The 288,358-nt window shown below is 37.3% G+C and overlaps 3 protein-coding genes and 3 long non-coding RNA genes across 9 annotated transcripts; 3 read left to right on the top strand and 3 right to left on the bottom strand.

The window, feature by feature from the left end:
* The first annotated feature begins 5,968 nt into the window (after positions 1 to 5,968).
* Positions 5,969 to 11,875, top strand: LOC149786728 (uncharacterized). The gene is made up of 2 exons (XR_016425022.1): positions 5,969 to 6,289; positions 9,858 to 11,875. It is a non-coding gene; the product is annotated as an uncharacterized LOC149786728 (long non-coding RNA).
* An 8,922-nt stretch (positions 11,876 to 20,797) lies between these two features.
* On the bottom strand, positions 20,798 to 96,501 carry LOC149786727 (xaa-Arg dipeptidase-like). The gene is made up of 6 exons (XM_089975966.1): positions 96,136 to 96,501; positions 61,919 to 62,067; positions 51,488 to 51,630; positions 47,520 to 47,674; positions 45,036 to 45,285; positions 20,798 to 20,937 (listed from the first exon to the last, which is right to left on the bottom strand). Exons 1-6 carry the CDS (start codon positions 96,499 to 96,501, stop codon positions 20,798 to 20,800), a joined length of 1,203 nt encoding a protein of 400 aa, XP_089832092.1.
* Positions 96,502 to 105,353: 8,852 nt separating this feature from the next.
* On the top strand, positions 105,354 to 123,446 carry LOC149786726 (uncharacterized). Its single transcript, XR_016425021.1, has 4 exons — positions 105,354 to 105,508; positions 111,903 to 112,052; positions 114,154 to 114,233; positions 118,568 to 123,446. It is a non-coding gene; the product is annotated as an uncharacterized LOC149786726 (long non-coding RNA).
* Positions 123,447 to 126,669: 3,223 nt separating this feature from the next.
* Positions 126,670 to 134,736, bottom strand: LOC149786725 (uncharacterized). The gene is made up of 8 exons (XM_089977224.1): positions 134,077 to 134,736; positions 132,560 to 133,010; positions 132,164 to 132,253; positions 128,440 to 128,524; positions 128,038 to 128,115; positions 127,678 to 127,786; positions 127,363 to 127,397; positions 126,670 to 126,816 (listed from the first exon to the last, which is right to left on the bottom strand). The coding sequence occupies exons 1-4, from the start codon at positions 134,301 to 134,303 to the stop codon at positions 128,510 to 128,512; spliced, it is 783 nt and encodes a 260-aa protein (XP_089833350.1). The 5' UTR covers positions 134,304 to 134,736; the 3' UTR covers positions 126,670 to 126,816; positions 127,363 to 127,397; positions 127,678 to 127,786; positions 128,038 to 128,115; positions 128,440 to 128,509.
* Positions 134,737 to 152,670: 17,934 nt separating this feature from the next.
* On the bottom strand, positions 152,671 to 227,164 carry LOC149786724 (xaa-Arg dipeptidase-like). The gene is made up of 6 exons (XM_089977223.1): positions 226,556 to 227,164; positions 218,291 to 218,439; positions 196,595 to 196,737; positions 171,272 to 171,426; positions 167,612 to 167,861; positions 152,671 to 153,843 (listed from the first exon to the last, which is right to left on the bottom strand). Exons 1-6 carry the CDS (start codon positions 226,919 to 226,921, stop codon positions 153,704 to 153,706), a joined length of 1,203 nt encoding a protein of 400 aa, XP_089833349.1. The 5' UTR covers positions 226,922 to 227,164; the 3' UTR covers positions 152,671 to 153,703.
* On the top strand, positions 196,832 to 268,029 carry LOC149786723 (uncharacterized). Of its 4 annotated transcripts, none has more exons than XR_016425019.1 (5): positions 196,832 to 197,313; positions 248,987 to 249,080; positions 257,057 to 257,187; positions 266,408 to 266,489; positions 267,525 to 268,029. It is a non-coding gene; the product is annotated as an uncharacterized LOC149786723 (long non-coding RNA). The 4 variants fall into 4 exon arrangements; XR_016425020.1 differs by lacking the exon at positions 196,832 to 197,313 and adding an exon at positions 227,407 to 227,424; XR_016425018.1 differs by lacking the exon at positions 248,987 to 249,080 and having other exon boundaries at positions 197,020 to 197,313.
* Positions 268,030 to 288,358: the final 20,329 nt, after the last annotated feature.

The following is a 288,358-nucleotide window of genomic DNA, read 5'->3' as shown; positions in this document are numbered from 1 at the left end:
TTCACATAGTACAGATTCTGCTTTCTAATAATAACTATCATTTTTATTTTGTAAGCATCATGATCATTCTAGAAGGTTATTGTCAATTAGGTATTAGGTTTTGTTTTAGAAAATGCTAATAATGACCTGAGGTCAAGTAGAGTACTATGTAATCAAGTAAAAAAAAGGATTTTTCAGTCATGCTTTAAAATCTAACACTTTCAAGTTGAATTATAAGTTGTGTTCAGTATTTTATTTCTGGCTGGAATCTTTTTCTTCAAATTATTGAATTCAAGTGATTATTTTCTCTGGAAATACAAAAGTGCTCTGACAAAATTCTTGCCGACAGTCACTGGAATACATAGTGAATTCAAACCTGGAATTATACTACTGTAATTCAACAAAAGACTGTTGGAAGGTGAACACTCTACAAGCTAATACAGACACAGCAACACCCTCAGTTTTGGATTTAACTTAGTTAGGCCATTACATTATTAGGACCTGTGTCTGTAATTCTAGGATTATTTGGGATTTCATTCATAATACCATAAGTTCTTTTTAATTATATTTTCACTTTGCATTCTAGGGAAATACATTATTTGTTGAATTTTACAAAGCTTAATGCTTTTCACTTTTTTCTGTTACTTATCTTAAGAGCATAGATTTGTAACTAAATTCATAATTCATTTAAGATTCAAATAAAGCTAGTCATAAAATACAAATTAAATACTGCATATGTAACTAAAAAAATATGCACTATTCATATGATTCTGTAGAAAGTATTGATAATGAATCTCAAGATAGAAACAATCATTCTACTGTTTTGACATGGTATGACCTCTTTACACACAGAGGCAGGGTTCTCAACAGATTTCCAAACTAAAGAGTCATTTGACAACTAATTCCAAAATCTCAAGGACATTTTATTATATATCTTCTCAAAGGTTGTAATTTAAATCATTCCTAGCACAATGCTGTATAAGTTTCGATCTTGCAGCTATGTTAATGTGATTTATACACAAGAAATCATGGTCTAAAAACAGAAGATACAATAACAGCACTATTTTGACTCAAAGTCATAAACTTCCAGTTCTCATGAGAATGAATCTCTCAATGACAAAAAGTTACTTGCCATAAAAAAATCTATTACACTAATTATCCTGTTTTGAATCAGTAAAGTTCTCATCACAGTACTTAGCAACTATTTTGATGAGGCAAACCAACCTCTACCTAAAACAGTCAGCTCCTAAACATGTGTTGGCAATGTGACAGACAGTGGACACATAATTCATCAGTAACATTGTTCAGAATACTGTAATGAAATCTCAAGTTCCATGACGAGCTGTTGTAACCGATTTTCTTAGGTGGTTCTTTGTTACTGTAAATACCTTTATAATACATTTCATAGCTGTATCAGTGTCCTATACATTTGTTTTAATGGCTCCAAGTGACCAGCGTCTAATGCACTCACCGTTCCTGATCACTTCCGTCTCACCACCGTCTGCATGTGTTTGAGTCTCAGGCTTGGCTTACGTGGGTACTTGAGATAGCTTGCCAGCAGCTTCTCGTAGGTCGATGGTTCTTCCTAAGGTTTTCCAGGGTACTTCTTCCACCAGTAATACTGGCCGCCATGTATATCCTATCTTGTGCTGAAAATGGCATTAAATCCTTCAAAAACAACATTTGTTATGTATGAAAGTACTATGATCTTAAATCTGATGATAAAAGTAATTTTACTTTAAAAGTCAATTACCAACAATCCTTTAACAGAATCTTGATATTTAACTCAACCTGACCTATATAATTTAGTTCCTTTGAAGATAATCATGATAATGGTAAGAATGAAAATAAATTGAAATCAAAATCGTCTCCCGTAACTTTGTCTTTTGTCTATGATTATCTGAACTTCTCGAGGAATGTGTTATGATGGATGCATATGCACACTGCCCGTTAATTTTTTTTTCAAAAACGGGTCACAAGCTAAATCTGATAGGCTATTTTTTTTTACTAACAAGTAAGCAATTTTATTATAATACCATCATGATGTTCCCCAAATTTTATTATTTTTGCTTTCAAGACAAAATCTCTCCCCAATCAAAATTATAATAAATATAAGAAAATCTTTAGGAATGTTAAAGTGAGGGGGTTTTTTTGGTCTCATTTTTCTGAAAAATTTGAGTATTTTATGTACTACTGTTGTTACTCTAAAACACTTTTCTACTGGAGCATACATTACAGCGGTGGCACAGGGAGTAGTAGACTTGTGGGAAGGTGCGAAGTGCAACAAATCTTAACTTGGGTAGTTTGGGAGCCATATATTTATGGATGACGTACCAAGATTTGTACATGTATGTGGGAACTATATATTTACAGTCAAATATCACCTACCTCTGTGTATGGATAATACATGTATATGTTTATGTCGCAGGACAGTGACATCTTCTGATGTCCAGTCATGTGGTAATAATAGCAGGGAGATAGCACATGTAACAGTCCATAACTCTGTATCACTGTAACAGAACATTAATGAAACAAATATTACAACATACTTATTTTCCCAAGAAACCTGTTGTCAACACTGTACGTTGATGTACCGTATATACTTGCGTATAAGCCAAGTAAGTTGGAAAAAATAAAGGCCTGGAAGGGGGGGGGGTATCCGTGGGCCAATGTGTAAACTTAACAGTTTTGGGGTCTTTTTGTTGACTACTGTAATGGCTGTAAATCTTGGGACACGAAACAATAATTTGTTCCGTGTCCTAAAACATAGGCATGTAAAAACATGTAACTTTCGGTGACCCGACAATTATTAAACTGTTTTGCATGTGCATATTTTCTGATTCGTCCAACACGAAGTTAAATAAAGGTAAATACAGACTTAAAAATTTGCGGGCCAGTTGAGTTTACCAGCGAGACCATGCTGAACTATAATGTACAGTACTTACACAGTGCAAAGCGTGTATAGCGTCACTTAAATCATTACTTATTCCCAAACAATAAATGCAGATTTTGCTTTGTTCATTGTTTCGACCAAATTGCATTCTTCCAGATAACATTTCAGCTAGTCCTTAATAGCTGTTTCATTTATGTTGAATTATGCGCTCACGAGTTACTCATTTTCAATGATTTAAGCAATACTAGAAATTGAGGTAATATTTTCAAAAAGGTACGCATGTTTATTTGTACAAGGCACATAACCATCATAATTTACATGTTCACGAAGAGTGGCAATAATAAAGGCTAAAATTCTCATGGAGATCAACTAAAACCAACATCAATCAATTCTAGTTTTGTGTTTTAGCTGAACAAACATAACTTTCCACACAGTAGAAAGTTTGACGTCTCGGTGTCTCCTATGTTGATAGTCAGTGAATTTGTCTTTCGTTTTGCGACAGCAGTACAGGCCACTTAATCATTAAAACTCTGAAACTGGCTTGTCATAAGAGGGAATTTTGACTGGTCACTATACCAGTTTAACATTGGTATATACGGTATAAAAATGCCAGGTGTTCACTCGTGTTATGTTTTGTTCATAGGAATGGGGCTATAGCCTAGAGGGGGGATAATGGAGAAATCCTGCCAGTTATTAAATATTCATATATTCAGATATGCAAATATGCCCGCTAAAACAATGGCTTTGATTGGTTGTACAATACATTCTCTCAGAAACAATCCCATCAACCATCAATTCTACTTCCTGCTTCCGCTTGAACAAAAATTCGTGTGGATACCTTTCAAATTTGAGCAATAACAATTATTAATTGCTGCATCTTAGCTACAATTTTCTTCGTTTATATATATTTAAAAATTATTAGACATACAGGTAATTATAACTGCTGACGCTTTCATTTATTTGACAGTTTATTTTAGTGCGCAAATTTAACAAACTAGTTTGTATAGACCATAGTTACATTACCAACTGCTAGACCAATTTGAATTTTCATTTCATTCTTTTATCAATTTGACTTTATTTTCTCTTTTTGTGAATATTGGTTGAATTTATTTGATATTGTACTTACATTGCTAAGTTTTTTGTTCAGTTATATGTCTTATCATTTGATTACTTTGTAAGTAAGAAGTTTAGCTTGCTTATTCACATACTACTATAGTCCGACTCTACATCCCCGTTTGTTTGTACCCCCCTACCGATTTCAAAAACTAGAATGTTTAATGTGATAAAAAATGCATAGAACTGAGTCAATTGAATCATTGATTTATAAATTCTAACCAGACTGTGACCAGAATGGCCCTAATGCTGGCATCCCCTGCACCATTTCATGCTTAACAGACTTCCCATACTAACACGGCGCCATATTGCATACCCTATAGGCTAGTTTATTTCCATCAGACAACATAATGACGTAGTTCATCCTGTTTGGTAACTGCTGAATAATTGCGTAAGTTACATAACGTTGAGAATTTGGAATTATATCCCTCTGCATATTTGAACATAGAAATTAAACTGCTTGTTAAATCCACATGAAAAGCAAATTTGTAGTTGTCATTATTTTCCTTTGCTTGATTTGACACTGTAAATATCGGAAGCAGACGACTTATGTATGTACATCTGTAGTCGTGATACACCCCTTTGCTGAAAATGGACTTGTCCAGACACTGGAAATGGATCCGAGCATGTCCGTCTATTACACTGAAAACTTCCGTTCAGCATGAGACGCACATATGATGACGAAGTTATTGCCACTCTACTCAGAGTCAGCTTAGAAACAATAAATCAATGAATGAATTGACTAAGTTCCTTGCATTTTTTATCACATTAAAGGTTTCCCATTATTTAAATCAGTCGGGGGGTACAAACAAATGGGTTGGTATTATCAGACTATAGTTAAGGTATTATTAGAACTGCTGGCGTGAAAAATAACTAGAAAGTATTTTATTAGTTATATTCATTTGATAAGTGTTCAGGAGTTTCTACCCCAAGATAGTAGTTTGTTTTCTGAAGTGTTTATGATTTGATTAACTTCATTTTGATTACACTTGATATAGGGTGAAAAGGTCGTGTAATTTCATGTTTATGTCATTGCTATTTTCTTTTTAGAAAGACAGTTACTTCTTTTAAAGGGGCCGAGTGGTCTAAAGTGCTCTTTGTTACTGATCACTGCCATCTCACCTCTGTCTGCATGGCTTTGAGACTAGGATTCGGCTAATGTGGGTATGTGAGAAAGCTTGCCAGTAGCTTCTCATGGGTTGGTGGTTCTTCCAGGGATTTTTCCGGGTTCTTCCTCCACCATTAATACTGGCCACCATGCATAGCCTATTGTGTGCTGAAATATGGCATTAAACCCCACAACAAGAACTTCTTTTAAATAGTTGATATTCATTTCATATTCATTGTATATTTTACATAGCTGCTGCATACTTGCCAGAGTGTCGATCATTTTCATTGCATGTGATTCAAAGTTGAAGCAGCTCTGTGGTATTCTGAATCATCCCAACTTATTCCTGTTGTGTATTCCTGGTGCAAAATTGGTTGTAGATATCACCATTTTTAAATCCAAAGTGTTAGACATTGTCCAAGCCCAAAAACCTGACCTGTTGATTCTTTACATAGGTTCCAGTGTGAACATATTTACAAGATATTTTTACTTGTCAGTTTTACTTTAGAAACATTTGTAATTATTTGTGCCCAATATCTGCAGCAGAACTAGTATAAATTTGTATTGTATATTTAATTTATTATATTGATCTTACAGAGTAGAACTGGCTAGTGATGAATTCCAAATAATCTCTCTAATTAGAATAAGACCATCATAATTTTCAAGAATATTTTTGCATGTTTAGCATCCATATTGACTAATCGTCCTACAGTCTAAGACATTTTAGTTTAGTTAATTCTTTTGGTACATTTCTTTCAGTTGAGACTTTATTCATCAGCTGCTGGAAACAAATCCCACGATGTTGGTCAATGTTTGGAATTCTGCCTCAAACCACCATTAACTTTAAATCATTGCATTGAAACTCGACTGTTTTACCAGACTTACAAAGAGGATGTGCTGCACTAAATGATGGCATTTTTAAGCCGAGAATGTGATAAGTGCCATTTTATTGACTATAACCCATTGTTTTGATCGAAGTATGCATTTGGCACTTGATGGACTCCATGTAAACAGAAATGGTGCATATGTATTGAAAACAGTATTGGAGGCATTTGTTGTTTGTGTGGACATGGTGCAGATAAATAGCGCTGAAATTTTTTTATCCTCAGACCTGTGCCACCCGTATGACTTATGCAGATGTAGTAAAGCAGTTTCCATCCAGAGAGAAACTTAAGTCGATGGATTACAAGGATAAGGTGATTAACATATATTATAGTTTTTACTTAAAACTTGCTTTTAACATGAATAAGGTCACATAGTCATATCAGTCTATATTCTTTAAAGTTCTTTGGTAATTATTTCATTTTAAATTTTTCTTTGAATGGCATCTCCATTACGGCAATATGTCCATGTTAAATCATAATGATGTGCCCCTACTTGTTTTTTAAAAAGTCCAAACTTATGTTTGTCTTTTTAAAGAGACAGGTAAAATTATTAATGTACTTATTATTTACTTAAGAGTAATTGTACTGACCAAAGTACAGATAATTTGTTTACGTATATTGATAATGTTTTATAATTATGATATCCATGTTCCACTTTATGATTGATAGTCACAGGTTAGGTTAGGCCTACCACAGGCTTGTCCAGGCTCCGACTTTTGAATGATGTCTGGGTTTTCACAAAGATTTCATGGAATTATTCATATGAAACATGATTTATATGATCATGTTATATCTACACCCACCCAGAAATTGTGAAAGTCATTGACACATCTATTGTTCATAGATCAAAATTATTATACTCTAGCTTTATGATTATCTGTGCAGTAACATTCTTTGCTATAGCTATCTAATGCCTAATAGTTGTGTACTAATATAATATGTCTTCGGCATGTGTTAGACATCACTGTAGACCATGGGTGCACAACCCCTGGCCAGATGGCAGAATCTGGCCTACAAACTTGTTCTGTCCGGCCCTCAGGACAAATTAAAACAACACAGAAATCTGGCCTGTGAACAGTAATAATATTAAAGAAATGTGTCTGCGGCCCTCAAATGGTCTTGGAAAATGCAATCTGGCCCTTGGCCAAAAATGGTTGTGCACCCCTGCTATAGACTATGACAAGGAAACCTTATAGTTATGTAACTGATACATTGGTAAAGCTTCATTAAAAATCAAATGAAACAAATAAACATCTTTCTCCGATGACTCGAACTACTATCTATCAGTTACGATACAAATGATATAAATCATGCCACTTTATAATGTTAATGTAATCTCAGAATGTGCATGTTAATTTACAGTAAAATTATACTTGTCAGAATGTGCATGTTAATTTACCATTAAATTATCCTTTCATCAGCATATAATAAAATCATTAAGTGTGGCATATCTTTATTCACAGTACAAATGCTCAGTATGTTCACTACCTTCTATAAGGGTATTATTTCTAAAATTACTATTTATTATTCAGTCATAACAAAATATGTTCATTATGAACCAAATTGGTTTCTTTTTTATTTCAATTCATTTTAAGAACGTATACATCAGAAAAGAAATTTGTTATATTGTTACTACTAACAATATTTTTTGTAATTAAAAAAACATTTGCCTGGCCTGCAAAAGTCTAAAGCAACTAAAAAGAATATATACAACACTCATGCAATGGGAATTTTCAATTTCTAACAAAGGTATACAAATCTTATTGGGGATCCTGTGGGTATTTATGAAAGCCAGTGGGTTTCAAAATTTTGTGAGTACTTAACTTTCAAGTTAATTTTATAATTTATAACCTAAATGTTTCTTATTTTTACTTCATTTGTACATATAATATTCAAACAATGTTGTTTACTGCTTTAATAATTGATTTACATTTTGCCCAAAATTTACATGAAACCTAAAAATTACAATATTTGGCCATCTTAGAAATTAAGGTTTGGTACTGTACATGTAATCTATTATGTAAGGCCATGCCTGCTATATTTTCCAATTATAGAGTATATAATCAATCTTGCAGCTTAGTTAAAACATATATTAACTTATTCTGCATGTATATTTGTAGATGATAAAACTAAATCTGTTCACTCATACAAAAACAAAACGTGCCCACTGATTATGTATTTGATTCAAGTTTATCCAATGTGCATGTGTTCATTAATACATACATTATGTGTGTGTGTGTGTGTGTGTGTGTGTGTGTGTGCGTGTGTTATTACAGACTATTGGAACCTGGGTAAATGCAGCTTAAGTTTACATACTTTGTTAAAGTTGTTACTGTTTAATATTGTTATTTTTCTTGTCTTTTCCCTTTTTCCATGTGATATTTTTACATGAGCAGGAAAATAATCATCAGTGATGCTATTGTTGGCTGATAGTAATTTACTGATATCTGTATAGCTGCTTTGCTACATTATGATTACTAAGTCATCTGAGAATTGTTAACTGTTAGTGATTATTTACTGAACATAGATTGAGAATGGCCTAATCATTTCTGTATGTGAAAAACTGACATTGCCAGCAATATGAATCTATCTTACACTTTTTACATAAACTGCATATTTGCAAAATGTTAATAATAATGGAAATTACATTTTTATGCATCTTTATTTCACAATAATTTTTTGATATTAGAGTGAATATTCTTCACCAGATTCCACCCCTTACAGCCCATGTGTGCAGCCATCATTATAATATTGTTCTCATATTCTTCTTCTTTTTTTCTTTCTCGTGAAAGGTATGTACTTAATTTTAGTTATAATTCAGTGACACATTTACATGGTCCTTTATTTAACTGTAGCAGGTTTCCTTTTCTTATGTGTCAAGAGTTAATGCTGATACTTTGAGAAATTTGTTTCTATTAAAAAATAATTCTCAGGAAGATAACCATTTAAATGTTTTTGCAGATATATACTTTGTTATGCAGGTTAGAGCAGCATGAGATATTAGTGAATGTCAGTGAGGATGCTGCTGTAATTTTGTTGATTTTTAAGAAGCATTTTTAAGGTTTTTGTATTTGTTTGTCTACATTGACAAGTATGACTCAATTACTGTCAGATATTTCTTTTCTCATTCATGTATCTTTGAACATAATAATAGTGCACTGAAACTTTAGAAAATGTAAATCACATGCCACTGTCAGCACGAATTGGTGACATCACAAACAAAACTTAAATAAGTTAGGCTATGAAAATATTTTGTCTAGAAAAATCTACTGTGGCAGATAACAGTATTTTGGTCCTTATGAAGACCTTAATCATGATTATAGTAACTTTGTAATGACAATATTAACTGATTCGTTGTTACAATTGTACTTATTTGGCTGAAATATTTCATATACTGGGTAATATATTAAAATAATCTTGTGCATAGTAACAGTGACAACAAGTTATGTTTGTAGGTTGCTAACCACTATTGAAGAAATGTATTTCAGCAGTGGCATGTGAAGCTGGAAGAGGAACTCTCAAAACCACCTACTGCATTAGTCATAAATAAGAAAACAATTATTTCTGGTAACCTAACCATGTTATTCGTTACTTACCATGAATTTCTTTATGTTTAAGTTGCAAAAACCTGACCATTGGTGAATGATAACCCAACCCCCCTATTATATACCCAGTTTTTTATTCACTGTTACATTTTTAAGGCCATCTTGATTATCATATGAGTAATTCATGGAGAACAATTGAATGTTCAGAATATATTTTGTTTTCCACTTCTTTATATACTGTTCTCTGGAACATACATAATATTTAAGGTTTAGTTGCAATGAAAATAATTACTTATTTAAACATTTTAATTTTTTATATTTTATCACTTTTGCAGGAACAGTTTTCTTTCCATTTTATTGAAAAATGGGAACAAGCTTTACCTCTAGGACAGTTATCAAAAATAACTACTGATCTGCATTTATGTCCAGTGCCATTGGTGAGATATTACAATAATTATCATTAGAAATCGCCTTGAAATTAACAGATACATGTTTTTGGTTCACTGATAGTTGTATCTATGACCTAGCTTCCATGATCCATATTTTATGGTATAGTCAAACTTATGATTTTATTAATTTTCTGTGATTTAATTTTACCTTTATTGAACATGATGTTTTCCATTGGTACACCAGCCTTGAAACACACTTCTGGACTTTTAAAATGCATATTTTCCAGATTGACAATAGCAGAACATTATTTTTTATTACATCTTACTGAAAACTGACCTAACGTATGGAAAAAATTGACTATGATACTGACACCTTGTTAGGGTTGGCAGGTCTGCTTCCTGGATGTATCCATTTTACTTCCCCACCATTAAGACTGTCAGCCATATACAACCATTTAAGTGTCAACATTGGTATTAAAACCTCAATTCCACCACCATTACATCATTGGCTTGGTACCTAGGAAAAGTTTTTAATATTGTCAATTCCAACATTAACTCAGTTTATGTATTTAAAAAAAAAAAAAAAAATTGGTCCAAAGCCATGGCCAGCGAAAGTCCCTGTGACTTTACTTGAGTAGGAAAATAATGAGAAATTATGCTAATGTTGGCTGATAGTAATTTACTGATGCTGTGAAGTTGCTTTGTTACAACATGATTACTAAGTCATTTGAGAACCGTTAATGTTTATTGATTATATACTGAATATAAATACCAACATACATTGATAATGGCTTATTCATTTCTGCTAGGAGAAAACTAAAGGTGCCAGTAATATCAATGTATATTATAGTTTGTTCATAAACTGCATATATATTTGGAAAATGTTTATAATAATGGAAAGTACATTTGTATGCATATTTGTTAAAAATTAATTTCTTTTATAGATCAACATGAATATTCTCCACATTCCACCCATTACAGCCCATGGGTGTATCCTTATCATATTGTTGGCATCTTCTTAGTTTTCAGTCGTTTTTTCTAAACATTTCTAATGGTAAAATTGAAGTACAGCTTCTGCATTTATTGGGTGTATATTTTTTAACGCTTAATTCCTCAATTATTCATTTGCAAACACTCAGTGTAACTTTCACTACATTACTTTGTAGAGATTTAAAGTCTAAAAAGCAATTAAAAGCCAAATACTGTATACTTAATGAAAAGAAAATTTACACTTACAAGGAATGTACCTCAGTAATTTTCATCTGCACCCACATATTTTGTTTGCAGAGGTACATTGTACCATTATTTAAAAACTTCAGGTGAAACACTTAACACGTATACTGTACTCTTACATTAAAGAACTGTACAATTTGCAATTGCAAATGACTTGCAGTCACAATTAGAAAATCTCAATGACAATGTTTGGACTGAATACAGAAAATATATACATTTCAAAACATGTTAAGCTAGGTAAGTAAATTATGAAACAACAATGTACATGTTTTATACACAATGGATTTTTTTAACCAAAAGAACAATTTTTTTCTGGGAAATTCATCAGACTAAATTTTCACCACAAAACGTTGGTCATTTGGATGTCATTTTTCTAGAAAATCAATAAATGAAATTTATGGTATCCAAAAGTGGTTTACTGTTGCAAAGGCAACATTCTATCATGCCTGTACATATTGTTCACTTTGTTACTTGACAGGAGGAACACATCCACTACCTACCGTTTCGTGCCCATAGGCAACTACTTTCTACCCAGATAGCCATCAAAATATTTTATGTGAATACTCTTTGGACAACAATTATTGCCCATGGTTTGAGGCCTGTTCATGTTTCATATATTTATGAACATATATACATATTTAGTGCTTTAAGCCAATTACTGACACAAGTACAAGATATAAAGCATGCACATATGATAATCTAATTATTTAAATAGTGGAGCTCCCCCCCCACCAAGATTCATTCAATTTTAGCTTATTCACTACATGTTCCATATTTTTAAGCTTTGCTTTTAGGACTGTTCCATTTGAACATACATAGTACCCAGGGAAGGCAGTTTAAAAAAAATATATGTACATTGATTTCACAGATTTCATATTTAAACGATAAGAAAATTCTATACTGCATCAATGGGTGAGTATCCCACTTTGAAAGTGCCTTCCTGGGTCCCATGTATGTTTTAATGGAATAGCAATTAATCTGGCTGCCATCATTTAAGTTTAATCAGCAATCAGAAGCAATCTGTAATATGCTTTTTACATTTCCCTTACATTTTTTACCAAACTGAAATAATAAGCAACATCTTAACCATTACTCAATAACACAATCATGTAAAATACAGTTGGAGCAGATGCCTTTGCTAAACAAGAAAGGTAAACAATAATGAAAAGTGGAGCTCTATTAATTGCTCTTGCAGCAGAGCAACATTATAACATGAGTAAACCAGTACTGCTTTTTAAGAGTAAAATCATGGAAACAGCAGAAAGTGTGGTCAGAAATGTACATCCCTTTCAGTATTACTGTATACTGAGTTAGCAATACAAATAACATGTTTACTAATAATTGGTGATTCTTGAAAATTTGTGCTGTTGAAGACTGACAAATTCTGCTTGTGCTCTGACAGACATGGCAGAGGTCGCATTCTCTGTGTAAATCTGCAATCTGTAGCAGGTACATGGATTTCAGTGGAGCATAACCTTTTTCCTCTCAATCATGAGAATGACATTCATCACTGGATCTAAAAGATAAACCAACAATATTTAATGACAAATAATATTTTTAGCAGCCAGAAGGAATCATTAATCCATAAGCAACTTTCACTGTATCACTTGCAATATTTCCAAGACAGAAGAATACATTTTCAAAGAATCCGTGAACTTGAAAGTTTTAGCACATGTTTATCCACTAGGGTCCATATTTGGAGGGTCTTTTATACATAGGGGTAATTTTACAATTAATACTAAGGACAACATAAGTATGTCACAAACAGTTTCACCTCCTACAAAGAAAAGGAGAGTTAAATACGATAGTGACACAGATCTCTAATTACCAATGAATAATCTAAAGCAAGATGTTACTCTTCATTACAGCTTGTACTAAGTATAACTACAGTAGAGCTGAGTAGCCAGTATCGTTTCATTATTTACAATATAACTTTTCAAAATTGAAACTGATGAAAATGAAAGTTTCTTGTAATAAATATTAATTATTTATTGTCAATTTCATATAACATCCATATATTAATTGTGATAATACCTGATTACTATGTGATGTTTTATGTTGTTATTTTTCTTTGCTCATGCTAATTACCTGTGTAACTGGGATGCAATGGTCACACCACAACCTTCATTAATATATTTGTATTAATGAGCCACATGTAAACATTTGCACATGAACTATATTACACTAGTAACGAGTTCTTTTTGCTTTAAAGGAAAATATTGGGTGAGATAAATAATATACGTTGGGGTTTGGACTCCCCAATGTAACCCCTTGACTGCAATTTACTTGTCTTGGTTAAAACCATAACATAGATTTTATATGTATTTCCCAGAAAGGAGGAATGGACAGGTGAAAATAATGTGAATGAAGTAAGAATTATTTTATTTAGCAAACAGAAAATGAATTTCTTCTTTTCTGAATTTCTATGAAGGAATGAATCGATTTAAAAGATTTTTTTTCCAAATCATTCCAGAACAGTTTTCCTTTTAAAAATATCATAATAAATAAAAAGGTTATGGCAATTAACATTTCAGATGAAATGTTACTATTAGGAATTGTTATGTTAATAGATGTTAGTGTGGATCTCATCAAGAAAAGGAAAAGCACTTTTTTCTGCAGTATAATTGCAGCAAATTTTTTTCTTCACTTTTGGAAACACTTTGGTGAAATCTGTAACAGTTATAGAGCTTAGTGAACTGCATCAAAGTGTGTTGAAAAATCAATTTTATGCAGCCAAATAATAATATAAAGATCATGAAATAAATATATCACTCTTTAAATGACTAGCAAACAATTCATACAGTGACAATAGCATTGATATTTGTATGTAAGAGCATGGAAGCATTATGGCAGTTTCACTTACATTTAGCTATGCAACTCAATCAACAGTTTGTTATTCATAAATACTTATACCTACCATATTTACCGTATATGTTGAGACACCATAAATTAATTCTGAAGGTACATTTTTGTGTACTGTATGTTCTGGGACACATAGTTTCTTTTCCAGTCTTAAGTTGTGGGCACGTTTTAAATCATTTGAAAATTACATGTCAGAAAATGCACTCCAACTTAAATTTTTATTTAAAAAAATATAAAACTGTGTACTTTTGTTTAATCCATTGCAGCATCATCTCAACAACCCAACCTTTCTCCTGCACATGTATGATTCATTCTTTCAGTGCATGAATATCTTTTTAGTTTTGTCATACAGTGAAAATGTATTGTTGGACACAACACATCTCCTTAAGCGGAAATTGCATGGACTAAAGTCATTTTATTTAAGATCTGCACCAGTCATGCTAATTCTCACACTTTCAACCACCATCTTATTGACAGTCCATCCAGGAATGAGATCAAACCACACTGGAATTTCATCCATGTTAATGGTCATATTGTCTGCAAAATCATCTTCTCTTCTGGCCTTCATGAATTCATCAAATGATTTTATTTTCTCCAAATCATCTAGGTGACCCTGGATCATCGATGTCCATGCATGAAGTACTATATTATGTCACTTTAAAAATTGTTTCATTATTTCAATTTATTTCCAAAATTCCTGTGAAAACTGGTCAAATAGAAGCAAAGTAGTTTCCCCATGTGGGCCAACTTTGTGTGTGTGTGTATGTGTGTGTGGATGTATATATATATATATATATATATATATATATATATATATATATATATATATATATAAAATCAGCACACTTAAAAGAATCCAAAGTCGGCTTGCTTTGAAAAAAATAACCTTTTAATTGATATCCTTTAAAAAATAATCAGCTTAAAAGTATCCAAAGTTGGCTTCCAAGGTCAGCTTGCTTTGCAATAAAAAAATAACCTTTGTCTTCAATATCCTGCTGGCAAAATGACAAATAATGATTTTTATTTGCAAGATACTGTCATATAATTGAACTGGATACAATTTGAATTTGATTTGATTTTTTTTTTACGTAGCTTTAACAATTTTTCAGTCACATCGCTACGATGTCTGCAATGTGGCAGTTTATAGTATGTCTAGCACTGGGGCATCATGCCGCAGACATGTAGCATGATGTCCCACCCAGTCACATTATCCTGACACCAGGCCAACCAGTCCTAACACTAACCTCTTAATGCTGAGCGCCAAGCAAGGCAGGAACTGGATATAATACAATCTTGGTTATTTTGCACATAACACTGTGTCATGTGTGAATGGCACATATCTTCAAGCAATCATTTCACTTTTTCACTCTCGTTTGTGACTTTGTTGGATCCAGTTTTCAATCAGATAAGACATTCAAACCTCTGAGTACAACCAAACACGATTTGTTTCTCTATGTTCATGTCAGTAAACATTGTGTCTTGTGTAATATGATGTAAATGAAACATGCTACAGTATAGATGTCTATGCTGCATATATGGAGTTTGTGGATACATTTTCTTAATGCTCATGATGGAAAAAAGAGGAATAAGTGATAACAATACAATGTTAATTGATAACAATACAATGTTAATTTCTTTCATTTTATTATCAAATAAGTGTTTTGTTTATCAATTTTAATGCAACAAGGGGGTACAAATTAAACACAAATTTATTTCATTTTTTAAGTCTTGGAACATATGACCTTGGTGTAAAAAAAAGTTTCACCATAAGTTCTAGGATATGAAAAAAAAAATTATTTTATTGTGTCCAATATATACAGTTATTATTAAAAGGCAAGTAGCACTGATTTATAGTAATATTGATAGACAATGAAGCCTCTGCAATAATAATAATGTATATGTTCAAAATAGATCATCCATTTATTAGAACCACCACAATTTTCTCTCTAAAATGCTGCGAAATGTAGTAGATTGTTCATATGTTAGTTTAATTATTTGATTATATAATACAGAGACAAAAAGTATCTCATAAATATATACCTTGAAATGAAGCAACATTGAACACTGATAAACTGAACTAATTTTTTTCAGCAGCTTAAACTAAAAAAAATTGATGTTCAAAAAGTAAGCTAAGTCAAAGTGCTGTCAACAATGCTCATTACATTGCTATTGAGACAAATGATGCCTCTAACTTGCTTAATCTAAATTCAGATCAAAACTTGTTTTAACTGCATTCAAATACATGAAATTAAAGTGTTATCCATACAACTGAACTGGAATGATTACAGTGAAAGTGTGTAGTATCCAGTGTGCTCAAGAAACAAAAATCTTAACATCCAAATCAACATTCATTGGAGGCCCCAAGTGGCCAAGTGGTCTAAAGTACTCTACGTTACGGATCACTGCCATCTCACCTCTGACTGCGTGGGATCGAGTCTCGGATTCGGCCAATGTCGGTATGTGAGAAAGTTTGCCAGTAGCTTCTCAAGGGTTGGTGGTTCTTTCCAGGTTCTTCCTCCACCATTAATGCTGCTGACTACCATATATATGTATGGGATAGTCCTAAGTCGAATAAAGTTTGTTAGGGCTTAGTGTGGAAGCGTAGAAGTATAAACAGCACTATGCAGAGTTTTTCAAATATGAGAATTAATTTAATGCAGGAATATACGTGTTGATGTGAAAGCGCTCTGACATATCACATGCTGACAGGGCCATCTCATTCAATAACAACATCAAGTTCCACTAAATCGAGCTTAAACTATATTTTAAATATACTTCCCCGTTTGTTTGTAACCCCACCTCCGATTTAAAAAGCAATAGGCACAAATGTAATCAGAGATACTCAGAACTTAATCCGTTAATTTATTGATTTATAATTTCAAACCTAGGGTGGCCATAACACAGTTATCATCTGAGCATTTCACTTCAAACGAAGTTTTCAGTTTAAAAAGATGACCATGCTTGTCATTCATTTCCGGTTCCTGGACAAGTCCATTTTCAGTGAAGCGGTATACGCAGGACTACACATGTATGTACATAGAAGGAAAACAATATGTTGTCTGCTTCTGATATTTACAGTGTCGAATCAAGCACACACAAAAATGACAAATACAAATTTGCCTTTCCCGTGGATTTAACAAGCGGTGTAATTTTTATATTCATGAGTGGAAAAAGATATAAAATTAAACTCTCAACATTATGGCAATTTACGGAATTATCTGGAAGTTACCGAATAGGATGAACTGCATCATAATGCTGTCTGAAGAAAAGAGACTCACCCATAGTGTATCCTATATGCCACCGTGATAGTATGGAAAAACCGTTAAGCTTGAAATGTGCTGAGGATGCTAGTGTCATTGCCACTCAGATCACAGTCAGGTTAAAAATTCAATGAATGAAATGACTACGTTATGTGCACTTTTTATCACATTAAATATTTGTTATTGAAATCGGTGGCAGGGTACAAACAAACGGGGAGCTATATATATTTATAAATATGCCGATACAGTCACACTTGACTGTTAGGCAACTGGTGGTGTGTGGTCGAAAATAAAGTAAAGACGGAACTGATATGACAGTCAGAACAGTAATGATAGGAAGGGCAGAAATAAGTAAAAGAGTTTCAGTGTATGTTTTTGCTCTGCTTCTTCCTCAACAATCATGTTAGTTGAAAACGAAATAGAGAGAAAGAGAGAGAGAGAGAGAGAGAGAGAGAGAGAGAATCGGTTCTTCGTTTAATAACTCTTATGACATCAATGTGAACTTTTTTGACATGGGAATATGATAATCAAATCTTAGTTATTATATAGTACATGTATGTAGTACATGAACGACAGGTCAGTGTTAAGCAGCGTTACCAGCCCGTTTGGGTGGAACCGGATTCAAGCAAGTTGTCACAGATGATAACTAATGAAAGAACGAACAGCTCTTTTGACGAATATAATAAACAATTTTATAAAGAATACATTTGTTTCTTAACAGTTTGATCCAGTACGTCTTGCCATCTTCCAAAAGTAGGTGCATTAAGTCTCGAAGCAGTAAAATCCATGTACACAATAAATCACGTGCCACAAATACCGCACTATATCAGCCGCACCGGGCTTAAAATATCGCACTTTCTGCTGACATCACCAGTTTACCATTTTACAAAATTATTTCTTTTTGAAAATCACTAAAAATACTTGCAATTATTTTTATGAGCCGTATTTATCGGTATACGAAATTTACATTGACACTGCACAGAAGCGATGATCTGATTGGAGTGTAACTGCCTGTCGGACATTACCGACTTTGTGAGGACTTTCAAAATAAAACGTAGTTCACCTCTTATGGTCATTCTCAAGCATTTTCCGCAAAATCATTTCGAGGACTGGTGTGTAAGTCCTTACAATGTAGCCACGTCCTCGAGATGTTGGTGTGCATCCTAACTCAGGTCCTCGCAAGCATACCAAAACACACATACACACATGCACACGCACACACCAAGAGAAAGAGAAATAGAGAAACACAAAAAACTTAACTCCAGATATCAGATTCGTTATTAAAGAACCAAGATTAAAACTGAGTTTATTAACGAAAGCAATGCATATTAGAAGCTTTTGTTCTGTAGTAGTTTTATGCATGAGAGGCAATTTAAATATTATTTCAGTTTCTTTAAAAAGTCTAAGCTTGTACAGTAAGCGGTTAATTACATGCAGAGATCTAATGGTGAATTATGTTATTTATAAGGAATTCACAAAGAGAAAGTACCTTGTAGGCATCAAAGTTAGCATTACCATTAACTATTAGAATATATATATATATATATATATATATATATATATATATATATATATATATATATATATATATATATAGCTTAACCGTATATCTTTGTTATAAATATATTGCTTTCTCTATATTCAATACTTAATTCGCCATCGCAAAATTAAAATTATAGTTCGTTTCAGCAAAATTTATCAAAGCCTGGAACACTGGCCGAAATAGTTCAGTGGTCAACACGGAAAACTTGAGAATGCACAGCCAACTCCTAAATAATTATGTTTAATCAGCACTTCTAGAAAGTAGATGGTGAAAATCTTCCTGCAATTTTGATGAAAAACGCCTAAATTATATTGTGTAAAATCTTTATAACAACATGAGAGGTATCCTGCTGACTCTTGTCCGATAATTGAGTAGCATACAGTAATATTGCAACAACGTAGTGATTCGAGCTTAAAGATGATTGGATTTTAACTGTTTAAAGTCATTTACTTCATATCCATGTTACTTTGGTTTTTGCGTGATTTACTGTGGGGCAGGATATTGAAGGAAAATATTCTAATAGATTCTGGGCAGACTAGAAATATTTCTCTACCACGTCTTTACAAAAAGGTCGATATTTCTGTAAATAGTTAAACGATCATGGTGAGAAAGGGTCTCTTTGTGTACAGCACCTTCTTAGTGCAGAGAAATTGCATATGAGACCATTATGTATATCTGCTGGAGACATATGTTATAAAAATCTTAATCCATTTTGTATTGAACCCCAAAAATTAAAATACTTTTTTAACTTTTTTATAGAAAAATCCATGATACATTATCAATGCTTTTTAAAATCAATAAGAACTAGTTGATAGGGAACATTATTATTGTTCTCAGTTGTGTTTTAATTTGCTTATTAATTTAACGTTTTCATCTATGTTTCAAAATCTGATTTGCTATTCTGATATTATCGAGTTCAATAATTTTTTCTCTCTGCGCAATACATTATGATACTAATTTACAGGCTATGTTTTAAAAAGGTAATGGAATTCAGTTCTCTTATATTTTCCTTTTTTTTTGTTGCTTTTTTTTTGGGGGGGGGGGTTATAAAACCATCCTGGCTTATCTACTTTCGATAAACAAAGAATAAAATATTGTGTTTGACTGATTGAGATATTTCGGTTTTCGTTATTTTCTTTAATTCATCTCAAGATTAAGGATTGTAAATCATTCCCAAAAATTTAAAGCATTCCACACTCAGTCGCTCACATCCTGGAGGATTCTCATTTTTCGTCTTTAAGAACAAACTAACTAGTACATCTGTATTCTCCATATAACATATTAATTAGATCGTTAAGTTCATCAATTGTTTATTATACTCTGTCAACAAACACTGGGACCATCTGAATTAAGGCCATACACGTTATTAAGTGTTATTCTTTTGCTTTGTGTAGTCAAGTTATTACCCAGCAAAATACCTCTCATCTCTCTTCCTTCTTTATGTAAATTTTTATTAAACAGTGTGCTTCCCCCTCATGAATATGACTAATACGAGCTAAAATACATTTATATCCCCAATGCGTTTCAATATATTTTTCTTCTTTTTTTCATTTGATATAAAGTTAAGCAAAATATTAAGAAAAAATTACAGTGTTTATCATAGTTTGCGCATTTAAATGAGAAGAGGTCATCCATTGAACTGGCTACTATATACTGTATAAATATATTGGTGTATCAAGGACCGATACCATCTCAAAAATGCATATGGATGTGCTTTTGGTTTTCATTATAATGCAGGAAAAAACTGAGAATGTAGGATAGAGATATATGATAGTATAGGAAAAAAAAACAATCCCCTACCCCCACAAGCGCGTATTCTTGAAAAACAAACATAAATGAACCAAGGGGTACTGAATCTAATTAAAAAAACAGCATCTTTCTTTCGCAGTAATAATTCACTGTTTAATAAAGTGTGAATTAGTAAACTTTAGGTATGTAAGCTTTTTTAAAAGTGACAATAGTTACATAAACGGTCTTCTTGTTATCGCTTATTTTGGATTCGGACGTACAGCATTATTAAATTCGTCTTTAACTTTGTCCAGGATGGCGGGATTTGAGAAGATATCCAGTGCCGTCATTGCTAAGGCCTTTCCCTGGGCCAGAGTAAAGGGCTGTGCAATACAATCACCTAGCAGAGTACAAGAGAAGAAAATATTTAACACAAAAAGTGCCAAAACTAAATTGACAGAAATGCACAAATGATTACTTAGAACTATTAAGTCTGGTTGAAGAGTGTCTATAAAACAGAGTTCCTATTCTTCTTTCAAAATATTCATTATCAGTAAATAACTGATAAAAATGAAGGACTTTGAAACTTCCTTTTCAACATTTATATAGCTATCTATTCATTTGAAATATGAGATCTTCTGTTCTTGTTTGTCAGTCTCTTTTGAATTCGTTTCTCGTTGGACCTATGTAAGAGGCACGTTTCACACATTTCAGTGCATAAGTGCTTTTTAACTTTAAATATTTAACATTTTTAATTTAAAGAGTTTCCTTCTGTAATATTAGAACATTGTTTGCATTTACTCGTAACACAGTTGGTTACTCGGCTTCGCTTTCAATGAAGTTAAATTTAGACCTGGCAAGAATTTGTTTCACTTCTGAGTCGTCTCTTACTTTCAATATTTTTTTTCCACTCCCGATCACTTATCACTACATCGAAGTAAGTGCTCCCATTTTCGTATCATTGGACCGATCGTAGTTTTCCGTGGCTTATAAGACATATATATATATATATATATATATATATATATATATATATATATATATATATATATATATATATATATATATAATCGATTTGATGGCGGGCTAATCGTTTCACGGTGATCTCCCTTTGTCGGTCCATTAGCAGCAGAGAGGCTGAACAACCTCTAATTGGTTCACTCTCCGTTTCGCAAAATAAACCTTCCTCGAAAATCGCAAAAAAAATCGCGATTGTCTCAGGTATGAGACAACCCTATCAACGAACTTAATACACTCTAATTGACTAAGCCTATGGCTGATCGCGAAACATCGCAGCGATCGCGTCGGTGCCAACAGCGCCCTTTCTGTTGTTATTATTCTAAAAAATTATCAAGACCAATTCGATAACGTGTTCGAAGATCATGTACATTTATCGTGATAAATCCATGCGAAAATAACTGAACCTGACTAAATAAATTTCTAAACTTATTTATGTCCATATCACTGCCACACCAGGTCTGATGAATATTTCGTAACGTGTGAGTGTAAACTCCGTTAAACACAGCAAGAATATTACAATCATCCCTGATCACTTTAGGAATTTGTGTATACCGCTGAGTAACATTATGTCTACTTCTGGAAAATATTCTAGCAGGGTTAGCCTGTCTATCCAACATTACATCATCGTATACAGCTAAATTGTTAACGAATCTATCAAGATCGTATACAGATGGCGCTTCATCGATATCAGTGATAAATTCAACAATACCGTCTCCGTTTAACGATTTTGCATTTTCATTAAAATCCTTTAGTACATTATAGCACCGCTGGTCATCTGCAGACGGAGCAACCAGGTACAACTTATCCCACTTGAGCCATCTCATTATCAAATTAAGTAACAGTTGCGTCTTACCACTTCCAGATGGACCTATGATAATCATACGGATATAATTTGTCAGCGCTGCATGATGCTTGACCGGCTGTTGTTTTCTTGTCGCTGAGAAATAGATTACAATCATGTTATAGAAATGCAATAAATAATATGGATTTCTATTGTGTGAAATGCAGGGCGCGTACCCCAACAAGTGCACTAACAACTATTACAACAAAAAATAACAAATCAGCAGTTACAGGTAAGTGTGAACGATGTGGTACAAAGAAATTTAAATTTATTTCCGCACAGTCAAAGCCAAATAGTATTTTATTAAAAACGAGGAGGTGATATTGCAGCAAAATTAACAAAGTTACCCGGGACTCCGTGGGCTAAATACCTAGGAGAAAAACACCTCCCAGGATATAATTATTGTGGCCCTGGAACCAGACTTGATATCAGACTTGATAATCAAGATCAACCAAGAAATGGTGAATATCCGATAAATGAAATTGATCGAGCTTGTCATGCTCATGATGTAGCTTATAAAAGTAAAGATCTGCAGCATAGACATATCGCAGATGTAAAATTAATTCATGCGCTACATTACATTACAAATAAATCTTTCAGGGAATCATTAGTTAATTGGTTGGTGAGATCAGCGATGAAAGGTAAACTAGTGCTAGGCGCTGGTAATTAATCAACCGATTATTATTATAATTGAATCGATTTATTATCCCCAAGATGGTTATTGGAAAGGTAGAGCAGCGATTAGTAAACTCGCCAAAGCAGCAGGTGTCGAACGTTCTACTGCTGAAGCGTGGTTAGCACGACAGGCAATATGGCAAATTTAACTACCACCACCTAAACGAATTCACTTTGCACATTTTGATGTCAGCGTGCCAAAGGAAGTTCATCAGGCTGATATATTATTTCTAACACACGATATCATTAAAATACGAAGATGTCAAATAACATATAAATACGCGTTAACTCTCGTTGACGTTGCAAGTAGATACAAAGAAGCAGAGCCGTTGTCAACAAAGACAGCAACTGATGTTGCTTCTGCGTTTGAACGAGCTTATCAACGAAGTGGTCTGCGATGGCCACAGCTGTTACAGGTTGATCCTGGCAAAGAATTTCTGGGTGTAGTATCATCTTTAATGAAAAAACATAACGTCACCGTCAGACGAGGACATACTGCAATTCATCGTGATCAGGCAATCGTTGAAAGATTTAATCGAACACTTGCTGAGCGGTTATTTGGATATCAGTACGCGAAGGAATTCATTCAAGACAAAAGATCTCGCGAATGGGTTGCAAGATTACCAAGTGTGATAGCTGCGATAAATAATGAAATAACTCGAACAACTGCGTTAAAACCCGTTAATGCAATCATATGCGCGCGCATATCACTACAACGACGTGATGTTTCAGCACAGCCGGTATAAGGTAATGTGACTGTAAGATATTTATATGAACCCGTTGAACTTGAAGGTGGTGAAAAAGAGCGACTGATTCTATCTGGAGTATCGCATCACATAACATTTCCAGCGTGGTAAGATCTATTGGTAGACCTGCAATCTACAGATTAGATTCAACTGCTCCTCAACGCGGATTTAAACGTGAACAGTTACAAGTAATTCCCGAAGACACTCAATTACCACCTCGATCACTTCACTAGCACCAAGGGTGACAGCACCCCTACGTCGATTACATTCAAGACAGGTCAGTATCACATTTTCTCGTGTATCACAGCGACTGTTATCGTTTTTATCTACGGTAAATTGTCTTGGATTATTACTCGAGTACTGCCACAACATTATACAATTACAACTTGCACAATGACTATTCTCCTGTTGTTTTAGCGCGTTGATAAATTCAGCGTCAAGATCAAAATCGCGTTTATTGTTTTTTTGTCACATTGTTTATAACTAATTTTTTTTCTTATTATATCGTTGTCAATATCATTATTGATGGTTTCTGATGCGTCCATGACAATTCTACGCAGCTGAGAAATTCTTCTCACTCGATACACTGCTAAATAAACTAAATTCGACCATTCGATACGATCATCAACAATCCAAACAACTGTTCAGTAATAGTTAACCCTTGAGATGAGTGAATTGTCATCGCGTATCCTAGCGTCCACGGAGATTTGTCAGCGTGTAGCGCATCTTCGACAACACTGACAGGAACCAAAACAACATCATTTAATACAAGATTATGTTTCTCCCTTGATTCTGTCAAGGGTCCTGGTATATCAACGTCGATATTTTGTCGTTGCGTATCAGCTGGTCTATAACACATCGGTACACGTAAAGCTGAGAATTTTTCCTTGTGTAACTGAAATAACCGCTGTTGAAGTGTGTCTCTATCTTTCTACTTGCTACTTTCAAATCGTCTAGTCTCCATGTTTCCCAAAAGTCGTTAAGAGAATTTTCTGGAATTATTTTACGCGCTATTTTACACTGAATTTTATCAGATTGTAGTCTGATTAAATTTTTAAACTCCTTTATTTCTTCAAGAGATCTGCGATCATCAGTTATCTCCGAGTAATAATCAACAAAATTCTTTAGCCAATGATGTGGAGATGGTCCAACAAACGGCGGTGGTTGGCCGTGATCGCCGCACATTATCACAGCTGCGTTTTTCAATAACAACCAATCAAGAAATGTTTTTCATGTTTCTAACGACACTGTGCACACCTCATCCCAAATGATGATCTTTGGAATATATTTCTCTCCCATTCGGTCAGGAGTCCATGTGCCACCGCTGTATTTGAAAAAGCTATGATAAGTACATGATTTCACCCCTCGTTGTTTCATTTCTCTCGCGAGTCTGTGTGTTGATGTTAGCACAACCATTTCATCTGAATTCTGTCGAAATAATTCGATCACTCGAGTCGTCTTACCAGAACCCCCCGGCCCGTTTAGATAAACCGTCTTGTGTCTGGATACCGGATCATACACGGGCGCCGCACATGATAATTCTGATATTTGATCGCTGCTATAACTATCTTTAATCGTAACATTCGAGGATTCTGAATAATCACGTAACGTTTCTTCTTTTATTCTCCACGAACCCCATGATGCATTAGTACTTGTAAAACGAGCCAGTAATTCTGAATATTTTTTCGATATCAAATGAATCCGGTGCGAGGAAATATATTTATCATTGCTAATAAATTTATAGAAACATAAGAGAGCATTGGGGATCTTAGATGTGTATACTGCGGTGATTCTCCATTAATGCAACTAACAATTGTGCCTAACTTTTTTCCGTTGGATAAGTAAGCGTTTTTCTCGACTACAACATATATATCTTTCGTTGTTGCAACTCCACCTTGGGTAAATTTGCCAATTATTTTCTACCGAGATTCTTTGCAATGCTTTCTTCGGGGGTATTTTTCGCGAAAATGTCTCATCGCGCATCAAAGTCGTCAGCGTCAGCAGCAGGGAGTAGTTCAGGTGTAGGTAACCAAACTTCGGTTTGTTTCCGATATGATATAATTGCCTCACTGGCCGTCAACGATATCAGTATTTTACAATTAATCATATATCGTAATAAAACTATTGATGCCCAGCTTTTTTCTGAGAAGTGTCTACCAAACCAAACATAACAACACGGATGAAGATCTTTAACGAATTCGAATGGTACAACACAAGCGAATCCTGTCAAGTCAAAATCAGGTAAGGGACCATTAATTACCACTCTAGTCATCTCATGACAGGGATGTCCAAATCTCTTAAAATATCCAGAACACTCACTCGCTCCAAGAAAACTTCCCGGATAACACGCGATCATATCAACGGAATTAACATCATTGTGGTCATATTTGGTATTACATAATCTGCCATGTCAGTATTCGATACAACTTAACTGCACATCTTTAAGAAATTCAAATCGCGTTGGCTTCCATGAATTTCTCCCTCTCTCTCTCTCTCTCTCTCTCTCTCTCTCTCTCTCTCTCTCTCTCTCTCTCTCTCTCTCTGGCAGCGTGGGCAGCAACTGACGGAACTGTAAAACAATTTCGTAATAATTGCTCAGTATTTTTTGAATATCTTTGCGCGAGTTTTCTCATTTCCTCGTGAAAAGATTCTTTACGGTATAAATCGCCGTTGGGTCGAACAAATTGATCATATTTGTTATCATCTGAACTTGAAAATAATCATACCGATACGGAAGCGTTTTTACTTATTTCGTGAATAAAATCAAATATATTTCCCCCAGAAAACTCTGGGGGGTACAATCTTACAGTTCGATCTCGTGGAAATATTTTACTGCGCTAGTCCATGCCTGAGCGTTATTATCAATAATTTCAATTGGCGTCCCTTTTCCTTTGTTCTTTGATTCATATAAATTCTATACGGTTAACGTTCTTACTATTATTGGAAATTTTAATTTACTTGATAACACAGCGACATCATTTATTGTAGCGCCGGTATCCTTAACCGATTCAGCCCATTTGTTTTTCACGTCGCTGATTAGTTAACCCATTTCCACGCTTCGCATTTATAAAATGCTCAATTACTCGTTCGGCTACACAATTCAGGATGAAAATCTCATTGGTGCAAGATCATCGATGTTGGGTTTATCATTTAGCTGATAAATTCTATAAATAACCGCGGTCATAGGATACGCTCGAGCGTAATATGGTCTGTCAATACCAGTCAGCGTTCCTGGCATGGAACTTTTACTTAACAGAGCGGTTTTTCCATTTGCAAGGACAGGATCACGTTTGTCACGGATAATTCACTCAGCGGAATCTGCTAGCACAATAAACTTTCTTTTGAAAAAATATTTGTGATCATCAAGGTAATATACAATCGTTTTCGCACGTGTGTCGCTCATTGTAGCATCAATGACGTCATCGCGTGCAATTTTGAATGCAGACCATGTGTGAGATGCCCCATCATCACGAAATTCTTTTTAAGCATCCCTGATAATATTATTCAGATCAGTCAGAGCACATCTCCGCAAGTCAGGGGTTAGTCTGTCAAAATCGAATCTGGAAGTTTTCCAAGGCTTGATTGTGGATAATCTCTCAAACTCTTCCATATTATATTTCAGACAAGTATTTAAATATATATATATATATATATATATATATATATATATATATATATATATATATACGATGACTCAATTACGAAATCAGTGCAAGTGGTTGATGGTAGGATCTTCATTTCCTTGTAACGAATCCTGCGTGAGTGAATTCTGCGATCGACATTTGCAAAGGGTACGACGAGGAAGTCTTGGTCTTCAGCCGTGTTTAAAATGTGGTGTTGAAGTTTGAGGAAAAACACAGCTAGGTGCGCAATGTGGTGGTAAGAGATAAAAAGAATTGAAGCGGTATTATGACAAAAAAAATAACACCGTTGACTCTGTCAAGGTCATTGATAAGGTTATAAAAACGAAGACTATATGGCAAGATTTGAAGATAAGTTATAATTTAAACAAATAATATTACAGATAATTGGAGGAAAAAGAATTTGTCCCACATTCCATCATCAAGAATTATGAAGCATCTTGTGATGGTACAATCGTTTACTGTCGGCTGATGAAACCAATTGGTGTTGTTAACAATGCTGGTTGTCTAGCGTTCACCGCTGTGAAAAAGAAGTATTACAACCATAGATTTGTATTCGAGGCTTTTTTACGGGGAGCTCAAAGACGGTCTTGTGATCGATCATATTGATGGACAAAAACTTAATAATAATTTATCTAACCTGCAAGCTATCACGCATAGCGAGAATTCTGCACGTGGGAATACCGGGAGATGTAAAAAGTTCCTAGAGTCGTTAAATCTGTCAATATTGAAACCGGCGAAGAGATAATATTTCAGTCAATGAACGTGGCTGGCAAGTAGTTCGGTATTAACCGGCGTTCAGTCCAATGAGTTGCAGATAAAATAACCAGATCATCGTTTTTATACCTGTATGAAAACGGGATTTCATTCTCTTTTGTCCCAATAGTGTTAGATACAGATAACAGAGATAACTCTGCAGGGATTGTGTAAAAAATGTGATAGAGTTCTCTTCCTTGACTTTAAAAGATTGCACAATACACACCATTTCCTATTTTATAGATATTATATATTATCCAGAAAATAAATAAATTTTCAAGTCTGGCTTGTTAAGTAGAACTAAATTCAAGTTGTATTATTTTTTTTGCAATCCAAAAGTAACTGTATTATTTTCTTGCAATTCAAAAGTAACTGTATAATAATTTCTGAAACATACCAATAACATTGTTTCGTGACGCATTGGTGATTTCCGTCTCCCAGTTTCTCTATTGTATACACACTGCACCACATGAATAACCCACTTACAGTTTCTCAATGTAAAGGTAAATAATTATCTGTCCTTGATTTGTACGGGTCAACACGGAAGTAAAATATAAACGATTACTTCCCGCAGATAAAATTAAGGACTGTCAGTACGGGCCGGTGTAATCATTTATTTAAGATAAATAATATTTTGTTTTACAAACTATATACTTGTTTCACTGAATCCGTCTAGTTTCTGGTCCATCTGTATTTTTTATGCGATTATATTTAAGAAAAGAAACACGCACACCCATCGCGTGAGTTTCCAAGTATCAGTCAGCTTATATACCATAAAACTCGTTTCTTTACTGGGGTTTTCGAAACTCATCAGGTAAACACAAATTTCCGCCATGTCACCAAGTGGCGGTATTATTTTGCACCTCCCGGGATTGATTTGGGGGAGGGTGTGCAAAATCTGTTGAACGTAGAAAATTTACCCCGTGTCTGTGTGTTGTCATTACCATTAAGTTATAGTTAAAAAGTACATGTTGTGCTATCCATAGGATAAGTTAGAATTAAGATTATATGTACCTGCTGATCCTGCTAGCATATCATATTGGTAAGCTAGGAGATCACATAAGGTTGTGCTGTCCTTACAATTAAGTTATAGTTAAAAAGTACATGTTGTGCTGTCCTTATGATAAGTTAAAGTTAAGATTATATGTTACCCGTCAAGCCTACTAGAATGTCATAAGGCAATCTAGGAGAGGCACGGTAAATAGTGTAAATATATATGTTGTGCTATCCTTAGGATAAGTTAGAATTAAGATTATACATGCTCGTTGAGCCTGCTAGAATGTCATAAGGCAATATAGGGGCTCATATGGGGGAATGTGCCGTCGTTATATATATAACATGTTGTGTTGTCCTTAGATGTATTCATCTGAGCCTGCTAGCATATCATTTGGTAAGCTAGGGGTTCATATGGGAAATGTTTCGTCCTTGCAAACACACCCTCCTGAACCTTTTAGACTGTTGTTTGACAGGTTAGGGGTTCACATGGGGGTTGTGTTTCCGTGCCTCTGAGCCTGCTAGCATATCATTTGTTAAGCTGGGGGTTCATATGGGATTGTGTCGTTTTTTGGTATAAAATATTTTTCTTTTAAATATATAATATACTGTATAATGAATTACGAAAATATCAATGATGTTATTTCTGCTATTAAAAAATTAGAGCGCGACGGCATAAACATATCTGATGAACTAAATCCTAGAAAACAATATCTCTGATTTTGAGACATTGCAAGATAAAAAGGAAGAGAGAGGAAAACTTTACCATCTCAGTATAGATCTATAAAGAAGATTCTGTTGGCGATGTTTCAATCGCCAGCTACAATAAAAGAAAGTGATGTCAGGGAATTTCTCTCTCTCTCTCTCTCTCTCTCTCTCTCTCTCTCTCTCTCTCGTGCAATCGAAAAATTTAGGTCAGAATTATCTCGCGAAAATGAAGCAAAGAAGATAATTATTACTCGTGTGAGGCAACTAAGAAAAATTATGTCGAATGAGAATGATAGTTAGACTTCTTGAGAGTCAAGGATAATGAAAGTGAAAATATGTCAAGTAAACCAAAAAATATCACGTTTGATTTCGTGGAGACTTATTTTTTGGTGCTGTTTCCTTGATAAAACACTACAACACATCATATATTTTCACGATTTTACATACAAATTAATATTTAACGTTTCATTCCTTAAATCAAGCAAATGCCCGGACTAGTCAGTTAGTTTAAAATTTATTCTTGATAACAGTGGATGACAGCGTAGATAGACCGGATTGATCGGTTCTTGTACAATCAGATATCCAGGTGTTTCTTTCGGTGTGAACGAATAAAGAATAAATCCTTGCACCGCTTGATTTGATATTGTTTTGTCTGTTTTGTTACTTCCATCAATTACATCATACACAAGATTGACCGCATCCACAGGGGTTATATTTACGATTTCCGGATATACATGGCGACCTTCTCCGTGTGGATTATTGTTGTATCGGAGAATGGTTGCCTGTGTAGTGTTTTTCTCCATTGCTCAAGTATTTTAGAAATGAACTCATCGATGATAACATTGACTGATTTTTTTAGTTTGTCTGCGTTATACCCGGGAAATTTAAAATTTGGTAGATCAGCTTCTGTTATCGAGTATGCGTCTAAAAATCGTTGTTTATATCTATTTATATTGTCAGTGTAATCAATTGTTGCCTGGATTACTCGCTGATTAATATATTCCATGTCGGATATAAGCTGATTTAATATTTCTATTTGTTTAATGATTTCGCTGCGTGAACTTGTTATGTCAGAAAGATGTTCTTGGAAGCGTTGCCGTAGTTGCTCTCGTTCCCACTCATGTTCTCGATTAGTGATTTTAAAATATTCAATAATATCTCCTAGGTGAAAAACAATAGATTTAGTTCCTCCTCTGGGAATTTGTTCATAAATAAAACCCCACGACACACTGTCCTTACTAAGAAAGCTAAATATACAACCTAACGTTGCGCTTTTTATGTTAAGTAAATGTTGTTTGTATGATGGTTTAACTTCATGATATGATTGCTTGTCCGTGATGAAATCAGACTTTTTTGGTTCAGGTGGATGCGGTCGCACTTTAGGTGGAAGTTCAGGCCATCCTAACACTTTTCTGATCGATGAATGATATATATCCACGACGTAATCGGGAGAGTTGATCTCTTTCGCGGCTGATAGTCTTGGTTCATGGGCTGTTATTGCTATCTTGGATTCCTTTGTTGTGATATTTTTTTATTCTGCGCCGTAATTCCTCATTGATTTCATCGATTTTATAGCACCCGGTGGATATTCCAACAACGTTCCAGTCGGGTGTATCATCTGGTTTATTTTTATTTGCAAACACAAAGGAATTATTTGCTGGTAATCCACTAAATGATTTTGATCTGATATTTGGACAACTGTGGTATATCCGCAACTGTGCTAACGCGATCTCGCTTACCGGAATTGCAGTTGGAAAATTAATACTGAATTCAGGCTTGGTTGAGCTTACTGTTATCATTATTGTTCTTGCCGGAGTTGTATTTGCGGCTATCTGCTGTTCTGTCATTATCATTTTCATTTTCTTTCAAATGGTGGTTTTCTACGTAGCCTTGTTTACCAAGGACTTCATTGTATGTCTTAACCATTACGGCAAATTCAGAATCTGATATCGTTGTATCGTCGAGGCTTGATGATATCAGCGACGAAAATTTAGAATATGCTGTTGTGGATGTGTTTAATTTTACAACGTAATCGTTGAGTTTTGTGCTCGTGCACGTGATATCTTTTTCGCGATAATATTAAAAACAGCAGCGATGGCAATCGATGATGAAACGCATATTGTTACTGCTATTGCAGTTGTTACTGGCGTTAGCGCTGATATACTACCCCGGTAGAAAGCAACTAACGCAGATACTGAATAAATTATAGCATCCAAAGCAACTACAAGCCGCTTGTATTTCTTTTTACTTTTAACGTATACTGGTCAATGATGGTTTTTAACTCTGATTGCCATTCACGTACTTGATCGTATCTATATTGTTGAACATTTAATGTTGTTGTTGACGCTGTTGTTGACTTTGTCAATGCCATTATTATTTTACGCAGTAACTAATTGAGGTGTTTCAGCTACAAATTATAGACACCACCAGTAAGATGTTGCGGTAATTTCTTATCAGCTGCTTCCAGTATACATGGTTCTTCGTTTCCTTTATTTAATATGATAGACACAACTCCAGAAAACTTATCAGTTGAATGACGCCATGAATACGTTGTAAATATCTCACATTTTGCATCACTGAACACAGACAGCCTGTACACACCAGTGACTGTTGCGGTATGTTTGAGAGCTTTATTTTGCTGTGACCATGTTGCTAATCCAGATGATACTGTTTATACTATGTTAGTAATATGCCCGGAGTTACTCCGGGTGGGATTTTAATCAGACTAATTTTGTTAACAATCTCTGGAATTCCACTTACGACATCTTCGAGTGTTTTTTTAATCGTATCCAATGTTTGTTTTTTTATATCAGAGAGTTTTGCCTCAACGGACAATGGGGTACCAAATAATTCCTCTGCGGTTTCATTAATGTTTCTAAAGTTTCTGTGGAGATTTGTAAACGTGCTTATGTGAACATCATACTCGGCCCCCAACATGGATAATTTACCATCAACGGTGCTGTAGTTAACGTCAACATATTGTTTTGTTGCGGCATCTTCGTCGGATGTTGGATCTCTTAACACCACTATTTTATTTGAGTTGAGTTCACCTGTCATTGTGTCACCGGTATTTTTTAAACGATTATCAACACTTTTTGTGATTTCATCTCTGATGGTTTTAAATGATATACTTGAGTCTCTGATTTTTCCGCTGTCAGTAAACACAAGGATGTTATCCGTGACCGCACCGATTACTCGTCTATATCATTCCATTTGATATTGCTGGTTTTTAACACACCGTATTTATCCTGAAAAACAACAACCTCATCTCGGTCAATCCCAAAGAGGTTCATGAGATCATTAAGATCGTCTTTAGTCGCATATTTTGATAAATCAATATCATGGCGTGTTTTTTGCCTTTACTTTCGCTGAGAGATCTTCCGTAAATATTAACCATTATCATCTTTAAGGGCTGTTTAAAACGACGATGACTTAACAAACCTGTTTGCGGTAAACTCGTGCACAACTGTGTGAGGTGGTTTGGTTGATTTTGATAACGCGTCAAGTACATTAATTACTTCACGGCCACATATTGGTGGATCGGTTAATGTTTGTGTTGGTAGCCTTGAGTATCAAACTGGAATTTGAAATCCGTCACCATATTTTAGAAATTCAACTGGCGGTGCTAACCCATACGAATCGAAATAAACAATTCCACTTGGATAAATCGCGTAGGCAACCCAATGAGTTCCTGGACCATCGCTGTTATCAAGATTAATAATTCCTGTTTCAGCGCTGTTTGGTTGTTGTGGTAACTGATCTCACATAAAAACACCTCTAAATTTTCTTTATTTTGAGTTGTTTAGCAGCATCTAGTAAATCAAAATTTGACAACGGTGAAACACTCTGTGTTTTACTCAACGACATTTGGGGTACCATGATGGTGGAGTTCCTGGAATTCTTAGACCCGCTCCGTATTGTTCCACTGGTAGTCTTAGACGACTCGGCTGAGGCATACTTGACTTTTTTGGGCGCCTTTTTGGTTTTTGTGTCCGTGATGATCTTTTTTAAGCTTTCCTTGTGTAAAATTCCTTTTCCAGTTGCTTTCTTTAATGCCATTCCAGCAGCGGTTCCAACAGCTCCAAACGCTGCTGCTTTTGCAACAGCTGGTGCAGCAGCTACAATTAATGCTGGTATTGCTGCCTGAAGTGGAAATATTCCACTGGTTTTAACCATGTCTTTGATAGCACCTGGAGCGAAATCAAGTTGAACTCCGTTTTTTTTTCTTTTTGCGCTTTATTGAAATGTTTTAGTTGAGTTTTAGTCAACGATAACTTGTTTGGACCACTAGCAATTTGATCTCGCTTCAATGTTATTTTTGTCCCGCATGTGCTCGCGCTTTTTGATTGTAATTTTTTCACTTGAACGTGACTATATGACATTTTTATAATTAACGCGATTGATCTAATTGTCTATATATTTTCCACTGGGTCATCAATGACTCTCATTCGTCCACCAACACCTTCAAGTAACATTGCTTTATCGCTAAGTATAACAGCAATTGCTCTGTAAGGACCATAAACAACTGGTGGACAAGCTGCAATAACAGGTAATGCAGTTACGTGAGCTCGAAAATGTATATCATTGACAGATTGCTTAACTAAATCAAGATGTTCCAGCGAAAAGTAATAAACCGGGTACAGCGTTGTAAAGTCTAACTGTGATATTTGCAAACCAGTATCAATATTTTGATCACGTCCCATAAATGTCATCAAACGATGATATGCACGTGCTACATAATTTTGATCAAAATTCAAGAATATATCTTCAGATGGTTCTTGATGTCTGTTTATTCTTAAAGATACTTCAGAGACACCAAGTTTGTCAAATACCATTGGATTTCTTTCTTGATTGTTTACTCGCGCAACATCTTGAAAAGCAACAAAGATATGCATTGGTGTAGAAACACCTTGCTGTGATGATATATGCCAGGTAAATAAACCGTCGATGGAACTTTGAACACTATCGGTAGTTGTTGTTAACCATGATAATATCGATTTACCGTCTTGATCCATAAAAGAAAGTAGCTGTTGCTCTTTATCGAGTGACGGAGTCATTACCGGAATCCATAACAAAAGTTTAGATAATATTACTTTACCAGCAGATTCGCCATCTTCTCGCCAGATAGCATCATTATCGTCACCTTTTCGCACAAGTACAATTGTATGTTTAGCTCCAAAAATAACCTTTCGGACATTTCTGCAAAATCCAAAGATGTGGGACAGTTGAATTGCACATGAAAATCTTCTACGATTAGTTTTTAGCATTAATTGACGTGTTCTAAATCCTAAATTGTAATCTGGGTTGTTGTGAACCACCGGACACACATCAACGTCAGCGTTGTTGGCAAAGTTTCTTGGTCGTCTTACAATATCAGGTCTCCCATCAGGATGGTCAACATTATCCTTGGCTAACATCATAGTCGGACCAGCTGATCTAGTATAATCATCTGAATATCTTGCTAGACCCATAATCGTTGTAGCAACGTCAACATTATCTTGGATTGTCTCAATTTCTTTTCCATCAATCATGTATATAGCACTTTTGAATAACGCCAAGATCCCATTATTAACAAAGCCAACTCTGACATTAGCTCCGTATTCTGTATTAGCGACAACGCCTGTTACAAGTTCACCTTCGACTTCAATAAATGCTTCAGCAGGCAAGAAATATCTACTTGTTTCCTGAACTTGTAATTCAATTCATCCACGCTGATTTGGCTGTCGTGCTTCATAAAAATAATACTGATAATCACGCATAGACTCATCCTTTAGTACTGGTGCGTCCATATCAATCGATAGGTCGGATATACGTTTAAGCATTCTATTATAATTTGTTATCGTCTAACACGAAGACCACTTCCTGATATCAGACTTGTATTTATTTTTTCAGCTTGATTTATTACTTTACTGACATTTGCAGGCATCACTTCAATGCTTGGTAATTTCACTGGTTGTGGTTGGACCGCTTTTGGTGAACCTTCTTGACGTTTACGTATTAATTGTGCTTGTCTCTCCTTGATTGCCAAGAACGCTTTACTGGTAACATTACCAATAGCACCAGGAGCTTTATCACGAACAACGTCAATAGCTTTCATTGATAATTGTTTTGCGATCAGTATTGCTTTGGGGGCTATCCTTCTGAATAAACCCTGAACAACATCACCGAGTCCATCTCCGTAAGTTGTTTATAGGTTGGTAATCGCAAATTTATCACCCTAACCGCTACAGGTTCACGATGAGCATTATGTATAACCATCTTATTTGTTATTCATTTATCTAATCGCGATAACAACTAGTCACTACGATAGACATCAACGATTTCATCAATGAGTTCCCGATAAACATTAATGTCCATGATACCACCTTGAAATAATCGTAGAGAAATATCAGCTTCTTCATTGGCTATTTCCGGAGAATTATTTCCAGCTCGTTTACCCCCAATCAGAATTTATATTCGTTATACGTCAGAAAGGACGTTGTTAGAAGTCGTTAGGACAGGCAATAAGACCACTCCCCAAACCACTACCAGTAACACCGGTGTCAGGTATATCGTAAAACTCTTCTTCTTCTTCATCTGGATAATACATTTTTTCCTCCGTTTGTTGCAATGGTGGAGGAAGTTGACATGAAGGTTCCTCCTGGGAAGTTTTTTGTTGTCGTTTTTGTTTGTTTTCGCTTTTGCTCCCTTTCTTCTGGTTTCTGTTCTCACTCTTGTTCCTGTTTTTGTTTCTGTTCTTGCATCATTTTATCATATTTGTTTACTCATGATAAATATGTGGTATAAAATATTTCTCGTTTGTTTATCTGATCAACATTTTGATTTATTTTAAACACCCAATTAATCCATGTATCATGACTTACATCTTTAACATAGTCAGGTTTTAAAAATTTTGTTCTTGAATGATAACTTTTAGCAGCAAACGCACCAAAATCGACTATGTCATCAGGTTTCATTGGCTGAATTCCTTTTATCATTTGTATGCCGTCTTCAGTAAATTTCTCCATAAAACTAGTTCCTTTTTTCCCCTTTTTATGGTTCTTCACCAACAGCACTTTCAGGTGCTTCTTCTTCTTTAGGTTGAGGTTATGAGGCAGCCATCTCAGTTGGAAGTACTCGTAAAATCTTCTTTGTTTTTGTTTAGTTCTCGCTATTTTTTCAGTAGCCGTTGTAACTCTTTCAGTGACCGCTGTAACAGGTTTATTTTTGTTTAGTTCTCGCTGCTATTTTTTCAGTAGCCGTTGCAACTCTTTCAGTGACCGCTGTAACAGGTTTAAATAATTGTTCGGCACCAGTTGCAAATTCAACTTGAGATTCTTGTCGTACTTGTAATTTTTGTCTGACACTATCTTGTACGGGAAGAATTTTTTTATTGTCTCTAGTCGCTCTCGAGCTAATCTAGTCGTATATGCTTCTCCGATGTTTGCCATTATTGATATAATAATGATTTAATTTACAGCAGCAGAAAAGGCGCTGTTGGCACCGACGCGATCTCAGCGATTTTTCGCAATCAGCGATAGGCTGAGTCAATTAGAGTTTATTAAGTTCGTTGACAGGGTTGTCTCATACCTGAGACAATCGTGATTTTTTTTTTGCGATTTTCGAGGAAGGCTTATTTTGCGAAACGGAGAGTGAACCAATTAGAGGTAGTTCAGCCTCTCTGCTGCTTCATTTCTTTTCTCTCTCAGTGTTCCTTAATTGATAATTTACGTTGGGTAGTTTTGCCTGTGAAGTTATTACTGTAATTCTACAAGTATTTTTGTTTTGCTTGTATGTTTGTCCATAACATTTGTAATTAAAATGACTGTTCATTTTATTTGTTTTGCGTGACAAAATGAAATAGAATGTTCTCTATTTGGTGTTTTGCGTGACAAGATTTCAAGTTGAGATAATCATATGTACCAGCATATTTCTTAGAAATTTCATTAAAAATATGGGTTTCTGATGACTTGGCATTTGTATGGGTTCCAATTAACATGACGACTATATGGGTTCCAGATAAATCGACGAGTATATCCAGGATTAAAATACTTATCTCACACTCATTTTTGTGAATCTGGATGTAAGTTCTTGAAAATATGGATGAATTCTTCTATAAAAACTTGTTTATTCCATATTTGGAACAGTCATCTTCATATCACTTCCAGTTCTTTCTTAAATAATCCCCAAAATGTTTTCTGTGTTTGACCCTCTGTCAAATATAGCCTCTGTCAAGTACGCTAAGATCAGCATAGCGTAATTTGGTGGCACTATGGTACCATAGCCATGCTTTTTTCATCAGAAGAAATTAAATTATGAGCATTAGTTTAAGGAACCGGACTATAAATTCATAATTTAATCGTGAATATTTGTTTTCACGTTTTTGTTTCGCCAAAATTTCACTGCTTTTATTCCAGATTCCAGATTGATGTTTGTGTACAAGTGTCAAAAATAGCGAATGTCAATCTCTCATTTACGAGGTCTGGATATTGGTTGAGACAGTCAATATCATCCGCGCTAATAAAACAGGTAACTAAAAAAGGATATAAATGAACTATGTAAAGAAGAAAAGGATTCTTCAACGTTACTTTCCCAAAATCCATAGCAGTAATACTGTCACAGAAATTCAGCAGTAAATTTTGGAATATGCAATCATAGACAAGCCTAACGATTTAAAGTTCGACCTATCTTAGGAGGACTTAATAGTCGCACACAAAGACAAATATTAAAACCACTTTCCAAAGAAGTTCCATGTTTAATAACGGAGGATGTTGATTTTCTCAACCAATTACTAGACATCGTAAACAAGGATTAACGGTCGCTACTTTTGGTGTATAAGGTGTAGAGGTACTAAATGTATTATATTAAGATCCAAAGGCAGATGGTGAGAATTTAGAGAAAAAAGATACAAAATACTTCTTATCTTGATGAAAGAAATTATATCTATAAAACAATAAAATAAATGAATTTAGATGTTGAATAAATATATCAGATATTCTAGAAACTCAAAAAGCAATTTTATGTGGAACTGAATAAAAGTTTTTTAAACACAATATTAAACTTAGTCAAGAGGTAAGAAAGCCATAATAGGGTCCACTTGCAATTAATGAATACAGCAAGCATATAAAATGGATGGAAAATTAAACAAACAAACAAAAAAGCTCAAATTGATTCACTGCTGAGTTATATTAGGGGGAAAAGAAAAGAAAAAACATTGTATGGATCATGGGGGATCTCTGTGCAGATAAAGTATATATATAATGTAGCAATACTTTCTGATTTTCAGACTCAAGTTTACCAAGGGAAAAAAGAAACATGATTTAGTAATTGGAGGCCTGTAACTCTTTGAATAATTAATTATTATTTTAAAATTGATTAGGGAATTATTGCAGCTCGGATTCGAACAGTTCTTCCACTATACTATCATTGATATTCAAAAGGATTAATGAAGCATAGATTAGTCAGAGAAATACAACGTCCTTATACGATATCAGAGATAAATTAGAGAATGTAAATATATATGGCTTATAATGTTATTATCACTGATAGACATTTTTTTAAAGATTCAGTTAATTGGAGCTTTGTGGATAAAGCTTCTCAATATTTAAACGTCGTTAATTCTGTTTCTAAATAGTTTAAATTGTTTTGCAATTTCTTTAAAAGTTGTGTTATAAATAATGGACATGTGTCATCGTTTATGTCATAAAAGGTGACGTTGCCAAGAAGATCCCTTTGTTCCGTATTTGTTTAGCGTTGGTGCTGAAATTTTAGATCTAACTTTTAAACAGAATATGAAAGGTACATTACTAATTTTTGATGTCAGAGAGTATAAACTGGGTCAGTACGCTGACGTTGTATTCTTCTTCATTGATTTCAACGGTTTCTCAAAGAGACTAAGAATATTTTGCACGTTTCTTTCTGTTTCTTTTCTTTTCTTCTATTGTCTGGACAGTAACGAAAAATAGCACAAAGACTATTTGGCTAGAAAAATATCCCGCTATTGCTTTATATTAGTATTTTTCTAATTTGACACTCCTTGACATTGATCGTTCTCTAGATTTACAATAATGTTGGAAAACAATTACATGAAGAAATTAAAATCTGCAAAAAGAATATTGGCACGCTCAGATAAAAAAAAAATCTTTCATTAATTGATAAGGTAACGTTTGCGATATTCATGATTGATTTGACCATATTTTATATTTTTTTCAGCATTTTAAATGCATAGAAAAAATTGAAACAGAACTATGTCACATAATTAGGCAAACAATAACTTGGTTTTGCCTTAGAACTATTTAACTATTTCTCGTTGTACATGCGTACAATGTTATCTAGGGTGAATACGTGTTTTTCCAGATAAGCGACTGTATTAACATGTACCTCGCCGAAAATTACTTGCGACGAAGGGACATTAATAACATGATCTGCACGGGTATTTTACCCTGACTTTTGCTCACTCTCCTATGGATTTAAGTAAGATCGATTTCTAAACCGACACTGGTCGTTTTGGATCACGTCAAGGAGTGTACGCTCTCCATTGTTCTCCAGCCATAGGGGTAAGTGTTAAATTTACATTTCATCTGATATGCGAGGCTTATTCGGTTTGTAATGTCTTACCGCGTAATAATGCATTTATTACAACGCAGATTTGAACTTTGAATTACAAGTCACTATTACAGGTTAATGTATTAGCATATATCTAGAGATTTTACAGAAACTATTATTATGACCAATATGGTTTCATTGTAGCTGATTGTGACTGTCGCTGTGATTGTGACTGTCACTGTGAATATGACTAGAGCTGACTAGAGCTGTCTGAAGCTGTCTGAAGCTGTCCAAAGTTATTTAGAGCTGTCTGGAGTTTCCAGAGTATTTAAGGCTGCGTGCTGTCGATACGTATATATGTATGTGCGTATGTATGTCTGTGCCGCGGACGTAGACGTAACAAATTCAAAAGTGTGCTGTATGCTGTCTGTACATGTGTATACGTACATGTGGTGGATCCATAAAGGGTGCGAGAGGCCGATAAGAGTGTGGGCCAACCTAAGGAATCGTGCGACTGTACAAGGGGTCTAGAAGCATACGTTTGGTTCAATTATTGTTCCAATTGCATTTTTATGTTCTTAAGATTATTTTGAATCTTAGTTATGTTCATAAGATTATTTTGAATCTTAATCGGAGTTCATATCTGAGATTATGTTAATCTCTCTTGTAGTGTAGAATACTGTTTGAAGCGTATATGCAGTCCATGAGGTTTCTTGGATCTGTACTTCATATTGATTTCATATTTTTGGTTAATTTTCAATGTGTGAATGTTGTGTAGAGTGATTTGAGTCAATCGTATGTTGAGAGCGTGAGAGAATCATTGTATTTTTACATCATATATTTTTCTTTTTTAATTCATTTCATAAATTTCCATCTTTCTCACATTGTGTTTGTCTTATTCATTTAGTCCAAAAACCCACTCGGTTTCTATTCTGCGACAAACTACGTGACGATCTGATAGTGACCGCTTATGGGTCATGTTCTGGTAACTTTTGAATTAGCCAATGGAAATGCAGCTTTCAGAAATTTGAAAGTGAATTTAAATGTTTTTTCTTGTTCTTTTGTATTCAAAATGTATATTTGACAACCTTTCTGGATGTATACTTGAACCATTCGTGGAAATTGATTTCTCCACTAAACTACTTATGCTTTACTGCAGAACGGTAGATACCTGATACAAACTTGATACTAAAACACGGTAACTACCATTATAATATTACATTCTAATATATGGCTCCTAGGTTAAATATATCCTAAGAGACAAGGTTTGCATCTCGAGAAATTGCAGTTGCACACAGCTATACATTTCTTAGTAGTGATTGCATTTTCAACAAAACGTTTGGGTACTATCTGTGTAATAATTTTCTTCTTCAACGAGCTATCACACATCCTTAAGATTTAAATCTCGTGGAGTTAAAAGACAGACAATACCAAAACATTTTAAGGGTTTCATCTGGACACTACATTGTTACGCTTTCCCCATCAAGCCAGTATTTTAAACATTGTGTAACTTTATTAATGCATTGTCACGCCAAGGTAAAGATGCCAGCAGATATTTATATAAGTATAAAATTATTCCTCACAACAAAACGCTCCAGTACCAATCTTCTGAAAAAAAAAGAACTACAACAGTCCCAATTTCGCACATCTCTTGTACTAAATCATCCATTCTCGTCAAGCTTCCAATTTCAAGAGCTACATATAGAGCCAGTAGAATTAGAACATTTCTAGGTCTTTACCCCAACTAGATTTTGAACAATCAGTTGTTGTCTCGATATTATTAATAGGTTACAAAGGCATATACTACATGAAAGTTGGTGAGAATCAATGAAGACACTGAAAATCACATGCTTTCAGATTATCTGCTGCCAAATTCTGTTTGGAATGCGATCTTTCAATAAAGCTACCGTATTGAAAATACCGGTGACTTTGGGCAACTGTTACTTTGGCTGATCAGATGAAACCATTTTGACATTTTCTAGTTCTGACTCATAAAGAATTTGATAGCTACTTGAAAAGGAACCTTTTCCGCGTCAAAAAGACTCAGAAATTACTGAAAAGTTTCAGTGTAAATGAAAACACCATTAGTAAATCAAGGGATAAGTTTGAAACTGCAAAGTAATATATATTCCAAATTTAGTATCATACTTATATCCAGTACCTGGAAAAACAATAAAAGACAAAGTCAGTGCAAGATGTTCTTGACTGACAACAAATATGCAGAATAAATATGTTTTTTTTTTAAACTGCCGCACGCCCAATTTTAAGCGATGTTGAACTTAGGCGCTCGTTCAGTGTGTCAACTGCACTCGGATTTATCTCAAGGTACAAACCTACATCTACTCGGCATAGGGACGAGCACGTAATTAAATTTAACTCGGCCCAGCTAATTTTTACCATGTCAGCAGGCCTGGCCTTATAGTTTGCGAGGCCTACGTCATCATGATGGCAGCGGGACCCAGCCGGTGGAGTATGCCTAATTATTTAGTCAACACGAGCGGGTCCTTGAACGCGCGGGAGCCAAAAGAAACAACCGTGCCCTAAGTCCGGCCATGACGGTCAAGACGAGAGGACGGGTGGTTTTCTTGAGCCATTGGCTCTAAGATAAAGCTTTGTTTATTAGTATAGTGTCTAACTCTGCAGCAGAATCTATGCTGAATTCACATCTCAGCTCCTACTGCATACAAGTACCATAGCTTTCCTTGAATTCCGATCGTGAGTTGACTCACACTAAAGTCCAATTCAAGTGTGCATTGATTGTGAATGCACTGTTGGACATTACTAAGGTCGACGATATATGCCCTTATTACATGTATAGCCTGTCAAAGATGTGGTGAATGCGCAATAATCCAGTGCGGTCATAATCATATCACGTGATATCCTCCATCTCAGTACTCCTATTGCTCAGTGTTCTGTCCAATATCAACTTGATTTCGGGCACATTTACTATAAATGTCATGTATGTCAATAAGTACATGATGTTAACTGTGCCTTACTGTGAAACCATCTAATGTGAATTGGGTAAGGTTTCAATGTTATCATTTGGTCCTTTTCCCGTATTATTTCATCCGCTTACTTCTTTTTATTTATATGGGCAGTAATTCATAGTGATATTTTCCCATTAATTATTTATATCCAAATTCTAAATTTTGAATTATTTAACCAACGTCATCTTGTTGTCTGCAAAACCGAATGCTATTAAAGACTTTTCCCTTATCAATCATAGCAGCTGAAATACGTCATAATTTAAAACTTTATTTTATTAACATTTTTTTTTTTCGTTTCTGCACTAGGAATAAATAAATAGACAAATAAACAAATCCATAAACAAATAAATATCTTTGTATACTTTGAAATGTTTGTAATAAATATGATTTAATGAACTGTCAGGTTCTCATTTTGGTAATTTTCGGATGGTTTAGCCATTTTGGTCTTGTTTCCTTGACAAATAAGTTGTCAAATTCCCTTTAAGTTAACATTTCAAATACACTTCCGAATTTCATTTAAAACAAATTGACATTTGAGTTATTGTAAGATTTGTTTAAAAATGGCATTTCAGAAAATGAGGAAAATTACATTTAGTAATAATAAGAGTACAGGGTCATTATTTGTGTTTTCATCTGTTGTCTCAAGAGATTAAGAGTACGTATTCTGTGGGAAAAAATATTCATTGATATTATTAATTAAATACGTGCATTTGTGCGGTGTCGCCATTTTTATTCAGTCTTTATCAGTCAGGCATACATGTAAGGTGGCAGGGTCTAGTTTCGTATATTGGCCCCTGGCAAATTTCTTAACTTAAGGCTATGGTGTGACTTTTTCAGCTATTATTGTTTAATATTTATAGATATGGATATATTTGTGAACTAGGTGTTTTGGGCTTGTGTTGTTCTTCAAATTGATGTCAGGCATGTACACCTTCCATAGTTGCTCTGCAGTATGTTGATAGTGAAATACCAATAGTTGGCTAGGAAGAAGAGCTAGCCTCCCATAGCAGTAGACACGTGGGTTCAAGGCAAGCAGAGTATCTCAAAAACGGCTTGGATGACAACTATTCTGAATAGCATCAAACTATTTAATAGACAATGTTTGTCAAAATTTTCATCCAGGGAAAGGGCTTGCGTTTGCACTGTGAGCAGCTCATGCTGTCAAAAATGGCATTTGGATGTGAAAAATGCATGTATAAAATAGGGGTTGGGGTGCATAAACCTCTTCTGCTATGAACTGCCATTGACTTCTCTGGTCAAGTGAATACTATTCTTATGCTTTGTTTTAATATAGGTATCTAAAAATATGGACCTTTTTGACCTCACTTGTGTATTTGATTTTTTATGATTTTTTATACTAGGTCACTGATTGCGGCATTAAATTTGTACATAAAAACTGGACCCTGCCCCCTAATCAGTGCCTTAATAGCAGACGTAATAAGACACAAATTGAGCATGGGGAAGGAACTCTGGAAGCACGTTCCACTGAAGATGTATCTATGATATCACAGGGTCACATACAAACCTACTTTTGACTTCGGCAGTAGAACGTTCCTACAAATGCTAATGTCACTTATTTGAAATATGACCATCATATGTCATCTTACCTGAAGCGGTTGTGAAGTCTCTGGTGTGATTGACCGAGGTCGATCCAATGTAGAACATAGGGTGTATACTGGGGACCACGTGCGATACGTTTCCCATATCTGTAGACCCTATCGATGCATTAGAAACGTCCGGCATCCCGTACTTCTCAAAGTCAACCCCGACTGACACGGCATTTGTTCTGTATAGATCAGCGACTGTCATGTTGTTCACCACGTCCAAATGGGGATGCGTGGACCAGTTTATTTCTGCCTGGAAGTTTTGCAAAAAATATTTCATAATTAACATCTGCCACTGCAATTGTTCTTGAAAAAGAAATCATATTTTTAAATTTTTATATTAGATGTGTCATTTGTGTTTTCCATAATTTTCCAAAAATGTCTTGGTTTAATACGGTGAGGTTTTCTAAACTTATTCCATTGAATATTGTTTTGGACATTGGTTAGATGTTAAGGTTTGAAAACATTAAGTATCACATTTCTATTACAGGGACTGAAGCATCGTTGAAACAACAATATACATTACGGGAACGTCAAACAGATCCACGGTTATCACAGAAGAAGCAGGAAATAGAGAGGTTTGTTAGGTTATATGTCTTTGTATAACTTGAAGACCCCAGATCATATCTTTATAGCATGACCATACATTACTTAATTCCCCCCCCCCCCCACACACACACACACACAAACAAAAACAAAAACAAAAAAGCCCCAAATAGCACGACTCTCCGTCGGAGTCTCATTCTTTTATATTTTATCTTTTTCATATAAATTTGTTTTTGCAACAAAGGAAAGCTGGTTTCCTTTCAGTCTACTTATGAATGCTTTACTTCACGCAAGAACCATGATATAATCCCCAGGAAAACCTTTCGTAGTCTAAAGCAACCGTTTCAAACATTAAAAATAAATGGAAAATATAAATTGAGGTTAAAATTGACTTTTGACATGTTGGCCAATGTGATTCTACAAAATCAAAGCCGAAAAGGTACACTATGTGAATACAAACCAGATTGTTCTTTTTTATTTCAAATCATATGTATAAATTCTGCTTTAGTATCTAACCGCTTTTTCAACCCCTATAAACCATACTTGCCCAGCAGGCATATTAAACAAGTTTGTCATCAACCTTGGAGGGATAACGCCTACGACTAATATTACAAACATTGTTCATACATGAGTGATCAACCAAAACAAATGTCAAAACTGAAGAAGAAAAAAAACGTTTTTAATATGGTCATATCCAGACAATATATATATATATATATATATATATATATATATATATATATATATATATATATATATATATATATATATATATATGTGTGTGTGTGTGTGTGTGTGTGTGTGTGTGTGTGTGTAAGACATATGAGTTATGAGTCAAGAACAATCATAGGTTCTATTACATATCACGTGATCGATCATGGTGTTACTCCTAACAGCATTACATGTGTAATATAATAAATAAATCAGAGAGAGAGAGCATGAAGTATCTTGGCATAACAAGTCAAAGGAGTATCTAAAGAAAATGAAATTCACCTTTAATATATTCAGTTTCATTTATGCACAAAGCTAATATAGACAATTTTTATTAAATATATTTCAATTAATATATAAAATGGTGGCGTGATTTGCTCAAATACAACCAGCATGGTGCTTCTTCGATGCATTAATGTTATGTAGCTTTGTTGCAGTGCTCACGACTTGTAACATACTGCATCATTACCACGATTTATCCAGTATTTATAGGTACCTATTCCAGAACGCTTTGTATCAAAGTGTGAAAATATGTAATACGAAGCTCTGTAAATGTTTTTTCTTTTTAAAACAATTCAGTGATGGATTGGCATTTGGTACATAGCTCTTTATGCTTGTGTAAAGTTTGGTAAAACTCTTGCAAACATTTAATTTTCTCGGAATAAATTTCAATATTTTCTATTTTTAAAACCATGGAGACTATATCTGAAAACGGATCGGCATCATTGTGTAAATCTGTGCAGTTATTGCAAAGAAGTTGTATAAAGTTTTTGTTTCTGGTTCTTTGGTTTTTACCAACAATGTCCAGGATGATTTCTGTCAAGTTTTGTCAATTTCTACCTGGCAGTTTTGAAGAATTTGTTAAAAGGTGTCTCTATTTTGAGTAATGGCGACCATATTTGATCGCAAATTGGTATCATATGAACAAACGTTCCGTTTGTCTTCCTTTTACTATGATTTTATGTTCCGTTTGGTTAATCCATTTAACAGGTTTTGAAGAAGAATTTACTTAAAAGTGTTTCTCTGACGGTGGCAGTAACGTACTAACGGAGCTGGGGCGGAGGGCGGACGGGGCGCCATAGGTATTGGGGGTGCCAAAACCCTTTTGGACTTTCCTCGTTGCGCCTGGTGCTATTTACCCTTATGACAGTGGTCGTATTTTATGCATTTCTCTCAGCATTTTCACTATTTATTTCCCTACTTGTGTTTTCTGTTTTATATTGAACTTACTCTGCAGCCAGTTGAAGTTGCAGCACTCTCAAAACATTTGTGAACGTTCCTCTCGAGAACCGCCAACTCCACTTTAGTAGGTGCCCGGACGTAAAACTGGAGCTCTGTCTCTTCTGGGATAATGTTTGGCTTTGTACCTCCTTTTGTTATAATACCTAAATAATACATAACATACAAGCAGTGACATGGTTCACAGAGGAACACCACAGGTTATAAAATGTTTGAAGAAAAATGATCCATACACTCGCCGTTGATGGTTACATTTTTTCCAAATTAAAAAATTGCGTTGAGTACCATTTGAACTTTTTAAGGCTTGTAGTCACGAAGTATAACTTAGCCAAAGCTGGAGCCAACCGCGCTGCAAGTAAGTCCACTTGCACATTGGCTATGTTGTATTTTGTGGAGCTGTTCAAATAGCTGAATCACCCAGTTTGGAAAGAAGGAAGTAGCCTATGCTAAGGTATTCACACTGCTGGTTCCATGTGAACATATCTCTACACAGAGTGAGACCTGCTCACGTGCGAAGGTGATAGTAGGTAACAAGTGAGTAAAATACGTCATTCTGTTTTTTAATACAATTATTGTAGTTACGTGTTACCGTTACAATTTTCATTAGATCGTCAAACTTGAGTAAAGGTATGAAGTTGTTTTAAAACTCAGAAATAGATTCAAACCGCAGCTAGCAAGTTAAAAGTTATTTCTTCCAGACTAACCTTTAATTCCTACTGCTAAACAGATGAAGATTTGTCGTAAAAGTATGGATTTAAAAAAAGTAAATAGACGCTTTTCAAGTCACCAGTGACAGAGGATAAGACGGCAAGAGTTTGCAAGAAGAGTCCATGACAAAGGCAGTGCCAACGTGTGAGCTTGACCCAAGTTCAAACGGGGCAAGTGAGTATGCCACAGAATGAATTGTCTTAGCTTCATAATGATTTATCACATATATTAAAAAGTAAAAATCAATTAAGAGGTTTCAACAATAAAAGCAAATGAAAACACATAATCGAAGACATTTAGGTTCATGTGCCCTTCTTACTTATTACACCAGATAGTTTAACCTAATGACGTCTAATGGGCAAAGCAGGAACTCTGCTTTGTAATTAATTTTAATTAATAGGTGTTTCTATACTACATTATTGTAATTACAAATATATTAAAGATATTTAATCAGCTTCCGCATAAACAAGCAATTTAATCTTTTTTATTTCCTAAAACTTCACTAGATGATGATAAAATCGAAAACAGTCAAAACTGGTTTGAAACCCCTTTAAATGTAATGAGATCACATGCACATGTCTTCACCCAAGTGTTAATCTTTTCAAAGAATAAGGGTCACTGACGTTACAGAAGGGTCAGTGACGCTAGGGATGAGTAACGTAAACTTTGCAACTATATGTTTAGCCTTTACGAGTTAAATTTGAATATGAATATTTGGATTTATTTGTTTTGAATTGCTGGTTATAGTGACACCTAGATACCTATTGAAACCTATTTGTAATTAAAATAATATAATATTAATACCTATTTGTAATTAAAATAGTGTAACCAATGAAATCTTTTCAGTCAGAATTACTGGAAATGTACAGTTTCTACTGTGCTCATGTCACGTCATACGAAGGCACTCTAATCATAACATAAATTGTATATGACTTTGACTTTCGCGCTTTTTACCTTAACGCCATTGTCCAAGGGCGAGAGCGCGTGCCATAGAGTCAATTATCTTAGCGTGATAATGATTCGTGGTGCCAAGTATGAATAACATATATTAAGGAGCACAGGAAACGAAGGCAGATGATAGAACATTAACTAAAAACATAACGCAAATTTTCTATAACAGCGACCTTGACCCCAAGATAAAATCATGTCGTGGCACGGATTGTCTTATATTTATAATGATACATGCCAAGTATGATGAAATCTGATAAGGGTTAATAAATGTAATTGTGAACAGTTAGTACCGACAAGGGCGCGCGATGTTAACGGATGTCATAGTGGTAAAGTGTTCCAAGTGACATAACTTGGAGAGAATATTTTGAAAGTTGTGGTCTTTTTGGAATAAGTGTCATAAGATGATATTTCAGAATAGTTATTAGTGATGGCGGATTAGAAAGAATGTTCTGACTTCTATGAGACTAATAAGAATTGTGGCTGGTAAAGTAGTAATCCCTACTGGCAATGCTACACGGGGGGGGGGGGTTCACTGACGGAATTAGGGTTTTAAAAAATCTCCCTCGTGAAATTAATCAGTCTAAGTTTCTGTTGGAAGGCAAGAACTTCTTGACTAAGTGAGAGCATGAAGTTTTCTGCCGTTATAAATCGTCAAAGGGACATGGGGACTGGACGAGATCTGTATCCAGAGAAGGACAAGGGACATTATCTGGTGTTAAGCGACCTAGGGCTCGGAAAGACACAAACGGAAAGAACATAGCTCTACACATTTTGAGTGCCGGTTGGAAAGAGAGAGCAGTCCGCAACTGAAAGGTTGATGATCCGAAGAGGCACGTAAATGAGAATGAAACAGAAAGGAAACGCTGACCGATCACCAGCAGTGATTGGGAAAACTTGTTGTTGTTGTTGTTGTAGGGTTTAACGCCATTTTTCAGCACGCGATAGGCTATACATGGCGGCCAGTATTAATGGTGGAGGAAGGAACCGGGAAATCCCCAGAAAGAACCACCGACCCTCGAGAAGCTACTGGCAAGCTTTCTCACATATCCACATTGGCCGAATCCGAGACTCGAACCCACGCAGACAGAGGTGAGATGGCAGTGATCCGTAACGGAGAGCGCTTTAGACCACTTGGCCACTCGGGATTGGGAAAACTGGAAGCACTAGGTGATGCTGTCCTGCCAGGCAATCTGAGTTTTATCTGTCACTCAGTCGTGTGATGAAATTTGCTCTATTTGTAACAGAAAGGCTAAACGAAAGTCACACAATTTTTAACTCTATTTATGAGAGTTAGCGAATCCTTCCCATTTCATTTTTGTGTATGTAATTGATTAAATTATTGTATTTTACTTATGGGGACTCGTGTTATTCTACTATATTCTATATCACTGTTCAGTTCTCTGTTACTTCATCACTTAATTTCATGTTTTATAGTATATGCTAATAATTACTTGATCCGGGCAATAACACCGTTGTCGATCATCTCCTGATAACGATGACCAAACACCATAAGGAGTGGGGAAGATCTCTCTCACATTATCCCATAACACCCCACCTCAAATGGTTCAGGGCCGACAAGAGGGAGGGGCAACCGGGGATATATCCCTGGGGCCCGGGCCCGTAAGTGGGCATGGGCAGAAAAAACGTTTCAATTTTATAAAAGAAACATTTTGCTTGAACAAGAACTAGGAGAGACCCAGGTTTTTCTTACCCCAGGGCCCGTGGTCGCTCTCTACGGCCCAGAGAAGGTTATCTCGATCTCGGTTTCCGAAAAGAATAAACACCTAAGCATATGCATTAAAAATCTTGGCCGATGACGAAACCAAAGTGTCCAGGTGTACATCAATCTTTAAACCCCGTGGTCTCGGGCGATAATATTGACTAATCGCTTAGCTCACATGCAGTAGAGTCATAACCCACTTAGCCATACGCCCGCCCCTAGAAACGAATGGAACAAGGTCAAAGGAAATGTCTCGATGTGTAGACCATTTCATTCGCCAAAGAAGCGGAATTTTACATTAAACTGTATGCACGCATCAACCACATTTTTGCTTAGAAATACAAGATATATACATTAAAACAGAATTATAAACTGAATCAGTATATTAAACATATCCATATATTGTGTGCTTGGAGCCATGACTATATCAAATCAGTTTATGCAGAATTATACCGTGATATTCAAACAGGATAAACAGTTTGAAATCGATCCAAGTAGGCATCGAAGTCCATGCCAGGGATCTATCTATGTGTGTGTGTGTGTGTGTGTGTGTGAAGAATGAATGGCGTTCACGGCTCACCATGTACTCTCCAAGTGGGTTTCATTTGCTGACGAAGACACGACACACTCTGGTAGCACAACACAGCGGCGTCCAGAGCGTTTTCACCCTCCCAAGGGGATAATGACGCATGCGCTGCTTTCCCTAGAAACTTCACAGTCACTCTATAAAATTTAAATGCTCACATAATTAAGCAGTTTTTAAAGAGATACAAGTTATAAACTCAAATATAGTTATCTGGGCAGACAGTACAATGCAAAAGCTAGCTACACAAAGCACGTAGGCAGCCGTCATCACCAACATTACACGAATATAAAATGATGTAGTATGATATGAAATAACCTAAACCAACTAATGGAACCATGGAGTCGTGATTGAATAGAAGTAGTAATAAATGAAATTATTTGAAGGAACAAAACAACAGATTTAAGAATTCTAAATCAAAGTTAAATAATTTCATAATTCAACATAGCTTTGTATTTAATATGAATGTAAACGAGTACTTGGAAATGGAGTGATTAACAAAAATTGGGCTGCTTGGTCAACTGATATTCAAAAACAAGTAACATGATGATGATCAAATCTGTATAACTTAAAAAATGATCTGAAGTTCACACGTCATGAAAATAAATCATTTGAACAAAGGAAAAAAAAATGTAAATATATCAAGTATCAAACAGCATCATTATGGTTAAAGTGATATAAGGAGAAAGAATGTAAAATGACACAGTGCATGGAAAACAAACAGATTAGCAACGTCTGACTGGGACTAAATTCAGAATTTAAGTTCCAACTGCAAATCATTTTGCGAAAAATAAACATACTCAGTCTATTTAATGCACATGTTGTCTAACGCACAAATTAATTAATCTACAAGAATATTACAGCTTAGGTTGATGATTGTTTTGCCGACGAAATTCGGACAGCTAAAATCCGATATGTGTAATTATTCATACCAAGAGACAGCTATAGGCTACGTTTTTCTTTCGTAAGATATCCATAATTATGTAATTGTTGCAGCAGAACACAGCGCCAGCTTCCAAGGCCTTATCAAACCTAGATCCATCGGCAAAGGAGACTTATTGATTAATATTAATTACCATTGACCTGATCTTCTGTAAATACTAGACCAACAAATTGTTCTTTGTCATGTAGTTATAGATCTATCATTACTGGCCGCATGTTAGTACTAATATTAGTACCCTTACTCGTACCTCGTGGACAGGGTACTAACATGAGCACATACGTGTTAATGGAGCAAGCCGGGTGTGATTCACACCCGGCGCTCTTTTAGAATAATAATAACACTTTAAACATATTCCTTGCATATAATCCAATAAACTGAGTAGTCCTCTTATTTAATACCGGAAGTATCGAAAATCATTGTAGAAATAGTTGTAAAATCTCGTTTACCTTTTTTAGCCGATATTTTCGTTTAGATCGTCCGCCATATTATTTCAAATAATGATTACTTCCGTTCTCAGCCTCGTTTGTTTGTGTGCCATATAAGGACATTGACGCCTTATTTGGAAATGTAAACAAATCGTAGTAAACATTTGGCGCCGTTTGGGTCAGAAATTCTGCGCATTAAAAGTAAATACGGTTTATCGGCAACTTTGAAACTCACCAACAAGCGATTATTCGCACTTGATTGGTAATAATATAGCGTAGAATATCCAAAATATGGTTTGGCAAGCCTAAAGTAGAAAAGGGGTCACGGCGAGATTCTCGCGTTATCTGTCATGGCGGACAGTATAAGGTTAGAGTAACCATGCCAATTTATTTTATCGTGTAAGGGCTTAATAAATTCAAAATAAGCCAAACTTCTTTCACAACATGATTATACTTATGTAGTTGATTTCTACACTGTTTGTTTTTCTGACTTTAGTGATGAAATTTTTTGCTCCGTTACATGATATGGGATCAGTTCGTAGCCTCAACCACAACACAATCAAGTTGAGGCTACGACATCGTAGCTAGCCGCACGTATATTCGCATACATTGGTCACATTTTGATTTGTTATCATACTCCTGCTCGAACTAAAAACCATCAAGGCTTTTTAACCGATCTGCTGATAGCACGTGACCTTTGTGTCTTAATAGGCTTGGATAACCCCATTTCTTAGCCTCTCTCTCTCTCTCTCTCACACACACACACACACGCGCGCGCATTTGATAACTTTAATGAAAGAATCAGATCTAAAACTTCATAGCTCTTTTGACTCATAAAGAATATAATAGTTACTTGAAAAGGAAACTGTCTCCACGTCAAAAAAGACTCAGAAATTACAGAAAAGTGTCAATGTAAATGAAAACATCATTAGTAAATCAAGGCTTAAGTTTGAAACTGCAACCTAGATCAAGGGTTACGTTTGAAACTGCAACCTAATATATATTCCAGTTTTAGTATCATACTTATATCAGGTACCTGGGAAAACAATAAAAGACAAAGTCATTGCAATATGTTCTTGACTGATAACAAATGGGCAGATTAAATATAAGTTATTAATAACTGCAGCACGCCCAATTTTAAGCGATGTTGAACTTTGGCGCTTGTTCAGTATAGATACTGCACTCGGATTTATCTCAGGGTACAAACCTACATATCTATTCGACATAGGGACGAGCACTTAATTAAGTTTAACTCGGCCCAGCTAATTTTTACAGCTTTTGTTGTTGTTGTTGACTTGAATTTAAGTGGTGTTCGCTCGCAATGAGCATGTACCACTGGTTTGTTTGCACACAGTGCAATTTTTGATTACTCCTGAGGGGAGGAATGGTGCCACACCCCTCAGGCATTTATGTACTCATAGAGTACTTTTTGATTGGGCCGTTAGTTTTGTGGACAGTAGTGATGTGCCCAAACAAAACTAAATGTAAGGCCAAGTCATGAGTAGGAATAGTGCAAACCCACACTCATGTATTTCAGCTGCATTGAATCGCCCCAGGTGTCAACCAAGCAGTATGTCACGCCAGCTGCCATTGGTCGGCAGCTATGACGTCACATTAGGACACCTGGTCTTGTGGCAAGTGGAAATCGTTCCACATCTTGCCACTTTTGTACGGAGTCCGAGCGTGGTAGAGGAGGAAAGGTGCTCAGCAAGCCAGCCCTGGATGTCGTTGTACTTCCCGAAACGCCAGCCCGTACTTATTTCAAATTAAGTCCAGTTGTACTAATGGACAATGATAATACCAATAATGTGTAAGCCACCTCTGTAATTAGTCGAATTTTGAGAGTTGTCAATTTTGAATAACTTTTGATCGAACAAGTTTGAATTTTGTGTACGTAGTGTACTTACTTGAGAGAATAAAATACCAATCGGTAAGTCTATGCGACTTATTGTATCAGTTTTTTCACGCATAGTTAGATTTTAGTTTTGAATTTTGACGGCGGTTCCAATGTAGTCAATTTGTTTGTTGAGAGAGTTGACCGAAAAGGGACCCTAGTCAAAATGGGTCCCTATGTACTAATTATAGGCAATAATTTGAGCCCTTAGAAGGGCTTTTTTTACTCCCGGAATGTGCCACGCCGCTCTTCCCATCGTACGATTTGTTCAGCTGTTCTCTTCTCATATTTGGTGATATCTGGAAACAGGTAACCGTGGTGGGTGGCGATGTATGCAGCGGCTTCAGTCAGTTCGCCGAGTGGGTATCCAGAAAAGGCCCGTTTATAATGCTGAGGGAGTACTCTAATTCCGAAGCCCCATTGGGATGGTCTGTGTTGAAAAGAATCCAGTGATCGATATGCTACATACTGGACTGCTCTGACAAATTGCCCGGCAATTTTTGTACTATGTAGCGGTAGATCAAGTCCTATTTGTGTGTACTTTTTGACTAGGGGGTCGATATCGTCTACCTCAGCTGCCCATTCACCGATCGGTGAGCCCTGCTCGTCCTCGGTCGATGTTGATACCTCTAAATCGGCTGCGAGGTCGTCCGCCGTTGTAATGGTTTCTTCAGGGAGTATTGCCTGGGGGGTTGCCTGTTTTTTGCTGGGTCTGGTTTTTCCTCAGCTGGTTTTTGTTGTTGTGGTTTCTTTGACTGCACTGGTGTAGTCAGTAGAGCAGTTTTTCCCTCTTTCCTGGACTCTGGGATGGTAGTAGTGGTGGTAGTGGTAGAGGGTGTAGACTGCTGTTGAATGTTGGTCTGTGTAGCCGCTGGACAGAGATCAAGTGGTTGCGAGGGCAACTCTCGCACCACGTTTTCGCTCTGTCTCCAGTTCCGACTTGAGGCCGTCTTGTAGATTTCTTTATCTTTGTCGTTTTCCCAGATTAGTAGTAGAGTTGTTCGCTTAGACTGCGCTCTAATACTCCAGCCTGTGGCAACTGCGATCCCTAAGCCTTGAAGTGCCCTCAGGACTTGTGCTGGGATTACATCCGTTGCTAGCTCCATTGTTCTTGATACGTGTTGCTGCTTCTACGTTCGCTGCAGACTAATTTTTTTTTTTTTTTTACAGCGTCAGCAGGCCTGTTCTTATAGTTCGCGAGTCCCGCGTCATCATGATGGCAGCGGGACCCAGCCGTTGGAGTTACTGTAGTATGCCTAATTATTTTGTCGATTGGAGCCGGTCCTGGAACGCGCGGGGTCCCAAGGAAACAGCTTTGCCCTAAGTCCGGTCATGAATGCGCAATAATCCGGCGCGGTCATAATCATATCACGTGATATTCTCCATCTCCATACTGTTATTGCTCAGTGCTCTGTCCAATATCAGCTTGATTTCGGGCACATTTACTATAAATGTCATGTATGTCAATAAGTACATGATGTTAACTGTGCCTCGCTGTGAAACCATCTTATGTGAATTGGGTAAGGTTTCAACGTTTAAACATTTGGTCCTTTTCCCGTATTAGTTCGTCCGCTTACTTCTTATTATTTATATGGGCAGTAATTCAAAGTGATATTTTTCCATTAATTATTTATAGCCAAATTCAAAATTTTGAATTATTGAACTAACGTCATCCAGTCGCCTGCAAAACAAAATGCTTTAAAGATTTTTTTTTCCTTTATCAGTCATACCAGCTGGAGTATGTCATAATTTAAAACTTTATTTCATTCACGATATTTTTTTCGATACTGCACAAGGAATAACTAAATAAACAAATAAATAAATAAACAAATACATAAATAAATAGCTTTGTATACTTTTAAATGTTTGTAGTAAATATGATTAAATAACCTGTCAGGTGTCTCATTTTGGTAATTTTCGGATGGTTTGGACATTTTAGTCTCGTTTCCTTGACAAATAAGTTGTCAAATTTTAAAATTCCCTTTAAGTTAACATTTCAAATAAACATCCAAATTTCATTTAAAATAAAGGGACATTTCGATCTGCTGATAGTACGCGAGCTTTGTGTCATGATAGGCTTGGATAACCCCATTTCTTAGCCTCTCACTCTCTCTCCCTCTCTCTCTCTCTCTCTCTCTCTCTCTCACACACACTCCTCCACATTTAATAACTTTAATTAAAGAATCGGATCTAAAACTTCATGGCTCTTTTGAGAATGTTGAAACAGAACTCAGTTTTAATTCTGATCTGCAAAACATGGATCTACACCTGCGGAACATAACTACTCAGTAGCTATTTGTAAAGTGTGTGCTCTGGGGTATACCCTAGGATAATACAAATGATTATGTCGATATTTTTAGTTATTACACAATTTTCACAATGCAAATGATAATTACTGCTTCAGCCATGAAGTTCAAAACTCTTCATTTGCGCCTATATTTTCATCACAAATCTGACAAAACGTCGCAGAAAACTTGAAAGCAGACTGGTTACTCACTGGGCAACACTATTATGGATTGACTGTGCAAAACATAGAAATGCTAATCTCACTGGGCAACACTATAATGGATTGACTGTGCAAAACATAGAAATGCTAATCCAGGAACTGCAGTAGTAAATATTTCATAGCAAAAGAAACAACATCACAACCTCTTACGAAATTGGGGTATACAATAATATACAACTAGGGGTGGAGTAGATGAGTGTAGTGAGAGGTTGGGGCTTTGGAGAATGATTTGAATGTGATATGAATCAAGTGACTGGCTAGTTGCTCTCGTTGCCACAGTATGCGTATCGGGCACGTGACTATGCTCATCAGAACAGCCGAGACTAGCTACCATGTTGCGTTTCTGGACAATGTTCATTACTTTAAAACTCTTGATTTGCGCCTATATTTTCATCACTTGTCGCTGTGTCGAACAACACGGAAAAACCAAAACTCAGATTGAAATATAAGAATAAACGACAAAAGAAAGCAGCTTTTCAAATTTGATGTTTTTGTGATTATTATGTCAACTCAAGATTCAGAGTATGCTAAATACAGGCGAGCAATATCTTTGATTTTACTTGCTTACAGTGTTTGAGAGCCTGTATACACATTATAAAAGTTGGTGCACATATAGTGCCTATCGCAAAATAAGTGTATATAAGCTGAAAGTAGAAACAAATACTTGATTCGTATTACAATCAACTAATTCTCGAAAATTCACCCCGCCACTCCACTACTCCACCCCATAGGTGTACTGTACTGGCTTTGTTTGGTCTCAGTTTCTGGAGGATGCAGATGACGGGCACGAAATAGCAAACATTACTTAATGTGCGCTTGGATTAGATGCAAAATAAATTCTAAATCTAAATAATAGAGTATGGTGCCTTTTCAAGAAATATCGAACCGTTGGTCGCCAAGTAATTTTGAGAAACATTTGGCGGAACGAGGTTGGGTAGTCTAGTGTTTTGACGAAAGTTTTGAAGATTGATGATCTTTTGTTTTGTGACAATTTTGGTGGATAGGAGGCTTGGTGGCTTAGCATTGTTGTGAAAACTTTCAGAGTTGATGGCCTAGAGCTTTTCTAAACAATTATGCAGATAGAACGTTCGGTGACCTCGTATTCTTATAAAGGTTGGAAGGTTGGTGTCCTAATGCGTTTATCAAAATTTGGCGAATTGACTGGTAGAGAGTCTAGTGTTGTTGTTTTTGGGGTGTGTCTTGGTTTGTCCTTAAAATTTAGAACTTTGGTATCTTAGTGCTTTCTAATAATTTGGTGGAGAGGAGGTGTAATGGTGTAAATTATGTCAATAATTTCACATTAATTTTTGTCGTGGTCGGCATGACTCGTAAACTTAAACTTAGACGTATGGGCTACCCTCGCCATAAATTCCTGACTGCAAGGGATGGGATCGGCTCTGTTTGGGGCATGAACTGAATTTTAATTAGGGTCCGGTCGATAATGGTCAGAGACATGGAAGCTGTAAGTGCTAACAAAAGGTGTCATAAAATGATATTTTCCAGAATAGTTGTTATGAAAGTCTGACTCAAAAAGAATTATTCTAACTTTGATGGGAGTGATAAAATGATTGGCGAATAAAGACGTAATCCTGATTGGCGAAGCTAAAAGAAGGGGTGTCTGTTCCCAGACTGAATTAAGCATTTTAAGAAATCCCCTCTTGCGAAATTATGGCAGTATAAGTTTTAAAACAAGCCTGAATTTAAGCTCCGGGAAATAAATATTTCTAGTTAGATTGTCAAAGGGGTGCGTGTCGGAAAGCGAGGTACACGAAAATGAGAGATTCAGCTTAATAGAAAGGCATTAGTCTCGAGCAAAACAAACGGTTAATCTTAACTGTATAGAATATACGTTTATTGATGTAAGTTTGTAATTATTTTTTGAAGTTATTCTTCGCATATCAGTTTTTCCTAGAATTCAGAAGTAATAGAATGCAATCATTTTGTCCCTTATATTATATGAATGAGTTCGGATTTAGATGGTTTTATGTAATAGAAATCGTGTATCACAAGAGTTTCGTGTATTTCTGGTGTGAAGTGAATTATCCGTCTTATATGATTTGTATATATGATATATACGCTGAGAATTGATTTTTATATGTCTGGAAATGTATGACAATGAATCGCCAATTACCAAAGAAGTGTCGTTAGGACAAGGAGATAAGTCCATTAATTAGTTGTGTAGTTAAGTTGAGAATCCTTTTCAACCGAAAATCAAGGGTGTAGTTATTATGAGTGTGTGTCGACAGGCATGGCTCTGCTGGTAATTTATAGCCACGGCGGGGCAGTAATAGTTATCTGAGAGGTCTATTTATGTCATAGTTCAGGTTAAGAATGCGTGGAGCCACTAGAAAAGACAGACATTTACGTTAACAGGGTTGTGAGTGTGTATTCGGTTGCGAACTAATCATAGTTTAGTTCTACCCAATTACGATAGACCGCATATGACGTAAAGAGTGGGAATTGCTGTTGATTCCAGAAGATAAAAGCCTAATTCGTATTTAGGTTGCGTATTATAAGTGGGAAAAGATCAGTATATAACTAAGACGGTTGGTGACCTGAAGTCGTAAGAGAGAGAGAGAGAGAGAGAGAGAGAGAGAGAGAGAGAGAGAGAGGGAGAGAGAGAGAGAGGGATAAATATGGTTATGCTGACCCATCACCATCATTGTTTTGGAAAAGACCGGAAGCACCATGAGATGCTGACATGCCAGCAATTCATAGTTCGATCATTCACTCGATTAGGTGATTAAATGTGTTTTAATAGTATGACAGAACAGCTAATTGAATTTCGCATACATTTTGTAACATATTTCTAAGAGAAAGTGTATCTTTCAATCGTCATCTTCGATTTCACTTGTGTATGTAATGGATTAAATTGCTGTATCTTAAAATACGGGCGCTTGTGTTGTTCTATTCTATATCGCTTCTCTGATCTCTGTAATTCCATCCATTAATTTCATAATTTATTTTTATTGTTTACTCGATGCAGGCAATAACGCACATATCGACCATCTTCTGGATAACAATAACCAAAACCAAATAAGGGGTTGGGAATCTCACACATCTAACCACCCCTTGACAGAAGCGTGTGTAAACAATGGATTTTGTGTGGAAAATATGCTTTTATCGTGTAGTGGGTAGAGTATTGGTGTTTTTAAATAAAAGGCTACGTGGATGGGGGTTGGGGAAGGTGTCTGCACACCTATCTAACTACTCTTGAGAATAGCTGGATGGAGTATTTACCTGAATAGCTGGATGGAGTATTTACCTGTATAGTGCAAACCTTGTCTGTAATGTACATGTCGACTATGTTTTGATTATCTGTCGTAGGAGCCGTTGTAGCTTATGTGGTAGATCCTGGGACTGGTAATCCAAGGGCCGTGGGTTGGGTACCCACCGAGGCCAACCTGGGTCGGCTGACTCGGTGTGTGATTGGGAAAGGCCCCTTAGTTACCATTTTCTATAACTAATAAGTTGTTGGGATTTTCGTTCTTGTTGTTTAAAGCTGTGAATTCACTCCCCACACGCACCATGTCTCAAGATGGACATCTCAGATTCAATATCCATCAAAATTAAGTTTATTCCATGTTCATTTCTCCTGATTACAAGTAAACGCTACTATAATTCGCTAATATAATTATCTTTTAAGTATGCACGTGTTGGTTTGTGTATCTTTATGCGACTGTGCTTGGAGCAATACACATGCAGCAACTTAAGTCTGGATAAAGAGACGTTAAATCTGTCATATCTGCTTAACAGACTTTCCAACAATTATGTTCAAAATTGCACAATCACCACAAAGTGCATAACTTTTTATGTTGTATGTAAGGATCGTAGTTTTCTATCGATTACTGTGTATAAAAATGCAATTAAAATATACAGTCTCTTTAAATCTTAGTAACACTGCAGTGATTTGTGTGAGCTAGAGGCATACAGATACTCTCGCGATAGTCAAAAACATGTATATCGGGTATAAATGTGTCATGACCGACACTTTATTGAATCTATTTTACTTGTAGGATTTTTGTTACACCCTATGGTTAAATTCGACCGTTAAAAGTCACGACAACCATAGCGAAGTAGGCTCGACTACAAGTTAATATCAATGAAAGCGCTTGATTGATTCTGTTTACAGTTTGCCACGAACCAACAACACAACCACCACAACTACTGCTACCACTACTAAACAACCACTACTACAAGACGACGATGATGTCCATTTCCCTACTAGCAAAGCTGACCGCTCCGTTGACCTAGCAGTTAGAGCGTCCGCCTCGGATGCGTGAGGTCACGGGTTCGACACCCAGGCCCGAGTCATACCAAAGGCTTGTAAAATGTGTACGAGCAGCATTAAGAAGTTAGTTTTAGTACTGTCGGCATGGTGTCAGTATAGTGTGACTGAGTGGGACATGATGCTACATGTCTGTGGTATGAAGCTGGCACACTGCAGACATCGTAGCGGCCTAACTGAAACATTGTTAAAGCTAAATTAAAAATCTAGATCACACACACACACACACACACACACACACACACACACTTCCAAAGATATTACAACTGCAGCTACCACTACTGCTACTACTACGACGACGATTCATGAACTACTACTGCTACTACTACTAATCTACTACTACTGCTACTACTACAGTTTCAGAAGCATTACGTCTTAAGGGCAAGGAATCCCATGGCTGGTGCGTTGTAAGAAGCGGGATGAGCTATCATAGCGACATCAACGCCATTAAACACGCCTGCATTAATCAGGTCGATCTTTCCACCGCCTCCCTCCTCTGCAGGGGTACCAAGCACCGTAAACTGACAAAAAAATTAGATAATAATAATAATAATAATAGTAATATTAACCATTAACCAATACTAATAACCATTTTCATCACTATTGTATATCCAGATGTAAAGATGCTTGTAACCTAGCTCCTACTATATGGTGTATTAGTATCCAGGTGTTCCATAATACCTTTGGGGAAAACTTTCCGTCAATCAGAAGGAATGAACGTTGAAAAAATGCAAAGCTAGACATGTAAAAAGTCTCGAATCAAATGCATTTAGTTCAGTTTTTGTTTTTAAAATCATTCCAGTGTTTCCCATTAGAAAGTACTACTCGTCTTAGACGATACCACTTGTATTCAACAAAAGTAGGTCTTATTGACCTGCTCTTTACTCTTCAATCATTACAATGTCTTGCATTTAGCAAAGTGTTTCCAATATTGTTATGGACAGTCATTAACCTTGACCATGAGAGCCAGCACTTAGGGACAAGGGTGCGGGGATAGGGCACTGGACTACATCCGTAAAACTTAATAGCTGACCACTACATGTTTGACCACACACACACACACACCTGAAAATGATTTTGCGGGCACCACTGAACCTGACTCTATATTCATCGTATAGGCTATTATTTACTACGGGCAAAAGAAGAGCACAGTGATCTACTTTGCTTGCTTTAGTGAGTCTGCAAGATTTTGTTATTATGCCACAACAGAACAAGCGAGACATCACACTTTCATTTACGGATAAGAAATGTAAAAAGTAAATTTAAAATAAATGGCTACTAAATGAAACTAGACCCAGAATTATTTATAATAAATATAGCTTAATAAATGTGACTTAACAAGAAAGTTGTATCTGTTGAACAACAGTAAAATTGCGAATGTCAACAAAATGTTAATAGGCTTTCAAAAGAAGCCGAGATAATCAACAGGTAGTTTGGAGTTTGTCTTGTATGACAAGGTTGCTTGGTTGCTACTTGTTCTTTTTTGTTTTGTTTCCTTTTTTTGTTGCTGTGTGTGTCTTTAAACTGCAGATTCAGCATTTTGTTTTGACTATATGATGATAACGAAATCGGAGCTATGTGCTTTTCTCAAGGTCACCCAGAGGTGGCCGATCCTAGCTGATCCTAACTCGTACTACTCGGACGCGCTACTGAGTAACCGGGGTTCCATGTCAGACATTTATATAAAAATTACCCTAGCTATGTTCATTACAGTCGCAAAGTATCATTTTTCGAATACAGTTTTCATTATATATATATATATATATATATATATATATATATATATATATATATATATATATATATATATATATATATATATATATATATATATGTGTGTGTGTGTGTTGGCATCCGTTAGTCTCGAGAGACGATGGAACTGCGCCCATGAGAGATGTCCCAGTTGGTGGTTGTGCAGTGTCTGCTATGAGTAGTAAAGTGGGACGATATAGCTTCAGTGGGAATTAGCATTACAGACCCCACCTGGGACCATATAGCCTCAGTGGGAAATTTAACATTACGGAAACCCCTGGAACTATATAGCCTCAAGGGAAATTAACATGGGAATAGATTTTGGGACTGTATAACCTCAAGGGGAAATTAACATGGGTGGGACTGTATAGCCTCAAGGGAAATTGAACATGGGAATAGATTTTGGGTCTGTATAGCGTCAAAGGAATTTAAACAGGGTGGGACTGTATAGCCTCAAGGGGAAATTAACATGGGTGGGACTGTATAGCCTCAAGGGGAAATTAACATGGGTGGGACTGTATAGCCTCAAGGGAAATTGAACATGGGAATAGATTTTGGGTCTGTATAGCGTCAAGGGGAAATTAACATGGGTGGGACTGTATAGCCTCAAGGGAAATTGAACATGGGAATAGATTTTGGGTCTGTATAGCGTCAAAGGAATTTAAACAGGGTGGGACTGTATAGCGTCAAGGGAAATTTAACATGGGATTTTTAAAAAAAAAAATAAAAAAAAAAATGGGGTAGGCAATGGAAAGTCAATCTCTTTTCGAGACCTATGAGTGGCCCTGAAAAGGGCCTTTGGGTTTCTTCTTCTTCTTCTTCTTCTTTTATTTCCTCCACTTCTTCATCCATCCCCTTATCTTTTCTAATAATCCTTTCTTCTTCTTCTTCTTCTTTATATCTGACTCCGGTAACCAGTCAGGATGGCCCAACTCTCTAAACTTCCTCTGTATTTTCATCCAATTGTTGTTAAGCCTCTCAAACTCTTCCTTTTTCTTTTTGTTTTTCTTCATCTTTTCTTTCTTCCCTCCATCTCTCTTTAATCTTCTCTACTTCTTCCTCCATTACTTTTCTCATCAGATCTTCTCCTTTCTTCATCTTGTCCAACCCCCATTTTACATTCCTCCACTCTGTCCAGTACAATATCTTTTCTAGGAAGCACCGGACTTGGATGACATGATCCAGTGCTTCCTTCAAACTTCCCACTCTGAAGTAAGGTGGGTTAATGAAGCCTCTTGACTTATTGACTTCTTCTTCTATCATCCCTGCTATGATATCTCTTGCTGTCTTTAGGCCTTGAACTTGACTGGTTACCAAGTCTTTCATATCTCCATGCCTCCATTCCTCTTCTATTCTTCCTACAACATATTCTACATCCATTATCCAAAAATAGATGTCTCTCAATAGATTAAATAAAACTGATACTTGAGTCATTTTGCCTCAGTTATTCCTTAGAATGGTTCCAACATCAAACTTTGTGGGTTCTTATAGTGAAAGCGCGGACGTGAAGGAAAACATCCCCCTAAAACAAAATTGATATTACCTAGATTATCACTTAAAACGCGCGGACGTGAAGGAAAACATCCCCTACTTTTCTCATTTCATATGATCTACTATCCACATACGTGAAGCATCAATAAACAAACCCCTAATCTGCTATTTACACACGCAAAGCATTAAAATGAAACCCTAATCTACTATTCACACTAACCTATGCTAGCCCTTATTAACACACAATCATATACATTAACTTATACACTCACACTATGAAAAAGAGTCAGTGTTTATATTCACACTACTCTACATACACACATTGGCAAATCGATTGTTATTTCTTTTCTAGAGTATTGGGTAGCCCTGAAAAGGGCTGTTTGTTTTTGAACTCCAGTGACACCTGGTTAATGATAGCACCTTCCAGGCCTGGCACCACACACACATCTTCTTCCCCAGTCTCCTTTTACTTTTTTTCTTGAAAGCGCAGAGGGAAGATGATTGGCTTCAGCACCCCAATCCTCTGTCTCTGGTATCTTGTAAGCCATCCTCTCTTCTATTTTCTTTTCCTCCTCTTCCCTCTGTCTTCTCTCCTCCTCTTCCTTCTTTATTCTTTCCTCTTCTACTATGGCCTCCGTGGCCAGTTCATTTAACAGGCGCCTGACATATTCCAGATGTATCTGGAGTTCAAGAAGTTTGCTTATTCTGGTATTCATTGTCTTGTTAACGAATGAACAGGGTAGCTAGACTGACCAGCGAGTTTCAATTTATACTGAAAGCGCGGACGTGATGGAAAACATCCCTTAAAACAAAATTGATCTTACCTAGATCATGACCAAACAACGCGCGGACCTAAAAGAAACACTCACTCACTTTTTTATACTGCCCATCACTATTCTAAAAAAATGTATTAAACAAATAATATACTATTCACATACGCAAAGCAATCCAATCAAACCCCAAATCTACTCTCCCCACACCTCAAACAGCCAAAAACTGTTTAAAACCGGCTTGGTGTATAATTTTAAAATTTCTACTGAGTGCGGCCACCACCAACACCAATTAATATAGAAAAAAGGAACAGGACAACTTGTGCAAAGAAATAATGCTAAGAAGAGGAAACGATTAGCATCCCGGCAAGCCGTGAACAAAGGAAGTGCACAGATCTAAGGAACTCTCACAAAGGAACGATAGGAACACGCCGTAAGATAGTAATATATCAGACAAAGGAAATCCAGCCAAGCAGCCCGCCACGCAGCCATTTTGGATCATACCACCTCGTATAAAAGCTAAGTACTTTAGTACAAGGTAGGAAAATTACTAAGCCTGCGGGCAATTAAAACTCTATGCTGTTTACATCTCACTATAATATATTTTACCTTACTTGTACTAAATTCCGTATCTACTCAATTTGCCGCCTATTCTCTTAAACAGTCTCTAAGAAACATACTAGAACCGACTGGATTGAACCCACACATGATACAAGCACCAAATATCATTGTGTGATTTTCAATCATAGAGAATAAATTCGACAAATTACACAACTAACCACTACCTTTTTCTTATAATAACAACTCTAGCTGTTAGCACTGTTCCCGAAAACAGGCACTAGGAAACACACTGATACCACGCCTGGTCAGAATCTCACAAATTACAAGCACAAGCTAACCGCTGTGAGATTTTCCGATTCACGGAACGTAACAGAATCTCATCTCTCATTGTTTCTTCATAACCACAACCACTATTAACAACAATAAGTAACCTAAACCTTATTCAAAACCAAAGTAGGAATGTCTCAATCAATCACAAACAAACTTAACTTTAACACTAGAAAACAAATTCTGAGAAACAATAGGCTTGAAAAGGAAATGAAATCACATAAACCTCCCACCCCTATGACACCAAACCCGCAAATAATCACGGGGAAATTGGATCTCAGTGAAAACTCCAAGCACCTTGAACTTTGCGAGAAGAAACTCAACTTCTCATCCACTCCTGAAAGGAAAGATTTAACAACACCGCATCTAACCACCCCTGAGAGAAATGAACTAATTCAAATATCAGCAGCCGACTTAAGTATCAACTCAACTGTAAGTTTCAAAAACTTACTAGATCCATCGGCAAACAAGGACCTGGATGATACAATACCTATAGAAACACCAATATCGCCACTCCAAAAACAAGACCAGCCATCCACCCCCAAATACATGGTCATTGCACAATCCCCGGAAAAAAAACATATAGCCATGATAATAAGAAACCCACCGAAAATAGGGCCCAACTCATGTAACAAAGGAAAAACTACACCCAAAATGGGGCCCATGGTAACGATAACTCCACCCATTCATATCAGTAACAACAAACCGAAATATCATAACAGTCAGACCCCTAGACCATCAAAACCCTTAACTGAAGAACAATTACTCAGCAGCCGAAACAAAACACAAGCTAACCCAACCACTAAATCAAAACCTAACAGTCAGACCCCTGGACCATCAAAACCCTTAACTGAAGAACAATTACTCAGCAGCCGAAACAAAACACAAGCTAACCCAACCACTAAATCAAAACCTAACGTGTGGGATGGCAAGGGTAAAGGGAAGGGACCCATGTTTACCAAGAACAAACCTGCCCCCCAAAATAATTCAAACTCACACCCCCCCAAAGAACCAAAGAAACAGGCCAAATTTTCATACCACCCCATAGAACACACACTTTATATCAGTAGCAACTCCAATAAACTGATAAACTTAACTGTTAACAGTCTCACACAGGCCCTCCTTAGGGTTCATCAAGGACAATTCAAAATATTTAGGCCAAACACAAGATACATAATAGTACACTGCAGCACTCGCAGTCAAATGGCCAAATTCCTAGAAATTGAAATTATTAACAACATTAGGGTTAACGTCGAAAGACACAAACAAATAGGGACAAAGAACATAATAACCAAAACACACAATAGCAACCAGACCCTCATGGCAATAAACAATAACACACGAACAAATGACTTAGCCACATACTCCCTCACGAACACCCCCACATTTAAAGCAGTTCTAAAACTCACAGGACAAAATAAAGGGATAAACAATGAAACCCTCACTGCCAAACTCAAAGACAGTGGTACCCCCATAAATAGGGCGTATAAACTCAAAAATCATTTAGGACAGGAAACCAATACAGCGATACTAGAATCAAATTCTCCACTCTGAACCATGATAAGACCAGATCACTCTGGGGCACGCCACCGCCTTGAGACATACATAAACAAACCCAGGTTCTGCAGCAACTGCCAACACTGGGGACATTTCTCTAACAGATGTAGATATACCCAACTATGCTACAAATGTGGGGGAAACCACAAAGATGTATGTTGTAGAACCACACCCAAATGTACCAACTGCAGGGGCCCCCACCTACCTAAATCCCACGAATGCCCCAACACTATCAAGGAATATCAAACCATAGATATCATGAACAACAAGCAAATCCCGTATCATGCGGCGAAAAAACTAACCCCCAGTAATAAAAATTACCACATCATGACCCCAAACAAACCAGCAACTGAAGCAACCACAGCCCAAACACCCAACCTACCAAGGTCAAACAAGGTCAAACAAGATCAAACAAGATTAAATAAACAAGATACATTCTTAATCAAATCCCACAAAGACTCACAACTCCACCCCGAAGAATCAGATAACACTAACACCAAAAACAAATCACTGTCAAACCCGACAATAGAAAAGTTACTCACAGAGATCAAAGCCGAACTTATCAACAACCACCACTACATCGTGGATAAAATAACACAGATAATAAGCATAATAAGCAAAATCGAATCAAATTTGAAGTTAACATCATAACCCTCAACACAAAACAATGAATAAATGACCACCCCAATAAAGAATTATACAACAAACCGGAACATTATAATATGGCAATGGAATGCTAGAGGCTTAATAAGTAATATCAGTGAACTCAAAGCCAAATTACAAAGCTTAGAACACAAACCAGATATTATATGCATTCAAGAAACAAAAATAACAAGTAGAACCAAACAAATACCCAAACTCCCAGGATATGCCCCAGGTCACTTCAAAAATCGAACCACGGGACAAGGAGGTGGGGGTTTAGCCATCTATATAGCAGATAACATCCCGAATGTAACAACAATAACCATAACACCAACCCCAGGTAGCAACGAAGCATTCGAAATTCAGTCCCTCATAATTCAAACAGGCAAGGGTCAAATACAAATATTCAATATTTATGACCCAGGGGGAACATCAGGCACAGCTAACTTAATTACTTACAAACAAATAAATGATCACAAACGAGTAAATCAGATCGTCATCTGTGGAGATTTCAATGCCCATAACGAGCTATGGGGGGGCGGTGTGACGGACAAAAGAGGCAAATTGATTGAAGAATGGACCGCAGAATCTAACTTAGCCATTTTAAATGACGGTACAAAAACACGCCTTAACCCAGAAAACGGTCTCATGTCCGCCATCGACCTCACCATTTGCTCGCCATCAATAACCCAGGTGGCGGACTGGAGAGTGGATCAAACTGACCCCTTGGGCAGTGACCACTTTCCAGTAATAGTCACCCTGCAGATGACGGTCCAATACAACTCGCTAAAAAGAACCCCTAGATGGATATATTCAAAAGCAGATTGGACCTCATTTAATGAAACACTAAGCAAAATAGACACCAAAAACATAGAAAATGATAATATTAATAAATATTACGAAGACCTGATTGATACCATACTAAAGGCAGCCACCACTAACATACCCAAAACCAGTGGTAACCCACATAAACAAGGAGTCCCATGGTGGAATGATGAATGCAAACAAGCCATCACTGATAAGAAAAAAGCCCTCAATAAATTCAAACGCACTAAAAACTCTATTGATTTCACTATATATAAACAAAAGGAGAAAAACCTTAAAAACATAATTAAACAGGCAAAGGAATCAACTTGGCATAATTACTGCACGAATATCAATATCACAACTAGTACCAAACAAGTCTGGGATAAGATTAGATCAATTAGAGGAAAAACAACTAACACCACTCCAAAAATAGCTGGAGCCATTACTAATAAAGAAAAGGCTGACCGACTAGCTCAGCATTTCTCAGATATGAGTAGCAACACCAACCACACCCCAGCATTTCAATTACATAGGGACAAAGTAGAAAGAACCCATAGTAATCTCTTTAAAGACCTCGGTCCCAAAGTCTCGAACCTAAATAAAGACATTACAACTTACGAATGGGACCTAGCATTGAAAACCAAAAACGAAACTAGCCCAGGGGAAGATCAAATAGGATACACAATATACAAAAATATCCCAAATAACATTAAACAAACAATTATTAAATTACTAAACCAAATATGGACCTCAGGCAAACTACCCGATAAATGGAAACACGCAATAGTAATTCCAATACCCAAGCAAGGAAAAGACCCTAACGATATTAGCTCCTACAGACCCATTTCCCTAACAAACAACATTTGTAAGATCATGGAAACCATAGTCACCAACCGACTCAAACACCACCTAGAGAGCAATAATTTAATCTCCGATAATCAATGCGGATTTAGAAACAAAAGATCCACCACGGATCAACTAATACGATTAGAAACCGCAATTAAATTGGCGTTCAACTCCAAACGTAAAGCTGATAGGAATTTAATTGCAGTATTTATTGACCTCGAAAAGGCATTCGACCTTGTATGGACCAAAGGCTTATTAGCCAAACTCAACCACTACGCCATCACAGGTCGAATGTTTAAATTCATTGAAAACTTCCTCGCTGACCGTAAAATATCAACCAGAGTCGGCGACACCTACTCTGAACCACACACACTTGAAAACGGTACACCACAAGGGAGCGTACTCAGCCCAACCCTTTTCAACATCATGATTAATGACTTGGACACCAACTTAACATCAAAACTAATTGAACTCTCACAATTTGCTGATGATAGTGGATTATGGAGAGCAGGAAACCCCTCCAACCACAAAGTAATCAGCGATATTCAAACAAGTTTAAACAAAATAGGGAAATGGGCTGATAAATGGGGTTTCAAAATATCCCATGAAAAAACCATAGCAGTATTATTCACCACCAAACGTAAATTACAAAATCAGTTTCCCAAACTCACCATCCAAAATCAAGAAATTAAATTCGTAAATGTAGCACGATTTTTAGGAATGCATTATGACTCCAAGCTAAACTGGGGACACCACATAAACGAACTAGTCAAAAGGTGCAATAAAGACCTTAACCTCCTTACAACCCTTAAAGGAACCACCTGGGGATCCAATCAAGAAACCTTACTAGCTTTATATAAATCGTTAATTAGATCTAAACTAGATTACGGATGCCAAATTTACAACTCGGCACCGCAAAATAACCTAAAAAAACTAGATAGCATACAAAGAAAGGCCCTAATTATTTGCACTGGTGCACTACCATCCACATCACTAGTGGAACTTCAAATCTTAACTGGAGAACTGCCGCTCCACCTTAGAAGACAAGAACTCACCCTCAGATATGCAGCCAGGCTAACAACACACCCCGACACACACCCCACCCGGCTAGCTATAAATAAATGCAACATACCTTTTAGAACTAAATTATCACAAAACATACCAGCAGGGAAATTAGTCCATCAATTAGTTGAACAACTTCCTATAGACAAACTCCAAGCAGAAATTGCAAATCACTATGACAAAGAACCATGGATAAATATCAACCCCACAGTTAACACCCTCATTACGAAATATGGCAATAAAAACGAACAGGAACTCAAACTAAACACAATCTGTACAGAAGAAATCAACTCAAAATATTGCAACTACATTAAGATTTACACTGATGGATCCAAAATTACAGAACCACCCAGAACAGCAGCAGCTTACGTAATCCCCGAACTTAACATTAAAGTAGGACGAAGACTACCTAACCTCTGCTCTATATACACAGCTGAATTCTGGGCCATACTTGAAGCACTCAAATGGATCAAAGAGAACAAAATACCCCAAGCGGTAATAATAAGTGACTCGCTAAGCGTCATAAACTCAATACTTAATAACAACACCAAATCAAGAGAAAACTATCTTAGGCAAACCAATTTATTGTTAAAAATACTGAACAATAATAACTTACAAGTAGAATTTATGTGGATACCATCCCATATTAACATACCAGGTAACCATATGGCAGATATAACAGCTAAACAAAAACTAAACGAAACCACTCACATCAACCTAGATTATAGCATATGCGAACTCAATAGCATATCTAAAACCCTCATTGATAATAAATGGCAGGAATTATGGAACACAAGCACTCAAGACAGGAAACTAAAAACCATCATTAAAGAAGTATGTAGAAATAGGAAACCACCCAAAACAAAAGGCAGTGAACAAAAATTCATAAATAGAATACTCACGGGCAAAACCAAGCTGGCTAACAGCTTCGGACAGTACATAGGACCACAACCACATAACCCTAACTGCTACCACTGCAGGGTCCCAGAAGACATAGAGCATATTTTTAACAACTGCCATACACTTGAAAAAGAAAGGGCTAAGTTTAAAGTTAAACAGCATAAAATTGGATCCCCTACAACATACCCAGAATTCTTGATGAACACAAACCCCAATATTAATCTAACATTCAAAAATATCATAAGTTTTATACACGAATCCAATCTACTCAAAAAAATCTAAGAAAGTAAATCAAAGACCAGTTAAAAATATAACAAATCACTGTTTGGGAATTATGATGGCCGGCTCGGTCTCGTGGGTTCACAGACTGACACAGCCGTTCATAGCCCGAATAATAAAAACCAGTTAAGGACGAATATTACAAAATCACTGTTTGGGAATTATGACGGCCTGCTAGGTCTCGTAGGTTCACAAACTGACACAGCCGTTCATACCCCGAATAATAAAAACCAATTAAGGCCACAAAAAATTAAAATAGGTAAATAGGAATTAATTAAAACAGGACTCCATAATAACATACAAACAACCATAAAACAAGTTTTCATTCCAAACCAATAAGATAGGGAATCAAAATAAATAAGGAATTCATGAATAAAAAAAAAAAGAAAACGAAAAAAAAAAAAAAAAAAAAAATTAAAAAAAAAAAAAATCCTAACCGTCTCCTTGTCTCTTAAACAACATCTGGCTGAACTTTTAAATCAAGCTTCCACAGCTATTTCTACTAACATACTCAGCCAAATCCAGGCAATGTTGGCAGACGACACTGAAGAATTTGAAACTTCCACGCTGGCAGCGGCCCTGGAAGTATCATCATCCAGCGGCGATGAAGCTGATGAACCTGCATCACCTAAACAGAGTGGAAAAAAGGAAGGCTCTGTCTACCGGAATATCGGACTGGGAAAGGCAATTAATGATATCAAAAAAGCGGGCCACTTCGTCAATGCCACAAGACCGGGTGTCCTAATGTGACGTCATCGCTGCCGACCAATCGTGGCGGGAGTCACATACTGCTTGGTTTGACACCTGGGGCATTTCAATCCAACTAAGAAACACGAGTGTGTGGTGTGACTATTCCCACTCATGTCTATTAGCCTTTCAGTCAGGTTGTTAAGGACTAGTTAGTCCTACACCTGAGTGGCTAAATTAAAAAGTACTCTTTGAGTACATAAAAGCCTGGGGGATGAGGCTCCTTTTCCTTCCCCCAGGAGTAATTAAAAATCACGCAGTGCGTGAATAAAAAAGTGGTACATGTTCAAAAGAACGAAAACCACTATAATCCAACTAACTAACTAACTTACAAACACACAATCCTATACACAAACACATACACTCACATCACAAAAGAGTCAGTGTTTATATTCACACTACTCTACATACACACATTGGCAAATCGATTGTTATTTCTTTTCTAGAGTATTGGGTAGCCCTGAAAAGGGCTGTTTTTTTGTTTGCTATGGCAATCTTTTAGTTTCTAAGAATGCGACGTCCTCTGAGGATAGACTTTCTGACGATAGGTCTGCTTCTTCGGAAAGAGAAGAAGAACTCTTTGGTGTCGATACGACAATCGACAAAGCCTCTGTCAGGTTCAGGTTGCTGCTGCTGTTGTTGCTGTTGCTGCTGTCTCTGAAGTCTGTACTTCTCTGTCCATTCTTCTCCCTGTTCACTTCTTCTCTGAAGAGCTCTTCTATCAGGTCTTCAGTGACTTTTAACATTCTCACATTCTATATCTCTTCTGGCTTCGGTATCAGACTGTGTCTGACCCTATGCAAATTCACGTAGGCTTCGTTTAGCTTAGCTAGTTTGGAACACATCTTCGTAGGAGGATGTGTCGACAATGGATGGTTAGACTGGAAACTTCCCCGGTTCTTAAAGTCAAAGCGCGGACGTGAAGGAAAACATCCCTCTACGGTTTTCGAGCCGGAACGTTCAATGAGTGTCATGAGAGGGATAGAGAGAAGTCAAAGAGCATGAATCAACATTCTTATAGCCAAACAAAAGACAAAGGCATTTTTTTTCAAAACGCAACATTTTTTATTCAAAATCACTTAACACTAACCAACAACTCTGACATTTTTAACAATAATCCAACAATATAACGTCAAACATTTTTTTCAAATCACAAACATTTTTTTTAATTAACACTCTACTTTAAACAGGGCTGACAACGTTGTGAATGAAATTGTGATTTCCACTGTTGGAAGTCATTAGGCCATTGATGGACACTACGTTTCCTAGCTTGAGACAAAAGATAAGCATAATGGTCACAAAACCACCGATCTACTTTCACATCATTTCTAGAAGAAGAACGAGGATCAAAATGAGTCACTAAATGTTCTCAGGAATAGCCCAGGCTGCGATGATGCAGAAAATGCACACAATATTGTCCACACACCAAGGAATCTGTGCCTTGTAATTTCACATTATTGAATCGGGTGGTCTGAGCATTTCTTCTCATAAAGTCAATGATATCGTCTTCCAAAGGGGGCAATCCGTACGAATCGAAATATTCCACACATCCTTCTTGAGGAAAGTAAACGGCTACCCAGTGGGTTCCTGGGAGATGACTGTCGTCCGTGTTGATCACATAAGCTAGATGGTCTTGAGGTTTGCGATGAGGGAGTTCATCTTTAGCACAGACGACAGGATTCCAAGAAGCCGTATACGAACTGTGGTTCAAAAGGTAATAAAGTTCCCAGGTATCCATGTTTTGTGTGGGTTTTTTCCTTCTTCACAGGTAATAATAAGTCATCAATTCGATCCTGACTTTTTGCTTGAAAATGTCTGACAAATAACCGTTTCTTCGTTTCGTCTCCTCACTTTGATTCAGGAGAACTTCGATACGATCGATCTCTTGAGTGGTTAATGGTGGACAAGAATGTTCACGCAAGTCTTTATACCACTGGTGCAACACGACTTCGTCCGAGATGAGACTCCAAGCTTCGTCCAGATACTCGTCCAATTTTTCTTCTTGACTCAGCATCAGGCATTCATCGTGTTGAATTTGACTGGGATGATCGTTTTGACATCCATAGCACTCTTTCTTGATCAATTCCGTCATTTTTTCGACCAAGTGTTTGGCAAAACAGGAGACTAAATGGGCTTCTTGTTCTGGCCATCTCGACTTCATCATGACAACTTCTTCGTCTTTGTCTTGGGATCCTCCTTCCACGGTCTCCTCACATTCCATGTCCAAACTTTATCCACTAGGTAAAGAGGGATAACAGTCTTCCATAGCTTCTAATAGTCTAGAATGACTTCTCTCAAACTGTTGATTTCTATCGTATTATCGAATTCTGCATACAGGATGACGTTCACTGTCTCTTTCACTTCTTCTGCAAACTGAAGTTCCACACGAATCTGGCCGGATTTTATAGGGTGGAAATGTCCCTCGTCTCTGCCTTGGTCTGGAGCGAAATCGAAAGCCCACAAAGCATAGCCTCCTGCGTAATCGTCGTATGTAATGCCGTGACTGGTGTTGGTCCCTAACTGGCCGGTGGCTTCGTACAGGGACAAGTACGATCTCAAGTAATTCATCTTCGTGTCACTAAAGTCAGGTTCGAAAGGTCGGGTACACAAGGTCTTGCCATCGCGACTGACTTCGATTTTCTTCACCTTAGAGTGTTTAAACTTAAAAGGATTTTTAGTGAAGTCTCCGTTAAAGGCTGAATTCTTGACCATACCAAGGATTAAACGTTTGGGTAACCGTCCTTGAAACAGATGATCTTCGATCATGGAATGATGTCCAGTGGGAATGGTGAAGGTTTTCACTTCCACGCGTCGTATGGGATATTTGGCGGTCGTTCTGCTCAATGTCTGACTGATGTCGTTTCCCACTTTGGGTAACACTTCCACGCGTCGTACGTAGAGTTTGACCTCCTCGATTTTGCTTTTAGGATTGCCAGTCTTAGTAGCATCAGCATCAGCCAACAAATGGAAAGCGGCACTGCTGCGATTCAGTCTCAAGCGAACATTTACCACGTTCAGCAAATATTTCTCTTGCAACCACATGTCCAAATGCAAACGATCCATCAGTTCTAAACTCTTTCCATCTTTGATTTTGCTTCGCCTTTCCACAAAGCCGTCATTGTCAAATGTGTCAAACTTGTTCGCTTCGTCAGGTTCCCATAGCACACAAGCATTGAGATGAGTATTCTTGGCATCTATTCCGTACGTCAAGAGATTTTCCAGGTAGGCACGGTAAGGGTAAGTATCCATGCTGCTGCTGACCAGTTTGTTATTCAAGTACAAGTCCACTGAGCTGAACAAGGAATGCATGAAATTGTTGACGGGAGCTATATTCTCAGCAGTGGCATCTATTCCACCATTATCCTTATCTAGAACTTTGACTTTCAAGTACAAGTAACTGCTATTCAGATCGATGTAATCTTCGGGCTGTCCTTTGATTTCAAACTCGATGGGAGCGGAATCTGTCAGTGAGGAGACGGGGTGAAATTCCACCCACTGGGATTCTTGCATCGTCATCATGGTGGGGGGCATGGCAAACAGATCCAGTTCCGACTTGGAACAGGCGCAAGACTCTCGGTGCATCATTTTTTTGTTGTTGCTGTTTCTCAATAATCGAAAACGTCTAAGTCTCGAACGGTTCTTCTTTTCTTTGCCTTTCTAGCTTTAGACGTGTGAAGTCTGGTGAAAGGGTGTTTTCTTCGTCGTCTCTTTCTGCCTTGTCCTTGCTGAATGCTTGACTCGGTAGCGTGCAGGGCATTTATAGGTGTGTCTCGTCGGCCCAAAAGGTCTTTACCCGTTTGTAGCAAGACATTTTTGCCTGCCCTCATGAAGGCTTCTTTGGGGTTTTGTTTGTCGATGATGACATTTTGGCGAAATTCTTTGCCTTGTGTCAGTGCCGCATCTTTCAAGGCGTGCAATCCGCGTGTCACCATCGATTTCAACACCGGGGCCACCGAACGAAAGGCCGATTTTAACATATCTCCTAAACCGTGTCCTCGCTGTCGAGCAACCCCTCGGTACACTGGATACATGACTTACGAATCGTGAGAGAACCGTTTTCGAAAATGGAGTTTCACCGTGACTTTTCCTTTGGTGAATGGAATATTTTGTCCAAAATCTCCTTTTATAGCAATGTTGACCGTGTCCAAATACGACTTGCTGACAGGCAAATAATGAGGATGTACAAATTCGCGGTGGACGTGATAAGTGTTTCCACCTTCCTGGTCATTGGTTGTGGCACTATCCACTTTGAAAGGAAAAACACGCAGTAACGGCACAGAGGTGTGTCCCTCCACGTTGTACTCCACCACATCGGAGTACACAAACATCAAATTCAGTCCCTGGTTCAGTTCTACCGGGAAACGAAAATACCTTGCAAAATGCCCGTTGTTGTCAATGTCTGCCATGTGAATCTCTTTGGTCTGCTTATCCGTGACCAAATTGAGGTCTCCACCCAAAATGTCATACAATTCAGGGCAAAATTTAATACGTATACTTTTTTCCTCACTTTCAAATTTGATGAGTAGACGGTGAAACACTTGATGGTACTCAATGGCGACACGTTTATTTAGTTTGGTCAGAACTTTGTCAAATGCTGCATGGAATTTGTCAGCGATGGCCTCCACCAGATATTGACCACTAAAATAATGGCCTGGGTTAATTTTAAAGTGATAAACGTAAAAAGGAGGAGAAGTGTCACTGCTGCTGCGGGGTATTGGGGTCTTGGAAGTGATTTATGTTGAGAAGTGGTCGTCATGGTTTGCTGCACTGTTGGGTCCAGAATTTCGACGTCAAAAGTGTTTTGAGTTTCAGTGATGTTTTTGATTTGTGTTGGATAAATCATTTCTACCAAAGCCACTTTCCAATGGGCTTCGTGATCTAATGTGATGGCATGGGGTAATTTGGCCGTCTAACAGCACAACGTGTTGTGGGGAAACACCTCCATGGAACTGTCACTGGGTAAGGTTAAGTAAAATTGGTTTTGGTGACTCATAATTCCAGAGTTCTGTGGCTGTCCGAGGGGTTACTGGACGTCAGAGGCGTGTCTCCGCCCAAAATGGGGTTCTGGTTGTGGTTGGAGTGGTGACTGGCACTGGCACTGGACACAAGGTTCCCGTGGTTCCCGTTCGAGGTGAATTTCAGGGAGGGATTAGGAAGCAGGTAACCGATGCAACTGCTCAATAAAATGGTCCACAGTTGTTTGTCTCCTTGCTGCAAACTCAAATTGGCGATGGCTGCACCGATGACACAATACACCACGAAGATTTGGCAGAAAAAGACGATTTGCGTTTTAGGCACACGTTCTCCACACCACACCCACAAGGGTTGTTTTTGTAAATCTTGCACAGAAGAACTGGGTGAAGGAGTGGTCGACGTAGCTGCGTCTGTGTGAAAGGGCATGATGGTCACTTCTTTTTATAGTCGATGACTTGCGAAGCGTCGATCCAAGAATCAAAACTGGGTGGATATCCTTTCCAACGTACTTTGACTTCTTTGACACGTCGTTTGCCTACTTTACGGGTTCTGCGTTCGAGAATGCTTTCGATGTCGTACACGTCGTCTTCTTTTTTGGTGACACGTTGTAACTCGGCAAATAAAACGTTCCTTTGAGCACTTCTCCGTTCATGTCTTCCAATTTATAGACGGTAGGATGACGGCCATGCACTCGTCCAGTGACACGAAACAATTCGGTCGTCCAGTTAGGTAAGTAACCTTTGTCAAAAGTGCGTTTGGTTTTGCCAATGCGCACCCAATCTCCTACGGTCAACATTCCACTTTTCTTGGGGACAGCCCTCGTCGGGGACCTACCAAACAGGCGCTCAAACACCAACACTTCGTTCTCGGGAGTCACTTCTTGCGGGGCACGTCCGATGCTTCGATGGTAAGATTGGTTGTACGCTTGCACCAGGTGCGGTAAGATGTCGATGTACTTCAGAGTGTGGTGATGCGTAAAATATTTCCACATGCGTTCTTTCAAAGTGCGTTGAAAACGTTCCACGATGCTGGCTTTGGTTTCAGGATTCTCGGTGGTAAAAAAATGAATGTCACGTTTCTTTAATTCTTTTCGGAAAGATTGGTTCAGAAATTCGGTACCTTTGTCCGTTTGCCATCGAAGAGGGTGACGACCGCTTTGTTTCAACACCAGTTGCAGGGATCGCACTAACTCGCTGCTCGATTTGGAAGTCAAGGGTACGACCCAGGCAAATTTGGAAAAGACGTCGATGACACAAAACAAATATTTGTAGCCACGATTGTAGCTGGTCAAATGAGAGACATCGGCTAAGTCGGCTTGCCATTGATGATCGATGCCTTCCACTCGGGTGCGACTTCAGGCAAACTTGCGTCGAATGGGTTTGTGTAAAGTGTAAGTAGCTTGTTCTTGTAACCATCGTTGCACTTGAGGTAAACGGAGACTTTTCAGTCGCGTTTTGGCAGCACGATACAATTTTTGAACTCCTGCGTAACATGCAGGATGGGAGGGATCGTAGTAAATGCTGGCTAAGACTTTTTCCATTTTTGTGTTTGTTTGTGTGTTAATAAGACACCCACTCTTGGAGGATGCTACTCCTTTTCTCTTGGGGTATTTTCTTGGATTGCAATGCTTTGCGTGTGCGATCGGCAATAGGTGTCGAGGAGGAGGATGTGTGAACAGAGGATATCGGTTCTTGTTTCACTTCTGTCTTCACTTCTGTCTTCACTTTCTTTTTCTCTTGTGATGAAGAAGGGGTGGCCATCATCTTTTTAATCCATCCAATTCTGGAGGTATGTGGTGTTGTTAACTTGCGTACTTTTTCTGGTGGAGTTTGAAACCCTTCCTCTTCTTCTCCTTTTTCTGTCTTGGTCACTGGTACTGGTAGTGGTACTGGTACTGGTGATGGTGCTGGACTTTTCATCAAGGTCTTAAAATCTTTCAGAGTGGGTAGAGCTGTTTCGTCTAAAGCTTTCTGGTGAAAGACTTGCAGTCGTTGCAAGAGTTGACCGTACTTTTGCGATTTTTCTGTTTCGGACAAATCTTGGCGATCCATCAAGGACTGCAATTCGTGTTGTAACTGGGACATCTCACTCAAATTGGGATTGGGAGGTAAATGCGGGGTGCGTTGTTCTTGCCAACGATGGTATTCCATCCATCGTTTGTAAGGCACTAAAGCTAGTTTTCGTCCTTCCATGGGGTTGGCAGGGGTCGATTCTGAGATCTTGGGACTTCAGAGGGCCTTTTTATCTTGCTCCCACCAGTCCTCCCAACATGGTTCCCAAGACTCCTTTCAGTAAGGGGCCTAACAAGAGGGGTAAAATACCTCCACGTTGGACCAACATCTTCTTCTTTTGACGAATGGGAATTTTCTTTTGAACCATTTGGCGAAGAACGTGACGATGTTTGCGTAAGCATTGTTTCTGGTGTTTGGACAAAGGGATCGTGCCTTTCAAGACGTTCAAACAGCATTCGCACACGGTATCGATAACCTCTTTGGAGGCTGATTGAATGAGTTTTTTTCGTAGAGGTGGAGAAGCTTTGGACAGGACAGATAACATGTCCCCATGTTTGACTAAACGAGGAGGCAGTCCTTTCCTTTTCTTTCCTTGGGGTTGTTTAGAAGAGGGATGTTTTCTGGAGGGTGACATCTTTGAGTCTTCAGCACCAAAAACACTGATACCCCGACTTGGCCACAGGCCTTTTTTATACTGGAACGCGTCGCCACTGATTGTCTTTACGTCGTATCAACTTCAGGACAGGCATGACACGTCGTGCAGGGGTACGCAACGGACTAAATCGAGCCAGTTCTTGCTTGGACAAATCCAGTAAACTTTGTAACATGCCCGATCTCTCTTGAACTTTGATTTTGGGAGCAGGTACTTTGTGAGGAGCAGTCACTGCCACTAAATTGGAGGGTCCTGCCACTGGAGAAGTTCTTGGGGTCATCAACCGAGAAGTTCTTGGTGTGATCAACGTCTCCAAGTACTCTTCAGTTCTTGGTGTCATCAACGGAGAAGTGGATGAACGTGAGGCTGCCGGAGACGCGGTCACCGCCGTGGCAGGTCGTGGTTTGCGAGTGTAAGGTTGCGTCCTGGCCGAAGTGCCTCTCTTGCTACTAGTTTTCTTCTGTGGGCTTTTCTTTTTCTGGGGACTTTTTATCTGTTTCTTTTTCTGGGGGCTTCTTTTCTTTTTCCGGGGTGGTGTCTGGTAAGAGGAGGGTCCCGCCACTGGAGAAGTTCTCCTTGGGGACCTGGTCTTTTTCTTCTTCTTGGAGCTTCGTTTGACTTTTTTCTTGGGGAGACGTTTGGGGGCATTAGGATCCCATCTTAAGAGAGAGCGAATGATGACCCCTCCTAGAGTACCACTCCCTCCAGGTTTCAAAATGATTTGTTTTTTGGTTTGAGTGTCGATGCGGGGATCGGCCAGTTGGGTCAAAGCGACTTTGTTTCGATCAAAAAAGCGTTTGGTTTGATGAGGAATCTGAATGATTCCTTGGAGTAATTGACGTGCCGTCACCGTGAACCATCGTAAGACTTCTTTGAAACTAGCTTCTAAGACACGAGCTCGTATTTGTGGATTTTTTTCTCGACTGATGCCATACAAGGCACGAATCAATTTGACGGGAAGATGCGACTGAAGGGACGTCATGTTCAAAATGTGTGTGAGACAGACGAAAAGGGTCTGAGGTTTTTATAGATTTTTTTTGTGGAGTGAAATTAAGTCGAGGACAGAGACGTGTACAGGACAGGCCCTCCGTCTTGGCACCAGTGGTGAAACAAGTGGGTACGAAATCGCAAATCATCGGGGGTCGTAGGTTTCAAATCGACGAGTAAATAGGCGTGTGGAGTTTGAGTGGCATCGTCGTACGCCTGAGTCAGCCAAGGCGTTCCTAACTGTTTGGCTAAGACTTGCACTTGCGATTTATCTCGAGGGCTTTTAAACAAGACCACGTAATGCGCATTGAGACTGATGGTGCGATGGGCTTTACTTTGTTGAAACAAATTTTGGGTGATGTAAACGACACTGGCATTACGGTGATGCCCTTTGCGCGTGAACCACAGTTTAATTTCTTCTTCGTCTCCTCCTAACATGTCGTCAAAAATGACCAAATGGGTTTGACGGGAGTCAGAGACGATGCCGTCGTCTTCTTTAGGAATGCCTTCCACAAACACGATGGAATCGCCTTGACTTTCTCGCAAGAGGCTGTACGCCGATTGCCACTCTTTGTAACACCACACGATCCGCTGAGGTGGCCGATCGATCAAATGATGTTTATGTTCGATCAAACGTTTGACGAATTCGGTTTTGCCTGAACCGCTAGGTCCAGCAATGAGCATGTTAAAGGGATGGCGAAGATACAAAGCCTCCCAACTGGCACGATCTAAGTGTTCGTCGATGACTTTGACAGTAGAGGAAGAGGGAGCAGAGACAGCAGAGGTAGCCATAGTGTTAGGAATGTCACTTGTGACACGAAAACAAACAAGACAAGAGTTTATATACCTTTTTTCAGAACACGTTTATTGAATGTTTTAAACATGAATACGAAAGACAAAAATACATAAAAGCCAAAGGCTTAAGTACAAGGATAAAAGGCACATGATAACCATTAACGTAGAATAAAAACATGTGTCTGTACAACATGTTTTGGGTAAAGTTCTGACCAGTTCTATAGGGGGTAAGGTCACACAAGTGTCCTCCCGAAAGGGTCTTTCAGGCCTGTCCACGACAGTCCTGTCCTGGGTGACGGGTTCTTCTGGCACCGTCACTAACACAGGTTGAAATGTAACTTTTTTTCCTTGAACAACTCTCGTGCATACTGGGCCACTTCTTGGGTCCAAGCCTCAAAATCCCATTCTTTCCAGGCACGGACATCTGTCCAATGGGGGTGTAAGTCACAAGCTACACACACATCGTCATACACGTCTTGGGTAGCTAAAAGTTGACGAATCTTTTTTTCACGTAGAGGTCGAGAAGTATCCAGATGAAACCGCAAGGCTTTGAGCAAAAGGAGTCTTTCGTGACCATTTAAGGCCATGGGGGTGTGGTAAGTACTGATCGTAAAGAATCCACAAGGAATCGGCTGGTAAACGAAATCCTAGAAAACAAGTCACTAAGACACACACCACTTGTCGACCCAAATTGAATGGATACAGTTTTTGTAATAATCGATGGTAATGATCCACGGTTTGAATATGGTCATTGAGTTCCTTCCACGGAATCTGTTGGATTACATGCGATAAAAGTCGTGGCATGGCAGCCTGTTTTTATAGTCTCTTTGTTTCGGAAACAATACACGTACTTTCTAGCCAGAGATCTTCGTTCTCCAGTGGGGAATTTAAATGTTGCATACTGTAACCGAAACGTCAGACTTCGTTTAGAAGTTTCCTCTTCCGCTAAGCAGATTCCACGTAAAATATGTAGGTAATCCTTTACCTTGTCTTCCTCAATGTGTTGTACTAGGTGAATCTCGAAGTAACCAAAATGATCAACACGTGGATCATCGGGTGCTTGGAAGTATTGAATAAGGTCTGACCACTGAAACAATTTCTGACGAATCAGTTATCTTATACCATTTAGGTACCAGTGGTTAAAGATCTGGTGACGTAACGGATGCAACTGTTCTTTACGTTGGACTTGTATTTTGACCAGCTCTCGGTAAATGCGTTCTCTCAACTCCACAGGCAAAGCACGAATGTTCTCTTGTAAAGTATCCATAAACAGGTCATACTAAATCCTCTTTTGTCTGACAGAAGAAATGAACCGTTTGCACAGACATGGTTTTACTTCAGTGCCAAATTTAAATCGTTTAGTCACTAATTTACACATTACAATTCGTTCAGAAGTTTCCTCTTTCACTAAGTTGACATTGTGTACAAGATGTCGGTAATTCGTTAACTCTTCCTCTGGAATTCGATGCAGTACGTTTACATTGTAGTAGATAGAATCGTCAATAACAAACCAATCCTTTTTAAAACCAGAGGGTTGTTGATCAATGTCTGTCCAATAGAACACTTTCAACTGAATCAGTCCTTTTATAGCATTCAGGTACCAGTGATTAAACATCTGGTGACGTAACGGATGCAATTGTTCTTTACGTTTGACTTGTATTTTGACCAGCTCTCGGTAAATGCGTTCTCTCAACTCCACAGGCAAAGCACGAATGTTCTCGTGTAAAGTATCCATGAACAGATTATGGTAAGTTACTTCAATGTCTCGGTCCCACTAAGGGTAAGTAATGACAATTCGGTGACCATCGAGCATGTTCTACGTAGGCCGAATCTTGCGGTTCCCAGTGGAGAAGTGACACACCGCAACTGAAGCACTTGACTTTATCTCCTTCGCCCAAGTAGAAAAATCCGGCTCTGGCTAATTCTTTGGGGGTCGGGCCTCCCAGATACTTAGGCCATTTTCCTTTGAACGATTGAAGACGATTTTCAAAGTCGCAGTATTCCGACAAACGCACAGGAAAGGTATATTCGTCTTTCACAGGTTCGTTTCGATGGGGGATGAGTGACATGGGTAGGAGTTTACTCAGGGCTGGATGACATCCGTAGGGGGTAGACGTGAAGGTGAACATCCACCTTTAAAACGAAGCCCAGTAAAATGTCCAAGAGGACGAGTGGTATCGCTTTCGCATCCCTCAGGTTTGACACGCACAGCATCACTTTCCATGATAGGGGTAGTGAGAACAATGTTCCCATGATGCTTTACGGCATCGCTAAGGTCACAACGTAAAGCATAATACCCATCGCAAGGCTCACAATCGCATTCCACTTCCGAAGCCCCACACTTGAATTGTGCCTGTCTAAACTTGTTTTGTGTTTCTCTGAAAGTATTCATCTTGTTCGCTCGGTCTTGGTAGTCCCAATGAACTATCGATCTTGACCATAGCCTCTTTTTATACTAGTCGCAATGCAGTCTCAAGCTTGTACATCGTTCCTTTTTTATGTTTTTTATGTGTTGTTTTGGAAGGTACCGTCTCTAAGGTACCGTCATCATTGTACCGTAATGTCATGGGTGGAAAGGCCATAGAAAGATAAGGGCAGTGCGGAGACCATCGAGTATGTTCCAGAATAGCTGAATCTTTATAGATACATAGATCCATTCGTAACTTCAGGCCACAAGCGAAACACTGTACTTCATATCCCAATCCTGACTCAGGTCCCAAGTAGACAAATCCTGTTCTAGCTAAAATATGCGAAGAAGGTAATCCTTTTCTATCCGTAGGCCATGCTTGAAACGTGTCCAATCGACGGGCACAATCACAATAGTCAGGCAAAAAAACCGGAAAATGGTAGGGTTTGAACTTGGAGTTCTCATCGGGTTTCTCACTCGATTCTTGCTGTGGCGAAGTCATCCTTCTGGTGGGTGGCTATCCTCTTACAACCAATGTTTTATACCAACATGTCCATACGGCAAAATAAAGTGGTTGGGCAGTCGCACACGCTTCTGGTACACGATTTGATAGACTTTTTCCAAGGGTCGACTGACGATGTGGTGAGTGGGTAAACGTACAATCTTGTTGGGTTGATAGGTGGTCACTTTAAAGTTTCCATCCTCTCCGGATTGCAAGGCTTCTTTCAATACCCCAAAGTTGACCACACGACTGGTACGATAATTCAGAGTCAGTCCTTTCACTTTGCACGTCGTGTGCACTTCTCCTTGTGGGTCCCGGTATTCGTAGCCGTAATGTTTTGGACCGCCACTGACGAAACTTAAAATCTTGTCGTCGGGATGCTCGTCTGTCCAGGCTCCTAAACGGTCTCCTTCGATGTCAGGGTGCTGTTGACTCGGGTGATGGATGTAAATGCAACTGTCCGTGTCAAAGTACAGGACGCGTTCCCCTAACAGTTCTAAAGCTTCGTACAATTTTAAGCGAGCATGGGCTGTCACGTAAGCCGCAATGATGACATTTCCAAAGGGGTCGTCTTGTACAAAGTCCAGATCTTCTTCGTAATTGACCAAGATCAAATCCTCACGAACGACGTCCACGTGTTTCATGTATTTGGTTTTGTCGTGAATCATCTGGAAGTAGCGGGAAGGTTCGGTCAAATATTCCGTCTTGGGTAAACACGGGCGTTGTGCCATTTTACCCCACAAGCAATTTAACATCACTTTGGCAAACGATCGCCTGCCTTCGTTTTTCTCGATGTGATCTAAAGGGATGCCTTCTTTTTCATAGTATTTCTCTTTGAATGTCTTTTCGTCTTCGGGAGTGTGACACCAGGAAGGATAGCCGCTGGCCTCTTGCTTCAGTTTCAAAAAGGCATCCACGTAGTCGGCGAAAATGCCTTTCTGACTAGGGTCACCCTTGTGGTATTGTTGTGTCTTGGGAAAGTGGCAAATTTCGTACACTTCTAACAGTTGGTATCCCATGTCCAGAGCTTTGAACAATTCTACGCTGACCCAGGTTCCCGTCAAGGCACGTTCTTCCTGTGTGTGCTGACAAGGCTGATCTTGGTTGCACGTTTCGGCACAAGTACGGCACAAAGGAAACATCAGTTTGCCTTGGCAATGGTGAGGTAACACGGGATGGTACAAGTCCGTGGGCGGCAAAACTTTACACTTGATCAGACCTTCGTATTGTCGAATGTTTTTCAGGTCGATGTGTTCCGTCAACAATTGTGGGTGCCCTACAGGAAAGCGACAATATTTGCACACGTAGGGATACAGCAAACACACGTCCAAGTATTTGATTTCTTCTCCTTTCTCTTCGTCGGCTTGGTACAGCAAACAGGTGGCATTGGTCCTTCCTCCGTACAAACTATCCCTCGGGTTCAGCGGGTCCATGAACTGGTAACTTTCCACGAGGCGTTTAAACTCGGGATCGGTTTTCAAACGGTGATCGTACTCGTGTTCCCACATTTCCACCACTTGGTATCCTTCCTGTTCTAACTTTAGGCGTCGCTGACAAGTGTCCTGGTACAAGTCTTCCATGGTTCGTTGTAAAAACTGATTTTTAGTGCCACGGTCAGGATAACAGACGGGACATCCGTGAAATAAGCAACCGTTAAACTCGTACACGATCTTGGGGTTTTCTAAGTCCCAGCCATCGACCGAATGCGTTCCGATGGTCTTTTCACCCCATCCGTTGCGGGCATGCTGAATCCATTTGTCTTCCTTGTCGCACAAGTAATGTAACCAGCGTAGGGCTTTGACCGAGTATTGACGTTTGACATAGTTGGTCGTTTGAGGACTGATGACAGCCACGGTGTTTTCAGGCATGAATCGTTGCCGGTACACTAAGGAACACGCTTTGGCAATGGTGCAAGCTTCTTTCAAAGGATCGACCCCTCCGTGTTCCATGAACAGTTCTCGAAATTTTCCACAGCATCGTCGTAAAATGTCCACGTCGGAACGACAATACTTTAGCATTTCTTCCTGAAAGTCGAAAGGGTCGGAGGCGTGAGCCTGGTACCAAGCGTAGAAAGCTTCTCGTTGTTCGGTACGCATGTTGTCGGGGTCGTAATAGTGAGCCTCAGGTAAATGGGGTAGAACAGCGTGTTGATTGGCTTCCGTATTGAAAAAGTGTGGAAAGTACCCTTTAGCCATTTCTGTCATTCCAAACGTTTTAGGCATTCGGCTCAAAGGCATGGCCAAGTAACTCATCGAATCTTTAAACTGTACTTGTCCCACTTGCATGAAAATGAGTTTGGCTCCGTTCAAAGTGACTTTAGGACGCTCGGTGCCTTGTTCCGTATAGTACCTCAAAAGAAACTGTCCATCGTATCCGGAGAAATTGTGAGCCATCACTGTGGCATGACGATGACAATCTCCGTAACGTTCGATGTCCTCTTGGCTCCACGTCTTGTCGATGGGGTCTAAGACCCATCGGGCGAAATCGGCTAGCGTGTTCGGTCCTCGAAAGATTTTTTCACGTCCTCCAGGAATCTTGCTGCAGTGAGGGCAATGACTGAAGATAGGTTCTTGAATGCACTTCTCGCACGCTCGATGAGCCACGCAGAAATTAGGAATGTGAATGCTGGTCTCTTGCATGCATTCGAAATCAAAACAGATGAAATTGCTTTTCTTCTTGTGACTGTTTTCTTTCTCTGGTGGGGGATGGTATTTTTGCACGTAGCATTGGTGTTCCAAGTCCACGATGTGGTGACAAATGTGACATTTTTTCTTTCCTGAACATACGTGTGCCTTGGCATTATTGGTACATATCCCTTGCCCACACGTAGGGCACAATCTCAGGAGTTGACAAGCACATTTCTGCTGTGAACCTTGCGTCTTCAGATGTTGCTGGTAACAGGCAGGGCTGACAAACGTGCGCAGACAAGCAGGACAATGTACTCTTTCTTGTCCTTCGCTCAGACAGGGTGGAGAGGCCAAACATCCTGAGCATTTCAATCCGCAATGTTTGTGTTGCTCTCGATTATTATAATCATGGTCACATTTCTCACAGTAATAACCGTATCCCAGGAATGCAGTGATACTGGTAATGGTATCGAAATGGTCATCGTGATAATAGACATGAATGTATTTTCCGTCCTTAAAGTCTTTCCTTCGAAACAACAGAGGTCCGCGCACTTCTTGAGGGTGCACTTTCAAGGTGTATCGTGGAGCTAGGACATCTTACAACTTTTGCATTTCAGGAATGCCACAGGGTGTGTCTTTGGACAGTCCGGCTTGTTGCAACAGGAGTTCTGCTTCGTTTCGTTGCTTGGCTCGGTCCGATTGTCGAATAGTTTTCCAGGCTCTTTTCCATTCTGTCGTGTCGTTCTTGTTGGCATAGGTTCGTCCCACCACAATGGCTCGGGCTAAACACATCTGGTCTTGAGAATTGTGAATTTGGACGAGGCTACGCTTAATGCTGAGAAGCTCGTTCACCAATAACACCTTATTGCGTTGTCCGGTCCCTTGAGGAGGAGAGACGTGGGTCATGTCCAGTGTGGCTTTTCCATCGGTGATGTCAAACTGGTCATTGGATTGTTGCACGTGTTGAATCTTGTCCATGACTTTGGAAGCAGTTAGTTCTGCGGGTCTGCTAAACTCGATCCAAACAGGGGATTTCAAACCGTCGTGTTGTATGGAAAGTCTCAAGCGATCGTCTTCTTTGGGTTCACATTGTCGCTTGAGTGTGGTGAGCAAAGAATCCCACACCCCAGTGATGAACCCTTCTGCTTTCTCTAACGGTACTTCAGCCTTGAAATTTGTAAACTTCACTGTGTAGGTGTAAGCCGTGGTTCTAAATTTTCTAGAGGAGCGCTTTTCCGTCTCTCGAATGGAATAGTACTTTTCAGGGTTGACTAAGGGTGGTGAACTTTGTTTAGAGGGTTCGGATTCTGGTTCACTCATGTCCTCTTCAAAATCACTGGCATGAATTTGTGCCAAGACTTCAGCCCTGGTACGAGGCGATAGATCACGTTTCTGCCACTTACTTTCTTCTTCTTTCTTCTCGAATGAATAGGATCGTTTCATCTTGAGTGAAAAACGTCAAATGACTCAAGTTTAAACACCATGGACTAATTTATAGTCATGGCAGACCAGCGTATATAAAAGGGTGTGTGTCTTGTCCTTTCACTATTCATTTCACTCTCTAACCGAGCACAACGATGGAAGAGACTAGCCAAATCGAACGTTTCATCAGAGCTTTGCGAGGGGTCATTAGAAAATTCTCTTCAGACCAGCCGACGGACTACTCTCCTTCCTTTCGAGATAAAAGTCAAGATACTTGCTATATCTGTCAGAAGAAAGGGCATTGGTCTTCAGAGTGTCCAGACCATCAAAAAAGAAAAAAAGGGGCTAGAAAAGACAAAAGTCAAGATACCTATTATTATTGTCAAGAAAAAGGACATTGGTCTCCAGATTGCCCAAAAAAGAAACAAGAGGAGTCAGAAGAAAAGAGGGATTCTTCTTCAGAAGAGAGGGATTCTTCTTCAGAAGAGAGGGATTCTTCAGAGGAAGAAAGCAGCCAGGTAAAGAAAAAGAAAAAGGAGAAGAAAAGAAGATGGGAAGAAAGTGAAGAGGAAGAGGAGGAAAAGACTGTAACGGTGAAGAAATTTAAAAAAACAGAGAGACTAAACAATGAGACAGAAGAAGTGTATGAACTTTTTAAAGAGCTCTGTTGTGAATTGTGAATTGAATTGTAACTATTGAGAAAAGAATAAATTAATTATATAAGGTAAGTGTCTTTGAGTTTTGATTTTAAATAAGAAGCTACACTCACGCACTCATATACACGTACTATAGGGGTAAAATGGATTTTTTTTGTTGATTTTTGAGTTATTGGCAATTGAAAGTCTATCTCTTTTCGAGAGACGTGGGTGGCCCTGAAAAGGGCCTTTTTTGGTGAAGGGGTGAGTTTAAGCAATCAACTTTAGCTGCCTTAAGCCTTTGCCACGGCCAAGGCCTACTTCTGGACTGCGTAATGTTGATGATGATGATGATTTGGTTGAAATCACTAAGGGTGGTACGACAGGCTTAGTCACAGGGTTGACGTGTTTAGCTCGGGAAGGTCTTATTCTCTTCGGTCGTGATAAAGAAGTCTGATACATTTGTTTCAGACTTCTTAACTCCGCTAAAATGTCTAACAGTACCGTGACCGTTTGATTTTCACCCTCTTGTTTCTTTGCTGCTACTTCTTCTTGTTGTTGTTTTTTTCTTACCTCTTCTTCTTGCTGCTGTTGCTGTAGGAGAAAAGCTTGTTCCGCTTCCTTTTGTCGTTGTATAAATTTCTCCAATTCTTCTTTCTGTCTCTGTCTAAAATTCTCCACTTGCGGTAATGAAGAAGGTGACGAAGGTTCCGGAACAAATTCTTGCGAGGTAAGAAAATCCACAAAATCCCAATTTACCTCTTCTGAAAGTAAGTCCGGGTTCCCTTGGGCGGTCTCCACTGCTGGTGCACCCCAATGGATCGTTTTCTGAGTTTCCGTCATGTTGAATCACTGTCGCATAGATTGACTGCACACAGGCGCTAGCAAATCTATATAGACCACGTGACGTCACAGACTGCTCTCTTCGGATTGGATGCGGGCTGACTGAATTTTGTAACGCGTGTTTGGATTGGTGAATGACCTCAATCCGTTTCAATCCTTCCTCTACCTATAAATAAACACAGTTCACTGCATTGATTCACCTGTTCTCGTCGCCTCAAGATGTGGACCACAGTTGAATCATCCACCCTTGTGTCTTCAATGATGTTTAGGACGGACATGCTAATGTATGTCCGATCCAAGTGGACCGTTGTCCACAGGACAGACACCAGTCTGTGGATACGTAGGATCTACGTAGAAAGACAAGGATGCCTCAAAAGAGTGCTGATTTACGGTCCTACAGTGAGGCGCAGTCTAAGGACAAGAAGAAGACCAATGCGGTGCCCCTTATGTTAATGGATACATTAACATAAACCCAAAGGCCCTTTTCAGGGCCACTCATAGGTCTCGAAAAGAGATTGACTTTCCATTGCCTACCCCATTTTTTTTTATTTTTTTTTTTAAAAAAATCCCATGTTAAATTTCCCTTGACGCTATACAGTCCCACCCTGTTTAAATTCCTTTGACGCTATACAGACCCAAAATCTATTCCCATGTTCAATTTCCCTTGAGGCTATACAGTCCCACCCATGTTAATTTCCCCTTGAGGCTATACAGTCCCAAAATCTATTCCCATGTTAATTTCCCTTGAGGCTATATAGTCCCAGGGGTTTCCGTAATGTTAAATTTCCCACTGAGGCTATATGGTCCCGGGGGGGGGGTCTGTAATGCTAATTCCCACTGAGGCTATATCGTCCCACTTTACTACTGCTATGGCTAAGTAGTCCAATGCGGGAGTGGCAGTCCCTTCTGCACTTGCTGCACTTGAAGGTTGTGTCAGGTGTTGGTTGAAGCTGCTTCTTCTTCCTCTGCGATCGTCTTTCATCAGCTAGCAAGCGTTGCTTGTCCTCTCCGGCTTTCAGACCAGTGATCAGAGCATGTCGCCAGCTTGATCTGTCTAGAGCGAGCTCTTCCCAGGTGTTGACATCAATATCAAGGGCTTTCATGTCGTGCTTACAGACATCCTTGAAGCGGAGATGTGGCCGTCCGATCGACCTTTTGCCAGAGGCGAATTCCGAATAAAGAATGTCTTTGGGGATCCGTCCGTCATCCATCCGACGTACATGGCCCAGCCATCTGATGCGGCGTTGGCGGAGGAGTGTGATCATGCTGGGAATCTTGGCACGCTCGAGCACCTCGTTGTTTGTTACTCGATCGCTCCAGGTGATCCCGAGTATGCGTCGGAGGCATCGCATGTGAAATGCGCTCAGTCTTTTCTCTTGTGAGGTGTACAGAGTCAAGGTTTCACTGGCATAGATGAGAGTGCTTAGCACGCATGCACGGTACACGGTGATCTTAGTGTTCATGGTCAGCATGCTGTTGTTCCACACTCTCTGCGACAACCTGGAGAGAGTTGTTGATGCCTTTCCGATTCGCTTGTTGAGCTCAGCATCGAGCGAGAGGTTGTTGGTGATGGTAGAGCCGAGATACATGAACTGACTCACCACCTCAAGTTCGTAGTTGTTGATGATGATGCTTGGGGGGTCCGCTTCCTGAACCATCACGTTTGTTTTCTTTAGGCTAATGGTTAACCCAAACTCATCACATGCTTTAGCAAAGCGGGCCATCAGGCGCTGAAGCTCAGCTTCTGTGTGGGTGGCTAGAGCAGCATCGTCTGCGAAGAGCATGTCCCTGATGGTTACTTCACGCACTTTGCTCTTTGCCTTCAGTCGTGCCAGGTTGAACAGTCTGCCGTCTGATCGTGTGTGCAGGTAAATCCCTTCTGTGGACGTCCCAAAGGCGTTCTTGAGCAGGACTGCGAAGAAGATGCCGAAGAGCGTGGGGGCAAGGACACAGCCCTGTTTAACTCCACTGCGGATATCAAAGGGGTCGGATGTTGAGCCATCATACTGCACTGTGCCTTTCATGTCATCGTGGAAGGACTGGATCATGCTTAGCAGCTTTGGAGGGCAACCAATTTTCGCCAGGATTGTGAAAAGTCCGTCTCTGCTGACCAGATCGAATGCCTTGGTGAGGTCTATAAAGGCCAGGAAGAGGGATCTGTGTTGTTCTCTGCATTTTTCCTGCAGTTGCCTGACAGAGAAGATCATGTCGATTGTGGACCTCTCTGCGCGGAACCCGCACTGCGACTCTGGGTAAACTCTGTTAGCAAGCGTCTGCAGTCTGTTCAGGATGACGCGTGCGAAAACTTTACCCACGATGCTGAGAAGTGATATGTCCCTGTAGTTGTTGCAGTCACTTCTGTCGCCCTTGTTCTTGTACAGGGTTATGATGTTAGTATCTCTCATGTCCTGAGGCACTGCCCCCTCGTCCCAGCACTGGCAGAGGAGGTTGTGCAGGTGTGTGAGAAGCACGCTACATCCACACTTGATGAGTTCTGCTGTGATGCCATCCTTCCCAGGGTCTTTACCTAGGTACAGTTTCTCTAAGGCCTTCTTTAGTTCGTCTACAGTAGGTTTCTCGTGCAGTTCGGCCATTGGAGGGAGGTTTTCAATGGCGTTGAGGGCATCATTGTTCACGTGGTTCTCTTTGGAGTACAGTTTGGAGTAGTATTCCACCCAACGCTCCATCTGCTTGCCCTTGTTGTGGATGGTATCGCCTGTGGCAGACTTCAGTGGTGCTGTCAGTTTCTTCGTGGGACCCATTGCTTTCTTGATGCCATCGTACATGCCTCTGATGTTTCCAATATCTGCTGCTGACTGGATACTCTGACAGAGCTGAAGCCAGTATTCATTGCCACACTGCCGTGCTAATCTCTGCACTTTGCTTCTGGTAGACCTGTATGCCTGTAGTGTCTTCTGACAGGGGGATCGCTTGTATTGCAGGTGAGCACTGCGACGCTCTTCTATGGCTGGCATGAGTGTGGCAGAGTTAGCCTCAAACCAGTCATTGTTCTTTGATTGCTTCTTACCAAGGATCCGTGTGGCTGTGCTGTATACAGTCTCTCTGATGTAATCCCATCTTTCTTTGGCACTGCCGTTGGGGGGGGGGGGGGTCTGAGTCAAACGTCTTGGATAGAGCATATGTGAATTCCTCAGCCTTGTCTGGATATGATGTCTTGCTCACATCAATGCGTGGTTGACCCTCTTGCCTAGAGCGGTGGATCTTCTTTGGCTGAAACTTCATTTTGCAGCACACCAGCGAGTGGTCGGTGTCGCAGTCAGCACTGTGCAAGGCATGGGTAAGAAGCACACCCTTCATGGCTGACCGTCTTGTAATGATCCAGTCCAGCTGGTGCCAGTGTTTAGACCGGGGATGCCTCCAAGACACTTTGTGCTGTGGCTTTGTCTGAAAGAATGAATTGGTGATGCTGCGTTCGTGGTACGAGCACATCTCTAGAAGGCGCTGCCCATTCTCATTCATCTTCCCAACGCCAAACTTGCCAAGACAGGAGGGCCAAGAGTCATGATCGGCACCCACCCTAGCATTGAAGTCGCCCAGCAAAATCAAGTTCTCTTCCTTGGGAATTTTGTCGATGAGCGAGTTTAACTCATCATAAATCTCGTCCTTGGTATCTGTGGCGGATCTTAGTTTGGGAGCGTATACACTGATCAGGTTGACAGGCCCGTTTGTGGTGTGGAGGCGGAGGGATAGCAGTCTTTCATTTCCTTGTTGGCAGGGTTCTATCATTCCCAGCAGAGTGTTCCTGACAGCGAATCCAACACCAAACTCCCTGGCTTCATCTGCGCTCTTTCCTTGCCAGAAGAATGTGTAGTTCTTTTCTCTGAGGGACCCAGAATCTGGTAGTCTTGTCTCCTGTAGTGAGGCGATGTCGACCTGGAGCCTTGCAAGTTCGTCGTTGATGACTGAAGTCTTACCAAGTCGTAAGACTTCAGTCATATATATATATATATATATATATATATATATATATATATATATATATATATATATATATATATATATATATATATATATATATATATATATATATATATTAGATAAAATTGGAATGTTCAACAACATTATTAATAGGTGTACAGAATTCAGAACAGGGTATCCATGTGATTAGAATACTAAATTTCTGATTTGTTAAGGTCTCTCAATGATAATCAAACATTTATAGGACATGAGTTTGCAATCCTGTTGCTTAACCCACTATTTATATATTTCTAGGCTGCCAGCTTGAATTAAAGTTTGTAACGAAAGCTGTACAAGCAGAAGCGGTTAGAACATGCAGTCCACTCAAAAACATCAGCAAAATGGAGAAAACATGACTTGATGAAATCTTCAAGAACGGTATAAAAGTTCGCATCAATTAATCAATAAAGCTCTTACAACCTAAAATATCATTTACACATTCTCCACTCATCGTGCGTCTTTCACGATTAATTTTTCTAGCTGGGTTGACGGGTGCAATTTTATGTTGCAAGTTTTACTTTAACATCGCAATTGCACGTGTTGGTCTTTTAAAATTCTTATCACCAAATTCACTTGTAATTTGTTTTTCAAGTAAGGCATGCACTTGGTTAATAAATTGTGCGAGAAGAACGATATTTTACGGCTTGCCTATTTTTAATCTTTTTGCAAACTTATGAGGAAAAATATCAAAGCCTGGGATTCGTCTTCCGGATAAGATTTTAATGCGTTCTAGCACAAGTTTTAACTGTGCCAACAGTGCGATAATTATAATAGTAGTAGTAGTAGTAGTAGTAGTAGTAGTAGTAGTAGTAGTATTTAAAGGGGCGAAGGAGGAGAAACAAACAAAGAGAAGCAGGGCTTGATAATTTTAAATATAAGAAAGAGGAAAACTGAATTGATAACAGCAACAATAAAATGAGTTATCATTTGAAAATATATGAAATTGTTGACATAAAAACGACAACAATAACACAAGGTAAATAATGCACTTCAAGAGTATGTTCAAATGCTAACCTTGCCAACTGGCTTCCCTACAGATTCAAATGCCGCCTTGACCCCTAGTGCTGCGGCCACGCCCACTTCAGCTATGAGGTTGTGCCCACATGCATGTCCGATTTCAGGCAGGGCGTCGTACTCGCACAATACGGCTATATGGGGTCCAATATTTCCATCCCCAAGCACCGCTCGAAACGCCGTCGGCAGATGAAAATATTTCTCTACATTAAATCCATACTTTTCAAGGATGGTAGTCAAAGCTTCATGTGCATGATGCTCCTGGAACTTCTCCTCAGGGTGGGACCAGATATCTTGACTGACTACAAATAAATCATCTCTGGCTCTCTCGATAGCGTCGCACGCGGCTTGCTTTGCCCCGTCCATATTGCAATCAGACCTATTCTCATATATAATTATCAAATAGTAGCTACCCTTATTCAGATAGTAATCTACCAACCTCTACTCTTTATAAGAGTACCTGAATTGTCTATAGAACGAAAAACACACATTTACATTTCTTTTCCATAAAATGTAAATACGCACGAAGACCCAGAATGAATATTTCACCAAAAATGCTTAGGGGGGTGTGTGTGTGTGTGTGTGTGTGTGTGTGTGTGTGTGTGTGTGACAACTATTTGCAGGCTAATTACAGTCTTTATTACTGTGCTGGCAGAGGCCATATCTACACTTAACGTCACTAGTTTTCACCTTTTAGTGACTTAAGTAAATGGAATGACCAGTAAATGCATCTTCGCTAGCCTTGGTTGATTGAGAAGATATGTTAGTGCTTTTTCCTGCGAGACTTCTGTTGGATTTAATTAGTTCATCCCTCAGTATGTAATGCCAACTAACCAATAGCGTTTAACACCGGTGCATTGTATATCAGCCAAAAATGGTGGAGGCAATTGTCTAATAAAGGACAAGTTGTAAGTTTAACGTCGTAGGTATGACTTTGTACTAGAGATAAGTCATTACAGATGTATATAAATGAAAGGTACTTGTACAAATAGGGACCGGCAGTGAAAAATTGCTTATTTATCAGTCCATTCAGGTTGTGTCTTCCTCTTGTCTCGATCACGTAGCATCAGTATGCAGATTTGAACAGCTTAATTTTGATTCAATGCAGTGGATTGCCGCCGCATCCAATAAAATTTAGAGACCCGAAACACATAAATATCTGCTCGATCCGCTTATTTGCAGATAGGGTTTACATATCGTAACCTTGGCTAGCGAAGATTCAGTAAACTTGATGCAAGTAAATCCAGGTTGCTGACTTGCCAGGAGTTACAGACCTATACAAATACTGCGAGCGGTTTGACCAGAGCAAGTACAAAGTATAGACCTTATTGTAATAACACTGAAACTGAGGACATTCCTTGGGATAAAAAAATTTGTAACGCGTGGCCTGATAACTAGCATCTTTGTCGATGAGAGTTAGAAAGGTAGCGCTGGAAAGTAGTGTTTACAGTAATAGTATTGGCTCATATGGTAGTGCGACTGGTTATATATATATATATATATATATATATATATATATATATATATATATATATATATATATATATATATATATATATATATATATATATATATATATATATATATATATATATATATATTCAGTGGTCTGTCCAGTTCTGACATGGCATATATCAGGCCCATTTTGACTTTTAAATGATAAAAAAATAAACAAACGAGGCCGTGAAACGTGAGCAGAAGCAAAAGTGTCACTTTACTTCATACTGCTACAACTTAAACAATACAAAGCTGTCAATAATATTTTTACGAAATTAAAATGAATTTTTTCTTAAAAAATTGAAAGTATACAATGTTTACTCTTTCAGAACTAGAGGTATTTAGGTCATGTCTTCTCTCTCTCTCTCTCTCTCTCTCTCTCTCTCTCTCTCTCTCTCTCTCTCCACCAAATCCTCCAATCCACTCACCACCACGTACGATCCACACTAAGTTTTCCTATGTATAATTTATGTATTTTTCATTACTAAACTTTCCAAAATGTCCAAATCCAAACAAATCAAGTTCATCAAAAAATATATGCCAAGTAATTTATTCTTGCCAGTTTAGTAATAATAAACTAACACGATCCAGTTTATATTCACAGTCATGATTTGTTGTCATTACTTTACATTGTAATGTGTACAAAAAGGTCACAAGGAAAATGTTAACGACAGATGTGGCCGATTCAATAAATTCCACATGTTGCAGATTAAAGACACTGAAAACTTTTTATTTTTACACATTCATGTTGTAAGATTACTTTGTACACTCGAGGGCTAAAATCTCATTCAAAAGTAACACAAGTAGTCCTATTAATTTACAAACAAATGTATTTCATTTTTTCTGCTTTCACTATAGTTAAATTGTGCGAAACGAGATGCTACTTTGTGAATTAAATGAAGCAAGTTTTCTATTTGAGCCTATAATCTAGATTCTTCTAACATTCATTTATTTAACCTCATATGTTTTATTGCAAGGCAATACAATACCATACTATAAAATACCTATAGGTTACTGCATTTGTATTGGAAAATATGAACGAATTTTTCTGACGGAAATACTGCACTACCTTGGGAGTGCAATATATCCATCAGAAAAACTCGTTCATATTTTTCCAATACACATGCAGTAACCTTTTATGATATGCTCATTTTCTTATTCTACCTCAGGCTTAATTATATATAAAAAAAATACACTACAAGAAACAAAGTAACCGAATGTATGCCGTATTCCAAACTAAATACACAACCGCAGATTCATCATTACACAACAACATTATTATTGCGCACATAACTCCGCACAGATAAATTTGAACTTATTCGAGCGCTAGACATAGCTTTCGAAAGAAATGGCGTGTCTACTTAAAATTCAAATTTTGAGTCATACTGTGAATGAATGCGCACTGCAACAATATTTCCATTTGATCTGGAATAAATAGATTTTGGTATTTTTGTCGATTCTACGAAATTTCGTGATTGTGAGCTGCATTTATCTGTGCCAATTCTATATGAAATAGATCGGATTGAAGCAGCGAGGGAAAAGCGTGTTGACATCTGCAAGTGTGTTTCTGTTCTGCCATTGAATGTTTGAAATCATAAAGTGGGAGAAATATGAAGTCTTTCAATTGCAATCAAAAAGACGCTATGGAATTAAATGTTTGTTTAATTTTGAATGCAATAAGGAGGATGTAATTGCACTTGAAGTATATTCGAAATTACAGTACAATTTCGAAATGTATAATCATGCTTCAGAACCTATAACATGGCTCGTGTAAATCGGATTCGCAGAACTAAGAAGGTACATTTTGAGTAAATTCAGGATATAAAACTGTAAGCATACTTTTTGCCATTCTTATTACCAGCTAAAGTAGACAGTTTATGCCTTCTCGATTGCATGTTAGTTGTAGGTACCCTGCAATTTTATGAAATCTGGCATCTATCGCCCGCCTAAATCCGAAACATTGTATCAAAAAAGTTAAGGCGGAATGTAGCAAATAAGGTGGTATGTGGCAGTCCACGAAACATCTGCTTTCGTTCATTCAGAAACAAATTTAATCAACCAAAATGTAAAGCGCCCACTATGCGAGTGTACATGATTTGTTTACAAATCAAAAGTGCTGTCGTCTGCGTCCGTTCTTTGTTTACAATAGAAAGTTTCTTTATGAGTGCAATATGAAGTGCGCGCGAGTTCAATATCGTAAAATACTGAATGATTCTGACAACGTAAAGTTAACAGAGAAACATTGATTTACTTTCAGATTTTGGAAAGCTGCATTTCCATTGGTTAATTCAAAGTTCACCAGAACATGACCCTTTAGCGCTCGTCATCAGATCTTCACGTAGGAAAGCGGAGATCTGATATTAATTAGATTGCAGTGTTTGTGTGTGTAAAAAGTAAAAACAATTAAGAAAGCTGTTATTTATTTATTTTTTATTTTTTATCGATTTAATGAAGAATTAGCTGAACAATATATGTTCTTGCTGAAAAATGTATCCTGTCTGTCAGGAGGATGAAGAAATTATGTGATCTCCCACACTCCTTATGGATTTTTGGTTATCGTTATCTAGGAGATTATCGACCATGGTGTTTCTGCCCACATCGAGTAAACAATAAAATAAGATATGAAATTTGCAGAGACTTGAGCAGAGATATAGAATCAAATAGCACGAGCCACCATATGCATAATACAGCAATTTAATAAATTGTATAAACAAAATTACATCGAACATGACACGTGAACGATTCACTTTCTCTTGGAAATAGTTACAAAATTTACGCGAAATTCACTTAGTCGTTCTGTTATACCGATATAACAAATTCGTCATAGAATCGAGTCACTGATCGAACTGAAACTGTCGACATATCACCATTGCCTGGTAGCTTCCATTTGTTTCCAAATATATGTTGATATTAGGTCGGATTTGTCGTATTTCTTTTCCTTCCTTCTCACTTTCTCTAGCCTCTTCGGGTCATCAACCGTCTTGGTTGTAGACTGTGCTCTTTTCCACTATACAGAACAGGTATGGAGCTATTTTGTTTCCTTTAAATAAAGATGTAATAACCAGTTTAAATACTTGTCAGGTTTTATCTTCTTCTGTGATCAAACAGTTTACCAGTGTTTTTGCATCAGATATCGCCTGTTGTAGTTCAACAAAACTAAGCTACTGTCAGTTTGCTCCTGATGACGATACACAATCATATTAACGTGAATTTATGTATTTTTAGCGTCTACTCGAAATGTTAATTGGAACTCTAACATAATTAGACCCCTTGGATAAATCATCGCTGCCATTGTGGGTTGTAAACTACCAGCTGATCTGTCAGTCGACACACGTTTCTAATGCTAACGCCATCGATTCTCGGTTGCAAAGAATTCAAAACGTAATTACACAAGGGAATTAATGGATTAATGAATTTCACTTCGGGTCCTAACTGCGTTACTTTGCCAATTAACGATTCACTGATATACATTTCCAGACACAGAAAAATCAATTCTCGGAACAAATGACAAAAATCATTTAGGACAGATAATTTACTTCTCACAATTTGTATCAGAAGAAACGCATGAAATTCCTACGATACATAATTTGTATTATGTACAAAACCACTTAATCTTGACACATTCATATTAATGAAATATTATATGACATTCTTACAATAAAGGAATCAAATGACATTCGAGACAAAATGCATGCAAGAATTAACTTCTGGACACAAGGTAAATTGAAATATGAATTTAAAACGAATAAAATCAACAAATGACTACAACCTTACATCGGTGAACATATTGTATGCATTTGAGACAATACATTTGTGCCTTCCCGAACCCTCGTTCGCTTATCATTAGAGAATTCCCTATGTCCCTTCTCTGGCTCCGGAAACAATTTTGAGACCCCCTGTCCTTGGGATGATTTATTTAATTTCTACCGATCTTAGAGTCAGTTTACCCTTTCGGCAAAAAAAGATCCAACTGAAAATATCGCGAACATTTTCAATTTCGAGTGACAAACACCCCCTCCTTTAGATTAACCAATCAATATCACTTTCTCCATAACACTTCCCATTCAGGTCAAAACAATTAGCTCTAGTCCGCTTTCAATAACTATTTTGTAAAATATTTTATGACACCTGTTTTAAATGGCCCAAGATTTCCCAAATTGTTTGCTCTGTGTTGTCTCAACACTGTCATTTCCTACACCTAGTCGATGAATCAGAATAGGATCCGGTCGGCGGTTAAAATACGAACCTGTCGGCGAGTTTTGTCATGACACAGATGTCCTGAGAATGACTTAACTGGCGAGCTGAAGATACTGGGACAGAGATCTGCCACAGTGTGGAGCTCCAGCCGTCAGAGAGATAAGCGGGATTTCACTCCAATATTAGTACCAATCCCAAAGAACCTGCTAAACTGAGACTAGTGGTAGCGTAGCCAACTTATTTCCTCTGCGTTACATAACATCAACTCATTTCTACTAATGTAGACGTTCAGGCAGTGGCGTCGCTAGAGGGGTGCGGACGGCACCGGGTGACACCATCTCAGAGGGGTGACACCAAAATGAAAAACTGCAGATTTTACAGAGCACACACTGCTCGGTCTAGTCGGATTTCATAAGCGGATAACCGATCATAGTTAAATACATGACTAGCAGGCACAACAGTGGCGTCGCTAGGGGGATGCGGGGGGTACGGACTGCACCGGGTGACACCATCAGAGAGGGTGACACCAAAATGACATTACTAAGGATTCTGTATGGTCTGTTACGGAAGGAGGACCATGGGGGTGACACAATGAGCTACCGCACTGGGTGACACCAACCCGAGTGACGCCACTGCGTTCAGGCTCGTTATCATTAGCTATATGTAGGTCACCACACGTCGTATGTAGGTCATGTAGGTCATCGTTTACAGCGATCTATCAGAAACAGATATAAATGGTTATAAAAGCGGATAATGGTTGTATTATGTAAGTAGAAGATTCAAACAAACACTGCACAGAAATCCACAAAACGGACTTGTGGTCATTAGTTATTCTTTGTATCAATAAATAATTTACCGAAGTACTACTATTATGCTCCGGACGTTTTCATAATATTGCTAAGTCTTTGAAATTTCTTAATTGGCGCCACCAAAATAATTTTTAAAATATGTCGGCAGAGTGCAAAGTACTCATCTTCAAGTGAAGTAATTGCGTACTCGACCTGTATCCAAATCTTGCTATCCACCTCAAAGAGTTGTACATGCGTACACAAATTCTGTTTTACATAATCACTAATCATATAATGGATGATATTTATGAAAGATCTTCTATCAAAGACAAAAACAAAAGACTACATTAATTTGTCGAATTACCTGACTAGGGCTGATCTTGCTGATCCTACGAACCTCTCTGGATTTGACCGGGATGAAGTTATTTTCAGGATAAATACGGTGTTTTACAGACGAGTAACATTAAGAGGACGACATAGTTTATAAAGTTCTCGGTGCTACCACGGACAACATTCCAGCATTTACTGACTGCTGTAGAATCAGAGACTCAAATGTATCAATCGCAACTACCATAAATGAAATTATAAAAAGTGGTGCTGATGGATTACGATCCACCGGTGATACAATGACAGGTGAACTCAACATGAATGGAAATACAATAGTTGTTTTATGAGAACCAACATCCGATGAAGATGCCGTAGCAAAAAAGTATTTAGACAATAATTATAATACAGTAGATACCAAACTAACCACGCTGCGATCTGAGTATGACGTTCACGGATCATGTTTTCAAATCTTCATAGCAATGTTTTAAAAACTCAGTAAAATCGCAAATGATTTCTTTGGAAGTCCGTTGTCTGTTGACGTAAAACTCTGAAATTAACACAAAACTCGGCGATATTAAAACAGCTATATCAGACACTGAAACGATTAATCAACGATATCGCAGAGCAATATCGATGATATTAGAAAAAACTAGAAGATGTTATTATTGGAATTTCTGATATCGTTAAAAAATTATATGATTAAAATTTATCACAACAGATCATTAGGATCATCAACATGGTCACAGCAAAATAACACTATCAAGATGCTACCGAAGTCACTGTCCGTGTTCAGAGGTGCAAAATTTAGTATATTTATCACGTATCTATGACGTCATTCAACTGATCATTTTTCTGGAACCGTGTCTGTTAAATAAAGCGGAAGAAGAAACGTTTATGCTGGAACCATTTGATAAAAAATTAACCGCAGCTTCTTACTGGTGGTGTCTGCAATTTGTCGCTGAAACACCTCAGTTGATTACTTAGTAAAAAATATATGATTTCACAATTGTCAGATCTAACTTTTGTAAACAAATACAGATTCAAACAAGTATGTAAGTGGCAAACCAAACTGAAAAATATCGTTGACTAGTATACATTAAAAGTAAAACAAATATCGCAGATTTGTAGTTGTCGTTGAAATAATTGTGTATTTGGCGTCCGCAGTTATCGCTGGAACCGGTGTATTGTTTCAACAATAACAATGACATCACCAGCAATTATAACAATTTGTGTTTCAGTTGCGACAGCAATAACTGGTATTCTTAATGCCATCGCAAAAAATTATATACATGTAGCGAAAATAAACTACATGAGTATAAAATAAATTTGTATACAGGTCTTAGCGATGGAATAATATCAGATAGCGAGTTCACAGAAATGATTAAGATTTAAAACGAAGGTATAAATTTACCTTTGGAGACACTATCAGAATATACGTCCGATTTAGAAACTAATAATAATAATATCGTCATCGCAAGAATTACTGCAACAGATCGTCGCTAATTCAATTCCGTCAAAACAACGATAATATCAGCAAGCTCAAGTTCAGCCTTAGCTTTCCAACTGCATTTCCAGCGAAAGAAATAGCACATGCACAATTGCGAGTATATTATAGGTGGCCAACTATTAGATAAAAATCGTCTGGTCGATTAGCAGCAAAACATTCACTGGTATTTTCAAAAAATTTATCGAATCATTTTCCGACCACATTAATTCGGAGTTTAGACAATCAATCAGCAAACAACGAAATTTTCTTAATAGCGTTACACAACACTACAATGATGATATAAAAAAAAAACACAGACCATTGAAACAATACATCTAAACCAAGTTAGATCAGACCTTAATTATATCAATAAAGCTATCACTGAAAATATGATTCACCTCGGTGATGAATTAGTTGATCATTATACAAAACCCCGTACGACGACCCTTAAACAGTTGTTTCTCAATCATTATAAAATAAACAAACAGAATTACCAGCATTTAAATTGCCAACATTTAACAGCGAAGAACTAAGGAAATCAGTCTACGATCTCATCAATGAAAACGTTTTAGGGATTATCGCGCCATGGAGAAAAATAGCCCCACCAGCATTTCTTCTCAAGCATAACATGATCCGTAGGGTGGATGTAGTCATATTTCACCAGGTGTTGTTAATATTACATCAACTATCGCAGTGAATCTTGTAGGTGATGCAATTGATGACAGCTATAAAGTAGATCTTGAAAAATCCAGTCCGGCTCAACAAGGATATATTTTATATGCATTTACACCTGAAGTACCTCGTACATGAACCAATTAATCCGGTTTATCTGCGATGTCATAATCCGCTATTACACTTAGGATAATGGAGAAATCCTACCAATCATTAAATATTCATTTATGCAAATATGCAAATGACTTTGTTGAAACGATGGTTTTCATTGGACATTGTGGTTTATAGAAAATAACATTGACGTTGAGACTTGTGCTGCTGGAAATTTAGTATTATGTTATCAGACCGGTTGTGTATATACTTGAACCGTTACTAATAATGCATTGTACGTTTCATTTCAGCGCTGGTAATTACATTTTATTTTGTTTATTATTACAATTTTTTAAGTTCTATTTGAAATTAGACCGCCATTGGTGGTGTTATCAATTTTCGTGGATTGGTTGAATTGCAAGGTTATTTCGCTAGTAGTTTTAGTTTTATTATTATTATTATTTATTTTTATTATTATTATTATTGTTATTATAACCGTATCTATGAATTCTTTGTACGTTTATATTTTTTAATAGACACGTTTTTAAATTAGAACTGAAATTAAACGAAACAGTACGCCTCATACCCATTTATGACCGTTATCAGTTTTCGTGTTTTAGTAATAAGATCGCATTATTTTGTCTACACGGCAGTACTCGTATTAGTATGTATACTGACAGCGTTACTAAGAAATAATTTACATTTTATTTGGGTACTGGCAATTACATTTCTTTCCGATTAAAACACTTCTAAGTTTATTACCCTTATTAATTTTCGAGGACTGGTAAAAAAAAAATCTTTGAAAAACCCACTGGGGCTCGTATCGTTCTTTACAATGGACCTGTCATGCATGTGCTATATTGTAGTTATTATATAGTACATTAGTCCGAGTTTCCTTTGACCCTTGCCTCCCCATTTTAGATATTTCGACAACATAAATATCGTATAATAGTACATGTATGACAGGTCAGTTGTAAGTAACGATACGAGCCCCTGTGGAAAAACCAATATGGTGTGGCCTAGCTTCCGACGATACTGGTTCTGTGGTATCTCGATATTTTTTACCTTTTCAGTATTTATTTTATCTATTGCACCACATATTGTGTACTTATATGTACCACATGACCATAGGTTACTAGTTCTAAATCACCAGTTTATTTTGGGAAAATGTCAGGATTGCTGACGCGTACACTATTTGATAAATAAACCCATGAATACTACTGTTTCAAAATAATATCCTTAACCTATGTTCTCAGATAGAATCAATATCTTCTTAAAATTTCTATCACTTTAACAAAATGTTTAGCCAGTTTGTTGTCTGATAATGTTATACAAGAGTTAGATCATATGATTACTGTGATGGTCAATGACTAGGAAATCGAATCTTTGTTAGCAAATAAGAATCAAAATGTGAAGCATGTTAATGTCGTTTTTTTGGTGGCTTTTGCATTTAACAGGTGTTGACTTGAAAGCTGCATTATACACAGTTTATTACTTTTCATTGGAACACCGGTTGTTGTTCAAACAGTCTTAGGTTGATATGTACTTTCATCCTCATATTGATTGTTCATTCTCAGCAACAATCACAGAGCAACTCCAGTCATTGTGGGTGGTTATTTACAAATGCATTTCTTTAATTCTTTCTTATAAGTTTCTCTTGCTGTAGGGCACAGGTGGCATAATGAGTACCATAGAAGTAGCATCCATTTTTCAAGTTGATTACACTTTGTGCAACACAATGATACATTAAATTTCCAACATTAATACAAGTATATGCCATTATCAGATTATTTTTTTTGTTGCTGGTCTTATTGCAATATCAGAGTAACTCCCCTTTCACAACTAGGACTTTACATAACGTCTGTTTATTGTTTGTTTCCCACAGCCATCTGATTTATAGTGGAAAATAAATTCATTTTAATACAAATGACAACAACAGACTTAAATTATATCTTGAGGGTCATTGTTTTTATTAACTTTCTTGCTGATTGCAGACTTTATGACCTGAAATATCAAAGCACTCATGTATAGTAGACAACAGAAAATCAAAACAAAAGGAAACAAATAATTCGAATTTTAATCATTTTAAATCAAAAACTGAATTGACTGAGTCTCATAAATTTTGTGACATAACTACACAAGTTTTAAGACCCTTTTTGGTCTACTTAAATGATAAATATACATTATACAGCTTCATCACTCAAATGTATGTTACCGTAGTAGTTGTAAAGACTTTGCTGGGTCTATATACTGGTCCATATCTTCCCATATCCTATACGTACCAAAATCCATCCAAAAATCTCCTAAAACAGACATTTTACAACCTTTATGGTAATCATATTGATATTTTACAGTCAGCTGATCATTAACATCAGAAGTCTGTTCAGCGGATGCATTAAGTTGATTGATAACTTTGTCAGTGCATATCCATATCTGGTGACAATAACAATCAGTACTGTTCGAGTTTTACGAATAACATGTCCATATAAACGTACATTTGCCTGTATATTACAGTATGTGTTTTAGATTTTTAACATAGCTTTAAAACAATTTAAGTCATATCACTATAATGTCTGCAGTGGCAGCTTATAGTGATGTCTAGCACTGGTTTATCATTCCCCAGACATGCAGCATCATCTTCCACCCAGGCACATTATCCTGACACCAGACCAACCAGTCCTAACACTAACCTCTTGATACTGAGCACCAAGCAAGGCAGCTGTTATTACCATTTTTTGAAGTCTTTGATATGACTCAGTTGTGGTTTGAATCCACGACCTTCCACATCCGAGGCGGATGCTCTAACCACTAGGCCACCAGAGCGGTCACCTGTATATTATATAATGCATGTACTGGTAAATCTTGTGATAATGATATGATTAGTTAATTCTGTCACTTTATTTTTTCTGTGACACTAATAGGTCGAGCATAAAGTATGTATTCATTGAGTGGAGGTGGGATGTGTTGAAAAAAATTCAAAAAGCAGTAGCCTGTGTAACTGCTAAGTATGTTCTGCAGCGATAGGGGTCAATATTCCTTGATAACAGTGATGTTTATGAAGACTAGTCAAGTCAGAAACATAACTAGCAGATGAGTTAGATGCAAAGTGGCTGGTATACCATGTCAGGCAGAGTCAATATCTGCTTAGAATTATGAAGTGTGATATGTTGTAGTTTTATTGCACATGGTGCACTTTGCAGAAGACATTTTTTCCTCTTCATTTTCTGACATGACCAGTTATTTTATCTCATGATTCCGACAGATTATGCATTCCAGACCATGGTGCCTCATGCGAATTTGTGAAGCCATACCTTGCCAGACTGGGACAGTATTGTATTTGGATAGACACATGTATTGCCTTTTAGACACGTATTGTCCTTTACTTTTATAAGCGTGAGATTCAGAAGCGTGTCTTAAATTAATTACTCATCCTAAGCCATCTTGAAATGTCACATGATCGCACACACCTTACAAAAATTGTCACCTGAGAAAAGAACTGTTATGGTTCATGATTTTGATCATATCACTTGGGGTAACGGAGAAATCCTGCCAGTCATTAAATATTCATATATGCAAATATGCAAATGAGTTTGGTACAAACGACAGTTTTCATTCGACATTGTGGTTTTAAAGAAAACAACCTAGTTCCTTTCGCCATTGAGACTTGTTCTGCTCGAAATATAGTATTGTGTTATCTGGCTGGTGGTATATATACTTTAACCATTACTAATAATTCATTTCACGTTTTATTTAAGCGCTGATAATTACATTTTATATTGTTTACTATTACAATATTTAACTACTAATTCAATTGACAACACCATTGTTCGCGTTATCAATTTTCGTGGATTGTCTCAATTTCTCAAATATTATTATTATTATTATTATTATATTATTATTATTGTTTAAAACGTAACTTTGAATTCATTAAACGTTAAAAGTTTATATTTTAAAAGAAAATTTTTTAAATTAAAATGGAATTTAAACCATACATTATATACGCCAGACTGTTACCGTTATCAGTTTTCGTGAATTGGTAATACGATCGCATTGTTTTATTACTATTTAGTACTATTATATATAATGAAACTGTTAGTAAGAATTCATTTACATTTAGTTTGGTTCTTGCAGTTACATTTCTTCCTACGATATCGCGGGTTTAATATCTCGAAAATTTAAGTTTTTTTTGCATAGCACCATGTACATATTTTATATGCACTACAGGACCGTAAGATACTAGTTCTTCTTTGCCAGTTGATTTCTGGAAAACGAGTATGTGCGTGTGTGTGTTTAACGCAGCTGTAATAATTGTTCAGTCCTATCACTATGATGTCTGCAGTGTGGCAGTTTATAGTGATGTCTAGCACTGGGGCATCATGCTGCAGACATGTAACATCATCTTCCCCCCACCGCTCCGGTGGCCTAGTGTTTAGAGAGTCCATCTCGGATGCGGTAGGTTGTGGGTTCGATGCCCGGTCGAGTCATACCAAAGACTTACAAAAATGGTAATAACAGCTGCCTCGCTTGGCGGTCAGCATTAAGAGGTTAGTGTTAGGAATGGTCAGCCTGGTGTCATGTCAGGATAATGTGACTGCGTGAGACATCATGTTACATGTCTGCGGCATGATGCGCCAGTGCAAGACATCACTATAAACTGTCGCACTTTAGACATCATAGTGATAGGACTGAACAATTATTAAAGCTACATTAAACACACACACACGCACATTTTATCAATCCAAAGAATGTCTTATTCCAAGCTCTTTCATACATTTAGATACTGTGTCATCCGAACTATCAGTTCTAGACTAGGAACTTGAGTACTCTTCTGAATCTCTTTACAGTCTTTGTCAGTTTGCTGTTTAACCCCAAAATACTTATCCAAATTTGCGAATGGTATTTTGTTTAAGTCTCAGCATGTATTGATTCCGAGGTCACATGCACTGCTTATTCTACTTTGCTCAGAAATTAAGACAATAATAAAATATAAATTTATTTATTTGATGTACGCTTATAAATGACCACATTTACATCTCCGGTTCTTTCTGCCTCTGAATTCATTCACAGTAAATATCAATACATTGTCCCACCCAGCCACCAGTTAGAGTCTTTGAACCTGCCACCCAGCTATTGCATCGTGTTCTTTTTTAATGTACTCTTATAATGGCAACCTGTATATCAATGGGTCGTTCAGCCACTAAATTATGTCAATGTAAATATCAACACAGCTAATGAATCAACACATTTACCCACTAAGCAGGTGGCTGAAGCATGACAGGCAAGTCTTTGATTGTTGCCGCCCACCTATTACATCCAAGATAAAACATTGGCGTCCAAATACACGTGATTAAGCATTTCCGAGACCTCTGAAATAACATGTCCATATAAATTTACATTTACCATTAATATATAATGATTTATATAAAGCTTGTGATACTGACCTGTCTAATTCATTCTGTCATATATGTTTTTTCCCTTAAACTAATGGGTCATCCATAAAGTATGTATACATGGAATGAGGGTGAAGTGTTTTGAAAAAGCATTGGCAGCAGGGTGACTGTTAATAAGCATTTTCTGCAGCTGCAGTTGTCAAAATCCCTTGCTAACTGATGTTTATTTAGAGATGTTGAGCCAGTCAAGTCAGAATCATAACCAGCAGATGAGTTAGATGCAAAGTGGCTCCTATGCCAAGTCAAGCAGAGCCAGTTACTACTTAAAGTTATGAAGTGTGATTACCTTGTAGTGTTCTTGCCCAATGTGCACATTGTGGAAGACATATTTATTCTTCATTTTCTGACAGGACCGGTTGGGATATCTCATGATCTGACATATTATGCAATCCAAACCCTGATGCCTCATGAGAATTTGTGAAGCGGTACCTTGCCATTTTTTGACAACATATTGCATTTGGATGAACCAAGAGGCACATTGATTACCTGTTTGACACATATTGTCCAATTACTTTTATAATAGTGAGATTCAAAAGCATGTATGTGTTGTGTTTGGAATTTATCACCATTTACAGTTCAGCATGAAATGTCACATGATTATACACAGCTTACAATAGTTCTCACTCATGAAAAGAACTGTTGATGTTCATGATTTCGATGATGTCAAAGCTGGTGATAAAAATTGAAATCGGTCATTTTGTCATTCCAAGTGATGACAATCCTGAAAATATTCCAGTAATCCAGTTCGATTGGTTGAAATCATAAATTTAGTCACTTTCTGATTTTTGACTATTACACTTTTTAACCTGATAAAATCTACTAAATATTAGTTGCTGTTTAACACTTTCTTATTTTCATTTGTAAAGTTTCATTACTTAGTAATAATTTAAACCTCTGCTTATATTTAATGAATATCCTAATAACTTCATCATTCAAAATTCAATTGTCCCAGCTATTCTTGGAAAAGGGATGGTGACTCACCAATATGTTTACACAGTGGGGTGTACAAAAATATATTCTGTGCAGTCTGTAAGGGGAAAGGTGGTAAAAAATCACAGTTGTTTCATACATACTTTATGGAGAACCCCTAACATCATTATCACCATATTATAATCACCAAACTTACTGTTCTTAGGTTAAATTATTTGATCAATTAAGCATTATTTTTAACATGTTTTTTCTTTAGACCATAGTATCTTTACTGTTCCTTTGCGCATAAAATATCATTGTAATTTATGATTATTTCCTTCTTTATTTCAGCTGATAATTATATGGATCTTTACAGAAGGGCTTTGTCACCTTATAGTCAAAAAGATGTTCACATGACATCTTCGCTGTGTTGAAATATTATAGATGAGTCCTATGCTAAAGACAAGCTAACAAGAACATTTCAATTTGTCATAAAAAATGGTACGTTTTCCTTACCTTATGCTTTGTATGGTCATTTTTTAATTGTCTGTTATTTATTAATATAAACTTAAAATCTTTGTCACAAGGGTTCAATTGCTCCATTTTACAATAAAGTAAATATTTTACCCTGTATCAGCCACAATTATTAATTTTTCCTACAAGCACTAAAGGCAACAAGTGCTATGTATCTGTATTAAAAGCAATAGTTCCATTAAGTCTTATATATTTCACTTTCAATTCATCATGTGTAAGTTATTTCACATTATTATTATTAAGTGCATTATTCAAATTTTCAATGTTTGTTTGTTCACATTGATGATTTCATATCATTTAATTTTCAGATTTACATGCTGGTTATGCAAATGAATTTGAATGTTCATGATCTGCTCTTTCATTTAGCAGCATACTTTAGCTGCTATGGTACACATATTGATACAACAGATGGGGAATCGATACAAAACGATACATCTTGCAAGTTATTTTAGACTTCATCAGTCATGAACCGCTCTGGTGGCCTATTGGTTAGAGAGTCCACCTCAGATGCTGGAGGTCATGGGTTCAATCCTGTGGCCAAGTCATACCAAAGACTTACAAAAATGGTACTAACAGCTGCTTCGCTTGGCGCTCATCATTAAGAGGTTAGTGTTAGGACTGGTCGGCCTGGTGTCAGGTTAATGTGACTGGGTGGGACATCATGCTAAATGTCTGTGGCATGATGCCCCAGTGCTAGACATCACTATAAACAATCACACTGCAGACATCATAGCAATATGAGGGAAATTATTTTAAAAATTCATTAAAAAATCTAAACCACACACGAACTCATTAGTCATGAATAATTATTATTAGTTTGCTTTGTTATTCTTTACATTATAATTCATCTTAAATAGTATTTACAGTCACAGGCACTTGTTTTTTTTTAGTAAGGATAAAGACTATTGAGAGGGTTATAACTCTACAGTGCTTTGTTTGCCCGGTTTTCAAATATCAGACGAAAAAATATAGGAAAAATGAAAAAAGAAAGATAAAATAAAAACTGTTTTGAAAAGTTGGCAATGCCTGTTTTGATTTCTTATTCCACAATTCATCCATTGTCAAGAGATCATTCTGAAAGAAGGAACAAAATGACCAGCGTAATTTGCAGTATTTCTCTTTATGCTTGTTTTCCAGAAGTGTTTCAATATAGAATTCAAATAAACTTTTCTACCATTTTGTTTTTTTTACTCGATATCTCTGCTTCTATTAAAATTTTATGGTTCAGTATGTAATTGATAACATCATGAAATGAACAGAAATTTTTATTTTAAGGGCTGCATAAGGTTTCACATTCGTACCCATTATCCATAATACTGATACATCAAATGAGCTTAAAACATGAAGCTCACAATTTTGTGAAGACAATACAGAACTGGATATATACTGTGTGTATGTTTGTGTGTCACTGTCATTGACACAGTTATTTTGGTATATTTACATAAACACTCTGTGAAAATATAAGCAAACTTAATTCAAAAATCAATGAAAACAGTGATGTAGAGTCACGTTTAAAGTTAAAGAGTTCAAGCAGGTGAAAATTATGAAAGTTAATGCTGTCTGCATCAGTTTTTAAGTTTATAGTCAGTATATAAAAGCTGACCTTTTTCTTTTCCTTTCCATGTTACATGTATTTCAAATCAAAATACTTAACACATAGACCATATTTGAAATTGGAATAAGGCAAAGATAAAATCAGAGCACACAATACTGTGATAAAGCTTAATGTGACCACCGATTTTTCATATTGAAAGTTACATTTTCAATTATAACAAAGTGACACTGTTGCAAAGACCAGCTGAAAATCCTTCAGTCACCAGTCCAAAAAATATGATTATGTTGTTGTGCCATCATGAGGGGTTATTTTTTTAAAGAAATGTAGGGACTTATTTCTGAGTACTGACTTAAAGTGGACTCTGATGTAAATAATATGATCTAATATGTTTCATAAACAATTTTATGTATTATGTGTATGTTGTTATTCCTTTTTGTTTTGACGAATAGTATGCAAGATTTATAGACATCTAATGCAATATATTCTTTTTCTTTCATTTGTTCATTTGAACAGTAATGGCATTGGGCAAATCCAGAACGACTGCATCATCAAAGGCAAAGAGAAATCTACCAGACTAAAGTCTATTTTTTAGGGTATGTTAATCAGAAAGATGAAGGTTCATTCTTACGTTAAGTTTTTGTGTTTCCTTATACATGCTACTGTACATTTTGCATGAGATAAGGTAAACCATGTTTTCTTATTTGCAAGTGTTTTTATATTTTGTTAATGTTGAATTCTTCAGTGTATCTGCTGAAGAATGTTCTTTTGTTTTGCATACATCGGCCAGTTTTATGTGAATTAGTGTCATTAGGTTTTGTTAAGCCCATTGTGTTGTTGCAGTTACTATTGTCATAATGTGCATCCACTTTGGGTCCCACTAGGATACCGTATACATTCTTTATTTTCACCCTTATCTATGTAGAAATCAACAAATCATTGCAAACTTTGTAAATACTTATAATAATCTATTCATTTTTGCCACATGCTGCTTGTCAGAGGAAAATGGTGGACAAAAGCAATGCCTGTAGGTGTGTATAACTTACACTCGCTGATTGGTTAATTTGATAGGCATGATTGACAAGTGGTGATAGATCAATTTATTTTAACAGGTACATTTTAAATTGCAAACTATTAAGTGTGCGTTTTAATTATTGTTTTTTCACAAATGAGTTATCTTGCTGCTATTAATTATTATACAATATTTCTTAAAGTATCAAAACGCTTCGTTAGATTTGTTTCACTTTCTGTAATGCAAAAAAAATCTGAATCAAAGACTTGTAAACAACTATGGATATATTAAACGATGAATAGTTACACACTAAATAATTTACATCAACAGAATCTAAACTGCTTACCGCTTTCTTCACATTTGTCATTTTTTTTAAAGATTTATGGTGGGAGCATTTATTCAGTAGCACGCTTTGATGATAAAAATGATGAAAGTGATGTCATGGCCATTCATTACCTGCACTGATGTTACTATTGGTGCCACAATCAAGCATCATTCTTCAATTTTATTTATTATAGGACTTGTTCCCATGATAGTTCTTAATTTTAAATTTGCCAGTGTCTAGTGGGAAAAAAAGCTGGTACATAATTTCTTGTCTTGCTCACTAATGTTAGTTTCAGTACCATTAATAAGTTGACAATAGTTGGAATTACAATGGTTATTGAATATTTGGTAGTTGATCTTTTAATTCCTATGTGTTATTTTTTTTAAATAACAGTTTATTTGATTTTACAGGTAACATACTAAGTTTAGGCTTGCACCAGCTTCTTTGGTGCCATCCATTTAGTATGTATGCAAAAGTCTGGCAAAGCTTCACCCCTACACCCCTCCCTGTACACATGCATACTTTTTTACACACACCCCAACCTGTGTACGTATGCTTGACCACCCCAATTCTGTATAACGGCCTATATTTAATTCATGTATGAACAATCAAGGATTAATAGTATTTATGTTTTTTTTATAAAACAGATCGTCCACCGACACTGAATGTCTGGCTGCATCCAAGAAATAACTGTGTAACTTTAAAAAGTTTGTCTCATGTCCGCTAAAATTCAAATGCCAACTGAACCCAGTCGAATAGGTTATGCGTACGTACGTTATCATTATACCACTCCATACGCAAGTGTATGCATTACGGTTAACCCCAGCTCCCCTCCATGTGTATGTACTAAATGGACAGCCCCTTTCCAAATCTCCAATTTTTTTAACTACCAAAACTTACTTTCACATTTCAGTCATGAATTTTGCCAATATTTTTTTGTTTCATTATAAAGGCACATTGCCTCAGTCAGTTAGTGCAGTGAGTGACAGTGAATCCTCCTGTTACATTTGACATATACTGCTTCTATGTCATATTTCAGTGTCACATGCCAATTGAGTTAGAAATGTTCCGATAATATTGCATCCATTGATAACCCATTTACTGGTAATAGCAAATGCTTTGAGGACATTAATGTCTATGAGTATGTTATTTTGCCATGTCACTGGAAATGTAGTCGGTAACATTAGCAGACTCCTGTTACCCCTTATTTGAGCATAAGCCATTAAAACCCCAACATCCTCTGTCCGGGGCACTCTCTTGAAGCACTTTCCAAGGTTCTCCTAAGGTGATTTCAACTACATGTACCAGCTGTCATGGTTTCATTATGCTATTGGCTCTAGAATTTAAAAAAATTTAAGTTGATCAGCATTTTACCATAATGAAGATGTCTTATGTTTTCAGAAACTTGTATGGGATGATCATGGTTATACTGGAAATGAAAGTGTTCAATCTACTAACACAATTTTATTATCTCATACAAGTGAAATAAATTTTCATCGGTTATTTTGATTAGTGATACACTTCTAAGATATCATCCATAAAGAAGTTACACAGGGATTTTATGGGTGAGGGATGATGCAAAATTGTGCATAATAATAAATTTTATGACAATTTAGAAAATGTGACCTATGAAGGTCGGATTTAATACGTACCTACAGTGTAAAGAACATTAAAGTAAAGTGACAGTGAGACAGATAATCTTTAAATTTCAGTGATCTGTTTGAAATGTATCATTATGCTTTATTATTACAATAATCGATGACATTTTTGTAGGACATTGATAATGAACTTTTTGTGGCTGCATAATTTTGAGTCATGTTAAACTATAAATTTATTTATACTACATACACATACATGCCAATCATTACGCTTTTTTTTCACTAAATTACGCCTTACACCTAAACGTATATGGATTACGCTTTTTCGGTATATCCACCTTCCAAAGCCAATCAATTGTTTGTTTTCTCGCTTTTATTAACATCCCATTAATCCCACATACCATATTTTAGAAAAGATGGCTTCTACATAACTACAATATAAGAGTAAACTTGTCCATGCTTTTTCTTAACAGTATTATGTTCTATTTATAGCAACTATCCTATTACCCAGAAACATGCTCTACTTTCAAACTTTTGACCTCGTATTCTATACATAGCAGCTTCTTGGCTTAGTTTACGAGACAACAGACTGGTTTTCTAATTTTTAATCTTTACTCACAGATTCTTTTTTCTAATTTATATTTAGTACAAAACCAGTCTATAGGTATTTGGTGCTAAAGTGTAATTTATTTGAGTCGATGCGTGTATGAGAGCAAAAATATCTCCTTTCAAATAATTTCACAGATGGATTAGAAAAAGCCAAAAGTAAACGAAACAAAAAATAACAGAATCCTACAAAGATGAGGACACAAGGGCAGCATCACGTGACATCTATTGCAGGCCATGTGAAAATAATTTTACTATTTGGCTCTAAAAGTCTTCAGATGTATTCTAGTCGATGTCTGTGTTAGAGCACATATATTTTTTCAAAAAAATTCACAGGTGGATCAGAAAAAGACAAAAAAAAAACCCCGAATCCTTCAAAGATGAATATATGAATGTCTCGTCTTACGAACTCCAATACTAAGGGAACTTCTTATCTGCAGCAGAACTAAAGTGTGGACATGAATGTCATAAACACAGAGGTGTTATTTACCAAGTTCTTAATAGAAAGATAATGAAGATCTTGCTGTTGGTGCAGAAGCAAGAGAATTCATAGAACACAGTTCTACTCTAGCTGTGAACGTGTTTTATGATAATTTTTTGAGATTATTATGCTACAGCCTGTGATTACATGCTCCAGAAATTCCCATATGGAGATGAAGTGCTTTTAAAGCTTCAGTTGCTGATGTAAATGAGAGACAGTCAAAAAGCTTCCAAAGTGTTAGATTCTTTTTCAAGAGATATCACTTTCTAATACCCTCGTCTGCCTTGGATCATCTGGAAGGAGAATTCCTGAAATATAAAGTTTAGATTCTACCTGACAATATACTTAATGCAGATAGAGTTGATGTGCAGTGGCACCTTATTTCCCAGCTAAAAGACACAATCACTTGAAGATAAAAATTTCCTCTTCTTTGTCAGGCTATGAAAGGAATATTGGTTCTTTACCATTCTAATGCTGACAGTGAGAGATTGTTCAGTATTGTTAACAAACATAAAAGTGAATACAGATCCAGGCTCAGTAACCCAGTACTTTGTGCTCTACTGGTGTGCAAAACATTCATGGTCTCAGCTGGTACAGTGTTTTAAAATGCAACATTTTTCCTCGTCAGAGGTTGGTATGTATTCATACATCCTAAAACATGGATTTAAAAGTATCATTATAAAACAATTTGATATACCAGCAAGTCTTGTTTCCTTTTAATGAAAAATTTATACATCTTGAGGTATATCATTGATACAGCGTACATACTATATATATTTTCTATATATATATAGTTTTTATTTTTCTGCATTAGTTACAGGAACCTGTAAGGCACACAGTAAAATATATAAGTATCATAAATATGAAATCCCTTAATTCCTTACTTACTGGAAGTTTTTATCTTTCAGATCCAGTGAAGAATGTCATTCTTATGATGGAGAAGAACTGTGTTATTCTCCACGGAAAGCCATGTACAGTAGCTACTACATACAGATTTACACAGAGAATGTGACCTCTACTAAGTCTTGGAGCACAAGCATAATTCCTCAGTCCTGAACAGCATTAACTTTTTACGGCTCACTAATTATTAGTACTAGACATATCTGTATTAGCTAATTCATTGTACATTAATATTCAAAATATTGCATTTCTGATCACACTTGCTGATGCTTCCATGCTTTTCCTATTAATAAAGCAATACAGTGTGATCCTGCTGTAACAATGTAGTTTGGCTCCATAGAACCCAGTTGTGTTATAAATCAAACCCTGTTTTAACCAACCAATTAAGTTACCTAAAATATGGTGGGCTGAAGGGGTTATAAAAGCGTTTTTTCAAAAATGGGCACTTTTGATTATATGTAGACTATATGGCTTCAAAAGTCTGGACATTTAGTTTGCGTTTTGTGCCAATGTTTTTAGCAATTGTAAGCATAAGTTTTCATGAAGAAAAAAAGGAAATAGCATTTGTTTGGTCAGTTGTAGCAGTTTCTTATGTTTCATACGTTCAAAAGTTTGTTGACTGTAGCAAAGCTCGTTATCATAGATAGACCAACAATTGGATCTCTGTTTTGGTGGGTTGTTTCCCGTTACATTTCTGTTGGCGAAGTAATGCTGCCTTCCATCATACATTTTTTTTTTTTAGAAGGCCATCATAAAATGAATACACAGGTGTTCCGTTCTGTTGGTAGTGATTACTACAGAAAATACGAGTGTTCTTTAATTTTACAATCCACTTACAGAGTTCAGTGAAAATAAAAATATTAATTACTAGCGAGCGGCCAATAAACCAACACTATTTCTTCCAAAACATCCATTATGAGCTAGTTCCTTGTGAGGATGATATCCACTACCAAAAATGATTTAAGGAAAAAAAGTAATGAGATCTCACGGAACATACAGTACTCAGGCCAGATGTTAGGATAAGCAGATTATGATATAACATGCATAGTGGCCAGTATTATTGGTGGAGGAAGAACCAGGGCTAACCCCATGAAGAACCACTGACCCACGAGAAGTTACTGGCAAGCTTTCTCACATACCCACATTGGCCGAATCCTAGACTCGAACCAACGCAGACAGAGGTGAGATGGCAGTGATCCGTAACGGAGAGCGCTTTAGACCACTTGACCACTCAGGGCCCCTATGAGAAGAGTACATGTATATTTAATTTCAGAAGCCATGCCATAGCCATGTCATATCCAAATTCGTGTTACATCAAAGCAAGCTATAGCGGGGTCACACTGTTTATTTGATATGGCAACATCTGTACAAGACATTGTGGAAATGTTCAACAATTTCTTTATAAATATCTCCAATAAAAGTATTCAGAACCAGACTAGCATAACAAAATTGAACTTGATGCTCTTCTGTTATTTATAATAGCTAAAATTCCTGGTGATAATTAATTTTCAGTAGCCAATGTTAGTGAAGCTGATGTTTTTGATATTGTAATTAAGCTGAATATTAATAAATCCTCTGGATTGGATGGTATTGGTCCACGAATTCTTAAAATGGCTGCACAAGTAATTACAAAGCCACTAATGCATATCATAAATTTAATAATAATGATTGGTAATTTTCCAGAAACACTGAAATGTGCAAAGGTTACACATATCTTTAAGAAAGGAGAAAAGAAGGATCCAGGAAATTACCGACCAATATCAATTCTATCAGTATTGTAAAAACTATTTGAAAAACATTTAGCCATTCAGGTCTATACATTTTTTGAAACATACTCTCTATTTCATAAAATGCAATCAGGATTTAGAAAATACCAACCGTGCCAAACAGAACTTACCAAATTAATTGATCTTTGGCTGAAGGAAATGGATAAAAATGGATAATGGACATATGGCTGGGATTGTTTTCCTTGACTTCAAGAAAGCCTTTGATCTTATTGATCATGAAATTCTGATTCAAAAAATTGAACTGTTACAGGTTCAACAATCCTTCTTTAAACTGGCTTAGATCATACCTAAACCAAAGGTCTCAACAAGTAAGCATTGGCAATATTAGCTCTCAGACTCACACTAGGCATTCAGGGGGCCCTCAAGGCTCAGTTTTGGGCACTCTCCTCTTCCTTATCTATATCAATGATCTGCCATTAAATAATGAATCCACAATTACATATTTGTTTGCAGATGATGCAACCTTGTATATGTCTAGTTATGATAATGAAGTTAACCAAACAAGATTAAACTCGGGCCTTATTTGACTCCATAACTAGGCACAACAAAATAGGATGGTAGTTAATGAAGATAAAACATAATGTATGATTTTGGGGACATCACTTAAGCTACACAGGTAAGGGAACTCAAAACTGTCTCTTGCAATAAATAATCATCCATTAGAAAATGTCAAACATGAAAGGCTTGTAGTGTGTCCGTAGATAATAATTTATAATAGAATGACCATATTGATAAGTTTTGTAAAACACTGTCATCCAAAATTGCCCTTCTCAGCAGAATCAAGAAATATTTACCTACGGAAACTCGCAATTTATACTACAAGTCATATATTCTTCCAAAAATGGATTATTGTTATAATGTATGGGAAAATTGTGCTAAATCTGAGCTTGACATGATTTATAAACTTCAGAAACGAGCAGCACATGTAATTTTAGATGCATCTGTTGATCATCCTTCAAAAGCATTATTTATATAACTAAAATGTTTCAAAATATATGACAGGATAGATTTTCACAAGGCAGTTCTTTTATATAAATGTCTACATGGAACTGCACCAGGGTATCTTCAGGATTTATTCAGGCCATTTTCAACACAATACCAATATTCTGGTTCAGTTATGTGGAATAAGCTTCCACTACATGTAAAATCTGCTGAAAATATTAGACTATTTAAGAAAAGATATCATGAGCATGTATGTGCTTCTAATAGCTAATCGAATTTAGTATTTTAATACTAAACATGTTAAAATAAACAGCAATTATTGCTATCTTCATATAATGTGCATTGTGATGCTCTCCATAAGAGGGCCTCAAGCAACATTAGTCCTTGACTAATGAGTCACCCTCTAAAAATAAAGCATTATTATTATTATTATTATTATTATTATTATAGATGTTATTGTCGGTGATAGATAATTTTATAAAGACAAGGAGCTAAGTTATCTGGGCAACTAAAAAGGAGTTAATTTAATAATAAGTAAAAAATAAAATAAAATCGGTGATTTGCAAAACAAAAATCGCATTTTCTCCTATCTGCATAAAAGTAAAATAATCATTTTCACATAATTAACTAAGTGATTATTTTCAACAGATTAATATCCCTGAAAACATACAAATTATGGACAATTCAGCAGTTCATAATTAATAATAATTATTCAGATAGTTACTGGGATGATTAGCCGAGTAAAAATGTTGGACTTATTAGAAAGAAACGATTTTAGTTGTATAGTTTAGAAATATAAAAGATCTCGTTGAAATATTTTTGCATTAAATATAGATCTGAAATATTATTATGGTAATATCATATCTCTATTTTATGCAACTGTAAATTTTCTTCTTCTCTTTGGTTGCTTAGCTGCGTTAATAAGTTTTTCAAAGATGTGGTCCTAGACCAGGAATTTTATAAGTCACATAATTAAAAAAAGTTTTCTATGTTACTGGTGCTCTCCTATATTTTTCCGTTAAAAGAGACAAAGTATTATTATCTTTGTTGTGCCGAATATACTTCTCATTTAAATTGGGTTTAATTTGATATTAATCCCTTTATTGTTGAGAGAGAGAGAGAGAGAGAGAGAGAGCAAGATAAAGAGGATGTAGAGGTATGTTTTTTGTGTGTGCAGTGATATATATCATAATTGCTATAAGTGAAATGATCTATTTTCATTTTATTCAGACATCCTATACATTAAATATTACTTCAAAGGAAAATAAGGAGAGAATTATCATGGTCTAAATAAAGTTGTATTGTTCTTGTACAAAGGGTACCTGTTGACACATTAATGTAATAGTGCATTATAAGTCTTACTTTCTGAAACTTAACTTGGCAAATAACAGTTCAGTATATTCCTTGATAAAAAATTATGTGCATGCAGATTAAAACTAATGGGCTATGTTCCTTGTGAGTATATATGTTTTTCACATGTCAACAGTATTTATCATAAAATCAATTTATAGACTTTTGCTCTCTTTACAATAATGCAGTGAAAGTTATATTAATAGGGTGCTTGCAAATGAATGTTTGATGAATCAAACTTGACCAAACATTTTGACTCAATCAGGCAGAAACTGGAATTTAATTTTTACTGATGAAATTCCCTTCTACAACTTTTTTCAAAGCCACCTATGACAGGCTGTATATCCTTCAGGTTGACAACAGTGATTTATATGACATTAGGCTAAAAGAGCACCAGTTGTGAATCACACCCAGCTTGCTCCATTGACACGTATATGCTCATGTTAGTACCCTGTCCGCTTGGTAAGAGTAAGGTTACTAATATTAGTACTACATTTATATTGTGATTTATAAACACCATTAATTTCAATAACACCATAACACAATTTATGTACTAAGAGATTGCATTTTTGCTGCTAGCGCTTTGCATTATGATTAAGGCTTTTTTTTCACATGTTAACAGGTCTTGTAATAATTATTAAAAGGAGAGAAATGAAACATATGTAATATTTATGTCCATCTTAGTTATATTTTAACTCTTTTTCATTGTTAAATTCCATAATCTGTTTGTATTTAGATATTGTTATTGTTATTGTTACTGTTTTTCTGTATAAAAAAAATATTGAATAAAACATTTATCTTCGTCAAATATTTCTTTAGTACTTGAATATACAGAGGCCAATGTCAATATAATGCGACTGGGTGGGATATCATGTTACATGTCTGCATCACAATTTCCCAGACACAAATAAAAACAGCCTCTGGTGGTTGAATGGTTTAAGACATTGTCATATGCACCCTGGGTTTCATAAATCTCATTAATAATGCTACTACATAAAGCCCATGAGGGTGTTTGATAAATGGTATTAACAATATAAAGCTTAGGTGGACTTAAATAAGTCATATATCAGCAGAGGATGCTGTGTATCATTATATTAAGGCACACACATTTATATAAAAATGCAAGTCCTTGGTTAATCTAGTTGCAAAAAATGAGCAAACATTTTGTTTCCTCTTGTCCTGCTATTTAATACAGAATTTACTGTATGCATGTTTAAAGTTCTCTTTGACATGTCAGAAATTACATCATCATTAGTAAGCAAACAAAAGTTTTCATGCATTATTCAATTCACTAGATGTTCTGCTGGATCACAAAGTTCATACTTCACTCCATAATTCATTACCCTCGGCAGAAACCCAAGTAACTCTGTCATTATATTCAAATGCTATTCAATTCCTATATTTGCATCATACAAATGATAGCAAATTGATGGTCCTCAATTATTGGTGTGAGACTCCTCAGCCGATTTCTATACCACCATGTATATCATTCTACTATTGTACTATTCTATTCTCTACTTCCACCCACCCCCACTGCTTCATGGAAAGATTATTAAAAAACATTGCATTATTTTGGCTTGGTGATCGTCAGTCAGGACAATGGACATTTTTGCACATCATGAATTCACATACAATAGCTGCATTTATTTTCATTTTTCGAATTCAGTACAGTTAACATTTATATAAATGGTTAAAAGAACAGCACTGTCACTTTTTCCCGTTAGTTTAACATTCAAAAATTAACTGTGGAATTGTAGTAGTCATACCGAATACTTCTAACAAAAAATGTTATTAGGAGCTGCCTCTGTTGCTGCTCAACATTAAGAGGTTAGGAATGGTCGACCTGAGGAGTGACCTCCTGAAGAGCCAAACTTGCCCTAAGTTCGACACCTTCTCTAACTATGATGACTTTTTGCGAGAGATGAGGATGGTCAAAAAGCAGCTGAACTTGCAGAATGACGCTGGGCCAATTCAAATTTTAAAAAAATATACATTATATCTCAAGCCCATTGTAGACCAAACAGAGTTAAACTGAGTAGTAATATGAATAGCAGCCTGTACAACTATCAACGGTACCGAGGAAACGGCAATCGAGGTAACAACAACCGATGGTTTGGCTATGGTAGAGGAGAGCATCGTTTAAAAAGAGTAACCGCATCTTTATATGGCCATAGGGTGGCAGGTAACCACCCTAAAGTCTGTAATAGGGGCCATCTATTTAGTAAGTACGCATGGAGGGGGAGGGTGTTTAACCAAAATGCAGGACATGTAATAGGCATCCGATACATCTTTGCCGATTTTAACAGTGAATCCTTTGCGAGTGGTAAGAACAAAACAGGCACATAATTCCAAGTTGGTGAAATTTTCAGCATGCTCTGCAAGTTGTAGTTTTCTTTCCTTCAAATTACTTAAATTATATTTATATACTTTATCTGGTCTGCTATGACTTTTATGTGAACCTTTCATTTTCCTCTGTGTTATCTTTTTTTTATCTTCATCAGTGGCAATGTTGCACAAGAAAAGTGATTCTTTTGAGATAGTCAATTTCTCACATATTAGATGTGAAAAATTCTCCACCATAAAATTTTGATAATATCCTGATTCAATATATCGCATATAATAAAATGGTGCTTCACTGCTGTCATTTATAATTTTAAGTAAAGTAAATACGAATACTCCCTCAGTACAATTAGGAAAAGTGGCTATATTTATAGCAGCATCCTCAAATTGTTGAAGCTGCTTATTCTTCGAATCCATGAAATGGCACTCTATCAACTGACTGATGATGTCATGCTCTATGTAAATGGCTTTATGGCACTTTTCCAAATTGGTTGTAAACACATTTTTAGCAATGCTAACTTCTGATAAATCTGACTTTCTTTTCCTGGATAAAGTTTTATTGTTAATATCTGTAGGATGTAATGCGGCTTCCTGCTGTAAAGAATTTGACACAGGAGTTTTAACTTCTATACTGTCATCTGTTGTCCACTTTTCTCCTAGAAGCTGCCTCTTGCAAATATATTCTGCAGTTTGCTTTTCAAATTCACGAGCATTGGAACTGTTTAGCATAGATAAGTACTGGCTGTGATCTTCAATAGTGTATGGGTATTTTGGTGGCATTCTGAAATCTTCATCCAGTAAAAGGAGATGCAGTTTGCTTCGCTGTTGACAGAAAAATAAAGTTAACTGTAAATAAAACATCTTGAATATCACTATAAATACTATTTTATAAAGATCTTTGTTATCATCAAAATGTTATCAAATGAGCTTAATTATTAGGAAACTATGCAGATTGTTATGTATGAGAGACATTACACACAGATTGAAAGTTAAATGAGAAAAGAGGGTGAGCTGATTACCTAAAAAAATAAAAAATAATCAAGGTACGCATTAGTAGTAATGTATTACATTATAATTAAACTATTCCTCGAGTGGAATATTGTCTTAATCAGTTCCAATATAACTGCTCATTCTGCATATAACAATATTTTATATATGTAAGAGGAAAAAAAATATAGGAACTGAACAAATTAGTTTAGGTAAATAATTACTTTCAAATCAGCAAATGAAATAAAACTTATCATGAAATATCCACTGAAAAATAATTAAATGGCGAGAAACAGCATAAGAAAGATCTGATAATTTGCTTAATGATATTACTAAAGGCATCAGCGTCTTGAGCCAGAGTAAATATTATATCGTAATACCCTGGTTTTCTTTCTGATAAAAAATGACTATCACGGATGATATATGGCATTAAATCCACAAAGCTGAGTATCGTGTCTGAAAGGAAATTATTCATGCCTTATTGACAAATAAATGTTGAATCATTTATTGTGAAAGACACAAAATAATGTTCAAATTAAATAAAGGGAAAACGATTAAGTCACATTAAAGTTCCACTTTACACATTCTATACATCAGTCTTAATAAAACGGCACATTAGGATGGCACTATCTATATATATATATATATATATATATATATATATATATATATATATATAGACACACACAGAAAGTGAGAGAGATGAAAATAGTAAACAGACCAGATACATAACTGTAATACTGAAATGTATATTTACCAAATAACTGCATTTCAGGAACATCCAATGCAATAAAATCACTATCAGTTATGGAACTTATGTGACTGGATGCTTTACAAGTATATATCTCATCCTGTAAAAGGGTAAATTCATTATAAAGCCAATGATTGAGGGTTGTTGAGCATTTTATAAATAGGACACTAGAAGTATTAAATAGCTATACATACACAGATATCAACAAAGATGAAAATTGTACCCTGATTCTGTTGGAAGATAAATTTTAATTTATGCATGAATTATTATCATCAAAAAGAAAATTGATATCTTTTCAAGATATTATTATAGGAACATTAAAATATAACATGGACTGTATTAAGGTTTCACAAATAATTTTATTTAAGTCAACTTTATGTGTATGTTGAAGTAACTATGTGTGTGTGTGTGTGTGCGCGCAAATACCCAATCATGAATCATATGCATTAATTAAAAAATGTACACCATGAATTAGTTATGTAAGTATTTCTGGAACAAACTAAACAAACGAAGTAGTATAAGTTGTCCTCATTCAAAACAAGTGATGGCTGCCTTAACACAAGAAGCCAAAATATAATTTTGGTAAACATAATTAAAATTATTAAGTTCTGAATTGTATTTAAGCAGAAACTAATATATATCATACCTTCATATGGTTTGGTTTGAATGAAGCATCCTTATCTGGAAAGGAATAAATGTTTTAGATTCGATTAAAGAAAAGGCTTACAAAGAGGAAACAAAAAGCTAAGTAATAATTAAGGAATAAAACAATATTTGTGTATCTATGCTGGAAAATGAAAAACAATCAACTTCATATCACAGAATTTACAGGTCAAAAGCACCAAATATATAACACAATATAATTGTAATGCATCTATTTCATCAAGAATAAGCAAATTAACTGGGTTAATTTTTTGAAAATTTAATAATAATTTGGCAATAACTACTTCAAGAAACATACACATGATCTCCTCCATTTTCTTTCTATGAGGAACATGTCTGCTCAAGTAATGGTTCAAAAGAAAGTCTTCCTTAGTGCATTTCACACGGCACTCAGGACAGCAGAATACCTAAAAAAATAAAAATATTTCAACAGTAATAGTGTTTTAGGAAAATAGAAAAGCACTTAAATGTTAACAATGCTGCACTTTTTAATAGTTTAGTATTCATTATTATTAAAGAACAGTGATTCAAAAATATATATAAAAAATCTCAAGATCAGATTTCTTCTTTACTGATCAAATGTGAAAACATTAGCCACAAAACAGTATTTAGAATGATAAAATAAGAAAAAAACAATTGTATAGTATTTTCTACTTACCTTTGCAGGGATGATTTTCTGGATGAATCTTTTCACTTTTGGTTTCTGGTGTGTACAGGCAGCATGAATATGTCGATCCTTAAAAAGTTAAACTTTATATGATGGTACAAAATCAAGCAAATTTGATAACAACAAATGTTGTCATTAACACAGTCATATGCAAAGGTGCCTATATCATCATTTGCTCTGAAATTTATAAATAAATACCTTGTTAATTATATTATCATATATTTTTAAAAAAAGGAAATTTCCAAAGTCATTACTTTCACTGTAGTTTCTATAACAAACTATAATACCGCAAACAGCACCGGTCTTTTATTCAATAACTTTTTTTTTAAACTTTCAGACTGAAACATTTATACTTTGATAATTAACATTTATACCTTAATACTAAACAATTACCTTGTATATGTTATGAATAGCTCTTGGTGGCAATATTACAGCAACATCCTCACTGACATGCACTATTATCTCATGCTGCTCTAATCTGCATAAAAAGTATATATCATCAAAAACATTTCAATAGTTATTTTCCTGAGAAAAAAATTAATTGAAACAAACTTATCAAAGTATCAGCAATAACTCTTGACACATAAAAAAGGACACCTGATACAGTTAAATAAAAGACCTGGCAAATGCGTCACTCGAATTATAAATGTAAAAATACGTACGTGTCTTTCAAGAGAATTTTTTTAAAGAAAAATAAGAATATGCGAACAATATTATAATGATGGCTACACACATTGGCTGTAAGGGGTGGAATCTGATGAAGAATATTCACTCTAATATAAAATATTATTGTGAAATAAAGATGCATAAAAATGTAATTTCAATTATTATTACCATTTAGCAAATATGCAGTTTATATAAAAAGTTAAGATAGATTCATATTGCTGGCAATGTCAGTTTTCCACAAAAAGAAATGAATAGGCCATTCTTAATCTATGATGGTATATATGTTCAGTACACAAGCACTACCAGTTAACAATTCTCAGATGATTTATTAATCATAATGTAGCAACGCAGCTGTACAGATATCAGTAAATTACTATCATCAAACAATAGCATAACTGATGATTATTTTCCTGCTCAAGTAAAAAAATATCACTTGGAAAAAGGGAAAAGAAAGACAAGAAAAATAACAATATTAAATACTAACAACTATAACAAAGTATGTAAACTGAAGCTGCTTTTACACAGGTTCCAATCGACACACCCATAATGTATGTATTAATGAACACATGCACATTGAATAAACTTGAATCAAATATATAATCAGTGTGAAAATTTTGCTCTTGTATAAGTGAACAGATTCAGTATTATCATCTATAAATAGACATGCAGAATAGGTTAACATATTTTTTAACTAAGCTGCAGGATTGATCATAATCTCTATAATTGGAAACTATAGCAGGCATGGCCTTACATAATTGATTAAATGTACAGTACCAATCCTCTATTTCTTAGAATGCCAAATATTGTAATTTTTATGTTTCATATAAATGTATGGCAAAATATAAAACAATTATTAAAGCAGTAAACAATATTGTTTGAATATTTAATGTACAAATGAAGTAAAAACAAATGCATTTAGGTTATAAATTATAACAATAATTGAAAAGTTAACTAATCACTAATTTTGAAACACACTGGCTGTCATAAATACACACAGGAACCCCAATACGATTTTAATACCTTTTAAAGAAATTGAAAATTCTCATTGCATGAGTGTTGTATATATTCTTTTTAGTGGTTTTATACTTCTCCAGGCCAGGGGAATTTTTTTAAAAATTAAAACAAATATTGTTAGTAGTAACAATATAACAAATTTCATTTCTGAAGTATGTGCATTATTAAAATGAATTGAAAGAAAAAAGAAACCAGTCTGGTCCATAATGAACACATTTTGTTATGACTGAATAATAACTAGTAATTTTATAAAAAAATAACAATATAGAAGGTAGTGAACATACTGAGCTTTTGTACTGTAAATAAAGATATGCCACACTGCATGATTTCATTATGTGCTGATGAAAGGATTATTTAATGGTAAATTAACATGCACATTGTGACAAAGATAATTGTACTGTAAATTAACATCCACATTCAGAGATCGCATTAACTTTATAAGGTGGCATGATTTATGTCATCATTTGTATAGTAACTGATAAAGAGCAACTGGAGTCATCTGAGAAAGATTTTAATTAGTTTTATTGGATTTTTAATGAAGCGTTAACAATTTATCAGTTACATAACTATAAGGTTTCCTTGTCACAGTCTATAGCCAGGGTGTAAAACCGGTTTTGGCCAAAGACCAGATTGCATTTTCTAAGACCAATCGAGGGCTGAAAACAAATTTCTTTAATATTATTACTGTTCACACGCCAGATTAGGCCCACTGGCAAGGGCTTGTGCATCTATGGTATATAGTGATGTCAAAACCATGCCAAAGACATATTGTGTCACACATTATCATGACAGTGGGCTAATATGCATTTACTGAAATGTGATTGCAATACAAATGAGATGCAACATCAGAGGTAAATTTCTGGTCTTATAACTCAACTAGAATAATGATGGTACTTATTGAATCATAGGATTTTAAGAATAAAACTTGTTATGTAAATAAGAAATCTGTATTTAAATGTGAAATATTTCTGCTTTTCCAACATGATTAATGATATAATATAACCTGATAATTGGCTTACAATTTATCCACCTTTAATCATTTTACTTGTAAATGTAAAAAATGAACAGAAATGAAATATCAAAAAGGGAATCAACATAATAAAAACATGAGAAAACAAACCTTTTCTGAGAACAAACTCTAGTTCTACGAGACTGAAAAGAGTTTCATTTTTATTGAAATTAAAATAAATATAAAGCAGAGATAAAAGTGATGCATGTCAGGATGAGAAAATTGATATCTTTTTCTTGTGAATGATATATCTGCCTGAGCTGTGAAACCTAACTTATGAAACAAGCGAGCTATGTACATTTTGGAAAATAGACTAACAATAATCATGAAATTTATTTATAAAATCTTTCAGATTTAATAAGAAATAAAAATGTCTCTTCCCACACCCACTTTTTTGATGTTCAAAAAGGCAATGGTGTGATGGTGATGGAACTGATGTTTAATGCCATTTTAACACACTGTGAGATGGTTAAGGCTGAAAGTCACATAACTGGAACCAACTATGAGAAACTGACATTCATTTTTTGGAGTGTGAGTGGACTTGACAGCATCGGATTCATATGAACAATTCCTCAAACTATTTTTAAAATTTAACAAGACTTTCAAACTCTGAGACAAGACAAAAGCTACATTATGTCTATTTCAACCCTTGAACCATACCTGGACATTCCAAGCTTTCTGTGTGTGAGTTTATATAACCAACATCACTGTATATGTGAAAAATCAGAATTCTTATAACAATTCCAGCCTGTACATGTAGTATATCTGATTCAACCTTTCACCCCCAACACAAAGCAGGTCGACTGAAACAATTCCGCTAAAATATTAGTGCAAAACTAGTAGGCATTAGATAGTTATGGCAAAGAAAGTTACTGCACAGATAAAGCTAGAGTATAAGAGTTTTGATCTATGAACAATAGATGTGTCAATGACTTTCACAATTTATGGGTGGGTGTAGATATGACACATGATCATATGATTCACGTTTCATATGAATAATTCTATGAAATCTTTGTGAAAACCCAGATATCGCTAAAAAGTTGCAGCCTGGATAAGCCTGACGTAGGCCTAACCTAACCTTTGACTCAAAACCATGAAGTGGAACATGTAGTTGAAACTGGTATATGACACCACTAGGACAATATAAATAAATTATACAACATATAATTCAAGACAGGAGTTATTCAAAAGACGTTGTGGCCGGGTCAAGACGATTAATTGACCCAGATTTTATTGAAAAAATATCAAGCTTTACAGATTTATGGCCATAATGTGAAAATGTGACGAACTGACTCATGAAAATAGGGATAACAATGCGGGGGGGGGGGGGGGGGGGGGGGGGCAGGGGAGACTTTAGTATAATTTCTTACTTTAGATGATACATTTTTCAATTTATCTTTATCTCTATCTAATACAAAATGCTCATACCTTTTTAACTCGTGTTGAAACAGGTACTCTGTATCGTTTATACCTCCTGAATTTGGGAATAAATGGCTTTTTGCTAAAATTGCAGCTCTCCTTAAATGAAATAATTATAAAACATTAACAATATATGTAAACAAAAAATTCTGTACTTTGGTCAGTCCAATTACTCTTAAGTATATAATAAGCACATTAATAATTTTACCTGTCATTTTAAAAAGGACAAACATGAAGTTGACATTTTCTAAAAACAAATAGGGGCAGAACATTATGATTTAACATGGACATATTGCTGTAATACCAAAATCATTTACCAAATATAGACTGATGTGAATATGTGACCTTATTCATGTTAAAAGCAAGTTTAGATTTTATGTAAAAACTATAATTTATGTTAGTCACCTTATCCTTGTAATCCATCGACTTAAGTTTATCTCTGGGTGGAAACTGCTTCACTACATCCGCATAAGACATACGGGTATCGACAAGGTCCAAGGACAACAATTTTTCAGCGCTGTTTACCTGCTCCATGTCCAAACTAACAACAAATGACTCCAATACTGTTTTCAATACATATGCACCATTTATATTTACATGGAGTCCATCACGTGCCAAATGCATACTTCGATCAAACAATGGGTTATAGTCAATAAAATGGCACTTATCACATTCTCGGCTTAAGCTCATAATGACATCATTTAGTGCAGCACATCCTCTTTGTAAGTCTGGTAAAACAGTAGAGTTCCAATGAAAAGATTTAAAGTTACTGGTGGTTCGAGGCAGAATTCCACAAACAGTGACCAGCATCGTGGGATTCATTTCCAGCAGCTGACGAATAAAGTCTCTGTAACAACTGAAAGCAAGAAGTGCACAAAAAGAATTAACTAAATGCAAACAAAACATGACTAATAAAACTGTGAAAATTTCAGAAATTCACCACCATAGTAACTGCTGCCATTTGGGAAATATAAAGAAAATGATACAAAAATTTAAAAACATCTGCTACCAGGGTTATTTTGTTCAACTCTCAAGCTTTAAGCAAAAATAAATATCCCATTTTGACATCATATGGCAAGATTTCGGAACAATCAACACACTTCATTTTTGTTGTAGCAATGTAAAAATTGTATTGTCATAAAGTGCAATATGTATTACCTAATTAATGTTACCCTCCTCCTGATGTTAAGCCTGTTTATTTGTGGCATTTGGTGGATTATTAGTTAATAAATGTAGATTGTTGGAAGCTGAGAATACCAAAATCAGTTAAAATTGTGACAAGAATCTTGAATTAAATGAAGCTACTGAAACACTTTCTTCAATACTTTTATGTTTTTGTTCATTTTGTTAAAGAAACATACTTCAACTTAATCTGATTATGGCATTCCCGGCATAAATCACATTTCAGGCAAATGAAATGTAGGCCAACATAACTTGAAATCAGGTCCACATGATTGTGTGAGAATTTTAATTTATTAGAAAAAAGGCATCAGAGTAAGAACAATCTCGCTAAATCATTGTGACTTTAATTTGTAGAAAAGCATCAATACGGGCTGCATAAAGTTTGAGATATTTCTGAAATCTGACTTCTCAATATGATGCTAGGTGACATCAAAACATGCTACACAAGCACAATTAATTAGGTAATAAAACATTGACCCCAAAACATAAATATCAGGGTCAATGTCTTAGACTGTATGACGAGTAGTCAATATGGATGCTAATCATGTAAATTTGTTATTGAAAATTATGCTGGTCATATTATAATTAGAGAGAATATTTGGAATTCATCACTAGCCAGTTGTACTCTGTAAGATCAATATAATAAATTAAATATACAATAGAAATTTATAATAGTTATGCTGCAAATATTGGGCACAAATAATAAATGTTTTCAAAGTCAAATTTACAAGTAAAAATACCTTGTAAATATGCTAACATCTTTTCCAACATCATTCGAACCTATGTGAAGAATCAGCAGGTCAGGTTTTTGGGCTCGGACAACATCTAACACTTTGGATTTAAAATTGGTGACATCTCCAACCAATTTCGCACCAGGAATAGTCAACAGGAATAAGTTGGGAAGATTCAGAAGACAACTGAGTTGCTTCAAATTGGAATCACCTGCAACGAAAATGCTCCTCGACATTCTGACAAGTATGCGGCAGCTATGCAAAATATACAATGAATATGAAATGAATATCCACTATTTAAAAGAAGTAACTGTCTTTCTAAAAAGAAAATATAAATTACATAAACACTAAATTATACTTTTCACACCAGATCAAGTGTAATAAAATGGAAGTTAATCATAAACACTTCAGAAAACAAACTACTATCTTGGGGTAAAAACGTATCAAATGAATATAACTAATAAAATATTTTCTAGTATATTCTTCACGCTATCAGTTCCAATACCTTAACTAGTATGTGAATATGCAAACTTCTTACTTAGGTAGTAATCAAATTTAAACACTAATACATATAAATGAACAAAAAAACTTAGCAATGCAAGTACAATATCAAATAAATTCAGCCAATATTCACAACAAATAGAAAATAAAGTCAAACTGATAAAACTTAAAGGACTGAAACGAAAATTCAAATTGGTCTGGCAGTTGGTAACGTGACTATGTTCTATACAAACTAGTTTGTTAAATTTGCGCACTATGATAAACTGTAAAATAAATCAAAGCGTGATTAATTATAATTACATATATGTCTAACAATTTTTAAATATATATGAATCGAGAATATGGTAACTAAGATGCAGCAATTATTAATCGTTATCGCTCAAATTTGAAAGGCGTTCGCACGAATTTTGGTTCAAGCGGAAGCAGGAAGTAGAATTGGTGGTTTATGGGATTGTTTCTGAGGAATGTATTGTACAACCAATCAAAACCATCGTTTTTAGAGGATACATTTGCATATCTGAATGTACGAATATTTAATGAAGGTAGGATTTCTCCATTATCCCCCCTCTTATCAATGATACATTTCAAAGTTACTGACTAGACAAGACACCTTCTTGATTTGCGACATGAAGTTTTGAGTATAAATCTGTATATCAGATCATAAAGATCTTTTCGCAGAGGATTTTGTAAAATATATTTCTGAGTCTACGAACTCACGATTATTTCTTGATTTAATCAAAGGGGTATTATATATGTACCAACACGTGAGAGTTTTTATATATAACAAAGAGATACTTAAAAGTGCCTTCAGAACAATATTAACACTATCCACCCTTGACAAAATCAAGGCAGAAAAATTTAGTGTTAAATATATATTTATTGATGAATGCGGCGATCAAGAATTTTTGTTAACGCAAGAACTAATATGAGCTGCAGCGAGGACATATTATTGCGATTATGTGCAAATGAGATCAGATTCTGAATGTTACACATTCTTGCATTGAATTTGATCAGTTTAATCTTTTTTCTTCTGATTCCCTTGACAAAGTCAAGGCAGAATAAAAAGTAAATATCGATGATAAAATCATTGAACCTGATTCAGAATAAAAATCTAATTTCATCAAATTTAGGTCTATATTACCCAAATTAAATCAGAATATCAAACAATTTCATCAAATTGATAGGTATATTACCCATAATTTTTCAGATTATCAAACCATTTCATCAAATTGATGGGTATATTACCCATAATTTTTCAGATTATCAAATCATTTCATTAAATTGATGGGTATATTACCCAAATTAGATCAGGTTATTAGTCGAATGCATTAACAATTTATATTCAATGATGTTATCATTGATTTTAGAATGATTTTATCATTCTTAATATTATTTCAGATTCAATGATTTCATCATTGGGTTGATTTCACAGATTTGACGGTTATATTACCCAAATTAAATCAGATTGTCAAATAATTTCATCGAATTGACAGGTATATCACCAAATTAAATCAGATTGTCAAACAGTTTCATCGAATTGACAGGTATATCACCAAATTAAATCAGATTATCAAACAATTTCATCAAATTGTTGGGTATATCATCCAAATTAAATCAGGTGATCAATTTCATCAAACTGATGGGTATTTTCCCCATAAATTTTTCAGATCAGCAAACAATTTTATCATTTTGATGAGGAAAATGGTGCTCAAAAAATGGAAAAGGGAAAAAATTGCATATTAATAACTTCACAAATAACAAATAAATAAATTATAACAGAATTTATTTTTTACTGATTCTTATCCAGATTTCAGGTAAATGGTATTTAAAATTGTGAAAATCAGTCCGAGTTTATAATTTGATGGGTAAATGCTGCTCAAAATCGTGAAAATCCTACTGAAAACAGAAAATTACCTAATAAATATATTATTATCCATATTAAATAATTATAAATATGAATAATAATAAATCTGATTCTGAATAAAATAAATCTGAAACTGAATAAATATTATTATCATAATAAATATTATTATCATAATAAATATTTTAATGTGAATAAATATTATCATAATAAATACACTGGTCAACAGTGAAATCATTACTGACTTGAAAAGGCCCTAATCTGTAGTATTTTGGTGTGCCGAACACGAATATAACCGTGAAAAATTTGTATTGGCTCTCGTTTTGAAGATATTCATATACCTCATTTTCTATGTTTCACTGTGTAAATTTCTCCAGTAGGACTGCAGCAACATCCGGAATAATGATGTAACATTGCATAATACCATCATGCTCACATCATCCACAGTTGATTGCATCATTTTCTGATGCAATGCAATACTAATGCCATGCGGCTGCTGAAGTAAGTTGACGTCAGCAGTGTACTATACATGTGTAGGCCTATTATACTAATGCCAGGCGGCTGCTGAAGCTGACGTAAGCAGTGTACTATATAAAGCCCAATCAGATAGGTTCAGCATTTAAAATATTTTAGACGTTGTGCGAGACAGTTCAAGCTACTGTTACATAAAACTTATTATTTTATCCATTTACGTACAATAAAGAACAGTAATGCCTCGAAAGTGTGTTAATACCGCGGACAATTTTTGCTATATTTGTGGGGAAGTGACATTTGCCAACCAGAAGAAAAGTATCAATTCTCAAGTGAAGAAGGCATATCATCTTTACTTCGGATGCAAGGTTGGTGACCAAGACAAGCCTTGGGCTCCGCATATATGCTGTGCTACATGTACAACACAGCTTTCACAGTGGTTGAATTGCAAAAGGTCATCAATGCCGTTTGCAGTCCCAATGGTGTGGAGAGAGCCAAGCAACCACCTAAATGACTGTTACTTCTGCTTGGTTCCTCCTCTTTCCGGCGGAATAACGAAGCGAAAGAAGTCGAGAATAGTCTACCCAAACATTCCGTCTGCATTGAGACCAGTTCCACATGGTGAGGGACTTCCTATTCCAGAACCTCCAGCAGAATATTCTCTTGATTCATCTGACGAAGACAAAGGTGAGTCGACCTGTTCTTCTCCTGGTCCATCAGCATGCAGTGATCCAGATTTTCACTGTGGTGCATCATCAACCCCACACAGAATAACACAGGAAGAACTAAATGACCTGATTCGTGATTTGGACTTATCAAAGAACAAGGCAGAATTGCTAGGATCAAGACTCCAACAATGGAATCTTCTAGAAGAAGATGTCACAATTACTGCATATCGAAAGCGCCACCAGCAATTGGAGCCTTTCTTCAGAAAGGAAAGTAATCTGATATTCTGTTCCGATATTGAGGGCCTCATGAATGCTTTAAAAATCACTCATGACCCACAAGAATGGAGACTATCTGTGGACTCTTCGAAACTGAGTCTCAAGGCTGTGCTTTTGCACAATGGAAACATTCTTCCATCTATTCCAGTAGCGTATGCTGTCCACATGAAAGAGACATACGATAACTTAAGGCAGCTACTGAATTCCATTGAGTATAACAAGTACAGCTGGTGATTTGAAGGTAGTTGCCCTTTTAATGGGACTGCAGCAAGGATATACAAAATACATGTGTTTCTTATGCGAGTGGGATAGCCGAGCAAGGGAAATGCACTACATGAGGAAGGAATGGACTCACAGGCAGAATGTAGCCATTGGAGAGAAGAATATCCAACACCCAGCTCTGGTTGAGGCTCAGAAAATCTTGCTACCACCCCTTCACATCAAACTAGGTTTGATGAAGAACTTCGTGAAAGCCATTGACCGGACTTTGCCAGCATTCCGATACCTGCATGAAAAATTCCCTCGACTAAGCGAAGCAAAGATTAAAGAGGGAGTTTTTGTGGGTCCTCAGATTCGAGAGCTTTTCAAAGATGACCGGTTCAACAACTTGCTGGAAGGTGACGCGAAACAAGCATGGAATGCTTTTCGCCTAGTTTCTACAAACTTCCTCGGAAATGTTAGGGCAGAAAACTATAAGGAACTAGTAGAAGACATGTTGATGAAGTATAAGAAACTTGGCTGCAATATGTCTCTAAAGATTCACTTCCTTCATTCCCATTTGGATTTCTTTCCTAGCAACTGTGGTATTGTTAGTGATGAACACGGCGAACGTTTTCATCAAGATATCGCAACAATGGAACAAAGATACCAGGGAAAATGGTCCACTACAATGCTGGCTGACTACTGCTGGACACTCCTCAGAGATGCTCCCGAACAGCTGTACAAGAGACAGGCGAAGAAATCTAAGATGTAGTCAATGACTTGATTTTTTATAGGTAGGCTATTACAGTTGACCTTTTACTATTGGAATGCATTTCGTTATGTAAACATTAATTTCTTGCAGATTACAAAAAAACTAGAGCCAATTTTGCAATTTGACTGTCATATTCGTGTTCAGCACATAAAAATTGATAAGAATTGACTAATTTTATTTCAGTAACATGACTTTTGTAAAAATTTGTTGTCCAGTGATATTATCAGAATAAATATTTTACTTTGAATAAATATTATTATTTTTTAAAAATGAAGAAACAAAAATCCTATTATTTACTGGTTATTGCATTAGCTCGAGTAAATAGTACTCAAAATTGTGATAATCGAAAATAACTATTATCGGACTGGCGTCATAATTTGATGGAGTAAATGTTACTCCAGAAACTGAAAATCCTACTGAAAACAAAAAAAAATAAAAAATTACATAATAATTTCACAAAATAAAATACAAATATTTCTGAATAAAAATAAATAGTATTATCAGACTAAAAATAAATCTGAATCAGAACAGATATTATAATCTGAATAGAAAATCAATCCGAAAAAATCAGAATAAATATTATAATCAGAGTAAATATTACGTGCGTTATTATTTGTTAACATTTTCACTTTCACAATCTCTAGTGACTTTGTCATTGTTTTCGTTTTCACATTCCATTACCCAAGCAAAGCTGAAACTTTCTCTGTTGCCATAACTTTAACTGTCAAAATCACTACGGTCACTGGTGACAGCGCTTTCGTTTTCACTTTTACAATGAATCGTTTCACGATCTGACATAATCTTTCTCAATTGCCTTACACGTGTATTAATACTCTTATTTTGTTTTGTATTCGTGAGATAATTCTGATCTAATTTTTTCAATTAAGCATGAGAGAGAAACGAATTTTTCAACTTCTGTATCTTTGACTGTCGCCAAGGATTGGAACATAGATTGTTCAATCAGCTTAATGAATCGGTATTCTGCTGGTAATGTATATATATATATATATATATATATATATATATATATATATATATATATATATATATATATATCTTACAATTTCGTTGTTGTAATGATTCAAAATCACAAGATTTTTTCAGGTCTCAGTTGATCAAATATTTTTTACACCATCATGTTGTAATTTTTTAATTGCAGAAATAATATCCTTACTATTTTCGTAAATAAAATGAAATAAGTATTTACACAACACAAACTCATGTGAACTCCTAGATAACCAAACGATATTCTAACAAGTTCAGAGGTACGAAATATAAAAGCCCCCATGTGATCCAAACATTATTCTAGCAAGTTCAGACGGTACGTATATATAATCTTAGATCTAAGGACAGCACAACCCCCATGTGAACGTATGTTACCAAAAGATATACTACCAGGGTTCAGAGGGTATATATATATATATATATATATATATATATATATATATATATATATATATATATATGTATACATAACCCACATAGAAGGTCATAAAACCGTAGAGTGGGAGCAGTTTCTAAGTCCCAACAAAACAGGAAGGGTTCCCACACAGGCAATGGAAACATATGTAAACACCAAAATCAAATTCGAGGGTCTTGAGACTGAACCGACCCAAAAGGAAGAAGAAAATGAAAGCATAGCAGCCACGCCCTTAACATCCACACCTCCACCTAGGAGAAATAGGAAAAGAAGAAAAGCGGACTCAATATCCCCCCCCCCCCAAGACAGGGATACATCACCCATAAAAGAAGCCAGTCAAAAGACCCAAACCAAACAAAAAAAGATAAGTTCATCTGAGGGGGGTGGGGAAACCAGTGCCCCCCATTCCGCAAACTACAATATAATCCCAATGAAACAAAATTATTTAAAGATAAACAAAATCTTAAGGTATAACCATCAATGCGACACCCTGGTAAGAGACAGGAATGGAAGGAATAAACTTACAGCTCGTGTCTATTAATGTTAATGGGATTAATAAAGATAAAATACTAAAGTTTCCAAAAGACCTAAAGTATGATTTAATCTTTATTCAAGAAACGCACAATGGTTTTAATAATGAAAACAGAATATTGTGTGAAAGTTATTTAGATGGCATACTCTTGATGAACGACTACGAAGGAAATGATGTTAATGGGGGAGTAGCGACTCTTATAAAAAATAAAAGGGGGCTAAATTGGGAAAGAGTAGAGGAAGGAAAAATTTTCAAAGGAAGGCTCCTACATATAGAAAAAAACTCACTTTATAAATATATATATTCCAGCTAATAGAAATTACAAGAAAATATTTCTAGAAAAATTGTCAAAATACCTGGAAAAGTTTTCCTTGGAAAATGTAATAATGGGGGGATTTTAATTGGGTAGGTGATAATATAGACATGAAAGGGGACCTAGCACCAAACGACATAAGAATCAAACCGGAAATGGAACTTTTCATCAAGAAACACAATTTAATAGACATATATAGAAGGTTAAACTTATTAAGAAAAGAATATACATATGAGTATAAAATAACTAAAGGAAGTAGGTTAGACAAATTTCTCTGTACCAATTACAATGAAAAAACATACAAAAAAGCTGGGATAGAAAATTTTAAAATTTCGGACCATAAACTTATATATATGACTATGGAAATTACAAATAGGAAAAGATGGGGAAAGGGGAGGTGGATGCTTAATAACTCATTACTAAAAGATAGAAACTTCATAAATGAAATTAAACAGGAAATAGAGAACTTTAAACAAAAAGGAAATATAGATATTATGATAGAATGGGAAACTCTAAAACAGAAATTTAAAGAAATTGCAATAAAATTTTCAAATATTAAAAGTAAAAAATTGAAAATGGAAAAAGAGGCAATTACATTTCAACTTTAAAAAAAAATAATGAATTAGAAGCCAAGCTTAAAAAAAGAATAGACGAAATTATAGGGGAAGAAATTAGAGGAAAAGAAATCAGAACGGGAAAATTTACCCAAATCTATAAAAAGGCAGAAGGACTATATAAAAGGGAAGAAAGAAGAAAGGGGGGGGGGAGAAAAAATACTAGACCAATTAAAAGTAGCAGATAATAAGATAGCAACAGATAAGGGAGAAATCATGGAATATATTAAAATATTTTACACTAAATTATATAAATCACAAAATATCACAGGAGATTTAATTGATGAATACTTTTAAAAAAATCCCCTGCGAGGTGATATCGACAGAACATAAAGAATTATGTGACGATTTTATCTCGCAGGAAGAAATAAGAGAAAGTATCCTAACACTAAACAAAGGAAAATCACCAGGAGGAGATGGACTCTCCGCGGATTTCTATATGAAATTATGTGGAGAGTTGTCGCCCATACTTGAATGGTTATACAATAATATATTACTTAAAAATAACAAAATGCCTGAAACAATGAGGGAGGGTATTATAATATTAATATATAAAGGAAAAGGGGAAAGAGATGACCTAAAAAATTGGAGGCCCATCTCCCTCCTAAATAATGATTACAAGATTTTAAGCAAAATTTTATCAAATAGAATAAAAAAAGGTTTGGACCAAATTATAAACATACATCAAACATGTGGACCTAAAAAGAGAGAAATACAAAATAACATTTTAAACATAAGAACAACCATAGATTATCTACAGGAGAATGGAAAAAAGCTGCCATGGTACTTTTTGACCAAGAAAAAGCATTCGACAGACTTGAACACAACTATATGCAAAAAGTCCTAGACAAATTTGGCTACGGAGAAAACTTCCGAAAATGGACTAAAATACTGTACAATAATATAACCTCTAGAGTACAGGTAAATGGAGCCACGACAGAGAAATTTGATATCCAAAGATCAGCGAGGCAAGGATGCCCACTATCCATGCTATTATACGTAATAGCAATCGAAATGCTAAGTATCAGCATAAAACTCAACAAAGATATAAAAGGTATAAAAGTTCCAAACATAAAAGATGATGTGAAAATGCTACAACATGCTGACGATTGCACAAACTTTATAGAAGATCCTAAACACTTAATTAAGGAATTTGAAAAATTCGGCAATGCATCAGGATCGCAAATCAATCACGATAAAACAGAAATCCTAGGGATAGGCAACTGGCGTGGTAAGCACTCAGACTTACCGGCACACCTGTTCAAAAAGACAGTCAAAGCATTAGGGATATATTTTGGAGCAAATGAGGAAAAAGAAAACTGTAAAAGAAAAAGGAAAATGAAATTAAAAGAAACGTTGATATCTGGGCATTAACGCCACTATGCATCATGGAACGGGCCCAAGTGGCCAAAACATATATGTATACTAATGTGAATTATACTATGAAGTCCACTGATATAAGTAACGTTATATTAAACAATATAGATAAGAATATTATCAAATACATATGGAATTTTAAATTGCATTATATTAATAAGGAAACCCTATACAGAGCTAAAGAAATGGGGGGAATTGGTCTACCTAGCTCTATACTTATGAAAATAACCAATATTATTAATAGATTTAAAAAATTAAATGCGGACCCCAAACTACCGTGGGAAGGACTATATATATATTGGTTCGGCTTTATTTTGAGAAATAGGGTAGATATATACAAAAATAACAAACTTACAAAATTGTTAGAAAGTCCGAGGAAATTTAAAAACATCAAAGACTTATTATTAAAATTTAGGGATAGGAAGGAATTGTGGGAAACAGAAGAGAAACTTACCTACGATTGGATTAGAAATGATATAACAGGGAAATTACCATGCAAAATTGAAAAAGAGCACATGTATGTCAATTGGAGGAGAGCATGGGGGCACTGGTCTAAACTAGGCTCCCTAAAGATTCAAAGCCTCTCCTTCAAATACATGCATGATGCATGGTTGACGGGAGAGGCTGCAGCGAGACGGCGCATGGTCAGCGTACCGCCCAAATGTCCGCTGTGTAAAATAGGACCCTTTAGTAAAAGACACACTAATACAATGCACAAAGACAAAAGAACATAGAGAAAGGTTAATAGCAGAAATTAGGAAATATGACACATATAAACCTCAGAATATATTATTTTTAGATGGAAATTTTAATAAAAACACATTATACAAGATCACAGAGTTTATAGTTACCACAGTGAAAGCGTGTGGTCAGGTAATAATAATAATAGATAAGTAGTATAGGAGTCTTCCATGAGGAAAGTACAGACAAGGACGTTATGGGGCTATGTCACATGGCGCTACGCGAAGTGAACAGGCCCATAAAAGAGTCTGGAAAACGAACCCTCAAATGGACAACATAATTTAAAGATATACCTTCATCAGATTACCTGTACCCCTCCCTTTATTTCTTCTTCTTTACACATACTAACATAATGCAGCTGCAAAGCAGCGCCAATACCAGGAAAGGGAAGACTATTGAGAAATTGTTTTCGACCTTTTGGCATATTTAAAATGGGTGGACATGCTCTAGATGGGAGATATACAACAAATAAATGAAGTATAAACCCCACCTCGGGCAAGGTCTATCCCTTCCTATCTGCGAAAGTGTTTCAGCACACACATACAAACCACTAAGGTTTCAAATAGTTTCTATGAAAAACACTTCTCGCCCAAATTTGAAAATTGAATATTTTTCTCCTGATGTGATATAAACAAGGAGAAAGTCAGGACAACTGGGATTATTTAATTTTGAATAACTGCTGTCCCTACACGGAAACATAATATAGCAACTACAGACATATAGCACATACACATAGCAAACACGGGACATAGGCGACCCTAGCAAGGTCGACAAATAAAAAGGGAAGGAACTCCGAAAGGGTAATAGAAACCACTTTCGGATGAACAACTCTATAGATACACTAGGGAACTTAGAAATACCCCAATCGAAATTTCTAATATAACAACACAAACAGCACACCTTTGGGGGTAACAAACACACATAAACCTTTTATAAGCTTTGGCTAAGGGGGGGGGGGGCATCTGTCTGGTGCCCCCAAAAAAGAAAAAAAAATATACAAATGGCGTCTTCTTTACATTCTACAGATTTCTGCACACCCTTCCCTATAATCAACCTACGGGAGTGCAAAATAGTACCCACCACGTGGTAACATGGCGGGAGGGTGTACTTTTTTCTGTTGAAGTTCTAGCTTGGAGTGAACCCCAAATATAACACAAATCCAATGCTATATAAGCTAACCAATACGTAGAAATCCAAAAGTAGCTCACGCAATAGGCGTGGCTTATTTGCTGTTTGTATTTTTCTTTTTTAATAATTATTTTCGCTGAAATAAATTTTTAAAGGAAGCAAGAAGCCTGACAGATTCAGAAAAATAAGGATAATGTTTTAAGAAACCAACCAAAAACATTATTCATCAGTAAATAAAAGTTATGTCCCTTTACTGTGTCCAATGACAAAGTCATTGACGATGAATTTCTCCGTCTTACGATAGAGTTATGCTTCAGAAGTAAGATACCTTTGTTTGTATTTCATTAAAAATACCGATTTGGTTCTATTATTTGCAACACGATGGGAAAAGAATTAACCAAAAAATAATTATTTACAAGCGAATACTATTGTAAAATACAGGCGAGTTAACGTTTTCACCTCTCTACCTTTAATCCGACAGAGTTATCTCCTTTCATCAGGAGTGTTTGTATCTAACCATACGGGATACTGAAATATTATAGTTTGTCTTGATTTCTTCGAAAACGCCGATTTAGTTATATTATTTGCAACGAAGTGTATTGAACTCCAGCAAACATCAAAATATTTGCCAGCTGCATTCATTGATTGAAATATTATTGATTCGCCTCTCTCTACATTTGGTGTTCTTATCATTACAGCCAGTATTTCCAAATTTGCTATTTTGACAATGTGTAACAGCTCGTAAATTAAACAAGGAAATATCTTTCGGATCTGAATTAATCTGATCGATCATAAAACCTTTATTGATTAGTCCGTGAAAATACTCGTAGATAAATTTATGACAAAGGTACATTTTACCCCCCCCCCCCCGGCACTGAATATGAGATAGCCAGCATTCATGACATTAATAACTGTTTTTTTTAGTCGACAGTTCCTGATGATACCATCTCGAGATGCTTCATAATTTTTGATGATGGGATGTTTTTCAAACTTATTTTGCTCCATTTATATAATAATATAATTTGTCTACATAATTATTTTGAAAATTTGGCTAGATAATGTTCGGCGTTTTTAATGGGAGATTCGTTGGCGTTATTGTTTTATCATAATATCATCGTTTAAGCTCTCTGCATTTGTATCACCACATTGCACACACAACTGTGTTTCTACTCTAACACCATACTTCAAACACGGTTTTAGTCATATGCTCCCTCTTCGTACGCTTTGTAGGTGAAGTCCATATAAATCGTTTACGCAGACTTTGTTACAGCCAGTTGTAGAACCTATCATAAGCCATTTTCATTTTATTCTTTACTTGAATCATTATATATATATATATATATATATATATATATATATATATATATATATATATATATATATATATATGTGTGTGTGTGTGTGTGTGTGTGTGTGTGTGTGTGTGCCTTTATTATAAAATGGACGAGTTTGAGAGATTATCTACAATCAAACCTTCTAAAGCTAGATTCGATCTTGACAAAAGATTCCCTGTTTTGCAGAGGCGAGCTCTGGTTGATCCGAAGGAAAATCTGATTAAAAGTATTCGTGATGCCAAGAAAGAATTGCACGACAATGGTGCAGCTCATGTGTGGTCAACATTCAGAATCATGCACAACACCGAAGGTGTTGTCGATGCTACAACGAATGACCAACATTCAGAATCATGCACAACACCGAAGGTGTTGTCGATGCTACAACGAATGACCAACAAGCAGAGACGATTATTAACTATCTCGACAATCAAAGATATGTTTTTAAAATAAAATGTATTGTAGCGGTAGATACTAAGGAAGACGATACGTGGATTATTCGTGACAAACGTGACTATGTTCGTCTTCACACTGGAAATATTGTTACCTTAAATAAAAGTTCCAAACTAGGAATGTTGACTGGTATTGATAAACACTATTATAAAAGAGCATATCCTGTGACTGCAGTTATTTATGTAATATATCCGACAAATGATAAACCTAGCGTTCATGATCTCGAACCTATGAAATTTTCAAAAATAAATTGTGTAGCCGAACGCGTTACAGAACACGTCACAAACGCGATACGTGGAAATAAACAGAACTACGATGTGGGGAAAAAAACAAATAGGTTGAATCAGTCGAAGATAAAGGAGCTACAATAAATGATGCTGCTAAGTTAGAAAAAAAAACACTAAAATTCCCAATAATAGTAAAAACAATAACAGGAAAAGTAATATACGAGCCAAAATATTTATAAAAACGAGCACTGATAAATATCGTTGATCATAGGATCTTACGTTAAATACACCAACGATCATGAAAAGTTGCACAGTAATTGTTTGACACTTCCATCAATTGCGGCTCATTTCGATAGAGAAAAATTTGTGGAAGCCTAGGAGGTTTGATTGCCGCTGTTTGGCTTGGGGAACATTTTTAGAAAAAATTTGACTCAAATAGTTTTGTTACGATATATGCTTAATGTAAAGATATTTATATCGTTGATTGTAAGCGAAGCAATTATAGCATATTGTCCGCAGAAACAATTAGGTTACCACAAGAAAAGAAAAGAAATATTATGATGGTGAAAATCCTTATATAAATGATCTTGAGAATAAAATCGCAAAATATCTTGTCAGAAAAATAATTGGCAAATTTACCCTAGGAGGATCAATGATCATAAACGACATTGTACAAGATTGATAATAGATGATGCTGAACTCGATTTTATAATTACTGTAACAATAGAGAGAAATACATTTATAAGTCGAAGTAATTCTAATTGTTGGACGGAACTAAATTAGGTATAATTGTGAGTTACAAAGATGGTGAGTCACCGCAGTTTACTCACATAAGATCTTCAATGCTTGCGTATGTTTCGATAAATTTATTATCAGTGATCAATATATTTCCTGATGCCGCTATTAGAGTTGCCATAGATTCATTTTATATCTATAAAAAATGCAAGATTACTAGAACAACTATATATCTGCTCTGATGCATTATGGGACGAATGGAGAATAAAACAAGATACTTAGTTATTCTGATTCTGCCGATGTTGACGTGAAAAATATTTATTACAAATATAATCAAATATCAGAATTGTCATCTGCACCATCGGTATATGATCCCGTGACCAGACATAAGACTGTTTATCTCAATGGACAGGGAGGTACTGCTAAAACAATACGTGTGATTGAATTATTTCTCAGAGTTTGAAGAACTCTGTTGATGTAATTGTGTTAAGCCCAACACATAGACTCGCCAGAGAAATGAACGAGCAAGGAGTTATATCTCATACTTATCACAGCTTCTTCCGATCGAATGGAAATATATGGACTCCTGATCGAATAGGTGAAAAATATATTCCAAAGATTATTATCTGGGATGAAATATGTACAGTGTCGCTGGAGACATTACAAGTGTTTCTTGATTGGTTGACAAAAAATACTGCTGTGATAATGTGTGGTGATTATGGTCAACCGCCACCTTTTGTTGGATTGTCTCTGCATGGACGTTTAAAAATGTTCGTAGATTATTATGAAGAAATAATGATCATAGAGCGCTTGATTCAGAATTAGCGAGAGCTTAAGAAATAAATCAAACTACAGCCAATAAAATTCAGTGTGAAATAATGCATGAAATAATTTCAGAAACTCCTTTGAATTATTTTTTGAATATGTGGAGACCAGATGATTTGATAGTTGCAAGAATAAAGATAGTTCGTGATACACTTGAACAACAATTATTTCTGTTACATAAAGTAAAAAGTAAACTTTTCAAATCTACCAGTACCAGTGTGTTATAGCCCAGCAGATACTCGACGGCAAAATATCGACGTTGAAATTCCAGGTTGCGGAATCTTGTGTATTTATATGTGCGTGATTGAGGTCTAAGTGTTTTAATAGTACCGTGTGGTAAAAATAAAATATCTGCTTGATGAACTTCATTTGGAGTGCAGACATCAGAATGTGAGTACTGAATTTGTTTAGGCGGTAGTATATAATTTTGCCACAGCGCTCGTTGTGCTCACCAATTTTCAGCAACAGAACGTGGAACAATTGCTGAATCAGCAAGTTTACTAGTCACTGATCTACCCGTCCAATATCCTCTAGTTAGTTAGTTATAAACAGTGACACAAAAAAAAAAAATAAGCGCGATTCCATTATTAAAATTGGTTGATTAATTACCGGCCCCTAGCACTTGTTTACCTTTCAGCGCAGATTTTACTAAGACGCTAGCAAGTTTTTCACTGAAAGAATTTTTTATGGAATTTAATGAGTGAATCAACTTCACATCTGCAATGTCATTGTTGTAAATCCTTATTTTTATACGCTAAATCATGAAATGGCACGCTTGATCAATAGTATTTATTGGATATTCTCCAGGTCTTGGTTGATCTAGCTCGTCAAGTCGGATATCAAGTCGGGTACCAAGACCACAATAATTATATCCAAAAAGATTTTTTTTCCTAGATATTTAGCCCATGTAGTTCCTGGTAATTTTCCCAGTGAGGTAGCGATATCACCACCTGTTTTCCTTGACTTGTCAAGGGGGATAAATTTGTAGTTTTTGTACCACATTTCACACACTTGCCTGTAAGTGCACGCTTATCTTTTGTTATTATTGTTGTTAATCCACTGGTGGGGGTGAATGTTCTGCATAGAACACAATATAAATCTATATTATTTATTATATTTGTACAATATGGATATCATTGATTTCTCAGCGACACGAAAGCAAGAGCTAGTCACGCATCATCCTGCGCTACCAAATTCTATCAGAGCAATTACCATATTTCCATCAGGGTCTGGTAAGACGCAATTGTTGCTTAATCTGGTAATGAGATGGCTCATGTGGGATAAATTATATTCAGTGGCACCATCCACAGATGATCAGAGATGTTACGATGTACTTAAAGATTTTAATGCAAACGCAAAATTGTTGGACGAGGATGGTAATGATATTATTGATTTATCACCGATATTGATGAAGCCCCATCTGTAGATGACCTGGATGGATTCATTAATAATCTCGCAGTATACGATGATGTGATGCTGGACAAACATACAAGCTCGGATATTTTCTTGAGGCAGACACAAAAATACAGACTTGATTTATATTACTCAGCGATATACACAGATACCTAAAGTGATCAGATATAACTGCAATATTTTAGTTGTGTTTAATGGAGTCGATACGCATACTCTGCGAAACATTCACCAGACTTGGTGTTCAGTGGATATGGATATGATTAAATTCAAAAACTTCTTTTCAAAAGCATAAGCTACCCCACACGGATTTATCACAATAAATTTACATGATCCTTGGTCGCGTAATCGTGTAGGTCTTGATATAAAAAAATCTGGTTAAGAAAACACGAACGACAAAGATAAAGTGACAAAATAAGCTAACCCAATCAGAGAAAATCTCGGTCGGTTACAGGCTTCGGTTTGACGTTATTGACCTTGAATTTTTATTTTTGTTTCGTATGAAGTTTTATTTTCAAGGAAGACTTGCTCTAAAATTGGTCTGTTCACCCTCCCTGCTGCTCCAGGACAGGATAGGACAAATTTCCGGGACACCACATCAGTCATAGGGTCCACCGCTGTTACAATTTGTAATTCATTGTGGCCTACTCAAGAACTTTTCCTAGGTCCCACAAATCCTGTCCGCTGTGCCGATCTGTCTGATGCAGTTCATAGTCATATCTACTTTTCTGTTTTAGGCAGGTTACTGAAATATTCACTCATGCTTTGCAGGAACACTATCGCTATTTCTATAATCAGCGTACAGATGTCAAACGTTTACAACTTTGTTCACAAAAGACACTATCTTAATGACGATGGCTTAATAACTGCTGTCATTGATTGCGCATGCGTTAAATATTATCGGTGAAAAAACCAGATTCGACTTCCGGAAAAAAGATCTATATGGTAATACTAGATAATTACTGACAAATACACCATAACATAATATTAAAGTTAAACTTGGCCTAAATTGAACATGGTTCAAATCAATAATTTTGCCATTTTATAGAGGTTACCAATATCCTGAGGTTTCAATTTTCTTACGACGACCCAATTTAGCCAAAATGGGTGACCTGTCTATGTTGATCGCAGGAAGAGCGTAACAGTTTCTTGGTAGTCTATATTGTCAGTGAGAAGTTTGACTCCTATTTCTGGTCCACTACTCTAAATTTTGAAATTGGTTGTATATTTTTTTTTCTTTTTAGTGGATTCAAAAAATACTGGGTCCATAGACTTCTAGTTTTAAAAGCATACTGAAATCTTTGTTTCCAGTGTGCGGATACGGTTTTACAGTCGTTTACATAATTAAACATCATATTGGACCTTGCCGTTTTATCTACTATATATAAGATTTCACTGCGAGCAAATTCTCTCTCTCTCTCTCTCTCTCTCTCTCTCTCTCTCTCTCTCTATATATATATATATATATATATATATATATATATATATATATATATATATATATATATATAGAGAGAGAGAGAGAGAGAGAGAGAGAGAGAGAGAGGGTAACCCCGTTGAAGTTGTATCATTATCAGCAACAAATATGTTAAACTACTGAAACGTAATTGCCGCGTGAGAAGCCTTTTGATTTTGTTAGTAATGGATCCCACTGAATAAAAGTCTCAATTAAGACACTTAGTATAGTATATCCTCAGCACGTCTAATGAAATCTCATTCATTGTGTATTAAAGGATTGAATTCAATAACAGATCATATTTCGTTTTGATTGCATTATGTTTGCAGTGGCTGTTAGAAAGTAAATTAATACAATGGAGCATCGAAACATCGACCATTACGACGCTCTACCAACTTAGTAACCGCACCTCCTAAAAAAACAGAATGTGGTTGTCTATGTAATTTCTCATTTGATATGTAGTGTAAATACATCACAGTTTTTGATTGTCTAAATGCGGGTAGAGTAGTCATTTTCCTTTAGCCAAAATGGGTGACCTGTCTAGGATTCCTGAAACTATACATAGAAACGATCGTAACACTTTCATGGTGGACACTATTGCCAATGGGATGTTTATAACGTCACATTACGCCACGTAAGGTACTACATCTATTACAGCTTTTTTCCTTGGGGACTGTTCTCCTACAATGTTGTCTGGTGGGGTATGTACCATCGCCATCAACTCGGGTTCTATACCAAAGCAGATTACACAAATCTTCGAGAAGGCAATAATAGGATAATACTATAATATCGTATATGTTCGTCTGCCCCGACAGATCGTGGTGTGTTTGTTCTTCGATGTGCCATGTACAGATGCATTGGAATGGCTCTACTCATGAAGTAGTATATGGGAAAGCCGGGAAATATTTGTCTCTCTTTATCAAGTATCGTTAAAATTAAACGTTTTCACACCTTTGCCAAGTACAAAACCAATGTTGTACAACTGTACAAATGACAGTGACCCAGAAATTAACTTTGCCGATTGCAAACGTAATATTGAGTACTTCTGGGGGTAACATGGAGATTTCGGCCTTTTACGGAGTCGGCCCACAACAAAGTCAGCCCATTACAGATTCGACCCATACAAATTTAATTAAGTAATTTCCCCATAAAGTACTCGTCCAGTTACGAAGACGGCCTACAACAAAATCAGCTCTACCCTCCGCTTCGGACTTAAGTTTGTATTTTTTATATATTGTATGTCTTTTTAACAGCTGTTGTTATTGAACAAGAAATATTTAATCGAAACATGTTATTTACTTACTAATTTATTATAAATGATGACTGAAATAAAAAGTAAAAATATCGCAAGCTTTGGTTTTCCTTGTCAACTGTATACACTTTGGAGTTAATTAATTTATATATCAACGTAGTAATGTAGGCACATTTACTCCGATTTTATTAGATACTGTTCTACATATTAATACTAATACATCTTAATCAAATCTACTAAATCCTGATTGGTGATGTTCAGCATCTTAAATGTCATTTAAAAAAAATGTCCAAACCAATTTTGTTCATCCTACTGATTTTTTACAGGTATAAAATTTCGTCAAAAAAAGTATGTTGAATATTTATTGCTTACAATAAATTGATATAAATACAATATTTAATTACGGTTATGATGGAAAGGATGTATAAGACGGGGCAATGACGGGCAAAGATATAAACGTTTACACTAAAATAATACATAAGAATTTGAAATGTTTGCTTTGTCTCGGTGTTTATCTATTTTTAAAAACATATCTATATAACTCATTTAATATTGCGGTCTTGCATGGAAAAAGACGGTTTAAATTTAGAATACTGGAAAATAGTTAACATTCATACAAAAATTAACGACATGTGGATGGAAAGTAGTACTGTAATCTGATAACACGTGTCAACACATGTTTACAATCCCTTGTAGTAGAACTGACACGTGCTACCTTCAACTCAATTAACAATTAAGAGTAGCTGGACAAGGACAGCTTCAACATGTTGATTATCATTTAATTATTATTATTATTTATTATGTTGATAATTATTTAATCTGGGATTATATTTTTCCCACCATATTTCCACTACAAAATGAAGGAAGGCTGAAAGAAACCTACAAAGAATAAATAATGAAATGACCACTAAACAAAGAATATTCTATCTACATTACTATTATATAACTCGTGGACTCTTGTCTATATGCACTTTTTAAAAGTGGCGATCTTTACATAGTCAGCAATACTTGAATATATGTCACTGGACAGTTGATTGGCGGGTGCAAGGGTCAATGGACCTGTTGCCATTGCTTATTCTGCATTCGGCTGTACAGCTTTATTGAATTCGTCTTTAACTTTGTCCAGGATGGCGGGATTTGAGAAGATATCCAGTGCCGTCATTGCTAAGGCCTTTCCCTGGGCCAGAGTAAAGGACTGTGCAATATGATCACCTGGAAGATAAGATTATATATATATATATATATATATATATATATATATATATATATATATATATATATATATATATATATATATATATATATATATATATATATATATATATATATATATATATATATATATATATATATATATATATATATATATATATATATATATATATATATATATATATATATATAAACATTTAACAAAATATCAGCAACAAACACCAAAAATGTTGAAAAAATAAATTGACAGAAATGCCCTTGATATAAGCCCTGTACAGGATAGTAAGTGCATCATGGGATTGATACAATGTATAATGTAGTCTACACAAATTAAAGTAAACGAATGTAGTTTTTCTATGGTCATGTTATGAAAAATTATTGTTTATAAATGCAATGCACAAAGCGTCCTAATCGCTCCAGTGACCTAGTGGTTGGAGCATCCGCCTCGAATGCGGGAAGTCACGGGTTCGAACCCCGGCTGGATCATAGCAAAGACGTATAAAAATGAAGCTGAGTTAAAAATCCGAATCACACACACACACATACACAAATCGTCCTGTTTAAATTATTTCATGAATTTGATGATACTTAAACTATAAATGGTCTGCTAAACGCGTGCGAAATAGTTTATATTCTTCTCTCAAAATATGCATTATCAGTAAATAACTCATAAAAATGAAGAAATTTTAATCTTTTTTCTTAACAGTTTATATATATATATATATATATATATATATATATATATATATATATATTCATTTATAATAATCTGAGATGTTCTGTTCTTATCATTCTCTTTTTTAATTCGTTTCTCGTTGGACCTATGTAAGACGCACATTTGACACATTCCAGTACAAAAATCACATTTTCAAATTTGCAATCGATATCCTGTTTAACTTTGAATATTTGACCATTTTTAATTGAACAGTTTCCTTCTATTAGGACAGAATTTTGTAATAAAAGTAATAAGATTGAAATTTTCTCTAAATTGTATTGAAAGTAATTTTCTGCTAAAATATATTGAGATTAAATTCATTTATTTCGGAATTACAATTATAAACTATTTATTAAAGATGCGTCCTTATGAGCAAAAAAAACCCCAAAACTCTCTTGCACTATACATTTCTCTTGTATCGTAAAGTCAGCAAAAACTACACTCGGTAAGTTGTGTAGGTCGCTATAATAAAGAACCCCAAAAATTCCCTCTGAGTGGGTAAATAAGCTGATGTGGCAAAATTGTCTGTCTAATGATGTACATAGACCCAGACGGTAGTCTGTAAGAAGCGATGAAGCCTAACTCAGATTCTGACGGACTCAAGAACTAGACGTAAAACCATATTTAGCTGCGTCCTATAACACTGTGTTATTAGTCCGTTCATCGGAATCTCAATGAGGCTTGTATCGTTATAGGTAAGATACCGTCTGCGTACGATTTTATTTATATAGTGTAGGGATTTTAAGTATTAAGATGTTAATCTAACATCGGTAGGTTGCAACATTGGATTATTTTAATATTTCTTTACTATTTTTTAATACAATGCATTGGAAAGTTTAATTGTTTGAAGAACTTATATTTACTTGTAATTATACTATTGATTATAGTTTTAAAAATACGACGTTCGCAACCAGCTTCATACTCAGCAATAGTTAATTGAGAAGTAAAATACTCTTTAAATAATAGAGTTTAATATGTTGACATTTTAGATTAAATTCAGTAAAATATATTTCGATTAAATGATTGCGGTATTAGTCTGAAATATTGAAATTTAGATTCTTCAGCTATCGTGAATTTATTCGATATTTAATTATCTGTATTAATAGACGCTTTTGAATAAACAAGATGGCCGCTATTGCTTAACCGGCTTGAAGCAGCTGTTCCGTTTTTTAGTGCCAAACTACACTCACACTGGAGCAAAGGTGAGTCCATTTTTTCTGCCTATACCGCCCTCCTCCTAGTAGAAAAAAAAAAGCTGGCTGACTCTCTCTTTATGGAGCAGTTTCCGAATCTCCTGGACTATGGAAATTCGATAGGTGGCAACCTGATTGTTCTTGGAGATTTCAACTTTCACTTTGACTGTCCCGGATACCCAAATACATCAAGATTCCATTAATGTTTTCAACCTCAAACAGTCAGTTAACCAACCCACCCATAAACATGGTCACATTTTAGACTGGATTCTTCATAGACCTGATGATAACATTCTACGGTCTTCCCTGGTATCCCATGACCTTGCATCACATCACCTCTAAATTATATGCCATCTTGACGTATCAGTCCCTAACCCTCCACCTTTATATGCTACTAAGAGAAACCTCCGTAAGATAAATAGAACCAAACTAATGCACGACATCCAAGCTAACCTAACAACTTGCTTACCTCCTACCGCAGAACAACTCGATAACTGCCTGTGTTCATTGCTTGACAAACATGCCCCAGCTACCAAGTGCAGAGTATCAATTCAAAAGTGTTCTCCATGGTATAGCAGTGTTAGAGACCAGCTTCACACTGCTAAAAGAGACCGCCGTAAAGCTGAGAGGCTCTGGATTTCCACCAGACTCACTATTCATAAGCAAATCTATGGAGCCGCTAAGAAGAATGTCACAAATATAGTCCATGCAGCGAAATCAGCCCACTATACTACTAAGATGATGGAAAGTTCCAGCTGCAAAGAGCTCTTCGAGATTACTAACAAGCTAATGACAAAGAACAAATCTACATCACTTCCAACTACCTTCTCTCCAGTCGACCTTCCGGACATGTTTGCAAATTTCTTCCGTGACAAAGTACAAACCATTAGAGATAAGCTTGACACCACAATTTCAATTGACTCGTCGTCACCATACAGTTGGGATACAGAATTTGAGCGGCAACCATTAGCAGCATTTGAACCTGTCTCTATGGATTTCGTACGTACAATCCTGATGAAGAGTGCACCAAAGTCATGTGAACTTGATCCAATTTCAACATCAATGATACTTGAGTGCTTAGATCCAGTATTGCCTTCACTAACTGATGTTATTAATACCTCTCTCTTCGTCTGGGGAATTCTCATCATTTTTGAAAACTGCCATTGTGAAGCCTCTGCTGAAGAAACCAGCTCTAGACCACATCTAAAGAACTACCGCCCAGTTTCTAATATCTCATTCATATCAACAATCTACGAAAAGTTTGTTCTATCCCAGCTTGTATCTCATCTAAATTCAAACAGTCTTTTTAGCAATGTACAATCTGCATATCGCCCTGTCCACAGTACTGAAACTACTCTTCTAAAAGTAGTTAATGACATTCTCTCTGCGTTGGATAGCGGAAAGATTACAGTCCTTACCCTCCTTGATTTGTCTGCAGCATTTGACACAATAGACCATGATATATTACTTCACCGTCTCCAGCATGTATTTGGCATTCATGATACAGTCTTACTGTGGTTCACGTCCTACTTGGTCAACAGGACACAAATTGTATCTGCAAATGGAATACACTCCAGCCCAGTTGATCTATGTTGTGGTGTTCCACAGGGGTCTGTTCTTGGACCTGTTCTCCTCAGTCTGTACACTCAGTCACTCTCAAGTGTCATATATCAACATCCAGTGTCTCACCAATTGTACGCTGATGACACCCACATATACAAATCTAGCCACCCAACTGAAGTTGATGCTACCATCCAAGGTGTAGAGAGGTGCATTTCTGATGTGAAATCATGGATGACATGTAACAGGCTGCAGATGAATGATGATAAAACTGAGGCCATTCTGATCACAACACAAAGACTTTCTCATTCACATCCTTTAACTCAAACAATAAATATCAGCAACACCAACATTAAATTCACACAATCATTACGAAACCTAGGTGTTACTCTGGACAGTTCTCTCACATTGCACCAACATGTCATGAACATATGCAAGGCTGCATATCTTGAGCTGAGACGCATCAGCTCAGTTCGAAAATATCTTTCAACTGATGCCACTAAAACACTTGTGTGTTCATTAGTACTTTCAAGACTGGACTATTGTAAGTCAGTTATGTCTGGTTCATCTCAATATATGCTCCAGAAACTTCAAAAAGTTCGAAACACAGCTGCTCGGATCATACTTAGAGTATCACGATCAGAGCACACCTCTCCACTGCTCTGTACCCTACACTGGTTATCCATTCGATCCAGAATCAAACACAAAAATTGTTCTCTGTGCTACGTTTCTCTGTCGGACTCTAGTCCAACATACCTATTCGACCTCACCCATGTGTACACACCAGCAAGATACTTACGCTCCTCTTCTGACAATCGTATACTCATTATTCCCACTATGCAAACAAGGTCATATGGACAGCGTTTTATTGCATACCAGGGCGCAGCAACGTGGAATGAATTGCCCACGGAACTTAGACACAAAGACACAGTGATCACATTCAAGAAGGCTCTCAAAACTCACTTATTTTGACTGCAAGAACAAACTTAAAATCCTAATGTTTCCTACCTTAAATATTCTCAGCATGTTTTTTTTTAATGTTTTCTAATTTCATGGTGTTTGTTTTTGTAATCATAACATTATATGTTTTTCATCTTATAGGTGTTGTCTAATGTTGTAAAGCGCTTAGAGCTTCTAAAGATTAGGCACTATACAAAGTCCTCATTATTATTATTATTATTATTATTATTATTTATATATTCTAAAAGGCAGAAATTGTACAAAAGTATGATGTTGGTAAGTAAAGGAATATCGTAGTTTTATATGTATGTCTTATATCCGTAATTTAGGTTCATATTGGAATGTAATTGTATATGTTGAGTATTTCAATAAAATTAGTCTGTTCGTAGAATCTCAAAGAGGCTTGTATCGTTACTGGATTCCCTTACCTCCGCTTGCCATATTCCCAGAGATGTAGCCATATCTACACCGTTATAAGTGACACCCCTTTTGAGACAGCTTGAATTTATTCGTCGTCTTCTCTCTCTCTCTCTCTCTCTCTGATCATGGAAAACAACATTGCTAAGAGTTTATGAGAAAACTATTTTCATAAAACTTGTATTATATTAGAACATGGTTGTCATCTGCTCGTAACGCATTTGGTTACCAGGCTTCGCTTTCAGCGAAGTTAAATATAGCAATTTTTAAAAACACATCCATTGAGAGAAAGTAATGTTAAAGCGAAGGAATAACATTTTAAGGACAACATTATGTAACACTTTTTAAAAATTTGTTTCCAAATGCCCTGCTCACAGGGGGCCCCGCTAAAATGATCCAAATCTGGCTAAAATGATCCAAATCTGGCTAAAATGATCTAAATGAGCGGGACCCAAGCAAAACATTGCATTGCAGAGTTAATTTCCTGAAAGCGCGGGGCCCAATGCGGTTGCCTCGTTCGCCTTGTCCTAGGGCCGGGCCTGATTCCGTGAGTTACAATATGTAATTTTAAAAAATTCCATTTTATGATGGGTTAATCGTTTCGCGGTTATCTCCCTTAGTTGGTCCATTTCTATTTGCTCCCAGTGTTCTTTAATTGACAGTCTGATTAAAATCAGATCTCCACTCTCCTAGGTGAAGATCTGACAGGGATCGCTTAAGTGTCATAGTCTGGTGACCTATGTTATGATCATAATCACTAACTGTATCAGCCAATTAGATGAAGTATTGTACCTTCGCGTTTGGGAGACTGAGCAATATGGTCGAACAGCAACAATGTAAGCCGAACGAGTGGAGATTTGATTTTAATCACATTGCCTTAATTGATAATTTCCTCTGACTAGTTTTGCCTGGAAAGATGTTGCTCTAATTCTACGAGTATCTTTTCTTCTGTACGTTTGTCCTTTATAATTGTTATCAATCTTGATGCAATATTTAAAGGGACTGTTAACTTTGTTTTGCGTGACATTATTAAAAGGAATTTTCACCTTTTGGTGTTTTGTGTGACAAGATTTCAAGTTCCAGATAAATTGATGAATATATCCAGGAATGGAATATTTCTCACTCATTTTTTGTGAATTATATGTCTGGATGTAAATTAGCAAGAGTCTAGAAGAATTCTTCTGTTTATTCCATATTTGTGGAAGTCTCTTTCAAATCTCTTCCAGTTCTTTCTCAATCAAGAATTTATCTTCCGCTTTTGCTCTGTAATTTATAGCCTCTTCCAAGTACTCCAAGACCAACACAAGTTGGTGCTACCATGGTGCTCATCAAAAGAAAATACGTTGCGAGTATTAGTTTAAGGAACCTGGCTATAAATTTTTAATTTAATCGGGAATATGTTTTCACTTTTTTTTAATTCCAAGTTAATATTGATCATTTATGTACAAGTTGCTATATCAAAATTAGCGATTGCCGATCTCTTATTTACGAGGTCTGGTAACTGTGTGAGAAAATCAATATCATCCCCACTAATAAATCACGTAATTAAAAAATACAGAAATGACCTATATAAAGTAGATCATGGTTCTTTAAAGAAATTTGAACATTCAAGTAACTTTTATGACCTCCCAAATCCACAAAAGTAATACCATCACATAAATTCTGCAGCAAATTTGGAAAATGCAGTAATAGAAAAGCCTTAAGATTTAATATTTTGATCTATCTTAGGAGAACCCAACAGTTGCAGACAAAGACATATTAAAACCGCTTTGAGAAGAAGTTTCTAGTTTCATTATGGAGGATACTTATTTTCTTAACTAATTAGTGGACATTTTCAATAAGTGATTAACCCTCGCTACTTTTGATATGTGTGTGTGTGTGTGTGTGCGTGTGTGATTTGGATTTTTAACGTAGCTTTAACAATTTTTTAGTCACATCGCTACGATGTCTGCAGTGTGGCAGTTTATAGCGATGTCACATTATCCTGAGACCAGGCCAACCAGTCCTAGCACTAACCTCTTAATGCTGAGCGCCAAGCGAGGCAGCTGTTAGTACCATTTTTGTAAGTCTTTGGTACGACTTGGCTGGGGATCGAACCCACGATCCACCGCATCCGAGGCGGACGCTTTAAAAACTAGGCCACCGGAGCGGTCCTTTTGATATATAAGGTATATAGGTAATGTAAGACAGATGGTGCGAGTTTTGGAGAAAAAGGTGCAACATATATTTTAAATCTTGAAAAAAGAAATAAATATATCAAATAGTTTAGAAGCTCAAAAACAGTTTTATATGAATTGAACAAAATCAGAAATTCTCCGCTTGATCTCGATGGTACTCAAGTATGTCGAAATATAATTTTTAATCACAATATTAAACTTAGTCAAGAGGAAAGAAAACTATGCGAGGGTCTAATTGCAATTAATTAATACATCAAGTATATAAAACGTATGGAAAATTTATCAGAAAAGCTGAGATGGATTCGCTGCAGACTTCTATTAAAAGCAATACATTGCAAGGGTCTATATAGATAAAAAAATAAATAATGTACATAATGTAGCAAAACTTTCATATGTCAAGGAGGTGTCATTTATTTGCCAAAGGAAAACAATACAGATGATGCATTAAAACTGAAGGCTTATATATCTTTTATATACTGATTATGAATGTGCTTAGGGAGCTAATGCAGCTCGCATTAGAAACCAATTTTTCCTAGTAAAATATGTTTCTTCGAGAATACGTACCATGTCAAAATACCTCAGGAGAACTACCACTACCTCACAAATCTAGCCCTCTCATAAACTACTTTTAGCTGAAGGGAGCTAAAATTTGTCTGCCGGCCTATGTGGCGGTCAGACAGAGTGATCTCCCCTGAGGTATTAGACTTGGCGGCAAAGCCTAATGATACCTCAGTTACTACTTGAGCGGAGGACACACTATGTGTGTAACTGCGTGGAGGCCGGGAGCGTGTATGTGTATATTGGGTAGTATTCTCGAACAAAGATATCTTAATCGGAAAAATTGGTTTCTTCCTTAAATACGTTACCCATTGAAATACCTTAGGAGAATAGGTAAGAGGTACCTCCCTTTACCCTGGATATACCATCTTCATCCCCTAAGGTATGCGAAACAGCTTCTAGGTATACTGACTTCAGGGGACTCCAACATCTCTTGGGACTCAGCTTCAAATAGGGAAAGCCCCCCCCCCCCCGCAAACCCAACAGAATTCGTAAAGCTGCGTAATAAGAAGCTGTCTATCCATCTGCAAAAACATCAATGAGTTAAACCTAAAAAGACATGATAACCCTTGTTACCAATGATTGCACGTACTAACGATGCTGTGGTTGTGGTAGGGAGGGAAATCAGTCTTCTAGGTGACCCTGTGGTATTCAGAGTGGCAGAAGATAAGTTATGTTGGAAGATAGCCATAAAGAAGAAAGTCCAACATCGATGCCACGGCAACGATTGTGTACAAACTGCCTTGTGTCATCAATGGCCATTTGGTCCATATGTATGGAGCGTGGCTTTATCATCCCCAAAGCGGTGATATCACTATCAAAATGATGGGGCTTCCAAACGAAAGATTGGTGTATGGCGAAGGTAGAACCGCTGACGAACGGATGATGAAGGCCGGTCAAAATGTTTAACTCTTTCAAACTGGACGTATATGAAGTCGGACTCTTCTGTTCCATCGTATGATCAACAGATGCTGAAGCTCTGGTCCAGACTGTTGATGGAGTGGCAGAAAGAGGACAAATCTATGGGGGTCAAAGGTGGAAAACATCCTCAATGGAAGCTTGAATCTTCAGACTGAATAGATGACAACACTGGAGAACAAACAGCATCATCTTGGTTGCATGATGTGAAGGTCCACGGTAAAGCTTGAGTCTTAGCTGGCAAAGACGGACGAGGTCTGTCGCTCACTAAACTTAAAGAACACCCTGAATTATAAACCGTGACTTCGAGACAGTCGCTGAGTAAAGAGTCTCTTCTCGTGGTAGAGTGTAGATAAATTGCGAAGCGACATCTGTTGAGGCGTGAGGATCCATTCGTGGCATCGTGCCGAATGAGTGTTATGAGGTAGTATGAGGCTTAGACTGGTCCCTGAACATGTTGCAAAAGTCGGGTTCGACGTACCGTAATGCTGCTGTTCCATATGACCTGTCCGTATGTCTGTTGAATGAGAGGAAAAATGGCTGTTTCTTAGCTCTGCTTCGCTGTTCCGCCATAGGTATCAAGTCGAACATAGTAGAGGGAGCTGCCAAAAATGCTTAGTCATGTGTTGGTGACTTCGGTGCAGGAGCTGTTCAGATTGTGTCAGTGTCCAGCGTTTCCTGGCTGAAGGGTTAAGTTGATTTATCTCCATTGTCCACATAAATTTTTACACTGCGGAAAGGTCAGCATGTAGACTGGTGACGAGTTTGTCCTGATCTGTGTTTTTTTACCCTTTGCCCCTTGTTCTAATCTGTAAGACAAAATAGAGCCAAAGGTATAAATCTGTAGCCCAGACAAATGTCTTCAGAACGCAATGTCCATGCAGAGCTAAATCTTCGAAAGGTTAACCCAGAAACTGATAACAGTATAATAGAGCAGTGAAGTATACAGGTAAAATATAATGACAATACTTCCTTTAAGGGGGAGAAGTTATAAACCTGTGAGTCTGTACCAGTGATGTTTAAAGACAGTGTGGGTTCAGAGCTATACCAGCTGATGGTTAACTGGAAAAAAGTGATAGCAGGTTATCTCAATTACAATGCTACCTATAGGGAAGGTCAAGGACGGCATAGGCAGCAGAATCATTGAAGCTAATCATGCCGTGGTAAAGGAAACTCACCTGTATGTAGCAGAAATTAGGGATTATACATATATAAGGAGTTTCTTAAGAACATGTACACATAATAATGTAGCCTAAACCTATATTGGGGAGGTTCTGAATGGTCTAAAGCGCTCACCGTTCCGGATCACGGTCATCCCACCTCTGTCTGTGTAGGTTTGGGTCTCAGGCTCGGCTAACTTGGGCATGTGCTGAAGCCTGCCAGTAGCTTCCCGTGGGTCATTTATTCTTCCCTGTGTTTTCCAGGGTTCTTCCGATACCAGTTATTCTGGCCGCCACGTACAGCCTATCTTGTGCTGAAAAATGGCGTTAAACCCTACAACAACCTATATTGTGAAGTCCCAAAAAGCTACCCGTGCGAGTGACTAAGTCCTCTTTAAATATGACGGAATACTTATGCAAATAAATATGACTCAATTGTTGCCTATAAAAACATGCGTGAGCAGGAAGCGACTGAATAAACCATATATTAAACGCTGACCTGTATTGTCCGACCAGATCAGAAGCAATACAGAAATGTACACAAGTGTGTACGCTACAACAACAAAAAAAAACCTACACAAAATGGGAACTGAAACGTACAAAGTATGTGCGACAAAAAATCCAGTACGAGGCAATACCTGTAAAGATAAAGGACGATAGACCTACAGTACAAGTAAAAACATTGAAGTTGGCGCCGGATGCTGTGAATACATTGGAATAGAAAATCGCCGATATGTACCCGTTCATAATGCAATTACACATATATTATGAGTTTTAATAAGCACTAGAGACTTGCACGCACAAAATAATTAAAGCCCGAACTGAATGTGAATTTGCTTAGGACCCCCGTACAAGTACCTAAATGCGTAACGATGACAAGTGTTAGCAAATTGTAAAGGCAGAACTTTGTCGTGGTAGGAAGGGTAAAAGTTGGAAATATAGACGGAATATACTTTCCTTAGAAATTAAAAACTCCAACTTGTAATGGTATTTCTTCCACGTATAGTATGGCTTTTGCGAGCTCTCTCGTGACGAGAGCGTGCTTCTTGGCACGAGCGGAAGTAGCATCTGAGGTAACCTTAGGCTCTGCTGCACAGGCTTATATCTAAGGGGAGATCGCTCTGCTTGACCACCACATAAGTCGGCAGACAACCTTTGACTCCCTTTAGCTAAAAGTAGTATCTGGGACGGCTGGATTGCGAGGTCGTAGTAGTTATCCTACGACAGTATGATTGAATAAGGTTCTTCCAGCGTGCTATCGTTGATGCTCAAACAGGATTCATATAGTTTATAATAATTAGAGGAAACACAAGGTCATGATACGATATCATGAACCAATTAGAAAACAAAATATATGGCTTAAAATATTAATATTGTTGATAGACTTTTTTAAAAATAATTCAATTATTTGGAGCTTTGTCGACAAAGCTTTATAATCTATTACCTTTGGTGATTCTGTTTCTAAATGGTTTAAATTGTTTTGTGAGAACTATAAAAGTTGTGTTATAAATAATGAATATATGTCATCATTTATTTTACTTGAAAGATTATGTTGCCAAAGAGATCCCTTTGTCCCATATTTGTTTATCATTGGTGCTGAGGTTTTAGAGATAAATTTAAAACAGAATGTGAATGTATGAGTACTGATCTTTGATGTGAGTGAGTATAAACTGGTTCAGCATGGCAGCAATGGATTTCAACGTTTTCCAAAAGAAACTATGCATATTTTGCATGTTTGTGTTTCTTATAGTTTTCCTTTTTTATAATTTGTTCTACTGTCTGGACCTAAAAGCAAAATAACAATGACAATTTGGACTGAAATAATATATCCTTCTATGGATCGAAATTGGTACTTTTCTAATTTTACACTCCTCGGCACTGATCTTTCTCCAAATTTACAATAATGGTGGAAAATAATTACAGGAAGAAATTAAAAGCTGCAAAAAGAATATTGGCAAGCTGGGGTCAAAACATCATTTAGTAGCTGGTAAGGTAACTGTTGCAAAAATTATTGCTCTGACCATATTCATAGATCTTTTTCAGCATTTCCAAATCCAACAGGAAAAGTTGACAGCGAATTTAATTGTACTTTATTTCAATTTATATAAGGTTTGTAAGATAGAGGAATTGGACGTGATATCTTAGTACAGTGGTGGACAAACTACGGCCCGCAGGCCGCATGCGGCCCGCCAACGGCTTTCATGCGGCCCGCCAAGGGTTTTCATGCGGCCTAGGAACAAGTCATCATTCGCAATGACTCTGTTTATGTTACTCTGTTTATCAAATAAATGTGCTTCTTTTGAATTTTAAGTTTAAATTTTCAAATATTAACAACATATTAACAATTGAAAATTAATTATGATGTTATTTAAAAAAAAACTTTTGTTTTTGCTATTTCAAATATTAATTATTTTGCTTAATGAACTATGCGGCCTGCGTCAAGGTGTAAATCTGTGTATGAGGCACTTGCACTGGAAAGTTTTCCACCTCTGTCCTAGTAGCTCCTGAGAATGGGGAAGGACTAAATATGATTCACATTTGTTCCCTCTTTAGATGAAGAAAAATAAAATGGGTTAGATGATTTCTGGAAAATGACGATGGATCATAGCAAAATTTAGTAAATACAGCTATATTCAAGAAGAAAAAGGATATTTGAATTTAGGAAGAAGTTAGAAGAATTTGCTAAGCTCATTAAAACACTTTTTGGAGTATTCATTTGTATGGTCTTGCCTAACTCTTGGTTCTTATATATTGCAATGTTTTTCCTTCTATCCTAAATGTGTATTCGACAACCTTTCCGCGTGTATACTTTAACCATTCGTGGCAACTGAATTTTTGACAAAGAACCTTTACATTTTACATTAAATTATAGCATCTTTTTAGCATAAAATCAAGACTTTACATAGCTAGCAAACTTATTAAGTTATGCGTGTATTTTCACGTGTATGTTTGGTTTGGTACTTCACAACACTGCAGCACAAGTAGGTTATTTAGTACTCAGACAATTCGGAATAAAGTGCCTTGCCCATGGACATACCAAGGTAGTTGAACCAGACTGATCTGATGGTACGATTCGAACCAGCCCCTTCTTGGTCATGAATCCAGCACGCTAACCACTGAGCCACCACAGTCCCCATAGGTATGAATTCATATGTGTTTGCATGTGTCTGTATGTGAATATACGTATGTGTTTTTTTTGTGTTAAAATTAACGCTTATTTTATTGTTTATACTCGGTAACATAGCTTCAGTGAACTAATGTTTCTTACAACATAAATGCAATTTATCTCTAGAGCTCAGAAGAAGAAATAAAAAACTGCTCAAACACTCGTCCCTGGGCCGGGTTAAGTCACAAGAGTTACTCGTCACTATCCTCGTTATACTCGACACAATACACCTCTCCACTAAAATACTTATGATTTTGGGGCCCAGAGTGGCTGAGTGGTCTAAAGCGCTCACCGTTCTGGTTCACTGCCATCTGACCTCTGTCTGCGAGGGTTCGAGTCTCAGACTTGGCTAGCGTGGGTACGTGAGAAAGCTTGCCAGTAGCTTATTGTGGGTCGGTGGTGCTTGCCGGCGTTTTCCATGGTTCTTCCTCTGCCAGTCATACTGGTCGCCAGGTATAGCCTATCTTGTGCTGAAAAATGGTGTTAAACCCTCCAGGTGACTTGTAAGAAAATGCAGAAAATTAAATTTAGTAAACATAGGAATAATAATTAAAGTGTCATTATTTGTTTACTTGTGTTTTGATCTGTTTACTCTAGAGATAAGAGTGTGTTCTGTGGTAAAACAATTTTTTATTGATACTGTATTAATAAATGAATACAGACATTTTTGCGGAGTTGCCATTTTTATTCAGTCATTCTCAGTCAGGGATATATGTAATAAGTACCATAACTGTAGATGCAATTAGTGACACAGATTGGGCAGGGGGTAGGAACTGTGGAAGAAATGTCCACTGAAGATGTCCATATGACATCAAAGGGTCAAAGGTAAACTTACATGTGGCAGTAGATCATTTCTTCAAAGGCCGACGTTGATAATTATTCGAAACTAGACCACCTTATGTCAACATACCTTAAGCAAACAAGACCACCTTATGTCAACCTACCTGAAGCAGTTGTGAAATCTCTGGTGTGATTGACCGAGGTCGATCCAATGTAGAACATAGGGTGTATGCTGGGCACCACGTGCGACACGTTTCCCATATCTGTAGAACCTGTCGAGGCGTTAGAACCGTCAGGCATCCCGTACTTCTCAAAGTCCACCCCAACTGACACGGCATTTGTTCTGTATATATCAGCGATTGTCATATTGTTCACCGCGTCCAAATAGGGACGCGTGGACCAGTTTATTTCTGCCTGTAAATTTTGCAAAATATACTTCATAACTTCCATCTGTCACTGCAGCTGCGCTTATGTTTGTTTTTAAAAAAGAAGCAAATCATATAATGTTTGAATTTTCATATTGGAGCTATCATGTTGTGTTTCTAGCTTGTGCATAATCTTCCAATTGTAATGAACATTACCACAACTACCAATTGAATTTACAATGTAATTACAATGCATTGTGTCCTAGATGACAGGTGTGCTTTATGTATAGTAATATTTACAGTGTACTTATCTAGGACACGTCTTTCAGCGTTTTAGCAACTGAATTTTGTTACCTGCATCGTGTATTGGGACATGATGACTCGTTATGTTTTGACACCATGTGATAAACAGATTCAGTATGTATTGTAACCATGTGTGATCATTTTGTACATATTTTCTGTGTTAGTCATAACAGTATAATGAAACTGCCTCGTATCAAGTATAATTTAGCCAGGACATTGTCAATGTATTGCATAATTCCAATGTTTTGTTGTGTACTCACTGCCAATATATACTAATACGCCATTTGCACTCTTCTGGTCAGTGAGCACTATGCAATCTGATTGCCTATTGGTCACTTGACCTTTTCTACAAACAGCATCACGTAAGTGTACTGGACAGTTTCATTGTTGTCTTGTCCATCATTTGGAACAGACAGAAGAAAAGCATCTGGTACATTGTACTCATTTTCTATTCTATGATGTCTCAAGCTATGTCAGCTAAACAATTTGCAATGGTTAGTTCCTAATGAAATTTTATATGCTTGCTTGGCATTACGGGGAATTCTAAAATGTATTTATTATTTATGAGGTGAAGCCTGCTACCGTATTGGTTGATATGATTTCACCTTCGATGAATTATCACCGTGATTAACCTAGGTGACGGCGAGATATCATGACGATTTAAATAATTCTGGGAAACACAAATTCTTCCCTCAGGAATTGATATATAAGTATATTACTTCAGTAAAGTTGCTACTAAACCATCTCTCTCCATCTTCGTTAGAGGCGAACTCGTGTTGCGCCATCCCCTTACGATACTCACCACCTTCATTACCTGAAGGTTAATACTTCACCTTCATCTAAGTCACCGCCCCGATTTAAGCAACTCTTTTCTTGTACTTCCATAGCATGAATTCTAAATGATATAAAGCATTGCAAACATTCTTAAATCAATACAGAGTGAAGAAGGTGCAAAAATCTGTGAAGCTCCATTGTACCTTCCCCAACTGGAGTCGATCACTTTTGTCTCCCTTGATTATTTAGTTCACATAAGCCTGGTGTTTAACTTAAATGTTTACGTATATGTAATTATATTGACAGTCAATAATTTAATTTTCACCTGTTCTTGTATTTAATGTAATTTACAAATAAATACTTTCCTTGTTTATTCTATGCGGTCTTGTATTATTCTTTCTAATCAAAAGCTAAACAGGAGGACCCCAAAATCTTATTGCCCGGATACGGCGTTACACTACGTTGAGGTCTTCTAAACTTATTCCATTAAGTATTGTTTTAGAAACTGGTTAGATGTTAATGTCTGAAAACATTAAGTATCACAAATACATTCTAAGGAAAAAAATCAAAATTTAAACAACACGATACATTACGAGAATGCCAAAACAGATTCAGAGATATCACAGAAGAAGCAGGAAGTAGAGAAAATTTATCAGATTATAGGTGCCTGTGTAACTGAAAGATACTGTATCGTATCTTTATATTAAAGAGTCTACTTGAATGACAATAAATTACCTTATTTCCACACAAAAATACAATCTCATGACAGTGTCACTTCCTTTTAGGTTTTATCTTTTTCTTACAAACTTGTTTTTGCCTCTGCAAAGCTTTTTGCAGTCTATTGCAGCCTTTTTAAACATTAAACAATCATGGAAAATATAATTCAGATTAAAATGACATTGACTTTGGACATGTTGGCCAATGTAACTACACATAAAAGTAATAAAACACTAATATAAAACAGTCATTTCTACAAAATCCAACCGGAGGTAGTATAGTATGTGGATACAGACCAGACAGTAATCTATTAATTCAAATCATTATGCATAAATTCGACTTCAGTATCTAACCTCTCTTTTCAACCCCTATATACCACATTTACCCGGTAGCCATTTTAAAGAAGCTTTTCATTGACCGTGGAGAGATGATACATATGACCAATGTCACAAGTATTGTTTGTACATCTGCAACTGATAAAACTGAACAAAACGTTTTTAAGATGATTATGCTCAGACTCAATGAATATCGCATATGAGTCAATAACAGCAATAAGTTCTATTACATATCACGTGATCATGATGTTACTCCTAAAAGCATTACACGTGTAATATAAATAAATGAGAGAGAGAGAAAGAGAGAGAGTAAGAGTATCTAGACATTTCAAGTCCATGGAGCATCTACAGAAAATGAAATTCACCTTTAAAATTTTCAGTTTGACTTATAGTGAAATATACACAAAGCTAATACCGATAAGTTTGATTAAATATATTCGAGTTACTACATAAAAGGGTTGAGTGCTTTTCACAAGTACAGCCAGCATCGTGCTTCTTTAATGCCTTTTTGTTGTAAAGACTTATTTGCAATGCTCACATCTTTTAACAGCCTGCAGCATCAGCACCATTTATCCAGTATTGCTAGGTACCTACTCCAGAATGTTTTGTATCAATGTATTAAAATCTGTTCCAGGAGATTTATACAAAGATATGTTAATGTTTGGATTTTTTGTTGGTTTTGTTTTAACTTTGAGTGATGGATTGGCAACTTTGTACAGATATAAAAGCTTTTAGTGATGGATTGGCATAGTGTAGAAATATAAAAGCTTTCAGTGATGGATTGGCATCTTGTACATAAAAGCTCTTTATATCTGTAAAGTTTGTCTAAATTCTTTTAAACTTAATTTCTTCTAACAAAAATATTTTCTTTTTTTAGCAATGGCGGCCATATTTGAAAATAGGTTGGCATCATTGTTATAAACCTGAGCAGTTTTTGTGATGAGGTTGTAAAAAAGTATTTTGTTTGTTGTTTTGGGTTTTTACCAATTGTGTTCATAATTGACAGCGAATTAAAAGGTTTCCAAGCCAGGATCCATCCTATCAAGTCCTGTCAATTTCTATCTGGCGGTTTCGGAGGTCATTAAAAGTTTCTCTGTTGTGAGCAATGGTGACTATATTTGATGGCACACCGGCATCATTTGAACAAATTTGAATGTCTTCATAATATATGGTAAATATTTAACAGTTTTGAAGAAACAGTTGTTTAAAGGTGTGACTCTATTTACCGATGGTGGCCATATTTAATAAATTTACCTCAACATTTTCACTACTTATCTCCCAACAATTTTATACGTATATCCATGCATTTTCTACCTTATCTTGAACTTACTCTGCAACCAGTCGAAGTCGCAGCACTCTCGATACATTTGTGAACTTTCCCCTCAAGAACTGCCAACTCCACTTTAGTAGGTGCCCGGACGTAAAACTCTAGCTCCGTCTCTTCCGGAATAATGTTTGGCTTTGTGCCTCCTTTTTGTATTATACCTTAATAATATAGTATATACAAGCAGTGACAATGATCAAATAGAAACAAAAACGCAGGCAATGATTGCGTTTGTTGAACGATAATACGTATATGTGCACTAGCTGTTGATGGCTACATTTTTCCCAAATTAAAAAGCTGCCATAATCAGATATATATTTTTCAATCCCATTGTTAAATGATTTGAAATTCTTATGAATTATGTGTACTTTTCTAATCAGAGTAATATCAAAATTGTATCATAACCTTAGAGGTGAGAAATTTAACTTTTCTCTACACTATACCTAAAAGTATTGTTACATTCAAGGGATCTCATACCAAGCGAATCAAACAAAGGTGTGAGCGTGGCTTGATAGTCCATATTACCCCTATTTCCAAAGACCTCAAAACAGGCGTTATCAACTGAAATGTTCTTATAAGCGCAGATACGTCAATATTTTTTCTAACCACCTAACGACCAAACATCACGAAACTCTACTTTCACACTTGCTTGGTCTTTCTTGTTTCACACTTGTAGATTTCCTGACAAGGCCTTCTTCAGCCAAATATTAGCACCTCACGCCATGCAATGCAAAACACGCACCAAACAACCAATACAAAGAATTATTTTTATCTCAAATTACTAAACATGTTAAAAAGTTATGGAAGGACCACTATACGGAACTAATCCATGCTATCATAAGGTCTCGTGTATACTGAACATCAGGGCATCTGCTTCTAAAAATGTCCTAATTACTCAGGTTGAGAAATATGTTCTCAACATCACTCCCCATAGCAACAAATAATCACTAAAATCTAACAAAGCTATAAACAAAGACGTCAATACAAACTGCATACCCTAGGCTTATTGCACTATTGAAATTATCTTATTTTTCAATAAGAATATTAACCATTTTTAATGTAACGACATGGAGTTATAACAAATCAAACACAATAGCTATGAACCATTCAACATGTAATACATAACAAAAACCTGACTAAAATTTGTAACATGGATTCCAATTTTTTTTATTTTATTTGACACTCTTCTGCAGCATGGAAGATAATGAGACTGGTGGCTTAGTACATTTATTTATGTACAGAACATAATTTTATACAACAGTTTTTAAAGTGGTAATTATGATTTTTGGAAGAGTTCATTTCATAGCCATTTGATGAAATTGATATAACATATCCGAATTTCATGCCTTGATAAAATTATATAAATTGTCTAAAGATACAAGGCAGTAGGCGAATGATGGAATTCGCTGAGAGACTTTAACATATCTAAACATTTTCTGGCGTTACTTATCTTGAATAGTGTTTCTTGCGTATTTCTCTATCAGTAAACGGTAATTTATTTTCAGTAAGAACTGGTTATTTTGTAATTTGGAATTTTCCTGTGACAAAATATAGCATAATAATAAAATCTGGAGTAAACATCAATAGTTTCCTAGTACGCTAACAATCTTTTGTGTATATTTTAACGTTACGTAAGTATAAATCCTTTGAATTTGTGCTTGTTGCCTGATTTCATCTTCGTTATTGTGTTCATTATGTATTGGCTGTTAAATTCGTATGTGTTTCTTCATCTCCTTGTTTTGGAAACGAGAACAGTTAGACTTTTTTTCAGCTGTCTTGCTCCACTGTTCTTGAACAAACCGCCATCACGTGATACTCGCCAGTCAACCCGTTTATGCTACGATGGACCCTCATTAATTGCTTTAAAAGATCACTCCTTGGCTCGCCACACTACATTGTGCTCTAGACTAAACGAACTGGGACTACATTCATCATTACCTAAATGTAAACAGGAGCGAAAAAAGAAACGTTGTTTCAAAGCTGGCCGGTGTAGAACAGGAGGAAGAATCCCATTTATCTCCCTTATTTCGACACAACCATTTAAAAAAAAAATTCGACCGTTAATTTAGATAACCTAATTCAAATCCCTATTAATTCTTCAACCTTTGTGTCAACTATCCAAGAAATACCTCTACGCATTGCATTATTCAATGCCAAGTCAGTAGGACCACCGGAAAAGCGCACAGAAATAGTTAATTTTATCAACGACCAAAATGTTGACATATTTTTCCTGACAGAAACATGGCTAAAAACATCAGGCGATGAACCCAAGTGTGCGGATCTAACACCCACTGGTTACTCCATCAAGTCGTTCCCCCGTAATTCTCGCGGAGGTGAAATTGCTGTCATCACGAAGAACCCCATGATAAAACGTGTTAACTACACCACAACATTCAATTTCGACCACACATCGTTTGACTGTCCCGGAAACTCAGATACATCAAAACTCATAGATTCCATTAATGTTTTCAACCTCAAACAGTCAGTTAACCAACCCACCCATAAACATGGTCACATTTTAGACTGGATTCTTCATAGACCTGATGATAACATTCTACGGTCCTCCCTGGTATCCCATGACCTTGCATCACATCACCTCTGCATTATATGCCATCTTGACGTATCAGTCCCTAACACTCCACCTTTATCTGCTACAAAGAGAAACCTCCGTATGATAAATAGAACCAAACTAATGCACGACATCCAAGCTAACCTAACAACTTGCTTACCTCCTACCGCAGAACAACGATAACTGTCTGCGTTCATTGCTTGACAAACATGCCCCAGCTACCAAGTGCAGAGTATCAATTCAAAAGTGTTCTCCATCGTACAGCAGTGTTAGGGACCAGCTTCGAACTGCTAAAAGAGACCGCCGTAAAGCTGAGAGGCTCTGGATTTCTACCAGACTCACTATTCATAAGCAAATCTATGAAGTCGCTAAGAAGAATGTCACAAATATAGTCCATGCAGCGAAATCAGCCCACTACACTACTAAGATGATGGAAAGTTCCAGCTGCAAACAGCTCTTCGACATTACTAACAAGCTAATGTCAAGGAACAAATCAACACCACTTCCAACTACCTTCTCTTCAGTCGACCTTCCGGATATGTTTGCAAATTTCTTCCGTGACAAAGTACAAACCATTAGAGATAAACTTGAAACCACAATTTCAATTGACTCGTCGTTACCATACAGTTGGGATACAGAATTTGAGCGGCAACCATTAGCAGCATTTGAACCAAGTCTCTATGGATTTTTGTACGTACAGTCGTGATGAAGAGTGCACCAAAGTCATGTGAACTTGATCCAATTCCAACATCAATGATGCTTGAGTGCTTAGATCCAGTATTGCCTTCACTAACTGACGTTATTAATACCTCTCTCTCATCCGGGGAATTCCCATCATTTTTCAAAACTGCCATTGTAAAGCCTCTGCTGAAGAAACCAACACTAGACCATAACGATTTAAAGAATCTTAGAAAAGGTTGTTCTATCCCACCTTGTATCTCATCTAAATTCAAACAGTCTTTTCAGCAATGTACAATCTACATATCGCCCTGTCCACAGTACTGAAACTACTCTTCTAAAAGTAGTTAATGACATTCTCTCTGCCTTGGATAGCGGAAAGATTACAGTCCTCACCCTCCTTGATTTGTCTGCAGCATTTGACACAATAGACCATGATATATTACTTCACCGTCTCCAGCATGTATTTGGCATTCATGATACAGCCTTACTGTGGTTCAAGTCCTACTTGGTCAACAGGACAAAAATTGTATCTGCAAATGGAATACATTCCAGCCCAGTTGATCTGTGTTGTGGTGTTCCACAGGGGTGTGTTCTTGGACGTGTTCTCTTCATTCTCTACACTCAGCCGCTCTCAGGTGTCATAGATCATCATCCAGTGTCTCACCAACTGTACGCTGATGACACCCAAATATACAAATCTAGCCACCCGACAGAAGTTGATGCTACCATCCAAGGTGTAGAGAGGTGCATTTCTGATGTGAAATCATGGATGACATGTAACAAGCTGCAGATGAATGATGATAAAACTGAGGCCATTCTGATCACAACACAAAGACTTTCTCATTCACATCCTTTCACATCCTTTAACTCAAACAATAAATATCAGCATCGCCAACATTAAATTCACACAGTCAGTACGAAACCTAGGTGTTACTCTGGACAGTACTCTCACATTGCACCAACATGTCATGAACATATGCAAGGTTGCATATCTTGAGCTGAGACGCATCAGCTCAATTCACAAATATCTTTTAGTTGATGCCACTGAAACACTTGTGTGTTCATTAGTACTTTCAAGACTGGACTATTGTAACTCAATTCTGTCTGGTTCATCTCAATATCTACTCCAGAAACTTCAAACTAAAGGCCAACTACCCACCAAATGGACACAGGCCATAGTAATATTAATCCCCAAGCTAGGTAAAGATCCCAACAACATAAATTCGTACCGACCCATCTCCCTTACAAACAATATTTGCAAAATAATGGAGACAATAATCGCAAATAGCTTAAAACACCACCTAGAAACCAATAACCTACTCTCCATAAATCAATGTGGCTTTCGGAACAAACGGTCCACCACTGACCAACTTCTCAGATTGGAAACAGACATCAAACTCGCTTTTAACGCACATAGGAAAACCGATCGCAACCTCATAGCGGTTTTTTTAGACCTAGAAAAAGCGTTCGACCTAGTATGGACCAATGGACTAATGGCCAAATTAAACCAATTTGGAATAACTGGACGCTTGTTCAACTGGATTGGCGATTTCCTCACAGGCAGGAAAATTACCACAAGAATAGGCAACACCCATTCGGAAGAACTTTCACTTGAAAATGGAACACCGCAAGGCAGTGTAATAAGTCCGTTACTATTTTAAAATAATGGTAAACGACCTTTATCTCAATGTAGCCTCCACAGAAATAAACTTGTCACAATTTGCAGATGATAGTGGCATATGGAGGAATGGAAATCCTGCCAATAACACAGTAGTTAAAGAAATCCAGCAGAGCCTAGACAACATAGGGAGATGGGCGGACAAATGGGGTTTCAAAATATCTCATGAAAAAACTGTGGCAATCATATTCACCCCCAAACGAAATAACAACCTAGTCTATCCAAACTTCTATATACAAAATCAATTAATCAAATACGTAACAGTAGTAAAATTCCTAGGAATGTTCTTTGACAATCACCTCACATGGAAACAGCACACTGAACAACTCACCCAGAATTGTAACAAAGATCTCAATTTACTCAGGAACATCACAGGGACTGACTGGGGATCCAACCAGGAAACCCTCCTCACGATATATAAAAGCCTAATTAGATCAAAACTGGATTATGGTTGCCAAGCATATAACTCGGCTAAGCAGCCTGTACTACAAAAACTTGACACTATCCAGAGAAAAGCCTTGCTATTATGCACAGGAACACTCCCCTCAACATCATTAGAAGAACTACAAACACTAACAGGAGAACTACCCTTAAAATTACGTAGGCAAGAACTGCTCCTCCGATACTCCATTCGATTAGATACCCACCCAGACAACCATCCCACCAAAATAGCTATAAATAAGTGTAAAGTTGTCTTCAAACCCAAAATCATACATATCACACCAAGTGGCAAAGTAATCCTTGAACTAAGAGAAAAGATACCTCTACTAAAAAAACAGGTAACAAACAATACAGACCAGAACAGATCACCATGGTTACAAAAACCACCAAGGATTAACATTGAAGCTACCAAATTAGGCAATAAAGAAGGACAAGAAAACTTACTAAAACCTGTATTGGTAAACGAAATCAACCAAAAATACCCGGACTATGTTAAAATATATACCGATGGATCAAAAACAAACAACCCACCAAGAACAGCAGCAGCAATAGTCATCCCTGAATTCAATATACAAACGGGATCCAGATTACCTGACTATTGCTCCATTTACACCACTGAATTCTGGGCTATACTTGAATCACTACAATGGATCAAAGACAACCAAACACCTAAAGCACTACAATGGATCAAAGACAACCAAATACCTAAAGCAGTCATTATAAGCGATTCCGTAAGCGTTATCAAATCGATCCAAAATCGCAATACACACTCTAGGGAACAATTCCTCGACAGAGCATGCCAATTAATCGACGATATCACCACAGCACATCAATTAGTCGAGCTCATGTGGATACCGTTGCACATTGGAATCTCTGGCAACGAAACAGCAGACAAAGTTGCAAAAACCAAACTAGGAGATCAAAACTCTATCAAGCTTAACTATAGCTCTACAGAAGCACTAAGCTTCGCACAAACATATATAGACCAAACATGGCAAGATTTTTGGAACTCCTCCACAAAAGGTAAAAAGCACCATGAAACTAAAAAAACCTAGATAGGAACATACAGCTACCTAAGGGTACCTATTTAGAACAGAAAACCATAAACAGGATAATAACTGGAAAAACTAAACTACCAAGCAGTTTTGGAAGGTTTATAGGACCCAAACCAGCAACCATTAACTGCTTTAACTGCCACACCACCGAAGATCTACACCACGTATTCAATATATGCCCAAAATATCAACCCGCTCGGAAGATATTTATAAAAAACCAAAAAGAGATTGGATCACCACACACATACCCAGAGTTACTTATGGACTCTAATAAAAATAAACAATCAGCATATAAAAATATAAATCAATTCATAGACTCAGCAGGACTTAGGAACAAAATATAATTACTATCCCCACAAAACCAAAAGACCCAGTAACTAGCTAAATAAATTTAGAAGCCACCACATAAAAAACCATAACATATCATTCAATTTTATAAAAGTATTAATAAATAATTCACTTACGAAGCACCTATAAAAAAAACTAAGGAAACCGCAAAATCGGATGTCCTAGATGTCCTTAACGAACCGAGTAATCAGCTAGGATTCCTCTCCTAGATGTCCTTAACGAACCGTGTAATCGGCTAGGACTCCGGTCTCTTGCTAAATAAAGTATAAATAACATTCAATCTCTAAAAACATCAATTACTAAATAACTTAAAGAGGTAATATCTAAAAACTTATAAATAACATAACGTAGGAAACACACCCTAAACACCTCGACTAGTAATCCCATAATAACCTTGAAAATCTCTCTTCATACATGATATCTACTAAGAACCTCTATAAACAGCATAGAACATCCCCCCTCCTTTTAGAACATTTTGAAGAAGAAAAAAAAGAAGAAAAAACAACAAGCAAATGCGACAAGAAACCAGCGATGTAAAGCAAGCAGGACCGTTCCCGAGCTCTCCTTCCCACTAATGACAGCCAACCATTCAATTGTAGGGACCTTTATGGACCCACAGATTGAGGCCAAACTATCAGGGTTCCTTGAATCCATAAAAGCCTGGGGGAGGTGGTACCATCCCCTTCCCCAGGAACAACTAGCAGGTTGCGGTGCAGTCAGAAAAAAGTGGCACATGCACAATTGTGCGAACGCTACTATAATTAAACTCAACAACAACATCAAAAAGTTCAAAACACAGCTGTTCGGATCATACTTAGAGTACCACGATCAGAGCACACCTCTCCACTGCTCTGTACCCTACACTGGCTATCCATTCGATCCAGAATCAAACACAAAATTTGTTCTCTGTGCTACGCTTCTCTGTCGGACTCTAGTCCAACATACCTATCCGACCTCACCCATGTGTATACTCCAGCAAGAAACTTAGGCTCCTCTTCTGACAATCGTATACTCATTATTCCCACTATGAAAACAAAGTCATATGGACAGCGTTCTTTTGCATACCAGGGCCCAGCAACGTGGAATGAATTGCCCATTGAACTTAGACACAAAGACACAGTGATCCCATTCAAGAGTGCTCTCAAAACTCACTTATTTCGACTGCAAGAACAAACTTAAAGACCTAATAATGTTTCCTACCTGAAATATTCTCAGCATGTTTTTTTTAATTTTTTTTAATGTTTTTCTAATTTCATGGTGTTTGTTTTTGTAACAATATTATTATACGTTTTTTTTATCTTATAGGTGTTGTCTAATGTTGTAAAACGCTTAGAGCTTTTAAAGATTATCCGCTATACAAAGTCCTCATTATTATTATTATTAAATGTAATTAATTATGTGTATATTTTAACGTTACATAAGTATAAATTCTTTGAAATGTAATTAATTATGTGTATATTTTAACGTTACATAAGTTTAAATCCTTTGAAATATAATTAATTATGTGTATATTTTAACGTTACATAAGTATAAATCCTTTGAAATGTAATTAATTATTGTATATTTTAACGTTACAAGTAGTGAAAGGGGCCACCCTAGGGACAATGGGAATTAGCATTACAGACACACACACACACACACACACACACACCCCGGGCCACTATAGGGACAATGGAAATTTAACATGGAGAAAAACCCTGGGCCACTCTAGGGACAATGGGAATTTAACATGGGGAATAGAGTTTGGGCTTGTCAAGGGACAAGGGGAATTGAACATGGGGAATAGAGTTTGGGCTTGTCTAGGGACAAGGGGAATTGAACATGGGGAATAGAGTTTGGGCTTGTCTAGGGACAAGGGGAATTGAACATGGGAATAGAGTTTGGGCTTGTTTAGGGACAAGGGGAATTTAACATGAGAGAAAAAAACTACTACTTTAGGGACAAGGGGAATTTAACATGGGATTTTTTATTTTATTTTTAAATTTAAAAAAAGGGTAGGCAATCGAAAGTCAATCTCTTTTCGAGACCTATGAGTGGCCCTGAAAAGGGCCTTTGGGTTTCTTCTGCTTCTAATTTTTTCTATTTCTCCACCAACTTCTTTTTTTCTCTCCTACACTCTTTCTCTTCTTTTCTTCCTTTTTTTTCTCTTCTTTCTTCTTCTCCTCCTCTTCTTTCTTCCTCTTCTCATTTTCTTCTTCTTTTTCAATTTTTTCATTCCATGTTCTTATCCTTATCCTTTCCTCTTCATCCTCCTTCTCCTCCTTTATTTCTTTCATCACAGCACTTATCATTTCCTTTACTTTTCTTAAGTTGTTAATCTCCATCTTCACTCGATGGGGGCTATAAGAATAGTGATCTTCATTTAGCCTCACTAGCATTTGTTCCATCATGCCCAAATTGTCCAGGACGTCTTGCAATGTTTGCATTTTATCGAGGTGGTTTGAAGCCATCTTCCCTGTAGAATGGTTTGAACGACGAATACTGTGGGTTCTTATACGAAAAGCGCGGACGTGATGGAAAACATCCCCCTAGAACAAAATTGATATTACCTAGATTATCACTTAAAACGCGCGGACGTGATGGAAAACATCCCCTACTTTTCTCATTTCATATGATCTACTATCCACATACGTGAAGCATCAATAAACAAACCCATAATCTACTATTCACACAAACGTACGTGAGTGCTTACAAACACAAACACACAAACACAAACACAACACATACCCTCACACTATACAAAAAAGAGTCAGTGTTTATATTCACACTACTCTACCTACACACATTGGCGAATCGATTGTTATTTCTTTTCTAAAGGTTTGGGTAGCCCTGAAAAGGGCTGTTTGTTTTTGAACTCCAGATGCACCTATCTAATGCTGGCACCTTCCTGGCCTGGCACCACACACACATCTTCTACTCCAATCTTTCCAGTTGACTCGTTTGACTGGGAGCGCAGAGGGAGGATGATTAGCTTCATCACCCCAATCCTCTATCTCTGGTATCTTGTAAGCCATCCTCTCTCCTATTTTCTTTTCCTCCTCTTCCTTTTGTCTTCTCTCCTCCTCTTCTTTCTTTATCCTTGCCTCTTCTACTATGTCCTCCGCGGCCAGTTCATTTACTATGCGCCTGGCATATTCCAGGTGCATCTGGAGTTCTAGCAGTTTCACAATTCTGGTGTTCATTCTGGTGTTGATCAATCAACAAGGGTAGCTAGACTGCCGAGTGATTTTTAATTTATAGTGAAAGCGCGGACGTGATGGAAAACATCAACCAAAAACATAAAATTGATCTTACCTAGATCATGGCCTAACAAACGCGCGGACCTAAAAGAAACACTCACTCACTTTTTTTATACTACCCATCACTATTCTACAAAAATTTCATTAATCACTTCAATATACTATCCACATACCCAAAGCAATCCAATCAAACCCCAAATCTACTCTCCCCACACCTCTAACATAAAAAAAGACATGATCTTAATCTACTATCCACACCAACCTACGTGAGCACTTACAAACACACAATCCTATACATAAACACATACCCTCTCACTATAAAAAAAGAGTTAGTGTTTATATTCACACTACTCTACCTACACACATTGGCAAATTGATTGTTATTTCTTTTCTAGAGTATTGGGGTAGCCCTGAAAAGGGCTGGGGTTTTTTTTGTTTGCTATGGCAATCTTTTAGTTTCTAAGAATGCGATGTCCTCTGAGGATAGACTTTCTGGCGATAGGTCTGCTTCTTCGGAAAGAGAAGAAAAACTCTTTGGTGTCGATACGACAATCGACACAGCCTCTCAGGTTCAGGTTCCTGCTGCTGTTGCTGCTGCTGTTGTTGTTGTTGCTGCTGTCTCTGAAGTCTGTACTTCTCTGTCCATTCTTCTTTCTCCCTGTTCACTTCTTCTCTGAAGAGCTCTTCTATCAGGTCTTCAGTGACTTTTAGCATTCTCACATTCTCTATCTCTTCTGGCTTCGGTATCAGACTGTGTCTCACCCTATGCAAATTCACGTAGGCTTCGTTTAGCTTAGCTAGTTTGGAGCACATCTTCGTAGGAGGATGAGTCAACAATGGATGGTTTGACTGGAAACTGCCCCGGTTCTTAAAGTCAAAGCGCGGACGTGAAGGAAAACATCCATCTACGGTTTTCGAGCCGGAATGATCAATGAGTGTCATGAGAGGGATAGAGAAAAGTCAAAGAGCATGAATCAACATTCTTATAGCCAAACAAAAGACAAAGGCATTTTTTTCAAAACACAACATTTTTTATTCAAAATCACTTAACACTAACCAACAACTCTAACATTTTTAACAATAATCCAACAATATAACATCAAACATTTTTTTCAATTTACACATTATTTTGGACAGGGTTGGCAACGTTGTGAATGAAATTGTGATTTCCACTGTTGGAAGTCATTAGGCCATTGATGGACACTACGTTTCCTAGCTTGAGACCAAACATAAGCATAATGGTCACAAAACCATCGATCTACTTTCACATCGTTTCTTGAAGAAGAACGAGGATCAAAATGAGTCACTAAATGTTCTCAGGAATAGCCCAGGCTGCGATGATGCAGAAAATACACACAATATTGTCCACACACCAAGGAATCTGTGCCTTGTAATTTCACATTATTGAATCGGGTGGTTTGAGCATTTCTTCTCATAAAAAGTCGATGATATCGTCTTCCAAAGGGGGCAATCCGTACGAATCGAAATATTCCACACATCCTTCTTGAGGAAAGTAAACGGCTACCCAGTGGGTTCCTGGGAGATGACTGTCGTCCGTGTTGATCACATAAACTAGATGGTCTTGAGGTTTGCGATGAGGGAGTTCATCTTTAGCACAGGCGACAGGATTCCAAGAAGACGTATACGAACTGTGGTTCAAAAGGTAATAAAGTTCCCAGGTATCCATGTTTTGTTTTTTTTTCTTCTTCACAGGTAATAATAAGTCATCAATTCGATCCTGACTTTTTGCTTGAAAATGTCTGACAAATAACCGTTTCTTCGTTTCGTCTCCTCACTTTGATTCAGGAGAGCTTCGATACGATGGATCTCTTGAGTGGTTAATGGTGGACAAGAATGTTCACGCAAGTCTTTATACCACTGATGCAACACGACTTCGTCCGAGATGAGACTCCAAGCTTCGTCCAGATACTCGTCCAATTTTTCTTCTTGACTCAGCATCAGGCATTTATCGTGTTGAATTTGACTGGGATGATCGTTTTGACATCCATTGCTCTCTTTTTTGATCAATTCCGTCATTTTTTCGACCAAGTGTTTGGCAAAACAGGAGACTAAATGCGCTTCTTGTTCTGGCCATCTTGACTTCATCATGATAACTTCTTCGTCTTTGTCTTGGGATTCTTCTTCCACAGTTTCCTCACATTCCATCTTCAAAGTTTCTCCACTAGGTAAAGAGGGATAACAGTCTTCCATGGCTTCTAATAGTCTAGAATGACTTCTCTCAAACTGTTGATTTCTATGGTATTGTCGAATTCGGCATACAGGAGGACGTTCACCGTCTCTGTTAGATTTGCAGTAAACTGAATTTCCACACGAATCTGGCCAGATTTTATAGGGTGGAAATGTCCCTCGTCGCTGCCTTGGTCTGGAGTGAAATCGAAAGCCCACAAAGCGTAGCCTCCTGCGTAATCCTCGTACGTAATGCCGTGACTGGTGTTGGTTCCTAACTGACCACTGGCTTCGTACAGGGACAAGTACGACCTCAAGTAATTCTTCGCGGCACCAAAGTTAGGTTCGAAAGGTCGGGTACACAAGGTCTTGCCGTCGCGACTGACTTCGATGTTAGAGACATTGTAATGTTGAAAGTGGAAAGGATTTTCGTTGTAGGCTCCGTTGAAGGCTGAATTCTTGACGATACCAACGATCAAACGTTTGGGTAATTGTCCTTGGAAGAGATGATCTTCGATCATGGATCGCTGTCCAGTAGGAATAGTGAACGTTTTCACTTCCACGCGTCGTATGGGATACTTGGCGGTCGTTCTGCTCAACGTCTGACTGACGTCGGTTCCCACTTTAGGTAACACTTCCACACGACGCACGTAGAGTTTGGCTTCTTGGATGATGGTTTTGTAAGTGGCATCAGCAGCAGCCATCAAATGGAAAGCGGCACTGCTGCGATTCAGTCTCAAGCGGATATCCACCCCGTTCAGCAAATACTTTTCTTGTAACCACATGTCTAGATGCAAGCGATCCATCAGTTCTAAACTACGACTTCCAGCAATTTTCTTTTGTCGTTCTACAAATCCTGATAAATTTTGAGCATCCCCAGCAAGTGTAATGCCGTTGAACTTAGTCGCTTGGTCAGGTTTCCATACCACGCAAGCAGCCAGATGAGTGTTCTTGGCTTCTTTTCCGTACGTCAAGAGATTTTCCAGGTACGCTCGGTAAGGGTAAGTATCCATGCTGCTGCTGACCAGTTTGTTATTCAAGTACAAGTCCATTGAGCTAAACAAGGAATGCATGAAATTATTGACGGGAGCTACTGCTTCATCACCGTCTATGTTAGCGTTGGGTGGTTCGATCACTCTCACTTTCAAGTACAGGTAACTGCTATTCAGATCGATGTAATCTTCGGGCTGTCCTTTGATTTCAAACTCAATGGGAGCTGAATCTGTCAATGAGGAGACGGGGTTAAATTCCACCCACTGGGATTCTTGCATCGTCATCATGGTGGGGGGCATGGCAAACAGATCCAGTTCCGACTTGGAACAGGCGCAAGACTCTCGGTGCATCATTTTTTTTCTCTTTCTCAATAATCGAAAACGTCTAAGTCTCGAACGGTTCTTCTTTTCTTTGTCTTTCTCGCTCTAGAAGTGTGAAGTCTGGTGAAAGGGTGTTTTCTTCGTCGTCTCTTTCTGCCTTGTCCTTGCTGAATGCCTGACTCGGTAGCGTGCAGGGCATTTATAGGTGTGTCTCGTCGGCCTAAAATGTATTTGCCCGTTTGCAGCAAGACATTTTTGCCTGCCCTCATGAAGGCTTCTTTAGGGTTTTGTTTGTCGATGATGACATTTTGGAGAAATTCCTTGCCTTGCGTCAGTGCCGCATCTTTCAAGGCGTGCAATCCGCGTGTCACCATCGGTTTCAACACCGGAGCCACCGAACGAAAGGCGGATTTTAACATATCTCCTAAACCGTGTCCTCGCTGTCGTGCAACCCCTCGGTACACTGGATACATGACTTACGAGTCGTGAGAAAACCGTTTTCGAAAATGGAGTTTCACCGTGACTTTTCCTTTGGTGAATGGAATATTTTGTCCCAAATCTCCTTTTATAGTAATGTTGACCGTGTCCAAATACGACTTGCTGACAGGCAAATTGTGAAGATGTACAAATTCGCGGTCGACGTGATAAGTGTTTCCACCTTCCTCGTCAGTGTTCGTGGCAGAATCCACTTTGAAAGGAATGACACGCAGTAACGGCACAGAAGTGTGTCCCACCACGTTGTACTCCACCACATCGGAATACACGAACATCAAATTCAGTCCTTGGTTCAGTTCTACTGGGGTACGAAATAACTTGCTAAAAGACTCGTTGTCGTAAATGATTGGTAATTCCTTTTTGTTGATTCTGGTCATTCTCATGTTCATGTCTCCGCCCAACATGTCAAACAATTCAGGACAAAATAAAATGGACAGGGTTTTACTCCCGTCAAATTTCATCGAGAAGCGACGAGCTGCTTTGTGGTATTCCATGGTGACACTTTTTCTGAAATTCTCCAAAGCTTTAAAAAACACGCCATTAAACCTGGTGGCTATGGTGCTGACCAAATGTTGACCACTAAAATAATAGCCTGGAGGAATGAACAAGTGATAGGTGGTGTACTTTTGATTTTTTGTGGCTGGGGTTTTCTTGTCATATTTGACGTGGGTATCCAAGTACTGTTGCACTTGCTCGTCATGAACTTCCACATCAAAAAAATTTTGATTGGGAAGGACATTGAGGACTTGGGTCGGGTGAATGATTTCCACTAAAGCCACTTCCCAATGGGCTTCGTGATCTAATGGGATGGCCTGAGGTAATTTGGCCGTGTAACAGCACAACGTGTTGTGGGGAAACACCTCCATGGAACTGTCACTGGGTAAGGTTAAGTAAAATTGGTTTTGGTGACTCATAATTCCAGAGTTCTGTGGCTGTCCGAGGGGTTACTGGACGTCAGAGGCGTGTCTCCGCCTAAAATGGGGTCGTTGTTGTGGTTGTTATTGGAGTGGTGACTGACACTGGCACTGGACACAAGGTTCCCGTGGTTCCCGTTCGAAGTGAATTTCAGGGAGGGATTGGGAAGCAGGTAACCGATGCAACTGCTCAATAAAATGGTCCACAATTGTTTGTCTCCTTGTTGCAAACTCAAATTGGCAATGGCTGCCCCGATGACACAATACACCACGAAGATTTGGCAGAAAAAGACGATTTGCGTTTTAGGAACACGTTCTCCACCACACCCACAAGGGTTGTTTTTGTAAATCTTGCACAGAAGAACTGGGTGAAGGAGTGGTCGACGTAGCTGCGTCTGTGTGAAAGGGCATGATGTTCACTTCTTTTTATAGTCGATGACTTGCGAAGCGTCGATCCAAGAATCAAAACTGGGTGGATATCCTTTCCAACGTACTTTGACTTCTTTGACACGTCGTTTGCCCACTTTACGGGTTCTGCGTTCGAGAATGCTTTCGATGTCGTACACGTCGTCTTCATTTTTGGTGACACGTTGTAACTCGGGCAAATAAAACGTTCCTTTGAGCACTTCTCCGTTCATGTCTTCCAATTTATAGACGGCAGGATGACGGCCATGCACTCGTCCAGTGACACGAAACAATTCGGTCGTCCAGTTAGGTAAGTAACCTTTGTCGAAAGTGCGTTTGGTTTTACCAATGCGCACCCAATCTCCTACGGCCAACTCTCCACTTTTCTTGGGGACAGCCCTCGTCGGGGACGTACCGAACAGGCGCTCAAACACCAACACTTCGTTCTCGGGAGTCACTTCTTGCGGGGCACGTCCGATGCTTCGATGCTAAGATTGGTTGTACGCTTGCACCAGATGCGGTAAGATGTCGATGTGCTTCAGAGTGTGGTGATGCGTAAAATATTTCCACATGCGTTCTTTCAAAGTGCGTTGAAAACGTTCCACGATGCTGGCTTTGGTTTCGGGATTCTCGGTGGTAAAAAAAATGAATGTCACGTTTCTTTAATTCTTTTTGGAAAGATTGGTTCAGAAATTCGGTGCCTTTGTCCGTTTGCCATCGAAGAGGGTGACGACCGCTTTGTTTCAACACTCGTTGCAGGGCTCGCACTAACTCGCTGCTCGATTTGGAAGTCAAGGGTACGACCCAGGCAAATTTGGAAAAGACGTCGATGACACAAAACAAATATTTGTAGCCACGATTGTAGCTGGCCAAATGAGAGACATCGGCTAAATCGGCTTGCCATTGATGATCGATGCCTTCCACTCGGGTGCGACTTCTGGCAAACTTGCGTCGAATGGGTTTGTGTAAAGTGTAGGTAGCTTGTTCTTGTAACCATCGTTGCACTTGAGGTAAACGGAGACTTTTTAGTCGAGTTTTGGCAGCACGATACAATTTTTGAACTCCTGCGTAACCTGCAGGATGCGAGGGATCGTAGTAAATGCTGGCTAAGACTTTTTCCATTTTTTGTGTTTGTTTGTTTGTGTGTTAATAAGTCACCCACTCTTCGGTGATGCTACTTTGAGTGGGACGAAAGGGTGGTTTAGAAACGGATTTACGTGTCCGATGGGCTACGGGAGTAGAAGTCGAAGGTAGTGGTGGTGGTGGTGGAGGTGGCAATGGAATGGCTTTGGTCTTCTTTTCTTTTTTCACTTCTGGTTTCCCTTCTTTCTTTTTCACTTCTGTCGAAGGAGGAGTGGACATCATCTTTTTAACCCAAGGTTTCATTTCTTCTCGTTGGGGTGTGGGGGATGGGGTCAACAAGGATGCTGCAATCTTACTCGAAATGGGTGCTGCTGACGGTGTTTGAAACACTTCTCGCATCTCTTCTTCCTCAGGTCTTCGTGGGGTAGCATCTCTGGTGACCCCTGGGGATGGTAGTAGTGGTGGTGGTGGTAGTGATGATGGTGCTGGACGTTTCATCAAGGTCTTAAAATCTTTCAAAGTGGCTAGAGCTGTTTCGTCTAAAGCTTTCTGGTGAAAGAGTTGCAGTCGTTGCAAGAGTTGACCGTACTTTTGCGATTTTTCTGTTTCGGACAAATCTTGGCGATCCATCAAGGACTGCAATTCGTGTTGTAACTGGGACATCTCGCTCAAATTGGGATTGGGAGGTAAATGCGGGGTGCGTTGTTCTTGCCAACGATGGTATTCCATCCATCGTTTGTAAGGCACTAAAGCTAGCTTTCGTCCTTCCATGGGGTTGTCAGGGGTCGATTCTGAGATCTTGGGACTTCCGAGGGCCTTTTTATCTTGCTCCCACCAGTCCTCCCAACATGGTTCCCAAGACTCCTTTCAGTAAGGGGCCTAACAAGAGGGGTAAAATGCCTCCACGTTGGACCAACATCTTCTTCTTTTGACGAATGGGAATTTTCTTTTGAACCATTTGGCGAAGAACGTGACGATGTTTGCCTAAGCATTGTTTCTGGTGTTTGGACAATGGGATCGTGCCTTTCAAGACGTTCAAACAACACTCGCACATGGTATCGATGACCTCTTTGGAGGCTGATTGAATGAGTTTTTTTCGTAGAGGTGGAGAAGCTTTGAACAGGACAGATAACATGTCCCCATGTTTGACTAAACGAGGAGGCAGTCCTTTCCTTTTCTTTCCTTGGGGTTGTTTAGAAGAGGGATGTTTTCTGGAGGGTGACATCTTCAGGAGCACCAAAACACTGAAACCCCGACTTGGTCACAGGCCTTTTTTATACTGGAACGCGTCGCCACTGATTGTCTTTACGTCGTATCAATCTGAGGACAGGCATGACACGTAGTGCAGGGGTACGCAACGGACTAAATCGAGCCAGTTCTTGCTTGGACAAATCCAGTAAACTTTGTAACATGCCCGATCTTTCTTGAACTTTGATTTTGGGAGAAGGTACTTTGTGAGCAGCAGCCACTGCCACTAAATTGGAGGGTCCTGCCACTGGGGAAGTTCTTTTTGGGGTCATCAACGGAGAAGTTCTTGGTGTGATCAACGTCTCCAAGTACTCTTCAGTTCTTGGTGTCATCAACGGAGAAGTGGATGAACTTGAGGCTGCCGGAGACGCAGTCACCGCCGTGGCAGGTCGTGGTTTGCGAGTGTAAGGTTGCGTCCTGGCCGAAGTGCCTCTCTTGCGACTAGTTTTCTTCTGTGGGCTTTTCTTTTTCTGGGGACTTTTTCTCTGTTTCTTTTTCTGGGGACTTCTTTTCTTTTTCCGGGGTGGTGTCTGGTAAGAGGAGGGTCCCGCCACTGGAGAAGTTCTCCTTGGGGACCTGGTCTTTTTCTTCTTCTTGGGGCTTCGTTGGACGTTTTTCTTGGGGAGAAGTTTGGGGGCATTAGGATCCCATCTTAAGAGAGAGCGAATGATGACCTCTCCTAGAGTACCGCTCCCTCCAGGTTTCAAAATGATTTGTTTTTTGGTTTGAGTGTCGATGCGGCGATCGGCCAGTTGGGTCAAAGCGACTTTGTTTCGATCAAAAAAGCGTTTGCTTTGATGAGGAATCTGAATGATTCCTTGGAGTAATTGACGTGCCGTCACCGTGAACCATCGTAAGACTTCTTTGAGACTAGCTTCTAAGACACGAGCCCGTATTTGTGGATTTTTTTCTCGACTGATGCCATACAAGGCACGAATCAATTTGACGGGAAGATGCGACTGAAGGGACGTCATGTTCAAAATGTGTGTGAGACAGACGAAAAGGGTCTGGGGTTTTTATAGATTTTTTGTGGAGTGAAATTAAGTCGAGGACGGAGACGTGTACAGGACAGGCCCTCCGTCTTGGCACCAGTGGTGAAACAAGTGGGTACGAAATCGCAAATCATCGGGGGTCGTAGGTTTCAAATCGACGAGTAAATAGGCGTGTGGAGTTTGAGTGGCATCGTCGTACGCCTGAGTCAGCCAAGGCGTTCCTAACTGTTTGGCTAAGACTTGCACTTGCGATTTATCTCGAGGGCTTTTAAACAAGACCACGTAATGCGCATTGAGACTGATGGTGCGATCGACTTTAATTTGTTGAAACAAATTTTGGGTGATGTAAACGACACTGGCATTACGGTGATGCCCTTTGCGCGTGAACCACAGTTTAATTTCTTCTTCGTCTTCTCCTAACATGTCGTCAAAAATGACCAAATGGGTTTGACGGGAGTCAGAGACGATGCCGTCGTCTTCTTTAGGAATGCCTTCCACAAACACGATGGAATCGCCTTGACTTTCTCGCAAGAGGCTGTACGCCGATTGCCACTCTTTGTAACACCACACGATTCGCTGAGGTGGTCGATCGATCAAATGATGTTTATGTTCGATCAAACGTTTGACGAATTCGGTTTTGCCTGAACCGCTAGGTCCGGCAATGAGCATGTTAAAAGGATGGCGAAGATACAAAGCCTCCCAACTGACATGATCTAAGTGTTCGTCGATGACTTTGACAGTAGAGGAAGAGGGAGCAGAGACAGCAGAGGTAGCCATAGTGTTAGGAATGTCACTTCTGACACGAAAACAAACAAGACGAGAGTTTATATACTTTTTCAGAACACGTTTATTGAATGTTTTAAACATGAATACGAAAGACAATAAATACATAAAACCCAAAGGCTTAAGTACAAGGATAAAAGGCACATGATAACCATCAACGTGGAATAAAAACAACTGTCTGTACAACATGTTTTGGGTAAAGTTCTGACCAGTTCTATAGGGGGTAAGGTCACACAAGTGTCCTCCCGAAAGGGTCTTTCAGGACTGTCCACGACAGTCCTGTCCTGAGTGACGGGTTCTTCTGGTACCGTCACTAACACAGGTTGAAAAGTAACTTTTTTCCTTGAACAACTCTCGTGCATACTGGGCCACTTCTTGGGTCCAAGCCTCAAAATCCCATTCTTTCCAGGCACGGACATCTGTCCAGTGGGGATGTAAGTCACAAGCTACACACACATCGTCATACACGTCTTGGGTAGCTAAAAGTTGACGAATCTTTTTTTCCCGTAGAGGTCGAGAAGTATCCAGATGAAACCGCAAGGCTTTGAGCAAAAGGAGTCTCTCGTGACCATTTAAGGCGATTTGAGTGGTAAGTACTGATCGTAAAGAGTCCACAAGGAATCGGCTGGTAAACGAAATCCTAGAAAACAAGTCACTAAGACACACACTATGCGTCGTCCCAAATTGATTGGATACAGTTCTTGTAATAATTGATGGTAATGATCCACGGTTTGAATATGGTCATTGAGTTCCTTCCACGGAATCTGTTGGATTACATGCGATAAAAGTCGCGGCATGGCAGCCTGTTTTTATAGTCTCTTTGTTTCGGAAACAATACACGTACTTTCTAGCCAGACATCTTCGTTTTCCAGTGGGGAATTTAAATGTTGCATACTGTAACCGAAACGTCAGACTTCGTTAAGAAGTTTCCTCTTCCGCTAAGTAGATTCCACGTAAAATATGTCGGTAATCCTTTACCTTGTCTTCCTCAATGTGTTGCACTAGGTGAATCTCGAAGTAACCAAAATGATCAACACGTGGATCATCGGGGGCCTGGAAGTATTGAACAAGGTCTGACCACTGAAAAAATTTCTGACGAAACAGTTCTCTTATACCATTCAGGTACCAGTGGTTAAAGATCTGGTGACGTAACGGATGCAATTGTTCTTTACGTTTGACTTGCATTTTGACCAGCTCTCGGTAAATCCTTTCTCTCAATTCCACAGGCAAAGCACGAATGTTCTCTTGTAAAGTATCCATGAATAAGTCAGACCGTACAATTCACAATCTTCGCCTAGAGCAAAAGTAATCCACATAGTGAATAATTTCTGACCACTGCCATGCAGGGTAACGTCCAAGAATGTCACTGAACTCTTTTGATGTAAACGGTCTAGAGTAATACAATAGGACGAGTGCACACTTGACCCAAAGAAATCTAACACACTGGTTGACTTTTTTCACTTTCCTCTTGTGAATTTCTCGGCACAAAGGTTCTACAGTCACCCATTGAGATTTCACTCTGGCAAGTCCCTGCCAAACTTCCTTGTAAATCTTCTCTTGCAGTTCTTTAGGTAATGATTCAATATCGTTTTTGAAATGAAGTTTAAATACTGGTCTCGGTGATGTCCAACATTTAACTCCTAGCCAAACTGGTTTCTTCTTCGTCAACGACATGGTAAGTTACTTTAATGTCTCGGTCCCACTAAGGGTAAGCAATGACAATTCGGTGACCATCGAGCATGTTCTACCTAGGCCGAATCTTGTGGTTCCCAGTGGTGAAGTGACACACCGCAACTGAAGCACTTGACTTTATCTCCTTCGCCCAAGTAGAAAAATCCGGCTCTGGCTAATTCTTCGGGGGTCGGGCCTCCCAGATACTTAGGCCATTTTCCTTTGAACGATTGAAGATGATTTTCAAAGTCGCAGTATTCCGACAAACGCACAGGAAACGAATCTTCGTCTTTCACAGGTTCGTTTCGATGAGGGTTGGGTGACATGGACAGGAGTTCGCTCAGGGCTGGATGACATCCGTAGGGGGGTAAACGTGAAGGTGAACATCCACCTTTAAAACGAAACCCAGTAAAATGTCCAAGAGGACGAGTGGCATCACTTTCGCATCCCTCAGGTTTGACATGCACAGCATCACTTTCCATGATAGGGGTAGTGACACTAAAGTTCCCATGATGCTTTACGGCATCGCTAAGGTCACAACGTACAGCATCGTACCCATCGCACGGCTCACAATCGCATTCCACTTCAGAAGCCCCATACTTGAATTGTGCCTTTCTAAACTTGTTTTGTGTTTCTCTGAAAGTATTCATCTTGTTCGCTTGGCCTTGGTAGTCACAATGAACTATCGATCTTGCCTAGAGTTCCTTTTTATATACAGACCAATACCTACGTGTCCATACGGCAACGTAAAGTGATTGGGAAGTCGCACTCGCTTCTGGTACACGATTTGATAGACTTTTTCCAAGGGTCGACTGACGATGTGGTGAGTGGGTAAACGTACAATCTTGTTCGGTTGATAGGTGGTCACTTTAAAGTTTCCATCCTCTCCCGATTGCAAGGCTTCTTTCAATACCCCAAAGTTGACCACTCGACTGGTACGATAATTCAGAGTCAGTCCTTTCACTTTGCACGTCGTGTACACTTCTCCTTGTGGGTCCCGGTATTCGTAGCCGTAATTTTTGGGACCGCCACTGACGAAACTTAGAATCTTGTCGTCGGGATGCTCGTCTGTCCAGGCTCCTAAACGGTCTCCTTCGATGTCAGGGTGCTGTTGACTCGGGTGATGGATGTAAATGCAACTGTCCGTGTCAAAGTACAGGACGCGTTCCCCTAACAGTTATAAAGCTTCGTACAATTTTAAGCGAGCATGAGCTGTCACGTAAGCCGCAATGATGACATTTCCAAAAGGGTCGTCTTGTACAAAGTCCAGATCTTCTTCGTAATTGACCAAGATCAAATCCTCGCGAACGACGTGTTTCATGTATTTGGTTTTGTCGTGAATCATCTGGAAGTAGCGGGAAGGTTCTGTCAAATATTCCGTTTTGGGTAAACACGGTCGTTGTGCCATTTTACCCCACAAGCAATTTAACATCACTTTGGCAAACGATCGCCTGCCTTCGTTTTTCTCGATGTGATCTAAAGTGATGCCTTCTTGTTCATAGTATTTCTCTTTGAATGTCTTTTCGTCTTCGGGAGTGTGACACCAGGAAGGATAGCCGCTGGCTTCTTGCTTCAGTTTCAAAAAGTCATCCATGTAGTCGGCGAAAATGCCTTTCTGACTGGGGTCACCCTTGTGGTATTGTTGTGTCTTGGGAAAGTGACAAATTTCGTACACTTCTAACAGTTGGTATCCCATGTCCAGAGCTTTGAACAATTCCACGCTGACCCACGTCCCCGTCAAGGCCCGTTCTTCCTGGGTGTGATGGCAAGGCTGGTCTTGGTTGCACGTTTCGGCACAAGTACGGCACAAAGGAAACATCAGTTTGCCTTGGCAATGGTGAGGTAACACGGGATGGTACAAGTCCGTGGGCGGCAAAACTTTACACTTGATCAGACCTTCGTATTGTCGAATGTTTTTCAGGTCGAAGTGTTCCGTCAGCAATTGTGGGTGCCCTACAGGAAAGCGACAATATTTGCACACGTAGGGATACAGCGAACACACGTCCAAGTATTTGATTTCTTCTCCAGCAAACAGGTGGCATTGGTCCTTCCTCCGTACAAACTATCCCTCGGGTTCAGGGGGTCCATCAGCTTGTAACTTTCCACGAGGCGTTTAAACTCGGGATCGGTTTTCAAACGGTGATCGTACTCGTGTTCCCACATTTCCACCACTTGGTATCCTTCCTGTTCTAACTTTAGACGTCGCTGACAAGTGTCCTGGTACAAGTCTTCCATGGTTCGTTGTAAAAACTGATTTTTAGTGCTACGATCAGGGTAACAGACGGGACATCCGTGAAATAAGCAACCGTTAAACTCGTACACGATCTTAGGGTTTTCTAAGTCCCAGCCATCTACCGAATACGTTCCGATGGTCTTTTCACCCCCTCCGTTGCGGGCATGCTGAATCCACTTGTCTTCCTTGTCGCACAAGTAATGTAACCAACGTAGGGCTTTGACCGAGTATTGACGTTTGACATAGTTGGTCGATTGAGGGCTGATGACAGCTACGGTGTTTTCAGGCATGAATCATTGTCTGTACACTAAGGAACACGCTTTGGCAATGGTGCAAGCTTCTTTCAAAGGATCGACCCCTCCGTGTTCCATGAACAGTTCTCGAAATTTTCCACAGCAACGTCGTAAAATGTCCACGTCGGAACGACAATACTTTAACATTTCTTCCTGAAAGTCAAAAGGGTCCGAGGCGTGAGCCTGGTACCAAGCGTAGAAAGCTTCTCGTTGTTCGGTACGCATGTTGTCGGGGTCGTAATAGTGAGCCTCAGGTAAATGGGGTAGAACGGCGTGTTGATTGGCTTCCGTATTGAAAAAGTGTGGAAAGTACCCTTTAGCCGCGGAATGAATGGTCTTAGATTTATAATGATTCATGCCAAGTACGATGAAATCTATCAAGGGGTTAGGAAATACAAGCAACTTAAATACTTGAACCGAAACCATAGCAAACCGTGAATGACCACGACCACGCCGAAAAAATTACCGTTATATCTCGTTCCGACTAACGTGGACTAGACAAAAACGGCACCGGCGGTAAATGATTTTCTCACCCATCTATTCCTCCGCACTATCAACAGCCTTCCTCGAAATTTCGCCAGTTGAGTAGCCGTCTGACAGATGCACGACGGACAGACTGACCGATTGAAATGCAGCTCCATTATTGAGGACTTCGAATCAACTCCATGAGTGTGGAGTTTGATTAAATCCATGAAGGGTTTATCTTTAACCAAAATGGATAAATCAGTGCACTTATGTTTTTTAAACAAAAATATCAATTTAAAGCATATTAAACAGGTACATTTTTTAAAGAAAATATATATGAGAATCGTTTCAATTAATGCGTAGCCAGATCAGAAAGCAGAATACCAATCTCGACCTCGGTTTTCGAGATGAATAAACACTGAGCACATGCATTAAAAATCTTGGCCACAGATAAAACCTATGCGTACAAATTGCACATTCTCATGGGTCGGTGGTTCTTTCCAGGGTTATCCCGGGTTCTTCCTCCACCATTAATACTGGCCGTCATGTATAGCCTATCGTGTGCTGAAAAATGGCGTTAAACCCTACAACAACAACAACAACAACAAATTGCACAGGTATACATCCATTTTTAAATGACCCAAGTCTCAGGCAATAACATTGACTTTTCGCTTAGCTCATATGCAATAGAGCCAGAACCCACTTGGACATGCGTCCGCCCCTAAAAAGAATAGAACAAGGTCGAAAGGTCTCTATGTGCGGGAAATTCATTCGCCGAGAAAGCGGAATTTAACGCTAAACTGTATGCACAAATCAACCGCGTTTTTAAGAAGAAACATGAGATAGATACATGAAAATATAACTATAAATTGAATCAGTATGCTAAACATGTATTAGAAGGCTTATTTATGCATTTCACATTGTGTGCATGTATCCATGATTATATACAATAAATATGTAGAATTACACCGTGACATTCAAACAGGTTAAACACTTTTAAATCGATCCAAGCATGTATCGAGTCCATGCCAGGGATCTATCTATCCATGTGTGCGTATTGTTTCAAGACTTTCCAATTTATACCTTCCTCTGTGGTTTTTTAAAGGTCTTAGATTATGATGGAAAACATTTTAAAAAACCGAATATTTCTTCATATCTTTAGACATGTGTGTGTGTGTGTGAGAGAGAGAGAGAGACAGAGAGAGAGAGAGAGACAGAGGAATGAATGGCGCTCACCATGTACCCTCCAAGTGGGTTTCATTTGCTGACGAAGACATGACACGCTCTGGTAGCACAACACAGCGGCGTCCAGGGCGTTTACACCCTCCCATGGGAATGCTGACGCATGTGCTGCTTTACCTAGAAACTTCACAGTCACTCTATAAAAATTTTAATGCAAAGTTTGTAAAAATATACAAGTTAAAAACTCGAATGTAGTCATCTGGACAGTCAGTAAAATGCAAAAGCAGATTCGTATTCCACAAAATATAAGGTCGGCCGTCATCGCCTAAATTACATGAATGAAATGAAATGGATCCATATTTGAAACGAGGTAGTATGAAATAAAATTATTTGAAAAAAGAAAACGGATTTAAGAACTCTAATTCAAAGTTAAATGCTATCATAATGCAATGTTTCGCTCTATTTAATATGAAAGAAAACGAAGTACCTGGTGTTACGAAATGCCCGATATGGCTCATTTAGTCTTCCATACTTTTCATTTAATCAGGTTGTCTTGTTTCACGCGCCGTAATATTTCTGTAAATGTAATTTTTCGTCGTATCGCGTGACGCTTTTATTGCTCGCGCGGCACGTGCGAAATAATGTATTATTGCGCACTACTATATATATCGGGTAGAGATATTGAAGGGCACAGCCAATATAGAGGGAAGCTCTTAAACATATTCAGCTGTCGGGCAGGTGCCATTGTAATTTCGTTAAAGCCAAACAGTTGGGTGAGTCGAATGTTTTTTTAGTCAACTCTTTTTATTATTTACAATAATTATTCAGTTTCGTAAAAGCACGTTCATTGTTGTATTATGTGGTCACATCGTTTATCGTATTTGCAATTCAGTTTATTAAGATATAACCTAGGCAATGTAGTAACGAGTTATTTTCATCTAGTCGCTATCACGACTAATTTCGAAAACATATTATGTATGTATTAATGTCATAGCATTACGTATATTTGTTTTTATTGCATAGCATTCCTATGTCATACTTCGTGCCTATTTTGTTGTTGTTGTTGTTGTTGTTGTTGTAGGGTTTAACGCCATTTTTCAGCACACGATAGGCTATACATGGCGGCCAGTATTAATGGTGGAGGAAGAACCCGGGAAATCCCCGGAAAGAACCACCGACCCACGAGAAGCTATCGTATATTCTTAAAGCAGTTGCAACAAAACCCATTCCAATTAAATTAGACTATTGGAAAGGTGTGTTTATTTTCCATATTCAGCTCGCCGGTTATGAGCAGCCGGATGGGCTTGTGAATACCATGACGTCTGGTGTACCATTACTAGTATAACCCACCAATTCAGTGCCAACGTACGGGTACAAGTGCGGAGGGGAAAGTGACCGTGCCAAAGAGAAGGCCGTGTCAACGTGTATTTTCCAAACAAGTAGCGTTTTGACTACAAGTAAAGCACAATAACAAGTAGTGTTTTGACTACAAGTAAAGCACAATAACAAGTAGTGTTTTGACTACAAGTAAAGCACAATAACAAGTAGTGTTTTGACTACAAGTAAAGCACAATAACAAGTAGTGTTTTGACTACAAGTAAAGCACAGTAACAAGTAGTGTATTGACTACAAGTAAAAGAACAATAACAAGTAGTGGTTTGACTACATGTGAATTATGACAGTAGTGTCTGACTACATAAATGTTTGCAACCAGTAGTTCATTATATGGGTTTGCAACAAGCATTTGTTTATATGAAAGTTTGCTAGAGATATTTGTGTACATGAAGTTTACATGGAGTTTCTAGAACTTTTTGACTACTTGAATGTGACATTGTAGTCAAAGTATATTTCATATGTGTTTTCTATTCATTTTATATGCTTTGTGTTATTTTCATATCATTAGTACCAGTGTTTAATATATTGTCATTTGTCATCCACGAACGTGTTTATTGTTTCTTTTAAAACCCTGCCCGGTCTCAAAGGGTCAGCTCGATTACGTTACACCTGGTAATGGAACATTTAACCGATCTGTGTGTGTGTGTGTGTGTGTGATTTTGATTTATAATGTAGCTTTAACAATTTTCAGCCATATCGTTACGATGTCTGCAGTGTGGCAGTTCATAGTGTTGTTATAGGGTTTAACGCCATTTTTCAGCACAAGATATATACGTGGCGGCTAGCATAAATGGTGGAGGAAGAACCCGGGAAAACTCCGGAAAGAACCATAGACCCACGAGAAGCTACTGGCAAGCTTTCTCACACACCCACATTGGCCGAGCCTGACACTCGAACCTACGCAGACAGAGGTGAGATGGCAATGATCCGTAACGGTGAGCACTTTAGACCACTCGGTAACTCGGGACCCCAAGTTTAGAGTGATGTCTAAGGGCATCATGTCGCAGACATATAGCATGATGTCCCACCCAGTCACATAATCATGACACCAGGCCGACCATTCATAACATAAACCTCTTAACGCTGAGCGCCAAGCAAGGAAGCTGTTAGTCCCATTTGTATAGGTCTTTGGTATGACTTGGCCGGGGTTCGAATCCGCGACCTCCCGTATCCGAGGCAGATGCTCTAACCACCGGAGTGGTCAACAAAGTCTGACTGGGACTAGAATTCAAATTTAAGTTCAAACTGGAAATGCTTTAGCGAAAAAATAAACGTAAGAAGGGTGGCGCCTCCATCCGTGGCACATGATGTCTGACGCACAAGTTAATTAATCTACAAAAACATTAAAGCTTGCGGTTGAGGATTTTTCGCAGACCAAACTCGGACAGCTATGATCCTATATGTGTAATTATCCATACCAAGATACATCTATAGTGTTTCTTTCGTTACATAATAGACTACAACATTCATTTCCAATCAGCACAAAGAGACTTGATCCACATTATAGAATGAACGTGCGAAAGTGCGCCACCTTTCTTTCTCTTGCACTGCACCAGCTTCCAAAACCTATATCCATCGACTAAGAAGATTAAATCTTAATATTATTGATTAATAGTAATTAGCAAGTTTATTGACTTGATATACTGTATATAATAAACCAACAAATTGTTCTATGTGACGTAGTTATAGATCTATCATTACTGACCGCACGCACATTCACATACATTGGTATTTTTTTTATTTCTAATCATACTTCTGTTTGAACGCGTAATCATCAAGGTTTTTTTAACTGATCTGCTGATAGAACGTAACCTTTGTGTCACGACAGGCTTGGATAACCCCATTTCTAAGGTTCTGTCTTTTTCTGTCTGTCTCTATCTCTGTATGTCTGTCTGTCTCTCTCTCTCTCACACACACACACACATTTTATAACTTAAATGAAAGAATGAGATCTAAGGCTTTATGGCTCTTTTGTGACCGATGAAACAGATCTCATCTTTGATTCTGATCAACAATAAATACATCTGCGTAACATAAGTACTCAATAACTATTTATAAAAGTTCACTCGGGATATCCCCCTGGTTAATGAAAATGATTTTGTAGATATCAGTATGTATTTTTCATAATTCGAACGTAAGTTAATGCCTCAGCAAAAACGTTTTCTGGCCATTGACTTAAAAACGCTTCATTTAGACCTATATTATCATCACAAGTCTGAAAAATGTCGCGAAAATACTTGAAAACAGAGTGTCTAATCGCTGGGCAACAAAATTAAGGATTGACTATGCAAAACAGAAACGCTCATCCAGGAAATGCAGTAGGGAAATATTCCATCGGACTAAGAAACACGATTACAGGCTCTTACGAAATTGAAATATACTGAAACAGTTATAGGGTGGTGTAGATGTGTGTAGTTACAGGGTGGGGCTGATCTGAATGTGATATAAATGAAGTGACTGAGTCACTGACTGCCTCGTTCTTTGCAACAGCGTGGAGTCACAGCAGTTGGCGTATCGGACACGTGACTAGAAGGGTATATGCTCATCAGAACAGCCCAGATTAGCTACCGTGGTCAATGCTCTTCACTTGACTTGTTTCATCACGCTACGACCTTCACGTGTCGCTGTGTCGAACAATACCGAAAGCCCAAAACTCGATTTAAATATAAGAATAAACGATAAAAGAAAACAGCTTATCAAATTTTATGTTTTATGTCACTATTCTGTCAACACAAGATTCAGATTATGCTAAATATCACTGCAGATATGCTATCTCTTTCATTTTACTTGCCATATTGTTTGAAAGCCTGTATGTACATGCTAATAGTTGGTACATATATATAACCTATAGCAAAAAAGTGTATATAAGATGAAAGCAGAGACTTGATTCGTATCACAATCAAATACGTCTCGAACCCCAAACCTGCCACTCCACTACTGCACCCAACAAGTGTTCTGTATTGGCTCTGTTTGGTCTCAGTTACTAGAGGATGCGATTGACGGGATCGACGTATCAAGCATTAAGTAATGCAAGCTTGATTTTGATAGAAAATAAGCTATAATTCTAAATAATAGATTACGATGTTTTCTTTAAAGAAATATCTAACAGTTGGTGGTCTTGTATTTTTAAAGAAAAAAATGGCGGAACGGAGGGTGGGTAGTCTAGTGTTTTGGTGATAGCTTTGAGAGTTGTTCTTTTGTTGTTTTTTTTTGTGAAAAGTTTGATGGATAGTAAGCTTGGTGGATTTTCAGAGTTGATGACCTAGCGCTTTCTGAGAGATTTGGCAGATAGGAGAGTCGGTTTTCTAGTATAGTATTTTCTTTTTTTTCTTGAAAAATTTGAGTCTTGGTGACCTAGTCTTTTTGTGATAATGTGGCGGAGAGATGGGTGTGCAGCCAGCAGCACAGGGGGCGAACAGACCACTTGTCTGAAACCTCATTTGCTTAAAATATAAGCTTCTTCCGAAATAAAAAAAAAATAAGGTCACTGCTAACCTGACCGAGTTTTTATCGAAATTTGTGTTTACATACCGGAGGTCCCGCCCCCTCCGCTGCTATCAATTTATCCAAAAAATTTATCAAGTCCAATACGATATCTTGTTCTAGGATCATGCAAATTTATTTTTATAAACCCGTGCTGGGTTGATTGTGCTTGTGAAAAGAAATTTCTGAATTTAATTATATCCATGTCACCGCTACACCAAGTTTGATGAATTTTTCGCAACGTGTGCGTATCAACTCCATTAAACATAACTAAAATATTACAGTTATCTCTGATCACTTCTGGTATTTGTGTGTATCGCTGGCTAACATAAATCACATCAGTGTTTTTATGTCTGCCACGTGGAAAAATTCTGGCAGGATTTGATTGTTTGTCCAGCATCACATCATCGTATACAACTAAATTATTAATAAATCCGTCTAAAGCATCAACGCTCGGCGCTTCATCAATATCGGTTATAAACTCGATAACATCGTTATCTTCGTCCGGTAATCTTGCGTTTTCATTAAAATCTTTAAGTACACCATAACATCGTTGATCAACAACTGATGGTGCTACCAAATATAACTTATCCCATTTTAGCCATCTCATTATCAGATTAAGTAATAATTGCGTCTTACCCGATCCAGATGGACCTATTATTATCATTCTGATCGAATTTGGCAACGCAGGATGGTGTTTAACTGGCTCCTGTTTTCGTGTCACTGAGAAATCAATTATATCCATATATAAATAATATGAATCTATATTGTTTACGTTGTAGTGTTAAAACTGCAACTAATGATCTATCTACGGTTACAACAAAAAATGCGAGAATAGCATATGGTGGAAGGTGTACAGTATGTAACAGAAAAGTTTTCTTTTTTACCCAAAAAAGATGGTGGTGATATTGCTAAATTAATGTCAAATTTCCCAGGAACCCCATGGGCTAAATACCCTGGAGAAAAACATCTACCAGGATATAATTATTGTGGTCCTGGTACTCGACTTGATATCAGGCTTGACAATCAGGATCAACCAAAACCAGGTGAGCATCCCACAAATTATTGATAAAGCATGTCACGTTCATGATGTGGCTTATAAAAATAAAGATCTACAACATAGGCATATTGCAGATATGAAGTTGATTCATTCGCTAGATTCCATAAAAAATAAAAATATCAGAGAAGCATTAGCTAATTGGTTAGTAAAATCTGCGATGAAAGGTAAACTCGTATTAGGAGCTAGTAATTAATTATAAATGGAATCAATTTATTATAGTCCAAGGGGATATTGGAGGGGTAAAGCAGGAATTAGTAAACTCGCTGATGCAGCAGCGGTTAAACAGTCTACTGCTAAAGCGTGGTTATCCAAACAAGCAATATGACAAATTTACCTACCATCACCGAAACGAATTCAGTACGCGTATTTCGATGTTAGTGATCCTAATGAAGTTCATCAAGCAGATATTCTGTTTTTACCTTATGATACGATTAAAGTACGTAGACGTCAAATAACATACAAATACGCGTTAGCTGTCATTGACATTGCAAGTAGATATAAAGAAGCGGAACCATTATCAACGAAAACATCATCTGAAGTAGCCGATGCGTTTGAACGAATTTATCAACAAGGACCATTACGATGGCCACAACTATTACAGGTTGATCCTGGCAAAGAATTTCTTGGTCCAGTATCATCGTTGATGAAGCAACATAATGTCAAAATCAGACGAGGACACACTGCAATTCATCGTGATCAGGCAATTGTTGAACGATTTAATCGAACACTTGCTGAGCGGTTATTTGGATATCAATACGCGAAGGAATTCATTCAAGATAAAAGATCTCGCGAATGGGTTGCAAGATTACGAAGTGTGATAGCCGCGTTAAATAATGAGATTACTCGAACAACCAATATGAAACCTATTAACGCAGTTACCAAAAAAAGTATACCTGTATAACGACGTGATTTTTCAACACAGCCAGTATTAGGTAATGTGACCGTAAGATATTTATATGAACGAGGTGAACTTGAAGGTGGCAAAAAAAAAAAAAGAGCGACTGATCCTATTTGGAGTATTACGACACACAAGATATCTAGCGTAACAAGATCTACTGGTAGACCCGCAATCTACAGACTGGATTCAACTGCTCCTCAACGTGGTTTTACACGTGAACAATTGCAGGTGATTCCTGAAGATACACAATTACCACCGCAATCACTTAACTAGAACCCCTACGTCGATTACATTCAAGACAGGTCAGCATCGTATTTTCGCGTGTATGGCCAAGATGGTTATCTTTCCTATCTACGGTAAATTGTCTTGGATCATTTTTCAGATACCGCCATAACATTATACAATTACAACTTGCACAGTGATTATTCTGCTGCTGTTTCAGCGTGTTGATAAATTCAACGTCAAGATCAAAGTCGCCTTTATTTTTTTATCACACTGTTTATAACCAGCTAATTTTTTTCTTATTATGTCACCGTCAACATCATCATCATTGATCACTGACTCGTCCAGGATAATCCTTCGTAGTTGAGATATTCTTCTGACTCGAGTAACTGCGAGATAAACCAAATTTGACCACTCGATACGATCATCGACGATCCAAACAACTGTATCAGAGATAGTTAATCCTTGAGATGAATGAATCGTCATCGCATATCCTAGCGTCCACGGGGATTTATTTGTTTTAGCGCATCTTCAACAACATTGACATCAACTGCGACAATATCATTCAACACAAGATTCTGTTTCTCGGTCTGTCCTGGTATATCAACATCAATATTTTGTCGTCGTGTATCTGCTGGTCGATAACATAACGGAACTGGCAACGTTGGAAACCTTTCTCGTTGTAATTGAAACAACCGCTGCTGAAGTGTCTCTATCTTTCTACTTGCAACTATCAAATCGTTTGGTCTCCACGTGCGCAAAAAGTCTTTCATGGGTGTTTCTGAAATCACTTCACGCATTACTTCACATTGAATTTTATTTGGTCGTAGTCTGATTAATTTTTTAAACTCTCTTAATTCTGGATCAAGTGCTGTATGATCATCAGTCACTTCTTCGAAGTGGTCAACAAAATCTTTCAGCCAATCATGTGGAGATGGTCCAACAAAAGGTGGTGGTTGACCGTGATCGCCACACATTATCACAGCAATATTTCTTGTTAATAGCCAATCAAGAAATGTTTTTAATGTTTCTAACGGTACTGTACATATTTCGTCCCAGACGATAATCCTCGGAATATATTTTTCACCCATCCTTGTAGAAGTCCATGCATCACCCTTCCATCGGAAGAAGCTTTGATAGGTACACGACTGCACTCCTCGTTGTTTCATCTCTCGCGCGAGTCTGTGTAGGCGTTAAAACAATCATATCTGAATTCTGAAATAATTCGATTGCTCGAGTCGTCTTACCAGAACCTCCTGGTCCGTTCAAATAAACCGTTTTATTTCTGGTTATTGGATCGTACACCAATGGTGCAGAAGATAGCTTTAATGTTTGATATTTTTTACAATAAGTATCTTTAATCGTAACATCAGCGGATTCGGAATAATCGAGTATGTTTTGTTTTTATTCTCCACGAACCCCACTGTGCACAAGTATCGATATGTAGTTGTTCCAGCAATCCTGAATATTTTTTATTGATATAAAACGAATCCGTGGCGACTCTGACAGCAAACTTAGAAACCTTATTTATCATCGATAACAAATTTATTGAAACGTACGCGAGCATCGATGATCTTAAATGAGTAAACTGCGGTGACTCGCCGTCCATGTAGCTCACAATTGTACCTAGTTTAGTTCCATTTGACAAGAAAGCTATTTCTCGAGTTATAAACGTGTTTTTCTTCGTTGGATCAGCGATTATAAAATCTAACTCAGCATCGTCCATGATCAATTTTGTACAATGTCGTTTATGATCGCATGATCCTCCTTGAGTGAACTTGCCAATTTTTCTGCCAAGATCTTTCGTAATTTTATCCTCGTAATCTGTTTTATCCGGGTTTTCATCATCAGAATACTGTTTTTGTTGTGGTAACCAAACTTCGGTTTGTTTTCGATATGATATAATTGCTTCGCTGATCGTCAACGATATTAACATCGCACAATCAAGCATATACCTTAACAGTACTATTGGTACCCACATTTTTTCTAAAAAATGTTTTCCAAACCAAATATAACAAATTGGATGAAGTCCCATAGCAAACTCGAATGACTCGATACGAGCGAATCCAGTAAGGTCAAAATCCGGTAATGGTCCATTTATTGATATAAGTGTCATTTCGTGAGTCGGATGACCGAATCGCTCAAAGTACACAGAACAATCTCCGTACCCGAGAAAACTTCCGGGATAACACGCGACCATATCAACCGAAAGAACATCTCTCTGATCGTATTTAGTATTCCATAATCCACCGTGTCCGTATTCGACACAACTGGATATTATGTCATTGAGAAAATCAAATCTAGTTGGTTTCCACGAATTTTTGTTTCTAGCAAAATGAGCCGCAACTGACGGAACAGTAAAACAGTTGCTCAATAGTTCGTCAGTATCATTAGTATATTGCAGTGCAAGATTTTTCATTTTCTCGTGGAGAAGATCCTTTCGATAAATAACGCCATTAGGTCGTACAAACTGATCAAATTTATTTTTTTCTTCCACACATGATTCGTCGTTAGAACTCTGAAATAACCATACTGACACAGGATCGTCTTTACTTATTTCGTTAATAAAATCAAACATATCTCCGCGATAGTATTTAACAGTTCGATTTCGTGGAAACACTTACTGCGCTAGTCCACGCGTGTGCGTTATGATCAATAATTTCGATCGAAGCTCCTTTTGATTTATATTTTGATTCAAACAATATTGCTACGGTTATTGGGAACTTTAGTTTTTTTCCTAACTCAGCCACATCTTTGATTGACGCCCCGGTATCTTTAACCACTTCTCCCCACGTGTTTATTATTTTACGTCTTTTATCCGTTAAGTTGTTTCCACGAGTCGAAACGGTAAAATGTTCTGTTACTCGTTCAGCCAGTTTATTTTTGAAAATTTCATCGGCGCCAGTTTATCAACGTTGGGTTTTTCATTTATCACATAGATTCCATAAATAACTGCTGTTACAGGATACGCTCGCTCGTAATACGGTTTGTCAATGCCAGTCAATAGACCTGGTTTGGAATCTTTACTTAGTATGACAGTTTTTTCACCCTTGTGTACAGGATCATATTTGTCACGGATAATCCAAATACCTGTTTCTGTTAGCACGACAAATTTTATTCTGAAAAGATATTTGCGATTATCAATGTAGTAAATGATGGTTGCTGCTCGTTTGTCATTCATCGTAGCGTCGATGACACCGTTGCGTATAATCTTGAACGTCACCATACATGAGATGCACCAGCTGTGTGAAATTCTTTCTTGGCGCCGTGAATTTTATTAATCAAACTTTTATTTTTCGGATCAACCAGATCTCGCATCGGTAGGTCGAGAGATATTCTGTCGAGGTTAAATTTATCTGCGCTCCAGGGCTTGATTCGGGACAATCTATCGAACTCGCTCATATTATATTTCAAACAAGTATTTAAATGAAAAATATTATGTTTCGATGCAAATGGTTGACGATCGGTTCATTAACTCACTGTAATAAATCCTGTAAAAACGATTTCTGCGGACAACACTTGCAGTGCGTTCACCGTGGAAGCTTGGGACCAATACCGTGCCTGCGATGTGGTGTTGGAGTACGAAGAAAAACACAATTATGTGCACGCTGTGGTGGAAAAAGATAGAGAACTTAAAAGATCTTATTATAAAAAAAATAATGACAGTGACAAATCTATAAAATCCGTACAGGACTATCTAACAATTTTCAGGAAAATTATAATTTAAACAAATACTATTATTATATAAATGGAGCAAAATATGAACGAGTTTGTGAAGCATCCTATCAAGAATTATGAATCAAATCGTAATGGTGTGATCAGAAATTGCAAGGTGAAGAGACCAGTTGGTGTTATTAGTAATACTGGTTATCTCCAGTTTACTGTTGATGGGAAGAAAAAAGATTATTGTCATAGATTTATTTTCGAATGTTTCTTTGGGATGATTAAAAATGGTCTTGTGAGTGATCATATTGATAGAAATAAACTTAATAATTTATCCAATCTGAGGGTTGTTACGCAAGTCAGAATTGTAGACTTGGAAACACCGGTTGTAATAATAAGAGTGCCAAAGCAGTCTTATCTATAAATTTATAGATGGGTGAAGAGAGAATATTTCAATCGATGTATGCAGCTGGCAAATATTTTGATATTGAAAGGTTTTCAATACATTCTGTCGCGGAAAATATAACCAGATCCGCTTTCTCTAAAAAATATGAGCAAAGAATCATCTTCCAATATCAATGATGGAGATAAATCGTCAAGTCAGTAAGTAACTACCTCGAATTATATTTATTAACTATTTATTTAATATTTGGGTCTGTAATGTACTCGTATACTACTTACCTGAGAAGGGGGATAACTCCATTGAGCATACTCATGCAATTGAGTTACTTCCCTTTGACCATGTCACGGATCCGCAGACGTGTTTATGATCGTAAGCGGAAAATTGTTGTAAATCAAACGGTACAGTACATCTATTTCAAATTTGCAATGTATTCATGTATGTCAGTTAACCATCTACGTCGTAATTGATATCAATAATTATACTCGTAGAAAGATATTTATGGTTTCTAACTTACAAACAGAAAAAATAACTGCAGTTACATTGTATAATACAATACAATATAGTAGATCCGTTGCAGAGATACATATAATTTTGATACTTCTATCGTTGATGCGGAAAAAACCCAGAAAAACTCCCCATTTATGGGTTTTCCCGGGTTCCTCCACTATATATACTGGCCTTATATGCTGTGCTTTGCCTCTAAACTTACTAGGCTACGGTGGTAGACTAGACGTTATGGGGTTTAAGGTTGTGTTTTGCCTCTAAACTTGCTAGAATGCGATGGCAATCTAGGAGTTTATATGGGGATTTATGCCCTTTGAACTCGTAGAATGCGGTGGCAAGCTATGAATTCTGGGTTGTATTGTCCTTAATTAAGTTTGTGTGTGCCCTTGAACTCGTAGAATGCGGTGGCAAGCTATGAATTCTGGGTTGTATTGTCCTTAATTAAGTTTGTGTGTGCCCTTGAACTCGTAGAATGCGGTGGCAACCTACGAGTTCTGGGTTGTGCTGTGTTCACTGAACTTCTAGAATACGGTGGTAGGCTAGAAGTTCTGGGTTGTATTATCTTCACCAAATACACCCTCTTGAGCCTCAAGGCCGTTGTTTGACGGGTTAGGGGCTCTCATAGGGGGTTGTTTCGTGTACCCACTGAACTCGTAGAATGCGATGGCAAGCTACGAGTTCTGGGTTGTGCTGTCCTTATATGTATCCCTGAACTTGCTAGAATGCGATGGCAATATAGGAGTTTATAAGGGGATTATGCCCACTGAACTCGTAGAATGCGGTGGCACGCTACGAGTTCTGGGTTGTATTGTCCTTATATGTGCCCTTGAACTCGTAGAATGCGGTGGCAGGTTGTGCTGTCCTTATATGTATCCCTGAACTTGCTAGAATGCGATGGCAAGTTAGAAGTTTATATGGGGTTTATTTTGTTTTGTTAATATCAATGATATTTAAAAAAATTGAATGAAAACTACATATCAGAATTTTAAAAAATATTTCAGATTATAATAAAAAAATTCTAAATAACGATCAATTTGCATTTTTTGCCATTGATAATTTTTATCATCGATGATAAAAATGTGGCGTATCATTAATATTGTTACTTTCGCCATCGATAATTTTTATCATCGATGATAAAAATGTTGGCGAATTTACCCCATCAATTTCTGAATAAATATTTCAGAATATTTCAGATTATAATAATTATTGTAATTTGCACAATTTTAAATACCATTTACCCCATCAAAACAAACAATCTGATTGATTTGCACAATTTTAAGTACCAACCACCGCATCGGAATTAACAATCTGATTGATTTACATGATTTTAAGCACCAACCACCCCATCAGAATTAACAAACTGATTTACATGATTTTAAGTACCATTTACCCCATCAATAATAAAATATTTCTGAATAAAATTTCAGATTATAATAATTCAGAATAAAATATTTCAGATTACAATAATTATTGCAATTTTTGCACAATTTTAAGTACCAACCACCCATCAAAATCAACAATCTGATTGATTTGCACAATTTTAAGTATCATTTACCCCATCAAAATCAACAAACTGATTGATTTACACGATTTTGAGTACCAACCACCCCATCAGAATTAACAAACTGATTGATTTGTACCAAACCACCCCATCAATTTCTGAATAAATAAAATATTTCTGAAAAATCTACGATTTCACATACAGATTCACAATTAATTCCTCTCCCCGTAGGTCAATTAAGCGTCAGAGGTGGTCTGTGAACTTAAAATTTATTCGTGTTAACATATTATTATGACACCGCAGATATACAGGATTGGTTGGTACTTGCACGATCAAATACCCAGGGGAAACTTGTGGTGTGAACGTGTATAAAATGTATCCTTGTTGAGCCTGATTCGACTTTCCAAGATCTATTTGATAGCTGCCATCGATCACATCACAGACGAGATTAACCGCGATTGTCGATGTTATATTAACGATTCCTGGTGAAATGTCTGCCGCCGCCGTATGGATCATTGTCATGTTTGAGAACAAGCAGAGGTGGAGCTATTTTTCTCCATGATTCGATGATTTTAGGAAAGTTTTCTTTGATAATATCGTTGAGTGATTTTACTAGTTTGTCGGCATTAATCCCTGGTATTACAAATGTTGGTAATTGTTGTTCAGTTATTTTGTAATGATTGAGAAACAACCGTTTAGGGGTCGTTATTGTAAGTGGTTTTGTATAATGATCAGCATCACCTTGGTAAAACATACTCCCTCCAAATGAGTTTTATTGACGTATCTAAGATCTGATATAACCTGATTTAGATGTTTTATCGTCTCAACGATTTGTTGTTTCACATCATCACTGTAGTATTTTGTGATGTCAGAAAATAAATTTCGTAGTTTGTTGATTGTCTAAATTCAGAATTAACAGGATCGGAAAATGACTGAATAAATCCTTCATCGATGATTGGATTTACTTTATCATCATGGGTATACAAATGTTCTATTTCGGGAAGCTGTTCACCATCAGCAGCAACAGTAATTCAGATAATTCCAGTCTGTCTCCATGGGAATTTGCCTAGATATTTTGGAATTGTTATAAATTTCTTTTTCTTTATTGTAAAATCATCCCGACGTGCTTCTGGTGGTCCATGATATTCTGGCGGGATTTCAGGCCAACCTAGTACGGATCTTATCGATGATTGATAAATATCAACGGCGTAATCAGGAGAATGTATCTCAACCGCAGAAGATAGCGTCAGCTCATGAACGTTAATTGATATTTTCGCTTCTTTTCCCGTTATTGATTTTATTCTACGCGCAAATTCTTCATTGATCTCTTCATTCTCATAACTGCCAGTGGGTATCCCAATAACGTTCCAGTCAGGTGTTCCATCATCTTTATTTTTATTAGCAAATGCAAGCGAATTATTTGCTGGTGTACCATTAAATGATTTCGATCTGATATTTGGCCAACTGTAATATACTCGTAATTGTGCTAGTGCAATTTCTTTTACTGGAATCGCAGTTGGAAAACTGACGTTAAATTCAGGATTAGTCGAACTTACTGAGATCATCGCTGTTTTCAGCGGAGTTGTTTGTCACGGACTGCTGGAGTAGCTCTAGTGATGTCATTATTTAATATATTTGTGCCTTTAATACCAACACAGTTGTATATTTTAATCATTTCTGTAAACTCAAAATCAGATATAATTCCATCATTAAGACCTGTTGATAACAACGAAGATAACTTCGAGTATGCTACTGTCGCCGTGTGCAACTTTATCATGTAATCGGTTAATTTTTTATTCGCGCAAGTACTTATCTTTTTTGCAATGATATTGAGCACACCTGCAATTGATGTTGTAGCTGAAATACAAATTGTTACGGCTACTGGCGCCATCATTGTTATCGTTGATAATAATACACCGGTGGACACAACAACAGCGGATACTGAATAAACGATTACGTCAACGATAACTAGTCGTCGTCGATATTTCTTTATTTTTACCGTGTATTGTTCGACTCGATCTTTTAAGTTTGTTTGCCATTCACGTGCTTGATTGTACCTGTAATGTTGCGATGCTGAGATACTCATTATATTTTATACAGTAACCAATTGAGGTGTTTCAGCCACAAATTCTAGACACCACCAGAACGATGCTGCCGTTAATTTCTTATCAGCTGCTTCCAGAATAAATATTCCTTCGTTTCCGCTATTTAATATGATAGACACAACTCCAGAAAACTTGTCGGTGGGTACGTTATGAAAATCTCGAATTTTGCAGCACTAAACAAAGACAGCGTGTACACGCCAGTGACTGTTGCAGTATATTTAAGTTTTATTTTGCTGCGACCATGTTGCGAATCCAGATGACACAGTGTATACGATATTGGTAATATGCCCGGGAGTTATTCCGGCTGAAATTTTAATCAGACTAATTTTGTTAACGATATCAGGAATTCCACTTACGACATCTTCTAGTCTTTTTTTAGTTGTGTCTAGGTTAGTTTTGATATCAGACAGTTTTATGTCAACGGCGTGCGGAGTGCCGAAGAATTTATCGATGGCTTGATCGGTTTTTTGAAAATTTCTTCGAAATCTTCCAAAAGCGCCTACGTGCACATCATACTCGGCCCGCAACGTGGATAATTTACCGTCAACGGTATTGTAGTTAAAGTGCACATATTTTTTCATCGCGGCATCTTCGTCGGATGTTGGATCTCTTAACACTGTTATCTTGTTTCCGTTCATGCTGAGTTCACCTGTCATTGTGTCGCCGGTGTTTCTTACACGATTAGCAATACTTTTGCAATTTCATCTCTGATGGTTATAAACGATATACTTGAATCCCTGATTCTACCGCCGTCAGTAAACACAGGAATATTATCCGTGACCGCACAGAGTACTCGTCGAACTATATCATTCCATTTGATGTTGCTCGTTTTTAGTTTTCCGTATCGGTCCTGAAAAACAACTTCATCTCGGTCAACTCCAGCCAGGTTCATAATATCAGCGAGTTCATCTTTAGTCGCGTACTTTGACAAATCAATGTCGGATTTTTTTTTCTTACTGGTAGAAGATCTTCCGTAAATATCAACCATTATAATTTAAGATCCGTTCAAAACGAAGCGGTTACTTGTATAATCATGCACGACTTTATGAGGTGCCGCGGAGGACTTTGATATAGCGTCGAGTACATTAATTACTTCACGGCCGCATATTGGCGGATCCGTCATTGTGTTGGTAGCGTTGAATACCAAACCGCTGCGTGAAGTGGCGCGACATACTTGATGAACTCACGAGGTGGAGCTAACCCGTAAGAATCGAAATAAACGATTCCACGTGGATCAATTGCGTATGCGGTCCAATGAGTACCAAGTCCTGAATTATCGAGATTAATAATACCTGTTTCAGCGCTGTTTGGTCGGTCCGGCAATTGATCTCGCATAAAAACACCTCTGAAGTTTTTTATTTTTAGTTGTTTAGCAGCATCACGTAAATCAAAATTTGATGCTGGAATAATTAACGAAGTGATCCTGGAAGCCTCAGACCTCTTCCCCAACGAGATCCCGGTAATCTTAATCCGGTCCCTCTTTTTTTAAATCCTCGCCCTGTTGCTTTCTTTAATGACATTCAAGCAGTTGTTCCAACAGCACCTAATGCGGCTGCTTTTGCTACGGCAGGTGCGGCTGTGGCAATTAATGCTGGAATAGCCGCGAGAGGTGGAAAAATACCGCCTGTTTTAACTGAGTCTTTAACCGCACCCGCAGAGAGATTAAGTTTGACGCCTGTCTTTGATTGTTTAGCGCTGTTGAAATGTTTAAGTTGACGTTCTGATAATAATTCATTTTGACCACCCGTGATCTGATCTCGCTTTAATGATATTTTCATTCCGCAGTTTTTGCTGAATTTGATTGAAGGGTTTTAATCTGAACAGGAGTCAGACTGACACTAACGTGATGATATGGCATTTTATGATAATACTCGTGTTTTTAAATAATATGATTATAGATTTTCCACTGGTGCATCAACGACTCTCATTCGACCACCAACACCCTCAAGCAACATTGATTTGTCGCTAAATATAACAGCAACTGTAAGCACCATAAATAGCTGGTGGACCAACTACGGCAACAGGAGGTTGTGTTACCTGAGCTCGAAAGTGAATATCAACGACAGATTGTCTAGATAAATCAAGATGTTCCAACGAAAAATAATAAATCGAATATAATGTTGTAAAATCTAGTTGTGATATCTGCAGACCAGAATCTATATTTTGATCACGTCCCATAAATGACATCAAACGATGATATGCACGCGCTACGTGATTTTGATCAAAATTTAACAATATATCTTCAGCTGGCTCTTGATGTCCATTTATCCGCAAAGAAACTTCATTAACTCCAAGTTTGTCAACTATCATGTGACTGTGTACTTGTGAACCCATTCGCGTAAAATCTTGAAAAGCAACAAATATGTCGTGGTGCGGAAACACCTTGCTGTGAAGCTATATGCCATGTAAATAAGCCATTAACAGAACTTTGGATACTCTCTGTGGTCACTGTAAGCTATGATAACAATGATTTACCGCCTGAATCCATAAAAGAGAGTAATTTTTGTTCCTCAGCAATTGATGGAGTCATTACTGGCATCCACAATGAAAGTTTTGTCAGTATTACTTTACCAGCATCACCAGCAGGTCTCCAGAGTGCATCGTTATCATCACCCTTTCTTACCAGTACAATTGTATGTCTAGCCCCGAAGATAACTTTTCTAACATTTCTGCAAAATCCAAATATATGAGATAATGGAATCGCGCATGAGAAATTTCTACGATTACCTCTTAACATCGATCGTCGTGATGAAAATCCTAAGTTGAAATCTGGATTAGTACCATGAACAGCCGGCCACACATCAGCATCAGCGTTATTGGCAAAATTTCTTGGTCGTCCTATATTATACTGTATGTGATCTGAGTGATCAGAAGTCTTTGGCGAACATCATTGTCGGACCGGCTGATCTTGTATAATCATCTGAATATCTTGCTAGACCTATTATCGCTGTGGCAAAATCAACGTCTTTTTGAATCGATTCAATATTTCTTCCATGAATCGTGTATGTGGCACTGTCAAACAAAGCCATAATACCTTTGTTAACAAAACCGATTCTAACATCACCTCCGTACTCAGTATCATCTGTTTTTATAATTTCACCTTCTACTTCAATAAACGCTTCGGCGGGTAAGAAATATCTACTTGTATCCTGAACTTGTAATTCGATTCGACTACGTTGATTTGGTTGTCGTGCGTCATAAGAATAAAATTGATAATCGCGTATTGATTCATCTTTGAGAACTGGTGCGTTTATATCAAACGCTGGATCGGATACACGTTTGAACATCTTATTATAATTGCTATGATCTAAATCATGGTCGCCTTGACTTGCCAAGGACACGAAGACCGCTTCCTGCTATTAAACTTGAAGCTACATTTTTTTCTGCTTCAGATAATTCCGCTAGTTTTTGATTTGCGGCTTGATTTATTATTTTACTGACATTTGCGGGCATAACTTCAGTGCTGGCCAGTTTCATTGGTTGCTGTTTTTTTCGTACTGATCGAGATAGTCTGTCCTTGACTGTCGAAAACGCTTTACTGGCAAGATTACCAATGGCGCCAGGAATTTTATCACGAACAGCCTCAATAGCCTTCATCCCTAATTGTTTTGCAATCGGTATTGCTTTCGGAGCCATCCTTCTAAATAGACCCTGAACAACATCACCAAGTCCATCTCCGTAAATTGTTTGTAATTTGGCAGTCGTGAGTTTACTACCCTGACCATGATTGGTCCACGTTGAGCAGTGTGTATAATCATTTTTATATACTGATTAATTAATTGTTCAGTCGCTGTGATAATCATCAGCAATTTCATCAATAAGGGAACGATAAATACATGCTATCCATAATACCGCCTTGAAATAATCTTCGACAAATATCAGATATTTCATTAACAATTTCTGAAGAATTGTTTCCTGCACGTTTTCCTCCAATCAGTATTTCTAGTCGTTCTACGTCAGAAAGAACACTGTTAGGACAGGCAATAAGACCACTCCCCAAACCACTTCCAGTAGCACCTGGTGCATCATGAGATTCTTCTTCTGGAGATTGCGGTTGAGTAGTTTGCTGCTGCGGTGGAGATTGTGGTTGAGTAGATCGTCGCTGCAATGGAGATTGTCGTTGTCGTATTAGTGTAGAATATTCATTTATTGCGTCAATAAGTTCAATATATTTAGTATCATTGCTTCTAGCTCGATCAACTCCATAATGTATGCAAAAAATCCATTTGTACCAATTTTCACGACTTATAGCATCATTGGCATACTCGGATTTTAAAACTGTCTCGTTGATCATAACTTCGTGCGGCAAACTTAGCCAATTCATCTGTGTCTTTAATTTCCTTTATGGCGTTAATATTTTTTGGGTAAATTTATCGTTTATATCAACTTTAGCCCTGGATTGCTCCATTTCTGTTTCTGGTACACGATCTTTCATATCACCTATTTCAGTACGAATTTCACCAGTATCTTCAAGTATTTCTTCGCCGACGGGTGGAGGTTGAGCTGCAGCTATATCAGTTGGAAGATCTCGTAAAAAAAAAAATTGTTTTCTTCTCGCTGCTATTTTTTCAGTTTGCTCAGCGGTTTGTTTTACTGATGGAATTAGACCTTCAGTAGCTTCTGAAACTCTTTCAGTAATTTTTGTAACCGGTTTAAATAACTGTTCTGTGCCTTCTGCAAATTCAACTTAGGCTTCTTGACGTTCTTGCAATTTTTGTCTAACAGAATCACGAACAGGAAGAAATATTTTGATTGATTTTAGTCTCTCTCGAGCTAATCTAGCAGTGTGAGAATCCTTAGCTGGTGGCATTATTAATACGATAATTTTTAATTGATAACAGCAGAGGGGGCGGAATCTCCGGTATGTAAACACAAATTTCGATAAAAACTCTCAGTCAGGTTAGCAGTGACCTTATTTTTTTATTTCGGAAGAAGCTTATATTTTAAGCAAATGAGGTTTCAGACAAGTGGTCTGTTCGCCCCCTCTGCTGCTCAGCCAATGGATTTTGTGGAAAATACTATTTTTATTGTGTGGTGGGAAGAGTATTGGTGATTTGAAAATAAAAGGCTACGTGGATGGTGGTTGGGGAAGGTGTCTGCACACCTATCGAACTACTCTTGAGAATAGCTGGGTGGAGTATTTACCTGTACAGTGCAAGCCTTGTCTGTAATGTACATGTCGACTATGTTTTGTATATCTGTCGTAGGAGCCGTTGTAGTTTATGTGGTAGACCCTGGGACTGGTAATCCAAGGGCCGTGGGTGGGCCAGCCTGGGTTGGCTGACTCTGTGTGTCCTTGGGAAAGGCCACTTATTTACCATTTTCTACAACCAATAATGTGTTGTGCTTTATTTTTAAATCCGTGAACTGCCCCCCCCCCCCAAGAAGGACATCTGATATTCAATATCCATCTAAATTAAGTCTCTTCCACGTTCATATGTTTCTGATTACAGGTAAACGATAATATAATATTACTTTAAGTACACCCGTGCTGGTTAGTATACCTGTATCCGACTGCACCCTGAACAAGCCCATATGCACCAACCTAAGTCGGGGTAAAGCGAGGATAAATCTGTCATATCTGCTTAACAGACTTTCCAACAATTCTGTTCACTTTGTGCAATCACCACAAAGTGCATAACTTTTTATGTTGTATTGAAAGGATGGTAGTTTTCTATCGATTTCTGTTTATAAAAATGCAATAAAAATAGTCTCTTGACGTATTAGTGATTTATGTGAGTTAGAGGCATACAAATACTCTCGCGATAGTCAAAAACATTTATATCGGGTATAAATGTGTCATATGTCATGTACACAGCTATGTGTCGTTATCACTCATACAGACCGACACTTTATCGGACCAGTGCTTCTTGTGATGATTTTAGGTCACATCTAATGGTCAAATTCTGCCGTCAAAAGCGATAGCGAAGTAGACTAAACTACAAGTTGATACCACTGCAAGTACTTGACTGATAATGTTGGTGCCCTACAGCTGCCATGAACCAACATCACAACAACCGTAACCATTACTAACACTAATATACTGCAACTACTACGACGACGATGATAATTTCCTACTACCAAAGCTATTGCAACTTATGCCACCGGTACTGCAACTAGTACGATGACGACGATACTCTTTTTGTGAACTACTACTGCTACTAATATACCGCTCCGGTGGCCTAGTGGTTAGAGCGTCCGCCTCGGATGCGGGAGGTCGCGGGTTTGAACCTCTGACGAGTGATGCCAAAGTCATATAAATTGGTACTAAGAGCTGCCTCGCTAGACGCCCATCATTAAGAGGTCAGTGTTAGGACTGGTCGGCCTGGTGTCAGGATAATGTGACTGGGTGGGACATCATGCTACATATACGTGGCATGATGTCCCAGTGCTAGACATCACTATAAACTGCCACACTGCAGACATCGTAGCGATATGAATTTTTTTCAAAGTTACGTTAAAAATCCAAATCACATACACACACTACTACTACTACTGCAGTTTTAGACGCCTTACGTCTTAATTGCAAGGAATCCAATGGCTGGTGCGTTGTAAGGAGCGGGATGAGCCATCATGGCGACATCAACGCCATTAAACACGCCTGCATTAATCAGGTCGATCTTTCCACCACCTCCCTCCTCTGCAGGGGTACCAAGCACCGTAAACTGACAAAAAAAAAGCCAAACAAATAATAATAACAATAATAATAACAACAATAATCATTGTCATCGGCATCTCTACTCTCCCACAAAGTAATAACGGATGCCGAATTTTGGTGTCAGTCAGAATATACATGACGTTATAAAAAGGTAAACTATTTTAGGTTATATAATAATAATAATAATAATAATAAGCGATTGCGGATTACACACTTGAACGTGTATCACTAACGACATTTTTTCCACTGTGCGCTCTGAAAAATGTTTTTTATGGCCAGATTTGAAGAGTTAATCGTGGCATAAGACAAGAGCCAAAGACGACAAACCAATCAGATTTCAATTTGTTTTCTTCCACGACCCAATAGTGTAAATATAATTTGAAGCGAATTCAGTTGCCTGGATCAAACACATAGCTTTGGATGAAACTTAAATTTTGACGGTAACTGAAAAATGAAAATAACAAATTAAAAATCGATATTCCATACTATGCGGTATCATTTCTTGTGCACAAGTTAAAAACCCATATGTTTTTCGGTCAACATATCTTTCATAAAATTAAGATATCCAGTGCAGCGAAGTGAAGTTTCTTTTCAAGACAACTTGCACTTGCCGCAGTGCGAGAAATCTGCATGGTAACTAGCACTCACCACGCAAAACCGACAAAAAAATATTTCAAAGAACCATGCTCTTCCCTACTTGTTCAAAAAGAAAAGATGGCGATCCACAAAAAACCACTCCAATTTGGTTCGAAGCCGCAAGAAAAAAAAAAGAAATAAGGAGGGGGGACGGTAGAGGTCAGGTTAAGCAAGGTTCATGGTTATGAAATACCAAATTTTACATTTTTCACCAAATCTCCTGAGATTCAAGACCCTTCGCTTAAAATGGACACGAACATCTGCATGAGACTACATACAAAACGAACATCAAGACGGAGGAAGGGAAAGATGGACTAGCTAGTTTCTTATGTGTGTCCTCTTAAAATAAAGTAGTCATGAAAACTTATACAAAACAATTTTTTATCTCACATTCAAAGCGCAGGAGAGACAAAAAGATCACTTCTCCGATTGCACTGTCTCCATTGTCGTTGGCGAATCCATTAACTTTAAATGCTTGTATTTAGTCCATTTTTTGTTTTTAAAATCATGGCTTTGTTTCTCACTAGACAGCACTACTCAACATGGACGATGCTACTTGTCATCGACAATATTCATACTGACCTCCTCTACATGCTTCAATCATTACGATGTTTTGTATTTAGCTAAGTGTTTCAGATATTGTTATGTACAGTCATAAAACATGACCATAAGCGCCCTCACATCGGGGCGGGGGGGGGGGGGGGGCACTAGCCAACATCCGTAAAACTTAATAAATGATCACTACATGTCTGCCCCCACACACACCTGAAAATAATTCTGCGGACGCCACTCTATATTCATCATGTGCGACGCTGTTCTCTACGGGCAAAGGTAGGGCACAGTGATCTTCTTCGCTTGCTTTAACCAGATTTAATTTTTTTTGAAAAAGTTGTATTTTACTCCTTGATATTAGAGCATAATTGTAAGAAAGAATTGGCCATGCTTGTGCATGGGTAATAGTGCAATAGCATTTTATGTGATACCAATATCTGTAGTTAAATTGCATCCGCATTACATGTTGCTGTGTTGTATTGTACTTATTAATGGCTTATTCTTGTTATTAAAATAATTGTTTTCTGCCTTTGTATCTTCATGTTATCTTTCTATGGCATGCATGCTACACAAAAGAAACACAAGCATGCTGACATCAGCAAGTATGACATCACAGGGTATCAAATTACATGATGCACTGTATTTTCATCTCTCACTGGCTATAAGACAAGTTTTAAATGTTTTAGATTTCAAAATTGCATTTCTTTTCTTGCTGACTCTCACAGAAATAACATACAGTGCATCCCTATTCACATCAATCAAACAAAACAAATAAGTGTGCCACACGACAGGTCAAAATGATACAAGGCCATTGCCCTTTTGTGACTAAAACAAATACACACACCCATGAAGCATCAAGAGATACTGATATTCCAAACTTATTTAAACTATCATCACATGTGATTCATGACCCCCAAATGTTAATAAAAAGGTATAAAAGCCAAGGAAGAGTTCCATAAGCTGTATTATACAGAATAATTAAATAACATAGTGCTACTTTTTAGTATAAAACTATGGGGAAGGGTGAATAAGCAAAGAATAGACAGAGTAATTTCTTCAAGCCTGGTAATGTTCCCCACAACAAAGGGGGTGGGGTGGGGGAATGTGTATCAACCCAAATAACACATCAACATGAGGTATGTTACATAAGGACATCAAGAGACAAATTTGAAAAAGCTATCCAAAGTTCCTATAATGCTGACATTGATGTTGGAGACAGAAAGTGTATGCACAAACTATTATGACTCAAGCTGTTAAGTATGCTGGAGGTGGAGAAATGTGTGAAAAACTTTGCTATGCCAAGACAAGTTCATGTCTCTATGCAATATGCAGACACTGATAAAAATTGTCACTGAATACACTACTTGTTAAATTTAAGTAATAGAATTGAATTGCATATTGAAGTTGTCTAATACATAAACATATACCTACATTTACCCAAAGCTCATAAAAAGTTAAGAAAAAGTCTAAAAATCATTACTGTGGCTGCTTTCCACTATAAGCAGTGTTAAATTACTTACTTTTTAATATAAAGCTGAAAAAATGCATACATTATTGAACAAAGAGAAACAAAGCAAACATTGTGATCACTCAATTACAGTCAAAGGGGAGGTAATACACCTTGATTTGGCAAACCAAATAGCAAGCTCTAATTTACAGCTAAATGATTCCTTACTATTACTTGATGGTAAGAACAGAGCAATGTAGGTTTTATAAATAGCTTTTGTTTCAAATATGAAACCATATTTCTGACATGAAGCTTGTTTTCATTTATTCACAACAACATATATGGTGAACAAAACACATATCGCTTAGTGCACGCAGTAATCAAATGCTGAGATTTGGAATAATGTGTTCTGAGACCACAAGTTGCAACACCCTGAGTATGAAGGTTTTCTATCATGGGACTTGGTACATGAAGAAAAAAGAGATCTGGTTTGGTGGGAGAGAGCAGTATGTTCACCATGCAGTTATACATCAAGAATGTTTCAACTGTATGAAGAAAGGTTGGGGAAGAAAAACTGCGTGTGTAAAGAATGCAATACAGATAGGACTTTTGCAGAGTTATATTTGGAATGAAGGGTTGAAAACTATTATTTTAAGTGAAAATATCCCTCCCTGCTCCCTCAACAAAAGGAATGCAGAAAAGTTCCAATACTGTTTACCCAAAAATGTAATGTACCAATATGAGAAACATGCTGAACATAGAATAGGTGTCAAGGAGTTTAATTCTAGGATAAGAAATAAGACCGGTATAATTGATATTCAATGTGACTCGACATATAATAATTCAATTTACAGGTTGAGGCAATGCAGCATGTGCAGTTTTGTGCACAGTCCTTGTTTTTACAATGTTCTCTGCTTTGATCTGCTGAGTGTGTCTCTAAAGTTAAATGATCAGTACTGATGCATAAGTGATTGTGACATAAGTTGGTTACATATAAAATCTCCCCACCCCCACCCCCTTTTGGGGAATTGTTGCATGTGTTAAATGGTATTTAACCATATAGGCCAATCTATGGGTACCATCATATGAAATTCTGCCATCAGGCCATACTATGCTCTTTTCCCTATGGCCTGAGCTATCTACTTCCTCTCTCCAGTGTATAAAACCATCCCCATCTGTCTTTTGTATAGAATTTTTCTCCAAAACCACATTCAAACCATGATAAAAAGACTCCATTATGATTGTCATATGTAAAAACCACCAAATTGATACCCTGTATGCACGTGGTAACCATGGAAACAACAAACTCCTATTATGGTATAGGTCGCATATAGGACTCACGGTACTAATTCCACTCCAATGGTAAACATATGGAAACACTATCATATTCAAAATTCAATAACTTTAAATTTATGGGTGCTGATAATGACACCTATAATTTTTCATGCACATCTAACCTTGGTGCAAGTTTATGTGTAGAGAACACCATATGACCCGCGGCAATTTGTTTACATACATGTGCATGAAACATGTGTTATTGATTCTGCACCAAATGAATCAGGTGCTACTTTCAGTATTGAGTACTCCTGAGTCAAGCCTGTAAAAATGCTAAAATTGCATCAGTAGAAATTTGTCAATATTTTTTTTATATTACACATAGGATAAGCTCTCAAAAGATATTTTTCCTAAAATTTTAATTTTCATTATTAACCAATTATGGACCACCAAACCTGTAAATACTCTATTATTTCTTCACCCATTTCTAGACTGGTTCACAGTTCTTCCGTATAATTAGTACCGTGTGTCCTATAACCAGATTTAATTTTTTTTGAAAAAGTTGTATTTTACTCCTTGATATTAGAGCATAATTGTAAGAAAGAATTGGCCATGCTTGTGCATGGATAATAGTGCAATAGCATTTTATGTGATACCAATATCTGTAGTTAAATTGCATCCGCATTACATGTTGCTGTGTTGTATTGTACTTATTAATGGCTTATTCTTGTTATTAAAATAATTGTTTTCTGCCTTTGTATCTTCATGTTATCTTTCTATGGCATGCATGCTACACAAAAGAAACACAAGCATGCTGACATCAGCAAGTATGACATCACAGGGTATCAAATTACATGACGCACTGTATTTTCATCTCTCACTGGCTATAAGACAAGTTTTAAATGTTTTAAATTTCAAAATTGCATTTCTTTTCTTGCTGACTCTCACAGAAATAACATACAGTGCATCCCTATTCACATCAATCAAACAAAACAAATAAGTGTGCCACATGACAGGTCAAAATGATACAAGGCCATTGCCCTTTTGTGACTAAAACAAATACACACACCCATGAAGCATCAAGAGATACTGATATTCCAAACTTATTTAAACTATCATCACATGTGATTCATGACCCCCAAATGTTAATAAAAAGGTATAAAAGCCAAGGAAGAGTTCCATAAGCTGTATTATACAGAATAATTAAATAACATAGTGCTACTTTTTAGTATAAAACTATGGGGAAGGGTGAATAAGCAAAGAATAGACAGAGTAATTTCTTCAAGCCTGGTAATGTTCCCCACAACAAAGGGGGTGGGGTGGGGGAATGTGTATCAACCCAAATAACACATCAACATGAGGTATGTTACATAAGGACATCAAGAGACAAATTTGAAAAAGCTATCCAAAGTTCCTATAATGCTGACATTGATGTTGGAGACAGAAAGTGTATGCACAAACTGTTATGACTCAAGCTGTTAAGTATGCTGGAGGTGGAGAAATGTGTGAAAAACTTTGCTATGCCAAGACAAGTTCATGTCTCTATGCAATATGCAGACACTGATAAAAATTGTCACTGAATACACTACTTGTTAAATTTAAGTAATAGAATTGAATTGCATATTGAAGTTGTCTAATACATAAACATATACCTACATTTACCCAAAGCTCATAAAAAGTTAAGAAAAAGTCTAAAAATCATTACTGTGGCTGCTTTCCACTATAAGCAGTGTTAAATTACTTACTTTTTAATATAAAGCTGAAAAAATGCATACATTATTGAACAAAGAGAAACAAAGCAAACATTGCGATCACTCAATTACAGTCAAAGGGGAGGTAATACACCTTGATTTGGCAAACCAAATAGCAAGCTCTAATTTACAGCTAAATGATTCCTTACTATTACTTGATGGTAAGAACAGAGCAATGTAGGTTTTATAAATAGCTTTTGTTTCAAATATGAAACCATATTTCTGACATGAAGCTTGTTTTCATTTATTCACAACAACATATATGGTGAACAAAACACATATCGCTTAGTGCACGCAGTAATCAAATGCTGAGATTTGGAATAATGTGTTCTGAGACCACAAGTTGCAACACCCCGAGTATGAAGGTTTTCTATCATGGGACTTGGTACATGAAGAAAAAAGAGATCTGGTTTGGTGGGAGAGAGCAGTATGTTCACCATGCAGTTATACATCAAGAATGTTTCAACTGTATGAAGAAAGGTTGGGGAAGAAAAACTGCGTGTGTAAAGAATGCAATACAGATAGGACTTTTGCAGAGTTATATTTGGAATGAAGGGTTGAAAACTATTATTTTAAGTGAAAATATCCCTCCCTGCTCCCTCAACAAAAGGAATGCAGAAAAGTTCCAATACTGTTTACCCAAAAATGTAATGTACCAATATGAGAAACATGCTGAACATAGAATAGGTGTCAAGGAGTTTAATTCTAGGATAAGAAATAAGACCGGTATAATTGATATTCAATGTGACTCGACATATAATAATTCAATTTACAGGTTGAGGCAATGCAGCATGTGCAGTTTTGTGCACAGTCCTTGTTTTTACAATGTTCTCTGCTTTGATCTGCTGAGTGTGTCTCTAAAGTTAAATGATCAGTACTGATGCATAAGTGATTGTGACATAAGTTGGTTACATATAAAATCTCCCCACCCCCACCCCCTTTTGGGGAATTGTTGCATGTGTTAAATGGTATTTAACCATATAGGCCAATCTATGGGTACCATCATATGAAATTCTGCCATCAGGCCATACTATGCTCTTTTCCCTATGGCCTGAGCTATCTACTTCCTCTCTCCAGTGTATAAAACCATCCCCATCTGTCTTTTGTATAGAATTTTTCTCCAAAACCACATTCAAACCATGATAAAAAGACTCCATTATGATTGTCATATGTAAAAACCACCAAATTGATACCCTGTATGCACGTGGTAACCATGGAAACAACAAACTCCTATTATGGTATAGGTCGCATATAGGACTCACGGTACTAATTCCACTCCAATGGTAAACATATGGAAACACTATCATATTCAAAATTCAATAACTTTAAATTTATGGGTGCTGATAATGACACCTATAATTTTTCGTGCACATCTAACCTTGGTGCAAGCTTATGTGTGGAGAACACCATATGACCCGCGGCAATTTGTTTACATACATGTGCATGAAACATGTGTTATTGATTCTGCACCAAATGAATCAGGTGCTACTTTCAGTATTGAGTACTCCTGAGTCAAGCCTGTAAAAATGCTAAAATTGCATCAGTAGAAATTTGTCAATATTTTTTTTATATTACACATAGGATAAGCTCTCAAAAGATATTTTTCCTAAAATTTTAATTTTCATTATTAACCAATTATGGACCACCAAACCTGTAAATACTCTATTATTTCTTCACCCATTTCTAGACTGGTTCACAGTTCTTCCGTATAATTAGTACCGTGTGTCCTTTAGTGACTCTGCAAGATTTTGTTATTATGCCACGACAGAACAAGCGAGACATAACATTTTAATTTAGGGATAAAAGATATAAAAAGTAAATTAAAAATAAATGAAAACTCAATTAAACTATAATCAGAATTATTAGGTAATAAATATTATTTGATAAATGTGAATTAACAAGAAAGTGGCATCTGAACAACACTACAATTACGAATGTCAACAAAATGACAAAAGGCTCTAGAAAGAAGTCGAGATAATCAACAGGTAGTTTGGAGTCTGGCTTGTTGGACATGATTGCTTGTTTGATAGTTTGTTTTGTTTCTTTTTTTTTTTGTTGCTGGAATTTTGTGTGTGTGTGTGTGTGTGTGTGTTCAAACTGCACATTCAGCATTTTGTTTTGACTATATGATGATAATGAAATGGGAGCCATGTGCCTTTGTCAAGGACACCCAGAGGTGGCAGATCCTATTTGACAGTGACGGCTAACTCGTGATCCTTTGATTACTAGTGTCCGACGAGCTATTATTATTATTATTATTATTATTTTAAAAGATAAACGAGGAGAAAAAGACAAAGAGAAGCTGTACCGTGGTAATTTTGAATAGAAGAAAGAGGAAAACAATTTTTAACAGCAACAATAAAATGAACTATCAACTGAAAATTTATGAAATTTTTGACATAAAAACGACAACAACAACACAAGTTAAATAATACAATTCAAGAGTATGTTTGAATGCTAACCTTGCCAACTGGCTTCCCTACAGATTTAAATGCCGCCTTGACCCCTAGTGCTGCGGCCACGCCCACTTCAGCTATGAGGTTGTGCCCACATGCATGTCCGATCTCAGGCAGGGCGTCGTACTCGCACAATACGGCTATATGGGGTCCAGTGTTTCCATCTCCAAGCACCGCTCGGAACGCCGTCGGCAGATGAAAGTTTTTCTCTACATTAAATCCATACTTTTCAAGGAAGGTAGTCAAAGCTTCGTGGGCATGATGCTCCTGGAAATTCTCCTCAGGGTGGGACCAGATATCTTGACTGACTTTAAATAGATCATCTTTGGCTCTCTCGATAGCGTCGCACGCGGCTTGCTTTTCCCCGTCCATATTGCAATCAGACCTGTTCACGTATATAATTATCAAATAGTAGCTACCGGTATTCAGATAATAATCTACCAATCTCTACTCTTTATAAGTGCACATGAATTGTCTACAGAATGAATATGGCGTAAGTAAAACACGCACCTGTGTTTTTCTTTTCTGTAAAATGTAAACCTGCAGGAAGACTCAAAATGAATATTTCACCACATACCATATTCGTCCTGTCAAATAAAGCTTCAAGGTGATTGTGTGTGTTTGTGTGTCACATCTATTTTCAAGCTAAGTACCGTCTTTATTACTGAGAGGCCGTATCCTTACCGTAACCTAACTAGTTTTCACTTTTTATTGACTTAAGTAAATGGAATGATCAGTAGACTGATGTACCTATGTCCAGGTTGATGACTGGTTAAGAGTTACAAACGTATATAAATAACGCGAGCGGTTTTACCAAAGCAAATCAAAGTGGACACCTGATTGTGTTAACATTTAAACACAGGATATACACCTTGGTATAAATTTTCTTGTCACGCATGGCCAGAAATGGCAACTCGCATGTTTGACTGTCGATGTGCGCAATTAGTAACGAGTTGTAAAGGTAGCACGGGAAAGCAGTGTATACATTAATAGTACTGGCCCATATGTATTCGCTCATAAAACATTGTACAAAACGCGATCCTTGAGTATATGGTATAAGATAATGAATATTAATGTTATTGTTTAGTTGAGACAACAATGACTGACACTTGATCAATGGCTGACACCACGATGGTGAGACCTTGAACGTTTTTAGTCTCATATCTATTCTCATTTGTTTGTACATTCATATATTTCACAATTCTTTTATTTGTCTCTTGTCGTGTAGACGTGCCAAACAGTAGACCAGCAAGTTGTTCTCCACCTTTTTTCTTTTTTTGTTTGACTGGCGTCCAGTCAAACAAAAAAAGAAAAAAAAGGTGGAGAACAACTCGCTGGTCTAAGGTCCAGAGACATCGTCGTATGACACAAACTAAAATCACTAACGCTCATATTTTCATGGATTTTCGCCCGTATCTAGCTACGATAATCCAGAGAGAGATGGGGGGGGGGGGGGAATGTGACCATTTGGACATTTTTATATTAAAAAATGATTAATAATCGATGTTTAGAACATTGTAATAGGTTTAAGAAACAACAAAAACAAAGCATTAAATACGCTACAGTATGTGTGCCTCGTAACCGACAAATTTAACATACAGGCCAAGTGACGACTGGCTATTGCAGCTATGTATCATTGATATTATGAACACTGTAGATGGATCCCAAGGAAAACGTAAACATACCGTTACGACGAATCCGATTGCTGTCGGTTACTTGGTACAAGTTCAGTTTTAATGTTTTCGTCCAGCGCAATTTTTTTTTCTCTCTAACTCCAGATTTTTGCTTGTTTTGTCTCTTACGCACGAGGGGGGGGGGAGAATAGAAATGGAAAAAAAGAAAGGATTCCGATGAAATTGTGTACTATTTTAATTTCATTTAGAAAACAAGGACTATTAATATTTTTATCGTTATTTTCACGTCATTTATGATTAATGAATGAGTTTAAATTCATCATTGATCTATAGGCCTGCATTTGTAAGAATGTGTATATATTCGTATTATTGCGCCATGGGCGGATCACAATTTGATAGACCAGTAGTATTGGTACATCAATTTGCTTTATACCAACACTTTAATTGCCATGTTATTTTAATGTGTGTGTATATATATATATATATATATATATATATATATATATATATATAAGTAGTGAATGGGGATACTATACGTACAATGGAAATTAGCATTACAGACCCCCTTGGGAACATATACGTACATCGGAAATTTAACATGGCGAAAAATCGTGGGAACATATACGTACAAGGGGAATTTAACATGGGAATAAATCGTGGGAACATATACGTACAAGGGGAATTTAACATGGGATTTTTTTTTTTTAAATTTTAAAAAAACGGGTAGGCAATCTCTTTTCGAGAAATATGGCTGGCCCTGAAAAGGGCCTTTGGGTTTATGTTAATGTATTCATTAACATAAATGGCACCGCATTGGTCTTCTTCTTGTCCTTAGGCTGCGTCTCACTGTTGGCCCGTAAATTAGCACTCTTTTCAGGCATCCTTGCCTCTCCACGTAAATCCTACGTATCCACAGGCTGGTGTTTGTCCTGTGGACAACGGTCCACTTGGATCGGACATACATGAGCAAGTCTGTCCGAAACATCATGGAAGACACAAGGGTGGATGACTCAACTGTGGTCCACATCTTGAAGCGACGAGAACAGGTGAATCAATGCATTGAACTGCGCTTATTTATAGGCAGAGGTAGGATTGAAACGGATTGAGTTCATTCACCAATCCGAACACGCGTTACAAAATTCAGTTACCCCGCATCCAATCCGAAGAGAGCAGTCTGTGACGTCAGTTGGTCTATATAGATTCGTTAGCGCTTGTGTGCAGTCAATCTATGCGACAGTGATTCGACATGACGGAAACTCAGAAAACGATCCATTGGGGTGCACCAACAGGGGAGACTGCCCAAGGGAACCCGGACTTACTTTCAGAAGAGGTGAATTGGGATTTTGTGGATTTTCTCTCCTCGCAAGAATTTGTTCCGGAACCTTCGTTACCGTCTTCATTACCGCAAGTGGAGAATTTTAGACAGAGACAGAAAGAAGAATTGGAGAAATTTATACAACGACAAAAGGAAGCGGAACAGGCTTTTCTCCTACAGCAACAGCAGCAAGAAGAAGAGGTAAGAAAAAAACAACAGCAACAACAGCAAGAAGTAGCAGCAAAGAAACAGGAGGGTGAAAATCAAACGGTCACGGTACTGTTGGACATTTTAGCGGAGTTAAGAAGTTTGAAACAAATGTATCAGACTTCTTTATTACGACCGAAGAGAATACGACCTTCCCGAGCTAAACACGTCAACCCTGTGACTAAGCCTACCGTACCACCCTTAGTGATTTCAACCCAATCATCATCATCAACGTTACGCAGTCCAGAAGTAGGCCTTGGCCGTGGCAAAGGCATAAGGCAGTTAAAGTTGATTGCTTAAACTCACCCCTACACCATAAATAAAAAAGGCCCTTTTCAGGGCCACCCACATTTCTCGAAAAGAAATACAATTTCAATTTGCCAATCACTCAAAAAAAACCCACCCATTTTACCCCTATAGTACGTGTCTGTGTATGAGTGCGTGAGTGTAGCTTCTTATTTTAAAATCAAAACTCAAAGACACTTACCTTATATCATTAATTTATTCTTTTATCCATTGTTACAATCCAATTCACAATTCACAACATAACACTTTAATTAAAAGTTCATTGACTTCTTCTGTCTCCTTGTTTAGTCTCTGTTTTTTGAATTTCTTCACTGTCACACTCTTTTCCTCTTCTTCCTCCTCGCTTTCTTCCCTTCTTTTCTTCTCCTGTTTCTTTTTCTTCACCTGTCTGCTTTCTTCCTCTGAAGAATCCCTCTCTTCCTCTGAAGAACCCCTCTCTTCTTCTGAAGAATCCCTCTTTTCTTCTGATTCCTCTTGTTTCTTTTTTGGGCAATCTGGAGACCAATGTCCTTTTTCTTTACAATAATAACAGGTATCTTGACTTTTGTCTTTTTTAGCCCCTGTTTTTGTTCTTTTTTGACGGTCTGGACACTCTGAAGACCAATGCCCTTTCTTCTGACAGATATAGCAAGTATCTTGACTTTTATCTCGAAAGGAAGGAGAGTAGTCCGTAGGCTGGTCTGAAGAGAATTTCCTAATGACCCCTCGCAAAGCTCTGACGAAACGTTCCATCTGGTTAGTCTCTTCCATCGTTGTGCTCGGCTTGAGAGTGAAATGAATAGTGAAAGGACAAGACACACACCCTTTTATATACACTGGTCTGCTATGACTATAAAGTAGCTCATGGTGTTTGAACTTGAGTCATTTGACTTTTTGCTTTCAAGATGAAACGATCTAATTCATTTGAGAAGGAAGAAGAAAGTAAGAGGCAGAAACGTGATCTATCGCCTCGTACCAGAGCTGAAATCTTGGCACAAATTCATGCCAGTGATTTTGAAGAGGACATGAGTGAACCAGAATCCGAACCCTCTAAACCAAGTTCACCACCCTTAGTCAACCCTGAAAATTACTATTCCATTCGAGAGACGGAAAAGCGCTCCTCTAGAAAATTTAGAACCACGGCTTACAAATACACGGTGAAGTTTAAAGATTTCAAGGCTGAAGTGCCGTTAGAGAAAGCAGAAGTGTTCATCACTGGGGTGTGGGATTCTTTGCTCACCTCACTCAAGCGACAATGTCAACCCAAAGAAGACGATCGCTTGAGACTTTCCATACAACACGACGGTTTGAAATCCCCTGTTTGGATCGAGTTTAGCACCCCTGCAGAATTGACCGCTTCCAAAGTCATGGACAAGATTCAACACGTGCAACAATCTAATGACCAGTTTGACATCACCGATGGAAAAGCCACATTGGACATGACCCACGTCTCTCCTCCTCAAGGGACCGGACGCAAAAAGATGTTATTGGTGAACGACCTTCGCAGCATTAAGCGTAGCCTTGTCCAAATTCACAATCCTCATGACCAGATGTGTTTAGCCCGTGCCATCGTGGTGGGACGAAACTATGCCAACAAGAACGACACGGTAGAATGGAAAAGAACCTGGAACACTATTCAACGTTCCTATCGAGCCAAACAACGAAACGAAGCAGAACTCCTGTTACGACAAGCCGGCCTGTCCAAAGACACACCCTGTGGTATTCCTGAGATGCAAAAATTGCAAGATGCCCTAGCTCCACGATACACCTTGAAAGTGCACCCTCAAGAAGTGCGCGGGCCTCTGTTGTTTCGAGGGCAAGATTTTAAGGACGGAAAATACATTCACGTTTATCATCACGATGACCATTTCGATACCATTACCAGTATCACCGGATTCCTGGGATACGGTTATTACTGTGAGAAATGTGACCATGGTTATAATAATCGAGAGCAACACAAGCATTGTGGATTGAAATGCTCAGGATGTTTGGCCTCTTCACCCTGTCTGAGCGAAGAACCAGTGCCTTGTTCAACTTGTCTGCGCACGTTTGTCAGCCCTACCTGTTACCAACAACATCTGAAAACGCAAGGTTCACAGAAGAAATGTGCTTGTCAACTCCTGAGATTGTGCCCTACGTGTGAACAAGTCATACGTACCAATGCTGCCAAGGCACACGTATGTCGAGGAAAGAAAAAATGTCACATTTGTCACCACATTGTGGACTTGGAACACCAATGTTACGTGCAAAAATACCAACCCCCACCAGAGAAAGAGGACGGTCACAAGAAGAAGAAAGGCAATTTCATCTTTTTCGATTTCGAATGCATGCAAGAGACCGGCATTCACATTCCTAATTTCTGCGTGGCTCATCGAGCGTGCAAGAAGTGCATTCAAGAACCTATCTTCAGTCATTGCCCTCACTGCAGCAAGATTCCTGTAGGGCGTGAAAAAATCTTTCGGGGACCGAACACACTAGCCGATTTTGCCCAATGGGTCTTAGACCCGGTCGACAAGACGTGGAGCCAAGAGGACATCGATCGTTACGGAGATTGTCATCGTCATGCCACGGTGATGGCTCACAATTTCTCCGGATACGATGGACAGTTTCTTCTCAGATACTATACGGAACAAGGCACCGAGCGTCCTAAAGTGACTTTGAACGGAGCCAAAATCATTTTCATGCGAGTGGGACAAGTGCAGTTTAAAGATTCGATGAGCTATTTGGCCATGCCTTTGAGTCGAATGCCTAAAACGTTTGGAATGACAGAAATGGCTGAAGGGTACTTTCCACACTTTTTCAATACGGAAGCCAATCAACACGCCGTTCTACCCCATTTGCCTGAGGCTCACTATTACGACCCCGACAACATGCGTACCGAACAACGAGAAGCTTTCTACGCTTGGTACCAGGCTCACGCCTCCGACCCTTTCGACTTTCAGGAAGAAATGCTAAAGTATTATCGTTCCGACGTGGACATTTTACGGCGTTGCTGTGGAAAATTTCGAGAACTGTTCATGGAACACGGAGGGGTCGATCCTTTGAAAGAAGCTTGCACCATTGCCAAAGCGTGTTCCTTAGTGTATCGACAACGATTCATGCCTGAAAACACTGTGGCTGTCATCCGCCCTCAAACGACCAACTTTGTCAAGCGTCAATATTCGGTCAAAGCCCTACGTTGGTTACATTACTTGTGCGACAAGGAAGACAAGTGGATTCAGCATGCCCACAACGGAGGGGGCGAAAAGACCATCGGAACGTATTCGGTCGATGGCTGGGACTTAGAAAACCCCAAGATTGTGTACGAGTTTAACGGTTGCTTATTTCACGGATGTCCTGTTTGTTATCCTGACCGTGGCACTGAAAATCAGTTTTTGCAACGAACCATGGAAGACTTGTACCAGGACACTTGTCAGCGACGCCTAAAGTTAGAACAGCAAGGATACCAAGTGGTGGAAATGTGGGAACACGAGTACGATCACCGTATGAAAACCGATCCCGAGTTTAAACGCCTCGTGGAAAGTTACCAGTTCATGGACCCGCTGAACCCGAGGGATAGTTTGTACGGAGGAAGGACCAATGCCACCTGTTTGCTGTACCAAGCCGACGAAGAGAAAGGAGAAGAAATCAAATACTTGGACGTGTGTTCGCTGTATCCCTACGTGTGCAAATATTGTCGCTTTCCTGTAGGGCACCCGCAATTGCTGACGGAACACATCGACCTGAAAAACATTCGACAATACGAAGGCTTGATCAAGTGTAAAGTTTTGCCTCCCACGAACCTATACCATCCCGTCTTACCTCACCATTGTCAAGGCAAACTGATGTTTCCCTTGTGTCGTACTTGTGCCGAAACGTGCAACCAAGACCAACCTTGTCAGCACAGCCAGGAAGAACGTGCCTTGACGGGAACCTGGGTCAGCGTAGAATTGTTCAAAGCTCTGGACATGGGATACCAACTGTTAGAAGTGTACGAAATTTGTCACTTTCCCAAGACACAGCAATACCACAAGGGTGACCCTACTCAGAAAGGCATTTTCGCCGACTACGTGGATGCCTTTTTGAAACTGAAGCAAGAAGCCAGCGGCTATCCTTCCTGGTGTCACACTCCCGAAGACCAAATACAATTCAAAGAGAAATACTACGAACAAGAAGGCATCACTTTAGACAACATCGAGAAAAACGAAGGCAGGCGATCGTTTGCCAAAGTGATGTTAAATTGCTTGTGGGGTAAAATGGCACAACGACCGTGTTTACCCAAGACGGAATATTTGACAGAACCTTCCCGCTACTTCCAGATGATTCACGACAAAACCAAATACATGAAACACGTGGACGTCGTTCGAGAGAATTTGATCTTGGTCAATTACGAAGAAGATCTGGACTTTGTACAAGACGACCCTTTTGGAAATGTCATCATTGCGGCTTACGTGACAGCCCATGCTCGCTTAAAATTGTACGAAGCTTTAGAACTGTTAGAAGAACGCGTCCTGTACTTTGACACGGACAGTTGCATTTACATCCATCACCCGATTCAACATCACCCTAACATCGAAGGAGACCGTTTAGGAGCCTGGACAGACGAGCATCCCGACGACAAGATTCTAAGTTTCGTCAGTGGCGGTCCCAAAAATTACGGCTACGAATACCGGAACAAACAAGGAGAAGTGCACACGACGTGCAAAGTGAAAGGACTGACTCTGAATTATCGTACCAGTCGTGTGGTCAACTTTGGGGTATTGAAAGAAGCCTTGCAATCGGGAGAGGATGGAAACTTTAAAGTGACCACTTACCAACCGAACAAGATTGTACGTTTACCCACTCACCACATCGTCAGTCGACCCTTGGAAAAAGTCTATCAAATCGTGTACCAGAAGCGAGTGCGACTTCCCAATCATTTCACCTTACCGTATGGACACGTTGGTATAAAACATTGGTTGTAAGAGGATAGTCACCCACCAGAAAGATGACTTCGCCAAAGCAAGAATCGAGTGAGAAACCCGATGAGAACTCCAAGTTCAAACCCTACCATTTTCCAGTCTTCTTACCTGACTATTGTGATTGTGCCCGTCGATTGGACACGTTTCAGAAATGGCCTACGGATAGGGAAGGATTACCTTCTTCGCATGTTTTAGCTAGAACAGAATTTGTCTACTTGGGACCTGAGTCAGGATTGGGATACGAGGTACAGTGTTTCGCTTGCGGACTGAAGTTACGAATGGATCTATGTATCTATAAAGATTCAGCTATTCTGGAACATACTCGATGGTCTCCGCACTGCCCTTACCTTTCTATGGCCTTTCCACCCATTACACTACGGTACAATGTTGACGGTACCTTAGAGACGGTACCTTCCGAAACAAGACATAAAAAACGTAAAAAAGGAAAGATGTACAAGCTGGAGACTGCATTGAGACTAATATAAAAAGGGGGCTATGGTCAAGATCGATAGTTCATTGTGACTACCAAGACCGAGCGAACAAGATGAATACTTTGAAAAAGACATCGTTTCAGTTTGGGGATTGTAAAAAAGGTTGTATCTTCCTCTAGTGTGACTAATACTGGATGGATAAGACCCATGCATTGCGACGGAAAATGTCCGGAAGGAAACTGCGATTGTCCATGTGGTTACCATTGTAATTGCGTAACGGAGTTTGCAGACGAGTGCGATTGTGAGCCTTGCGATGGGACCGATGCTGTACGTTGTGACCTGAGCGATGCCGTAAAGCATCATGGGAACTTTGTTCTCACTGCCCCTGTCATGGAAAGTGATGCTGTGCGTGTCAAACCTGAGGGATGCGAAAGCGATGCCGCTCGTCCTCTTAGACATTTTACCGGGTTTAAAGGGGAATGTTCACCTTCACGTCTACCCCCCTACGGATGTCATCCAGCCCTGAGCAAACTCCTGTTCCTGTCACCCAACCCTCATCGAAACGAACCTGTGAAAGACGAATATTCGTTCCCTGTGCGTTTGTCGGAATACTGCGACTTTGAAAATCGTCTTCAATCGTTCAAAGGAAAATGGCCAAAGTATCTGGGAGGACCGACCCCCGAAGAATTAGCCAGAGCCGGATTTTTCTACTCGGGCGAAGGAGATAGTCAAGTGCTTCAGTTGCGGTGTGTCACTTCACCACTGGGAACCGCAAGATTCGGCCTACGTTGAACATGCTCGATGGTCACCGAATTGTCATTACTTACCCTTAGTGGGACCGAGACATTGAAGTAACTTCTTACCATAATAATCTGTTCATGAATACTTTACAAGAGAACATTCGTGCTTTGCCTGTGGAGTTGAGAGAACGCATTTATCGAGAACTGGTTAAAATACAAGTGAAACGTAAAGAACAATTGCATCCGTTACGTCACCGGTGTTTGAACCACTGGTACCTGAAGGCTATACAAGGATTGATTCAATTGAAAGTGTTCCATCGGACAGACATTGATCAACGATCCTCTAGTTTTAAAAAGGATTGGTTTGGTATGGACGATTGTAGTTACATCATTGTAAACGTACTGCATCGAATTCCAGAGGAAGAGTTAACGAATTACCAACATCTTAAACACAATGTCAACTTGGTGAAAGAGGAAACTTCTGAACGAATTGTAATGTGTAGATTAGTGACTCAACGATTTAAATTCGACACTGATGTGAAACCATGTTTGTGCAAAGAGTACATTTCTTGTGTCAGACCAAAGAGGATTTAGTATGACCTATTCATGGATACTTTGCTAGAGAACATTCGTGCTTTGCCTGTGGAGTTGAGAGAACGCATTTACCGAGAGCTGGTGAAAATACAAGTGAAACGTAAAGAACAACTGCATCCGTTACGTCACCAGATCGTTAACCACTGGTACCTGAATGGTATAAGAGAACTGATTCGTCAGAAATTGTTTCAGTGGTCAGACTTTGTTCAATACTTCCAGGCCCCCGATGATTCACGTGTTGATCATTTTGGTTACTTCGAGATTCACCTAGAGCAACCCATTGAGGAAGACGAGGTAAAGGATTACCAACATTTGTTACGTGGAATCTACTTAGCGGAAGAGGAAACTTCTAATCGAACTCTGACGTTTCGGTTACAGTATGCAAGATTTACATTCCCAACTGGAGAACGAAGATCACTGGCTAGAAAGTACGTGTATTCTTTTCGAAACAAAGAGACTATAAAAACAGGCTGCTATGCCACGACTTATGTCGTATGTAATCCAACAGATTCCGTGGAAGGAACTCAATGACCATATTCAAACTGTGGATCATTACCATCGATTATTACAAGAATTGTATCCATTCAATTTGGGACGACAAGTGGCGTGTGTCTTAGTGACTTGTTTTCTGGGATTTCGTTTACCAGCCGATTCTTTGTGGACTCTTTACGATCAGTACTTACCACCTCCATGGCCTTAAATGGTCACGAAAAACTCCTTTTGCTCAAAGCCTTGCATTTTCATCTGGATACTTCTCGACCTCAACAGGAAAAAAAGATTCGTCAACTTTTAGCTACCCAAGACGTGTATGACGATGTGTGTAGCTTGTGACTTACATCCCCATTGGACAGATGTCCGTGCCTGGAAAGAATGGGGTTTTGAGGCTTGGACCCAAGAAGTGGCCCAGTATGCACGAGAGTTGTTCAAGGAAAAAAGTTACTTTTCAACCCGTGTTAGTGACGGTGCCAGAAGAACCCGTCACCCAGGACAGGACTGTCGTGGACAGACCTGAAAGACCCTTTCGGGAGGACACTTGTGTGACCTTACCCCCTGTTGAACTGGTTAGAACATTACCCAAAACATGTGATTGTTGTACAGACACTTGTGTTTATTCCACGTTCATCGTTATCATGTGCCTTTTATCCTTGTACTTAAGCCTTTGGTTTTTATGTATTTTTGTCTTTCGTATTCATGTTTGAAAAAAAACATTGAATAAACGTGTTCTGAAAAAAGTATATAAACTCTTGTCTTGTTTGTTTTCGTGTCACAAGTGACATTTCTCACACCATGGCTACCTCTGCTGTCTCTGCTCCCTCTTCCTCTACTGTCAAAGTCATCGACGAACACTTAGATCGTGCCAGTTGGGAGGCTTTGTATCTTCGCCATCCCTTTAACATGCTCATTGCTGGACCTAGCGGTTCTGGCAAAACCGAATTCGTCAAACGTTTGATCGAACATAAACATCATTTGATCGATCGGCCCCCTCAACGGATCGTGTGGTGTTACAAAGAGTGGCAATCGTCGTACAGCCTCTTGCGAGAAAGTCAAGGCGATTCCATCGTGTTTGTGGAAGGCATTCCTAAAGAAGACGATGGCATCGTCTCTGACTCCCGTCTAACCCATTTGGTCATTTTCGACGACATGTTAGGAGAAGACGAAGAAGAAATTAACTTGTGGTTCACGCGCAAAGGGCATCACCGTAATGCCAGTGTCGTTTACATCACCCAAAATTTGTTTCAACAAAGTAAAGCCCATCGCACCATCAGTCTCAATGCGCATTACGTGGTCTTGTTTAAAAGCCCTCGAGATAAATCGCAAGTGCAAGTCTTAGCCAAACAGTTAGGAACGCCTTGGCTGACTCAGGCGTACGACGATGCCACTCAAACGCCACACGCCTATTTACTCGTCGATTTGAAACCTACGACCCCCGAGGATTTGCGATTTCGTACCCACTTGTTTCACCACTGGTGCCAAGACGGAGGGCCTGTCCTGTACACGTCTCCGTCCTCGACTTCATTTCACTCCCCACCAAAAAATCTATAAAAACCTCAGACCCTTTTTCGTCTGTCTCACACAGTGTGAACATGACGTCCCTTCAGTCGCATCTTCCCGTCAAATTGATTCGTGCCTTGTATGGCATCAGTCGAGAAAAAAATCCACAAACACGAGCCCGTGTCTTAGAAGCTAGTCTCAAAGAAGTCTTACGATGGTTCACGGTGACGGCACGTCAATTACTCCAAGGAATCATTCAGATTCCTCATCAAACCCAACGCTTTTTCGATCGAAACAAAGTCGCTTTGGTCCAACTGGCCGATCCCCGCATCGACACTCAAACCAAAAAACAAATCATTTTGAAACCTGGAGGGAGCGGTACTCTAGGAGGGGTCATCATTCGCTCACTCTTAAGATGGGATCCTAATGCCCCCAAAGTTATCCCCAAGACAAAAGTCCAACGAAGCCCCAAGAAGAAAAAGAAAAAGACCAGGTCCCCAAGAAGAATAACTTCTCCAGTGGCAGGACCCTCCTCTTACCAGACACCACCACCCCGGAAAAAGAAAAGAAGCCCCCAGAAAAAGAAACAGAGAAAAAGTCCCCAGAAAAAGAAAAGTCCACAGAAGAAAACTAGTCGCAAGAGAGGCACTTCGGCCAGGACGCAACCTTACACTCGCAAACCACGACCTGCCACAGCGTCTCCGGCAGCCTCACGTTTGTCCACTTCTCCGTTGATCTCACCAGGAACTGAAGAGTACTTGGAGACGTTGATCACACCAAGAACATCTCCGTTGATGACCCCCAAAAGAACTTCCCCAGTGGCAGGACCCTCCAATTTAGCGGCAGTGGCTGCTGCTCACAAAGTACCTTCTCCCAAAATCAAAGTCCATGAAAGATCGGGCATGTTACAAAGTTTACTGGATTTGTCCAAGCAAGAACTGGCTCGATTTAGTCCGTTGCGTACCCCTGCACGACGTGTCATGCCTGTCCTCAAACTGATAAAACGTAAAGACAATCAGTGGCGACGCGTTCCAGTATAAAAAAGGCCTGTGACCGAGTAGGGTATCAGTGTTTTTTAGGTGCTCCTAAAGACTCAAAGATGTCACCCTCCAGAAAACCCCAAGGAAAGAAAAGGAAAGGACTGCCACCACGTTTAGCCAAACATGGGGACCTGTTATCTGTCCTGTCCAAAGCTTCTCCACCCCTACGAAAAAAACTCATTCAAACGGCCTACAAAGAGGTCATCGATACCGTGTGCGAATGTTGTTTGAACGTTTTGAAAGGCACGATCCCTTTGTCCAAACACCAGAAACAATGCTTAGGCAAACATCGTCACGTTCTTCGGAAAATGGTTCAAAAGAAAGTTCCCATTCGTCAGAAAAAGATGTTGGTCCAACGTGGAGGTATTTTACCTCTCTTGTTAGGCCCCATACTGAAAGGAGTCTTGGGAACCATGTTGGGAGGACTGATGGGAGCAAGATAAAAAGGCCTTCGGAAGTCCCAAGATCTCAGAATCGACCGCTGACAACCCCATGGAAGGACGAAAACTAGCTTTAGTGCCTTACAAACGATGGATGGAATACCATCGGTGGCAAGAACAACGCACCCCGCATTTACCTCCCAATCCCAATTTGAGCGAGATGTCCCAGTTACAACACGAATTGCAGTCCTTGATGGATCGCCAAGATTTGTCCGAAACAGAAAACTCGCAAAAGTACGGTCAACTCTTGCAACGACTACAACTCTTTCACCAGAAAGCTTTAGACGAAACAGCTCTACCCACTTTGAAAGATTTTAAGACCTTGATGAAAAGTCCAGCACCATCACCAGTACCAGTACCAGTACCACCGGTACCCGTGACCAAGACAGAAAAAGGAAAAGAAGGGTTTCAAACTCCACCAGAAAAAGTACGCAAGTTAACAACACCACCTACCTCCAGAATTGGATGGATTAAAAAGATGATGGCCACCCCTTCTTCCTCACAAGAGAAAAAGAAGGTGAAGACAGAAGTGAAGACAGAAGTGAAACAAGAACCGATATCCCCCGCTCAGACATCCTCCTCCTCTTCGACACCTATTGCTGGCCGCACACGCAAAGCCTTGCAATCCAAGAAAATACCCCAAGAGAAAAAGAGTAGCCTCTTCCAAGAGTGGGTACCTTATTAACACACAAACACAAAAAATGGAAAAAGTCTTAGCTAGCATTTACTACGATCCCTCGCATCCTGCAGGTTACGCAGGAGTTCAAAAATTGTATCGTGCTGCCAAAACGCGACTGAAAAGTCTCCGTTTACCTCAAGTGCAACGATGGTTACAAGAACAAGCTACCTACACTTTGCACAAACCCATTCGACGCAAGTTTGCCAGAAGTCGCACCCGAGTGGAAGGCATCGATCATCAATGGCAAGCCGATTTAGCCGATGTCTCTCATTTGGCCAGCTACAATCGTGGCTACAAATATTTGTTTTGTGTCATCGACGTCTTTTCCAAATTTGCCTGGGTCGTGCCCTTGACTTCCAAATCGAGCAGCGAGTTAGTGCGAGCCCTGCAACGGGTGTTGAAACAAAGTGGCCGTCACCCTCTTCGATGGCAAACGGACAAAGGCACCGAATTTCTGAACCAAGCTTTCCAAAAAGAATTAAAGAAACGTGACATTCATTTTTTTACCACCGAGAATCCCGAAACCAAAGCCAGCATCGTGGAACGTTTTCAACGCACTTTGAAAGAACGCATGTGGAAATATTTTACGCATCACCACACTCTGAAGTACATCGACATCTTACCGCACCTGGTGCAAGCGTACAACCAATCTTACCATCGAAGCATCGGACGTGCCCCGCAAGACGTGACTCCCGACAATGAAGTGTTGGTGTTTGAGCGTCTGTTCGGTACGTCCCCGACGAGGGCTGTCCCCAAGAAAAGTGGAGAGTTGACCGTAGGAGATTGGGTGCGCATTGGCAAAACCAAACGCACTTTCGACAAAGGTTACTTACCTAACTGGACAACCGAATTGTTTCGCGTCACTGGACGAGTGCATGGCCGTCATCCTGCCGTCTATAAATTGGAAGACATGAACGGAGAAGTACTCAAAGGAACGTTTTATTTGCCCGAGTTACAACGTGTCACCAAAAAAGAAGACGACGTGTACGACATCGAAAGCATTCTCGAACGCAGAACCCGTAAAGTGGGCAAACGACGTGTCAAAGAAGTCAAAGTACGTTGGAAAGGATATCCACCCAGTTTCGATTCTTGGATCGACTCTTCGCAAGTCATCGACTATAAAAAGAAGTGAACATCATGCCCTTTCACACAGCAGACGCAGCTACGTCGACCACTCCTCCTTCACCCAGTTCTTCTGTGCAAGATTTACAAAAACAACCCTTGTGGGTGTGGTGTGGAGAACGTGTGCCTAAAACGCAAATCGTCTTTTTCTGCCAAATCTTCGTGGTGTATTGTGTCATCGGGGCAGCCATCGCCAATTTGAGTTTGCAACAAGGAGACAAACAATTGTGGACCATTTTATTGAGCAGTTGCATCGGTTACCTGCTTCCCAATCCCTCCCTGAAATTCTCCTCGAACGGGAACCCCGGGAACCTTGTGTCCAGTGCCAGTGTCAGTCACAACCAGAACCCCATTTTGGGTGGAGACACGCCTCTGACGTCCAGTAATATCCCCTCGGACAGCCACAGAACTCTAGAATTATGAGTCACCAAAACCAATTTTACTTGACCTTACCCAGTGACAGTTCCATGGAGGTGTTTCCCAATAACACGTTGTGCTGTTAAACGGCCAAATTACCTCAAGCCATCCCCTTAGATCACGAAGCCCATTGGGAAGTGGCTTTAGTGGAAATGATTCACCCAACCCAAGTCCTCAATGTCCTTCCCAATCAAAATGTTTTTGATGTGGAAGTTCATGACGAGCAAATGCAACAGTGGATGGATAGCAATGTCAAATATGACAAGAAAACCCGTGCACAAAAGTACACCATCTATCACTTGTTCATTCCCCCAGGCTATTATTTTAGTGGTCAACATTTGGTCAGCACCATAACCTCCAGGTTTAATGTCGTGTTTCTGAAAGCTTTAGAGCATGTCAACAAAAGTGTCACCATGGAGTACCACAAAGCAGCTCGTCGCTTCTTGATGAAATTTGAACGAAGTAAAATCCTGTCCATTTTATTTTGTCCTGAATTGTTTGACATGTTGGGCGGAGACATGGACATGAGAAAGGCCATGCTCAAGAAAAACGAATTACCCATCGTTTACGACAACGAGTCTTTTAGCAAGTTATTTCGTGCCCCGGTAGAACTGAACCAAGGACTGAATTTGATGTTCGTGTATTCCGATGTGGTGGAGTACAACGTGGTGGGACACACCTCCGTACCGTTACTGCGTGTCATTCCTTTCAAAGTGGATTCTGCCACGAACGCTGACGAAGAAGGTGGAAACACTTACCACGTCCACCGCGAATTTGTCCATCCTCACTATTTGCCTGTCAGCAAGTCGTATTTGGACACGGTCAACATTGCTATAAAAGGAGATTTGGGACAAAATATTCCATTCACCAAAGGAAAAGTCACGGCGAAACTCCATTTTCGAAAACGGTTCTCTCACGACTCTTAAGTCATGTATCCAGTGTACCGAGGAGTTGCTCGACAGCGAGGACACGGCTTAGGAGATATGTTAAAATCGGCCTTTCGTTCGGTGGCTCCGGTGTTGAAACCGATGGTGACACGCGGATTGCACGCCTTGAAAGATGCGGCACTGACGCAAGGCAAAGAATTTCTCCAAGATGTCATCATCGACAAACAAAACCCTAAAGAAGCCTTCATGAGGGCAGGCAAAAATGTCTTGTTACAAACGGGCAAAGACATTTTAGGCCGACGAGACACACCTATAAATGCCCTGCACGCTACCGAGTCAGGCATTCAGCAAGGACAAGGCAGAAAGAGACGACGAAGAAAACACCCTTTCACCAGACTTCAAGCGAGAAAGGCCAAAAAAAGAAGAACCGTTCGAGACTTAGACGTTTTCGATTATTGAAACACAGAACAAAAAAATGATGCACCGAGAGTCATGCGCCTGTTCCAAGACGGAACTGGATCTGTTTGCCATGCCCCCCACCATGATGACGATGCAAGAATCCCAGTGGGTGGAATTTCACCCCGTCTCCTCATTGACAGCCTCAGCTCCCATCGAGTTTGAAATCAAAGGACAGCCCGAAGATTACATCGATCTGAATAGCAGTTACTTGTACTTGAAAGTCAAAGTTGTCGATGAGGACAATTCGACCCTAGATGGCGATGAGGTAATAGCTCCCGTCAACAATTTCATGCATTCCTTGTTTAGCGGAGTGGACTTGTACTTGAACAACAAACTGGTCAGCAGCAGCATGGATACTTACCCTTATCGAGCGTACCTGGAAAATCTCTTGACGTACGGAATAGATGCCAAGAACACTCATCTCAATGCCTGTGTGCTATGGGAAGCTGACGAAGCAGGCCAGTTTGAAAGATTCGAAACTGATGCAAGCAAAACACCAAACAATGACGGATTTGTAGAACGAAGAGACAAAATCAAAAACGGACAAAGTTTAGAACTGATGGATCGTTTACATCTGGACATGTGGTTGCAAGAGAAATATTTGCTAAACGGGGTGAATGTTCGCCTGAGACTGAATCGTAGCAGTGCCGCTTTCCATTTGATAGGTACTACTGTTTGCAAAACTGTCATCGAGGAAGCCAGGCTCTACGTACGCCGTGTGGAAGTGTTACCTAAAGTGGGAAACGACATCAGTCAGACGTTGAGCAGAACGACCGCCAAGTATCCCATACGACGCGTGGAAGTGAAAACGTTCACCATTCCCAAGGGACAGCGATCCATGATCGAAGATCATCTGTTCCAAGGACAGCTACCCAAACGTTTAATCGTTGGTATCGTCGAGAATACAGCCTTCAACGGAGCTGTCGAAAAAAATCCTTTCTACTTTCAACACTTTGGCGTGTCCAAGATCGAAGTCAGTCGCGATGGCAAGACCTTGTGTACCCGACCTTTCGAACCTGACTTTGAGAAGAAGAATTACTTGAGATCGTACTTGTCCCTGTACGAAGCCACCGGCCAGTTAGGAACCAATACCAGTCACGGCATTACGTACGAGGATTACGCAGGAGGTTATGCTTTGTGGGCTTTCGATTTCACTCCAGACCAAGGCAGCGACGAGGGACATTTCCACCCTATAAAATCCGGCCAAATTCGTGTGGAAATTCAGTTTGCAAACCGAGACCCTGATGTAACGGTGAACGTCATCCTGTATGCCGAATTTGATAATACGATAGAAATCAATAGTTTGAGAGAAGTCATTCTAGATTACTAGAAGCCATGGAAGACTGTTATCCCTCTTTACCTAGTGGAGAAACTTTGGACATGGAATGTAAGGAGACCGTGAAAGAAGAAGTAGTGATCATGATGAAATCGAGATGGCCAGAACAAGAAGCCCATTTAGTCTCCTGTTTTGCCAAACACTTGGTCGACAAAATGACGGAATTGATCAAGAAAAATTGTTATGGATGTCAAAACGATCATCCCAGTCAAATTCAACACGATAAATGCCTAATGTTAAGTCAAGAAGAAAAATTGGACGAGTATCTGGACGAAGCTTGGAGTCTCATCTCGAACAAAGACGTGTTGCACCAGTGGTATAAAGACTTGCGTGAACATTCTTGTCCACCATTAACCACTCAAGAGATCCATCGTATCGAAGCTCTCCTGAATCAGAGTGAGGAAACAGAACGAATAACCGTTTATTCGTCAGACATTTTCAAGCAAAAAGTCAGGATCGAATTGACGACTTATTATTACCTGTGAAGAAAAAAAACACACAAAACAATGGATACCTGGGAACTTTATTACCTTTTGAACCACAGTTCGTATACGGCTTCTTGGAATCCTGTCGTCTGTGCTAAAGATGAACTCCCTCATCGCAAACCTAAAGACCATCAAGCTTACGTGATCAACACGGACGACAGTCATCTCCCAGGAACCCACTGGGTAGCCGTTTACTTTCCTCAAGAAGGATGTGTGGAATATTTCGATTCGTACGGATTGCCCCCTTTGGAAGACGATATCATTGACTTTATGAGAAGAAATGCTCAAACCACCCGATTCAATAACGTGAAATTACAAGGCACAGATTCCTTGGTGTGTGGACAGTACTGTGTGTATTTTCTGCATCATCGCAGCCTGGGCTATTCCTTAGAACATTTAGTGACTCATTTCGATCCTCGTTCTTCTGCTAGAAACGATGTGAAAGTAGATCGATGGTTTTGTGACCATTATGCTTATCTTTTGTCTCAAGCTAGGAAACGTAGTGTCCATCAATGGCCTAATGATTTCCAACAGTGGAAATCACAATTTCATTCACAACGTTGTCAGCCTTGTTCAAAGTAGATTGTATTTGAAGAAAAAATGTTTGTGATTTGAAAAAAATTGTTTGATGTTATAGTGTTGAATTATTGTTAAAAAATGTTGTTGTTTAGTGTTAAGTGATTTTTGAATAAAAAATGTTGTGTTTTGAAAAAATGCCTTTGTCTTTTGTTTAGCTATAAGAATGTTGGATTGATGCTCTTTCATTTCTTACTATCCCTCTCATGACACTCACTGAACGTTGCGGCTCGAAAACCGTGTGGGGGATGTTTTCCTTCACGTCCGCGCTTTAACTTTAAGAACCGGGGTTGTTTCCAGTCTAACCATCCATTGTCGACTCATCCTTCTACGAAGATGTGCTCCAAACTAGCTAAGCTCAACGAAGCCTACGTGAATCTGCATAGGGTCAGACACAGTCTGATACCGAAGCCAGAAGAAATAGAGAATGTGAGAATGTTAAAAATCACTGAAGACCTGATAGAAGAGCTCTTCAGAGAAGAAATGAACAGGGAAAAAGAATGGACAGAGAAGTACAGACTTCAGAGACAGCAGCAACAGCAGCAGCAACAGCAGCAACCTGAAGCTGACAGAGGCTTTGTCGATTGTCGTATCGACACCAAAGAATTCTTCTTCTCTTTCCGAAGAAGCAGACCTATCGCCAGAAAGTCTATCCTCAGAGGACATCGCATTCTTAGAAACTAAAAAAGAATGCCATAACAAAACAAAAAACAGCCCTTTTCAGGGCTACCCAATACTCTAGAAAAGAAATAACCATCAATTTGCCAATGTGTAGATAGAGTAGTGTGAAAATAAACACTAACTCTTTTTTCAAAAAAAATATGAGGGTATGTGTTTGTGTGTTTGTGTGTTTGTGTGATTGTGTTTGTAAGTGATAAAGTAGGTTGGTGTGGATAGTAGATTAAAATGATTGGTTTTTTTTGGTGTTTGAGGTGTATATTTGGGGTTAGATTGGATTGCCTTGCGTATGTGGATAGTCTATTGAAGTGATGGGTAACGTAAAAAAGTGAGTGTTTCTTTTAGGTCCGCGCGTTGTTGTTTCTTGGTCATGATCTAGGTAAGATGAATTTTATGTTATTAGGGGATGTTTTCCATCACGTCCGCGCTTTCACTATAAATTGAAACTCGTTCGGCAGTCCAGCTACCCTTGTTGATTGATCAACACCAAAAATGAACACGAGACTGGAGAAACTGTTGGAGCTTCATGTGCATCTGGAATATGCCAGGCGCATATTAAATGAACTGGCCGCGGAAGCCATTGTCGAGGAAGGAAGAATAAGAGAGGAGGAAAGAAGAAACAAAGAAGAGGAGGAGAGAAGATATAAAGAAGAAGAGGAAAGAAGATACAAAGAGGATGAGAGAAGATACAAAGAAGAGGAGGAGGAAAAGGAGAGAAGAAAAAATTTCAGAATCCCAGAGAGCGAAAATTGGGATTCTGAAGCGACATATCCTGCCTCTGCTCTCTCCCCCCAAAAGGTAAAAAGTAACTGGGGGATAAGATGTGTATGTGGCGCCAGACCTGGAAGGTGCCACCATTAACCAGGTGTCCATGAAGTTCCAAACAAAAAACAGCCCTTTTCAGGGCTACCCAATACTCTAGAAAAGAAATAACCATCGATTTGCCAATGTGTGTAGGTAGAGTAGTGTGAATATAAACACTAACTCTTTTTTAATGTGTGAGGGTATGTGTTGGTGTGTTAGTGTTTATAAGAGCCCAGGTATGTTTGTGTGAATAGTAGATTATGGGTTTATTAATTGTTTCTTAGCGTATGTGGAGAGTATAGTTGGGGTTATATTATATGAAATGAAAAAGTAGGGGGATGTTTTCCTTCACATCCGCGCGTTGTTGGGTCATGATCTAGGTAAGATCAATTTTATGTTTTTAGGGGATGTTTTCCTTCACGTACGCGCTTTCAGTATAAAACTAACAGTGTTGGCCATTGGAACCCATTCTACGGAATAAGCAAACAAGATGCCAGCAGCTTCAGCTTTATACAACGATCTTATGGGAAGTTGGTATTGGATGGTAGATGGATTGAGTGTAGTAGAAAGGGTTGAACAGGAATGGAGGTATGCAGTGACAAAAGACTTCGTCTCAAGACAAGTAACCAGCCTCCACTTATCCGTAAATATTGTAAAAGAAATGATAGAGGATGAGGAGAAGAGAATCAGAGGTTTAATTAACCCACCGTATGTCAAAGTGGGTAAGTTAAAAGAAGCGATAGATCATGTGACAAGTGCAAGGTGCTTTCTAGAAGACATTGTAGAATGGACAGATTGGTGTTTCGCGAAGTGGGGGTTAGAAAAACTTAAGAAAGCTGAAGAACTAATGAGGAATGTGCTGACCGAAGAGGTCAAGAAGATCAAAGAAAAGTGGTCAAAGGAAAGAAAAGAAGAAGAAAATAGAAAAAAAAGGGATGAATTCGAAAAACTGAACACAAACTGGATGAAAATCCAAGAGAAGTTCCGGGCCATGGGCCACCCGGACTGGTTGCCGGAAACAGAAAAGAAAAAGAAGAAAGGAATGATGGACAAAATAAGAGGATGGTGGAAGAAGTTAAGAAGTTAAAAGAAGAAGAAGAAGAGGAAAAAACCCAAAGGCCCTTTTCAGGGCCAGCCATATTTCTCGAAAAGAGATAGCCTTTCCATTGCCTACCCGTTTTTTTAAAATTTAAAAAAAAAATCCCATGTTAAATTCCCCTTGTACGTATATGTTCCCACGATTTTTCGCCATGTTAAATTTCCATTGTACGTATGTTCCCAAGGGGGTCTGTAATGCTAATTTCCATTGTACGTATAGTATCCCCATTCACTACTTATATATATATATATATATATATATATGACCATTGTTGCAGTCCTACTCAGTTTGGAGATCATACGTTGTCCATTATCCAAAAGTATTGCATTTCGTATACACTGGAACCAGTTGACCAGGGTTGCAAACGAAGGGTAAGTATTCTTAAATGCTCAAGTTGTCTCGTCGAATATTGGCAGGGACCTTAAACCAAGCTTTTTAACCTCGTACGCTAAATTCTCTAAACGTGCATACAATATGACAAGGCATCATCAGCTGATTCCCATGAACCCGTGTGGTTACATATTGATATGTTATGCGCAAATGAGCATTCTGTTTGAAAGTGATTCTGGTTACATTCTGAATTAATATACTGTTTCTTGCATAAATTATTGACGGAAATATTTATTTAATTTTCAAGAGACAGTGTTAATCTAAGTTTGATTAATCTAACATCACATACTATAAGAAAGTTTATAAGGCTGGGAACTCGGTATCCGTTGCATTTGCTCCAGTAAATATTCTTATTATATGCTCATTTTTTCCCCCGTTAACTTTACATTGTCAGATTCGTGCAGTATTACCCGATATTGAATCTGTGCGACAATACACATATAGCATTCACGTACATACAGGAACTACTTTCTATTGTAAACAAACAAAGGACGCAGACGCCAGCACTTTTGATTTGTACACAAATCATGTACACTCGCGCAAGAGGCTCTTTACGTTGTGGTTGTTTAAATTTGTTTCTGAATGAACTAAAACAGATGTTTCGCGGACTGCCACATACCAGCTGCTTTGGCACATTCCGCGTTGATACAATGTTACGGATTTAGGGGGGACCCAAGTGGCCGAGTGGTCTAAAGCGCTCTCCGTTACGGATCACTGCCATCTCACCTGTCTGCGTGGGTTTGAGTCTCAGATTCGGCCAATGTGGGTATGTGAGAAAGCTTGCCAGTAGCTTCTCGAGGGTCGGTGGTTCTTTCCGGGGATTTCCCGGGTTCTTCCTCCACCAGTAATACTGGCCCCCATGTATAGCCTATCGTGTGCTGAAAAATGGCGTTAAACCCTACAACAACAACAACAATGGATTTAGGCTAGCTACAGTATATAACAGACGCAAGATAAGGTCCTTACAAATAACATACAAGTGACAAGTCATATACTCTCTTCTTTAGCTGGTGATAAGAATGGCAAAATAAAATATACTTACAATTTTACATCCTGAATTTCCTCAAAATGTATTTTCTTAATTCTGCAAATCCGAATTACATGAGCCGTGTCATAGGTTTTCAATCTGGATTACACATTTCGAAATTGTGCTGTAATTTCGAAGATAAGTTCAGTTGCATCCTCCTTACTGCACTCAAAATGAAATAAGCATTAAATTCCATAGTGTCTTTTTGATAATTGCAATTGAAAGACTTCATATTTTTGCCACATTATGATTTAAAACAATCAATGACAGAAACAGAAACACATTTGCAGATGTCAACACGCTTCTCCCTAGCTTCTTCAATCTCATGTATTTCATGTGGAATTGTCACATACAGATCCAGTTCATAATCACCAAATTTCCTAGAATCGAGAAAAATACCAGAATCTATTCATTCCAGATCAAATGGAAAAGTTGTTGCAGTGCACATTCATTCACAATTTGACTCCAAATTTCAATTTTAACTAGACATGCCATTTTCTTTCGAAAGTTATGTCGAGCTCGCGACTAAGTTCAAATTTATCTGGGCGGAGTTATGTGCGCAGTAATAATGTTGATTTTAGTACTAATATTAGTACCCTTACTCCTACCTCGTGGGCAGTTGAGGCTACGACATCGTAGCTATGTTTTGTGTAATGATGAATATGCGCTTGTGTATTTAGTTTGGAATGCGGCATACATTCATTTACATTGTTTCTTGTAGTGTATTTTGTTTATATAATTAAACCTTAGGTAGAATAAAAAATGAGCATATAATAAAAAGGTAACTGCATTTGTATGGGAAAATATGAACTCGTTTTGTCGGAAGGATATACTGCACTACCAAGTTCGTGCAGTATTCCATCCAAAAACTCGTTCATATTTTCCCATACAAATGCAGTAACCTATAATTATTCATGACGTCATTTTTCCAAATGCCAGGCATGTTCTCAAGAATACTACCGTGATATATCTCATCGCACTTGCGCTTGAACTCCCTGGAAATATTTGTGCATGAACAATCTCCATCTACCATCCAATAGATGTCATCTTTGTTATTATATTTAAATGTATCTAGCGTACATTTAATACTTTACTTCCTTCTATATTTTGCGACAATACTTTCTTAGTACATGCTGGCAAATGTTACAAATTTTCGAAATCAGGCGATTCACTGTTCATACTTCTTACAAAAATTTTATTGCATTGGCTTGTGAGTTTATTTAATTCTTCCATTTGTAAAAGTTTTCTCAAACAAATAAAATTATATATCTGTGATAAATTAGGGCTAATTCATAATCGCGTCCTCGATTTATGAAATCATTTGTCCTAACTTTACACAGGTAGCAAAGCTTGTTTTTGGAAAGGGTGAAATTAAGGTTCACCGTGACGTTGAATATATGAATTACAGGCACAGGTGTATGTGAGACGTAATCTGGGTTAGAAGTGTAGCCTAACCTTTATTAGGGTCGTACCTCTTCCTGGACTCATGGTACTACTGCTATTGAAGTATGGGAACCAGTCTAGAAGTGGGTGAACGTAACATATATGGGTATAAAATAGAGTATATATGGGTGTGGCTGTTCAGGATTGGGTGATAACGACAGTAAGATTTTAGTAAAAATAACATTTTGAGAGCTTTCCCTAGTTGTAGCTTAAAGAAAATATAGAGATAATCTTTTATTGTTGGAATTTTACTTCTTTTACAGACCTGAGTTGAAAAACCTATAACTAAAATTATTATCTAGCTCTTCTGAAAGCACCTGTTTCTGCGTAGATCCAGAAATACCGCCGATGATATGGTTTTCTCTGTCATCAAGGATACGTCCATACTGATACAGATTTGATCATGAACATTCACAAATTTAAATTTTTTGAATTTGTAATATCGTGGTGTTTGTTGTTGTTGTTGTAGGATTTAACGCCATTTTTCAACACACGATAGGCTATACATGGCGGCCAGTATTAACGGTGGAGGAAGAACCCAGGAAAACCCCCGGAAAGAATCACCGACCCATGAGAAGCTACAGGCAGGCTTTCTCACATACCCACATTGGCCGAATCTGAGACTCAAACCCACGCAGACATAGGTGAGATGGCAGTGGTCCGTAACGGAGAGCGCTTTAGACCACTCGACGAATCGTGGCCCCATCGTGGTGTTTGAATAGGTTTTGCTATGGGAACTAAATTAGTTCCATGAATCATCCACAGACCCGATACATTGCACGAACCGATTGCGTCTCGATAGTTTACGTTAATTAGTAATGGATATTTTTTTTTTTTTTTTACAGATTCACGATAGGCAAGAGAACATTCTCCATTTTATAAAACGCCTTTTTAGAACTGCTATGTTCATATGGTCATCCGTAAATCCTGTAAAGGATGGCTGACTCTTTTCTACAACTTGTTCTCATTTTGCCAGATTACTGTCCTCTTCCACAGAACAAACAGCACACAATCTGCGAATATGTTACAGGTCCGTCCCCTTGGGTGTTACTTGGGGATCAGATGAGAGCTAGAAACTCTTGAGAGATATGCTGGCAATGGATGATTTTCGTGATATGGGCGGTACTTCGTCATTCTTCTGGTTATTTGGTAGGATCCATCAGATAGATACACCACAAAATTCACGCAAATTTGCTTCAGGTAAGAAAAGTGATTATCTGGACAACATTTTGCATATATTAATAGTTTCCAAGCAGATTTGTTTAAATCTTGGCCAGTAAATTCCACCTGGTCCTACCATGCATATGCAAAGAGTCATCAGTCTCCAAACAGTGCCAATCCAGACAATGTATTTCTTAGTAAATGGATATATTTTCAACTACATCCGGAAAATGAAGAGAAAAAAAACCATTAAAATGCAATCTGTACTTGCATCCATTAGGAGAAGATTTTCACATCAAAAATGGAAAACTATCAATAGATTAATACGCACGGGGATGAAAAAGAAGAATTTAAATACTCACCCATCCATCCATCCACACACTGTTACGTATATTTGATTTAATTTATATTTGAATTAAGTTGTGGGTTTTGGAGTCTTTTTATTTTTATTACATGTCAGTGTAATGTAATTTTGTTTACTAGGAATTTGATATTTTCCAGAAAATTCAGTTTGGCCTGAATTTTTCCTTAGATATCTAATAATGGAAACACTTGTTTATATCTTTGACTTAGTTCCTGGTCTTGATTGAGGGTCAAGTAAACAACATTTTCTCGGAGTAATCTGATTGATTATTATCAAGGACATACAGGAGCTATGTGATTTTTTACATGTAAAACATGATCACGTGATCCTTTATTTCGCAATTAGGCATTTCCGAAATTGCGAAATATTTAGTATTAATAGTGATGTTTAGAGAGAGGTTTTGGGGCTTTTAAACACTTGATGTCAAATTGTTTTCTTCTGTTGTGACCAGTATTGAATTTTTGAGGTTTTGTGTTATTTGTTAAGTTTCTTCAGATTATTTGGACTCTAAAAGATTAATTCGTTTCTCTGGAAATATTATTGTATTCATACAGAATTCTTGAACAAAGACATTTCTTAAAAATTTTATTTGGGATTTCAAAAACCGGATGATTAATTACTGTGCTTCTACAAGGAACTGTAGACTTCAACACAGTACAGGATACATCATACGTCATCGCCTTCCATCTTGGATCCTTCGTCGGGAATCGAACTTGAAATCATTAAAACATTTCATTATTAGGACTTATAACATTTTATTCGTGGATTATTCTTGGATTATTTTTTAAATTTGATTCTTAGTTCATATTTTTTTTTTCTTCCATTTTTACAGAATTTTTCTAGGGAAATAAATTGTTATATTTTTCAAAGCTTGTTGTTTTCACTCTTTCTTGTGTTACTGTTTATTCAAGCCTAAACACCTAACATAAGAACATACATGCACACACACACACACACACACAAACATACATACATACATACATACATACATACATACATGTATGTGCATTAATAGAAAGGGGATCAGTTGGTCATCCGAATCTATTAATATACCAAGGAAACGTGTGTATGTGAGAAAGCTTGCCAGTAGCTTCTCGTGGGTTGGTGGTTCTTTACGGGTTCTTCCTCCACCATTAATACTGACCGCCATGCATAGCCTATCGTGTGCTGAAAAATGGCGTTAAACCCTACAACAACAACAACAATACCAAGGAAACATTAATCACGTGTCCTCCCTGCAACAATAGCACTTGGTTTTGGTTCAAGAAGTCTCTCTCTCTTTATCTCTCTCTCCAAACTGGTACACCTGCATCAGACATTCTAACATTGTCTTTTTCGCATGGTTTTAATTTAGAAATGTGTCTAACGATAAAAATTGAGTACTTATTGTTAGCAAATAAAGTTTCGTTGATTCTCATTTAAAATGGTCATATAAACAAGAACTGAAAGAATTATATATTCCTGTTTCCAATACGCAAGGATGGGTTTAATTAAACAGCATGGATAAAACTACGTTACATTCGTTTAGAAATGTGTGGCATTGCATTGTTTCTTTTCGGCATTTAAAATGTAAGTGGAAAATGTAATTTAACTTACCTGATTAAAAAAGGAAATTATTAAGGACAACCCTTTTGTTGGCAGCTTGACTTTTTTCGTGTTTCTCATAAACCAGCCGCGATATCTGATTTGATATCTCGGGCTAGAATAATAAAAAAACAAAAGTTTCAGATTTAGAAAACTAATTTGCGCTGGCCAATTCATATATAATTACGAATTTTCAAACTAAACAAAAATAAAATCTGAATGTAATTAAAAACAATGTACAAAATAAGCATTTAAATTTTTTAATCTGCAATATTATGAGAAATCTAATCATTAAAGGAAGTATGATTTACTCTTTGCAAATTAATTCAGAGGCCGATTGATACTGGTACGATTTGTTGGCCACATGACAAATACACATTAATAAGAATTAGTTTTCACATAATGAGAATGGCGTCCTAATTAACCTCTAAATCAACATTAATTAACAAGAATGACTTCTTAATGAACCTCTCAATTAATATTTATCTGAATTACAAGTAAAGTGAATTAGGCAAAGAAATTCCTTTATTGAAATGGGTGGAAAACCTAAGAATCCTTAGGAGATTGCTCACATGCGAAATCGTTGGAACCAATAGTATACTAGTATTCAGTAAAATAATTGTAAAATTCCCTCTCATTGGTTGTTTCTCAAAATGCTGCGGGATGCTGAATCTTTAGTACTGAAGAGTACAAAATGTACAAAAGCCATGGTGGGCAAGATGTTTAGTATTTCGTAGACCTAGTAGTTGGCCTAGACGGCGTTGTTTTATAGCTGAAACTGTTATACAAGAGACTTTAAATGCAACGAGGTAGGTAGATTTATATTATATTTATAGTATTCGCATATCCTCCCGTTTGTTTGTAAGCCCTCTGTCCATTTCTGATTTCTAGAATAGTCTATTTCAGTAGTAGCCTCGTCCTACATGCAAGACCTCGACGCTGATATTTATGTTGTAGGCATTATATCACTAAAACAAAAACATGTGCTATGTCTTACATTGTAGAACTAAGTAGAAGCCATGTCATCTGCGTCCAATATTTGCGATGTTTGGTTCTAATATTTCAAGAACAATTTAAACAAATAAATAGAAGGAATTTTTGTATACACGTGTTCAAAGAGATGTAAATCCCTAACTTATGGAATTAAGATTTTCAAAGACAGTAATTTCAATCACAACTGTGCTTGAAAACAGAACCTGGCCCAAGCAAAAACGGCGACAATGTTGCTAAAGAAGCTCCCTTTTGATTAAAAAAGTCAGCAGTGTTGATGACACATCTGGTGGCAATCAGTTTAGAACTCATAAATCAGTGAATGCAATGGCTAAGTTTTGTGCATTTTTGATATCTTTTATTCTTTCAGTTTTTCAAATCAGTAGGGTGATACAAACAAAGGGTAACAGCAGCATAACAGGCAGTCATTTGTATAATGTAATGCACAGGTCAGGGTTATTGTTGCTTACACTCTACTCTTCAAATTATTTGTTTATTTTTATATAGTACATATACTATTCACAGGAAAATTTAGTCTCAGTCTCTGCTCCGTTTTGAGAGAGCATGCCACTAGCTTCCCATTGGTCAGTGGTTTTTCCCAGTGGTTTTCCAGGTTCTTCTTCCACCAGATATATTTACTGTTGTGTAGCATTAAAAATGGCCTTAAGCTAATCCTAACAGTGTAAGACATCAACCCTGATATGTTTTGGGGATTTAGGTTTTACTTACTAAATAACGGTATGTGTAGTGAATTCCAATGTTGACTAACATCAGAACAAGAAGTCAAATTTTCAGGAATATCTCTCTTGTCAGCCCGTCTCAACATTTTTCTACAAATTAAAGTAATAAAGTTTATCAGACTTTACTTACTCTGATGTCTTTTTTCTAATTAATTCAAATTCTCACACAAGCATGTGGACATGTTTTCAAGTTCGTTGGCCTACATTTCAGTTGGCAGTAATGCAATGGAAGTCAGAAATGCCAAAATTGGTTAAAAGGATGAGAAGTATCTTGAATGAAATGAAGCTATCTAAACACTTTCTCAAGTATTAATATATTTTTATTCATTTCATTAGCAAAGTATACTTCAGCTTTATCCAATTTCAGCATTCCCAAAATGAAGTACATACTGTACGTACATCAAGAGTAATATATGCCTAAATACTGTGTTCTCAACGCATTGAACAATTTGTCTCCAGGATTTTAGTCATTTTGATTGTGTAAAATATAAAAATTCACTGCTTATCTATAAATCGGCAGTAGCATGGAATAAATTGATACAAGTTGTACTCTTTAGATTAACCAGCCATGCAACTGTAAGAGTAGAGTGTGTAACTCAAATTTGTATGAAGTTGTTCTGGTGGCAAAATTTATTTTTGTATTTTCAGCACTGCATACCTCTTTTTTGCTTGAGACGACCTGTCAGAGAAACCACCTGGTGTCAGAGCAGATAGGTATATACCACACCCAGATAGGAATACAGAGCTGAAACCACAATGACCACAAACCATAGTAGGAGGTATGGTGTGACCACTCTTTTTATTGTATGCATAATGACGCATTAGAATTTTATTTTACATGTATCAGTTAGTTTCTACCGTGGGTAAAAAGTTGGTTGCATAATGATTGACCTAGTAGTAAACTGAACACCCATTTGTTTCCAAACTATCAATTTTGGCCATTATTTCTTTTTAATTTTGGTTACAATTATTCACAGTGCTACTTTTAATCGATGTAATGATCGAGATTTTGTGATTTAAAGTTTTGTTAGCTTAGCCACAAATGTTTTGTTTTCATTATTTGAAAATATATTGGAAAATGTCTGAGAACATAAAAGTTACTTTAGGAGCACAATGAATTAAATCTTTTAAAGCCCACAATACCCATCTATTGATAATTGTTAAGTTTGGAAACAATTTATTATCCAATAGCTTTTTTTATCTTTAGATTCATTACAAAACAGATACAGAGATGCTTCCAGGGCATCAATCATGCAAAATTTATATGAATTTCCCAAATATTCATGCACAGGAACTCCAACAATTTAAAGTCACTCATAGGAAAATGTACTCTGCACTGTAAACAATTTTTATTTAAAGTACTTCGGGTAAGTCACACTAGTAGAGGTATCGTCGTGTTTTTTGCAGCGTAAGTCTTTTTTTCAGGTAGGCAACTGTTTACATCTGGATTCTTCAGCTTGACATCAATGGTTCTTAAACTAGATTTTATTGGCACATTGTGCCCTGTAGCAAGCATTATGTCATAGTTTAAGCCATGTAAAAAGGAAGTTTTACAAGTGCATTTTAAAAATACAGCCTACCTAGAAAAACCAAAATGGCTAATTCCCTGCTTGGTTCATCTTCTTTTGTTCCACAAATACTGGCCGCTGATACTGATGAAGACAATGATTTCTGTTATTATGAAGTTATCTGATTATTGGAGCTGGGAAAGTTTTAATGGAGATACCAGTGACTGATTTTGAGACCCAAAATGGTGTTAAATACGAGTCTGATGTACATGCTGAATGGACAAAATAGTTTTCCAGTTTCCCCCCCCCCTTCAGCGGTATATCAAAATTTAATGTAAAGCAGACATGATACAAAACCTAATTAAATTACATACAATTTAAAATTGGAGTGCACTTTTCATTTCTTTTCTCAAACAATTTAGCCCTGCTGGATCATGTGCTTCAAAGCTATAAAGCCTTTAAGGGTTAAGATTGGTTGAATAAATAAGACTAAAAAATGATAATAAGAAGTACAGTTATTTGTTTGGTCAAAACACCTCTGTCGGAGCAAGCAAGCTATGGCATTTATGGACCTAAAACCCTAATACAGCATTAAAGAACAGATAAGAAATCTGTCAGTAGTGTGTGTGTGTGTGTGATTTGGATTTTTAATGTAGCTTTAAAAAAAATTGAGTCATATTGCAATGATGCCTGCAGTGTGGCTGTTTATAGTGATGGCTAGCAATTGGGCATCATGCTGCAGACATGTAGCATAATGTCCTAGCCAGTCACATTAACCTGACACCAGGCCAACCAGTCCTAAAAATAACATCTTAATGTTGAGCGCCAAGTGAGGCAGCTGATAGTACCATTTTTGTAAAAATTTGGTATGACTCAGCCAAGGTTCTAACCTACGATGTCCCACATCCAAGGTGATGCTATAACTTCTTAGGCCAAGCAGAGCAGTCTAATCATAGTATTCAGTAAAGTACTAATTTGAGAAAGTGAAACTTTGGCACAGCTAAAAATTCAGTTTTGGAGCAGAAGTATCAAAAAGATAAAAGATAATACCTTTGAGCACTAGAAAATTGTACTTAACTACCATAAAGAACCATTGATCTATATGCTTCTTTAGACATCATACTATGAAAGGAAGGTTCTCAGAGAGGAGTTTCAAAACACAAGTTATATGGGCCAAATAAGGAGTTAATCAATTGGTAATTAAATATAAAGCATAATCGTTGTTAAAAATGGAAAATCACATATTCTAACAGCTACATAAAAATAGAATGTGTTATTTTGAAAAATTATCTTTGTTCTTTTAAATATTTATATTTTTAACAGATGAATTTCCCTAAAATTATATAATCAGTGTACCATTAAAAGATTTGTTGTGAATAATTAGTTAATTACTGGGTGGAGTAACTTAGTCTTTAAACATGCCACAATTTGTATGCAACATGTCATTTTCAATTAAACAGCTTATTTTTTTTCATTTTTCAGTTACTTTGTTTCAAACAGTGATAAAATAGATATAGTCAAGGTTTGTTTTTTACTACATTTTCAGATGCAAATGTCATCATTGCTTGAATATACGTTATGTACAAAGACTGGCATTCTCAATTTTTTTTACCTAAAGACTAACTGATAAACTAATGAATGATTAGTTCTATTGTAGAGAATATAGAATATAATTTCATTTTTTGTGAATTATTAGATTTGATATGAGGACTTTTAATTTTTATTTGAGATCCCACTAACTTGTTGTGCTTCCTGTTCAGATAGAAGTTACATTATGATGAAGTAAACAATATTTTCCCAAATTTGAATTAAGAATATGCGATTTCATTGTGACTTTAAATAAGAAAAAAGCTGTCAACATTGCGTAGAGATTTTTTTACTTATTGATTATGGATTTTTATATTGTTACAGGAGGCATAACTTTTAATGAGATTTTAAAAATAATTTTGGGTTAAGAGTATCAGAGTATTATTATCTTTATTGTTAAGACTCTTTTTCTTCATGATGGGTTTATTGATTTTGCTTTTAAGTCCATACTTGTATGCTTTTACTGAATTGTATATTGATATGGTTTTAACAGCCATTTAACACATTCCTTTTTATATGGACCATTTTGCAAGAGAGGATAAGGAGGAATCTGGGACTTCCTTATTTTTAATAAACATTTTCTATATTAAAATAAAGCTAATAACAGTAAATTTGTAATATACTAGGTTGGAATTAAAGTTTGAACAGAAGGTATATTAAGATAATACTGTTTTTATTAACTTAAAAGAAGAACCAAATTTTAATGCCTTATAGTCTCATGTAGTATAATAATAATAATAATAATAATAATAATGAGGACTTTGTATAGCGCCTAATCTTTAGAAGCTCTAAGCGCTTTACAACATTAGACAACACCTATAAGATAAAAAAAACATATAATGATATGATTACAAAAACAAACACCATGAAATTAGAAAACGTAACAAACATGCTGAGAATATCTAAGGTAGGAAACATTAGGTCTTTAAGTTTGTTCTTGCAGTCGAAGTGAGTTTTGAGAGCACTCTTGAATGGGATCACTGTCTTTGTATCTAAGTTCAGTGGGCAATTCATAACATGTTGCTGGGCCCTGGTATGCAAAAGAACGCTGTCCATATGACTTTGTTTTCATACTTGGAATAATGAGTATACGATTGTCAGAAGAGGAGCGTAAGTATCTTGCTGGTGTCTACACATGGGTGAGGTCAGATAGGTATGTTGGACTAGAGTCCAACAGTGAAATGTAGCACAGAGAACAAATTTTGTATTTGATTCTGGATCAAATGGATAGCCAGTGTAGGGTACAGAGCAGCGGGGAGGTCTGCTCTGATCATGATACTCTATGATCCGAGAAGCTGTGTTTTGAAGTTTCTGGAGTAGATATTGAGATGATCCAGACAGAATTGAGTTACAATAGTCCAGTCTTGAAAGTACTAATGAACACACAAGTGTTTTAGTGGCATCAACTGAAAGATATTTGTGAATGGAGCTGATGCATCTCAGCTCAAGATATGCAGCCTTGCATATGTTCATGACATGTTGGTGGAATGTGAGAGTACTGTCCAGAGTAACACCTAGGTTTCGTACTGATTGTGTGAATTTAATGTTGGTGTTGCTGATATTTATTGTTTGAGGTAAAGGATGTGAATGAGAAAGTCTTTGTGTTGTGATTAGAATGGCCTCAGTTTTATCATCATTCATCTGCAGCTTGTTACATGTCGTCCATGATTTCACATCAGAAATGCACCTCTCTACACCTTGGATGGTAGCATCAAGTTAAGTTGGGTGGCTAGATTTGTATATTTGGGTATCATCAACATACAATTGGTGAGACACTGGATGATGATCTATGACACTTGAGAGCTGCTGAGTGTATAGAATGAAGAGAACAGGTCCAAGAACAGACCCCTGTGGAACACCACAACATAGATCAACTGGGCTGGAGTGCATTCAGTTTGCAGACACAATTTGTGTCCAGTTGACAAAGTAGGACTTGAACCACAGTAAGGCTGTATGATGAATGCCAAATACATGCTGGAGACGGTGAAATAATATATCATGGTCTATTGTGCTGAGGACAAATCATTTAGGGTGAGGACTGTAATCTTTCCGCTATCCAAAGCAGAGAGAATGTCATTAACTACTTTTAGAAGAGTAGTTTCAGTACTGTGGCAAGGGTGATATGCAGATTGTACATTACTAAAAAGACTATTTGAATTCACATGAGATACAAGGTGGGATAGAACAACCTCTTCTAAGATTTTTTATATGAATGGGAGATTAGAAACTGGGCGGTAGTTCTTTAAATTGTTTTGGTCTAGTGTTGGTTTCTTCAGCAGAGGCTTTACAATGGCAGTTTTGAAAAATGAATCTTTTGCTTCATCTCAAGTTAATATCAGACTTTACTTGTTTTCATTGATATTTGTGTTATGAATCATTCATGCTGTGGGCTAATACAAGATGTAATATTTGTTCTGGCAAACTATAATACCTGCAGAAGGAACAAATGTTGGGACTTACTATTTCTGTGTCTCCACCTATTGAAATGATAACTTGCTACAATCACTTGAACTAATTTCGCTAGCTACTAGGGAGTCTTTGTATTTCTGAAGAAACAAAATAAATGTCAGAACATGTAACTATATTTTGACTAATCTGACCTTTATTCATCTTTGTTGTGACTTAAACTAGGCTTGAAACAATCATGTCTTGCATAAATTCAAATATTTAAAAGCCATTTTCACCCATTAAGCACATCAACTTGATAACAACAAAATAGGGTTCACTTATTATGTAGGATAATCAAGGACATCATTTCAAGCCCTTTCGGCTTGATGCATAAATTATCATTTTATTCTAGAGAGAGTTATTGTTTTGCCAATAATATCCTACACGTTATGTTTTTAAACTTGTAGTAGTGTGAAATTTATAACATTTTTTGGTGAACTTAAAGCATGGTTTGACAAATCTCCAGTTAATAAAGAAATACAACATTCACCCACTGAGGCAAGTACTAAATGTTTTATTTGACCAGAATAAAGTTTTACTCTACCAGTTATGATACAAATATAAAAATTAACATTAATGACCTGAAATCAGTCATATGAAAGATTGTTAATGGAATATATTCTATTACCCTTCTGACAACAGTTGCATGTAATTAAATTTAGACCAGTCTGCTCACCGTCTTGTAAACATTTATTAGTACTGAAGAGTGAAAGGTAAGCACTTGTTTGAGTTTGATAAAAACAAATGGAAAACAAACTTATTGTAGAATGTTTGAACTTTTAATGAATGTTGGCATGTTCTTGACATTAGAAACAATTATCAGTAGTGTTGCATTTTGAGGGAGGCCTGTGACACCCTCCATCTCAAACAGCCAATGTCCCCCACATATTGATAATTATAGCGGCCAGAGATACATAAAATACCCCCCCCCCACGAAAGTCCAACCACTATGCAACACTTGGTCAGCACTGACTCTGCACTCGTCTAATCATAGAGTGGTTTGACAATCTCGACACCAGATATTTTTAACTGCCTTTATAAAAATGTTGGATTGTTTAATTTTAAGCCCAAAAAAGGTAAAGACCAAAAACTTGCCAGTAGCTTCCCATAGATCAGTGGTTCTTGTCAGGTTCTTCCTCACCAGTTACACTGGATGCCATATATAACCTATTGTGTGCTGAAAAATGGCATTAAACCCCACAACAGCAACAACAATGACTTTGATTCATCTGGTACTACAGTGATGGCATTCATCATGACATTATTGCAAGCCTGTGGATTTTTAAACCTGTACAGAAATGGCAATTCTCAAAATGAATAGGAGATAACTTTGCCAAACAGATTATTAAGAAATTCATCTGAACAATGTCAGTCTAAAATATCTCCCATTGCAGTAAACATTATGAAGCCAGGCTGGATCAGGTCTAGTGTTGGGGGAATGGGGTTGTTCCAAAATTTCCTTCAGGCCCTGACTTCCTCGCAAGGGTACCCAAACTAAACTCTGTGTCTGTTCACTCCAAGTGTGCATACTACCCAATAAACATGTGCAAGAATAAAATGATGGTCAAATTTAAAGTGACAAGTGACTGTACATTTGTGTATGTTTTTTTTAAAGCGGAAGTGGGTGCAGGCCATACCTCCCCACACACACACTTCTGGCTGTGTTGATGCAAAGAGTTTTAATGCAAAACTCAGCAAAAACATATTGGACAAAGTACAGTTGTTCACATGCAAGTGATATGGGTTCCATTATTGAATAGTGGAACAAGTTTGCTAACATTCTCTATGGAAAACTTACTTGCTGTCTTCAAGGCATGTCATGTATTTGCATCAATACCTATTAATTTGTCTTTTCAGTATTTTACATATAACTGAAGAGTTTGTAAACAAATCTTCCTATTTGCATTATTTGTTATTTACAATAATTTAGTGAAATCATGACAGTTAAATTAGCCTTAATGATCTAGTGCCTTATATCCATAAATATTGTTGAAGTTTTTCATACCAAAACAGTTTGATCATTCCAATTTTAATTCTAAGTAAGCTTGACAAAAGTCTTAGGGTAGGGTATGAAATCATTTTTTCATTTTTTTATCTTTATTGGCTTTGATTTCATTTTACCGATTATAATCTCATTATAGGTTTCACAGCTAATAAAAGCAGTAAGCTTGTTTCAAAAGATCATGTTTTGTCTCTCTTATTACAGACTGTTGTACTGAATAAACTGGAAACTTCCCATGATAATGAAAAGATGAAGTCATTAAAGTGGTGCAGATAATTAACCAATTATGGTATATGCAAAATAGATCAAATTATGTTACTAAAATAGGCATGATAATAAATGTAAGACTGAATAAAATGCCAGTAGTATCTGGTTGATATACTGTACCTATTCAAAGATACAAAGAGCAGTCAGCAAGGAACAGTGATCTGAATATGGCAGATGCTGTAAACACTAACAAAATGTTTGGTATTTATGTTAATTTTTTAATCAATTGGTCTGATTATAATCAAGTATTGGATCAGTTTGTCTGGCCATCCATCTGTTCATCTGCAACTACATTTCCTCTTAATCCACTGGGTAGAAATTGACCAAAATAGGCTGCTCTTGTAATAAACATGTGCAAGAGAGGTATGCCATTTTGAGTCCGATTGCTGGTATCCTTGTAAGAATTTTCGATTTTAAAAGAAAATATACAGAATAATAATGTTGCCAATAATTGTAAATTGTAAAAGTATATGAAAGTGACATACAATATAGTGATTCCTGATCAAACTGTATGAAAATGACATACAGTATAGTGATTCTTGACCAAACCGTATGAGAATGACATACACTATAGTGATTCTTGACCAAACTGTATGAAAATGACAAACGCTAGTGATTATTGACCAAACTGTATGAGAATGACATACAATATAGTGATTCTTGACCAAACTGTATGAGAATAACATACAATATAGTGATTCCTGACCAAACTGTATGAAAATGACATACAATATAGTGATTCCTGACCAAACTGTATGAAAATGACATACAATATAGTGATTCTTGACCAAACTGTATGAAAATGACATACAATATAGTGATTCCTGACCAAACTGTATGAAAATGGCATACAATATGGGGACTCTCGACCAAACTGTGTGGATGTTTCTCTTTGAGGATGACACATAAGATAACGTTTTTATGTTCAAACACCTGGCTTATGGCATGGAAGGACAGTGGGGGAAGCATGTTATATAAACCTGGTTTATGGCATGGAAGGAATGGGGGAAGCGTGTTATATATATATAAAATATTGAATTTTACATGGCAAGCGATGAAAGTAATTCTATTTCAGTTTGTAAAGTAATTTATTACTTGTATTTTTTTTCTTACAGCAATTTTTCAGTATTATAAACATTTTATACAATTTTTATGCTCAACTTGTTACATAATCCCTGTTAGCACAATCACCCCACCCCCACAGGTAAAAATAAGGTTAACAATTGGATTTGCATACATAGATGACATTTTTGGATTGTCTTGCCAGTATAGCAGTGTTTAAAATCTTCATCAAATATTACATTGTATCTGTTTTTCAATGGGGCTATCATGTTTTATAAACACATATCTTTGTTCTTGTTATTTCTATTTCATTTTATGATTATTTAAATATAAGCAGATGTAAACCATGTCTAGCTAAGACTTTAATATGAACAATATAATATTTTTATAAAAATTATATATCTAAAAGTTTTGTAATTAAGCTTTTCTTTTGCATTATATTTTTTCATATAATTTATGCAATAGTAGATTGCAAATATGCAATTTTTACCTTTTATAGGCTTCTTTATAAGATAATAAATACATGCAGTCCCAATTTTGTTTCGCTTATTTTATCCTTCAAATATGTTGATTGTATTTCAATGTATGCAAGAAACAATCTTGTTTTATCTTTGCAGCCTGAGTGAGTAAAGAATGTATCATTAGGGGCCATCCATTTAGTACATGCGCATGGAGGGTGGATGTGGATGTGTCTACTGATAATGTATGTACACAGATGAAAGGGGGGGGGGGGTGGTGAAACCTCATTAATAATTTGTCTAATACGTAACCTGTTTGACTGGGTTCAGTCGGCATTTTAATTTTATTGGACACTAGATCAACTTTTTAAAGTTATGCAGCTTATTTCTTTGGTGCAGCCAGACATTCTACATCGGTGGTATATCTGTGTTATTAAATACGTTAATATTATTAATCCTTGATCATTTCTGAGTATTAAATATGGGCTGTTCTTTAGAATTGGGGGGGTGGGTGCATCAAACATACGAACACAGGGGTGAGGTGTAAAAAAGCATGTGTAATGGGGGGGGTCAAGCTTTACCAGATTTTTGTGTATTAAATGGATGGCCACTTGACAGTTAAAGTGGTATACTATCTAATTTAGTATGTTTCCTTTGTCAATTTTAGGTCCATTGGCCAGCGGATCTTGTGATCTATGCCCTGACCAGTGAAAGCATGTGAATTTGCCAAAGTCACCCAAATTGTATAGGTATTTCTCGTATGGGTCTACAGATTTGATTGTGCATTATAAAGTTTTGAAACATAAGAAAGATGGAAGGGAAGAGAATGAAATTACCACTTTTAGTTTTTAAACACTGGGACATTTGCATATATAATTAGCAGCATATTTTATACCCAAATATTAATGTGAAATTATATGCTAAATCATAATATTGTAACATCATCACAATTTTTTCAGTTGCTTTAAAATCAACTTAATTTTCAAGAAAAAGTACATAATTGGTATCATGTATGTGTATTTTTAGCATGTAATAGTTTCCTCATTTTATATTCCCTCGCCAAATTCTCTAAAATGTTCTACTTGTTAAAATTACGCTCAGTTAGTTTTTATGACAGTTTGGATTCGTGTATTTCTATGTTTATCTGGTAAAAATGGAAAAACTTGTCCATCATTCATCTGCTAAACAACCAGAAAAATGAAAACAAAACTTAGCACACTGCATTCATGCAGAGTTTGAAATTTTTAAGGATAACACCAAATCTGTCAATAAGTATGGATACTTAAATTCAACATATGAAACTTTGAAAAACTTCTTTTAAAAAATCACTGAATAGATTTTCATACATTTATCAGAAAGTATCAAGGCATTATGCTGATCCACTCTCCTTATATCACGACTTTTACTCCACATAGAAAAATCGGTAAGCAACTCTCTCACAAACATCTGTGCAACAGAAATTTCACATTAAGCACGAGTGTATTAATTACTTTATAAATTTTTCAAATTTGATTAATCATCCGATTTGGCCACCAGTACTCAAAGGGATAAACTTTAAAATGACTTAAAATGGCAGGGATCTTTGCATAAGATCTAGCTTTGAGGGACTTCCCATAATAGATTTCAGCATAATAAAAGTTTGCTTGTAAGAATGATGTCATCCATTTATAATACTGGTTGATGACATTTCTGTGTTAGTGTGTCTGTTTTATTCTGTAGTAAAATCCACGTGAGATGGAACAAATTACAGAATTATCACATGAATTATTTCTCACTTTTTTCAGAACCTCTCTTGAGAGTATCCTAGATACTTTGACAAGTGAACAGTGCTTCAGTTACCATACAAAAGAAGGAAGTAATTGTGAACAATATAGACAGAAAAGAGCATCATACATGATTTCATACAGATGTTCACCTGAAATAAGCTTTGCAGTCCTCTCTGATTGACATGTGTAAAAAATACTACAATTTAATTCATTTGGGCATTAATATATAATGAGATCAAAACAAAGCATCATCACATTGTTACATCTTAAATGTTGCCAGCATGACAGTCTCGTTGGAGCATCGGTGGTTATTCTATTGGTTATTTGCAGCATAATTGACGATAGAAGCCAAATGATCCTTTGGAGTAATAACTACCCATTGTGTATTTTATGATTTTATAATCTCATAAGCTTCTAATGAGATAATATTGTACATTTGGACGTGATTACAGCAGATTATACACCATTTTAATGTTTTGAGACATCAACTATCATTCTTCAATAAATGTTTAATTTTGAGAAAGTTAAGTCTCTATTGTGCTTTTGTCTCACTTGCTCATACTATTGAAAATAACATGATTAATTGTTATTGTGCATTGGCTGAAAGATGAGAAAAATTCTGTAATGGAACAACGTCCTGCTTTCTGTTACCATTTTTTTATTTCTTTGTTCCACCTTAAGCCAGACATTCATTAAAGTTCAGCTTGTATGCTTCTGATTCAGAAAGAAATGTTTTTGTGAGAATCGCACAGAATTGACCTCTCTCCTAGTGTCTGCTATTAAAGGGTATGGTGTTTTTTATTATATTTTTGTCAGCAACATACAATTTTAATTCAATACATAATTCCCACAACGTCTTTCTCAGGTTTTAGATTAATGTATTTTTTGTGGTAGTAACTTGTAACATAACCATTTATTGTAATAACAGTCAATTTTAGTGACCTAAATGTCACTGACTACTAGAGCAACAGTCATAAGGTTCATGCTAGGGTTATCTTACCATTTTAGTGTCGCTCACTAGTCATGGTTCATGCTAGGGTTATCCTACCATTTTCGTGTCACTCACTAGTCTGGGTTCATGGTAGGGTTATCCTACCATTTTAGTGTTGCTCGCTAATCTGGGTTCATGTTAGGGTTATCTTACCATTTTAGTGTCTCTCACTAGTCAGTGTTCATGGTAGGGTTATCCTACCATTTTAGTGTCTCTCACTAGTCAGTGTTCATGGTAGGGTTATCCTACCATTTTAGTGTCTCTCACTAGTCTGGGTTCATGTTAGGGTTATCTTACCATTTTAGTGTTGCTCACTAATCTGGGTTCATGTTAGGGTTATCCTACCATTTTAGTGTCTTTAGTGTCCCTCACTAGTCAGGGTTCATGTTAGGATCATAGGAATATCAAACAGTACTCTGCTTCCTTACATTAAGAAGGTAACCATGACAGCATGGGTACCTCATTGACATTTTAGTTATAAATATTGATTCATTGATTGAAAGAAGCAAGTGTAAAGATGTAGTCATTCAAAAGTCAGAAAAGATTATTAAATTTCAAGATTGATTTAGCAGGGTCTTTTAAAATAAGATCTAGGTCAAGTAAGTTTGCCAGATGATTTACATAATTTACGGGTTTGTTTTAAAAAATGCAGAGATTATACTCACCAAATGCTGTAAATATGGTTTAAGTGCAATGACCCACTTATAAATGTGTAAAATATCTTAATCGATGGTTTCATGGGAGGAAGTAGTGAGTTATCTTTATTACCTAGGTGCCACCACTGCTACTGGTCAATTAATCGGATTACCTCTGTACGTTACCTTCAATAGATAAACAAACAAATCACTTCCTAGATTGAATTTTGAGGTTAAAATTTCTTTAAATGTCCGGTACTTCTATGGCACTGAGAACGGTGAACAAAATTTAATCCCCAGACATCTATGTACATATGACTTAACACAATAAGTTTTATTTACAAAACCATCTGAAGACACAGCCAGAAATGTAAACTCTTTGGAAGCTACAAGTCCATGTGGCTGTACTGAATTCCCAAAGTCCTCCATGTAGCGCTGTACAGTGACTGTTGCCTGACATTTGTGACAACATTTGATGTTTTTGCTAACAGCGCTATCTGATTTGACCTTGCCTTACATATTCACCCGAACACTTCATAGTTTGAATCAAGAGGTTAAATGTTCTTCAATTATGCCAGGTATGTGTTATTGTGTGCCTCTTTTGTAAGAAATGAGAGAAAAATAAGTAGTCAGATAGTACAAATTGAACTAATGATAGTTTTAGCCACAACATTTACAATGTTAACAATGAAGTACTCTATAAATATTGGATCAATATTTTGATTTATATTTGATTGCTAATATAATGTGTACATCCATATAAAAAAAATTTGTTAAATGCATAGTTGGGGAGAAAATAAATTCACTCACTTCCATGTAAAATGTTCAGCTGGCATAACTTTTAAGTCCGAATGAATTATACATGACACATTAACACCTTCAAAGAGTAAACTGATCATGAAAGAACTCTACTACATGTGATCCATTTCTGAAGAATTTCTACTTATGCTTCATTAATGATGTCATGTAATATGCTAAGAAACACGTTTTAACTTACAAGCCTTTCAACCAGATCATCTTCCTAAAATCCTCACATTTCTTGAACTTAATTCTTCTCACAGCTGGAGAATCATTAATAGACCAAATTTTGATGGTCAATACCTAAACATACTTTGGAGCGTACATTGATATATAAGTGTACATCAGTTGCTGTACTGGTAACAATGGAGCTGCCTATACATTTTCAAATAGCTGACCACTATTTCTCATTTTATATCAAGAACTCAAAAAATATAAATGATATTGCTTCTATGTCACTTAGACCATAAAAAGATTTTCAGTGGATAGTGTTTTTTAATACATGTTATTATCTGCCATTTAATACTATATCTATAACATACTGGTAAGTCTTAAGATTAAAGGCAATAGTATGCAAAAAATAATTTGACAAGAAAAAATTGTATCACAGATCAGAAGAATCTTCATGAAATGAATATGAGGATTTGGATTAATCATATGCTGTCCCACAAGGATCTTCCCTATGGTAATCATATGCTGTCCTACAAGGATCTTCCCTATCAGTAATCATATGCTGTCCCACAAGAATCTTCCCTATCGGTAATCATGCTGTCCCACAAGGATCTTCCCTATCGGTGATCATATGCTGTCCCACAAGGATCTTCCCTATCGGTAATCATGCTGTCCCACAAGGATCTTCCCTATTGGTAATCATATGCTGTCACACAAGGATCTTCCCTATCGGTAATCATATGCTGTCCCACAAGGATCTTCCCTATTGGTAATCATGCTGTCCCACAAGGATCTTCCCTATTGGTAATCATATGCTGTCCCACAAGGATCTTCCTTATCGGTGAAGTACATAATTAAATCAGACCTTATAGTCTGATTTAACAAAAGGAAAAATCCCTCAAAGTGACAAATGCTTGACAGTCCGGTTATTTTTTAAGCATTATGGTTAAACCATCATTGATACATTATAAAACTCCACCAAACCAAATTTTTATTAAAATAGTACTTTTCATACATGTCCTGTAAGTGCAGTACAAAATTCTTTGTGATGGACATGGACCTTGAACCTGATACAATGGGTAGAAAATCATTAAACTTGTCTCAGTGTCAAGATTTACCAACATGCTATATTTGGTTAATCCATAATTTAGATTTTTGGGCCTCTACTGGTCAAAGACCAAGAGAGTTTATAGTATGGTGTGTTAATTTCTTGGTCTGTCCATCCATTGGCAAGAGTTTGTTACTGCCATCCTAAACTACATGGAGCATTGCCATGAAACTTTACACATTCATCACATGGTCTAGTTCCTCCAACTTAAAAATGGGGATGTTTGGACATCCAGCATGGCCACCAGTGACCGTCTTGAAAATCTTTACTTCTTCCTTTGAATGGATTGTCATATCAACTTTGACTTTTCACTAAAAGACTGAATATGATGGCTAGTTGGTCCTAAATCAAATATAGCCACCACATCAACTTGAAAATCTTGTTATTGCTACTTCTTGTGGACAAGTCATATTGATATGAGGTTTTCGTCTGGGGACTTTGTATATGGTGCATCCAGTGTGGCTGCTATGATGACTGTCTTGACAATCTAGTTGTCACTACTCGCCCTGAATGGATGCTGACATGAGATTTTCACCAAAAGACCTCCGCTGATGTCTACTTTATCCAAAATGAAATTGGTGCCAATCTGATACCAGTATGACTTCCACAGCAGTTAATTTGAAAATCTGATTGCTTAAGAATATCAGATACTTTCAACACTTAGCAGTTAAAAGGAATAAATGTCTTATCTAAAATTTCTTTAAATTCTTTTTAGCCAGCATATCATCAGTTTATCTGAGTGATTCTTGTTTTTAAAGCAAAATCATTTTCAAACGTATTCAACAGGCATATGCACAAACTGGGATTCATTTAAAAAAAGTTATTGTTTGTGTTATCATGCTCATAAACCAGAGTACACAGCTGTAAACCCGAGACAAACCCATTGACCTTAAAACCAATAAATGTGTATTATCAGCTTGTTCACTGAATGCAAGTAAATAAAAACTATGGTCAAATTTCACTTGTATATGTACGTGTTGCTGTGTTCATAACCTTTGATTATCACACGTGATAGACCAGAAGACGTACATTATTAAAACGAATCCAGTCATACCTTGAAATGAAAGTCGGTTCAGCCGTTTGGAAGAAAGGTGAATTTATGTGGCTTTTAGGGTTAGCGATTAAGGTTAGGGTTAAGCTTTTCTGGAGAAAACGTATGAACGGATAGGCCAGATTTAACAGGATTTTACCGCAATACGTGCATCATCAACACCGATAAAATGGTACCTGGATGATGCAAATCGGTTTAGCAGTTTGCGAGAAAATAAAATTTTGGTGACTTTTAGAGTTAGGGTTATGGTTACAGTTGTCTGGAGATAACATACGAACTGAAATGACAGTCTTGACAGGATTTTCTCTGCAATATTTGCCTCATCTAATCCGACAAACAAGTACCTGGCTCATGAGAATGTGTCAAGCCGTCTGGGAGAAAAGTGGATTTTTGTCTGTTATGGTTAGGGTTAGCGATGAGGGTTAGACTTCTCTGGAAATGACGTACGGACGGATATTATAGTTTTCACAAAGTTTTCATTGTTTGAATACCGGGTTCGGAAAAACTGGTCTGATTCCCCACCCCACCCACAACATCCGGCCAATGTCAGTGTCATCGAATGTCTTTCTTTATACCGAATTATACAAATTTCGTGTTCCATGAACAGTGATGGACGATAATAAACACCATCCCAAAGCTTTATAATTCACAATGAATATAATTCACAAGGAATACCGAAATGTAAGTGATTCGAACTAAAAATGTTAAGTTGTCCTTTTAATGCATTGACTTATTTCATCAAAATTTTAACTGAAATCTGCTCTCGGTTTAGTCACTTTTTTTCTAACATAATCCCGCATAGAGGAAAATCTTTTTCCATTCTAATGGCTTTTAAATTTAAACATTAACATGCCTGAAGTGTTCACAATCTGCAATGGTTGCTGGTATACCGAAAACCTTCTGAATGCCAGAACTTATTAAAATTTTGAAGAATATTTTTAAAAACATTTTATTTCAGATAATATTTTATTTCATATCAAAGCAATTTAATACATCTAATATATTATGTTTAACTTTGAAGCATTGTGTAAGAGGTCAACAGAGATAAATTAGATTTTATGGAAGACCATCCTTGAGTAAGCATAAACGTTGCACACTTCATTACATTTCACATACATACATCTTTCATTTATACACGAGGATCATATTGAATATTTAGAGAAATTAGTATTTGATATGATCTGATAGGCAGGAAGAACAGTCCAGCTAATGTCTTTTGCATTCTTTGCTCTGCTTGCATACTATTACCTTTATGCAAAGTTTCAGTAATCTTTGCCAAGTTTTTCGCATTGTAGTTAGTGTTTGATTTGGAGTTACGGTTAGGTGTAAGTGTACGGTAACTCTAATTTGCACTGACCTAGGGATAATTAATCGTGTTCTTTAAAATGTTTTTAATAAGAAACGAAACCTAAATTTTTATTTTTGCAGTAGGCCCTGGCTAATTTATATGGAACATTTTCGGTAAAATTTGAGTCATTTTTGTATAGATTATCTCTAAATTAAATAGTTGTGTTAATGTCGTGTCATGTGTAGTGATGTCCATTTATTCATGAAAATTAAAGCCCAAAGATGTTAAAGTTTTTAATATTATAATCTCATTGCCCTATAAATCTACTAGATTTTCTTGGTCTATTAGTAATTATGTTGGAAGGACCAAGCACTTGTTTGACAAATGAGTGTGTGCTATTAAAATGGTTACGGGCCGGTTCATTTATATTGTGCTTGATATCAAATATAAGCCTTGCAAATCTGCCATTATGTGTTGGGTTTGCATGTCATACATAGTTTTCCGCATTTTCAACATGTAGTAAGGTAACTGATACTTTAATAATTGCATACATGATGTCACTTGAGACAGAATCTACATTAATCTATGAGTTTTATTCTACAAAACATGGACAAATATTGCAGCTACATCCATTACTTGGTGTTTATAGGCTACACGAACATGCCTGCTTTGTAGTATCATTTGTTATTTTTCCAAGAAAACGTTTGTAATAACTAAGTGCACTACAAGCACTAAATAAATATATTGTTGGAAGTTGCAAATATTCTACAAAGTCTATTAAACATAAGTTGTTTGGAATTAAAATTTCTGCTAAAACTTTTATCCTCAAATCGAGGTTATTGAATATCTAATTACTTGCTTGGTAACAATGATTGTTCCCTGGAGCATTCACCATGCATCATAGATTAAAATAGTTATAAAATCTAGAATTGTCCTTAAAAGACTCTTGTTTTATAAATAAGCATATCTTGGGGATTATCTCGTATTTGAGGACTTCATCCTCTCTTTTATCAAGCGTAACAAGGTTTATGCAGAAACTATTTCTTGTCTTTCAGACAGATTGTCATTGACCTTTGTCCGTTTGACCCCGAAATCGCTTGGTTTCTTCCTTAACCGAAGTGCAAGTAATACTCAAAGTTTGCGCCACGTTTGCTATATAAAACTATTGTTATTGTGTGGAAACCAATTTTCTTCTATTAGCAAGTGATCTCAACCTTTGATATAAAATTCCACAACCTTCGTCCTTGCCTCTTGTGCAAGCAATCGCAGAGTTTGGGTGAGGTATGTCGTTTTCAACTTTTGTTATTGCGCGGAAACCATGTTTTTAAGTCTTTCAGTCACCGTCCGTGCGTGCGTGTGTGTGTGTGTGGATTATGCCGCAAACATGTAGCATCATGTCCCTACCCCGGTATCATTATCCTGAAGCCAGGCGTACCAGTTCTAACACTAACCTCTAAATACTGAGCGCCATGCGAGACAGTCTTTGTACCATTTTTATAAGTCTTTGGTACGATATGGCCGGGTTGGAACATCCCGCATCCGAGGCGGACGTTCTAACCACTTAGGCCACCGGAGTGGTTTCTTTCAGACAGTGATTCTGACATTTGTGTTTTTGACCCTGAAATCAATCGACTTCTTCCTCAACATGTGTAATGTATCCACGTAGTCTGGAAGTTAACAGTCCCTAAAATGGAATGCCACTCTAGCGCACACTAGATGTCACTGGAATTCAAGACAGTTTCTTCCCTTTGAAATACTGAGTGTTTAAACTGTTTAATATTCTTCAGTGATAACACAGTTTTCAAATTACCTCCTGTGGTGGACATACTGTATGTCAGCTTGGCACAATTTTCATTTAGGACCAAGAAGGCATCATAAAGAGTGGTCATGTGGAAATCTCGTGTTGATATTTTCTATTTGGCATAGTACTGGTAAGATGTCAAGATGGATGCCATAGTGGTCACATCCAATATCACATTGGCAACATTTCTACCTATTACCACCTATACATAATAAGTCTTTTGATGAGAGACACAATATCAATATGACCAGCTGTCTGAAGTACTGACCAAAATGGCACCACAAACTAGTCTTCTGGCTAAATCCAAATGACAATATTTCCCTTCATTTTGTAAGCAACATTTCAAGATGGCCAGATACACCTATTCACTAAGAAATATCCAAAAGGTAATAGTGATGGATTGGTCATAAACTAAAAATGCTGCAAATCCACAACACTAGCTTGGCACTACAATTGTTAATAATGGACCAACCAGACATCATAAGAAGTCTTTTTGTGAAAAACTATGTTTATCTTACCAGTCATTGAAATATAGTAATAACAATATTTTCTAAAACGCTGGCTGCTGTGGTGGCTGTATTGGATGTTTGAGTGGCACCATTTTCATTTAGGACCAATTAGACCCTAGAATGAATGTGTGTGTGTAAAGTTTCATGGCAATACTTGAGGTAGTTTAGTAGTAGCAGTAGTACTAACAATCTTAGTGTAAACAGATAGATGACAGACAACAGATCATCCCATAACCTCCTCTGTTCTGTGAGCAGAACAGCTAAATACACTCTTTAGTAGGTCACAGGAACACAATCTCAATGTACAACACACCACCATCCCAAGATGTACCTACAGTACAAGTTTTCATTGCACTCCTGAAATCTGTGTTAATCAAAGACGGGGAAGATGGCCAGATGGACTCAAGGAGTATGGCAACACTAACATAACAGGATAACCGTGCATGGCACATTATAGTGGTTATAAATAACTTTGGTCAAGGTATACTGCCCTGTACTAAACATAATGTACAGAAGACACTATTTTCACATCTTGATCCCAAATTCAATAGGGCTTATCTTACCCAAAGTGTAAGAATCTGCATAGTTCTTTAACTTAAGATGAAGGACAGTTAGTGCCAAAATGAATACAGTAAAAGATCAACTGACATCATAATATGCCAGCCTTATGACTAGAGCATAAATCATATATGTAAATATAAATTTACTCCAATGAATGAGAAGTGCAGACAAATTTTGACTAAGTTCAATTTATTCATATTTTGCATGGTAAAATATCAACACTTTCACAACAAGCAAATCATTTATTTTTGCTCTTTTTCAAATACATTACAATTATTAAATAAAACAATAACCATTCACTGAACAAAATAATACAGATCTCAAATATAAATGCATGTCAAATCCTAAACAATGCATGGATTCAAGTACTGTTATGGCAAACATATAAATGCATTATTTTCCAGAGATGACCAACCTTGTAAATGCAACAAAATGATTTAAGTACAGTTCACGAAAATAAAAATGTATATTTACAAGTTATCGGTCTAACATGTTATCAAGTATATTCTATTCCTTGTTACTGTATAATGGCTATGAACCTATCTTACCCAGAATTGTAATTGGGGTACATAAATTTTAAGCACACACACACACTAGAAATACCACCCATTAGGCAAAGTACAATAAGACGTAATTTCCAATCACGTAAAGTCTAAATATGCCTTAAGCAGAACACACTTTAAACCTATAAAAGAACACTCCTTGGTACCTGATAACTGACATAATAAGCATTTCATTGGTAGTTACAGAAAAAACATCTTGGGTACTTTCATGAAGCAAATAGTTTACAAAATCCATAAGCATCAAATCATCTTAGAAAATGACCATAATAGAACAATTGGGAATGAAAATGATACAAAAAGGTTTCATATGAATTATAGTCTTTTAAATATAAGAAAAGATAATGTATACGACTTTACACTTTTCCACATAACTGTAAAAAAAATGCTGTACAAAAATCTGTCGCATGATAAGGGAGGACAGACTTTTACATGTAACAAATATGTGGGGACAATGTGTCACATTATTATTAAATACAGACACTCTTGTACAGGTTACAAATACATGAGGACATGTTCAATGTATACTCAGTTTAAGAGTCTTGGAAAATAGATGAAATACTAATCACTGCAGTTTTACCACTGGTCTGTTTAATTAACCCAAGAACAGATTTGGTATATCATGTGCTAACCACAACACTATCTGAAATTCGTACCAAACATATCAAAATATTTATAGATTATCCAAAATCGGAAAACTTGAAGGATCTACATATTTTATTCTACTGTCATCATATTTTATTCTCAAACAACTTGCAATATAAATAAATCCATTTTGTATGAGAACTGCCTTAAAATAGTCTTAAGATGCATATTATAGACAGGGACAATAATTTGCTCAAATATGGTACATCCATTTGCACAGTAAATCATGCATATTAAATTTGTTGTACTAGACTGATATAAGTACAGAGTGGTTAATATATCATCCAACATAACTGAAAGCTAATGTACATTTTTTGCAGAAGTTCTGCGTTTTCTTCTGGCTCCATTGGTGCATAAAATACTGCAAGTAGTGACTGAATTTACCCATTCCCATAGCTCTTGCTGAATATTTGATGTGCTGAAGAAAAGCATTTGTTTGCTCACATATTTCAGTGTTAATTTTTTTTAACAACATGAGACATGATGACTTGTACACTGGTGGACACTTATGGGAAAAGCAATGCAATGTATCATGAAAAAAATGAGTGTTTTTCCAAAAACCAGTTTCTCAATTCAAATAGTACTCCTCAAGCTGGCAACTAAAATCATAAAATATTTCTTCTGGAGCATTTTCCATGTATGCATAAGCAGAACAACGGGATCTTTTCTTCCTTTATGTCCTGGTATTATATGATATCCATAGCAATGCCCATAATGGCATTTTTCTTCAGCTCTGGCAGGTTCATCATCATAAGTACTATTATGAGACATTTTATCCATTGTGTATTTTGGAGTTTCTCTTAACTGATTACCATGGGGAGTGAAGTAATATGTTCTCCCAAATTTAGCAAGATTATAACTACCTGGTTTAGGATTAATTTGATCTGGTTCTTTACAGTTTGAAAAAAGCTGTTTCATTCTTGACACCAGATGGTCCAAAAATTCTAAAGTTGCTGAACATATATCAGTATTCGTCACTGCAAATAATACATCTCTAATTTCAGGAGAAAACTTGGCAACTCTGTTTATAACATTTGTGTCTAAATTTGAATTTTTCCTAAGTAAATTCAAAATAGAATGGAAGTCATCAACAAATCGATAGGGAATAATGCTTGAAATGGAATGATTTGAAGATAATATTGTAAAAAGAACTGCTAACTTTCTCAATACTCGGTTGCTACAACCATTTTGCAGAAAAATATTCAACAGTGAGTGAAAATTTCTATCAACATGTTGTAACATAATATCATTTCGGTTTTTTTCCTCTTCTAAAGGTAGCTCATCAGCACTGCCCAAGGTACCAAGCACTCTCCTAGAAAGGTAGAGTAAGTTATTTCTACTCTGGGCTTTATCCTTTGAATCATGATCACCCTGGGCAAAGCTAATGAAAGCCCTCTTATTCCTTTGATGACAAGGATCTATTGTGAAGTCATTCATTGGAGTCTCTATCAGTACAACTGTTGAATGTCGAATGTTGATGCCTATCTTAGTTCCATCAGCAGCTAACATCTTTGGACTAAATTTGCAAATGGAACATCACTGTCTATAATCTAAATTGAACTTACTTATCCAGGAAAAAAATCAAGCAATAAAAGTATTATTTGACATAAAAGAAGCAGAATTATGACTGACACATTTGTAGAACCTATTTATGATTGTACAATAGGAGCCAAAAGAAGTATATGAGTTCAGAACATGGTCCACAAAGTCCCAGCCAATTTCATCGCCAGCTCTAGTATCCCTGGTAAGAAAGTGGATGGCCTCTCTCTCTCCTGGACCTATGTCACAATCCAGAGTGCCACTTAAACAATGGCAATACCAAATCTAAATACAAAATAAGAAATATCAGAATCCTGATTAACACTTAAGCAACTGTGATAACAAATCTAAATATAAAATCACACACACACACACACACACAAAATGTATCATTTACCAAATAAATAAAACATTATACAAACAACACAAATGTAAAAACAGATTCCTTACTGATAAAAAGTTTAGACTCTATTATCTTTTATACTGCTGGAAACACTAAGGCAAGTACAGTGTCTTGACCATTTAAGTCAATCCATTAATATCATAAAATTAGATGTTAATGCATGTTGTGAAATTTGTGAGTTTTCAAAGAACTAGATTTGTGTTTGTAAAGCAATAGAAAAATTATTCTCCCACATCCCCATAACTTAGTCAATATGTCTTAGTTTAATAAAAAGGACTTATGCATGTAAACATAAGCAACAACATATTTTTTATTTGTCTGTATAAAATGTTTTTTTGTGCATATTTATGCTAACAATCTTTGACAGAAAGACAGAGATATGAATATATAGGAACAAATAAAAATGTCATGCTTTCTGCTAAGGTGGTACTTAAAAGATGAGTTAGTTCGTCATCAATGAATTGGAGCTCATTGAAAGAATAAAATAATAAAGTAAAACTTTATACCTTGTGTTTTACAGGTCCATGACGTGTATATACAGTGGAAATATGGGATACTGTAATTGTCTCTCCATTAGGAAAGACATATCCTACCTGAAATCAATCAATTAAACAAAACTTTAAGTAATTCAAGTATGACTGAGGAAAAGTATGAACAGACAGTGAATGATCAAGGACCAAAAATTAACCAAATTTCTTGTTGCAATGTGACAAATATTTCCTGAAGATGCAGCATAACCAAAGTAAATGTACTTTTATTTATTGTGTACAAGATGTGATATTAACTGTCTAGTCCTGGTCCATCTGAACCTGTACTGAATCCCATTAACATATGCAGAAAAATTAAAAAAATACAGGACAGTGATACAATTTTTTTAGAATGAGATTTCATTTAAATTATGGATAAGCAATTAGTACATACATTGTATAATTTTCCATAATAAGTAATATGCATATGAAAACTTTGTATGATAGTCAATCAATGAAAGTACATCCATCCTCAGTCCATACAAATACTGGAAGTCACAAAGACGATGATTATTCTGTATTCCAGATATTTTCTTGAGACAATAACTTTTTTTTCTCCAAGCAATTTATCCTTCCTTTACTTCACACTAGTTGATAATGCACTGACTCTTTCCTATATAACTGATATATAATCTCAGTTTCTTCATGTAAACATCATAGATTTTTCTCTAACAGTATGTTCATGCTCCCACTCATAATAAGTAAAAGAGCTGATGAAAGATACACTAGAAAAAATAATGTATGGTGACTATCTAATTAAAAATGTAACCAATAATAAATGGTAATTACAGGTAATTTACTTCTGTTACACACATATAGTTTGTATAATTGTTGTAATGATTTATGTCAGCTGTTGATATGATCACGAGCATAATATCGAGCTACCTGAATGCATTTTACCATAGACCCTTATTTAATATTGGTTATTTTCATTCTCTTTTAAATACTTTCTCAAAAATTAAGTTTGGTTTGGCATATTACAGTACATCAACACAATGTAGTTTATTTGGGGCAGAGTGCCTTGCCAAGAACACACCACTGTATTTGTATCTGGGCTGATCCAATAATAATATTTGAACCTTCACCATCATGGTCATGAGCCTGGCATATAGCAACTGCAGCTCCAAACCTTGGACCATGTAAAAGTGAAAGCAGAGCTAAGTAAGCTAGAGCCACACTGATTTTAGTTCACATACATGAGGCACAAAGGTTAGGCCTCACTTTCAGTCAGTGAGATAATGCAATAACCAGCACTACCCTGATTATCAGCAATTGTTAAAAACATACACTACAAGCCTACAGAGTTTTATATAATAGCTTAGGAGAAAAATGAGACAAATGGATAAACTATGTATTTTGAAGTGGTTGGTTATAGAAATGGGCTGTTAAGCTGAACACAGCATTTGCTTACACCACATTTGCACGTGTCTGGAACATTCGGTGGAGGCAACTTATGGTATCCACCATCAGGGGCAGTGTGAAGGTATCCATCAATGTCACGGCCAAAACTGGCATCACAAAAGGTATGTCTCAACTGTATGGCCTGCTGAAGTAACAATGAACCATCTTGCGATGGTATGTGTCTGTTGAGGCTTGGATACTCCCACAGGCCAGTATCTTCATTAAATCGATGCCCCTGTTAAAAGGATACATTAAATACAGTCATTCTCTGAAAGGACTGTGTCCTGATAAAGTGAAACAAGAGAAATTGGTATTAAGTTTGGCACCTATTTGCATCCTCGTCATCAAAGGTAATATCCAACCAGTCAGAAGTTTCTCAGTGGACGAACCAAACATTATGATTCTGAATGTACAGGTTAACACCAAACCATGGGACTATCAGTTATCTATAAGTATATCCAACGTTAAATAATTTAAGCATTTATAGAAAATATTAATGTAATTCATACTTCTTCTGAATCTAATATTCTAATATCAAATTTCTGGGGACAATTTTCTATATTATTCTTCTGAGCAATTCAGATTTCATTTGAAAGAGTATGATTGGAGTATGACTATAAGTGTCTGGTTTAATGGAATTTCAAAATTCTTGGTAATAGAAAATTCCACTTCATAAAGAGTTGGAATATATAAGAATGGATATCAGCTGTTGATAGTACCTTTATATCCTCAGCAACTGTAGCTGCTAATGCTGGTGGAATCACATCCTCTTCATCATCATCACCACTAAAATATACAGAATCACTGGAATCAGCAGTTTGTATCAGTAGATCCATCCACTTGTCAGCATGGACTTTCAATTGATTGAGAAGAGGACAAAGGGTCTCAGCATTGTCAAGATGGAGAACTTTACGTTTTGAAGATGAATAAAGTGCATTACAGAAACCAGACTGACAAGATAGACTATTGTCAGTGATATGAACAAAAGTACATGTTTTGTCATCATCAGAATACACTGAGAACTTCAAAGTTTTATCAGATGAGGTTGGCATCTGGCAAATAGGTTAATTAATTTGATCTTTGGCAGCTTCAAGTTTTTCAATTATCTTTTTTTTCTGACCTGGAAGAATTATTTAATAGAGAAGGTATATGGTCACTGATCAATTCATTATAAAGTCTCATATGGCAGCATTTCACATCACTCAGATCTATCTCATCAAGATTTTCCTGAGGTATACTTATTGTGGCTAACTGCAGTAATATGCCATACATTCCACAGCTACAAGACAATTCAGTTATCTATATCTGTTTTGCTCAAATGAACATAACAGTCTTCCTGAAACAGTCCAGTTGTCATACTAACTTCATTCATTGTAAAAATATTCACATTAGCTGCACTGCGTCGCCAAATTACATGACCGTTTTCAATCATTGCATATCTGAATATCATAACAAGATCTTTCTTCAGCTATATTTTCTGAAGAAAACTGAGGGTCTACAGTGTGTATGTTTGTCATCAATTCTTCAATTGTCAAATGTCTAGTAGGTTCATGATGTCTGCATTTGGATGCAGGGGGAACTATGTCACCATAATCAGATGGCTCAGGTAAACTTTCAAATGTGGAAGTAGACTGAGCTGGATCTAAGGCAATGTTTTTATATTTGGAGCAAATGGAATAGACCTTATCCATGTTACCCTCTCTAAAATTGTACAGCACCTGATTCCTTAGTGAAGCAGGTTTATACTTTTCTTTCAAATCTGGAATTGATAGCCACTGGGAATAAGAAACTGTCTTGTGCTGCCATTTATGCCAATTTGGAAACATGGATATATATTGAAGCTGCTGATCCCATGAAACTGGATATTCAAGTGGAACAAAGACATCTGAGAATGTAACTTGTTGGCACATACAACCTTCAGTTCTGTGAGTTTCAAAAGCAGCCTGAAAGACAGTCACATCAAAACATTTACTGGCAGATAAATAGCTGAAATGTAGGAAAAGAAAACATATTATTCTTTTATTGCATGCTAGTTGAAACAAATCTGTGATTAATATTTATCAATGGAGATTTTATACAAAACGTAAGACCCTGCAAAATGACTACACTGCTAAAGCAATTGAAAATCTCAAGTACCAAGTTTTTCTCTTTAGTGTATTTGTTACAGATTGCAAACAGTAAAGCCAAACCCATTATGAGATCTCAATCAATTTTTTACCCTGCAAAAATGATCGTAAGTCAATTACTCATGTCACATTTCAACAATATCATGCACATACTTGAATGGCAGCATGTAACAGTGATCACTCACAAACACAATATTGGATCTTTCTTCCAGTAATTAGACTATACAACGGGTATTGTACAGATTCAGTTCTTATTAAAAAAGACCAATAACTCAGTCAGCAATTGAGCTGCAAAAACACAATCATTAAAAGAATCAAGTTCACATACAATACAGTTAACCTAACGAATTGTATTTGTTTTTGTGAAAAGACTACTAACAATGATGCTCATAGCTAGAGGAAATGTGAGCAATTTGATCACATAAATATACCAATGCCTCCTCAACATCACACCCCTAGCCCATGATGAAGATGTGAAGAGCTTAACAGTGCACAACTGTTCTTAAAAAAGTGCAAGTGAAATGCCTGTAAAGAAGCTTATCTTCTCATGTTGAGCGGAACAAGTACCAAGTTTCAGGGCAATCCACTCAATACTTTGAGTAACTGCATTAACAAGATTTGGTCATACACTGTATCCAACTGTAATCCAAAAATGTCCACAACCCTTACAAATATCATGGGAGCACAAAGATTTGTACATGCAGTTTTAGATGAATATTGTCACATGTGCCAATTTTCATGATCCTTTCAAAAAGGCACCACAATCGGTAGCATTGACAAGATTCTAACAATGCATTCTGCTGCATGACAATACATCAGACTAAAATTGCAAAAGCAAAGTGATTTGTTTATATGAACATTTTCAAATGATGACTGTAACATGCAGTTACATGGCAATCCAATGACAAATGTAAGACAAGCTGACTTCACAAAATCCTATCAAACATTAAATTAATCTATAAAAGTAAATAGCTCCAACTGAAATAGTAGCAGAGATTTGTCAACGTATGCAACTTCCGATAATGATGAAAACATTTTTCCAAATGTCATGGCAATCCAATGAAATCTGAAAGATTGGATGATTCATTAGACTATATCATGCACTGTCTTCAGACTGAAGTCAATAAAGGGCAATAATTCTATAACTAAATTGTCAGAACAGTGATTTGATATGTGCATTATTTGTTAATGAACATAATATTTTACTGAATTTCATTAAACTCCATAAAGAAGTTGTACAATTTGCACTCACAAGATTGTATCATGCACTGCATTAATCTACAAAAGAAAACTGGACAAAAATTGCAGAAGCACACTGATTCATTAATATATGTATCTTCTGATAATGACCATAAGATTTACCAAGTTTCTAGTCCAATAAAAAACAAAAGGACTAATTCAGGGGGTGATTTAGTTGCTGGCTTGCCAGACCAAGACCTGTGGGTTCTGAGGAAGGTCATTTAAAATTGATGGCCATCGGCCCAATTAAATTTTCCTCCATCATTATTTTCATCTGATTGGGAGAGCCAGTTGATTTTCTGCAGGGCCAGTTGATTTTCACACAAGCTGGTCCCACCAGCCAATGGAAAAAGTCTGTGTCACATCAACCCATGCTAACTGTACTAACAAGATTGTGACATTCAATGACAGAAAGGGCAATACATATAATAAAAATTGCAAGGGAAAAGTGATTGGACAGTTGGTGCATATTTAGGTAACGACCAGTACATATAACATGTTTTATGGCAACTCATAAAAATATATGAGAGACTAATTGTCTTAACAAGTCTGCTGAATGGAAGGAAGGATAGACATATATGAATTAGTATATGGGCATGGTTATAACAAATGGAAAATGAAAGATGGATATAGAAAGACTGATGGAAAAGGTAATTACTTCACACTCTGCTTGTCTTTGTAGCTCTTTTCTTCTCTATGTACACCATCACACCCATACACTAAAAATTATTTTCTTTGAAAATATTTGTTTGTACGTGATGAAGAAGATGATCTAATGACTTCCTAATATTGTCTTTATTTTGGAGCAGTATTTCGGAATACCTTCTTCCTGAAGATGGTAATTTCTTTGACTCTGTAATGAAACAAAAAAAAACACTATTAGCATAATGTTACTGTGTTTAACTTGCCCACCACAGACAATCAAACGTAGGTTATGGCATGCATCTACTTGCCAGCATGCACAAAAAAAGATCCATACCCTCTGTCAAAAGAACTAAACGTGACTATTTTGATGCAAGTTATATACATGGTAAAATATACAAGGTATAGATGTTAATTTTCTGTAAAATGTACATAAAGTATAAAGGGTACTAGGACAAAATGGTAGCGGACAAAATCGTACGGACAAAATGGTATGGACAAAATGTTAAGTGGACATAATGGTATTGGACAAATTGGTATGGATAAAATGGTACGGGCAAAATGGTACGGGTAAAATGATATGGGACAAAATGGTACTAGGATTAATTGGTATAGACAAAATGGTATGGTTAAAATGTTGCAGACAAAATGGTATGGGACAAAACAGGATAAAATGATACATATATTAGAATTTCGATTGCTAATGAAAATAATAATTACCTAAAATCATAATAAAACTTTATTTTTATATACATATTAAAATATTCACGCATCCATAAACTAACTGAAAAAGATACCGATACAAATGATTTTTATTAAATTCATGTAACTTTGGAAATGTTAATTGTATTTTATTTTAAAAAAATAAAGTGAAACTGCAAATAACTTATGTCGAATCTTTCAAAATGGAACGATACCAAATAGTATTTCAGTGCAATTTTAATGACTGTTTTTCTTTTACATACCCTTAATTTTTGGTGTCCCGTCGTTTGCGCGCATGTCAAAAATGCGCCGACAATATATTGCAGTAACTGTGACATTTGCAATTAGCGGAAAAGTGACACACTAGAAAGCCTGGTAAGACTTACGAGACGTGTGTATATTGCGTATATTTGGTAACGGTCTGCCATGCAAAATTTTCACAATTTGTACGAGTGACATTTTCCGAACTGCACGAGTTGAACCTAAAATATAGCCAATCTGGTGTTAGACAAAGCTGACAGTTTAGAGTAGAATAAACTAAATTGCAGTCTGAGTTACAACAGTATTGTACGGCATATAGAGTTTATCGATTTAAGTATCAAAGTGAACTAATGTCTGGGGTGCCTTAATTTTTGTAGTTTGAATCTAAAGCTGAAAACAGTTGCATATTATTTTAAGAGGACTTTATTGTCTTGATTATTTATATTTTAAACTTGTAAAGAAAATCATCATGTTAGAATATGTTATTTCTCAAAAAGGGACTCGCAAACTTGTATTTCAAGGTTATTTATTTACCAAGAACACCGATGGCAGTGATGGCAAGGAGCTCTGGCATTGTGAAAGAAGAACGTTCAAAGCACGAATTCATACAGAAGCGTATGTAATCATTCTTGAAGTTGGAGTTCATAATCACACAGTAACGCATGGGCAAGTGGAGGTTGAAACAGCTCGTGCCAACATGAAAAGGAGAGCAGAAACAACCAAAGAAGCAACACGATCGATTGTTTACAATGAATTGCTGAGTGTTGCAGTTGCAGCCGCTCATCTACTTCCAAAATGAGCAACCTTATCATGAGATGTACGAAGGCATAGTCAAATGGCTGGACTGAATGATCAACAAGACATTATGGTTTATTCTCAGACACAGAGCAACCACCCATTCATCCATGTCAACCGAGATAACATGATCATTTCTGCAGCCGATGATGATCTGGATTTCCTTTTGAGATGCCAACATTGGTTTGCCGATGGCACATTTCGAGTAAGCCCGAGTGGATATGATCAACTCTACACGATACATGGCTTTTTCAATGGCGAAGTTTTTCCTGCAGTGTATGCATTACTATCCGAAAAAACCGAACAAGCATATCAACAACTCCTTCAAGAAATTCTCACCTTGCATGCAGGTTTAGATCCAGTTACTGTTGTATTTGATTTTGAATTGGCAGCAATTAGAGCTTTTCAGAATATATTTCTGATATCAACAGTAACTGGATGCATGTTTCACTTCGATCAGTGCGTCTGGAGGAAACTGCAATCAGAAGGTTTTTCAGAACGTTATAGAGATGAACCTGATTTCGTGCTTCATGTCAAGCGTCTTCTCACTCCAGCATTTATTCCAACAGATAGCGTCATAGAAGTCTTCGAAATTCTGACCGCAGATCCACCGTACCGAGAAATTGAAGTAATACATGTATGTGATTACATGGAGGACAACTTCATCGGAAGACCAAGGAGAGGAAGAAGAGGTACACCAAGATTCACAATTCAGTTGTGGAACCAATATTCTAGATGCATCGATAACCTACCTCGCAGCAACAATGCACTCGAGGGTTGGCACAATGCTTTTAACAACGTTGTTGGTTTTGCCCATCCGACCGTCACAAAATTGGCGTGAAAACTACAACAGGAGCAGCATAGCACTCAACTTCAGTGTCGTCAAATGGAACTGGAAACAACAACCAGAAAGAAGAAGAAAACATATGTTCACATCAATGAAGCACTTCACACCATAGTGGTCGATTACAATAACCAAGATCCGGTTACATATTTGGGAGATATTGCTAGAGTGCTCAATATAAATGTTATCTGACTGCGACTAGGTTAAAAAGTTTGACCTCATATGATAAATTTTATTTGAGTACGCCTTGAATGT

This window comes from Sinohyriopsis cumingii, chromosome 12 (genome assembly GCF_028554795.1).
Source record: "Sinohyriopsis cumingii isolate HCF-2022 chromosome 12, ASM2855479v2, whole genome shotgun sequence".
NCBI lineage: Eukaryota > Metazoa > Mollusca > Bivalvia > Unionida > Unionidae > Sinohyriopsis > Sinohyriopsis cumingii.
This window is presented reverse-complemented; position numbering and strand designations above follow the sequence as displayed.

Excerpts from the sequence above, each read along its gene's own strand:
- LOC149786727 (XM_089975966.1), bottom strand. The coding sequence starts at position 96,501 with ATGGACGGGGCAAAGCAAGCCGCGTGCGACGCTATCGAGAGAGCCAGA. Across the intron at positions 51,631-61,918 it reads GGATTCCTTGCCCTTAAGAC|AGTGACTGTGAAGTTTCTAG; the intron begins GTAATGCTTCTG and ends TAAATTTTATAG. Across the intron at positions 47,675-51,487 it reads ACCCACTTGGAGAGTACATG|GTATTATAACAAAAGGAGGT; the intron begins GTGAGCCGTGAA and ends TGTATTATTTAG.
- LOC149786725 (XM_089977224.1), bottom strand. The coding sequence starts at position 134,303 with ATGTCGAGGAGCATTTTCGTTGCAGGTGATTCCAATTTGAAGCAACTC. Across the intron at positions 133,011-134,076 it reads GATGTTAGCATATTTACAAG|TTGTTACAGAGACTTTATTC; the intron begins GTATTTTTACTT and ends TCTTGCTTTCAG. Across the intron at positions 132,254-132,559 it reads CGATGGATTACAAGGATAAG|GAGAGCTGCAATTTTAGCAA; the intron begins GTGACTAACATA and ends ATTTCATTTAAG.
- LOC149786724 (XM_089977223.1), bottom strand. The coding sequence starts at position 226,921 with ATGGACGGGGAAAAGCAAGCCGCGTGCGACGCTATCGAGAGAGCCAAA. Across the intron at positions 196,738-218,290 it reads GGATTCCTTGCAATTAAGAC|AGTGACTGTGAAGTTTCTAG; the intron begins GTAAGGCGTCTA and ends AAATTTTTATAG. Across the intron at positions 171,427-196,594 it reads ACCCACTTGGAGGGTACATG|GTATAATACAAAAAGGAGGC; the intron begins GTGAGCGCCATT and ends TATATTATTAAG.